This window comes from Lissotriton helveticus, chromosome 2_1, assembly GCF_964261635.1.
Source record: "Lissotriton helveticus chromosome 2_1, aLisHel1.1, whole genome shotgun sequence".
In the NCBI taxonomy this organism is placed as follows: Eukaryota; Metazoa; Chordata; class Amphibia; order Caudata; family Salamandridae; genus Lissotriton; species Lissotriton helveticus.
Window position 1 is genome coordinate 2104506267 of NC_136059.1, and position 249714 is coordinate 2104755980.

At 45.6% G+C, this 249714-nt stretch overlaps 1 protein-coding gene across 2 annotated transcripts; it reads left to right on the forward strand.

Annotated features, from left to right (window-relative positions):
- Positions 1–11459: 11459 nt before the first annotated feature.
- Positions 11460–166153, forward strand: SAP30 (Sin3A associated protein 30). 2 transcript variants are annotated; one of them, XM_078677076.1, is made up of 4 exons: positions 11460–11933; positions 63153–63278; positions 108871–108969; positions 126048–126133. In XM_078677076.1, exons 1-4 carry the CDS (start codon positions 11709–11711, stop codon positions 126087–126089), a joined length of 492 nt encoding a protein of 163 aa, XP_078533202.1. In that variant the 5' UTR covers positions 11460–11708; the 3' UTR covers positions 126090–126133. The 2 variants fall into 2 exon arrangements, with proteins under 2 accessions (XP_078533202.1, XP_078533200.1); XM_078677074.1 differs by lacking the exon at positions 126048–126133 and adding an exon at positions 165553–166153 and having other exon boundaries at positions 11468–11933.
- The last annotated feature ends 83561 nt before the right edge of the window (positions 166154–249714 follow it).

Below are 249714 nucleotides of genomic sequence, written 5' to 3' on the forward strand. Positions count from 1 at the left end.
CCAGGTGAGGGCAGAGGCCGGGCGAGCAAAGCATAGTCTAGGGTAGGCCGGCGAGCTATAAAATAAATGATCTAAATCTGCGCAGGTGATGAGGCAGCAGGACAGGGCCTAGCAGGCCGCAGGCGCCGTGACAGTGATTACTGGTCACAGTCCAGTGGTCAGGTAGGTGTTTTAATCATTATGTTGAATCACTTGAATGGTCTACTCGGGAGTCTGGCCATGATGGCCTGGGCTGGGTAGGCTGGTGCCGGCGGCCGAATTCGAATCATGATTTAAATAAATAAAGCTGCGCAGCCTAGGTGAGGCAGGTCAGTCCAGGTCTTTAATGGTGGTAAAGTAGAGTAAGGGTGTATAAAAGTTAGAATGGTTAGTGTTAAAATGTTTTGTTGCAGCAGACCTGCCATAGGCCCAGAGACATGGTTTATTGTTTATTCTTTGGAGTAGCAAAGCCCCTTCTGCTTATCAACCGCCTCCCGTAACAACTGCATAATTATTTCACGATTTTCTTCCAGTGCATGGCAATTTCTAGGGAGTCGATATATGCCTTGAAGTTGACTTCGCAGTAGCTTTGTTAACCTGCGGATCTATCTTAGCCTCTTTGTCACTGAACAAGGGTCTGTTTCTCTTCACATTTACTGTAAGACTGCCCCTCCTGCTAATGTCCGCTACCTCAGGTTTGCACCCCTTTTGTTCCCTATTCACCCCTGCGTTTCTCTGCTTCCCCCTCCACACCCCCCTAGGATGTCTCACTGTTCCTAGTCTGGAGTCTGTTATGTGCACATTATGCACAATTCTCTGCAGAAGCTACATTAACCCACTGAACTATCTGAATCCTATAATCGCTGTACCAGTGCTGTTTTCACTGTAACACAATCATCCCACATGCGTTAACTGTGCTAATGTGTTCGGCCTTCATACAGACATGTTTTAGAGATATAACTGCTCTTTATTTCTTTGGTGGGCAGTATTGTCACCCTGGCCTCATCATTCACTCACTGTGTATTCGGGGACATGTTAAAAACACTTCATGCCCCTCACACGTTCCCGCACATCTTTCGCGTGATGTGTACTTCAAGAGCTCTCTGGGGCTGCTCATTGGAGTCGTGGGGTGCATCCAGGGTCAACCCCCCTCTCCTGCCAAATTGATTCTGGAACACCAACGTGTATTCTTTTTTAAGCGCGCTAAAAAAACCACCCGCTCACTTGTCGGGTAGATGTTTTTTCTTGAGCTGCTTTTAAGTGCGCTGTTTCTGAAACACTTTCGCCAATGTACACCACTTATTACTGCTACTCGCTGTACTTAAGCACAGAAGCACTTGATGCACGTTTCTAGCTGCACTCTTCCTGTGAAGTTGGTACTCGCACTCAAAAATGCAACCTGAAAATAGTCACTTTGAACTTTTGTGAAACGACAGGGAAGATGGGAAAAACGAACGCTTCCAAAGTGATTGGTTTCATTTTCATTCGAAAACATTTTGAAGTTTGATCGGACTTGCCACTAAATGACTCCACACTGTATTCGCTCTCATGCAATTAGCCTTTCAACTTTTATTTAGGTGTATATTGGTCACAGTCACCTTTTGTAAGACTATTCTGCTGACACGTACTTTGCAATAATTTCTGATCATCAGATGGGTTTACATTTAATTTTAATTCAAATTACATTTTAATTCCAGTTGGCCTGGAAAAACGTCAGCCTCACTGGTGATCCCAAATAGAAAATAAGTGTCACCTTTCAATTGGCTAGAGCCGCCTTGCTCTGAAACAAAAGGTCTTCTTTGGTGAGTGTTATGAGAAAGAAGAATTGAAATATTTGCGGGCCTGGTTTGATGATCATCACGATCGTGTTTTGTTGCCAGCAGTAATGCACTGCAGTGGCTATTGTTGAGCAGTTGCGGGCCGGCACGCCTGGATCGATGAAGATCAGTACTGGATTCAGTTTCGTTTCAGGGCAGGGCACGGTCATCAAATCTGTGGGGGTTGGGTCCGGGACTGTGCGCGGCAAGCAGCTTGCGCAGATTTTTTCTAATTGTAATGCGCGCCAAGATAGGAGCTACGTCTCCGGCCTTTTTATCTACATTTCATATATTTAATAAAATAGTTTTAAGAAAGAGGCAGTCAGGAATACATAAAGCAGGGGGGGTGGGTTTGCAGGGGAGAGGGTGGGTGCTTTATGAGGCGGAGAGGTAAGGGGGAAATAACCTGGCTGCAATTCTTCCTGAGGGAGGTGGACAGCTGAGCAGTGATGGGCAGAAGTCTGAGGTAGAATTAGCCAGAGGTGATAGGGAGAGGTGAGAGTCAGAGGTCACAGGGCAAGGGAACCTCCTATCAAAACCTTACTACGAGGAAGTCTCCCTTGCTGGAATTCGGATCAGCCAGGTATATATTATCTCTGACTTTTAGCAGTGGCAGTTGAAAATGTGGATGGAGCTAATATAAGTGGGTGGAGCCAGGGAAAAGTAGGTGTGGCCTCTGACAAACATTTGAGCACCTGCACTTCATATTTTACAAATTAAGCACTGGGGGGGGGGGGCTCACAGTGTGTGGGGGGCTGTGTGTGGGGGGGCTTTGTGTGGGTGTGTGGGGGGGCTCTGTGGGTGTGTGGGGGGCTCTGTGGATGTGTGTGTGGCTGGGGCTCTGTGTGTGTGTGGGGGGCTCTCTGTGGGTGTGGCATTTGCGAGAGATTAAGCTATTGGCATTGTAAATGACAATGCCATTTATTTATCTGTTTTCAAAACCAACACATAAATAAAAATTTTGTCATTTAAAATGCCAATAGCTCTAACTTTTGGAAAGGCGAAACCGTTGCATTGTAAATGCTTGTTTTTTGCTTCCTTTCTTTTTATTATTTCATTTTATCCCCCTATTTCTCGTTCCCTCTTCCCTCCTTTACTCAGCACGTCTTTTTTGGGATACATTCCGGAACGTGCCCTGGCGACCTCTTTGGAAGAGGTCGGAGATAAATTCGACTCCTATGTAAGTGGGCAGCATAGGGCTGTAATTGGACATTTTGTCTTAAAACTATGCAATATCGGCGTGTAAGGGGCAGAGAAAGTATAACCGAGACAACACTTTATGGGAGAAACATTGGCAGAATTGTATTTAAACTAAGACGCAAGTAATGTGTTATCTTGCCAGCGATCTAAGGGTAGCTAGCGATGGTAGGAACTAAGCTGCCTTCCACTGAGCTCCAGACATATCCTTCATCGGGTGCTTAGACCTTTTGAGTCAGCTCAGCCACAGTGGTCAAAATTGCTGTAAAAGCATGTAGAGTGCGAGTACGTTGTGCAAGTTCCTACGAGTTTCTTGTTGCTTAAATGGGTGTAATTTCTGGTATTCATTTGTTTTCAGCGTCTTCATTGCTTGATTTTTGCGAGCTAGAAAGTGTCACTCATAGTTGCTGAATGTCACTCATAATTACATTGAAATTGTGAAAATGTCACACATTAGCAATCTCAAAACTTGGCACCTATGAAGAACTAAGAGCAAACTATCTACATACTTACACATATACAACAATGCCCTATCTAGGAGAGACCATAAATGGACTACCGCTTAAAAAAAAGCAAAAACTGTTGTAAAAATTATATATATATATATATATATTTTTATAAAAACCTTTCCTCTTCCTGAAATCTGAGAAGATAGCACAACAAACCTTTCGTTGATGCATTTCCTGGAAAAAAAAATATGCTTCATTGCACAGTACTTAAAAAAATATATACCCCCCCCCTCAACCAAAATACATTTTGGCTATTTTTTTCCAGTTCCCACAAGGAGAATTCTAGAACGACATCGCTGACAGAGCGTGGACGTTGTTTCACTTAAAGTCAGTGAAGAAGCGCAGAAAGTATTTCATTCATGAGAGATGATGTATCCTTAAGGCTACAACTATGGTATTTCTATGGTATTTGGAGGAAGACTCCCCACTACTGATATTTTCCATGCCCATGGAAGTGCCTTCCCAGGGTATTCCTGGGGTTGGAGTGTCTGCCTCTTTGGAGTATTTTCCATGTACCTGTGTTTTGTGCCCTTGTGTAACATGCACACACCACTTTGCCCTTGTAACACACGGTTTGCTACCTCTCACATGTTTTTATCTTTGATACTTGTACAAGTGCCACCTTGCCTACATAACGCTTGTTCGTGTGCCTGAGTGTCTAGCACCTTTTGCAGTATTACACATCAAATGATACTTTGTTCTCTCTTGTAACTGCACACTTGTCACTTTTTTCTTCCTGTGCACTTTTTACTACCTCATGTATTTTTGGCTGCTCACAATTCTCACTACCTCATGTATTCTGTGTGCTCACAACTGTCACTTTTACCTTTACTACCTCATGTATTTTTGGTTGCTCACAATTTTTACTACCTCATGTATTCAGTTTTGCTCACAATTGTCATTATTACTTTTACTACCTCATGTATTTTTGGTTACTACCTCATTGTTGTGTTGCTTATTTATAATTACTGTTCCTTTAATCCTTCACATTCTACTCATGTCACTTCTGAATGTGGAATGTTACATATGTCATGTATTTGCATTGCTGTGTAAGAGTCAGTTATTCTTGGATACTGAACTTGCTGGATTACTTCCCATATGCTCTTCGTTTGATTAAAGCATTATTATAATATACTTGGATTTCCTCCTCATTTCACTGGCGACGGGATTCGAAGAGCAGAACCTACGTGGAATACCTCATTTAAATCAATTTCATTGATTTTCTTCATCTTTGTTGGAAGGACTTTAAGAAGAACTTAAAAGAAACCTTTGGACTTCTATCTACTTTGAAGAACATTCCTGATAAGTATTATCACCTTTTTTCAGATCATCTCTGTGTGTTGAGCATAATTAATTATTATTAAATTGAGGCGAAAAGCAAATGGTGCTTTAAACAACTAATTGGCATTAACTTCATCGTTCCCTTCGCAATTTGACTATACACTATCGAACTGGGAATTGAAGAAAAAAGCGATTTACCGTTTAAATTGCCAAATAGCGTTGTTTGAAAGAACTGTTGTCTTTCAAGAAGCGTTGCCGTTAACTTCAGCGCGTGTGACAACTCGCACCACAGCTCGCTCGAAGGCTCGCACCATTTCCAAAGGTAAACAACTCCTCTTCGTTCTATTCCTTCTTCTTCAGTGACGTTTACCCTACGCTGCGTGGACAAAAAAACGTCGTCCCGCTTTGGATTCTGGGTAATCACGTCTGACGTCACACGTTGCAGCGGCCATATTAAAAAAACTTGAAGTCAGATCACGGACTTCTCCGTTTCACGTTACAGACTTGTCACGAAAGAAATCAATCATCTTTTCTTGTCACGGCGGATTACCTTAACGGTGATTCGCACACCTTCTTGAATACATCGTAGAATTGATTACTTTCACGACGGATTACCTCACAGCGGATTTCTATTAACGGTGATTCGCACACTTTCATTGACACAGCGTGAAGAAGATTGCAACGGCGAGTTACCATTAACGGTGATTCGCACACCTTCAAATGACCTTATCGGAAATCAACAACGGTGACTCTCACACCTTTATCATTCCAGATATATTCATTACATTATAGGTGTATGAATTTTTAGCGATTTCTAATTAATAAGTTGTATAACACTGTTATAATATTAATTGTGATAATTGTGATATAGAAGTATTAGTCCAGCATTTTCTTACTTAATTTTCTTTTTAATTTATTGTAGCTTTAGGTTTTAATCCAGAATGACTCAACCCAACTACAATATTAGTCCTCCTCAAGCATTTTGGGTTTCGGGTAATGAACCACCACTTAAGTGGTTGGAATGGAAACCCTATTTTTGTAATTACATTGATGCATTAGATGAGGATGGAAAAATGTCTCATGCTCAGAAAAAGAGACTTCTTCTTCATTCCTTAGGTCCTGTTGGACTAAAAGTTTATGAAACTATGACTAAACCATCCTTTCCTGGTGATTTAAATGTTTATATGTTAGCACTTTTACATTTAGACACTTATTTTGCTCCTAAGGTGTGTATTGGCGTAACGAGGTATAAATTTTTCTCTAGGAAACAAACTAAAGAAGAAAATATTGATCATTTTTTTAGCAGATCTGAAGAAATTGTCTTTGGATTGTAAATTTGGTGTTCTACAAGAAGAGTTAATTAGAGACCAAATCGTAATGCATTCATATAATACCTCCATACAGGATAGGTTATGGATAAATGGGGATTCTCCTCTTGATGATATTCTTGCCATTGCACGCAAGGCAGAAATGTCTGGCAGATGTGCCAATGTGATAAAAAATGATAATAGTGCAATGACTAACGAGGTAGTTTGCAAAGTCAATGCTACTGATAAAAAAAGGTTTAACTATAGTTCTAGGCAGTCTTTTAGTTCTAACAACAAGACTTCCTCAACTAAACATCCTCAGTCCTCCTCAAATTTTAAACTTAAGTGTTACAGATGCAACAGTTTAGACCATTTGGCTGACTTCAAAGGATGTCCTGGGTTGAAAGCCAAGTGTTCTAGTTGTGGTTTGAAAGGTCATTTAACGAAAGCATGCAATAGGAAAAAGAGAAGTAAAGTAAATTTCGTAAATGACATTGATGAGGAAGAGAATTTTGAAAATGATATTGAGGATAATCTAGTGATGAATGTTCACGATAAGTTAGTTTTAAGAATAAGAGATGAAGATATGGTTAACAAACCTATTTGCACAATGAGTATTGGTGGTGTAGTTGTAAAAATTTATGCCGATTCGGGCTCACCTTACACCATTGTTAATGAAGAAATGTGGAAATCTTCATTTATCCAACATGTTGGAGAGAGATTATTACCATCAGATATCCATCCTGAAGGTTATTTGGGAGACCCTATCTCCATCTTGGGTTACCGGTGGTTTGTTTTCAGGTTCAAGGACAGGGAGTGTAGAGGGAAACTATACATCTCGAAGAAAGGACCACCTGTTTTAGGGTGGTTCGACCAAAAACAACTCCACATCATCTTGGATCCTAATAGTAAAGAACAAGTCCTAGTAGTTGATGATTGTTCAATTGTTACGAATAGCATTTTGAAGAAATTTCCAAAAGTTTTCAGTAAAACTTTAGGAAATTTAATTGGTTTTGAACATAAAATCATATTAAAGGATGATGCTTGTCCTAAGGTGCACAAGTGTAGGAATGTGCCTATTTTAGTGAGAGATGAGGTCAGTAAAGAATTGGACAAACTTGTGTCTACTAACATCATAGAACCTATTGAAGCGAGTGAATGGGTTTCGCCAATTGTCGTCGCAAGACGTAACAATGGCAAAATCAGGTTGTGTGTAGACCTAAGATATTTAAACAGCAATATTGTGGTCGACAAATTCCCACTTCCCAAGATCAATGAGATGGTCTCGAGTATTGGAAACGCTCAATGGTTCTCTACCATAGATCTGTCATCTGCATACCACCAGATTTCCCTTTGCCCTGATTCAATGAAGTTCACGTCCTTTGTGACACCTTTTGGTTGCTTCCGATATAAACGCATGCCGTTTGGCTTAGCCTCAGCGGCTGCTGTTTTTCAACGGCTTATGTACCAATTATTCAAGGAAGAAAAAGGTATCAGATTTTTTCAAGACGATATTCTGGTTTTCGGAGATGATGAAAATGAACATTTATCAAGGTTACATAAAGTTTTGAATATCCTTGAAAGTAAAGGCCTCACTGTTGAACATTCCAAATGTAAATTTGCTCAGAAAAGTGTAACTTATCTAGGCCATATCATTGACGCTGAGGGAGTTAAACCCAAACCCTCTTTGGTTTCAGCAATCTCCGAGGCTCCTGTTCCTACAAGTAAAGATGACATCAAGTCATTCTTAGGAATGGCTGAGTTTTGCTCTAAATATGTTCCTAATTTTGCGAGTGTTTCTTACAATATTAGGCAACTTTTAAAAAAGGGTGTGAAGTTTGAATGGTCAGAGTCTTGTGATGAAGATTTCATGAATATTAAGAACGCTATTGCCCAGACCACTGCCTTGCACAGTTTTGATCCCTCTTTGGAAAATGTAATTACTACAGATGCAAGTAACAAAGGGTTGGGAGCTGTGTTGGTGCAGATTGATAAGAGGGGGAAGGAAAATATTATAGCCTATGCATCAAGATCTCTTTCTCCTTGTGAAGAAAAGTACCCTATTATAGAAAGAGAGGCTTTGGCTTGTGCCTGGGCCCTTGATCATTTTAAATCTTTTGTGTGGGGTAAAATGTGTTTGTTACGCAGTGACCATAAACCATTAGTAAAGATTTTGACTACTGAAGGGGTTATTAATGCTTCTGCTCGTTTAGCTAGGATTTCCATGAGATTACAGAATTTCATTTATAAGATTGTTTATGTTCCTGGCAAAAGCAATGTTCTTGCGGATTTTCTGTCAAGGATGCCTGTGATGTTGGAAGAGGTAGACAATAATGATTGGAACGAATTACAAATAGCATATGTCCATGATGAAGGCCTTTCAGCATTTAGCAGAGAAGAGTGGAATAATGAGTATATATCTGATGAATGTTTACAAAGGGTGATTTCCTACACAATTGAAGGTTGGCCAGATAAGAAAGATCTTTTGGATGATATTTTCAGACCTTTTTGGGAGGTCAGGTCTGAACTTTCTGTTTCCCAGGAGACTTTATTGAGGGGTGAGAAAATCGTTCCCCCTAATGGTTTACGTGAGAGCATTATTGAACTTTGCCATGAAGGTCATCCTGGTATTGTGAGATCCAAATCCTTAGTAAAAAACCTATTCTGGTGGCCTGGTTGTGATTCTCAGATAGAAAAGATTGTTAGGGATTGCGTAATTTGTGCCTCTGCAGATAAAACCTTACATACTTTCCGCCCTCCTATGTTGGAGTGTTCCCCCCCTGATTCATCTTGGGAATCTGTTGCTGTGGATATTATGGGTCCCATTCAAGATCAAGATGGTTCTCATCGTTACCTAATAGTCATCATAGATCTGTTTTCAAAATGGCCGGTTGTTAAGATAGTAGAGAGAGCAGATACTGATTCCGTTTTGAGTTTCTTGGATGAAACTTTTGTTACTGAAGGCATTCCTTCTTGCATTCTCACCGATAATGGCGTTCAGTTCTTGTCTGTTAAAGCGAAAAGATATTTTAGTAAACTTGGTATTAGGCATAGAACAACTTCTCTCTATAATCCAGGCGGAAATGGAGTTGTAGAACGCTTTAACAGGGTTTTGAAGAATACTATTCAACTTTCTAGTAGCAATAATTTGGATTGGCCAACTCAAGTTGGAAAAGTTGTTTGGAATTATCGTATTACTGTAAATGATTCTACTGGTATTTCTCCTTTTGTCCTAATGAAAGGTAGGAAACCACGTTCCAAAAGTATTCCTACTTGGCTATTCTCTGGAGAAATTGAACCCTACTCTAAGGATCTTGTTAAGGCACGATTGGTACAGGTACACGACAAAAGTAAAAAATATCATGATTGGAAGCATGGATCTAAAGAAGTTAGGATAAATATTGGTGATTGGGTTAGAATAAAAAAACCTTATAAGGTACAGAAAGGTGAATCTACCTTTTCTGAACCTTTTCAAATAATGGAAATTTTAAAGAATTCTGTTAAACTTAGCAATGGAAAAGTTTGGAACTTAGGTAGAATTGCTAGATGTAATCCTAACATTTTTTGGAAACCAGAAGATTTAGATGTTGAAAGTTCTGATGTCAATGACAATTCAATTGACAATCCCAATGCGAATCCTGGTACGAGTTGTATGCCTGACTCAAATGTAAATTCAAATGTAAATATTTCTAGAAATGGTGATCTAGAATCTTCTAACAACATCTCTGAAGATTCCGTTTTCACTCCTGAAGACAAGGTTCAACCTACTAGTGGAGATTCTTCTCTCCGCCATTCCTCAAGGAAGAGGGTGGTGCCTTTGTGGCTTAAAGACTATATCACTAATAATAGTTAACAATAGTTAGCACTTCACAACCATTAGTCGTAGTTCCTCCAAATTCCTTTTTTTGTTTTTCTTTCTTTTTTAATTTTATTATTAGATAGGGGGATGTGTTGTGTTGCTTATTTATAATTACTGTTCCTTTAATCCTTCACATTCTACTCATGTCACTTCTGAATGTGGAATGTTACATATGTCATGTATTTGCATTGCTGTGTAAGAGTCAGTTATTCTTGGATACTGAACTTGCTGGATTACTTCCCATATGCTCTTCGTTTGATTAAAGCATTATTATAATATACTTGGATTTCCTCCTCATTTCACTCATGTATATTGTTTGATCACAAATGTCACTATTACTTTATGTAACGTAACGTATGCTTTTGTAATGTTTCTCATTATGTTCCATTTCTGTTCCTTTTGTGAAGGGCTCTGACACCTTCGGGTAAAGTCCGCGCTATATAAAAATGCATAAATAAATAAATAAAATAAATAAACTACCGACCATGGAGAAGGGGAACCGGGCTCCATCCTCTGCATCGGCTCATCATCCTGTGATTCTGGGCAAACTATCTCAATCTCCCCGCGCCTACCAAAAAATGAATGTATTCTTGTGTAACGTAACTGGTGCTCATGTAAAGCACTCAATACCTTCGGCTATATAAATCTACAAAACACATACATAAATCACAAGTTCTGCGCAGGCCGAAACACATGCGCAGTTAAAATTGCTTGGGCCCCTTCGCTTCAGCCTGCTCACACTGTGGGTGCGGCCATTTTGATGATGTAGCTTTGCTGAAACGGGAATTGCGCTAGACTCCCACCTGCACTACATGTGCCACAGCTGGTTAATAGGATGGTACTACAGCTGGTTAGTATTCTGATGAGTTCAGTGACATGCCGAATGGCTACACTCTTGGTGTTCGTCCACGAGAGCGATTGATTGAAGGCAGTAGGTTAGAGCCCGCTGCTAAGGTCCGTACACTCATAACTGAAGAGTCGTGTTATCAAAACGAATATGCGCCGTTCATTGCATGTTTAGATCTGTTGGGCGAACACCCCTCTGACAGCTTCCATTGACCCTTTTTTACTGCAAATTAAACACATGGTGAGCACCGCTCTCGCCTCCTTTCTAACATGGCTGGTCTCCGCCGACTCGGAACTACAAAATGACAACGCCAGGTTGTTATGGTAAACATTTAACGGCCATCATGCAGGGGTAAATCTTGAACAGCGCTATCTCAAAGAGATCTAAAACTATATTGCATGAAGGCATATAATTGGTATACCTTTACAAAAGACGTAAAAAATATGACAACATGTAGCAATGAAGCATTTTTTCCTACTTTAACTGGAACGTTTATAGAGATCATTATTCTCTTTTGTAAAAGAAACTGAATAAAAACGTACTTGCGGTTTTACCCGAAAAGCGCTTAATCCTTCAATTTCCGTCTCCTGTCTTCGGCCACAAACAGCACTTTGAAGCAGTAATGTTGGAACTGTTAGTCCCTCTTCGGTGTCTATGTCTGGCTGGCCCTCTGCTTCCTGGTTCTCACGCTGCATTTCTATGGACACCAGTGTCTCGGTAGACGCAGTGACGTTGCTCCGAACTGAATTGTAAGCAATCTTCTCGAAAACAGAGCTGCAGTGCAGCGAGAGAAGGGTGCTACGTTGCAAAACCGTTGCGCAGACTGGCATCCCAGTCGCCGCTTTCGTATGCGACTGAGTTCTGTGCTCAGCTCAGTTTGCAGATGCGCATCGTGCCGAATCAAGTTGAAATATGAATGGATTTCCTGCTTCCTTGGCCGAGGATGGCAGCGACGAGACGGAGGTGCTTGCTGCGGGTCCCGAACTACCCACCCCTGGTCCCGGAGCGGGGCAGATTTGTTGTCTGCGGGAGGAGGGAGGAGAACGCTGCTGTCGTGTTGCTGGGAACGCAAGTTTTAGCAAGAGGATCCAGAAGAGCATGGCACAGAAGAAGGTCAAGATAGAGCTGGACAAGAGCGTGAGTGCACAGATTTACACTGCAGCTAATTGCGCAGCCACCAGACACTGACAGTGAAGTACTGGTTGTCTCGCAGCCGCCCAACACACTTCACAAGTACTACCAACGTCCACTGCAGTTTAGCCTCCTTCTAAAGCCCATCCCACAAACGATACTCTGACTACCCCAGCAACACCGAACAGCTACTCCCGGCGTCACTTCCATTTATAATTCTGCAACCAAAAAGTGTTGTTCATCATACACTCTGTGCCCAAGTAACTAATACTTCCCGACTTACATACAAATGCTGGCAAACTGCATTGATTTCTAACCCAAAGCCACCAAGTGCCGCCCACCGCACCAGCCTGTTCACAGTATTCAACCAGTTACTGACAATTTACAAATGCCCAAGTCAGAAATAACATATATTACCCTACCTAAAAACAAGCCTACACCTGCTAACACTCACCCCTGAACACGCGACAACTATCAAATACTTGCTCAGCCCACAACCAACAGGTTTGGAGTGACAACAATTACAATGATCTGTGTTCCCCACCCGACAGCTGACGATCGTGCAGCAAGTACTGCCCAATCGAAATCCGCCGTCAGTTCTTCAGACAAGAGCTGACCAACCTGCAAACAGCAAGTGCTGCACAACTTAAAACCATTACGTAAACCCACTGCCCAAACCAAGAATATCCTACAAAACAAGCACTGGGTAACCTTCAGTCAATGCACACACCGTAAATAGCTATTTACCAACCTATTTTTCAAACCCAAATCGGCACACCTCTTCTGCCTGTCACTCGGTGCCTATTCCAAATGTGTACTGATTAACCCACCCACTCCCTACCAAGAACTGTCTAGCCCAGGAGCATGGGCTGGCCGGTCATCACAGGCCTCAAAGGTTTATTTATTCGTGTGCAATAACATTTTTATGCCTTGAAATATTTAAAAGGAAGGTGTTTCTGCCTTAAACTGTCAGTTAGCAATTTACATTATACGATAACTATTTTTCTCTCTGCCCTCACTCGAGGAATTCAAATTGGCCCACCTAGGCGCAGGAACAAGACCCACTTTTGCATTGGCAAGTTCTAACCCAACAAGGGGGAATGGATCAATCTATCAACCCCTCGAATGTTTTAGGATACAGACAACCAAACATTACCCATTTTTGCTAACAAATGTACACTCTCTTCTTTCAAACACAGACACTATTCATTCTAACAGTCTATATTACAATTAACACACATCTAGAGCAAAGAACACTATGCCCTCACAACTAAACTTCTGTTTTACTTGTGAAATAAATCAAGCAACGTATTATTTAACTTGAAATTGTTATTGTACTGAACATCTATTGATGCATATCACACTTATGGGATAGGACTCCCACACTTATAAGGAATAACTTGATTTTCATCCACAGAATTATCTCTAAAACTTTGCAGTAGTTCTTGGTAGCCCAATTACTTCATTTTGTTAGTGTGCACGCTGCAATTGGTTTTAAACACATTTTTTTAAAACACAGGTTTCTTTTTTTCAGACTTTGAATAGCAGAACAGTGTAGAACTTTTATGCCTGAGCTCAGTGGCAGATTTATGTGTTCAGTTGTTTAGATTGATTCGCTTAATTTTTTTATATCAATATTCATAAGTGTTATAATTTTGTTTTACATTTTACAAGGCGCCACATAAGGAGATGGTGAGCTCTTTCTGCCCAGGGCACTTACAACCATCGCCTTATGCTGGAACCTTATCAGGGAAACTAGTTAATTGTATGTGATACAAATATAAAAACTTCAAAATAGCTATGTTTTCCTCACACATCCATTTTCAAGTTCTGGGTCCTCTGTTAAAGGTTTAAAAAAAAAAAAACACTCTTGTGATCAAAAACATCTGTACTTCTTTGCATTAATATTATCAAAATGCTCCTCACTTTTTTCATATTGTTCTATACAAGTCGTTTCGCCTCCTTTTCAAAGTATTGAGAAGTTCCATAGTCTTTATTCAGTGCCAGCGTAGAGTTGATTTAAACAGTTATTTGTGGCATTAGTCACCTCTTATGATAAAACCCACAATGCTTTAGCTTTTGTTGAATGTTGGCACGATTTGTTGTGAATAAAATAATTCGAAAACCACAGTTTTAAAACAGTATCCAGAGTCTAAGAAACTCTCATTGAACCCTCTGTGCTTATTTTAGTGAATGTGTGTTCTCAGCTGTGCTGAGCATAGGGCACACAGTAAATTTACTCTGTGACCAGCTCACTTCAGCACTTCAATTTTGAGCAGCCCCAAAGATCAAGACCCTGTGTTCCCTGCTCAGTTGTAAAGTGTGCAAAAAAGTGATGGTTGGAATGCTTGAATTAATCTCAGCCACTGGTAATTACTCAAGCCACATCCTCAGCCGTCATTATTTTGTACACCATGCCACCTCAGTTTGGACTAAGCCATGTGCAAATCAGCCTTGACCCTGCTCTAGTGTGAACAGTCTAGCCCGAACTGACAGGTCCTCCCGGAACACAAGCAACCTAGGATAATGCAGACTGTTACTGGAACCAAGCTAAACCTGGCTGATGGGCTCTAACTAGGGTGAAACCGGTCCTAGGTTTATTGTGTTCTGGTTTAGGAGGACTTGCCCTGGCAGTTCTGACTGGACTGTGCCCATTGGAGCTGAGTCAAAACTGATTTACATATGGCTGCATCCAAACTGAGGTGGCATGGTGTGCAAAATAGCAATGGACTGGGATGCACCCTGAGTAATTATCAGTGTCTGATAATTCAAGCATTTCATCCATCATTCTTTTATGTGCATTACATTTCCTACTTGTTGGCAACTTTACTGTATTAAAACAAGGGTCAAGTTGGCCACCAATGACGCTTTTGCCTCACAAAGCATCTCTTTCCTAGGATCTCAGACCATTGTAATATTATTCTGCTAATTCATCACCCATGCCTGTTCTCATGAGAAAACCTTGTAAATAATGCATTCTTGATAACATAAATAGCTACATCTCTGATAGCCCGATCCATTGTGGAGCAAGCTGAATTTCATGCAGTTTCTTCAAAGTTTTCACCTTTCCATCCTGGAACTTCAAATAGTTTCACCTAGACTATCATTCCATTAAAGCAGTGCTAAGCAACCTGGTGAGATGTTCCAGCTTTGTCTCTGGTTCATTTTTATTACTTTCCATATAGCTATTTCAAAACCTAAGCATTCACGATCTATACAATATCTTCATTATTAATACAGATTCATTAGTTGTAATTAAATAACACACCCTGTTAAATTAGGTCAACATATAAAATTGTTCTCTGGTTTTGGTTTAACATTTTCAAAAGTAATAGTAACACACCAGTCCCCAAATGAAGTATGTTAGTTTCACCATAACAGTGCAGTTAATAAAATACTTGTTAAAACTCTCTTAAATTGGTTCTCTAACCATCTGTACCAAATAATTATCTGCTACTTAAAACGTACGGTAGCTCTGCATCCATGCCTCCATAGATGCATGATGTTAGAAATTGGGTTACTGGTTAACTGGGGTTAAGCGCTGGTCAAGCAGAAACCACAATCCTAGTCAGGGTACGGTACAGGCAAACCGCAAATGAACCTGTGCTCACCCTCTGGTAGCTTGGAACAAAGTAGTCAGGCTTAACCTAGAGGCAATGCCTAAAGTATCTGTGCAACACTTCAAACAGTAAATCAGTGAAAACCACACAAAAAGGATCCCACACCAGGTTAAAAGAATAGAGCTTAGTTTAATAATGATAATAATTAAAACAAGCATTGGAAATGCAATAGGTCTCGCAGCATTAGAGTTAGTGCTTTTAGAATTGTTTATGGGTTTTTTTTGTAAATCTTTAGCATTTTTGTTTCCTGTAGCCAATGCCAAAGAATTACAAAAAAAAAAGCCATAAACATTTCTAAAAGCTCTAACTCAAATGCTCCGAGACCTAAGAATCCCATGTGGAAGCCTAGACCATAAAAACATCTTTTTATAGAAAGCTGGTTCCAAATTATAGATAATTTATTATATCAGCCTTAAACAACTCCCTACAAAAAATGCAACCTGTATTTAATTTCCAAATCCAGCCAAAGCCTATTCTCGTGTGCATTAGGACTGGCTCATTTTCCAGTTCTGACTCCAGTCGCAGCATGTTTGCGGACAAGCGCTTGAGAGCAAGTCAAAAATGTTGTAGCATATTTATGTAAATTCAGGTCTTTGGCAGTCTGCCTTTTGGAGTCTATATTTTGCCAATCGTTTTTTTTCTCAGTCAATATTTTCTCAGGCTTCTTCGGAAAAGACACAACACTGGTGTAACCCAAGCCCTTTGTGTAATCCAAAACCCACTAGCTACTTAGGAAAACACTCACTGGCAAAGCCAATAGGTGTGGCCTTGTCATGCTGAGGCAGTGCTCACATATTTTTATTTTTCATTACAAGCACTGGCTTCAAAAAGAAATAAAAACATACTGCCTGGTAAGTGTGGCAGCTATAGGATTGCAATAAAATATTACTGTTTTTTTAGAAATCAGTAGCGTGGCTGTTTAACTGGTGAGGATGTTTTTAATACAAAGCCTTTCAGTTGCATCATGCATTTTATTATCATTATTTGAGAAGAAGTCAAGAATAAACCGCCCCCACCAAGACAAGGATTCAAATCACGTGCGTCTACGATGTTTCAATGTCACTTAATGACATTATAACAGCAATTAAATTTTTTTTTAAAAAAAACAAATCACCATCTAACTGAACACACGAATTGCAGGCAAAATAAATAGCTGGTATTTAAAGTTAAAATAAACTATAAAAGCACACTTTGAACCGCCTATGCCACTGGAAAAAAATAATTTTAGGCAGATGTGAACAATGTGCACTGGCTTTGTGCAGTCACTTTTACTGAATGGTGCCAGCAGGTAAAGCCCAATGCAGGGGTGGGAGAATGCAAAATGTGAATGACAGTTCAACAGACCAATAGATGAGGACTGCTGATCAAAAACTCCTCTATATGTTTTTTGGGGGGTTAGGGGTGATCAATAGTCTGTATCTGTCTCAGTTTCAAAGCCAGACTTGAAAAAAAACGTGCTACTAGCTAGTAAGTTTGGGCGATCATTTCGAGGTGCACCCTAAGAGGAAAATACCAGGATTAAAGGCCTGTGGTTAAAGAAAGTGGCCTACATTGTTTTCACAAGCGCTGACAGGGCTTTGGATCCGGCAGCACAGGGGCATAATGGAGACCCCTCTGCAGCCCCCGAGGTGCGAGGGGAGGGGGGCCTAGTGTACCTTGTGTTGGAGAGGGCCCCCCTCAGCCCTTCCTTGCCATTGCATGCCGGCAGAACGTGTACACTGGCAAGCAATAAGAAACAGTTTGGAGCTCAGGAAAGCCACTCTGCTTTCCCGAGCAATAACAAACATAATTACAAATCTGGTAAGTAAATATTGCGGGCAGACAGAGGCCCAGCGAAAGTGCCTGGAAGGGGGTAACACGGGCAGGGCGCGTGGAGACAACCAACCCTTTAGAGGGGACCTCACTTCTGGGGGGGGGGGGCAATTGAGCCCAAGACAAATGAATATCTGTTCAGTGTGAGAGACTCTGGGGCCCACATTACATTCTGCATGGGGGAGCTGTCATCTTGCGTTACGCCACTGCGACAGCCTGGCAGACGGGGCCCTCGACAGCTCGCTGCCCGCTGTGAGGGGGACGCGCCCGAGGTACAGCAGAGGCGCACGCCGCGCGGGCAGGCGGTGTTTACATGACATGTTTCCCTCCACTACCCCCAACCAGCCCCCACCGCTCGCTGGCGTGGGCCCTCAGTCTCCACGGCTCCAACAGCGGGTGGTTTGTCTCCCGACAGCTCCTTCCGGAACGGGGCCCTTCCCCACAAAATATGTTTAACTCGAAACTTAAACTAAGGACAGGGAAAGGACGACGGAGATAATGGAGAGAAGAAGAAAGAGGGAGCGAAGAAGAATAAAGGAGAGAAGGGAAAGGGAAGAGGGGAAGAGAGAGAGAGCGCGGCAGAGAAAGGAGGATCTAAAGGGAAGGGGCAAGATGGAAGGGAAAGAGAGAAAGCCAAGTGATGATTCAGAGAGAGAGAGAGAATAAAGAGAAAACCGAAGAAAGAAAGGGGGCGGCGAGAGAGACTAAACGAAGAGAGGAGCTAGAGAAAGAGAGGGTTAAGAGAAAGACTGGAAGAGGCACAGAGTTTAAACAGAGGAGATGAGGAAAGTAAAAGAGAGAGAAAGGAGAAAGTTAAAAAGGCAGAGACAGGGGTGGAGGAGTGAATGGGAGAAGAAGAGAGTAGCAGAGGGGTGTCAGCGAGTGAAATGGATACAGAAACAATGAGAAAGAGGGTCTGACCAAGACAGACAGAAGAGAGAAAACGTTAGAGAGAGGAGGGAATAAAAGCAGTGCAGGTGGGAACGGGATACGGGGTGTGAGAAAGAAGGGAAGGAACGGGGAAGAAAGGTGGAGGCGGGGAGGGAGGATAATTAGCGAGGAGAGGAATGATTAACCTGAAGGAGAGAAAGAGAGGATACTTCTGGGGGAAAGTATTGTTATAGCGCCCAATGAGGCGCGTGTGGCGCACAGGGCAGACACATGAGGCTAGGTGGGCGCTGTGGGGGCTTCGGTGCCTTTCGTGAAAAGGAGGCAGAGAAAAGGTGGAGTCACTGAAGGAGGCACGGGCAGACATAAGCAACAGGTTAAAAACTACATTTAATTTTACATAGCGTTAAATGGCGCACGGGTGGCCTCGGAGCGCCTAAAAAGAAACAGCGAAGCCAACAAGACGGAGGGAAGAGAGGGGAGGGGGGACGGGGGAGGAGAAATGCGACACGGCGGGAAGGGGCAGGCAGGATGACTCAGGGGAGGGGGCGGAGCGGGGCAGAGCGGCATGTGGGTGTGAAGAACCGGGCCTTTGAAGTGAAGCTAAGCTTCACTTCAAAGGTGTCGGAGGAATGCGGGCGGCTGTGCACGCGCTTTTAAGCTCAATGCACATGCGCATTGAGCTTAAAAGTCACGGGCACTGCAAGGAATCGCCACGATTCCTTGCAAGTTAGATAAAGTGTAGATGAGCCCCTATAGTCTCGCTTGCTCGATGCGCATGCGCATCGACAGGCGAGACCTAAAAACACCAAGACCAAAATGACAAAAAATCCAATGAGTAGAACCGAAGTTATTGAATTTTAAAGTTTCTATGGTGAGAAATTGTGCCAAAAAGCACAAAGCTCGCTAGGTAATATTTAGTCATGCCAGACTGGGACAAAGTCACAAGTACAGGCAGACTGCAATGGAGCGTGGGTCGGTTACAGCGGCCAAGTTAGGCCCACTGAACAGAGTGCCGTAAAATCCTGGTTCCGGAGCGTTGCGTGAATCCACTACAAAGATGTGTCAAGCAGCCGAGGCAATGCGTCGGTCTTGGTGCGTTGAGGATTCTGTCGATAGGGCTTGTGATGTGAAGTCCAATGTTAGCTATGCGTTAATACTGATGAATGATGAAGCTGCAATGTGGAGTTTCATTGTTGAGGCTGCCGCCGACGAGAGATGCCAGCGTGTGTTTTGTGAAAAGCATTGCGCTGTGCAATTCCAAAGGCGATGCGTTGGACCCAAGATGCGGGTTGTGGCGACGATGCAAGTCTTTTGCGACAGGTCCAATCAACTTAACGGTGGTGATAAGTCCATTCTGTTCAGGGATGCCCCGCTCTGCCGAGGAGATCCGTCTGTTCTGCTTTGGGTTGCATTGTTCAGCAGAGAAGATGTTTGTTCCACTAGAATGCACCTCAGTCCCACTACTAAGGGTCGAGGACTAAGGTGGAACCACTTGGCAGGATAGACTCACAAATGGCAGAGTCTAGATGCAGGGTTTGGAAGTCTGTTCTGTCTCCGAGACTTCAGAACAGGAGGCCATCCAACTATCCCTTGGAGACAGTCTGGGTTCAGTGGTCCAGAAATGCAGGTACACGTCCTTCTCACCCAGGCAAGAGGGCAGCAGGCAGCAGATCAGCAAAGCATTAGTCCAGCAGCACAGCAGTCCTTCCTGGTAGAGTATCCACAGGTCCAGAAGTGTACTAAAGTAGTGGTGTCTGAGGTCCAGTATTTATACGCCCAGTGGTGCTTTTGAAGTGGGGTAGACTTCAAAGACATGCCTTGGAAGTGCACAGATGTCCTGCCTTCCCTGTCCTGGCTCCAGACTAACTACTGAGGGTATGTAGCCCTTTGTGTGGGGACGGGGCATAGCCTATTCAAGTGTGAGTGAGGCTGTGTCCAGCTTCTTCCTCCTATCCTGCCAGAGATGGCCCATTGAGATGCACCTAACCTTCCATTGTGTGTGGCTGTCAAAAAGGAATACACATAGCTCAACTGCCCACTACACTCAGTAGGGGACCTGAAACAGGTTGCAGACACCAATTGTTATCCTATGGAAGATATAGGCATTTCAGTAGTGAAAAAAATTTGTAAGAGTTTTTCATTACCATTAAATGCAAAACGTAGAAGTACATGTCCTACTTTTTAAATACACTATACTCTGCCATCTGAGCTGTCCAGGCCTAACCTAGGGGTGACCTATATGTATTAAAAAAGAAGGTCTAAACATGGCAAAAGGTTTATTTTACCATGTTGAAATGACTGTTTAAACTGCATACACAGGCTTTGCAATGGCAGGCCAGAGGCATGTTTAAAGAGCTACTTAATTGGGTCGCACAAACAGTGCTGCAGGGCCACTAGTAGCATTTAATTTTCAGGCCCTGGGCATATGTAGTGCATTTTAATAGGGACTTGTAAGTAACTTAAATATGACAGTTGTGTATGAGCCAGTATTATCATGTTTAGAGGAGAGAGCAAAAGCACACCAGCACTGCTTAACAGTGGTAAAGTGCTCAGAGTCCTAAGGTAAACAAAAAATAATATTGCAAAAGTAAGAGGTGGAATGCAAAAAGTTTGGGGATGACCCTGCAAAAAGGGCCATTTCCAATGCATTATTTTGCCTATTTAACAGAAAACAGTGGCCAACTCACAGGCTCCGACAAACTGGTAATCATGTGCACCTTCTTTCTCCAGCAGCGTCCATTCCACAAGCTAATAAAGCACCTTAGAAGCAATGTTCACTCTACATCGAAATATTGTCTCACTAACTACCAAAAGCTATTGCATTGCTTTTCTCAAAGTTTGCAACTAATTCCTATTTTTTGATATGAAATAAAATGAGTAATGAAGTCAAGGCCTGATTTTTAGGTCTCGCCTACGCAGCTCGCATGTGCTGCATAGGATACCTTTAGCCGTCGTTCTGCGCTTTTTCGAAGCACATACTCGTGATTGTGGCGGCATCCATCTTGCGTGAGCGAGCAGGAGTGGGCCACAAGCACGAGTCTGCTTCGAAAAAGAGTAGACTGCACACGCACCACTCTCGGGCCAGCAAACACACGATTGCAGTGCCAGCAGTGTGTTTCGCTTTTACTGTGACAAGCACGCATACAAGCACTGTAGTCAAATGCAAACATAATTGGTAATCCACAGAGTTGCTAATGACGTCATTCTTTATACATCCGGAGGCGGGGGCGGCATACAAAATCAGTCATTTCAATTTACAGACACTGCATTTGAGTTGAATACCTACAAAACACGTTCACATCGATACATAGTCACGAAACAGTGACATACAAAGACTTTCCAGAATCTGCCAAGTACGGGATGGGTCTGGATGTAAAAATCCATCCACCACTGTAGATGCACAACTGCTCAATGAGGCTCAACCCGCACATAGTTAGCCTATTTGAATCATTTGGTATTTCCTAAGAATCGTGTTTTATTTATTTATCTCCTGCCCTTCGGCTGTTTTCAGAAAATAAAGCTCAGCAGGTAACCCACGCGATAACACATTTTCCCTGTGATACCGGATATTACACAACAATGGGTTACTCTTATATGCCAAACTTGAAAACGGCACATCTCAGCTGAGCGCTCACTTGTATCGGCACTTGTCTCTTGCAAAGAATGCACTCTTCAAAAACACTGCGCATACTCCTTCTCTCAAATTTCATTAGAGGGTACGCACAGCTGTCTACCAACTGCCCCTGGGTCAAGAATGATCCAATTGAACCGATGATGGATTTGCAACCACAAGTATAGAGAATACATGGACTTAATTTAAACCTGCGTTACTTTGGAATAAATTACGCGACAAGACCAGGAATAATAAATCACGTTGGCACTAAGTACGATCTTAGTTACAACTTACTATTTAATTCTGGAAGTCTCCATTATAAGCACGATCAAAACAAAAAAACACACAACGCGATTTCACGCAATTACACATGAAACACCTACAATTGCAAGTAGTCATGCAACCCCAAGAAGCAAATGGTAGCAACAATGAAGCAGCATGCTTTCCACTTAATGTAAAAAACAAAGTGCACACAACGTGTTTAATACTTGGATTCAGGTACTAATCCCATTCTAAACAAATGCTTTCTTTAACCTATGCACTCTATTTACATTTGCCCCTTTTCCTCCCCTCACTGTCTACCTGCCCTTGCCCCCGCTCCCTTGTCCTGCCAACTCTTTGCCTTTTTCCATCCTTGCTTTTTTTCTTTAACTCCTTTGTGCCTTTTCTTCCTGTCACTCTGACCCTCTTCCTCCTCTCACATCTTTTCTGCCATATATATATATATATCTCTCTCCCTCTCTCACATCTTTCTTTCTTGCTATCTGCCCCCTCCCATCCCTCTTTATCGCTCTCCATCTCACTCGCTCCGTTTCTATATATCCATCTCTTACTCCATCCATTTGTAGCTTATTCTCATTTTCTCGTTCTTCCTCTTTTTCTTTCTCTCAATCTCTCACTGTTTTCCACTCCACTTTTTCTATCTCTCAACTTCCTCTATTTCTCTTTCCATTTGTCTCCTCTCCCCATACCATTTTCTCCATCTCTTTTTTCTATCTCTCTCACTCACATCCTCTAGTGGATTCTCTCCTCTCTCTCTGTCTGTCTCTCTCACTCTCTCTCTGTCTCTCTCTCAATCTTTGTTTCTAAACTGCAAGTAAATAGGTGGCTAACGATCTCCAGTTATGGCACATTTTGGCACACTTAGCATGACAGAAACGACTCCCATTCGGCCTATATTTTGCAGATATTTGTTCCTATATAAATTCATTTATGATTCAAGAGCATTTCGACAAGAAGATATGCTAAATATACACAGAGTATTAGCAATCAGTACAATGTTTTGATCTGCACAAATTTAAATAAACAGGGGAGAGGAGTTGGCCTAACGGCTAGGGCGGTTGACATCAAATCTGGGGAACAGGGTTCGAGTCTCAACATCCTGTGATTCTGGGCAAATCATCCAATCTCCCCGTGCCTAACAAAAACAAGCATATGCATAGCAAATGGGTCTCGCCTTTGGGACCTTATAAGGTTTTATCCATGCAACAGTTAATGTTGTTGCAGTAAGGATATTATGTTGCATAACTAAATACTTATAAGGTCCCAAAGGCTATGCCAATGCTTGTTTTTTTTCTTTACCTCACTACACGTAAGATGTAACATTTACAGTGCCTAACTATCATGGTACGGTCGAGCCTAACAGACAACGCAAAGCAGTCTGGTTGCAAAAGGTTTATTGCCAGCTTACCAAAACCCTACAGTCGGTATAAAGCCCGTCCATTGCTTGATTCATTGGTTGGCTTTATTGTCACTCTTATTTTATTTGCTTGCTTCTTATTCAGTGACTTGCTTTGTCAATATTGTGTTTGTCCCTCCCAAGAGCATAGCCTCATTACTTATGTCCTTCCGTTGCACTTCTCACTTTTGGAGAGTACGCCTAAACACTCTACAAGAGTCCATCAGAGTTCTGGTTGTCTCCCTCGTGTGCTTATCATCCCTTCCCGTTTCATGTTGCTCTCTGTCTCTAGTCTGTTTTTAGGTCTCGCCTGTCGATGCGCATGCGCATCGAGCAAGCGAGACTATAGGGGCTCATCGACTCTTTATCTAACTTGCAAGGAATCGTGGCGATTCCTTGCAGTGCCCGTGACTTTTAAGCTCAATGCGCATGTGCATTGAGCTTAAAAGCGCGTGCACAGCCGCCCGCATTCCTCCGACACCTTTGAAGTGAAGCTTAGCTTCACTTCAAAGGCCCGGCTTCTTCACACCCACATGCCGCTCTGCCCCGCTCCGCCCCCTCCCCTGAGTCATCCTGCCTGCCCCTTCCCGCCGTGTCGCATTTCTCCTCCCCCCTCCCCTCTCTTCCCTCCGTCTTGTTTCTTTTGGCGATGTTCTTGTCTTTCCTTCCTTCCTTCTTCCAATCTCCATTTTATTTTCTTCTTTACTGCCTTTCTTGTTTCCATCTTTCCTTGCATCCTTCATTATTTCATTCTTTGTTGCATTTATTTCCTTCTTTACTGCATTTTCTTTTTTCTGCTTGTTTTTTTTTTTTTACCAGCGGGCAGTCTCTTGCCCTCGGCTGCTTCTATAAAATTGTCCGAGCTTAAATTAGGGCGCGGTCTGCCGGGACGCTTAGCCCTCTCTTTAAGTTTGTCTTAAAAACATTCCACGCTCTGCCTCTGTCACATACTGCCCCCCCGCCCATGCTGTGCGCTAAAAATCAACATTTCTGCCCTTCTCGCGCTGATAGTCTGCCCCATGCTAAGTGTCCCTCTCAACCCAAGTACTCTGCGCGCCACGCTGTCTCCTGCCCACGCTCTGCCTCTCAGTCACATGCTGCCTTCTCCGTTCCCCCAACACCGTCCATGCTGTGCACCACTCTGTCCGCCCCATGGCACGCTCTGCTCCTTTCACATATTGCCTCTGATCCCCCACCCCCGTCCATACTATGTGCCCCTCTGACCCCACATTCTTGCTGCGTCCCACTCTGCCCACGCTCTGCCTCTGTCACATACTGCCCCCGCCCATGCTGTGCGCTAAAAATATGCATTTCTGTCCCTCTCACGCTGCTACTCTGTCCCATGCTATATGTCGCTGTGTTCCCAAGTACGCTGCGCGCCACGCAAAAGTCAGTCTGGCCGTGGGGAATCCTAGCACTTCATCAGCTCTCCATTGATGTGGCCGCTCCTCTCCCCTGCCCCCCCCCATATCATCACACTTCAAAGGAATGCGCTCCGCTCCCCCGCCTCCCCCACAGCAATGCCGAGAGCTTGTTGTTTATAGTCTCCATTTACCACATGTTTATTGTGGCTTTAGTTTAGGGATTACCATAGTAACACGTGTACCCCACTGGGACTTACAGGGTCTGTTGGCCACTCGCTCATTATGGCTCCGTCTAAAATGGATTCCCAGTCATGGTGTTCTAGACTGTGGCTTGAGGGCACCGTGAGCCTTGAGTTGAATTTTGCTTCATCTTAGATTTCCGTAGATATATGTATGCTGCGCTTTGGGTTTGCCTAGCTCTATCTTTAGCTCTTGCGGACTTTGTAGTGTGTTCATGAGGTTGTGCAGTAGAGCATGTAGTGTGTGTCTATGTCTTACGGACTGCTTCGTAGTCCAGCAGAAGGAACATTTGCTCTCCATGCAATGTGCTTATTGTCTATCTATGACAAATTGTGTGCAGATCTGATCGGGCCGATGTTCACAGCTCTGCCGCTGCAGTGTGTTCAGAGAGAGCACATCCAGTCTTCAGGTCTGTAACTAGTGACTAATTCCAGCCTTGGTCGTAGTAGAGAGTATACAAATGTCAAGATCGACTTGCTAGCTGCAATGATGTCTGCCCTGCCACCATTTACTTCGGACCCTCACTCACCCTCACAACCCTCTCACCCTAACTCACTCTCACAACCCTCTCACCCTCACTCACTCTCACCCCCTCACTCACCTCACTCACTCTCACCCCCTCACTCACCCCCTCACCTTCACTCACCCCCTCACTCACCCCCTCACCCCCTCACTCACCCCCCTCACCCCCTCACCCCCTCACCCCCTCACTCACCCCCTCACTCACCCCCTCACCCTCACTCACCCTCTCACCCACCCTCTCACCCACCCCCTCACACGCCCTCACCCCCTCACACCGCCACACCCCCACTCAGAATGCACACCCCCTCACCCTCACACGCCCTCACCCACTCACACCGCCACACTCCCTTAGAATGCACACCCCCTCACCCACCCCCTCACTCCCCCTCACCCCCCTCACCCTCTCCCTCACACCGCCACACCCCCTCAGAACCCTCACTCTCACTCACCCTCACTCACTCACCCCTCACCCTCACTCACTCACCCTCACTCACCCTCACTCACCCTCACAACCCTCTCACCCTCACTCACTCTCACAACCCTCACACCCTCACTCACTCTCACACCCTCACTCACCTGACTCACTCTCACCCCCTCACTCACCCCCTCACCCTCACTCACCCCCTCACTCACCCCCTCCCTCACCCCCTCACTCACCCCCTCACTCACCCCCTCACCCTCACCCACCCTCTCACCCACCCTCTCACCCACCCTCTCACCCTCACACACACCCACCCTCTCACCCTTACACACGCCCTCACCCCCTCACACCGCCACACACCCTCAGAATGCACACCCCCTCACCCTCACACGCCCTCACCCCCTCACACCGCCACACACCCTCAGAATGCACACCCCCTCACCCTCACACACCCCCTCACTCCCCCTCACCCTCACACTCCTCACCCTCTCCCTCACACCGCTACACCCCCTCACACCCCCTCACTCTCACACCCCCTCACTCTCACACCCCCTCACTCTCACTCCCCCTCACTCTCACTCCCCCTCACTCCCCCTCACCCTCACTCACCCTCACCCTCACCCCCCCTCACCCACACACCCCCTCACCCTCACACCCCTCACCCTCACACCCCCTCACCCTCACACACCCTCACCCTCCCACCCCCTCACCCACACACCCCCTCACCCACACACCTCCTCACCCACACACCCCCTCACCCACACACCCCTCACCCTCACACCCCCTCACCCACACACACCCTCACTCACACCCCCTCACCCTCACACCCCCTCACCCCCTCACACCCCCTCACCCTCACACCCCCACACCCCCTCAGACCCCCTCACCCTCACACCCCCTCACCCTCACACACCCTCACACACCCTCACACACCCTCACACCCCCTCACACACCCTCACACCCCCTCACGCACCCTCACACACCCTCACCCTCCCTCACCCCTGCACGCCTCTCACCCCTGCACGCCTCTCACCCCTGCACGCCTCACACTGCTGCACGCCTCACACTGCTGCACGCCTCACACTGCTGCATGCCTCACACTGCTGCACGCCTCACACTGCTGCACCCCGCACACTGCTGCACGCCGCACAACACCACCATATCACTCTGGGACGGCGCCACATCACTCTGGGACGGCACATCCACCGCCACCACCACATCCACCACCACATCCACCACCACTACATCCACCACCCCATCCACCACCACCACCACCACCGCATCCACCACCACCACCACATCCACCATCAACACATCCACCGCATCCACCACCACATCCACCATCACCACCACATCCACCACCACATCCACCACCACATCCACATCCACCATGACATCCACCGCCACATTCACCACCGCATCCACCACCGCATCCACCACCACATCCACCACATCCACCGCATCCACCACCACATCAACCACACCCACCACCACCACATCCACCACCACATCCACCACATCCACCACCACATCCACCACCAACACATCCACCACATCCACCACCACATCCCACCACATCCACCGCATCCACCACATCCACCACCACATCCACCACCACATCCACCACCACATCCACCGAATCCACCACCACATCCACCACCACATCCACCATCACCTCCACATCCACCGCCACATCCACCGCCACATCCACCACCACATCCACCACCACCACATCCATCACATGCACCACTACCGCATCCACCACACCCACCACCACCACATCCACCACACCCACCACCACCACATCCACCGCATCCACCACCACCACATCCACCACCACATCCACCACATGCACCACCACCGCATCCACCACCACATTATTTACAAAATTAAAAGCCATTGTTATTTGTAATATCAATACATCTAAGTCACGTAAATACAACACACATTGCATTACAAATGCTATAGGTGTCACATTTGCGAAAGTTAAAACTATTGACATTGTAACTGACAAAGCTATTAATTTTACTATTTTCAAAACCAACACATAAATAAAAAAAGTGTCATTTACAATACCAATCACTCAAACTTTCCTAATGCGAGACCTATTGCATTTCCAATGCTTGTTTATTGCTGCTCTTTTCTTTTTGCCTAAACTCTCCATGAATGCATGTATTTTCCAACTGTCTCCCTTGTGTGCTTCTCTTACTCCTCCCGCTTTGTGTTGCTCTCTTTCGTCCTGGTTTTCGTCTCTCTTCCTGCACTGCTCTCTAGTATCCGAGTGCTTCTCTCCCCCACCCCAAGCTCTGATTTGCTCTCACTTGCTCATGTGCTTTTGTGGTAGTCTCTCCCTCTTGTGCTTTTCCACAATACTCCATCTTCCATGTGCTGCTTCTCCCTCCCACCCCGTTTTTTTTTCGATACCCCCTTGACATCCATGGTCTGTTTTAAGTCAAGTCTACCAGACAGCACAAGCTGTCTTGTTGCAAAAGATCTATTGCCATCTTACCAAGATCTTACAGCAGATTTAAAGCCTGCCCTGCCCATTGCTTACCATATGCTGGCTTTAGTGTCACTTGTCTGCTTGCTTCTTATTCAATGGCTTGCCTTGCTCATCCTGTCTTTATCCCTCACTTGGAGCATAGCCTCTTTATTTGTGTCCATCCGCTGCTCACCTTTAGCAAACTACTTTTTATGTCTCGCTTAGAGCAGCTATTGCGCTGTCTCTTTGAGACATGCAGCATTCAGTATATGTGCATTAAGCTCCGCCCATCTTTACAAATGGCTTCTCTTCCTGTCCTTTGTAAATTATGGCTTTTGATTCGTCAATAGGCTTACTTGTCCCTCCTTAGTACCTCTTTGTCTCTCTTTGTAACCTCCCGTGAGGACTGGCTCTCTTACTGTGGTGTTACTCAGTATGTTTTATTAACTGTCTTTGGGCACTATTTTCTTAAATGGCTTTCTCTCAAAGGCATGACATGGTTTCCTGCAATCTGCAACTGTTTGCTTACAATTTACTACTGACAGACGCTCCTTCCCTCTCCCCGGCTCTCTCCTACTCCCTCCTGCTTCTTTAATCCATGCTGTCTGCTGCAAGTTTTACATAGACACCCCCACCCAGCTTTAATTAGCACCAACACCCCTCCCTCCTGTTGCTTGATTAAATTGCCCTGCAGAAATTTGAGTTGTAAATGGAGGGTTTAGTAATGCATGATGGCAGAGAAAGATTAAACTTGGAAAAAACACTTTTTTGGCAAATAAATGTAGTTTCCCCCACAGTCACCCTTTCTTTCTCAAAAAGGAGAGCTTTGCAGCCATTCAGATGTTAAAAACAATTTTCACAAAGATGAAGGGTGACAGTTTTCAAAGAACCATATTATTTATGAAGTGCCCTCTCTCCTCCCATGTCTGCAGAGACAGTTTAGCAATGCATTAACGACACATTGTGTCCAAAACGCTCTGTCTCTGCGGACATAGATGACAGGGACGAAACTTTTTTAAATAATCTTGTTATGCTTATTATATGTGCAGTAACAGCCCCTTGCATCTTTCATTTACTGTCACTTAATGCAGTTTTCTGCCTTTAATGCAAAGGAAGAGTTTTTCTTTAGCACACATTTCAGTTGCTAGAACACAAAGCTTTAGAAAATGCAAATGTCACTGCTTTGTGAAAGCCAGCCTTTTGTTAGGGCTCGCCTGGCGTTGGAGCGCGAAGCGCTCCCGCCAGCGAGTTCTATAGTCACCGTGTTCACTGGCAAGGGAGTCTAGAGCTGTGCACGAGCCGCTACTGGCCTGTGCACGAGCCGACTCAGCTCTGTGGACGCGCACGTCTCCGGAAGACGTGCTGCGCCCGAGCCGCCTCCCGCTTGTTTTCATATGCGCTCTCCTACAATCTTAATATCAGCTGTAACATTACCATACCACTGCTGTTTAGCATACCTATAGCTGCATTAGCAATGCTGCCGTTGAACACCTAGTCTACACAGTTCTCTCATTTCAAGCTAGCTCCCTCCCCGCCGGTGTAGGGGGTGACGTCACGTCACCAGGCTCGACTCAGGCTAGTCCGTCGTCCATGGCTATGGTGTGGCATCTGTGTGTGACAGCTGGACCCGGGGGCTCGTAGGTGCTCCCATGCTTTGTGCCCATGGGCTGCCGGTCCGCGCTGCGGGTGACTCTGCTCACCTTTTGGCTGCTGCGCTGGGCGGCGGCTCTTGTCAATGCATTCCCGGGGGAAGGTGCCAGCGAGAGCCGGAGCCTCCGCTCCCTCCCCGGCTCAGGTGCTGATGTGACAGTGGAGGACGACGAGACGACAGCCGAGCAGGAATACTACGAGAGTGGGGCCCGTGACGACCGGCCGTCCAGGTGAGCAGGGGCGATGGTGTTGCAAGCCAAGTGGTGTAGCTATCCCAGAGGACTTTACAACTTGTACATTTGCAATTTTTTTTCCTATTTGTATCTTTTATATAACTCGTGTAATCCTTAATCTTTATGTATCGCAACTGGTTCTTTTGTAAAGCGCACTGACACCTTCGGGTAATGTTCGCGCTATAGAAAATCGCATTAAACAAATAAAAAGAGGTATATGCACTCCCTTCCCCTCCTCCAGGGAAGGGGACGAAAAGTAGAGCCTAAGGATACAACAACATGCACAAGATGGGATGCAGTCAACCTGTATGTACTTAGTGCCGTGCAAACGACAGTAGAACGTCACATGAGTTTGGGGCAATTAATGTGTCTGAGAATACAGTGCAGTCCAGTTTAGCTGAGTGTGCAGCCTATAATATTTGTATAATGCAGAAGGGGGATGCAATCAATACACCGGTATGGAGGATCGTGTAAATATGCTATGCACCAGGCTGATGTCATGGTGCAGGGGTCGTTTGACATGGGGACAGGGCAGCTTCTGAAGTGATGGGTGTACAACCCAGCTGAGGCTAGGGAGTGCATGCAATCTGGCAGTGCTTCCTTGTTTGAGGGGTGGGCATGGCGTCTGAAGGGCATTGCGGTGGTGGGAAGATGTACAGCTGACTATAGAAGGACGAGCGCCGTCTGAGCCCAGGTGAGGTACGTGCACCGTTGTACGGTTCTGTTTGGCATCGTATTACAGTTGCCTAATAATCTGTGCACCATCCTGACTCGTGATGGGTTATTTTTCATACACATTGACCCCGCCGCTTTTTTACAAACTGCTCATTCTTAATTGTCATCTTTCAATAAGGTTGAAATGCAGCAGCAGAATGGGGAAATGAGAATTCGTTCCAAGTCATTTGCAGCCTGGAAATCATGCAATCTAAATTTGCAAAAATAAATTCTCTCGGTGGGACAGGGAGTGTGAAAAAGAACGAGACCTCTTTACCAGAGACTCGTTCTCGAGTATAATTCTCAGAGGAAACAGCACTCGTGTAGTTGTCCAGTACCCTGTAATATTTTCCTGTTGGAAAAGACAGTAGTCGCAGTGTCTAAGTGATATGCACAGTAGTTGGTCAGAATTAATCTCTAGCTGGGTAAGGAGATTGCAAGATGCATTGTTAAATGTGATCTCCAATTAAGGTGTCTATTATATACTTCGTGAAGGTGCTCATACCTTCTCTATTGTTTGTTACTGTTATATTAGGTCGATGTCATCCGTTTACTTAAAGCGTTTAATATATAATACAGAACTGAGTAGCATACCCACTCCTTCCATTAGTATGCAACTAAACTAGTCTGTGTATCTTTGAAAGGGAGTTTGGTGGTTCGAGCCTTTGGTGCTAGTTAGCCTAGTAGTTTTTCATTTCATTATTCTTGACCGGAAATGTCATTATGGGCCGTCATGCTTTAACTATAAAGGAACCGTCATCTCCTGCGAGCTCGCTGGCCTTCAGCAGATCCGTTGTTCTTTTGGTTGGGCGAAGGCAGTTACATTGAAAATGAATGATATTACCCGATTGTTTTCAGAGTCATTAACCTGGCAACGAAAACATAGCACTACTTCATGCCTCAGGAAACAATTTGTTAACAGACTGGTTCTTGCTGTCTGCCTTCTCGCATGACTCCAAGCCATCACTCTCATCTCACATGTACAAAGACAAGCTGTTGACAGCGATTGCAATTGATTATACCCAAGAAGGGAACCCTTGACTAAATGGTCTTGAACTGCTTGCAATCGTTAATAATTCGCAGATATTATATAAGCCTAACTCAAACTATGAATATTTATTATGGAGTGATATGGATGAAACTGAAATTCGAGGGGTTTAAGTTTAGAGATCTGCTTGCTTCTGGGAGGAAGGGGTGGGCTTTTTTTCTGTAATAAGGGATGCAGCGGGGTCTGAAAGTAGTTTGTCAGCTTATCAGAGGAAGGGTGATTACTGGTGTAGATGAGTACCAACACAGAACTTCCAAAATCAGATCACTGTATAGGAAGAGAACAATCATTTCTTATAGTAACTGTTGTCAGTAGCAGCACCCTGCAAGGCTTCCCCTCAAAAGTGACATGGAGGCACTGGTAGATAAACAATACAGCTTGAACAGTTAAGAAATTCAACTTAAGCAATGTCCAGGTGACGGCCTCTAATAAAGATAAATCATTCCCAACCAGGCATTACATTTAGTAATTCATATAATAAATACAACAAGATATTGAATTTTAAAGATGCTGGATGGGATGAAAGTCAGGTAACAGGTTACTGAATGATTTTCTAATTAACAATCTCAAAAATAGATTCCAGATGCGGAAACCTATTTGATACTGCATGCAAAAACTGCATGCAGGTGGTATTTAATGGTCAGCTTTTGCAACCAATACTAGCAGAGGTCTTTAACAGGGCCTTTGGTTTTAACTTACCACTTCTTGGGCATCTGCAACCTTTTGGGCTTCGGTATGGTAGCCAGATACTAAGCGGTAGCCTACCACATTAAACTACTGTAAGCTTGCACTTTGTAGCAGGTGGAGGGAATTTTTTGTGTTGTGGACTGAATGTTGTTTGTTTATCCACCGTCTGAATTTGTTCGGTTTTCATTATTTAGCACATTTAGGATTTGGTGTTTCAGGTAAAATTAGCACATTTCTTCTTTGCAGAATTTTCGATATGCATTCCTGCTCTCTGCCTGCGGTGACGCACAATGTGCTACCTAGCACCAACGCAGGCACCCTTGCTCCATGGTACAAGTGTGCCTTCGTTGTAGGCAGGATTGTTTTTGTGCCCCTTCCTGCGAGAGACATTTTAAGGCATGAGCAAGGTGGGCTTCAGACTAGGGCCCCAGCCTTTCAGGGTGGGGGGCCCTGATAGAGCCAGCTCTGTTTTGCATAGAATCCTGTCCTGATGACTTAGATTATGTACCGTAATGTTAGTGAGCTGCTGCTGTTGCATTATTAAAAAACACACATCCCGATCTCTGAATTTGAGATGTAAGCACATTTAGAATTTGGACCAGTGTGTTTATGCACTGTCAATGACCTGGCTTTAGAGGGCATGAAAGACCTGAAAATGGACTATATATTCAAAACTGTTATGGATAGGTGTCCCCTAATATTGGCACAGGGCCCCCAAAATCCTTAAGCTGTCTCTGCTTCCGGCACAAAATCAATCACCAGAGGCATTTTCCTCTTTCTAAGTGATCTGTAAAATGTAGGACATACATATCTGTGTAGAACATAAAGTAATTCATGTAAATTCATTAAATGCCGTCATGTGATTCTAGTGGCATGATAAGCCATGATGCTGAAAGTCAAGAGATGACTTGATGTTGATAGACATAGAAATGGAGAGAACAATTAAGAAGAGCAAGAGAGGAAGTGAAACAGAGCACAGGAGAGCAAGAGAGAAACAGAATGTCAATGAAGCGGAGGAGAAAGCGGGAGACAGAGTATGGGAGAGACAAAGAAGCAGAGAGAGAATGGGAAAGACAGCAGGAGAGAATTTTAGAGAGCGCATAATAGTGAGAATGCAAGATTAAACAGAGTGATCTTAAACAATTATTTGAAAAACAGTAGATTCAACTTTGTAACCTATTGGCTCTCCCAATGTTTTTTAAGGTTTTTTTTTAGAAATGCCGCACTGTCTGCAATGCTGTGTAGCATGGCTAAAGTAAAACAATAAAAAAAAAACAACGCTTTTTAATGTGCCCTCCCACATTATTTTATAGGTGCATGCCTACAAAATGACAGGGATGCTCTTTCAGCACATGCTCTTTCAGAAAAATCTTTTGAAAATAAAACCAAAAAAAGCCTGCCCATTACAAACCATTGGTTGGCTCTACTATCACACTTGTTGCTTCTTATTGGCCAGTGCCTCCTGCTCACCTCCTGCTTCTAGTGTTTGATCCTTCAATGTAGCATAGACCAAGTATAGCCTCTTGTCTGTAGATGGTGTCCTTCCACTGGCAGCACGCTGCTGCAGGTACTTTTATTTATATTTTTTCCATACACTCTATCAGAGTGCATGTGTTTGCAGTCCCTCACTCTCCTTCCTGTCAACCTCCCGCCCCCCACCATCCAGGCTCCTATGCCATGCTCCCCCATGTTGCTTGCCCCTCGCCTTCCTCCTTAAGTCCGTTGTGTTGCTGCTCCCTCACTCCTTCCCCACACCTCCCTTGTGCTGCTTTCGCCCTGCCGTCCTCCTGCTGTCCGTTGTGTTGCTGCTCCCTACCTCCTCTCTGCACCTCTCTTGTGGTGCTGGCTCCCTGCGTTATTTTAAGACTTATTGCATAGTAGCGCGGGCTGCTACGCAACATGTCTTTAAGAAAGGGGGAAAAAAAAGAAAAATGACAATCAACTCTGCCTGGGTCATATTGCTCTTTTTCTTTACTTTAAGTCATGTTGCCGAGTGAGCTGCTGTGCAGCATTTCTAAATAAAACCTTGACTAAGCCAATAGATCTCCATAGGCGAAACCTATTCGCTTGCCAATGCTTGTTTTGAGTTCTAATTACTAGTCACAGGCACTTATCAACCTTATAGCTTTTATCCAATTTACACTTCATTTTAAATACCGGAAATGTACATATTTTTTCCAACAAAATGTTATTTGTTCTTGTAACAAAAATGTTTAGGTGCCTTACATTTCCCCTTCATACCAATATACTTTGCATTTCCTGATATTGAGAGCTTTCTGAGAACCTTTATTTTGCGATGTTCTGCATAGTAGATTTGTTTGGGAAATTTGAAAAGTACCTAAATCTACACAAGCCAGAATAATATTAAAGATGGAAATCAATTTGTCCATCTCTGCTTACTTTTTCAGTGAGCTTACAACCAACCTTCCACAGCATACCATTATTAGTTATCTCCTGCAGGCTTCCCTTGCTTTCTTATGTTAGCTCACCCTGTGGACATGGACCAAGTACGTGTACTTCCTCATTTTTAGGTCGAGCTGGCGTTGGAGCGCGAAACGCTCCCGCCAGCTCGACTATAGTCACCTTCCTCCCTGCCAAGGGAGTGAGCGCTCCCGCCAGCTCGACTATAATCACCTTCCTCCCTGCCAAGGGAGTGAGAGCTGTGAACGAGCAGCTCCAGACCTGTGAACGAGCCGACTCAGGTCCGTGAACGCGCGGGAACGTCAACGTGCACGTTCACGCGCGTCACGCTCCTGTCCTCCCGCGTCTCTGCCGAGGCGCGCTCCAGGCCGACTTGCGGTGTGCGTCACAGCGTTTCTGGCCGGAGGTAGGTAAGTGAGGGCGGGGGGGGGGGGCGGCGGGATTTGTTTGCTTGTTTTATTTCGTTATTGCACACACTCAAGTATCATAGCTGAGTGATGGGAGGGAAATAGTATGGATTCTCAATACGGAATCACTGAGTTACGCAATCGAGCAGGTGAAAATATTTTTTCCATAAGAGCATTAAGACTTAATTTCCAGCCTGTTTAAGAAGTAGTTTCACTTATACTGATATTTTAATGCATGTTACACTTTCCGGTGCTTTCTATAACATAGAATTTATACCGCTTCATTACTTAATTATCAATGTGGCTAGTAGGCATCTACTCAGAATCTGGCAGGTCACAGTTGTGCTGCTGCATGTAGCTGCTGGTAACCAGCTGCAGCAGCTGTGCGCTGCCTTCAGAATGATATCTTCGTGTGTGTTCAAATCCGAGCAGAGGGAGTTAATATGTAAGAATTGCCTTTAAATGTCTGCAACATGCTGTGATTGAGTGGCGAATCCCAGGGGCACAGACTCGAATCCAGAAGGGTGTGATCACAAATGTACGCAAAGGTGGAAATATATTTTCCGTAATTTAATAATGTCCCCCTATAGCATAATGATTATATAGGTCAGACTAGACTGTGAAAATAAACAAGCGGGGCTGGAGCCAGGCACCTAACTCGAAGCTTGGTTCTGTTGTGGTGAAAGGCAGGCACTTTTACCTAAAGAAGCATTTGCAATGCAATAGGTCTCACATTTACAGAAGTTTGATCTATTGACATTGTAAATGACAATGTCTTTTATTTTTGTTTTTAAAATATAAATAAAAGGCATTTTCATTTACAATGCCAATAGCTTAAACATTCCTAAATGCGAGACCTATTGCATTGCAAATGCTTGTTATTCTTGTAGTAGACTTTATTGCTAAGTGTTCCCGCTTCTAGCAAGCTTTTTTTATGGGTGCTCCAGGAATAGACCGCTCTGATAAGATAAGGATCAGCAACCAAAGGCTAAGTCTGTTTTCAAGAAACATATGCTGCTTTCCTAATACTATAATATGATACAGTGTGGAATTTTTGTCATATCATCCATTTCTTTATATATTTTTTTAACAAATATTTACGAGATAATCCCAACACTACTAGCCTATCATAAAAAATATTTGTGCTATCTTCCAAGTTTTTTTTTCTTTAAAATGGTGTAGTGTGCTGCTTTTGTAAACATGTTCCTGTTTTAATCTCTTTATTTTCTAAAGTGTCTACAATATAATTGAGAATTCAAGGGAACTCAAGACCTGTAAAAAGGGCATAGTAGATGTAACCAATACACCTGGTCTATTTTATAAAATGACTCCTTTACTGGAATTAAAAAAACAATTCTGCTCTCTCAGGAACTATAAACAGTGCAGCTTTCTTTCTAGAAATTGTTCAAATGTTAACACTGTTTTTCTGAAGCTTTTGCGGGATGTTTTTGACATTTTTAAAGAAAAGGCATTTTTTATATGTACTCAGTCAGCACTGCTGTAGAAAGTCAACAAGCATTCAGTGCCAGTTACATCAAAACAATTCCACAACACACAATTCAGAGCCACACAATTCCACACAACATAATTACAGTCCACATAATACCACTCAACACCACATAATTCAACTCCGACTAATTGCATGCTACTCAATACCACATAAATACACTCCACATAAATCCACTCTGACACATAACAATCCACATAAATACACTCCACACCATGCCACATAATTTCATTCAACATATTTTCCCTCAACACCACAGTGTTCCATGCCACACTCTTCAACTCCACACAAATCCATTCTACACTACATAATTGAACACCAAACCACATTATTCCACTCCATAGCACAATTCCACTACACACCACATATATTAAATTTAGAGCACAGAATTCAACATCAGACCACAAAATTCAACGACACACCCCATAATCAAACTCCACTACATAACAATCCACAACACAAAATGCCATTCCAATACAGTCAAAAACACCAAATTACTATTCACATAATACAACTGCACACCATGCCACATAATTCCACTTCACCGATTCACGCCACACAACAATGCCACAACTAACAATTCCAGTCCAACTCACATAATTCCACTACACACCACAAACATCCACTCCAGTCCATAACACATACATAAGATATTTACATGTACAACACCATTACCTCTAACTCTTTCTTTTTTTAACACCCAACCACACAGATCTGAAGCTTATCTATTAACTATTTATTCTTTTTCGTCACAAAAACGTGACGCTATCCACACAGGTCCACTCCTAAACACCATTCCACTACAACGCAACACAATTGCACAACACACCACATGTATACAGTCCACACCACACAATTTCACATCATGCCACAAAATTCAACAGTGCACCACATAAATAAACTCCCCAGCATACCACCCCACAACACAAAATACCATGCCACATAGTCACACTCAATAACACAGAATTCCACTCAACATGAATCCAATATACTAAATACCACATAATTACTATCCACTTACTTCCACAGTACACCAATCCCCATAATTCTAATACACAAATCCTAGCCACACCACACAATTAATCCAATACAACCCACATAATTCCACTACACACCACATACATACACTCCATAACACATAGGTAAAATACATTGCCATTTACAATGCCAATAGCTCTAAGGGTGCAGTACCATATATTGCTAACAAAGGTCCTTTACAATTCCATAAAGACATCTAGTAACAGCCTGTGTTATTGTACCCTTTTCTTGCTTCGTGGATTTTCTTTTATTACTTATGCTACTGCTGAGATATTTTCTTCTTTTTTTTTTGGAAAACCTTTATTGTTACACCAAAAGAATACAGATATGGGCCTACAACCCTCCGGGCCGGCCGCTAGTTAGATGCAGAGCAATTCAAATCAAGTATGACGAAACCCATCCGCCCGCATTCCGGAACCATAGCAAAAGTCAGAATATGATATTATCGTTGAGCATGCCCAGTGAAAACCGGGATTCGAAAGGATTCCATTTTATGATATAGAATTAAGGATCAGACAACCAACAGTCGAACGAAGTCATACGTAAGGTTAGCCATGGAGCAGGATATCCAAAGTTCGAGCCAATTAATCAAAAGGATGACATAAAACGATATAAATCAGGATAAACAAGCGAATACTCCCGCAGCGCCACCCCACCTCCCTCCCACAGAATCGAAGAATACTATTGGCATATATAGGCGTACAATACAGAAAAACCCCTCCTAACAGCACAGAATGTGACCCACTATATACTCCAGAGAGAGAAGAAGTTAAGAAAGCTACGAAAAGAAAGAAAGAAAGAAAAAAAAGGAGGCCATAGAAACAAGGAGATACAATAAGAAAATCCCCCAAACCCCCACCCCGCACACTTGAGAAGGCTATGGCCTACCCCCCCCCCAAATAGCGTGCCTGTCGCCCCATTAACAACTAAAACCCCAACAGATAGGAAAGTATGGAGGAGGACCTTCGAGACGGCCCCCGGCCCCCCCCCCCCCACCCCGTGCACGGCAAACGGCCCCAGGTCCGATTCCAGTGAAACCCGGGGAACATCAGTAGCCAATGGCGCCTTTGTGACAATATATCAGAATGCAATCATCGCTATCACTGGCTGAGCGTCCATCCCTTGAAATCTAAACAGATTCACCCCATACCTGCTCTATCCCACCTACCAACACATGTACGTTGAGCAAGCACCGCACTCTTCAATATAGCGCTCACTAACGATCCAAATAAACAAAGCAAAAGTCTCTCCTCGTGGGACCGGGGCAGCCAAAAGCCATACGAACACAGAGTCTGGAAATCAAATCCTCTTAGTACAGCCCAAATTCCAGTCAGGATACAGCCGAGCCAGCATGGGAGAGCGAGTCTCACCACCGAGCCGCAAAAGAGATGGCGGCTGGGTAGTCAAAGGCACTGTTCGGCAGCGATGTTCCGTCCGCAGGGCCGACCTGAGTCCCGACAAGTCACATGCACAACTGATTGAGCTAAGCATAGCCATCGTAAAAGCCAGGTCTTCCAGCGTCGCCACGGTCCCTGATGTAGCCAAAACCTTCTGCTTGGATATAGAGACGGGTGCAGCAGCACATACGCGAGGGCAGTCCAAGCTCATGGGTCCCGGTGCAACCAAGATGGCGTCCAGTTTCTTTCCCAGTTCTCGGGCTCCTACCTCCAAAGCATTGCGGAGGGAGCCGAAAGCGACAAGGACAGCACGGATCGAGGGCTCTGCCCCGAGTGTCTGAGCCGCTGCGTCCCCCCATACAGCAACTTCAGTGCAGGGCAGAGGACCACAAATCAAGATGTCACTCTCCAGACCAATCGATCCGGCCCCCTCCAGCACAGCGGTGCGACGAGTCCGAGCAGCACACAAAGGAGCACCAGGGTCCATGGTGCACCCCCGAAAGGTAGTATAGCAAGGACAAGAAGCACCAGGAGAACAGCACAGACTGGGGCCAAGGTGCACTAGCAAAGTCTTCACCACTTCACCGGGAAGCACCCGCAAATATCGGGAAGACACGTGCAATGGCCGAGCTGCGCACGTACGAGGGACTCAGATATGGTGGGGTCCCTACAAGCACACAATGCTCGGTACACACATCGAATTGTCCGCAGGATGGGCTAGAAAACGGCCGCCGAAAATTAGCACAGCCGGGTTTCCAATGCCGACCGGTCAGCTCCTCCCAGTCCCCAGCGTCCGATGTTGCAGCAATAATGGTCGGCCGTCCTCTCACGCCGCTCTCCGGCCCCTAGACCACGGAGGCCGCAGACTGCAGGGGGAAGGTTCTATGGTTCCAAAACTCGCTGGGACCACGGAAGCACACTGCCAGCGACAGCATTTCGTCGCATTCACGAATACACAGCGCCGGCTCAGGATAGAGGTCAGGAGTTAGGCACAGGGCGTGGAGGTTCACGGAGCCGGGAGCCTAAGCGGCCATCGCGGTCGCTGGCTTGGCTCCTCCGCTGAGATATTTTTTAACAAAATAAAATCTAACAAACATTATCATTTGCAACTCGAATAGCTGAAACTTTCAGTAAGGCGAGACCTATTACGTTGCAAATGCTTGTTTCATTTTGCTTCAACATTCCTTAAGAATGTATATGTTTTCCATTTGTCGCCCTCATGTGCTTCTCTTCCTCCACTTCTGGCTCCCTGTTGCTCCAAGCCGGCCTCTAGGTGGTGTTAACCGTATCTGAAGAGGCAGTTCAATGCGTTCTGTTTTTAGGTCTCACCTATTCCATTCCGCAGGAATGAATATGCGAGTCTAATGCCGCTAAACCAAGACTTAAACCCAAGGCTCTCAAAAGGCTCTCAAAAGCGGATTTCTAACAGTTCACGAGAATCACGTGACCACAAGCACGCGCATTTCCCCACATGAAAGGCATCAGCCTCTCTCCCTCCCTGCCAGTTCTCCTCCCCTAATTATTCACTTCACTTTTCACGGCCGCCAGTCGTGACTCCTAATTAACACACACTTCTTTCACGGCCGCAAGGCCGTGCTTCAAAGGGATCCGCTCCCCCGCCCCTAAAAGCTTCTTTCGGCGATGTTCTTTCATTGCTCTTGTTTGGATGGCATTTATATTACGTCCGCCTTACTTTCCTTTCAGTCATTGCTTCTATATTTCTGCCTTTCCCCCTCCCTCCTCGCGATAGCGGCCGCCTTATCTTTCCTTTCCGTCGCTGCTTCTATATTTCTGGCTATCCCCTTCTCTCCTCGCGATAGGAGCCCTCCCCCCACCCTCCGAGGACAAACGCAGCTGTGGGTTTCTCGGTACACGTTGGAGAGCTGACACCCAGACCCTCTCAAAAGTGTAGCTGACTGAACCACCACCAGTATGGCTGCACTTGAATGCTCCTACTTGGAAGTGACTCAAGAACATAGAAACGGAAGATGAATGCGTAGTTCGGACGATTGGTATGCTTCTGCTAGTCCATACAGCAAGCAGATTTGTCCTTGGAGGAAGAAAGAAAGCTGATGCGTTTGTTGGGCTGTTATTTTATATTTCACATGTGCGTTTAAAGCATGCATATGCCTTCAAAATAGCACAGTCCATCGGCCATATCAGTTTGCTTATTTTGTTTTTATTCCTTAAAAGAAAAAAAAATCATGCTTTGCAAGATCCGCTTTAATGTACAGCTTGTTCTTATTATCTCTCTCCTACTGCCTGATTTTTCTCACCCTCTTCTCACCCGCTCTTAGTACCTTTCAGTCATCCTCGTTCTCCTGAACAGTCTTTAGATCTACCACCCACTTTCTTCACTTGTTGAGCCTGCCTCACCCTTACTTGCAGCTTCTCTGCGTTTGCTGCCCTCTCGTCACCAACTGGGTGGAATTTCGCTCTTTCCTCCGCTCTCTTCTACTTCCATTGCTACCGACATCTTTCAATTCCTTATTCCTCTTTTCCAATCTCGCCGACGGCCTTTCCTTCTCTACCTCCCGCCACTCTAACCACTCTCCCCTTCACTCATTCCATTAACATTGTTCCCACCTTTAGCCCCCTGCAGTGTGTGTGTCTGAAACAGTTTATCTCCGTATACACTGACATGTGAGGACGTGTTTGTATGTGACGACGTGAGTGTATGCGAGTATATCTGTAGAGTTTTGTTGAAAACCCATCCCTGCATGTGTGCATTGAAAGTGTGTGTGTATCTGTTGTGTATGCATTCAAAGGAAATTGTGTGTGAATATTCTTTGTAATGTGTAAGTGTGTGTTAACAAATGTTTGTGTATGCATTCAAGAATACATTTGTATGTGTTTTTGTGTATGATAATCTTTTTGTGGTGGTGTTATCTACACGAAAAGACGAAGTTGGGTGTTTTCATTTGAATGTATCTTTTGATTTGTGTGTGTATCATGCCTGTGTGTGTTTAGCATATATGACGATTCATCTGTTCAATTATGTTGTCTCATCTATATTTATATAGCATGCATTTGAAGTTGTGGTCTGTCTTGACTGTCCATTTCTCCAATGCTTTTGCATATTGTGTCTAATGCAGTGTGTATTTTATCAGGTGCTTTTTTCTGGGGCTATGGGAGAAACTGAAAGCCATTAGTCGTTAATTGTGTGAGGTGAATTCGGGGTTGCAACCTGCATAGGAGGAATAGTACACCACCCTGCGGCCCCGCAATTATTCTCACAGCTTGATAAATACTGTTAATGAAACAATAGGCATTATTTAGATTTAACTGAGCTGGAACCTCGTTAGGAGTGAAGGAACCACCAGGCTTGCATTGTTGGAGCCTCTGCTGGCTCTGCCTGCATAAACATCATACCTGGTGGCTTATCTGCCTCTGAGTCGCCATGCCACCTCTCCCTACTTCCTACCAGATCTACAGCTCTACATATACTTGTCTTCTTTTAGAATGAAGGAATGGCCGTCCAGGGCAGAGTAATCAAGTGATGACTGAATGCATTGGGGCTTTTTTTTTATTTCAAGAAACAAACTCATACTTTGGGAGCTTGCAACTTGAAAACAATGTTTTGAGTCGATGCATCAAACATGGCTTTTGCTCAGCAATAACCAGTGCCCTGCCCTCAGTGGTATCACTGAAGGCACACAAGTCCTCCACAGTAGGAGCAGAGGCCAAACCCTCCAAAGACTGGATGGGCAATTGAACTGCCCGAATGGGTCTAAGCAGCTGTTATATTTCCATGGATCAAATTATATGTTTATAATAAAAAAATATCACCACATTAGTATATATTGGGGTCTACACATCCTGATAAGGCATATCTATTCTATGCCGCTCTCACCCCTATTTATCCACCATACCACATATCCCCCTTCACAAATCCACACGACACACAATTCTACAACTAACAATTCCAATCCAACCCACATAATTGCACTCCACATCACATACATCCACTCCAAACAAAAACACATAGGTAAAATACATCATCATTTACAAAGCCAGAACCTCTAACACTCGCAAATGTGAGACCTATTGGCAGTGCCACAAACAACAACAAGCTTTGGCATAGACAATAGGTCTCGCCTTTGGGACCTTATAAGTGTTTAGCCATGCACAAGTTGATGTTGTTGCACCAAGGATATTGCACTGCATAACTAATTGTTTATAAGGTCCTATTTTGCAATTTTTAAAGATGATGGTCTCTTTTGCATTGATTGTATGGCAATATGCTATTGTTTTATTTAAAAAAAATTGGTATTGTTCTAAAGTGATGAAATTGGGTTGTTCATACTTTTATGATATTTTATATCGAATAAAGTCATACAACAACAACTTATAAGGTCCCAAAAGCGAGACCTATTGGCTATGCCAATGCTTCTTTATTTTCTTTCTTTTTTTATTTTTTAGGGCTCGGACTCCTCCCCCTGGGGGAGGAGTTTCGAGATCCTAATGTTATAAGAAAAAAAAGAAGAAGAAGAAGAAGGGCCTTGGTGAGAGGAATTCCACACATTCCTTTGCGTTTTCTGGCATCTGGTCAGTGATTCGTCTTCCCTGTGCTGTGTATGTAGTAGCCTTGAAGTGATAGGCTGTAAGTAATGTACGCGTGCCCGATGTGGCATTTTGTGTGCGAGAACGAGCATGGCAGAGTGATTAATCTTAATTACGAGCTGTCAGAGTGCCCGTGTAATGCAAGCCAGATGATGCGAACGCGTTCACAGCGGTGAGCGCGTTCACTGTTAAATGACGAGAGGCAGCAGGCGAGGCTCACAGAAGATGACTCATACATGCTCGTCTTGGTCGACAGCTGCACAGTCCGTGCCCTGTGACCCCGCTTCGTGATCTTGGAGGCTTGTCAGGCCGCGCCGCCCCCGCTGAGGAGACCCCCGCACCGTCGTGCCAAGGGTCGCGGGCCGCGCCTGCCTGATTGCACACGCCCGCTGGCGTCAAGATCCAAAAGTGCCGGAGTCGCACAAGCCTGTGCCGACCCCCGCCGAAGAAAAAGGAAGTGTTCGTGAAGTCACCCCGGGCTAGGGGCCCGCAACGTTTGTCTTCCCCTTGGTTGCCGCTCCTGCCTGCAAGTGCCAAGGTACTGTTAATATCCCCCGCGGTGCGAGCCGTTCCTTTCACCAGACTCGCACCGCTCTGCTCTGTGTGCCTGCCTGCAGCCGTGAGCGCGCTCCAGCCCCTCCCGCTGGAATCCTTGGAAGTCGCCGAGTGCCCAGAGCCCCCACGGGTGAGTGAAAGCTGAAGGCTTCGTCTGCACTCCCCGTCAGGGACTCCGAGCCTCCCCCTGCCGCCCGCACTGCTCCCGGAGCCCTCCTGCACCGCTGGGCCGGCCCGCCTTTAACTCTGTCCTCGAGCCGAGAGGAAGAGCCGGGGCCGGCACAGGCGTGCTCACGCCCGATGCGTGAGCGTTGGTAGGGCCGGGTCAGTTTCACCGCGAAGAGGCAGGAGAGGCGCTGCCAGGCACGCCGAAGGCCGGGGAGAGTTCCAAAGCCCCAGAACGGAGAGAGGCTTTCGTTTAAAGGGCAAAGACACTGAGAGAACGTTGAGGAAGTGTGGTGCATTAACGCTCCGGCTCTCTGCCCGCGGCACCCTTCGCAATCCTAGTGCCTTAACACTGTTAGTGCAAAATGTTTCAGCCCCTGCATGCTGGGCTTCGATGGTATGTCAGCAACGAGAGATGATGCCATGAACCATATGGAAATTCCTTAATGGGCTTCCTGGCAATGGAATAGTGTTAAGGAGTGTCGAAGCTTTCATTCTCAAAATGGCGACTTGGTACTTCATTCACCGAAGACATTCAGTAAAAATTAGAATTTAAGGACATTGAGAGTGGAGAGAACACTGGAAATGCTACACGTTGGTAGCAGACATCCAGAACTCGCTGCAGAAACAGGCATTGCATGAAGCCAACGTCTTTGGAAACCTTGGCAGTTTTACGATGTTGTGAATTTTTTATGCTTTTCCCTTATAAATATGGGACAATGTGTCTCAGAAGCTAAACTTGGAGAGGCAGTTGCTTAATGTGCTTTTGTGCATTAAAAAACAACTGCAAAGAAAAGCTCTGTGTACAATTTCCATCTTAGCTGTTTCGATCAGGTTGGAAATGATCTTGACCTGTGGCTCATATTTACACGGGCAAAGATGCAATTAAACTGAGGAACTTCTCCAACTTGAATGTCGGAATCCAGACACTTGGCAAAAGTAGCCTGTGTAAAAAAAAAACCAAAACTTTTTCCATACCCTTAATTCTGCCCCCTCCCAGTGCAGAGGAAACGCCGAAGCTGTGCTTCACAAATATTGACAAATTCAGGTTTGCCCCCACCCCTCTGCATGCATCTTAAAGTTTACGTATAGAATTTATTTGAAATAATGTAATGTTTTTTAAAGAAATACTTACATTGACTAAAAGTTATTCACATATTTTGTAATAACAATATTTGTTTTATTTATATATACTTCTTAACATGAAATAAAATATATTTATGTTTAAAAGAAGGTTTCTACGGAGAGTGTTGCCGTACAACTGTTTGTCCGTGTGAGGGCAGAGTAGTGAGGGCAGAGTAGTGAGGGCAGAGTAGTGAGGGCAGAGTAGTGAGGGCAGAGTAGTGAGGGCAGAGTAGTGAGTAGTGAGTAGAGTAGTGAGTAGTGAGTAGAGTAGTGAGTAGAGTAGTGAGTAGAGTAGAGTAGTGAGTAGAGTAGTGAGTAGAGTAGTGAGTAGTGAGTAGTGAGTGCAGAGTAGTGAGTAGTGAGTAGTGAGTGCAGAGTAGTGAGTAGTGAGTGCAGAGTAGTGAGTAGTGAGTGCAGAGTAGTGAGTAGTGAGTAGAGTAGTGAGTAGTGAGTAGAGTAGTTAGTACAGAGTAGTGAGTAGAGTAGTGAGTAGAGTAGTGAGTTGTGAGTAGAGTAGTGAGTAAAGTAGTGAGTGCAGAGTAGTGAGTAGAGTAGTGAGTAAAGTAGTGAGTGCAGAGTAGTGAGTAGAGTAGTGAGTAGAAAGTAGTGAGTAGTGAGTGCAGAGTAGTGAGTAGTGAGTAGTGAGGAGTAGAGTAGTGAGTAGTGATTGGCGAGTAGTGAGTAGAGTAGTGAGTAGAGTAGTGAGTAGTGAGTGCAGAGTAGTGAGTAGTGAGTAGAGTAGTGAGTAGAGTAGTGAGTAGAGTAGTGAGTAGAGTAGAGTAGTGAGTAAAGTAGTGAGTAGAGTAGTGAGTAGTGAGTAGAGTAGTGAGTAGAGTAGTGAGTAGTGAGTGCAGAGTAGTGAGTAGAGTAGTGAGTAGTGAGTCGAGTAGTGAGTAGAGTAGTGAGGTGAGTAGAGTAGTGAGGTGAGGTGAGTAGTGAGTAAAGTAGTGAGTGCAGAGTAGTGAGTAGAGAAGTGAGTAGTGAGTAGTGAGTAGAGTAGTGAGTAGAGTAGTGAGTAGTGAGTAGAGTGGAGAGTAGTGAGCAGAGTAGTGAGCAGAGTAGTGAGCAGAGTAGTGAGCAGAGTAGTGAGCAGAGTAGTGAGCAGAGTAGTGAGCAGAGTAGTGAGCAGAGTAGTGAGCAGAGTAGTGAGCAGAGTAGTGAGCAGAGTAGTGAGCAGAGTAGTGAGCAGAGTAGTGAGTAGAGTAGTGAGTAGTGAGCAGAGTAGTGAGTAGTGGGTGCAGAGTAGTGAGTAGAGTAGTGAGTAGAGTAGTGAGTAGAGTAGTGAGTAGTGAGTGCAGAGTAGTGAGTAGTGAGTAGTGAGTAGAGTAGTGAGTAGTGAGTAGTGAGTAGAGTAGTGAGTAGAGTAGTGAGTAGAGTAGTGAGTGCAGAGTAGTGAGTGCAGAGTAGTGAGTGCAGAGTAGTGAGTGCAGAGTAGTGAGTGCAGAGTAGAGTAGTGAGTAGAGTAGTGAGTAGTGAGTGCAGAGTAGTGAGTAGAGTAGTGAGTAGAGTAGTGAGTAGTGAGTGCAGAGTAGTGAGTAGAGTAGTGAGTAGAGTAGTGAGTAGGACATCACAGGCAGCAGCTGTGCAAGCTTCTTACACTCACAAGGAGACCACAGGCAGCTGAGGTGCAATCTTCTCCCACTCACAAGAACGACATCACAGGCAGCAGCAGTGCAAGCTTCTTACACTCACAAGGAGACCACAGGCAGCAGAGGTGCAAGCTTCTCACACTCACAAGAAGAACATCACAGGCAGTAACGGTGCAATATTCTCACACTCACAAGGAGATCACTGGCAGTACACACCACATGAACACACTCCATAACACATAGCAACAATACATTGGCATTTACAATGCCATTAGCTCAAACTCAAATAAATCCGAGCCCGATTGCATTTCTAATGCTTGTTTTTATTGTTATTGCCAGTTCAAAATTAGTGCCTTTTTTGGACCCACACATGAAGGGAGCTTGTTAGTTCAGTCCGCATACTTTCATTGTATGCAGTTTCTGCATTCATTATCTTATTTTACCTTTGTTTTTTGTGCCTGGTCAACAGTGAATACCTCTTCAATGTGACCCTGCTTGGTGAAGCTGATGTTAATAGTGAAGCTTGGCCGTCCCTCCACCCATGCGCTTGAAGAGAGCCCCATGACTCTCGAGTAGGATAAAGAGCCACTTGCCCACCTTTACATTTTTCTTTGGGTATCTGCAGGGAACCACCTCGTTTGCTGTTTGTCATATGTACACATTTTAAAGCTGAGTGAAAACGGGCTGCCGTTAGCAAGCTTTCATAAAAATGAAATTCATGATGACTGAATACACACTTTGGAGTCTATTCACAATGACAATTTTATACTTGAGTACATCTTCATGTGTAAATGTACTCTTATACTTTTTAGTAAAAGTAAAACTTTTGCATATTCACTGTTTCCAAGTGTAAATTAACTACCGAACGCCATCCGACCGTAAAAAGTACACGTGTTTTCCGACCGACTAGTACAGCTGTACGAGCGAGCAAGTACGATTCGAGAAACGCAAAATCGCCGACCGAATCGTTTCCGGGTCCGAACTGCTCTGTACGTCCTGTCCATAAGCAAACCGTGCCTCCGACACGTAAACGCTCCGGGAAGCGGACTTCGGGGGTCTGCGCCGACCCCACCCTTCACTATGAGTCGATCGCAGGGGGCCTACACATGCCTGTATGGTGCGGGTGTCACAGACGCGTCCCCACTACAGGGGGCACCCTTGTGGCAATGTACCGTTTTTGTGAATGGGAGCCTATGTACACGTCGTACAACAGGATCCCATTGACTTCAGTGGGGCTCAGAGCGTCCCGTGTCCGTCAGCCCTTGTTCGCATCGTACTCGGGCACTCGGAGCCCTGGAGCACGAGTCGGTCAGAAAGCCCTCCAGATCCCAGTCGGACGGAGCCTTCTCCAGCGAGATCGGAATTGGCTCCTAAGTGTAGACTTGCATGTCTCCAACTCCTGAACCAGGGGGTGGAGTTACATTTAGTAGTGTAAACAGGGCCCAGGAGTAACTCCAGCACCACACATGCCAACCTCTGGTACTACAAAACCCTTCAATAGAAAACATTTGAGTCCCAGACCTAAACTACAACCCCGTAAGAAATAAGTTAAAATAAATTAATTAATTTCCACTTTTTAAAATAAATATATGTTTAGATTAATATAAAAAAAATTATAAATCCAATTTTGGGGGAAAACTCTATTGATTTTCACAAGACTGAAACATTATATCATGACTCCAGTGATTCAGTACTTACACTCATTTCGCAGTAAGACATTGCTTAGTAACCATTCCCCAAACCCCCCCCCCCCCCCCAACGCTACTCCTATTTACCTGGATCCTCATTTCAATTGTGGGCGATCATCATACCTTGGAGCAATGGTCCAGATATTACCTCCAAATCCCAGGTCAACAATAGCCCCTTTGATCTGCCCGCCCATGACTGCGATCCTAACCTGTTTCCCCCTGGTGTCCTCCCTACCCCTATTCGGTGTGGACTGAAGCTGAACTGGGATTCTGGGATGGTCACTCCCCCTCTCTGTCCGCCCTACGCCCTCTACCATGCAACTGGTCATTTATAATTAAAAAATTGTAATAAAATGTTTTGCAAGCTTTTTAAATTGAAAAATATGGGTAACACATTTTATTTTTAAATAATTAAAGTTACATTAGTTCTGTTGCTAGCTTCTTTGTAATTTTTCGTGCATAATAGGTAAAATGTTTGCGTTTACTTAAGTGGGATTGAAAAAAATAAATCTTTCCAATAATTTCAATTAAATGTAAAATAAATTTAATTATATATTTAATTCTAAATTAATTTTATAGCATAGAGTCATACTACTAACTTTTCACATTTAGGCTGAGAATTCCACCACTTAGAGGAGATCTTTCTGTGGTAAAATATATAACATATTAAAGTTTATTAAATGTGAAAAATAGTAAAAAATATATTTCTGCTAAATATTATTGTACATTTGATATATTATTTCAAGGGCTGATAAAATTGAAAGTTACAGCATTAGTAAGTCCATTTTGCATTAAATATTTAATTCATGTACATGTTTTTAATTCAATTTCTTAACAGACTTACTAAAACAAATCCCACCCAAACTAAATTGTTTATATATATTCTTATGTATTAAAAATTACAAGCTATGTATAGAAGAATCACTCATAGGTTTGTGAATTGCATTTTGTAGAAAGTAAATAATTCTGCTGTAATACTACTTTTACGTACTAGGCAAAGCAGGTTGTGGATCGTGCCCATTATTTTCACAAGCATGCTCTAAAGTGGTTCATAAGGCGATGGGGAATAGACTAACTCTACTGTACCTGGTCTTGTACTTTTTTTTACAAAATGACTTATTACACCTTTTATTGTTTAGAAATCTATAAGATACTAGAATTTCTGTAACTCAAAACTGTATGGTGGGAATTTGATAGGGACAATAATTGGTTTCCTATTTTTCATTACAGTGCAGCAAGAAACAGGTGTAACACCTCTGTAAGCAGGGCAGTGCCACCCATAATGCTGTGAAACGTAACTCTGTTACAAACTACCATTAGTTTCTAAGAGCATGAAGATTGCAGCATGCATTCTCCTGCAACAAGAGCTACATTTTAATATTTTATTTTTAGTTCAAAGTGCGCTAAAAGAGGCATCAAGAAAGTTTGTTTTCCCTAACCTACTATAAACTACCTGGATTCAAAAGCATTTTAATGCATGGTTAAATTCCAATTCCTTGATGCTTGTGATCCCTTTGTGAATGTGAAGGATTTAGATTTGAAAAGTCAGAGCAATCGTAACACATCTCTGGGACGGGAAACGGCCACTACAACGCGGCCGTTTCCACGCATAACCATAACCACGCATGCATTACAAAGCATGCGTGGTTACAACGAGAAGCCTTTACCACACATACATTCACTACAAAATTTGTAGTAAAGGCTTAAGTAAAAAAAAAAACGGGGGGGCTTGGGGTGGTCTCTCCCTCCCACAAAAAAAAGTGTGGGTTTAAAAAAACGGGGCTTGGGGGGGCACCCCCCAAAATAAAAATAAAAAACGCACCTGAAAAAAGTATAAAGAAAAAGATACGGAGGCAATTGGCGTCGAAAGAGAAAACGGAAAAACACTTCCACTTCCTCTTAACGACGTACAACGTCATCACAGAAGATCAAGGAGAGGAGAGGTAAGGAGAAATGAGGGGGTGGTGTCGTGGAGGGTGAATTTAAAAGGGAAGTTTTTACGGTGAACATCCTTTAACATGAAAATGCCATTGACATGCATAGTTTAACAACGATAATGGTTGTAAAAGTATGCGTGTAAAAGTAATTTTCGTGGTAAAGGATATGCGTGGTGATGGCCTTTGCGTTGTAACGCATGTGTGGTAAAGGCATGCGTTACAACAGAATGCGTTATAAAGTCATGCAACCCTCTGGGACTTGCCACCGGGTAAATAGTTGTAACTCATGGAGGAGAATGAAGTAACGAAATAAAGCAAACAAACCCTGATGTAGCGTATGCTGGCGGTTGCTGCAATCAAGTTTTGGCATACAGCTGCAATATTGATACGGCTTACCGACAGGAGACGTGTAGATACATTGTTGCGGAGGAAGTTTCTTCCCGCCTGTCAGCGTTTGCTTACAGCTGCTTTGATCCATAACAGCTGATGTTCTCATTATGTTCAGGAGAACAGAATGGGTCCGAAGGCAGCGGGCGCCAGAGCAGGCAGTCTGAGGGCAAAAGGTGTAGCCGCTTTAGTGGTTCAGACGGTTTTACCGGCTTTGGTTGGTTCCGGAGTGGAGCCACGGCAGAGTGGGTGATGTTTGCTTAGCAATGGCTGGAGAGAAGGTGAGTGGGAGCCCCCGTACTCACAGCGCACGCTGGGAGCTACGGCCCCAGAGCTACTTCGTGGAGTAGCGAGTACTGCAGGGGGACCAAGGCAGCAAGAGACGGCCGAAGTAAATTCTGTAATTAAGGAGACATCGTTCGATACAAGTTTAAATTGGTCTACCAAACCTGCAGAGACGAGCCCCCACTAAGCTGTTCCAACTGTGAGTTTGGCTCAAGAGGGACCCAGTACAGCAGGCAAGGTAACTTCTAAAAAATTAGTTAAGCCTAATAATGGGGGACTAAATCAAGAACTGGCAGTCTCCTTGTTAAGTTCAGATTTGGAGAAGGCAATGCTTTGCGATGAATCAGCCCTAATCAGCACAGGCTTACCCTCGGACGGATCTCAACATGAATGACTGCTTTTTTTTTATCAGATGGAGCTGACTGGTCAGCCGACGGCTCGGAATCACTTATTGACTTCAGTGAAAGTGATAGTGTGCCCAAGGATCAGGCGGGTGGCCCTACCCCATCTATTTCACGGAAAGTAGGCAAACATGAGCGGCAAGCTTTAGTCGGGGGGGAAAGGGCTTAAATGGGATTGCTCACTAACTGATCAGCTGGTGGGGGCAGCGGTTGGTAATGGTCAAGAGGCTCCATACTCTGGCCCCCCCTTACTTGACTCGATTTACCAGTGCATCATGTCTCATAGAGTAGAGACCCGCTTGGGTGTTCGAAGATCACAAGCGGTGATCCGCACTCTTCAAGGGGTGGTTCGGAGAGTGGCCAAATCATGTAGGGCGATAAAGCGAGTGCTTTACGGATATTGACACCAGAGTCACTGCTCTTTAGCTTAACGTGGTGGTAGCCTGTCTCTGATAAAGGCCCACAATGCTCAAGTCTTAGACCTTCAGTGGAAATTGGAGTAACAGGAGAACCGACAAAGAGGTAACAGCTTACAGGTGCTCAGTGTGCCAGAAGGAAAAGAGGGATCAGACACCCATGTTTTTATGGTAGATCTGTTTTGTCCTGCATTTCCTGAGCTTGAGGAATGGAACTGGGACCAGGAGGTACAGGGCTCATCTGGTCCCTTTTGTACAGAAACAGCCGGCAAGGAAAGACAGGAAACCACACGCTATACAAGTGTATCTAGGGAATTTTCTCCTGAGGCAGGCATTCTTTGAAAAATCCAGGCTCGAGGCCAAACGCCCCATAGGGGATTGCTCCTTCTTTGTTCGGCCTGACTTTTGCCATATAGGGGTGGAGCAGAGATGGCGTTTGCGACAACATATTTAACCTTTTCAAGACAAAGGGGTTAATGCTTTCCTGTTGAACCCGGCACGTTTGAAAGTGATTTGGGCGACAGGACACAGTTTTTTTTTAGGTCTGATACCAAAGCCAAAGAATTTATGCAGCAAATGAGTAAATGAGCATACAGGTTCTGGAGCTCGGTATCTTAATTGTTCAGCTTTCCGGGAAGGAAGGCGTAGTGGAAGAGTTTCTCATTATTTGGGTTTTGTATAGTTTAAAATCATTCATCCTTCTCTTTTCCTTGTTTGTTTGGTTTTTCATTACATACTATTTGGAATAATAGTATTACGATGTATTGTCAGTGGTTCCGTGGTCAGCTGGAGACTGTGTTTCTCATCATCACAGACCAATGGATGGTCTGTTAGCTACTTATGGGTGCAGGGGTGTGGTAGGCTGGAGGGTGTTGGGAGGGTGGTTGGGAAGGGGGGGTTTGGGTGCAGGGGGGAACATAGTGGGACTATAAAAAAGTTAACATTTAAAAAGTGAGCAAATTGCAATACGGGCAAATAGGGATTTCCAAGGATTTTTTTTACATTTAGATGGTAAAGGGTGGATGTAGCGGCAAGGCCTTGCATCCCAAATGGGTAAATTAACTATTTGCTCTGTTATTGTAGTGGGTCTAAATGATAAAGTTAAGCGACAGCAAGCGGCTGAAATTTTAAGGTTGAATTAGCTTCTTGGCCATCTCTTTAAATTATATGTGAAGGCCTAAATATACATCTCGAGGTGGGAAGAAATTGGAATACCAAATATCAGGGGAGGAAACCGCGGGTTTAGCAGGCTTTAGCGTCACTCATGGAGAGCCATGGCCTGATGGATACTCCGAGGACCCCGGTTCCTGGATTTACGTACTTTTTGGCACCACATAGCAAAATAGTCCAGTAAGATTATTTCTTGGTTTCAGACAGAATATTGAGTAGTGTTAATATTAGCAAATTACTGGGAGTGTTTTCCGACCACAACCCCTTAATACTGGAAATTGAAGGACAGGGTTGTATTAAAATGCAAGCAAAATGGTCTTTTGATAAAAAACTGCTTCTGAATAGTTCTTTTATCAAACAGATTAGGGAGTCGGTGGTAGAATATTTCGATTCAAATAGCTATAACGCTTCTAGGGGAGTGGTTTGGGATTCTTTCAAGGCAGAACTTAGAGGGTAGGTCATTAGCTTTTTTGCGTCTAGAAAGAAGGAAGTAGAACGTGAAATCAGAGGGCCTTACAGTAAGCTAGGAACGCTGGAAGAATGTCACACGAAGCAGATTTCGCAGGAGGAAGGGCACATATTATTCGAATTCATCGCAGTCAAAGCTTAGATAAGCAGCTATTATCTTAAGATGGTGGTGGAGTGCCTCCATGTTTACAAAAATGAGTTGTGTATGACGAGTCAGTAGGTAAAATTCTAGCGTTGCGTACTAGACAAAGGGAAAATAGAAATCGTATTGAGAAATTAAAAATAACGGTTGGTCGTATGTCACCAAACCTAGGGATATCATTAACATTTTTGAAGATTTCTATAAAGCACTATATCTGAGAGGCATACGTGACTCCAGCCTGGGGGGAGAAGATGGGATCGTGGAAGGGCACTGCCATTGAGGACCTGATGTCTGTAGGGAATTAGAGGAGGATATCACCTTGGAAGAAGTAATGTTTGCACTACGTTCAATGGCTGCAGGGAAGGCGGCCGGGCCAAAGGGGATCTCCCTTGAGCTGAATAGGGTTTTACAGGTAGAAATACCTCAATTTTTGTTAGATTTGTTTCTAGATGTTCAACATAGTGAAGAATCCCCTGCATCTTGGCATGGCATGGATTGTATTGTCTTTCCAAAAAAGGGGAAGCCCGTGGATATTCCAGCCTCGTATCGGCCTATCTTCTTGTGAACTCAGATGCCAAATTCTACTCCAAAATGTTAGCGCTGTGTTTAGGGGAGATCATAGCCAACCTGGGCATGCCATGGCAACATGGATTCGTTCCGGGCGAGGAACAACGGATCATATCAGACGAGTGGTAACTTTATTTGATTTTGTTGAAACTAGAGGTGATCGGATGGCTATGATCCTCCATGACGTAGATAAATGGTTTGATAGATTTTCATGGGGGTATCTCTGGCGGGTTATGGAGTTGAAAGGATTTTGTCCATGCTCTATTGAATCTGTAAAAGCTTTATATACGACCCCCTATGCTAGGCTGCAAATAATGGGTCGAGAGTCAAGGAGAATTGAAATCACAAGGGGGACTATGCAGGGATGCCCCTGCTCCCCAATTCTGTTTGTCCTCAATATAGCCCCTTTTATAGTACCAGTTGCTAAAAGTCAAGGTATAAAGCTGGTTAGTATTAATGGATACAACACTAAGGTATTGCCATATGCAGGTGACATTTCAGTGATTACAGTTGATCCTGAGAAAGATATATAGCCGCGATAAGAGCAAATTGCAGGGGAGTTCGGGAGTAAATCTGATTATTTGCTATGGAACAAAAAAAAACGCATTACCTGTTCAGACAATATCGTATTCAAAGATGTTCGCCATACGGAAGCTGCAATTTATCTTGGGATTAAGATCAATCCTAATGTATCTACTATTTATCATATCAATCTAGAGTCATTGAGTGGCAAAGTGGACACAGATTTGAATTATATTAATGGGCTGCACTTATCCATTATTGGCAGGTGCAATGTATTAAAAATGTTAGTATTGCCTAAGGTGCTCCATTTATTTTGCTCTATCCCTCTCGAGGTGGATGGCCCGATACTTAAGAAATTCGGCGCCATATGTTCTCATTTTATATGGAACTATCAGAAGGTTAGGAGATCCCTTAAGCCTTTAATCCTTTCACAGGAACGGGGAGGGTGGGCAGCTCCTAGCTTTTTATTGTTTCATTGGGCAGCTCTTCTCCGACAAATGAGGTTATTGTTCACAAAGGGAGTTGGAACTGGGAGGATCAGCAGGATGGTGTAATTCAACCTACCATCTATGAATTAGCACTTGTTAAAGCAGCTTGGGGGTTCTTCTTCGCCAGGTAGAGCAGAGTTATTTTTTAAAAGTACGGTTCAAGTCGGTGACTGCTGAATAAAGGGTGTGCAAGAAGCTTCGAAAGCCAACGAAGATCAGGCGATACAATAGATACACTACCTTGAGGCGATCCCCAATTTTTCCAGCCAATTTATATGATGGGATGGGCAGACAATGGGAACAATCTGATCACGTATACATTTGTGGAGCTCCAACATGTTTTTGGGGTAGTTGATGGATCTTTCTTTAAGTATGTACAAGTGAAAGAATATTTAAGACCAGGTAAGGACAGCGAGATCTCTTCAGAAAGGCTACTCATTTTGGAGACTTAAGAAATCCAGATCATAGGATTGGAAAAATATATATTCTTTTGAGGGACACTACCCCAGATGACTTGGAGAAGATAGAATCAAACTGGATGAGTAGATTAGGGGAAGGGGATGTGGAATTGTACATGTCCATAGGGTTGGGTGCCAAGGTCTTTCTCTCATTGAGTTTGAAAGATTGGCACTGGAAAAACAATTTTTAACTTGTATTATACCCCTGCAAGGCCATTTGGATGGGGTTTGAGGGAAAACGATAAGTGTAGTAGGTGTGGCGAAGGCCCCACAGATTTGATTAATATGTTTTATGGGTGGGTGAAGCTACTGCCGTTGAAACAAGGCATTGAACTATATTCGAAAAAGCTGTTTGGGAGGGAGATAAGTATAAGCCCATCATTGCTGCCTTTGGGGTACGACAGCCGAATGGATAATAGTTTGACCCAGACCTATTTTGTTTTTATATGTGTGTCAGTAGCCCGATTGTTAATTGTTACAGTTTAGAAAAGTGCAGAGCTTACCACGTTTCATGCCTGGTTTGGTCGATTAATGTGTATCTACAATGGGGAAAGGTCATTGTATAACTTGGTAGGGGAGCCAGGAAGCGTGGTAAAACAATATGGTGCCCTATGATTAACTGGGTGACGGGTTCACTTGGTGGTATTGATTGGCAAGACCAGGGTAGATAATGGGGGGGGGGGGGGGGGTTAGGCCTGCTTTTGATGACTGTATACTATAAACAATTTGTTTGCTGTTTGACATATTTGGGTGGGGGGGGTCTTGGTTTTTTGTTTGTTATTCTTTCTGGGTCTCTTTTCTTTCCTCCTTTGCCTAGCTGTTAATAAGATGTTAGTATTATGGCGATCTGATATCAATGTAATTTAGTGTATGCTCTGCTCTTTGTTGGGGAGGGAGGGTGGAGGGAAGAAAAGTCAGAGAAAGAAGCCATGAAATAAAAGTAAAACCCAAAGTGCAACTTTCATTCTAGTTCGCCTCCCTCACTTCATTGGACAGTTACTTTTGTTAAAGCTGTAATTCGTGTTGCTGGAATTGGAATCGAGATGAACAATGTGCCGAATACAGTCCTAGGACAGAAGCGGAAAATGGACAGCCCAGTAATATATTCCTTGTAGAATACAATGTAGTGCCAGTAGTTATTGCACCTGAATACCGTCTACTATATGGCAGCAAAGACTTAAAAAAAGCAGTATTAAATGATCATTTGCGATGTCTTTGTATTAAGCTGCATACTTGGATGTTGGACATGGAGGTCGGTATGCTGTACCATGTTGATTAGCAACAGTATAGTGGTGTACAATATGCAGTGTGAAGCTTGACTCTTAGGGCCAGATGTAGGAGCCCAAATACCGGTCGGTAACGACCGATTTCGGCCGTTACCGACCGGTATTTGGGTTTTCTGATGTAGGGGCATGTAATTTTAAGAATCGGTAATTTTACCGATTCGGTGAATATACCGATTTTGTAAAATACCGATTCGGTATATTTACCTAATCGGTAAATCCATATGTAGCTGACACTCCTGAGAGTGCCACAGGCCCTTAAGAGTCGGTATTTTACCACACAATCCTATTGTGTGGTAAAATACCGAATTCAGGTGCGCATGCACATCTGTGCATGCACACCTGTGCAATGTGACACACAGACATGCCCTTAGGGCATGTATGTGTGCCACATGTCACACAAGTCTGTACTTGGGGTGCTAGAGGGTGTCAAAGTGACACCCCCTGCACCCTTGCAGGATTCGGTATTTACCGATTCGGTAAATACCGAATGGGTATTGCCCATTGATTCCTATGGGCTTCATGGCCCATAGGAATCAATGGGCAATACCGATTCGGTATTTACTGAATCGGTAAATACCAAATCTTACAGAATCGGTATTCCTGAATTCGGAATTACCTAAATCTGCCCCTTCCCATTTACAGACTCTTAAATACCGAATCGGTAAAATTCGGTATTTAAGAGTCTGTAAATGGGAATTAGCTACATCTAGCCCTTAGTTAGATAAATAAATATAGATAGTTAGATATGTTTATTTAGCAAAAAGAGGGTATGGAAGATTACAGAGACATTCTCTGTAACATACTAGCCCAAATGAGACCTCTTAACCCTAAAGTGATCTGTTGCTAACTTTACAGACCAACATTGATGAGGCCAGCAGCTTATCACTCACGTTAAAAAATGAAGACCTTTTTGGCATTGTCAATGTTTGTTTTAAGTTAGCTCTTTTGTGCTAATTCTTTCTTTTAAAAAAAATATATTACTGATCTAAGTGGCGTCCACCATCTTGGATCGGTAAATAAAATATTAGAGCCAATGGCACCCAAGTGTATACATGTCAATGGATTGCCGTAGCTGTCATCATGACTTTCTTTTTTTTTAGGTTGAGCCTAAGCAGCGCATGCGCTGCTGCGAGGCATGCTGTATCTGGAAATGGACTTTTAAACACGCTCAGCGCATACCGTTGGTTCTTTCCTCTGCCTTTACAATTTCCTTTGTTATTGTTGGCCAATAGCATACATTTGTCCTGCCTTTGGGCTGTTTTGTTCCACCCTGGAGACTGTCCCTCCTATATGGATCATTTCACTATGGCCATATGTTTTGCTTTAGTGCACTACTTTCTCTTTTGGCTCTCTCCTCGCTGCTTCTCCCAGTCTCCTCCCCCATGCGCCCTGTTCACTTAGTCCTCAGAGCCTGTTCCAGAACAACACCTGCTGCCCATCGCAGCTTGTTTCTTATTCAGGACAGCTGCACTTCACTCCTCTCCGTTTACTGTTGTTCCTTCGTGTTGCTCCCCCACACACACACACACTCACTCGCGAAGTCTTGTCTTTATTTATTTATTTTGCAGCGTTATATAGCGTGAACTCGATTCTTAGTCATTGGAGTGCTTTACATGAGCACCAGTTCCGTTACACAAGGACACATTAATTTTTGGTAGGTGCAGAGAGATTAAGTTGAGCTGATGCCGGGACTCTAACCTGGTTCCTCAGCTCCATGGTCGACAGCTCTGACCTTTAGGCCACATCCTCTCATTGTCTCTGACTAAGGCAGACAAGCATACACAAATGCGCCCGCCCGCATGCACATATAGACGCTTTGCTTCAGGCAGACCTAATCTCAGTGGTGCAAGACTGATTTACGGTTTGGGACTTGCCCTGGTGCTCCAGGCTGAACATGTGTCTGGGCGGGATCCACGCCCCGTGGATTACAGTTAGCTGGACATGGCATGATTAACAAACCTACCTGCTGCACATGCACTGGGGCACTGCCCTAAGCTTAAGCGTGGTACGTCACACCCAGCTTCGATGCACAGCCCTTTGGTTGTAAAACGTGATTCAAGATTTGCACCCCACATGCCTTTTAAAAATATATGTGTATTTTCACTTGTTGACAAGCCACTAAAAGAAGGTTTATTGTATCACTTTGACAAACGTGTTCTTGAAATGTTAACTTTTTCCTAAAAGCAAATGTTTACATGTCGTCTCAACGGACACTGTGCTTTATCAATCGACTGTTTTCTGACACACTGAACCTATTTTGGGTTCTGTTTCTCACAATTACACAATTGCATGTAGACGTGTTCTTAGCGGTAGTGCAACCAGATGTAAGGCCATGGACTCCACAGACTACATTACTAATTGGCCAGCCCTTCTCTTACTTTAAACATTGGCCCCAAATTACCATAAAATCGTTAAAAATATACAGATATACAACTCTCTCTCTGTTAAATCCCCTCTTTTTTCATGCTGAAGCAGAGCAATGAAACACTGCAACATATTTGGAGCACTCTAAATAACCTCTTGCGGTAAACCTGAACTCTTCCTTGTAGGACTCTCTGTAAACCCTTAACCTACAAACGTATTATTTTACAGGTATTAGGTGCTATAAAATGGTAATATGCAAAATAATTAAAGCCTCCTTGACATGCAGGACATAAACATACATATACATGGGTACTGATAACAAGCATGGCCCACCGAGCTCAGCTAGTCTGGCCATTTCTTAATTATATCTTCCCATAAACCCATGCTAACAATGCTGGGTTAGCTTACTTGCCTGTCTTTCTCTTCCCCATGTTCTTTTCTATTTTTTCTTTTTTTGTTTTCCTATTTTACCGCCTTCGTTCCAGAATGTGTACAGACACTGTTTTAGCAGCTGGGCATTGTTTGTGCTGGCTATGAAAGGGCACAGGTTTCCAATTTACCGCAGAGCTGAGGGCTGCAGCTCGCATTATAGGCAGTAGACCAAAGATAAGCAAAAGCAGTGTAGGCCCTACCGTTGCGCAAGTGTATCGTTCTAAATATCTTCAGTGATCCCAACCTCTACTTTTTATTTATTTATTTATTCAAAGTTTTGTATAGCGCGAACAAGATCCTTACAGATATCAGAGCGCTTCACAAAGACAGGGTAGGGGCAGTAGGAATGAACAGAGAAAATGGGAGCAGTATAATAGTCACTAACATGGTAGGATAATAATAACATACATAAAACATATCAGTATACAATCAGGTAAACAAGTAATATCAGACGGCACAAGTCATTGATCCCACTACCGAGGTGTTCAGGTACACCTTGGGTGTGTGGATGGCTTATACCAATGTTTTAGTATAGAGAGAACACTGAGTGGGGGCATCGGGAGAGTGAATCAGTAAACCAACGTGTATCATATATTGGTCGGTGGTAAGAGAGTAGCGTAGTAGTGTCCCCATCAAGTAGAAGTATAGTGCCAAAGGACAAGGTGAACAGTGATACAAAGCAATGCAGAGTCTCTGATCCAGCACCTATAAGGTTCAGGAGATCTTGGCCAGAAGGATGGTTTTCACCTCTTTCTTGAAGAGTGCAGTGGAGGAGATAAGCCTGGTTTCAGGAGGGAGCGCATTCCAGATCCTGGGTGCCATTCCTGAGAAGGAGTGCTTGTATGTTTTCTCTTTCCGGAATCTACGAGGTTTCAGGAGTAGATTTTTTGTACTTCTATTGGATCTCGAACCTCCTGATATAGACAACTTTTGAGCGAGGTAGTTGGGTGCATTGTGGTGCATGGCCGCGTGTGTCATAACTCCAATTTTTAGCTGTATTCTGGCTTCAAAGGGTAGCCATTTTAGAGACTTTAAGTCTGGGGATATATGCAAATGTTTTCTTGAGCCAGTAATGAGTCTCGCGGCAGCGTTCAGGGAGGCTCTTAAGGGTGCTGTTGTGGATAGCGGGAGTCCGCTGAGGGCCACAATTCCGTAGTCTATTCGAGGGATGACTAAAGCTTGTACAGCAGTTTGGAAGTCTTCGGCAGGGAGGAAGGGTTTAATTTTCCTCAGTGTGTTGATTTGGAAATTAGCTGCTTTTGTGGCTTTGCTAACGTGCTGCTGCATGTTGAGCTTGGCGTCGAGTGTGATGCCTAGGGATTTCGCCGAATCCACGATGGTAGGTTGGACATTGAGTGCTGTTAGGTTATTGAGCCAGGTTTGGGTGGTGGAAATTTTCGCCGGGGGTGAGATGAGTAGGAACTCAGTTTTCAGAGCATTTAGTTTGAGGTGATTATCGGCCAGCCAAGATTGAGTGTTAATAAGCGTGGAATTCAGATGTTTGATATCTTCTGGGGATTGTAGCTTTAGGTAAAGTTGTGTGTCGTCGGCGTACATGTGGAATTGGACATTGGAAGCTTGGAGCAAGGTGGCGAGCGGTTCCATGACGAGGTTGAACAGTGTGGGGGAGAGGGAGGATCCTTGTGGAACACCTAGATCTGCAGGCACAGGTGTAGATAGCACATTGTCGATCTTGAACTTCTGAGACCGGTTGTGAAGGAAGGACGAAAACCATTTGAGAACAGTTCCCGATTGACCCATTCTAGTGCTTAGCAGCTCCAGCAAGTTCTCATGTTTGACCGTGTCAAATGCTGACGAGAGGTCCCCACTGCCTAGAAGCCACACTATTATTAGCGTCTACTATATTGTTTTGTTTCCGCCCCAAATTCAGGCAACTCAATGTTCACAAATATAACTATGATGAACAAGAAGTGAGATTCAACGGTCAGGAGTTCAATAGATGACATTTTCCAGTCACCCCAGCCAATGCATTTCATCCTCGATGGACTTCATCAGGGCTACAAATCAAATTAGAAGTATATACATCAATAATATATAATGCCTTTTTTACATTATTACAAAAACATTTATACATATCTATAAAATCCCCCAAAGTGCCTTTCGCCCCCCAAGACTCCACACACATTAATTAACTTATCTTTTTAACAGAGAATTTTTTTTTCATTTTCCACTTTTGTCCTCATTAATGCAATGTGTACACAGCTATACACACCACGGTTCCACGGCACCTGGAGAGTTTTTTTAATTCTCTAAGCTGGTGTTGGAATATCCCTTGCTCATATGTAACTTCAGCTGTTTCTACTAGTTTATTTCATGTTTATTATATTCAGTGGCTTTTATGTTTTCTTTCCGTGCTTTGAATGTCTTCAAGTATTTTCTTTAATTAACTACATGTGATCAGTAAACACCTACTACATTTATATAACTGCATTTTTGTATTTTATATTTAAGGCAAAGCATCTTTACATTTGTGATTTTCACAAAAATCTAATCCAGACTCTTCGTAATAGAAGGAAAAGAAAAGGGAGTGATGATGAAGAAATTGACTCCCCTCTACATGACATTGACACACCAGAGGTACAACAACTACTTTTAAGTTGTAGCTATCAATAACCTTGCTGCACTAGTTTTCTATTCATATTGTATGTCTTACGTTTTAGGCAAACAAAATACATTTGGCTGCATTGTGATATAGATATAATATGGTGTATGGAGTTAAGCCTGAGATTAGTTTCAGATAAGACTAACTCAGTCTTTTCATATTGTGTACAGGGCTGGCCACTTATTAGACAGACTGTGCCCTTGAGAAATTGAGTGTCTTTAATGTTCTGTTGCTGGGAGAAAACTGACACCACCTCTAATTTTGCTCTAGGTGTCGTTCACTGTTCTACAAATTGTTTCTTAGTGGACCCTCAATCTCTCAGTGGACTACTCACAGTTCTCCTTTGTTTTTCCTCTGTGTACTCTACTCTTACCTGCCTAACTGATGCAAAGCAGCACTTAACCTGAATCTCCATATTTCATTGCATCACATTTCCTATGCAATTATGATTACTGAGAAGAGCCACTATACCACCCACTATACTCCTTTCCACCTCAGTGTACTACCTTCATCACCAATCCACCTCACCATGTTCCAGGGCCAATGCCCACTTCACCTTAGCCTTACTCATGGACAACGCGGGGCGATAATGGGGAAAGTCAAGCCCTAGAACTGGTGTAAATTTGAGTAATGGTAGACAGCTGATGAGCAAGGCAACTGCACGACTCATCAGTGTGAGATAACAGGTGGACTGGTAGGCTGCAGCACAGTTGTGCATGCATAAATCAGTGGACTGCCACCTGAACTTGGTTGATGGTGAGATTTAGACCAGTTGCTGACCTGCTGAGACCAAGTACCTACTTGCATGCTCCCACTTGAGATATTTGAGGTTGTTTGACCAGGAACAGGCCCTACAGCCTCAGATTGAATTAGTGACCGAGTCAGGTCTTTTCACCTTTGCCTTTCATTAGCATCGCTCACTGGATAAATATTCCCATGAAAATGCACATTGTAGGCTGGATTGTTGAGATTTGTTATGATGAACCAAGCTGCAGTCTGATGTTTTTCCCACAAAGATGGTTCCAAAATTAAGTGGTAACAAACAACCAGAAAACATCTCATTTGGGAACATAATATGGCACATGGGTAAAAGAGAGACCGCTGTTACTCTGTAGAGACAGAACAAAGTGAGGAGGAATCACCTCAATGGAAACCTTGCTTCATGTGTGATTTGGTGAGAGTAAGTAAGTCATATAAAAAGCACATATTCTCTTAGAGGCAACAGCTCAGGCAATAATATAGAGACAGACAGTTTATTGCTAATAGGTTATTGTAGAGCTCTCAAATATTTGACAGTACATTAATGCTATAGAAGCAGTTTCATAAATAAGTAGAATAAACATACAGGACAGGTAGCACTTCTCATATACCTTCATTCTTACAGTGATGATGGGACCATGAATGAGACTAGACACAGACTACACAAACCGCACTGGAGGAGACGCCATGAGGAATTTAGCTTTCCAATATGTAAAGCAAGCGCTAAAATAAGCAAACCGGAGGGCAGCGGCAACCTTCACTGTAGTTCCCGCAATGGTAATATACACACCCTGTGAAGTTATTCTTTTGAACGCTTCGTACTGGTGATTAACAAGGCATACATCACCCAGCATTAACCTGACAAGAAGGGTGCCCACAGCTTTCACGACATTAAGTAGGCCAGCGCTACTTTGGCAACACGAAGTCTCCTATGGAAATGATTAATCCTGCCCTGAAGAGAGCCCTGTAATTGAAATACCAGGACTCGAAACGCATCGGCAATGGCATTCATTCCCAAAAAGGCATTCAATTCCTTACCTAATTAGAGACATTAAATTATTGGGGTTCAAAATTAAGCCTTGTAAGGATCTGTTAACCCCTGAATGAACGGAATAGGAATGATTAATCATGTATATATTAATGGTTTTCATTGCAATCATCTCTGTTTGTAAATGCATTCAATTGTTGAATACTTGTATATATGTATAGTATAATCTATGTTTGTGCTTACACTATATGATTTATGTTTGTGTTCACACTGTATTATAATAATTTGGCATACTGTCTAGTTGATAATGTACTCTTTTTCTGCAAATTCACGATCAAAAAAACTTTATTTAAATTGAATAAATAAAAGGCATAAGTAATTGCCAGGATAAACCAATAAGGTTCTGTTTATCTTGTTTCACTTCAATAATATGTTGAAATATTTCGAGGCATAGGTAAATTTTCTCTATTTTCATTGTCCCTCTCCCAGCATATTTGTGGCTTTGGATCAGTTTTACACCAGTTGGGAAGGATGGAGAGCAACATTGGCAGAGTAAGGAAGAATTTCAGTTTTCTTGGTTCTCCCTTCTTGACAACTCCCACAGAGCCATGCCATCATTAAACACCAAACACCAAACACCATTAATACAAATTCTGCTCCCTGGTTCACCCCTCGTCTTAAAGACTTACAAGGTCAATGAAGGAGATTGGAAAGAATATGGAGAAAGAACTATAAATCAGAAGAACTTTTATCTTTCAAAGCAGCGCTTAGAGTATACCATCAACATATTATAATAGAAACAATAGTATACTATTCTAACCTGTGGAGGAGTGTGGCTCACTGATTAGAGCGGCAGACCCTGATGCAGAGGTCTGGCCTGGGACCAGGGTTCAATTCCCGACGCGGCAGGGTCCTGAGCCCAAAATCTCCACGGACTCGATAATTCTCGCCTCGGTGCCTATTCTAATCATGGGGTCCCACTCTGCAACTCTGGGCAATAGTTGCTTAATCTCCACTACGGTGGCCCACCCGCTGCGGGATGCCTGGCTTTCACCCTGGGGATACCCAGTAGGGGTTATCTCACAGGGAAAAGCCAGGACGGGTTCCCAAGGCAAGCGCCTTGATGCCTTCGGGTGATACGTGCGCTATATAAGTCGCAATACATACATACATACATACAACCTAATCGATCGGGCAGAAGCAAATCAGAAAACCATGTTTAATATCATGAAATCTTACACGGATCCAAAAATTCTAGTACAAAAAATTTAGCCTCACAGGGATTATGTGCCCAAATTGCTGAATTCTTTGAAAACAAAATCATACACCTAAAAAAAGACTTCACAGAAATAATCCCCTTGGCCAGCAAGGCACAAGCTCCAGAAACTAGAACGGAATTCACCTGCTTCAAGGAGATCAGTCTTTAACAGTCTAGCCAAGCCATTCTCTCTTCTAAGTCAGGTTCACCCTTTGATCCCTGCCCCCCAAAATGTTTGCATGCTCTTGTGGACATTATAAATCCAACTATTAATCACATAATTAATTCCTCTTTCATGTTGTCGAGCGTACCGGACAACTGGAAGATTGTGGCTGTAAAACCACTACAAAAGAAGAAAATTCCAGACCCTATCACCCTTTCCAATCTCAGACCTATCTTCATGCTACCATGTCTGAGCAAAATAGCAGAGAAAGTAGCAGATAGACAACTTCATGACTTTTTGCAGCCAAAAAATATCTTACACCTCAAACAATCAGGTTTTAGACCTGGCCATTCAACAGAATTGGTGCTGCTTCACATAACTGAAACCCTAAAGTTCGCCCTAGATCAGGGCAAAAATGCGGTACTGATTCTGTTAGGCTTATCGGTCACTTTTGATAGGGTCTCTCATGATATTCTGAGATATAGGCTTGCAAATAGTAGCATAACCAAAAAGGCGCTGGCCTGGCTATCATCTTTTCTAGAAAACAGGCATAATATAGTAACACTGGGTAGTTACAAATCCACAAAAAAACAGTTGTCATCAGGGGTCCCTCAGGGCTCGTCCCTGAGCCCAACCTTGTTCAATCTTTATATGACACTGCTGCTTACCCTGGTGGACACCTTTGACATCGAATACAATTCATACGTGGATGATACATAGCTAATTCTTACCCTCGATAAAAACTCCACTTTGACTGAAGAGAAATTTCATCACTGTGTAACTGCAGTCATGGACTGAATGAAACTCAACCATCATAAATATAACAGCCAAAAAACGGAAATCATGTTGTTTGGAAAATCACATTTTTCACACCCAAACAGTGGTGGCCACCAAATATGGCTCCACCTCCAAACACAGTAGACACATGGAGGAATTTAGGGATCAAGTTTGATCCCACATTATCTTTCCACAAAAGCTCTTGCCGTGGCAGGTTTGTGTTTCCACACAATAAAGATCCTGAGAAAATTCCTCGATCTACTCCCTATGAGCGCTACGAAGACAGTCGCCGTTGCATTGGTCCTGTCTCGTCTGGACTACTGCAACAGCCTGTATGCAGGAGCGAAAAAGACTGGTTTGAAAAGATTACAGGTGGTCCAAAACGCTGCAGCAAGGTTAGTACTCAAGCTACCTAAGGGTTCTTCTTCAGCTGCAGCACTCAAAACCCTGCACTGGCTACCGATTCACAAAAGGATTCTTTTCAAAATTCTAATAATCACCTACAAGGCTACCAGGGCTACGGGATCAAAATACCTAAGGTCCAGAATCAGTCCCTAAACCACCCAACGCCTTCTGTGATCATCTTCGGGAAATTTCTTGGCACCTCCTCCAATTCGTCTGAAATCTAGAGGGGGGAAGGCAATGGCCGTCCTGGGACCGAAAGCCTGGAATACCTTGCCCACACAGTTGAGACTGGCACAATCTGAACCTATATTAAAAAAACTGCTAAAAACCTGGATCTTTGCTGACCCAGACACACTGTGCTATCTCTCATCTGACACATATTTCAGGTGTCAGCCTAACCTCTCACTACCACAGATCCCACAGGTCTGTTCTGCTAGCGCCAAGATGCTCCTTGGAGTGAAAGCAGTGCTTTACCAATATACCCATTCATTCACATGATATGGTGCAGTCTCAGGTATAAAAAATATATATGAACAGTGCTGGGATGGCTGATTATGTACTTGTCTGGGATCGGTCTGGTGTGGGTCCAATGGAAAACCCTTCAAGTGTGGACAGTCATTTTTAGAAGTCTTTGCCAGCCTTGCCTGTAGCATTGCCATTTCCCAATCCGTTTTCAAGGCCTAAAACCCAGAACTAAGAATATCCAAAAGCAGTGAAGTACAGTTATCCTATTTACATAACTTTGGCGGACTCCATGCTAAGAAGAGCCTGTGCGAATGCAAATTGTTTATACATCTAGAAGTAAATGTCCATAAAAGGCATGCCACCTTGTGCCATTATGATTTTAATGTACGTTCTGTTATTGGAGTAGCTGTATTTTTATTCCTTGTTCTTTTCAGTCACAAGAAAATATATTTAAAAAAAAAATTCCTTGTGAAAAAACAGAGGTTACAGGGATGTTATAGTTCAGCTCAGATTTCACTCATACAAAACCAGTGAAATTCAGCAGTTAGTTAGCTGAGCTAACTATAACTTATGCCCCCGCAAAGCACTGCTTGTGACCTCACATATTACATCACTCATGACATGGTCAATGGCATCACTGATGACATCTCGGATGACCTCTCAAATGACATCACTGATCACATCATTTATAGAACCACTCGCACGCCCACTGACACTTAGGTGAGAATTTCAGTGTCAATGTAATGTTTCAACCGTACAGATACACTGAAATTCACCAGTTATAGTTACCTCAAGTAACTATAACTCGTGCCTTAGGTAACTATAACTTGTGCCCCCACCATGCACAGTTTTATCATCCATAATTTAATTGCAAATGTTGCAGTGATTTTAACAATGATGTCATAGATGTCATGAGTGATGTAATTTGTGGAGTAATTAGCAGTACATTGCAAGCGCTCAAGTTATCTATTGTGATATAATGTGATAGTTAGCAAGGGTGGGAGGTAACTATAACTGGTGAATTTAATTGGTTTTGTGCGTTTAAACCGTTATGTCGGGACTGAAATTCTCCCTTAACTATAACGTTATTTTAACCTTTATTTTTTTCAATGGATTTCTAGTTTTTTTTAACATAAAGTAATATTTTATTGACCTATATAATGACAACCTCAAGCCATGCAAGAGCTTTGGCTGTATGCTGCCTGGGTGTTGGTCGCAGGGCCTGGCCTCCAGCCAAGCCCTGTTTTGAACCCACTGCAGGCAGCCAACCCCACGCTGCAGCCAGGCACTGCGTCCACCCCATTAGCACAGCCCACCCCCCCAAGCCACTTTGGGCCCCAGGGTCCTCATCCCTCGCGATCCCTTTGAACAGTATTTTCAAAGGGTACGGGGCATGTTACTTCCCGTTATGCACCACAAGTGGTCCTTGGGACCCACGACCACCTGGGATCTTTGGGGGAGAGGGGGCTCTCAGCCCCCTACATGAGCCAAATAGTGCCTCTTTGCTCGAGGTAATTATTTGTATATCATGGAGCGGGTGCACAATCCACCCAGAGCTTTCCTAAACTCCCAGGGACCCAATCCCCTGGGCTGAATTCCATTAAATTGGGGAGGGGTCTGCACAGCCCACTCCCGAGCCTGAATTGGCCTTGGGCTGAATTCCATTGAAAAAGTGGAGAGGGGCTGCTTAGCCCCCTCCCCGAGCTTTAATAGGTCCCCTCGTATCCCACCCGCTGGGTCCGAATGCCACAAACAAGGGGAAGGGGACCCTCCCAGGGCACTCACTAAGCAGTAATCTGGGGGCCGCAGGGGAAGCCCAGGGCCCATACAGCCCCGGCTGGGTCTTTACATACTCTGAAAGCCGGTATTGCTCCCGCCCAGCTATAGCAGCTGCTTATGCTTATCCTGCCATGCTCAAGCAACATGTGTTCCTCTATCAGCACGATCGTGGACTAGGACATTAATGTCTTCTCACACTCTGTGGGAGCAATTTTAAATCTCCCGAGTAAGAGCAGACATCACTTTCTTTGCCACACTCCTGCTGCAGGGAAGGCATGTTTGCTCCTACCTTATGGGAGATTTAAAAATGCTCTTGCCCGGCAGGACAAACATAAGTTTTCTCACCTGCGCTGAATCCAGCAGAGAAACTACTGTTTCCCAGGGATAGGCTCCCAAAGACACAGTTTGTGAGCTGGCCCGAGGGATGGGATACCCAAGGCCTTGGGTCCCCAGAGCCTTAAGAAGCTGGGGATGGTGAGGTGGGGGGGACCTCATCCCCTTTTAAATGGCATGTTCTCCTGGGGATCCATTGGGTCTTTTAAGGCTGGGGTAGAGGGGCCGTGCAGTCCATCTACCATTTTAATTTGAAATTTTGCCAAGGGATGTGGTCACCTGGCCTCAAAGAAGTTTGGGGATACATGCCCACCTGTATTATATATACCTTTCCCGCCCTAGCCCACCTGGGTTTTTTTTTTCAAATGTGATTAAGCCTGTGCCGTGTCCTAATATGGCTGCTTTGTAGATGTGGTGGCAGCCAATCAGATCTCAACATGTGATCAGTCAGCGTTTCAGTGTCATATATACAACGTTTTTGAGCATTAATTGCTCAAAAACTACTGAAAGGATTTGCAGCATATCACAAAAGGCTCTCTTTCTGGACCAAGATCTAGCTTTCTTCCAAATTTAGTGCAAATCTGTTCAGCTGTTTGGGCTGTAGATGTGTCTAAATTTCCTATTTAAAAAAATGGATGGGGTAATAGCGTTTTGGGGCCACCTTTTTTCTTGGCCCTTGGTTGGCCGAGGCCCCCGGGCGATGGAGGCCCCCGGGTGATGGAGGCCCCCAGTTGATGGATCACCACAAAACTTTCCAGGAAGGAGCAAAGATTTTTTTTGGGGGGGGAAGCTTTGTGAAGATTCATCAAAACAGCGCCAAAGATATAAGCAAACCATAAAATGCATTTTCTGTGGAAACACAATCCTAACTCTAACTACCCAGTGGTAGACACAGTTAATATTGTTGCTGAAAAGTATATGTGCTGGAATATTTTCGAGCCTTCATAATTTGGAAGCTTGCATTACAAAAACTGGCATGCTGATTCTTGATCTGTAGGATAGAAAGTAGGGATCTGAGGAAGAATGTAGAATTCATGATTGGTTGTAGTGTTTGACCTTTGCTGTGATGAATGGTGGACCGGGTGATGAAAAGCATGAAGGGGATGCAGGCGGCATCTTATGAAATCTAAGGCAAGAGAGGTGTGACTGCTATTAATCCCATACAGGAGTCTTGCAGTACTATTTTGGAATTGGTGGAGAATTTGAATGAGGTGGGATGAAGGTTTAGGTAGATTTGTTTGCTATAATGTATTCTGGATTAGATCAGAACATTAACCGTCTTTGGAAAAAATATATATTTTTGATTAACAGGTAAGCAAACACATAACTGCAAAATCACAATCAGGCCTGTACATATGATTTTTGGTGGGTGAAAAATTGTGGCATTAATTTAGATAAAGCAGTATAGACGTCCCTACATTTCGGGGTCTCGTGTGTAATTTCATGAGAATACAGAAGTATTGCATTGCAATGAACACATTTATACATGGAACGTCAGACTCTGCCCATGCCCTATTATCAGGGAAACACTAGTAAACACACATTGGTTTCATGGAGGGTAACATGTTCCAGGTATAGCAAAGGCTTGCTAGGGTGCTCTTTCTACTCTTTATTGTGTACGTCATGTGTTTGTAGTGGAGCAGAGCTACTATGCTCGGTTGCTGAAGGTGATACTATCATAGATAGATACATAGATGCTATCTATGTTTTTTTTATCTGACATTTTCTCTTACACTGAATTCCAAAGGAAGATCATTGAAACCAAGGGGAATTAATTGAATCTGTCCCCAATCCAAACCATTTATTTATTGTATAGTTTGAAGGGTTTGTAGCCAAATGTACCCCTTTAGGGGATGGGGGAAATAAATATAGATTTTTGAAAATATTATATTTGTAGCAAATGTGGCTGTAGATACATATGCTCTGCACAGGGGCGTAGTTACAATTGTTTCACCCGGTGCAATGCACCATGGCCCGGAGCTCAGATGGGCCAGTCTACCTTGAACAAGGTGCTATTGGCGCACAACACCAGCAACAGATTGGCCAGTCAGGCACTGCCTAAGGGGTTGCCTAACTGGGCTAGCCCGTGGGCTGTTTTTCAGGTCTCTGCTCTAGACTGCGCATGCGTTGTCTTGAAAGAGACATGTTGTATATACTTTGTGGGCTTCAGTCTGTCCATAGGCTTTCCATTTGATGGCTCCATTGTCGCTGTCTTAATCTTTCTGCCCATTTGTCCCTGGCATGCATGTGTCATGCCTCTTCCTGTGATTAGCCCTCCCCGAGAGCAGGTACCAATAACTACTATCCATCCACTCCTCTCATTTAATTACCATTTTAGGAACTTATTTTCTCTTCGTTTAAGATCCCACCTCAGTAGCGGTTGTGTTTTCACTTGCGCCTTTTCTGTAAACAGTCCTGTAAATCATGTTCTTATCTCGTTTCTTGTCTCGTCCCCCAATCACCCTCTTCCCACTATCTCTTTCTCCATCCGCAGCCCCGTGTCTGCTTGCCCTGTGCTTCTCCGACTGTCGTGAAATTGCTCTCCCCACTCCGCATTGTTTCTAATCCCGTCCCCTAATCACTCTCCTCATGCTGTCGTTGGCTCACTCCCGTTCTCCTGTGAATTCTTGCCCTGTGCTTCTCTGACCATAATGGAGTATGCCTGTAAATCATGTTCCATTGTCGTTTTTCAAGCCACATGTTTTTCAATTACCAGGCGAGCATTCGCATGGAGATAGCGAGAAAGTCAGCAATCCCATATCAGGCTTGCTGGTTACTTATAAAATAGGTTGCGGGAAGGGCTTGTTTCAATTCACTGGATAGTCACTGTAAAGTGCCACATGCCACCAGTTGCACTTCTAGGCACTGGAATGCATCTGTATAGTAAGCTTTTTGTGGTTTGCAATACATCGCATAGTACATCAGCAATCCTCTCCATGGTCTTCATTGCCTTGTAGGGTCATATGACCGCTTCGTTTCAGCTCCCCTTCACTCACTCATTCTCACCCCCCACCCCACCGCTGAGACAGTTACAAAAAACAGGAACACGTCATAATGGGCTGGCTGGTTACCAATAAAACAGGCTGTGGGAAGGGTTTGTTTCAATTCACTGGATGGCTATTGTAATGCGCCACATGCCACCTACTGCACTCCGTGGCACTGGAGTGCATCTATATAGTAAGCATTTTGTGGTTTAGATTACAGCTCACAGTACATAAGCAAGCACATGGTTTGTTATGTTGCAGAACTACAGATTAAAACTAAATGATCAGGAAAAGGCTTATTCCAAGACAAATCATCTTGAAAGGGGCCCGACACTTGACCGTTTATGCTCTTGCTGCAACTGGTAACTTCCTGCCCTATGCTGCATCACTGTCGCAGATAAGTCACCATGTACACAAATCACTGTCTCACGCCTTAGGTGCTCCCTGCTCCCTTGTCGGTGGGTGAGCCAAATAAACAGGGAGAACAGACAACTGATCCAAGGTCCAGGCGCTGGCACTGAGAGCCAGTTCTTGAGCTGAGCGTTAATAACATTTGACAAAGCATGTCAGTCATTCAACAAAGATCACGTTGACAGTGTCTTCAGAATTTAAAATAACATATCTCTTAACAGGCGGAAGCGTTTTACCTTACTAATACAGGTTAGTTGAGGACTATATTTATTAAAAGTCAGATCTTTTAAACATGAACTGAGAAACATTACTACCACCGCTGCGATGACACTTCCATTAGTGAACTAAGAGGAATGTCAGGGGTTATGACAGATCTCTTATGTGTGGCCTACATTCTTCTTATAGATAAGCAATATTATAGGCTAGTGTCTCAAACGCAGAGTATTTTGTGCAGCCCAGATCCTAAGCTCACATATTTGAAGGTGCTCTGACCTCTTATAAACCACTGTGAGCAAATATAAAGAGGCATGGTATTCGCCTAGCATTACACAATTTTGTCAGCAGGGAAGCTGAGGTTATCCAGTTACACTGTGTTTACACAGTGGAATTCAGTTAGTAGATGGGTATCTACTTCTGACATCAAATATTAATATTTTGAATGTAATTCTTGAAGGATTTGAATTGAGGTGAGTGACCGTACTAGCATTTTATTTTTGGCAGTTTCACATTAGACAAATCTTGCCCAAGGGCATGAGTGTGCTCCACTAGGTCCAGCAAGTGCAGTGGCACCAAGGCCCAGAGGTTTGAGGGACCCACCAAATCCTGATTATTGCCATTCTTTCACGACTCATTTCCTTCCTCGCACTATGGCCCATGGCCCGCTGATTCTCCATACTCCTGCCATCTAGTATTGGGCATGGGCATTTGCAACTTGTTTTTCTTTGAGCCATGAGGTATTGAGGCTGCTTGTCTCCGTGGCACTGGTCATGTTCATTGGCTCCATTGTTAGATTGTATCTTTCTGCCATCGGGTGTAGACTGGTTTTGCTGAAGCACTGGTTTAGAGCACCTTTTTTGCACCTAACCACCACAGAGATGAATTGGTTTATTGAAGAAAAATAGATTCTACTCCGTCCATACTACAATATCAGTTGCTCTACATTCATTGGTAGGAGGTACAACGAAGCCGAGGGCATGTGCTTCTTGGTAGTTTCCATCGCCTTCCATTCCTGACCGAGAATGGTCTGTCACGATTGATGGATCGAACTCCATTCGACAAGTGCCCTCTGTGCAATGCAAATGCAAATATCTACACAACAACCACATTCAGGTCTTTAACCTGTCCTTCTCCCCTGAGCAGCATGAAAGACTTCTCAGCGTGCCTACAATTTAGGTTGAAAAAGCCTCTGAGGTATCAAAGAGATTGACGCCTCGCTCACAACATGGAAATGGAGGCCGAGGCGGAGTTTTCAGGAGAAGGAACTGGTTGGCAAAGAGGAAGAAAAGGAGGGTGGCCTGCTTTTATCCAGCCTGCATTATGTCACCTCAGGAGAGTTTGACTTCAAGATTGAGGAGAACAAGTGAAAAGAACAACCGCTGATGTCCCTTGCCAGTGTCCTTGTCATCTAAATCTGGAAGGACATCGAGTTCAAGCGCAAAGAATATCCCAAGGCTGTGAGTATCCAGGCCTATCATTCCCAGATATATCCCACGATCTCTGGGGGGTTGGCCGAGCATCCACGTGGCTACATAACACACATGTCTTGGTACCCGCAACCAGTTGATTCCGGTCGACACTGACAAATGGCTTCGGAACTGAGAAAGGACAAATCTAATCCCTGCCAAAAGACCAACCACTGCACCGAGAACAAATCCTCTAAGCTGAAGACTCCAGGTTAAAGTCACTCTGCGCCAACACAGCCTTCTGTATCTCAATCTTTGGTGCCGATATCTCTGGCACTGAAGGACAAGCCACAAGTGAAAGAAACAACTGGTTCCAAGGAACCGTCTTGTCCGAACAGCAAACCTACACTGAAAGTAACATCGTGGGTAACTGCTGAGGAACCGGATGGTACATTTCTCGATGTTACAGCAAGTCTTGGACAAAGGTCCAAGACAACTGTTATTAACCCTAGACTGGAAAACTCACCACCTGGAGAACTCTACCATGTTTCTACCATAGAAGAAACTTGTGGCACACAATGGCGCCATTTCATTACTACCATCTCAGACACATCCACCACAACATTCCCCAGTCCATTCACCACCACCAAAGTCTCCCTCCAGGTCTGCACACTCTCAGTCAGACACAGATAATACAAACCCATACTCTCCTACAGAGGACTTCAGGAAGCCTATGTGTCTCCTCTAAAGTCCTGACAACCCTAGGGAGGACTGTGATGTTGACCTTCAGGACAACCTGTACCTTTTACGCCAGCCTCGCCTGATGCCACAAGATACCATAATGTCATCGACCAGCCGGCAGCAAATCATTAGGTAGATATGCATGTGACACCTGGGGATCCTTACTTTTTGGTAGAGACTTTATCCAAGACAGTTGTTTCAGTACTTACCTATGATAAAATCTATGCTCCTACCAGCCGCTGAGATTTTCAAATACTCAGTAAAAGCTATGGTACTTACTCCCTGCTTGAAAGCAAGTATAAATCATCCCTCTCAGAGCCACTGTACATACTTGGACACCCTTCCCCTGACTCATTAGTCATTGCTACTGTTAGTAAGTAGACTGTAGCACATGAAGTAGGAGATGCTCTGCTTCTTGATGAAGAAAGTAAACACACTGATGCTGCAGAGAAAAGGGTGGACTTGGGGAATACCAATAACTGGTGGATTGCTAACTCAGTGGGGATACTCTGCTGGTACAACAGGGCCCACTTAGATGAGATTGAGGTTCTCCTAAAACATCTTCCAGACGAATATGAAAAGAGTGTTGAGGAATTGGTGGGTGAGGGCAAATGTGTATCAAACATCACCATTAAGTGTGCGCTAGATGCTACTCCGCAAGTGGTATGAACTTAGCTGTCATACATGGCATTGCATTTTAGGCTTCAAATGTTATTTAATTATTTATTTATTTATGCAATTTGTTAAGCGCACAAAAACCCTTGGGTGTCTCGGCGCTGCAGACTGTTGAATATGGGACAGAGTGGGTGCTGGTATGTTATTGGTTGAACAACCATGTTTTGAGTTGTTTACGGAATGCAAGGAGAGAGGGGGTGGTCTTGATGTAAAGGGGAAGTGTATTCCCAAGTCTGGCGGTGGCGACTGTGAAACTTCTGTCGCCCCAAGATGATTTTTTTGTTCTGGGGACATTTATCAGGTTTGCTGCTAAGGATCGTAGGGGTCTTGTTGGCGTGTAAGGGCATAGCGTTTTTTTTTTTAGAAATTCAGGTCCTGTGTAGTTCACTGCCTTATAGGCGATACATAGGGCCTTGAACTTTGTACGGCTTCTGATGGGCAGCCAGCGGAGCTTACGTATTAGATTGGAAGTGGGGTTAAATTTGGGGGTGCTGGTCAAGATCCTTGCCGCTGCGTTTTGCACCATTTGCAGTTTGTTTAGAACTTTTTCCTGGGTGTTAAGGAATAAACCATTGCAATAGTCTACCCTGGACATGACTAGTGTGCTCGTGAGAGTTCTGCCGGCACTTGATGGAAGGTAGGGTATAAGTTTATTTATCATTTTAATGGTGTAAAAGGCAGAGGAGACAATGTTGTTGGCGTGTTGTAAGAATGTTAGTTTGTTGTCAAAGATGATACATAAGTTTCTGACTTTTGTTACGGGGGATGGAGGTGGACCCAACTCCGTTGGCCACCAGGACGGGGACCAGCTGGGGGAGAAGTTGCCAAAGATCATCACCTCCGGGTTCTCGGAGTTCAGTTTAAGGCAATTGTTTGCCATCCATGTGATGTGCTTATTGCGAGTATGCCCCGACTTTTTCTCCATCATTGTGGGTCTCTAGTAATAGCTGTGTGTCATCGGCGTATGTGGTCAGTCGCATGCCATGAGACTTATGACCCTTGCCAAGTCGGACACATATATGTTAAATAAGGTTGGACTCAGCGAGGATCCTTGTGGAACCCCGCAAGGGAAGGTGAAGGATGGGGATTTGAACTCGCCTAGCGTTGCTGATTGGGAACAATTAAAGAGGAAGGAGGTAAGGAGGGTTTTGGCTTTATTTTTAATGCCTATGGCAGAGACACGGTCGATGAGTGTGGTATGATCGACCGTATCAAATGCTGCTGAAAGGTCCTGCAGCACCAAAGCTGCGGCTCCTCCCCGATCGAGTATCATTCTGATCTCGTCTGAGGTCTTGATAAGTGTTTCGGTGCCATGGCCCTTCCTGAAGCCAAATTGCTTGTCGTCTAAGAAGTTGTTCTCATTAATGAAGTGTGACAACTGAGTATTTATTACTTTTTCGAAGACTTTGGCGGGGAAAGGGAGGCAGGCGATAGGTCTGTAGTTTTTCTTTTCTGTGGGATCAAGGTTATGTTACTTAACATCCCATTTGGTGGTGAGCATTTATTCAGCCCACAGGTCAACAAAGGCTATGGGAGTGTTGCTGATCCCAACTCCATGTCAGTCCTTTTATAAGCAGCAAGGAAGGGGTAGTGCCAGAGCGTCCACCTCCAAGCAGGGACAGACTTGCCAAAGGCTGCAACAAGCATATTTCCAGCAAGGTGGTAGAGGTTACAGTAGAGGAGCCTATAAAGGCAAATGAGCCCTGGGAAGGGGTAGAAGTATGCCTGTAAAGGGTGTCTCACCCAGAAAACAGTTATTCCTCTCACTTTTCCCCCACCTCCGATCACTAAACATCTGTCGGGGGCGGACTTCAAGGCTTATTGGCAGATTGAGAGGGCATCACTTATGACCAATGGGTGCTCTCCATCATCGAGCATAATTACTGTCTCGAACTCACAGCAACTTCACCAGACATGCCGCCATGCTAACGTGCCCTCAGCACTAAAAAATTGTCAAGGAAGAGGTAAAAGTGCTCCTTGCAAAGGGGGCTATCAAGCCAGTTCCAAAGGAACTCCAAGTAGGAGGGGTGCACTGCCTTTTTTTTTTTATTACGAAAAAATGGCACATTCAGGCCAATCTTACACCTCAGACCTCCCAACCGATACATCCTTGTGGAACATTGTCATATCGTCACACCACAGGATGTCATACCACTTATAGGAAGGCAACTTCATGGCAGCTCTCAACCTAAAGGATGCATACTTCCACATTCCCATCCAAGCTCATCACTACCACTATCTGAGGTTTGTGGTAAGAGCACACCATTATCAATTCAATGTTTTACCACTTGGGGTCACAGTAGATACAGATCTATTCACAAAATGCCCAGCAGTAGTAGCCACCCATCAAAGGAGACAAAGCATGCATGTTTCCCTTACAGAGGCAAGTGGCTGATAAAGAGTTCAGACAAGCCCAGGTGTGTAAAAAATACACAAGCGCCATGATCAATCTTCTTCACAGATTAGGATTTACAATAAGCGTGACCAGATTCTACTGAGAATCACTTCACTTTGAACATTATCCCTGAGTGAATCTCAGTTCAGTCCTCGCCACAGCCTACTCCAATCCACATAGGGCTCTGAAATTCCAGACCCAACTGACTCTTTTTCAGACACATCTCCATCTGCCATTCAATACCTCAATGCGTCTCCTAGGCATGATGGCGTCCTATAAAGCCATTGTCCCACATACCAGAATGCTTGTGCACTCATTACAGGAGTGTTGGGTCACAGGGGTCACAAGCGGAGCACAGTTTAAAACAGTTTAGAATATGTAGTGTTGATTCAGCCCAGGATATATATCAGTCTCTCAGTGGTGGAAAAGGGCAGTTGTTGACTGTTGAAGGGCAGGCCATTTATGGACCCTACAACGCAAGTGACCATCACTACAAAGGCATCACTTACAGGTTTGGGGTACACATGATGGACATGACAGTACAGGGATTGTGGACGGCTCAGCAAAAGAGCTGAATCTCTGCTTATTAGAACAACTAGCAATAAAACTGGTGCTGAAATATTTTATCAAGGATATTCAGCACAAAGTAGTCCTCATAAAGAGAGATAACATAACACCCATGTATTACCTACAGAGACACTCACTCTCTCCAACTGTGTAAGCTAGTACAGAGCATAAGGAATTGGGCAATTCACTCTCATACTGCTTCGCAGAGTACCTCTCGGGGTGTACAACAACTTTGCCGACCTCCTAAGTAGAATGCAGCAAAACGTCCCAGAGTGTGAATTCAACTGACGAGTCCTACTTCAAAGCTTCCAACTTTGGGGAACACCAAATACAAATCTCTTTGCCACTCCACAGAACACACTATCCAAAACCTAGCCTCCAGGTTTTATCACCCACAGTCCAGGGGCAATGTAGAATGGATGAATTGGTCATCGATCTTTACCTGAGCTTTTCCACCTCTCCCCCTATTACCATATGTGGTGAGGAATCTCAGGCATACATTGCTCACCTTGACTCGGATAGTTCCCGCAAGGGCTAGACAGCCATGGCACACAACCCTACTAGAGCTATCTGTAGTTACTAATGGGAAATCCCCAACAGGCAGGACCTTCTCACACAGAAACAAGACAGAGTCAGTAAACCAAATCTCAGACAGCTTAGTCTAGCTCTTTTGGTCCTAGAGTTTGGTTTCCAAACATTTCTATCGGAATGTACGGACATGCTAAGTGAGGTGCTGTCACCTACACTAGTGTATGTTATTAGGCTAAGTGGAAGAGATTTGTCCCCTACAGTAGTACCCAGCACATTGATCCCACTGAAGCCTTCAGTAGAAACCCTTATATACGACTTCCCACTATTACAACTTACAAAAGGCAGGGTTAGCTTTCACGTCTATATGACTTCACTTAGCAGCTATTGCTGCATATTTCCAGAACAGGATAAAACAATCACTCTTCAAAATCCCTGTTGTTAACCCCTTGCGCGCTGGTCACATTTTTGGGCTGTGCGGGAGAAATAGAGAGTGGACAGAGTTTGGACGGCCCCCGGCCGTCGTTAGCACACACCCATTGTGACGCATGACGGCCAGGGGCTGTCCTGAGCACCAAAGGGGTTAAAACATCCATGGAGGATTTAAAGAGGATAATACCGCCAAATTAGCACCTGCTCTAGTCTTGACTCTTAATATGCTACTAACCAGGCTTGTGGACCCTCCTTCTGAATTTTTACTCTCAAGCTCACTTCAGTTTCTTTCAAGGAAAATTACTTTTTTCATAGCAATTACTTCTTTAAGTATCGTCAGTAAAATACATGCTCTGACTCTAGATGAAATTTTCTTTCAGGTACCCCAAGATAAGGCAGTCCTTTGCATCAACCCTAAATTCTTGCCAAAAGTAGTGTCCCCTTCACCTAAACCAAACGTTTGAGTTAACTATTTTTCTTTCCCAATCCAGGCTCTGTAACACAGAGCTCTATTACATTGACAGAACGAAATTCCTCTGTAATATACAAAAATTGTTTGTTGCCTTCTGAAAATCAAGGAAGGGGCAAGTAATATCTAAGTCAGGTATCGCTTAATTGGTAGTTAAATGCATCCATACATGTTACATTATGACAAGAAGGACATTACCAGTTCCTCCAAGTCCACTCTCCACTAGGAAAAATTATGCCTTTATGGCTTTTCTGGGTAACATTCCAATAGTTAACATCTGTAAAACTACTACATGGTCAACTCCACACACATTCACTAAACACAACTGTGTGGACGTCCTAGCATGCCAACAGGCAAACATTGGACAGAGACCGTACTACAAAACTTTATTTCAAGCATCTGCAATATCCAATGGCTAGTCACCACTAGAGAACTGCTTTCCAGTTTATGAAGAGTATGTGTATCTACAACCACACATGCTATAAATGGATTATGTCACTCACCCTATAAGCATCTGTAAATATCATATAGTGCTGTAGATTCACATGAGCCCAGCCACTTCGGAATATATATATATATATATATTACCTACTGGCGGTCGCCAGTAGGTAGTTATATTTAGGATTGATTTCCATAGGGAAATCTCAACATTCTATTTGGAATAACTTTGGCACCGGTTGAGGAATCAGCCTGAATTGTTCAGCAACTTTGCCTCGCGGCTCTCCGCTCCTTCCCTGAAAGTTTGGGGGGGATTCGTCAAGCGGGGGCCGAGATAAAAGGGGGGTCCCAAAACGTGTTTTCCCCATGTTAATTTCCATAGGGCGGTCTGTCGCACTTTTGGCTCGAACGGCTGAATGGATTTTCACCAAACTTGGCAAAATTGTAGGGACTGGTAGCCCGATGTGCCTTTGCTATGTCTCAAGATATGTACTCCAGAGGATTTTGAGTAATTTAGGTTCAAAAAAATTTATATATCTATAGGCGCGCCCCGGTACGCGTACCGGGGAGCGCTCCGGGCGCGCCACGCGACTTGCGCACAGCAAGCTGATTGGTTCTCGGGTGTCTGTAAACATTCGAAACAGTCCGCAGCGGCCGCCATCTTGTGTCTCGGTAGGATTGAGACACAAGAGGTGGCAAAATCAAAGGGGGAAATGAGCAAAAGGGGGCAGGGTTGACCCCCCCTGACCCCCTAGGTTTGATGTGGGGGCCATAAAAGGGTCCCGCGGGACAAATTTTTGTAAATTTTTTTTTCGATTTTCGCGGGGGGAGCGCCCGGTACACGCACCGGGGAGCGTACCAGGGAGCGTACTTTGGTGAAAAATAGTGAAAATAATAGTGTAAAATAATCATTTTGAGTGATTACAGGTAGGGTAGCTCTGAAAAGAGCTTTTGGGTTCTGTGGCTGTTTTAGGTACCTACAAGTACGTCCCACACACACCCACACGCACACAACCCCACACCCACACACTCCCCACACACACCTCACACACGCACACCTCCACCAACACCCAAACACCCCACACCCCCACACCGACACCTCACACATCCACACCCACACATCCCACACACCCACACACACCTCACCCCCCCAACACAGGCAGAGCAGTGGTGCACATTAACTGGTGCATACACGTTCTCTCTTTTAATCCATAATCTCAACTAAAATGATTGTATACTGAAACAGTATTCATGTGTTCCACGTAACTTCAGCTGTACTAACTTAATATTTTCTTTTGTCAACCTGATTTACTCATACTAGAACCCACAGGCCTATAACAGCCCGTGAACCCTTTCTTAGTAGGTCGCGCACCATGCAGACAGTTGTACCTCTGTAACAAAATAATTTATTACTCTTCTCAAGCACCGTCGCAGTTCCGCTTCACTCAGTGTTAATCACTGCTCCCACGCTTCTACAGACCAGACGCTATGTCGTATTTCACTCCTTATCACGCTTTAATCTCCACAATAACAAACACTTCTCCGCCAGCCACCAGAGAACAGAGTGCAGATACAGAGGCACTAAGTAGTGAAATACAACATACCCTCTGCTCTATGGAAGCAACCGAGCGGTAATTCTGAAAGAAAACATTCACTAGCGCTTCAAAAAAGCATTCCAATTATATAAATAGTTTTTTGAAAACGTTCCAACTACTTTGATGCGACTATCTGTGTGTGCCTCCACAGCAAAGTTCCTCAGCCCGGACTGAAGGCAGACACAGACAGACACACACACAATAAGATAACACAGGGCAACGGAGACGGAAAACAGAAGAGAGATGAAGATGCAGTCAAACAGCAGGAGTGAGAGAGATATTTTTATACTCTGTTTGGTACCTCAATTTACGAACACATTTACTGCACAAATCTGTGTACAACCTCATGGTCAGAACTTTTCATTTTATTTTACTCGACCACCTCCCCCTCTCACCCCACCAGTACAAGCCGCGGCCACAAACTACAATGTAATTTTGTCGTCTGTCAGAAAGTTTAAGAATTCATTAAGCATTACCACTTTTTGAAGACGGTATCACATGTAATATACCAACTTTTCATTTTATTTCACTCAACCACCTACCCCTCTCACCCTACACCCACCAATGCAGGCCACGTCCAGAAACCGCACTCTAATTTTGTCGTGTGACAGAAAGTTTACGAATTCATTAACCATTAACATTTTTTCACGACGGTATCACATGTAATGTACCATTTCTCTCTCTATCTGCATTATCTGTCTCTCTGCTAATATCATTTTTTCACTTCATAAACAACTTCTCTCATTATATATAAAGGCTTCAAAATCACACAAATAATTACTCTTTATATTAAACATATTTTATACTTCATATTTCACATTTAAATTAAAAATAGTTTTAGAAATACAACACATTATGACAGCCAAAAATGACTTTAGTTTCAAACTATGAGGAAAATCAATCATTGTTTGTGAGTAAACCATATTTTACGGTACATGACAAAACAAACAGTTACAGAATAACCTTTACCAATGCTTTGTACGATGTACAACAGTGACAGTCACAAAATAGATATTCGATTGACGGAATCTCAATTATGCTGCTATCACTGCAACCAAAATTCAATGGCACAGATATACAGTCAATACAGACTCATATATGTCTCTTCAGCCAATCATATTTCCTCCCGCAAAATTTTGTATTCAAATTTACATTTCAGTTGGTTGTCCCTCACAATATTTTCAATGTCACATAAGTCACCCATCACCCATTGCCATCTCTGGCTGTTTCCATGGTAACACCTCATTCTGCACCTGGCTGAAGGCACAGGTCAAAAGTTCATATCTCAACGTTCTACAGCAAACTAACAACACTGTTTTCCCTCCAGAAACACCTGCCTATCCACAGCTCTGTTACATGTCATTTTTTTCACACCCAATACTACTTTTTCTTTTACATAACATTAACATGCAACGTAGTCTTCAATCTTCACGTATTAGAATCAACCAATCATTTTTCGTTTTTCAACCACACCAAGCTTCATCCATTTTTTTATCCTGACTTTCAGCTTCTAACTGCCATTCCACTTCCAGAACCCATCGGAGTACGAGTGCATCTGCCTTGAAAATGAAGGTTTGGCTTTTAGGACACAGCTATATTCACTGGAGTGGAAAATATGCAGCAAGCAGACGAATTTCCAACCTTGATTTACCAAATGTGCAGATAACGTGGATTGGGCAAAGAGGATTAAGATGTCACCAATTAATACCATTGGTGAAAACTTTTATGCATCTCCCAGAACCAGACCTTATAATTGTGCACTGTGGTGGGAACGATCTTGGCACATTGACTGGGGTAGGTCTGGAAATGCTTCTAAAAGACACCTTTCGACAATTGATGACACTTTTTCCTCAAACTGCCTTGGTATATTCCAATATATGCCAAAGACAGAAATGGAATTGGTCCAATCAACATTGTGCACAAATTGAGAAAGCAAGGAGACATGTTAATAAATCTGTTTCTGCTTTCCTCAGAGATAAAGCATGGGTTCTATTTACCACAACAACTTGCGTTACCACATGCAAGACATCTATAGGACAGATGGTGTTCATTTCACGGATGAGGGAAACAGAATCTTCCTCTGCAACATCAGACTCTGCATCGGTACTTACTTATAAATGCAGAAAAAACTCAATTAACACAAGGGCTCTTTTCAGAGCCACCTTATATCAAAGCACTCAAACTTCTGATTTATCTCCATTTTCACACTCTTGTAAATAGGTGTGCGCGCCCGGGTGCGTGCACCCCGCAACTTTAAAAAAAAAATATATATATATATTTTCGCGTTTAAGGGCCTTACTGCACACCCTGAGAGAACCTACGCAGCAAAACAATCTCTACCTTCTCCCCTTTCCATGTTCCAACGCTTTGAAATGACAATATATTTACTCGCAGTGACAAAATGGCGGTCAACACTTCCTGATTTCCTTCGAATCGAACGTTAACAGACGTCACGCAGCAAAAAAAAAAATCCGCTCGCGCGCAGCCGCTTGAGTGCGCGCACCCGTGCGCGCTTATAGATATATAATTGACTTTAAGTTTAATTTTCTCAGCAACTACTGAACAGATTTACACCATTCCAAAAAAAGCGTCATCTGCGAGCCGGACTCTACAGTTTTGCCAAATTTCTTATAAATCCATTCAGCCGTTCGACCTGTAGCCGTGTCTAAACGTCCTATGGAAAATAACATGGAGAAAACACGTTTTGGGACCCCCCTTTTATCTCAGCCCCCACTTCACCAATCCCCCCCAAACTTTCAGGGAAGGAGCGCAGCGGACCGAGCCATATTCTTTGAGAAATTCGCAAAGATTCATCCACCACGGCCAAAGTTAATCCAAATAGAATGTTGAGGATTTCCTATGGAAACTAGGTCCTAACTATAACTACCTACTGGCGACCGCCAGTAGGTAATATATATATATATATTCTACAGTTTTTCTTTCTCTGCACTTACAATGCATGGTCATCATTATGTACTATCTCTAGCTCCACTAACACATGCACCTGCTGTGCGACAAACAATCTTAGTAAAGCTGATGACCATGCGCATTTCCATGGAGAGTTGTCACCTTGTGACTCAAAAGATGTTTTCGAAAAAAACACATTGCAAATGTCCGAGGGCAACACTAGATAGCTGGAGTATGCAGAGCATTTGAATCTACAGAACTACATGCTGCGAATAGATGCTTACAGGGTAAGTAACATAATCCGTCAGTCATCTAATGCCACTATTTTGATCCCTTGGGTCTACTAGAAGAGTAGAGTGGCGGCTATATATCCAGTCAGCTTCAGTAACTCAAGATATTTTATTCCATTTAGTGCCCTGTTGACATAATATAATGCAATTGATCCCTCTCATTCAAATATAATAGGTAGAAGCTGTTTCTTCTTAGGTAAAATTACTATTTTTCACTCTCAGCTCAACCTCCCCATTCTTCCTACACAGCAAGATAGCCAAACGGTCATCTTTACTCTTTTAAAAAGATCAACGTCTTACTCTCCCACTTGAGAACTGCAGCACACTTGTCAATGCCATGTAGCAAGTCCTCTTTCACCCTTGAAAGCAGAGATCAACCCTATGGCTAGACTGCCAGCTTTCATATAGAAATATGGCTACATCTTACCCATAATAATGAACCTGAATTGGTTGTTACCCAGAATTAAATTCAAGATTGGGTGCCTGGCATAAAATGTAGTTCCCTCCAAAAATTACCGCTAATTTACATACCTGCTCAACATGTTAGGAGGCCGAAGGCTACCATGAAGCAATGATTCCAATTACCTGGAAGTTCTGATATTCAAATCTACCCAAGCACCACATCGGACTTTCACAGGGGTGGCAACATTGTGTTGAAACATATTTCAACCTGATTTAAGGATGCAACCCACTCCGTGCCTTCAGGAAATAATTAAAAACTCACATCCTTTGCTTGTTCTAGAACTAGTCTGGCCTTTAGGAGACATATAGGTACTTTAGGTAGATAGATGAAAACATTACTCTCCCTCATTGTTGAGATGAACAACTAAAAGGGGACTTGTGGAGAGGGAATGGAGAAGTGGCCTGGAGTAGGTTTTGGAAATCGGATGAATAAGCCCGTCTAATTTCCAGATCACTTCGTAGGGTTGTGTCTAGAAAAGGAAGGAGGGTGGCAGGGAGGATGAGAGGCAACTTCTAATAACTAGTTTGGCGTGTTCAAACTTCAGCGGAAAAAGCCCCAACTGTGTTTTTTGCACCTGTAAAGGCAACATTTTGGGCTAGGGAATCTTCTTCCTTCCACTCTGCATCCACAGCCCTCAAAACGCTGTTCTTGCAATGTACTGATCACATGACTTTGAGGTGTCTGCATCTTCTTGGCCATGGCAGGAGAGATTGTTGAGTTAGTTACTCCGGCAGATTGAGAAGAACGGTTATTCCTGCCATTACTGAAGTGCCCCAATCTCTGCCCTCCCACCACACCCACCCACAAACATATTGATGAAGGATATTGCCATGCTAAGGTGCAATAGAACAAATCACTAAGGAGGGCTTGTGTCCTTTTCTAAATCTGTGAGTCCTCAGCAGATTTCAGAGGAAAGAGACATTCAAGACGTGCACATTAGAGCAAGTACTCATTGCTCTTTTTGAGAGCAGGACTTGTTGTGTCTCCTTGACCTTCAGCTTGCCTATTTCTGTATTCCAATCGCTCGTTTCCGACTGTATTTGAAGATCTATGGGATGCCAGCATTTCCAGTTAGCAGTCCTTCTCTTTAGCCAGGTAATGTTTCAAGAGTTTTTGCACACGCAATGACATTGGGACAGTGTCTGTGTCTGCTTTACCAACAATGGGTTGGTTTAAGCAGTAGCCGCCCAATAATTTAATACAATAATAATCGTGCAGTTCCAACCAAGCTGCACATGCTTAGTTCTTGAAATCCAATGACTCAGTTTAATACAGCAGTCTGGAAAAAATGCTTGCTTTAAGCATTTCCACATATTGATAGAAATAACATTCAGTCAAAGTTGGAAGCCAACTCAACTTAAATAGTCTACTGGCCTCTCAGACTTTCCTAGTGCCTTAGGCATTTTTCTGCAACAAACTTTTCACCTTCAGTGGAACCAGCATAATGGCAGTGTGAAGAACATTGGTTAATTTGCCAATTCTCATTCAAGCCTTACAATCGTGGATCTCCCCTGCACATTCTTTGGAAGGCAAACTTTTTCAGGTGCCAAGGCCACAGCAGGCGGTGGCGGGTCAGTCTCCTGATGGGCGCATTGAAACATCCCCACAGCCACAGTGAGTACCCGCGCACCGGGACGTGCTCTGCTGTTTGTGGTGAACCTCGACGCCGGAGACTCTCGAGGTGATCGGGTCCCCCGGGGGCGATCGCAGTACATCGGCGCCAGATATCGTGCTGCGGAGGGGGTCGCACCGGGAGGGGCGCCCAGGGGGACAGCCACGCTGCAGGCCCCTGGCCACACTATACCAGGGCCCGGGGGAAACGAGTGAACCCCCTCCCAAGTATGACACCATGCTGGGACCAGTTCCACCCGCGGTCGGATTGGAGTCCTCGCGACAACAGGTATCCCCTGAGCCCTGAAAACGGACATTGACACCCAAAGAAGGGAGACCCCTGCGGCGGGCCCTGGAGCCACGAGGAGAGGGCTCGCAAAAGGTACCGCACCCCGGAACAGTAGAAAGCTGGGGCATCCCGGTGCAGCCCGGGCCAACCGAGGCGTGATCCACCGCTCAGAAGCGGGGGGCAGGGTGAGGATGGAGTCTGTGGACCGCCCGCGATCCAATAGGCCCCATCGGTCGCCCCACAGCACGGCAGCCACCTCACTTGACGCGGCGCAGTCTGCGAGCTGGAGGAGGGGAGACACAGACCTCAAAGCGGGAACCCCCGGGGTCCGGGGCCTTGCGTCCAGAAGCCACAGCGACGGGAAAAGCATACAACACAGCGCACCAGCACCCTTGAGCAGAGACACGAAAGCAGAAGCAGAGGAGCCTTGGGGCGGAGAGCTGGAGAACACCAAAGGTGGACGCGGTGTCTGGATGGTGGGACGATGGGGAGTATTGTAGGAGAGTGAAACGACAGGAGGTATCGGTGGTCTGACCTCGACCTCCCTCCCTTGGACACAGGAGCTTTGTGATCTGAACGGCCACAGCTGTGCAGCCCCCCTCATACCGGCAGCGAGGAACAACGGAGTTGTGCGCACCCCTGCTGGGGCACCGGTCCGGTAGGCGCCGTGGTAGGGTACATCAGAAAACTCCGAGGCGGCAACTCCACTACCATCTGTCTAAGCCGGCAACTGAACAACACACAGAGATATCTGTGCGAGGATACCACCCGCCGGCCACGACCATGGGCAGGCGACAGACTGTGAACGTGACGTCCGGCGTGGCACCGGCCGGATGCACCTCCCCAAGCGCCTCGGAGATGGGACAAAATGGGGAACCCTCCCAATCGGACGCCATGTCCGCTAAATTAGATAAAGTGCTGGCAGCCGTAGAGCAATTCCGAGTGACTATGGAAAACAAGTTTGGCGAACTCGCTTCGGACCTGGGCATACTACAAGACGATCACAGAAAGCTAGTCGATAGGGTCCAGCAAGGGGAACAAACATTACAGTCAATGGAGCCACAAATTAAATCACATCAGGAGGCCATCCAAGATCTACAGACCACAGTGAAAACCCTCGAGCGCAAGACGGACGACCTGGAAAGGCGCTCCCGCTGGAGCAATATCCGCGCCATCAATTTGCCCGAGGGAGTGGAAGGGACAGATCCCGTAAGGTACATCGCAGACTGGATCAAAACGTTCACCCAGACACAAGACCTCTCGCCTTTCTTCTCAATAGAAAGGATTCACAGGGTGTCCACCCGGAGACCACCACCTGGATCCCCACCCAGACCGTTCCTATTCAAGTTACTTCATTATCAGGACAGAGATGTCATACTACGGGCGGCCAGGCAAGCGAAAACTCTCAGGGTCGAGGACAAACAAGTGATGCACTTTCCAGACTACTCACAGGCAGTCCAGCAACAACGTGCCACGTTCCTTTCTGTAACCACAAGTGTGGAAGGGTATGCTCAGATGTGAGTCCCTTGCTCACTGCACCATCAGGATTCAAGCAAGCCGGGCCGAAGACGGCTGTAATGCCAGAAACCGGTCCCCGGAAGCTTGTTTTCTTTCCAGTAAAGAATTGGCTTGGTAGTTTGGTCTGCCCTGTTCCCATGATGCACTGTGCCAGGGACAGACTAACAGACTAATTTGCATGTAGCCAGGTTCTGAACTGGGATGGTGCAGTGAGCTAAAAAACTGTGATGGATCAAGCCCTGATCTTTTGACTGGGTATGAGTGTTCTTCTTAATTCAGATGCTCTGTCCATCACCACCCCCTTTTCTGGATCGTTTTGGCCACCACAAGCGTGGAAGGGTATGCTCAGATGTGAGTCCCTTGCTCACTGCACCATCAGGATTCAAGCAAGCCGGGCCGAAGACGGCTGTAATGCCAGAAACCGGTCCCCGGAAGCTTGTTTCCTTTCCAGTAAAGAATTGGCTTGGTAGTTTGGTCTGCCCTGTTCCCATGATGCACTGGGCCAGGGACAGACTAATTTGCATGTAGCCAGGTTCTGAACTGGGATGGTGCAGTGAGCTAAAAAACGGTGATGGATCAAGCCCTGATCTTTTGACTGGGTAGGAGTATTCTGCTTAATTCAGATACTCTGTCCATCACCACCCCCCTTTTTTAAACGTTCCTTTCTGTAAAGCGCACTCTGTGACAGCACCACACGCAATACGCACTCCTGTTCCCAGCCCGACTCAAGATAGTCCATAGAGGATCCACGCACTTCTTCACGGGCCTGACAGAAGCCAGAAATTGGGTGGATCAACACATGGGAGAGTTGGCCGACCAAAACACCGGTCAGAGCCGGCGGACGGCGTCCGCAGTCACGGTGGATAACACTCACACAACTGAGCCGCCTACCGGTCCAGCATACCACGGGATCCCCGGACCTAGAACAAATCATAGCGGAACGCAGGCGGGCCTTGCAGGCGGCGGCGACGGGACAGATGGGAGACAGCTCGGAGGGCGATCGTGGCCCACACATCTTCACGTCGGAGGAGGAGCTCAGCGACGCGCACACCTCTCATGACGGCTTGGTCACACCACCACTGGTAACCCCGCAGACAGCTGTTGCACTGATATGATGACCGCGTTGGATTCGCCCGCTGGGGGACAGCCCGGTCACCGGGTCTACCGTCCCGAGCTGGATGCTGGGGTCCTGCCACGATGTTAGCCGGGGCGCCCTCGGGGGTCCCCGGTCCCTGCACGCCGCGCATGGCCGACAAGAAAAACAAACATCAGCAGGCATGTATCCTTAGACATGATGGAGCGGGCAGCTGCGACACTGCTTCCCAGTGACGACGCCTAACCACCCCCCGGACGTTACGAACTAGAGACAGTACGGAGTGCTTAGTTTAAACTTGTTGTCTCGAGCAATAGGCCCCATTAGTTGGGAATGTATCCCGCAGTTTATGTTCAAGTCCCCCCCCTTTTTTAACCAGCTTTCCGATAATTCCCATGGGAGCGGGCGGCCCGATGACTGCAGAGTGCGGGGAGGGTGTTTGGGTTACCGGCTGGGGCCCCTAGGGCAGGTGTATTCACGGCACAAGACCCTCATCTGTAAGCACTAACCGACATGCCCACGGGTCCCTCAAACACCGTCATTAAAATTATCACCTTGAATGTTCGGGGTATGCATACAGTGAGCAAGAGATATGCAGTGTACGCCTATATTAAGAGGCAGCAGGCACACATAGCCGTTCTGCAGGAGACACATCTGACGGGGGTGGAGGTGGAACGCCTGCGTAGGAGATGGAGGGGTGTTGTTTGCATCACGGCATACTCAGCGTTTCCCAGGGGGGACTTAGTCTGGATTAGGCCGGGAACCCCCTTCCAGGAACAGACACGAGTAGTAGATAAGGAGGGGCGCAACGCATTGATAGTGGGGCTACTGGACGGACAGTCGGTGCTGATAGGGAGCATCTATGCCCCCAATGTAGAACAGGCCGCATTCTGGGATCGACTCACGGGAACACTATCCCAACACACGCACGCTCCATGGATACTTGGCGGCGATTACAATTGCGTACTAGATACCACCCTTGACAGGTCACACCCTCCACCTGGCAGATGCCTGGCGAACTAGAAACCCACTACCAAGTTATATTCTTTTCACTCCATTCCTCATGACTTACGAGTGCACCTCGATAGATTTCTATGCTCGATGGGCATACTCCCCAAAATACGACAAGCGGATTATTTAGGGAGGGTTCTCTCGGATCATGACGCTCACTCGATCACTCTTAGATGGCGACCACCTCACCCCCCCATTCCCACCTGGAGACTACCGAGAGAATGCCTCACAGATCAGGTGTTCAAACAGGAACATGGGGAACACATCCAGGAACACTTCACATTAAACGCGGGGACAGCAACATCACGGTTAGTCGAATGGGACGCCTATAAGACCGTGGCGAAGGGACATTGCATACAGCAAATAGTATGGGTACGTAGAACACTAGAGAGGGCGCTACAGGGGGCTGAGCACGCCTTAGCGGATCTACTGAAACAAGAGGACAGGGGCGAAGCCACCGTGGAACAGGTAGCCAGGGCAAAGACCAACTATGCTGCAACACTGAGGGATCTCCGCAAATATAACTTCAGGGTATATAACGCCAGGGTGCACCGGGAGGGCAATAGAGGAGAGACCCTCTTGGCATGGCTCGCCAAACAAAACCCGGAGACACAACCCATCACAGAGGTACGAGACCAGACGGTCACACTCCCACAGTCACAGCCAGATATCCTACATGTCTTTCACACCTATTACTCCAACATTTATCAAGCCCCGAAACCACGCGACACCCATACACCCGCTGACTACCTACAATCGACACCATTACCCCAGGTCCCACCCGCAGACAGAAAAACGCTAGAGGAGAGAATTAAAGCCTCAGATGTCACTCACGCAGTCAGGGCGCTAGCGCGCAACAAAACCCCGGGAATAGACGGCTTGAATACTACAGCACATTCTCAACTCACTTGCTTCCTCGTATGGTCACCATGTATAATACGGCACTAGACAGAGGTGACCTACCGGCATCCCTCAGGGAATCGGTTATACTTACATTTGTAAAACCACACAGAGACCCAACGCTCCCCTCTTTGTATAGGCCAATTACCCTACTCACCGCAGATTGTAAGATACTAGGCAAAATTTTGGCTGACAGATTCGCCCAGATCCTGATACCACTGGTCCACCATGATCAATGTGGCTTCGTTCCGTGATGAAACACATCCCAAAATCTACGCAGGGTATTCCACATTCAAGACAGAGCGGGGACTCGGTTTCCGAAAGCGGCATGTCTCATACTAGATCTCGAAAAAGCTTTCGATACACTCCTCTGGCCCTATTTATTCGAGGTCCTTCGCCAGCTTAACATCGGCCCAATACTAACTGCATACAGCAAGCTCCTTTACACCCGCCTTACCTCTAGAGTCAGACTGGGCAAATGCATCTCCTCAGAGTATGCAATCGAAAGGGGCACCAGACAAGGCTGCCCGTTGTCCCCTCTTCTGTTCGCCCTAGCGGTAGAGCCCCTGGCGATACGTCTGAGACAGGAGGGTGAGGACTGGGGAATCCCTCTAGCGGACACGGTGCATTGCATGTCCCTGTACGCAGATGACCTATTAATATATGTCCGCGATGTCACCCAAGATTTGACTTCAATATGGACGACACTGGAGGCATTCGTGGAAGCCTCAGGCCTCAAAGTAAACTGGGGGAAATCCACAATATACCCATTGAGCCCACACCTAGCCCTGTTTGAAATACGGATCGGACCTCGGTCGCTCGCATGCAACGCTGAGGCACCCAGATATCTGGGGGTTCAACTGTATCACACCTCCGACGATCTCTTTGAGGGGAATCATCGTCGGGCGTTCGCCGGAATCCGATCGGCAGTAGGGTTCTGGAAAACTCTGCCTCTAGCCCCAATAGGCCGGGTAGCGTTGGCAAAAATGATCATGGTCCCACGACTGCTGTATCATTTCACAAACCTTCCTGTTATACCACCCCGTTCATTTTTTAAGGACCTGGATTGCCTACTTGCTGAGCTAATTTGGGGGGGGAGGTCGGCACAGAGTGTCGCTGTCCACACTATACTTCACCTTCATTCGAGGCATATTTCCTGGCGGCACAGCTCCAATGGCTGTCTTACTGGACAGCCGGTCGCCACACCGGGGAAACCACTACCACGGATGGCCGCATACCAATACCAGCACTACATAGACTGCTACTACCAGGCACTAGACCGATACGCACCTATCCACTACAAGTATCTATCGCCGATACATGCATGATGAGAATACATCGCATGTCAAAAAATAGACCTCCATATTCCCACCTATTGCCACTAGTAGGCTTCCCTAATAAAGAGAAGTATTACACCGCAAACACCCTTCGGACATGGACGGATTTAGCAATCACCGAGATAGAGTCCTTATATGAGGAAGGCCAGCTCAAGACGTTTGCCCAGATGACAGAGCAATATGACCTCCCACCCGGCCAATTCTTAATGCATAGACATCTGATAGACAACAGTCGTCAATACTGGAACCCACACGAAGGGGAACCGCAGACACACCCAGTAATTCACACCATCCTACATATGGGAGTGGGACGTCATCTCGTCAGCTGGCTCTACAAAGCTGTGCGAGAACTGATCCTCCCCTCCCTGCAGCCCATACGTCAAAAATAGGAAACGGACATAGGGAGGGTAGTCAATGACACAGAGTGGAAAAAGTTCCTCGAATACACCAAAAAAGTCTCCAGGAATGCACGGTTTCGCAACATACAATTTAACAATCTCCACAGAGCCTACCTCACGCCACACCGCCTCAGTCGGCTCTTCCCAGACACACACTTTGCATGCCCCAGATGCCAATCCCCCGCGGCAGATTTTAAACACATGTTCTGGAGTTGCCCTAATATTCACAGGTACTGGGAGTACATTCAAAGGACGCTTAACACAACAACAGGCATCACAGCTATATCCACATGGGAAGCGTGCGCACTCGGGATCTTCCGCAGGCGGAAGACCGAAAAAATACAGTGCCGATTCGTATCCCTCGCCATTCTGCTCGCAAACAGAGGGATAGCCATGCACTGGAGAGCCCCCGCCGGCCCCCCACAAGCAGCCTGGGTGGGAGCACTGAAAAAGTGGGGGAAGGCGGAAGAAGAGGTGCTCAGGGAAGAAGAGCTCAAGGGTACCCGAACACCCTATCTCCCTGGAAGGGGCACAACTGATCCACACGTTTACACACGAGACGGGTCCACCAGAGACTCTAGAGGACACACAACCCGGGACGGCCCCTTCCCCCCAGGCTCACCGTACGGACGCAGACACACCACACGGGATCCAGTCGCTCCAGAGTTAACCGCAGACATCGCACGCATCTGACACGCCCTTCTGAACACTGCTTGGTGGACATCAGATTTAGGCAACCCGACCTCCTTGTGCATGCACACCCACACCTCCGCACACTGCTAAAGGTACGATAACATGGATATCATCATACCCATCGACACCGAGAAATGGAGCCTCCCCCTCCCTCCCTCCCTCCCTTCCCTTTTCTCCCCCAGTTTAACCCTATAGTTAATTGTTTGCAAGATTTCGGCTGGCAGGCTGTTACACCAGCCATTGATGGGGAACATACATCCACAATGATAAGCAGGCTGATGTCAGGCATCACACCCTACGGGGACGAGTTAATTATGTCCCATGAGCGACAAGCCGCATGTGCACAGCAGATAGTCTCACTAGTGTGATAAGACCGACATGCAGGCTCCCTAAACGACAATCCACCATAACGGGGTTATTTAGGTCTTCCCTAGTAAACCTCCGGAGTATGCGTGGGCATATGCTAACTAGCTGGGGCAGGCCGGAATGTTAAGAACTTTTTTTGTTGAAGTATAGTTACATGCTACAAATTTATATGGCATTGTTGACTTGTCTTATGTACTGATGTATTGAGTCTCAGAACCACCAAAATTGTAAAAACCCAATAAACAAATTCAAACAAAAAAAAGCTGAACATGATCATTAGAGTTCCTCCTTATCTGGATGGAAAGTAATTACAGATCCTTACGTGCAATGCAATTGTCATGTTTAATTAAACAAGCAGGGAGGAGCGGGTTCCAAGCCACTTTGCGACAAGACAGTGGAGTTCTGGCATTGGATCATTGCAAAGGAACCGGACTGTCTTCAACTCATCTAGTAGAGAAAGAGGATGCAACTGAGACGCAGATGGCATCTCGGGCAAGAGATAATAGATTTGATCCTCTAAGCTTGGGTGTTCCAGAGATTGATCCTTATTTTGCCACCACGATAACAGAAAATGTCCCCCCTCTTTCATTATTGGAGAATCAGACTTGAAGAATCACGGTCTTATTCCCTGTCTCTTCACTAGCCATTTATTTTATTTATTTATTCAAAGTTTTATATAGCGCGAACAAGATCCTTACAGATATCAGAGCGCTTCACAGAGACAGGGGTAGGGGCAGCAGGACTGAACAGAAATAATGGGAGCAGTATAATAGTCACTAACATAATAGGATAACAGTAACGTACAGAAAACATATCAATATACAATCAGGTAACAAATAATATAAGCCGGCACAAGTCATTGATCCCACTACAGTAGGGTTCAGGTAAACCTTGGATGTGTGGATGGCTTATACCAATTTCTTAGGATAGAGAGAACACGGGGTGGGGGCATCGGGAGGGTGATTCAATAAACTAAAGTGTATCATATATTAGTCGGTAGTAAGAGAGTAGCGTAGTAGTGTCACAATCAAGTAAGAGTATAGTGCCAAGAGACAAGGTGATCAATGATACAAAGCGATGCAGAGTCTCTGATCCAGCACCTATAAAGTTCAGGAGATCTTGGCCAGAAGGATGGTTTTCACCTCTTTCTTGAAGAGTGCAGTGGAGGAGATAAGCCTGGTTTCAGGGGGGAGCACATTCCAGATCCTGGGTGCCATTCCTGAGAAGGAGCGCTTGTATGTTTTTTCTTTCCGGAATCTACGAGGTTTCAGGAGTAGATTTTTTGTACTTCTATTGGATCTCGAACCTCCTGATATAGACAACTTTTGAGCGAGGTAGTTGGGTGCCTTGTGGTGCACGGCCGAGTGTGTCATAACTGCGATTTTTAGTTGTATTCTGGCTTCAAAAGGCAGCCATTTTAGAGACTTTAAGTCTGGGGATATATGCGAATGTTTTCTTGAGCCAGTAATGAGTCTCGCGGCAGCGTTCAGGGAGGCTCTTAGGGGTGCTGTTGTGGATAGCGGGAGTCCGCTGAGGGCCACAATTCCGTAGTCTATGCGAGGGATGACTAAAGCTTGTACAGCAGTTTGGAAGTCTTTGGCAGGGAGGAAGGGTTTAAGTTTCCTCAGTGTGTTGATTTGGAAATTAGCTCCTTTTGTGGCTTTGCTAACGTGCTGTTGCATGTTGAGCTTGGCGTCGAGTGTGATGCCTAGGGATTTCGCAGAATCCACGATGGTAGGTTGGACATTGAGTGCTGTTAGGTTATTGAGCCAGGTTTGGGTGTTGGAAATTTTCGCCGGAGGTGAGATGAGTAGGAACTCAGTTTTCAGAGCATTTAGTTTGAGGTGATTATCGGCCAACCAAGATTGAGTGTTACTAAGTGTGGAATTCAGAAGTTTGATATCTTCCGGGGATTGTAGCTTTAGGTAAAGTTGTGTGTCATCGGCGTACATATGGAATTGAACATTGGATGCTTGGAGCAAGGTGGCGAGCGGTTCCATGACGAGGTTGAACAGTGTGGGGGAGAGGGAGGATCCTTGTGGAACACCTAGATCTGCAGGCACAGGTGTAGATAGCACATTGTCGATCTTGAACTTCTGAGACCGGTTATGAAGGAAGGAAGAAAAACATTTGAGAACAGTTCCCGATAGACCCATTCTAGTGCTTAGCAGCTCCAGTAGGTTCTCATGTTTGACCGGGTCAAATGCTGAAGAGAGGTCAAGAAGGATGAGGAGGCAGGACTCATTGCGATCAAGGATTTGGAGGGCGTCATCAATTATGTGTGTCATAGCTGTTTCCGTGCTATGTTTCGCTCGGAAGCCTGATTGATGATGGTTGAGGAGGTCAAATTGGTCAATGTGTTTTGTTAGTTGGAGTTGGACACATTTTTCCAGCAGTTTGGCCAGGGTGGGGATATTGGTGATAGGGCGGTAATTGTTCAGGTCAGATGGGTCAGCTGTAGGTTTCTTGAGTATAGGCGTGACTTGCCCCACCTTGAGGGAGTCTGGAATGAGACCTTGTTGAAGGGAGCTGTTGATGATTTGGGTCCAAAGTGGGAGGAGCAGGGGGATGAAGTCTTTTACAGCATTAGCAGGTAGGGGGTCTATGAGGTGATTTAGAGGGCTTCAAGGTGCAGAGCAGTTTGTGTATTGCTTCTTCCGAGTAGGTGTCGAAGTACAGCCATGATGCCTTGTTTTTAGGTTGAGTGTTAGCCATTCTGGTGTGGTTGGGGAATCGGTTTACATCCATGATGAGGTCATTTCTTATGTTGTCGGTCTTTAGCTTAAAAAAAGCAGAGAAGGCTTCACAGTGTGGGGTGTCGCTTGTTGTGCTGTTTGATTGTAAGGGTTGTGTCTTTGTTTGAGTCTTGATTAGTTCGAACAGCTTTCTTGGCCTGTTTTTTGCTTGGTCCAACTGGCGGCTAAAGAAGTCCGACTTTGCGCGCTTTATTTTCCTAAAGTAGGCATTTCTCTTGTTCTTAAGCGTTTTGAGATGCAGTGATGAGGGGTCAGATCTCCAGGTACGCTCTGCCATTCGCATAGTACGCCTGTCATCATTGAGTCTGCTGTCATACCAGGGGTTAGACATTTTGGTGGAGACTCTATTCAGTTGCAAAGGGGCGACTTCATTGACTATTAAATTCATAGACTCAAGGTAGTGATCGGTCAGTGATTGAACATCCGAGCCACCTGAAGGGGGACCTGCATTGTGTGTTTCTATGTATACCACTTACACAGAAGGTGCTTTAGAAAATTCACACCAAAAAGCCACAGATAAGAAAAAAAACCATTATCACAGTCTGAATCTTGGCAATGTTAACCCACTCGGCCAGGTTGTAGATCATATGGGGCATCGTAGGCATCAATTAAATGCAGTCAGCTTAGGCATTGTCCTGGGCCTCCGCTCCATCCCTGGAGTCTCTATCCACTTGTAGGTAATCTCTTGCAGGATCACAATTTAATAGCATGCAGGTATTGTCTGTGCATTAGAGTAGAATGGGCCATTTCTGGAAACCTGTAGCTTTGTGAGCTGGTTGGACTTCGTGTTTACTTGCCATTGTTCTAATTATTAAATCTAGTCTGGGATTTTTTTTTAACTCTACCACAATTTCCTGATCCTGCTAGATTCAGTTTCATTTGTCAAGGGTTCAGTTTGTTTTCCAGATGTAAACGTATGTCTCGGCTCAGCTGCCTCACCACAACTCCAGACTGTTTTCTCCCCAGTTCTTAGCTGGTGATCCAACCCTAGTATGTTGTGCTCTTTGGTAATGAAACAACCTTCCATTACCTTCATTGATGCCTCTATGGAGACATGTTGCCCTTACTGCTGAGTGTTGTGCCTATAGTTTTTGTAACATTTATAGGATCAGTGATTTCCCTTGTGTGAGAGACACCTTACTATTTCCTGGAGGTCCAGAGTTGCATTCCATTTGTTTACTGTCTCCTATGAGACTGAGTAAAATGAATCACAGTTTGCCTTGCTTTATGCAGAATTAGGCTGGGGACACCCTCATGTGATCACTTTTGCTGTATTGTTTCGGTGGCAGACTATCATTCAGTGAGAGATATGACCTGATATGCCATCGGTCTCTTTCCTCCAACCGATGCTTGTGGTGCTTCCCTCCTCAAGTCACGACACAGCAGCTGCTTCTCTCTATTCTGAATCGCTCAGAATCTTACTTTCCCATCAGGTGGGTTCACGTTTGGCTTTCAAGACTTGCTATACATTCCTTGGTCCCTTAAACTTGTTGAGCTCACGGCCTGGAGATGACATCTTCCATACTGCAAGCTGCTGAACGTGGCCAAATGTAGGGGCACACACATTCTATAATTTCCTGATCCACTCCAGGGTATTCCACCTTCTATACAGACAGTACCTCACCCTTCCAATAACAGGAGGCTGTCTTATGAATGGAGCTGTGAAGGAACTTTACAAAAAGGCAGCTGTGAAGGAGCGCACCAGACTCTGCTCACAGCTAAAGATATTTGTTCTCCCTAAGCCAGAAGTATGACAGCTTCTTCAGCCCTTTGTTACAGAAAGTCACTATTCAACCAGTTTGAGGCACTGCTAACTGGTGTTGTGTACACTCCTTTCACAAGCACTACTGCCTTCATGCAGATGTTTAATCTTTATCTCAGTTTAGGAGAGTTGCCAGAGTTAGGGAAAGGTAAGTATATAAAGCTGTTCCTATGGGCCTTTTGATTGTTTTAATATCTGTTATGCATATGCATATGTCTGGACTACGCTTGCACATAACATCACTTTGCATAGATGTTAATTCAGCCATAGTTTTCTGCAGAAGACTCAGCAAAATAATATAATTGAGGAATATATTTTTCGAAATTTAGCAAGCCTAAGAGTAAGCCTGAAGGTGACCTTGTTGCACATGATTGGCTAGGCAAGTGTCCATAACACATTGAGGCTATTTTGTCTTTCATTAAAATGAGACCGGTAACCCCAAAGACTTCTTTCTCCGCGACTCCACAATGCAGGGAACCTTCAATGCACAGATACATAAAAAGTGCTTTCCCTTTCATAGGAGCGACCGGGACCCTCAGCTCATGCGATTGTCCTAGGGTATGCAGTGTCTGGTTTTACTTTAGACAGGCAAAGGTTTGCCCTCGTTCGCTTACGTCACAGTTACATTAACCCCCTTACAAGAAAAACAAACTGCCTAGCACCTATAGTATCTCAAAGAACCATCTATCTCTTCTCTCCACAGTTAAGTGAAATATCATCTTTTAGGGCAGTTTGTTTTGGCTCCAATCGTCAGTATGTTGTGGGAGATTTGCGACTTACTAATAGAATCCATTTACTGAGCAGATTTTGAAAATTTTTGGTTTCGATAGGTTAAGAGGTTGTTGTCTACCACCGAATGACCAGAGCATCATATCAGAATTTCTCTTAAGCTCACAAACACTAGTTCTGGGTCCGAGGACATTCTAAATCCAGGGAAATCCCATAGTTTCTTTGCATCTCCACACAGAGGAGGCCAAAGTAATTAACACATGGGACCATCATTCCTAGTGATTTGTTTCTGCGTGAGTCATTTGAAAAAGAGATGCTGTTTTTGCAATTTTGTGAGAAAAAATATTTTCTGCATGCTTTTGTATCTAGTCAATCAGGGTGAAGTAGTTTTGCCTCAAAACCAAGATATTTGTAGATGGCAAGCTTAGAAAAATCTTGGAAATAAATTGTTACTGGACTTGAAGGTCTAGACTCTAGCATCTTTACGTATCTACTTGACTTTAGACAAATGTAGAGTAGCCCTGAATTTTACATTGTTTTTGTCATTAAAATAGAAGCAGCAGTGTGCAGAGAACAACTGCCAGTTCAATTAATTTTAACATGTTGAGGTTTGTCAATAATCGGACGTTCATTTCCAGCAAACTTAACTTACTACAGTGACATAATATCCCTGCTTTATACTGTGGGGCCAACACCAAATCACAAAACTATTTGTATTGAAAACTGCATATCGGCACAAGCCATTTCAGAGTATATTGTGCAGCCCAGTTAATTTCAACAACTGTGCAGCATTGAAGATAGCGCCCCATCGAACCCCATTCTCTTTAACAATTGATGACCTGGCCTATACCACACTGCGGCGATGTCGCATAATGTTGCCAACATTTTGATTAATTGGAAAGCCATTGACCCCATCATTACTGGTATTTGGCTTTGCAACCCATCCATTTGGTCTCTTAGTAACTGGCAAGCCCATAACCACCATTAAGTTTTGTGTCCTTGTGTTAGCTCATCCTTCAATAATCCTTAGCAGTGCACATCTAAGGCCAGGCTTTAGTGGAGTACCTCTGTCCGTGATTTGTGTATTCTCCGCCAGTATCTTCTGATGGCACAAATCACTTTTAATTCCAATTCTTTGTGAACCACTAGTCTGATTCTTTCTCACATCTCAGACTTGTTTCTGAGTGCACCAGATGTCAAAGCTGCTTTGAAAAAAGACCTCCGTGCCTAATAATTTGGTTAAAAAACACTATAAAATATGAGAGTGAGTATGGGTCATAATGCTTAGCTGGCAACACCTATCGACAGTATTGTTATAATATTTTTAGAGATGTATCTTACCACGAAATGGTAATAGGACCTTTTGGGTTGCCTTATTGATACTCATTTTGAATCTCCTTTTAATCTTCCATCTAATAATAACCAATATATAGCCTAAAGTTTAGAATCACAGACAAATAAGCTAGAGAAATAGTTTAGAATGTAACATTTCCTAGCTTTTGTGAAGGAACATTTAAATTCTGTTCAGGACATACAGATGAGGTAAGGACATGGAGATGAGGATTATGCATTCATTTATTGCTCAGCAGTCCAACCAATAAACGTTTCGTGTAATAATAAAAGTTCTATACATTCTTAGAATCCTTGTAAACAACATTAGTGTCATCAACATCTTTCCAGTCCAAACAAAACAATCCCCAATAAAAGCACCCCTTCTTTTTTCATATCTCAGCTTTGGCAATAATCTCTTCTAATGTTGCTGAGAATTATGTATATGAGAGAACAAGAATTTGAGACTCCACTCTTAAACATCTTTCCAGTTACGCCAAACAATCCAGAACTATCAACACTGGTTCATTGCAAAACTACCCAGATAACTATTACGCTTAAACTGTAAAAACATATCCAACACTGCTTTGAAGTTCTCCCTGTTCTTAGTGGCAGTAGAGAAGGAGGGGAGTGTGCCTAAAAATTGGACTCCAGTCCTAGTAAAATAACTTGGTAGCCTCACCCAAAGTATCCAGTCTCTAACTGAAAAAAACATGGAAAGCCATGGAAGTTGATGGTCGAGGCAAAAAGATGTACCTGACATGGACCCCACTTGAGTTCCAGCCTTCTACTAGATTTTGTCTTCCTGGGAGATACTCTGATGTGAATGACATTTTCTGGCCCAGACAGAAGTGTGAAAACTATTTGACCAGCTCCACCAATGCCCTCAACTTTGTCCCTTCTCACCTGTTGATGTAGCATACTATTCGATACATTGTTCATCTTTAACAGAATGCAGCAAGGGATCTTGTCCTTTGTGAAGAATTTCAACATAAAGTATTCCGCAAGTAGCTCAAGAAAGTTTATGTGCATAGTTTGTTCCTGCTCTAACTATGATACTCCTATGGTTATAGCCCCACAGCAGGCTCCCCCAACCTAAAGGACTTGCATACATTTCTAGGATATGGTCTGGTGAGGATCCAAAAATGGCAATGCCATTCCAGGCCTGTATATGATCCAGCCACCCCTGAATCTCTATCCTGGCTTCTTCTATCAGATCTACTTCCTCTGCATTTGATAGATCTTTTCTGAGGTGTGCTTCTTTGGGCCTCTACAGTGCCTGATAATTGATAGGTCTCGGAAATATGGATGTATCAATGAGGCTAAATAGACTTGGCAATCTGGCAAGAAGTCTCAGCGAGACACGCCTCCTCTGTTGTGTCCTCCTCTGTTCCTTCCTTCCTTATGATTGCCATCTTCCTTTGCGGAAGCCTTAGATTCTGCTGGGTCGAATCTATCACAAAGCCTACAAAGACTGCTGTTTGGGTTGGGATATTCTCTGACCTTTCCTTGTTGATAACACATCTAAGTCCCTTCAGAAAGTACACCTTCTTGTCCAATTCTTTATACACCAGTAGGAAAATGTCCCGATAGTCTATAAACCTGATGCCACTGGATCTTGGAAGGCCTGTGGCTGGTTTCAACACCTTGGTGAACCACCATGGGTGCAAAAAGGCCTGAAGGTTAGAGCCCTGAATTCAAGCTTCTATTGTTTACAGTTGAATTAGAGGAACCGCCTATGGGAAGCAAGGATTGGTATTGTGAAATATGTAACCTTCAATTCCAATCAGTTATCAGACAGCAAAATGTCTATCAGAAGTTGCATCCCTTCTATTTTGAAGTGGCGATAAACTAGCCAGATCTTGAATTCCGTTACATTTATTACCAAACAATGGCCATTGGGCTTTTTATCTTCAGGTTAGAATCACTGTCCACGCTTCATCTCCTTGCTTATGAGGAGTGCCTGCACTTACAAGAAGATAAGTGATTTGGAGCTCCTCTGCTGAATGGAATTGACATAACATTCTATCTGAAATCAGGTAATCATCTGCAAGACCTGTTCATCTCCCTTAATCTCTTCACATTTGCGAAGAAAGACTGTCAATCCTCACTCCACTCCACCCCCCTCCATCGTGTGCATGCCAACCATGAAGGATTCAAATATGTATATGAAAAGTGTGCTAAAGAAATCTCTGTGTTGGATGAAAGACTTTGCACAACAATTATGTGTATCATCGCCCTGTAGGTGACCTAATTGAAATGGTGGGACCCTAGTTGCTTTTTGTGTGTTGAAGCGGGTTTGTATCCAAGAGTGCTGTCATGTCTTCAGGATTGTTCAGACGGTGGCTGGTGAATAAAATGTTGACTAGGGCAATGGTACTAAGCTCATTATTGGTTTGTGGGTCAGGCAGTCCTTCTTTTCTGTTGCTTTAGTTTAGTTTAGTTTAATAGTTAATAGAGCGCTCACATCACCCTGGGGCATCGCGGCACTATCCAGATAGACGAACAGCCTAGAGGTAGAAAGGTTAAAAAAAGGTAGACTAGCCAAAGTTAAAACCGATACGCTTTCAACTGTTTTCTAAAAACATTGTAACTTGTAGTTTTCCTTAATTCCAGCGGGAGTTGGTTCCAGTACTTTGGTGCCATCCGAATACGAGGAATCTGGAGCAAGTCCTGGGCCCTAGATCTAAGTAAGGTTCCCGCTTGGAATATATTTACGTAATTTATTCCGTAGGTACACAGGGCCAGTATCGTTAACTGCCTTATACGTTAAGCAGCAGATCTTAAAGAATGATCTTTTTTTTACTGTCAGCCAATGCAGCTTCTTCAAAAGCGGAGCTGAAGGTGAACCTGCCGGTTGGTAAATGATCATTCTAGCGGCAGTATTCTGCAGCACCTGCAATTTGGCCAGCAGAGTCCCTCCGACTTCTGCCAATAGGGCATTACCATAATCCAAGCCAGAGGTGACCATTGCGTGTACTAGGGTTCTCCGATAGGGGACTGGAATGTAGGGTAATATTTTCCTCACAAGTCGGAGGGCATAGTAGCATGAGCTTGTCATTGAGGAGACTTGGGCTTTCATGTTTAGGGCTTGATCAAGCTTTAACCCCAGACTTTTTACTGATCCTTTGGGGGATGGTGCTGATCCTAGCTCTTGTGGCCACCAATCCTCTGACCAGACATCTGTTGCTTTCCCCAGCAACATCAGCTCAGTCTTGTCCGGGTTCAACTGGAGACAGTTTGCTGTCATCCAGTTCGCGATGGTAAGCATACCTTTGGCAAAAACAGCTTTATCAAGAGTGGAGTTCGATCGGATGTTAAAGATCAGCTGTGTATCGTCTGCATAAGAGACGATTGCAAAGCTTAATTGCTCCACAATCCTGCCCAATGGGGCCATATACATATTATAACGTGTAGGGCTCATACAGGAGCCCTGCGGGACGCCTCTGCCCAGATACCTTTTTTTTTGGTTGTGTAAGGACCCAACATCACTGTTTGGAATCTCCCTTTTCATGCAGTCTTTAGCTGTACTGCTGCCCGAACCAATTCAGTATGTAGCTAAATGGCAGCTGAGCTGTCACCCTCACTCCATAAGCAGATCAAGTGTAATTTTTGGGGGGAAAAGCAGCTTTACCTGCATTAAGAGTGACATACTCTCCACCCACCGCTCTGGGATAATCCCCACCCACCTCCCAAGATCCTTCGTGGCTTCAGCTTATTGGCTAAAACTGCCCATCAGCTTCAGCCATGAGCAGAAAAGGTAAGGACCCGGATGGAAAGAGCTGAAGCTTTTTTCATGAAAATGTCCTCTTCTTCCAAGGCCTGAGTGGGAAGCGGAGCCTGAACCAGAGAACTGCCTTCATGGGTTGAATGCTGGCCAGGTGTAATGTAAGATCAGGTGAAGAACCCATGTGGCTTTGCTAATGCATATGTATATGTGAGCATGCCCATGTTCGTGCGAATGTATGTGTGTCTCTGCCCATATGTTAGTGAATGGAGTGTGTTTGAGTGTATGATGTTTCTGTGTTTGTGGGGGAATTTCGCCTAGTATAATACTGGCCTTGATAAATTAATGGTGGCTTTGGAATAAAGCAGCTCACCCTTGACACATTTGTGGGTATTGTTGACATAATGTTGGCAGTCAATACACAATGGAGCACATACGAGGCATACTAGTGCCTTATTTTGATACCCAATGCAATTTGGGCATTTTTTTCATACCCATAGCTAACCTAGCCACACATCCTTGATGAATTGTGGTTTTAATTGGTGTGATCATTGTCTCTGCTCTAATGTTGTCCATCAATGACTTTGTGGCAGTACTGTCATAATTGTGACTAGCCGTGGCTTAAAGGCTACACTGACATAAAGGTTCATATCCTTAACTTATTGTCTTGACTTATTTGTGAGCCTCTCGGGAATAGTGGTGACCTGGGCATAATCATATAATTCCTGAAATGATTCTGCGTAGTCTTGGCATAATGGTGGTGTGATTCCCTCTCATATAAGGAACTTCTTTTCTATTTCATGATGGGCATCAAAGTGTTGGGCAGTTGTACATGATTGTGCTTGATGAAAAGGACAAGCTAGTGTTTGTGGACAAATATGCAAATGAAAACATAGTTTTCAAAACACCATTGGTGGTGTGTTTATGCAAATCACAAGATTTTAGCTCTGATTTTATGATATCAAATATTCAAAAATAAGACTGGCTTGTTGATTGATGTTCAGGAACCAAGTGACTTTATGTCTGAAATGTACCTAAAGCTGGCTTGTGAGGTCTTATTTGGGAAGGTTAGTTTTGATAATGTTTCTTTGGTCTCGCAGGGCACTCGTTTGGCTGTTTCATAACCCTTATGGAGGTATTTGATCATCTGTATTTAGAAATGTTGTGTATATCTATCACTGTTGCTGTCAGAGATCGGAGCTTATAATGGTGGTGTAACATGTCTCATGTCTGATTCCTTTAGGTCTCAAAGATGAGCGTTAGCACCGATGTAGGAGTTTGTAAGGCTTGTCTGGTGCTGCTATTTATGTCCTGTGAATATAAGATTTGCATAATGTTGGATTTTTCCACCTTTTTCCTTCCAAGGAGATTCTCAGGCATGAAAATATGACGTTGGAGACCCTTGAAACTAGCTTAGTTGAAACAATGAAAGGAAGCAGAAATAAAAAGAGAATCAAATATGCTGTATGCATTTTTTAAGTAATAGGTTATGGAAAATGGGAAATCTCATTTGTAAACTGCCTGTACTAGCTATATCTCTGACTTGTTTGTAGGGAAATTGCGCGGAAAAAGTTCAGTACTGCCTTAATTTTTCACTGTTTTTTGGGGTCATGTATATTCAAGCAGTAAGGCTTGGCTGGCACACCATTAGAGTACAGGAATATTTCAGTAGTGATCCCTTAGATCATTTGAATTTTGTCAATTTATTTTCGAAAAACGCATTTCTCGGGATGAGGTATCACATAAAATTTCTCCATATTACCTACTACTTTTGGATGAAGTTATCTCACTCACTTTGTGTGTTTAAAAGCAGTTATTTATTCCATTATCCTTATTCAGCAACCACCATTATGTGAGAAAATGTGTTGATGTAAGAAGTAGATGAGGGATTGGCGGGTGGTAGTTGATGGTTGAAGTGCCAGTTGGTTATATGTTGCAATTGCCAAGCCAAATCATTATTGGGATATTCAAACTGATAGAATATGGAATCTTACCATCGTGCTTGTTGTTGCTATCGCACTTAGAATAAACTCTTAAGTCCACTTAATTCCATCGCAGTACATTTCTGGGACTTTACTTATAACAAACAACATTAAAAAAGTGAAGGTTTGTGTTCAAAGAACATTATTCAGAAAGACTGAATATTAGACTTCTGTGTCCCATGAATTCATAAAGCCACCTGAAAGAATAGAGTCTTGTGAAAGATTGGTAAATGTATCAATGTTACATCTGAGAAAGGAACTTGCTTTTGAGTTCTGAATGTAACTAAAACCTTTGTGGCTTTATTTTGCTACTCAAATCCTGTTGAGGTGCAACATGGTCTCTTGTCTGCATCTTCAACAAAAAAAGTTATGTGCATTCGGAAACTAAGTCACTTCAGACTTCTGCTCCACTATACCTCTTGGGTATTGTATTTTAGCATCAAATGAATGCTTGCTGGATACACTAGATAAGTATATTAAGAAATTAGTAATGTAAGCATTCAAGATGATTGATGTGCAACGTAAATATGTCTTTCTGCATTCTGATTAACAATGGAGTAGGCCAGTGTGTTTCAACCTTTGTTTCTGTTGAACAGTATTTTTTGTGTACCCGTTGTTTTAGGTTGACTTATTTCAATTACAAGTGAATACACTGAGAAGATACAAAAGACATTTCAAGTTGCAAGCCAGACCAGGGCTGAACAAAGCGCAGCTTGTTGAAGTAAGTTTAATTTTACAAAAAAATTCTGATTTATTGAAAATGTCTATTAGTTGTGAAGGACTGAAACCCTCTAGCTAATATTTTCCAATTTGAAAGAGAAACACACATTTCAAAGCATTCGCATTCCTTTCCTAGAAGCCATTCGAGTGACATTTCTTACCAACTGGCTTATATTTATTGGACTGATGATGTTACTCGTTGAAATTAATGATGCCTGGTTAAATGAATGTCGTGTTATAACGAAAATGGCATGCATTGATGTAAACAACATGTTGAAGTTAATGACATGAAATTAATGCATACTAAAATGAATGATGTGCTTAAAATAATATGATAAACATTGCAATGAATGACACACTTTGAAATTGATGACACGTTAAAATAAATTTGTCCATGTCCAAATGAAGGACATGTATGGAAGTAAACTCATTGAAATTAATAGGAAACCATGTGAGATAAACGTGATGTGCTGTGAAAGGAGGAAAGAGCACATTGAATTAAATATGATCTATATTTAATGAAATGTCATGATGAAATACTTTCAAATAATTTGTGTTGAAATTAATGTTACATGCACTCTAATGAGTATGAGCTGAAACTAATATATCAAACAGTGTTAAGACCATCGAACCGTTTTAAAATACTATAGCAAACTTTAATAATATAAGGTCTGATATCTTCCAAAATGCACATGAACACACAGCATATAAGGAGCTTGTAGCACAAGAACATGCATAATGAGGAGCCTGAGTCACAGTTAATATGGACCTTGGCATACAGACTTCGAGAGTTGAGCTTGAGGCACTTGCAGAGTGAGAGCCTTGGCCACACGGGCTAGCCCAATGAGCAAACTTTGGTGTGTGAATATGCAGTGTGACTGTCGTGCAGTTCCTAATAATACATAGGATCTGCACGGTTAGACAACATAAACTAAGGGATTGGTGTCCAGACTGTTTCCAGACACCCCCAAAGGATATGTTAGCCTTTAGACCAGCTAGTTCACAGTGCCACCATGAGCCCCCTAACCGTATAAAGGAGCAAATAATTTCTGGCAAATATCGAACATGACACCCCTTGATCCTTCAGGGATCATGGACAGTGTAGTACATTTTGCTCAGTCAAACATGCTCACTTAATCTCAGAGAGATACACAGATTAAACCGTGTGGACGTTTTCAATAAACATTTATTAAACCAGCGTCATTCTAGTATAAAACATGTTTGCTGCGACAATCATTAGACAGAAACAGATGTATAAGATTACAAGCACCAACAGAGTAAATAAAACATAGGTTCTACCATGGTGCTAAAACAGTGACTATATGCAGGCATATAGATACATGACAGTAATCAAGTGTACCTCTAAGATGCAATCCCTACCTTTGTGTACCTAGAATGTATGTGGGTGTAAAGCCAAGAATCCCCTAGGAAGGAGCCAACCCCATTATCTGATCGGACAGAATGAAGGACCCCGTCTTGGTCTCGAGTTGGACACCCCGTAAGGGATGTGAGACCACTTCGTGTTGTAGCATCTTCATTCTGGTACATCGGTGTCTAATGTCCTCATGAAGCTTCTCTGCCTATCTAGTGTTGGTATGGGTCTTTTATACTATAAAGATAGCCTGGGGGTCCCTTAAATACTCGATGTGTTGTAAGTACGATTATGCAAATCAGCCTAGAACAATACCTGCGATTATTCCAAATAGTTCTTTCGCCCTAGGATGAAGATGACCATGACATTTTACACAGAATATGTTCATGCTATTATATACGTCATGTGCAGGAACTTTTCTAAGAATCCTCATGCACAATAAATGCAGCTAATTTCCAAGAAACTGATCGACATTTATTCATCACATAACTGGGTAAAAGGTCAGTGTTATGCAGAGCAAGGTAGGGCAAATGTAGGTAAAAGGTTGTGTAGCTACCTAGGCCTAGATTGGGGTACATTTAGACACATAACACCCACTCCTCATCTGAAGGACAGTAAAGTCAACTAACACTAAGATGGGCCTGTCTAAAAGCATAAAAACCAGTGTAAAAACATCTAAAGATATGGTATATGAAAAAATTGTTAAATTTTTTCTTTTTAACTCTATAAGTCCTCTAAATAGTCGATATACTGTTAGACCAACTGAGCACATCAAAAGCAATGTTTTAGTGTAGTTCCTATATTCCCAATAGGCTCTGCGCATTGGAATAATATACACTACAGATTTGACATAGGACTGAGGTCATATGTCTTTATCGAGTATATTAAACTTAATTGTGTGTGTGCCAGCTAACTCAGAGGTCACTAGAAACTTTCTCGAATAAACAAGAAGGGTCTGGTTTCTGACAACCGCATAAACATGACAACTTTGTTTTCCCTAGAATCGAAACGATATCTTCAGAGTCGTGGAAACAATAGATAACTAGTTAACTCAGCCAATTGTGCATGCTTCGTTTCTACAGAGTTGCATAGAAATAGAGAGACAGGCGTTTCAATAAAAGGGTTTATTGAACAGTCTTATTTCTCATGCAAGCGCTATGAACTGCTACAATCGTTAGACAGAATGCAAAGTTTAATGAGTACAGCATGAACAGTAATATAAAATAATACTGTAATATATAAAAATACATACATAAATAACACAGGCTAAAATACTCAACTGGTGCTTCTAAAATATGCCTACCCCAGTGTACCTAACCTAGGTCTAGTACGAGGGAAGAAGTAGGTGCTGTCTTTAGCATAGGTTTAGTTTTGCCAAGGATTGCCAAAGGTCGCTTGAGTCTCCTCCGAGATGAATACAGGAGCTTGGCTAGAGAGATGGCTAAAGTGCTGCATGCAGATACCCAGAGTAAGATCTATGAACATGGCGATAAAGCAGGGAAAGTGATCTCGTGGCTGGAGAAAGGGGAGTGGGCGTCGAGGTTGGTGCCAGAATTGCAGATCGAAGGCGTAGGTAAAGTGACGGATCCGCAAATGATTGTAGATGAGTTCTCGGCTTATTATAAATCGGTGTATACGTCTGCAGGCACCTTTTCTGAGACCGATAATGCGGGTATGGTACAGGATATGCAATTGCCCACACTGTCAGAAGAGGATAAGAAATACCTGAACTCCCCCTTCACAAACGACGAAGTGGCGCAGGCTATTCGGGGGGTCCTCGGGCCCGAATGGAATCCCCATGGAGCTGTATAAACTCAACGCGAATAAGTTAGCGCCGTTTCTTCGGGCCATGTTTGTTGAGAGCAAGGAAAAGGGCCAGCTCCCATACGATCTACAAGTCGCGAACATTATTGTTATCCATGGGTTCGTTGGGACCGATCGATCAAAGGACTACGTTGGACGCCGGAGTGGGAAGATAAGATCTCGCTGTACGCAGATGACATTCTGCTTTATCCCACTACTCCCCGGGAATCACTGATTAGTTTTCTGGATGTCCTGGCCATATTCGGGAGGTACTCTAGCTTTGCCATTAACTGGGAAAAATCGGTGCTATTCGTCCTCACCGGAGACCCCCCGGTCATTCCGAGCTCCTGCCCAGTACGAGTTGAGCCGGTGGGATTTCGGTACCTGGGCATATATGTGACTATGGACCCGAAGTTGAGATATGATAACTTGGGTCCTCCCCTGGCAAGATTTCGCAGGGATGTGGCGAGATGGAAGTCGCTGCCGCTCTCCCTGTTGGGTCATGCGGTGTTGTTTAAAATGATGGCCCTTCCCCTCTTTTTATATGCGCTTCAGAACACAATGGACCCGGTGCCCCCTTCATATTTCATGGAAATAGAGTCCCTCCAACGACAGCTTCTCTGGGAAGGCAGGCCCCGCATAGCTTTTTCCAAGCTTACTCTTCCCTGGTACGACGGAAGGATCGGCTTGCCGGACCTCCGGAAATACTACTGGGCCTCCCAACTGGCGGCGATAAACCACGCTGTTTACGGGTCTCCTCTGGACCCCGGATATGCGATGGACCGTGGCCAGCTGCCAGGGGGATTTCACTAGGGCTCTCTATGCTAGGAGAGGCCGATTTCCCCTTGTCGGGCCAGCGGCACACGCGGTCCATGTGTGGCATGCCGCTACTCGCTTCCTTAAATGGGAGGGGAAACTTACTCTGGGGACCCCGTTGTGGAGCTCAGAGAAATTGGGCAGCTTGTGGAAAACAAAGGGCTTTGACAGATGGGATCCCATCGGGATTCACAGGTTAAGGACATTTGGGGGAAAGATGGGTCCTTACCTTCGACGCCTTGCAGGGTAAATACCATCTGCAGAAGGGTGAGCGTTACTGATACCTCCAGGTCAGACATGCCTACTTGCAAATGTCTCCAGAGGCACCACACTTCCGGAGGCCTCACGTTGGAAGACGGGGTCTTGGACGGCCATATCCCGGAAAAAACTATCTCACTGTTATACACAAAACTGATCAACCATAAGGGGGCTCCATTGGTGATACTTAGGGAGCAGTGGGGCGCCGATGGCCTAGTATTAGATGATGAGGACTGGAGAGAGACAGTCTCCTCCCCGAAAGTAGTGGCCATTCAAATGAGGCTTAGGTTGGTGCAACTGAAGATTCTCCACCGGTCTTACACCACGGGACCTCGGCTGGTGCGGATGGGTTTGGCGGAGAGTGGGGAGTGTCGGAGGGGATGTGGGGAGACGGGGACGTTCATACACATCTTGTGGCACCGCATAGAAATACAGGACTACTGGGTCAGAATCCACGATAAGATTTGAGAGGTAATAGGGGTGGAGTTGTTGCTGGAGATCCGATGATGTGTTCTTAATATCTGGGAGCCTACAGACCTGACCTCACATGGAAAACAATGGGTGGCCCTGGCGTGCATGATTGCCAAGCGTAACATTGTTCAGTTGTGGGGTGCCAGTCAGGTGCCCCAGGTTGGGAAGTGGATGGAGGATCTAGACTGGTGCCTGTTCAGGGAGAGGTCAGTCTACATTGCCAGGGGGTGCCCTGGAAAGTGGGGGAAGGTCTGGGGTGCTTGGAATCACAGGGGGGATATTTGTACTCCTCCAGCTGTTAGAGAAGTGTTAGTAGCGTTGGACTCCCCGTAATCCCGGAATGTTATTCTAATTGGTTATTCTGTAACATGGTACTGTATATTTGACCACTGTGAAAACGATGCATGTCACCTGATGCTTTTATTTTGCTTTGTTAATAAAAATATATTTTTTTTTAAAAGAATTGCCAAAGGTTTCTCTAGGTTCTAATCAGCTCCATACCTTAGAATGAGAGAGCTTGGTATCTTTCTCGGGACTCGATTTCCCAACACCCCGCAAGGGGAGTCAGAAACACTGGAGCTGGATTCTCGGCAGAAGGATGACAGCTTCTGGTCAGTGCGTCAGCTGGAGAGTTGACTTCCTTCGGCACTTGCTGTAGCGAGCTGCGTCGTACAAGTAGGTAGTCAAACTTCACCGAACCACATCATGCTTTGCCTTAGCAAGTGAAGGTATATTTATACCTTGAAGGTGTTTAGCAGTGCCAGCATTCACGTAAAGTCTGGCATATGAACGTCATGAATGAACCCCTAAGGAATAGATGTTCATGCATAATAAATGAGTTCTTGGAGAAATCAATATCCAAGCAAGGGGAAGTCCCTAACAGCTTAAGAGTCTGGTTTTCCTAGAACTCGTTGTGACGTAGATGAACGGATGGAAGTAGCCATGCCTGTGGGTAGCATGGGCTATGCCTAAATAAGGACTGGATTTCTATGCCTATATAAGGGCAACATGAATTATACCTAAATAAGGGCATGAATCGGGAAATTCTTTTGGAATCCAAAACAACATACAACAATGTGATCAGTGACAGCAGGAGAAAGATAAAACAATACAATGTTTTAAAATTCTGATTTGGCTTGTTGTGGAAAAGCCGAATTGTTCCCATAAAAACAGAGAGCCAAATGCTTATGTGAGCTGTGTGGGAGATGCAACATCACTGTTGCTTGCATTCGCAAACGACGGTCCCAGTAACACCTCTTGTATCAGTCAATGGAGCAAGGTGATCATCTTCAGTTCCCGCAGCAGCTGCTGAGGAAACACTCGAAACCTGTGTGCTGGTTGTAGAGATGATGTCCATTCCGACAGGAGCTGAAGCATCCTGTGAAGGCTCTAAGACTGCTGTCATCAACATGGGAATACTCTTGAGGACACTGTAATACATGGGCCTTTAAGGTGTCCACTAGTACGTCTACATCCGGTGGCACAACTGATGGAAGGGTCAGACATATGTCCAACATGCAAACAATTTACAAGAGAGGTCTTGGATACATTACCACACCTATTATTACAATGGGAAACTGTTTTCGTGTGGAGCAAAGATCAAAGGAAACAAGACCTCTTACAGCCAGATTCATCATAGTAAAATCGGCTCGTAAAGGGCCAGATTCTGAGAATCTGGCCCTTTGCGAGCACTATTTTTGCATTTGGGATTCATCATCCCAAATGCAAAAATCGCAAATCTAGAACTCGCTAAATTGCGATGAATTGCATTTAAGGAATCTTAATTTGCGATTCCTTAAATGCAATTCATGAACCATCTGAAAATTGCGAATTCGCAATCTGGGGGCGCTATTTACCGCGAAGTATAACTACGTGGTAAAAGCGAAAACTTTAGTGCATTTTTCTAAGTTGTATGTTACACACACACATGTCCTTTGGACATGTGTGTGCGCAACATCAGTGTACATTATCAATTCAGGGGTGCTACAGGGTGTCCTTTGGACACCCTGGCACCCTTGAAATCGCTTCCTTATTTGCGATTCGCAAATTGCTAATCGCAAATAAGGAATGACTCCCCATTCATTCCTATGGGCCTTTAGGCCCATAGGAATGAATGGGAAAGCCATTCCTTATTTGCGATTCGCAAATTGCGAATCGCAAATAAGGAATGACTCCCCATTCATTCCTATGGGCCTTTAGGCCCATAGGAATGAATGGGAAAGCCATTCCTTATTTGCGATTTGCAATTTGCGAATCGCAAATAAGGAAGCAGTAGAAATCGCAAAAAATATTGCGATTTCTACATGAATCCCGTTTTGCGAGTCTTTAACCCCTTTGGTGCTGCTGTCGGCCAACGGTCGTCGCGGGCACTACCTTGCCAGTGCTGCGCACGTCTGTTGGCCGACACGGCCGCACCTGTTTCTTTGAACGTTCAGCACTGGCGCAGAACGTTCGGAGCAACAAACCGGTTAATAGCGATTCCTTAATAATCGCTATTAAGGACTCGCAAAACATGACAATGATGAATCTGGGGGATAGTTTCTTAACCGTGAATAAAATTCACATAAACAATTTACCAAGATGTGATCAGCACACACTAACTCATGAAGTCAAAATCACAAGAAAATTATATTCGTAGACAGTTACAGACCTTGATAATATGGTAGACTGTTACAAACCTTGATAATACGGACAGAGAAGAGCTGGAGGAGGGCGGATTGATGCCTTGACCCCATTGAATAGATTCAGTGCCGACATTGGCGAAAAAAACTTGATCAATATAAAATCTGACTTTTCAATAATTGGAACCATTGGAATTTTCCATTTTTAATTCAGAAGGAGACTTCTTGCCTTAAATAAAAACTCTGGAGCTTATACATTGGTGCATATGAAAGACACTTGTTTGAGCCCTGAAGAAGTCCTATAAAAGGACGAAACTCGTTGGCTACCCTGTGGAGATATAAAGAATCTTTTAAAAATTCCATCTTGTGATTTTGACTTCATGAGTTAGTGTGTGCTGATCAAATCTTGGCAAAATATGTCCAACATGCATTTGTATCTGCAGAATAGGCAGCGGAGCACAAGCAAGATGCAGTCAACACAGACTGATCTAAACAATAGAAGCCAGTGCTCGCTAAGCCTCCAAAGCCATGGTATGCCCAGATTGAGTACCACGTATTCACGGCAACGTCGCACAAGGAGCACTTTTTCCATCTCTGATGGAACTAAGCCAATCATTGCCTAGCAGGAAAATTAAAAACAGGTTCGAGGCATGTGGGCTGCTAAATTCATATCTATTGCATAGATCGCCGCCTAGTGTTGGGTCCGGATGATTGCACATTGTTGTCCTGGAAGAGTCTTCGAAGTATCACGAGATAGGTGGCTCCTCCCCTGGACTACAGTGCGCATGGGCATCGACTCCATCCCCAGATTGTTTTTTTCCGCCATTGGGTTCGGATGTGATTTCGACGTCTCCTAGTCGGAATCAAATAAAACTACTGCTAAGGCCAAAAGGCCTTTGTTACCTCGTCGGTATTGTTCGCGTTCGGTCTCGTGCTTCATCCGATTTTAGGAGTCGGTCTTCTGCGGAGTCGAGTAACTCTTCGGACATCGAGGCCCTGTCGTCGCAGCAAGACCCCGACGAAACTACGATGGAACGGAGTCCGTTCAAGTTCTGCCCTGTGTGTGGTTCAAAGTACCCACACATCGACGTGCATCCAGTCTGTAACAAATGCCTCTCGCCGGAACACGACGAGGCCAGCTGTATGGCCTGTTCGAAGTTCAGGTCGAAGAAGACGCTCAAGCTTCGGCGCGCGGCGCGCCTTGAGGCCCGGCGAGCGGCTCCGGCACCCGACGACATCTTCGACGACCCCGAGGCAGAAGGCCCAAGCCATCGTCTGCAGATTTCACCACCATCGACGGAGGTCGAGGCCGAGTCCGGAGAACCCGTTGAGGGCCAGGACCTGGAATTCGTCGAGGAGGTAGGGGACGACAAAGAAGTTTATGGGGCCGCGGAAGATAGCTCGGAGGAAGAGCTATGCCCCGAAGGTTACATGACTCAGGCTCAGGTCACGGGATCGCCACTCGGCCTTACCCACGACCCTGCACCGCAATCCCCGGCCCCGCCTTCTGGCCCGGCCACGGACACATCAGCGGAGCCGCCATTGCGCATATCGAAACCGAAACCGAAACCTTCGGATTCAACCACAACAAAGATGGCTGACGTACCATCGTAACAGAAGAAGCCTGCTACGTCATCGGCTCCGTCGCCTTCAGTGGCTCCGAAACCGAAGAAGGCTGTCGAGCCGGCACCGCTACATACGGTGGCCAAGGAGCCGACCTCAAAGAAGGTCGTCGAACACGTGTCGAGCACGGTTGCTCCACCAAAGTCCACAAAGACTGTCGTACACCCATCGGACGCGACTGCGCCGCCGACAGGCAAACTCCCGGTCGAAGCGCAGTCGACGAAGGGCCCCGAGCCGAAGTCCGGAGGCCAAACGCAACGGCACAAAGAAGCCGGTCCAAAGCCAACGGCTTCGGCGCATAAGCCTAGGAAGGAGGCCCGAACCATCGGGGTCGAAGATGCGTCGGAGACTCCGGGACGCACGGACACCTCGTCGACGCTGGGGTCCTCCGATGGTGACGGGCATGGGTCATCGGTAACTAAACCCTCCGCTTCCTTCACGAAGCAAGTCACCGACTCCCTCAAACAGATTCGGGAGAAGACTTTGCCGTCGACGACTCACACGCCGTCAGCCAAAAAATTGGTGGACGCACAGAAGAAGACTCCCACGCAGATCCTCTACACTCTGCCGCCGAGGGTGGCCCCAAAGGCCTTTGCAGGTCGGTGTCAAAGGACACAGAGGCCTCACAACACTCGATGCTGAGTGGCCATTTGAGTCGACATCAAGCTTCAGAAGAACAATCTGAACATTATATCGACGCCGATACGGGAAAATTGACACTCTATAAGCGAAAGATTACATCCCAACCATTGGAATCATATGTCATACCTCTGAAGAAGAAAAGGCCAGCACAGGACCTTCCTGCCCTTGTTGAACCTATTCATCCTCAACCAAGCAGGAGCCCATCACCCTCTCCCAATGCTTCTGGGGGAGATGACGATGACCAGGATGACCAGTACAATTTCCCAGATAACAATGACCCTGATGAGCAACAGGACTCATGGGTAGACACTGGTGACCAGGGAGGCCAACAAGTGGTACAGGACCCACAGGTTTATGGTGTACGGACATCCCCGACTGAGGATTCAGCGGCATTCAATGCCTTGATTGAACGGGCGGCTGCAAATCATAATGTGGACATGCATGCCGACCCGGTGGAAGAAGATTTTTTGTTTGACACTTTCTCTGCCGCAGAAAAAACTGTTAAAACGCTTCCAATGCTAAAAGGTGTCCTCAAACATGCACCGGAAATCTTTAAGGAACCAACCAGGGCAAGAGTGGTGAACCCACGTATTGAAAAGAAATACAGACCGGCACCTGGAGACCCAGCATATATTCGGGGACAGTTGCCTCTAGACTCTTTGGTGGTCGCCAATGCCCGCAAACGGGCGAACTCCCAGTCGACGGGTGAAGCTCCTCCCCCAGACAAAGAGTCGAAAGTGCTAGAGGCGTCTGGTAAACGGGTGGCTGCACAGGCAGCCAATATCTGGCGCATATCAAACACACAGGCACTGTTGGCACGATATGATAGGGCGCATTACGACACCCTAGAGCAGCTCCTTCAACACCTTCCAGATGAGTTTAAAGAGGCAGCTGAGATGCTAATACAGGAGGGCAAGCTCATTTCAAACGCTACAATTAAGTGTGCGCTTGATGTTGCGGATACAGCGGCTAGAGCAATTAACACTAGCGTGATGTTGAGGCGACAAGCATGGCTTCGCATATCAGGGTTTAAACCTGACATTCAAACAACAATACTCAACCAGCCCGTTAATCCCGACAGACTGTTTGGCCCGGACGTTGACACCACCCTCGAGAAGATTAAAAAAGACAATGAGACAGCTAAATCCATGGGGGCGCTTCAGTCTCAGCAATTCAGGGGGAGCACTTTTCGTCGCTCAAGTACCCGTGGTGTTACCAGAGGACACTTGGCACAGCAGACGCATTTCACCAAAGGCGGCGCGCAGTCCTCGTACCCCAAGCAGGGTAGAGGGGGTTACAGAGGAAACAGTGCCAAGGGCAGGGGCAGAGGCAACAACAACTCCCGTTCCTCTGCCGCCAACAAACAGTGACTCTCTGTCACTGCCCCCCGACCATCCAACACCTGTCGGGGGGAGACTCCAGCAGTTCCTGCCAGTCTGGACGTCCATCACCACAGACAGGTGGCTGAGAAAACGTATCCAATACGGTTACTGTTTGGAGTTGACATCCACTCCACCCAACATTCCCCCAAGACAACGTCCTATGTCGGAAGAGCACTTGCACTTATTGCAGCAGGAAGTTCTTGTGATGCTACAAAAAGGCGCAATAGAGCTCGTACCAGTGGAGGAGGAAGGAACAGGGGTCTATTCCCTGTACTTCCTCATCCCGAAAAAGGACGGATCCCTCAGACCCATTCTGGATCTACGCCCCCTCAACCTGTATATCCTATCAGAACATTTTCATATGCTAACACTGCAGCAAATTCTTCCCCTGCTAAACCAAGGGGACTTCCTAGCAACCTTGGACCTCAAGGATGCTTATTTCCACATACCACTCCACCCCTCCCACAGAAAATACCTCAGGTTCACCATCGAAAACAGGCATTATCAGTTCAAAGTCCTTCCCTTCGGAGTGACCACTGCCCCCAGAGTGTTCACCAAGTGTCTGGCGACAGTAGCGGCGCACCTCAGGAGACAAAATATACATGTCTACCCTTACCTAGACGACTGGCTGGTTCAAGCAAAGTCGGAACAACAGTGCGCCGCACAGATGTCCCACACTATTCACCTCCTTCACAGTCTGGGGTTCTCACTGAACTACCCAAAGTCGCACCTTCAGCCTTCTCACGTGCGGCAGTATCTGGGTGCGACAATAAATACTCTGACTGCTACAGCTCAGCCAAACCAAGCGAGGATCGACAGCATTCAGTCGCTCATCCAAAGGTTCAGACCACAACACTCCCTACCAGCGAGAGTGTTCATGCAGTTGATAGGCATGATGGCCTCCTGCATCTTCATAGTCCTGCACGCAAGGCTGCATATGCGTCCGCTCCAAGAATGCTTGGCACATCAGTGGACTCAGGCTCAAGGACAGTTGAAAGACCTAGTGTTGGTGACCGGTCAGGCATACAACTCTCTGCATTGGTGGACTCCACATAACCTTTGCAAGGGCCGACCGTTCCAAGAGCCTGTGCCACAGATTATCCTAACAACGGACGCATCTCTCCAGGGGTGGGGAGCTCATGTGCTCCACTACACGGTGCAGGGACTGTGGTCAACGCAGCAACAAAAGATGCACATCAACTACCTAGAGTTGATGGCGATCTTCATGGCGCTCAAGTCCTTCAAAGTACATCTGTGCAACAAGGTCGTGTTGATCCGGACGGACAACATGACAGCCATGTACTACATCCAGAAGCAGGGAGGGACACACTCTCCACAGCTGTCTCATCTGGCTCAGAGCATGTGGAAGTGGGCCATTCAAAGGAACATCTTCCTCATGGCGGAACACCTCCCAGGCAAGGACAATCCGATGGCGGATCTGCTCAGCAGGTACAGCCATCAAATGCACGAGTGGGAGATACATCCATCAGTACTCCACCCGTACTTCCAGCAGTGGGGTCATCCGGAGATAGACCTGTTTGCCACAAGGGAAAACGCAAAATGCCAAAGCTTTGCCGCCAGGTTCCCTCACCCACAATCGCAGGGCAATGCGATATGGATGAACTGGTCAGGCAGATTTGCGTACGCTTTTCCCCCAGCGCCTCTCATTCCGCTGGTGGCAAGAAAGCTAAAGCAACACTCGATGACGCTCATCCTGGTTGCTCCAACGTGGGCACGCCAACCATGGTACACCACGTTTCTGGTCCTTTCCATGGTACCGCATCAAAGACTGCATCTCACTCCCAGGCTATTAACGCAGAACCATGGCGACATGCAGCATCCAGATCCGCAACAGCTCAATCTGGCGATCTGGCTCCTGAGGTCTTAGAATTTGGCTATCTCAACCTGCCTCCTGAATGCATGGACATCATCAGAGAGGAAGGAAGCCCACTACCCGAGCTTGCTATGCCGCAAAGTGGAAGCGGTTTGTCATTTACTGTACAGAGCATCACATTGACCCGCTAGATGCATCCATTCCTAACATCATCTGATATTTGTTACATCTTTACAAATGCAATCTAGCTTACGCTTCCATTCGGATACACTTATCCGCCATAGCGGCTTATCTCCAGAACAGGCAGCATCTCTCCGTTTTCAGGGTGCCTGCCATTAAAGCCTTCCTGGAGGGACTGAAAAGAATCATTCCTCCCAGAACACCACCAGCTCCTGTGTGGAACCTCAATGTGGTCCTCACTAGACTGATGGGCCCACCTTTTGAGCCGCTACATTCATGCGAGATTCAGTTCCTGACATGGAAAGTGGCCTTTCTCATTGCTATTACATCTCTCAGGCGTGTTGGTGAGCTGCAAGCGCTCACTATACAAGAGCCATTCATACAAATTCATTCAAACAGGGTAGTGCTTCACACTAACCCCAAGTTCCTTCCGAAGGTGGTGTCACAGTTTCATGTCAACCAAACTATTGAACTGCCCGCATTCTTTCAGAACCCACAAACAGTAGCGGAAAGAATGCTCCATACGTTGGACGTAAAAAGGGCACTCATGTACTACATTGACAGAACACAACAATTTAGAAAGACACAGCAACTTTTTGTTGCCTTCTCAGCCCAGCACAAAGGCAACCCTATTTCCAAGGCAGGAATAGCCAGATGGATCGTTAAGTGCATTCAGATTTGTTATCAAAAGGCTAAACGTAATTTAACGGTCCCCCCAAGAGCGCACTCCACACGCAAGTTGGGGGCCTCCATGGCTTTCCTGGGGAACATTCCTTTGGAAGACATTTGTAGAGAAGCCACGTGGTCTACACCACACACGTTTACAAAACATTACTGTGTTGATGTGCATTCCAAGCAGCAGGCAGCTGTAGGTCAGGCTGTTCTCAAAACACTTTTTCAGACTTCTGCAGCTGGCACGGGCAGCCGCCGTTGATGGAGGGACTGCTATGTATTCTATGCAATAGATATGAATTTAGCAGCCCACATGCCTCGAACTGAATATGCTACTTACCAGTATGCATTGTTCTTGGCATGTAGGGCTGCTAACATTCATATCGCCCACCCTCCTCCCCGGTGCCCGTAGCGGCTGCAGATCCTTCTTGCATTCAATCATTAGCATGGACATCATTTACACTATTTCACTCCATCTCTGCCACAATGGCTAAAAACAATCTGGGGATGGAGTCGATGCCCATGCGCACTGTAGTCCAGGGGAGGAGCCACCTATCTCGTGATACTTCGAAGACTCTTCCAGGACAACAATGTGCAGTCATCCGGACCCAACACTAGGCGGCGATCTATGCAATAGATATGAATGTTAGCAGCCCTACATGCCAAGAACAGATGCATACTGGTAAGTAGCATATTCAATACCCTTTACAAGTAGTAGGACCAATTAGTAGGACCAGCGGAAGCCCTCCAAAAACGCTTCCCATTATGGAATGTATAACTGCTGAAATAACTCAGAAGATTGTCTGAAAGGTGCTCAATAGTCCGAACCTTTGGTCTTAATAAATGCACGATTCCCCTCGTATCAGACATTTTAACGATATGATGTACCATTTCCCTGAAATCGACTGGTAAGTTCGTTCGGATTAGTGCCTGTAGCTCAGCTGAAGACCTTGCAGCCTGGAGATCAAAAGTCTCTCGGACTGAGGTTAAGGCCACATCCTTCTGTAAACGTACAGCTTTCAGTCTGCTCAGAGAATTAAACTGTATAAAGGAAACATTCAACGAAGGCCATAGCGTTGCCTCTCTAACTGTGTGGGTTGGTGGAAAGCCAAATTGCATACAAGTAACCCTGGAACTTACTCTGAAAAGATATGTGATGCCTGGTACCATCCCACAGCAACCTTGACCATTCAGCATCATATAGCTTCCATTCAAAAGCAGATTGAACATCAAATGAATCATGGCAGCTGGGGAACCCTTCAAGTGACATGATAAGTTGGCAACCGAAGCATTACAGGTTCCGTGAAGCAAAATATAATTGCAAACTAGAGACCCACTTAAAGCAGTTTCACAGTCTGAACCGCTGAGAGAAACTTCAGTGTCCCCATTCCTGCATCTAAATCTGTACGGTAATTCCCAATACTCGTGTATAAATCCCTCCCCCCCCCTATGCTTCATAGCTGCCTACCTGCTGGTACTGTGGACAGAATTTTTATTTTTTTTGCAGAGTTTTATATAGCGCGAACTAGACCCGAACCGAATCAGGTATCAGAGCGCTTTACATAGCACCAGTTACGTTACATGAGGACGGACACACATTCATTTTAGGCACGGGGAGATTAAGTGATTTGCCCAGAATCACAGGAGGTTTTGGCGTCGTTACCGAGACTCAAACCCAGATCCCCAGGTCCGAGGTCGAGCGCCCTAGCCGTTAGGCCAACTCCTCTCCCCAGTGTTGGAATTGGAATGTCGTGACTGGCAGTGTAATATAGCCATGGATTAACCATTCTGTGGAATGTGACTAAGACACGGTGAAAGGTAATTGGTCCAAGTTTTTCAATGTGTAGCATTGTATATTTTGCATCTCTTTGTGCCATTAACATCTGTCTTTCTGTTAGATTGTATGCCAAAAAATAGAGTCGTGCTTTTGATGTAGTGCCGGGCATGTGGCCAGAACGCATTGATTGCAGCGTCCAGCTCAATATTAGAATGAGTCGCAATTGTGATTGTCCATGTTGAAGACTAATCCTGTTCCATTATATCTATAGCAGAAGACACAATGTTACCCATTAAGTAAATTCTAGATGATAGTGTGGTCATGCCATTGTTAACCACGGCCAAAGCCTTTTCTAAGTGAGCCCTGTCAATCTCACGCAATCTCTCAGCACCCTGCTTCTGGGAGATTTTCCAAACCTCGTAAATGGTGTATAAGAGGCGCTTTTGACTTGGCTTCTGGGGACCTAACAAAAAATCCCTCAGATCCATGTCATCTGAGAGTAAGGACAGGTGTTGTTTAACCTGGCACAATGTTGAGGTTTTTAGCCACTCTAGGCATAACTTCCCAACACTGTAAGATGTCACCACCCTGAGTGTCCTGTTTTTACATAGCGCTGGCCAGGCCTATGGATACTAAACCCTTCGGAAGTAGTCTTGAATTGTGACTGACACCTATTTGTGTCGATAGGCCAAACCAAATATCCCTTCCAATTGGGGTCAGATTAATTATACAAATCATCATGTAGAATGTCATCGAATGCATCCTCACTATGTTGCGTAGAGTTTTGCCATCCCTCAAAGTGTTTAACTGTGGGAATCCAAGGTATGTTCAAGTCATTGATCTTGGCTGACCCAAGATAGAAAGTGTGTTGCACTGTGTCATTCAGTAAGATTATCTGATTTGGTATGAGGCATGCTCTAAATAAAGCCTCAGTTCCCTGAATTTGCCAATCTTTAGTCCCCCAGTCAGATTTTGTGTCTGTAGTGTCCTTCCAAAAGTCAAAACCCTGTAAAGAAAGCTGGGTGATAAAATAAGCAGAGTATATCTGTTTCGTGTTAGTGAGCATATTTTTCTTTGCAGGTGTAAGTGCAACCTTATAATAAAAAAAAGGTCGGGTCTGATGTGTTAAAACCAGAAAAATAAACAAACTTTTGTGCGAATGTAGCTGAACTACCTTTTGGCAGTGTTGGGCAATGTTCCTATTGTAAGCGAAAACTTTACGTGGAATACTTACTTTGTGTAAGAAATGATGACCATAGTGTTGGTAACAAACCACGGTGTTAAAATTAAATGTATCATCATGCAATTCATTATTTGAAAATGCTGCAGATTGTTCTAAATCAGGCAGTGTAGTATTTACAGTTTCAAAGTCCCAATCACCAGTGAAAGTACTGAAGATGATGATATGACTTAAAGAAATTCTAAATAAGTGTGGTATTTTTTAAAAGTTCAGTTGGACCATATACATCGTATTAAACTATGTCTCAAACTATTCCTTCAGGAACTAGAACTGCTGTAATGTTCACTAAGGACATGTCTCTCTGTTCACGGTGTGATGATGCATGCGGTTTCAGGACCAGGTTCATATGTTGTACTGTGAAGCGTTTTGAGAGGTAATTTCCATTCAGGTGCAGGAAAAAGACAGAAACTACACCTATCTAGAGGACTAGGAACAGTAGAACAATTGCAATCCAGAGCTGTATCCAGGGAAAAACAAGGTAAGCCTTTTTCAGCCAAAGGTAGAACTCCCAAATTTGTTGTTTGTGGAAAGCAGGCGGAGGTGGTAACTTGGGTTCACTGAGATCCAGTGAGAAATTATCAAAATCAATGAAGTAGCCAGACGCAGTTTGATCTACCTTTGGTCGCTCAGCAGGTTTTGTAGAACTGGCAGATGTCTCAGTTTGAGACATATTCACATAGATGTTGGTGTTAGGCCGACTTGAGATCTGTTTGTCATTTGTAGGTACAAACTCCATTCCGTGGTTGATAACTCCTTCTCTTCATGGAGTAGAATCTCCAAATATTATTATTCTTTCTGTCTGAACTTCCTATATGGTAGTGAGAGGAGATCTGGTGCTACCCAGGAGCCCACGCACCCTACTATTGAGCATTGGCCACATAGTGTGGTTTGATCAGATCAATTGAGACAAATCTTCTTTTTTGCTGGCCAGAGGTGGAAGAAGTACTGTTCTTGTTCCTTCAACAGCCAGGATAGGTACTGGCACTCTGTAAGATGGCTCAAATTCTTTTTTTGTCTAAAACCTTTTCTCCGACCGGGTCCCCAAAATTCGGGACCCAGGCAGGTCTTGCCGTTACAGCTTTCACTTCTCCAGCGGCGGTGCATTTTCTTGGATGTTGCTTTTTAATGCTGAAATTCATTGAGTTCTGGTGAAATAGCCAAACGATCATTGATGTCAAATGGTTTTTCTTCCCCCACTGTGCTGCCACAGTGGAAGTCAGGTACCCACAGTCTAATCCCGAACAGGACTTCATATGGAGAGTACGGCCCCCACTAGGGAACTTCTTGGCATGTTGTTAAGTGCCCTCCGGACCCCATATATGTGATTGACCCAACTGCCAACCGAGCCCAATACCATATCTGTTAAGGATTGCTTTAAGTCCTGGTTTTTCCTCTCCACAATTGAATTTCCCTCATGATGATATGGGGAGTACCACACCCAAACTTCCAATGGCTTCTTTGTAAGCTAAACTCAGGGCCACGGTCAGAATGTAATGTGCCAACTGTGTATGTCCCTATGAAGACTTGTAAATCCTTTATAACAGATTGGGCGTCAGCCGAGCACTGAGGCCACACCCACAGGAATTTAGAGCATGAATCCACTGCCATCAGCATGTACCTGTAAGCCCCATCAGATTGTAGGGGGCCACACTGGTCCATACAGACACATGCGAGAGGTCTGCCTGATATCAGTAATGGTAGGTATTCTTCTGGTGTCTCATCTGGAATATAAGTATAAAACACATGCATGTGTACGTGCATCTGCAGGTGGGAATTTAAATCAAGAATAGAATACCTCTGTCCTGAATGCCTTGTGTGCCTCAATCACGAAGGTTACCGCCACACCTATTGGTGGAACATCATAATCGACTAATTTCATAGTAAGTGCATGTCTGCAATTTTTTTGTGAAATGTTAAGCGCACCTTCCTGCTCAGCTTCCTCTACACTAGCACCACTCTTACCAGCGTCTCCAGTCTGAGACATTATGGGAGGAAGCTTTTAAGAAAAAGCGATAAGGTTTTGCGCATTGTAGGGAACTATATCCTTCAAGCTTGAACACACCTACAGCCTACAAATCCACCGCAGCAGAGTAGGTTTATCCTATGTATTCATAGGATATATCTACTTCGCTGCGGTGGATCCTTTCCCATCCCACTCCAGATGTCTCTTGGTATATGTGAGTAGGGGTCTCTGAGAAAGCACGACTGAACTACTCAGATTTGACCGTTAAATAAGAACCAAACCAACTTTGACGGCGCCATGTAGTGTAGATACTAATAATACATGGGACCTGCGCGTTTAAACAACATAAACTAAGGGATTGATGTTTCCAGACACCCCCCCAAAGGATATGTCAGCCTTTAGACCAGCTAGTTCACAGTGCCACCATGAGCCCCCTAACCGTACCAAGAAGCAACTAGTTTCTAGCAACTATTGAACATGACAACTCTTGATCCTTCAGGGATCGTGGAAACAGTGTAGTACTTTTTCGATCAGTCAAACATGCTCACTTAGTCTCAGAGAAACACAGAATAAATGATGGGGACGTTTTGAATAAGCATTTATTAAACCAGCGTCATTCTAGTATAAAACATGTTTGCTGCAACAATCATTAGACGGAAACTGATGTATAAGATTACAAGTACCAACAGAGTAAATAAAAGGTAGAGTTCTACCATGGTGCTAAAACAGTGAATGTATATGCAGGCATATAGATACATGACAGTAATCAAGTGTACTTCTAAGATGCAAGCCCTACCTATGTGTACCTATCTTGTAAAGCCAAGAATATCCTAGGAAAGAGCCAACCCCATTACCTGATGGGAGTGAACGAAGGACCCCATCTTGGTCTCAAGTTGGACACCCTGTAAGGGATGTCAGACCGATGCGTGTTGTAGCTTCTGCAGGCTGGAATTTCAGCGTCTATTGTCAGTGTAAAGCTTCTCCTCTGCCTATCTAGTGTTGGTATGGGTCATCTGAAAGAGACACGTTAGTGATAGATTCCTTACATTAGAATATCACCAGGCGTCGAACTGGACTCGGAAAGTTTTTCGTCAGCAGAACCCCTGCGCGTCGGAAGATGGCGTTGTGCGGACCGCGGCTGTCGTTGCCGACGATTGCGCCGAAGTGACGTCATGGAGACTACTTGGGTGCCACGCATGCGCGCTGACGTCAGTTCTTTCTTTTACGCACCAGCAAGCGCAGATTCGGTTAGAGCATGTACACTAGTCACTTTTTGACTAACTTTTTTGAGACTTTTGTCTCTACTTCTTTGAGTCTTTGACTCCTGATGCCACATAGGGATGCCTGGGTTTAAATCCTGCAGGGCCTGTCACCGTACGTTGTCGGTGGCCGACCCCCATGGCATCTGTCTCTACTGTCTGGAGCGTGACTATGACCCCCGGTCATGTTCCGACTGTCTGGCCTTGGCTCCGAAGGCTTTGTGGGAGCAGTCCCGAAAGCTGCTGGAGGCCTGGCAGTCGTCTCCGCGCCATTCGAGGTCCAGGGGTCGCTCGAGGGACTCACCGCAGAGCCATCACCATCGTTGCTCGAGGTCAAAGTCTTCACACTCGGAATCCGGTAAGATACTTCATAAGAAAAAAGTCTCTGGACGCGGACGAGGGGGGCCAGGGGTTCTTCTCTCGCGGCTCCGTTGGAGCTTGTGAGTCCCGCGGCCTACCCACCTTATCCGGGTCCGTCGGCGAGTCCGGCTCAGGTGCAAGAATTTCTTGCTGCCATGGACCACCTTTACAAGCCTCGGGCTCCCACGGGCGTGCCATCGGGCCCAAGGCCCTTCCTTACCACCGGCTCCACTACCGGCTCTGCCGGCGGCTCCACACGGTCCTCTGCCGGTGGCTCCGGCGCCGCAAGGTCCTCTGCCGGTGGCTCCGGCGCCGCAGGGTCCTCCGCCTGACAATTTTTCTCCGGGTTGGGACCCTAATTGGGACATGGAGCCGGATCGGCGCCGTTCCCTGCGCCGCTGGACCATTTGTATTCCGCTGTCTCCCCCGCCACAGCAGCCTGTGCCTCCGGCGGTGGAGGAGGGGTACGACTGGGAGGGGTCTGAGGACCTTCTTGCATGGCAGTGCGAGTCTGAACAGGAGTGGGCGGAGGAGTAGGAGGATGCAGGGGCCTTGACCTCTCCTCTGATCCTGGTTTTCTCTCTCCTGCTGCTGTCCCGGAGGAGGGCACCACATATACTGTGGAGCTCCGCAGAGCAGCTGAGGCCCTTGACCTTTATCTGCCTACTGTCACTCTCAAGACCAACCTCCTCACTGAAGTGCTTCAGCCGGCTGCAAGCTCTATGGAGCCTCTGCTTCCGTTCAATGAGGCGTTAACGGATGTTTTGATGGGCACCTGGTCTAGACCAGCCACAGGGGTTCCTGTGGATAAGAACATGGCCAGGCGTCATCGCCCGGCACCGGGTGACCCTGCCTTTTTAACGAACCACCCAACTTCAGAGAGCCTGGTCATTCGGGCCTCCACTTCCCAAAGGGCAATTCCCTACTGCCCCACCAGATAAGGAATCAAAGAAGCTGGAGCAGTTTGCCAGGAAATTGTTTTCCTCTGCCAGCCTGGGCTGCGGTCGGTGAACACTGCATGCCTCTTGGACCGCTACTCTCACGCTGTGTGGGACATGGTGGCACAGACGCTGCCCCAGTGTCCGGAGGAGGTTCGGGCAGTATTTTCCCAAGCTGTTGCTGAGGGGAAAGACGCTGCAAAGTTCGCTGTCTGGTGTGGGCTGGACTCCGGGGATTCTCTGGGTAGGGCGATCTCCAGGGCAGTGGCCCTCCGTCGCCGCGCCTGGATGCGGTCCACAGGGTTTTCAGAGGATGTTCAGAGTTCCCTCAGTGACATGCCCTTTGATGGTACTCGCCTGTTTGGCGATAAGGCAGACAGTGTGCTAGAGCGTGTTAAGGACTCTCGGGCTACAGCCAAGTCCTTGGGTCTCTCCGCCACGCGCCCGGAAACGTCTGCTGTTAGTTCCTTTCGTGGCCACGGAAGGGGTGCCCCAACACATTCGTTCTGCCAGAAGCCTGTGCAGAACCAACCTCAGCAACGCCGTGGTGGCACAGGGGGCCAGCGTGCCTGTCAGTCCACCTCCGCTCAGGTGCACCCCACGCCTGTGGGTGGCAGGATTCAAGATCACCTCCACCACTGGCGTTCTGTCACCTTGGACAGGTGAGTGCTGCAAATCGTCCGAAGGGGCTACTCCCTCCCCTTCGAGTCTGCCACCTCCGTTCCACCCCATGTCGGGGATTACTTTGTGTTACTCCAACAGGAAGTCACGGCCCTCTTGGCCAAGGGGGCCATCAAACGCGTTCCTGGGCCAGAAGTAGGACGTGGTTGTTATTCCCACTACTTTCTGGTCCCCAAAAAGGAGAAAGGTGGCCTGTGCCCCATCTTGGACCTCAGGAACGTCAATCGCTTCTTCCGGAAGGAGAAGTTCAAGATGTTGACTCTGGCTCAGGGGTTGGCTGCCCTCGACCCTGGAGCCTGGATGGTAGCGTTGGACTTGCAGGACACATATTTTCATATCCCCATCCTGCCGGCCCACCAGCAGGCCAAGAGCATTTTTAGTTTGCCATGCTCCCCTTCAGCCTTACCAGCGCCCCTCGGGTGTTCACGAAAGTGATGGCAGTGGTTGCAGCTCATCTTCATCGGAGTGGTTCTGGATTCAACACAGCATCGAGTCCAGGATATTCAGGCTATGATTCCAATCTTTCAGCCTCTATCCCAGGTTTCAGTCAGGATGATCCTCCGGCTCCTGGGCCTGATGGCCTCCTGCATCCTGCTAGTGCAACATGCAGTGGGACCTGAAGTTCCAGTGGGCACAGCATCAGGGCAGCCTGTCCGATCATGTCCAGATCTCGCAGGGCACTGCACGACAATTGCAGTGGTGGCTCAGGAATGGCGATTGGGTCAATGGCAGATCCCTCTCCCTTCCCCAACCGGAGCACACAGTGGGGACTGATGCGTCCCTCCTGGGATGGGGTGGCCACTTGGGAAAGGCGGGGATCAGAGACCTCTGGTCTCCGGCGGAGTCCTGGCTCCATGTCAACCTTTTGGAGCTTCGGGCTCTCTGACTTGCACTGAAAGCATTCCTTCCCTCTTTCCGGAGAAGTGTAGTGCAGGTGTTCATAGACAACAACACCACCACCATGTGGTATTACAACAAACGGGACGGGGTGGTCAGGAGGCTCTGCGCCTCTGGACATGGCTGGAACATCAAGGCATTACCTTGGTGGTTTAACACCTGGCAGGTTCTCTGAACGCCAGGGCGGACAAACTCAGGCGCTGGTGCATGATGGATCACGATGTGGCGTCTGAACTCGGACGTGGCGCAAGGTCTCTTTCTGCAGTAGGGAGAGCCTTTGTTAGACAGACCCTCCAGGATTTCGCGGTTTGCCGCGAAATCAGCACTTTTGTAAAAATGCAGCGATTTTAACAAAAGTGCCAGCGAAATCCAGATGTCCATTGCTGCATCCGTGCTGCCTGTGACTTTGGACCCTTTCCATGAACATGGTTGTTTCTTAAATAATACATCTGGGTCCCCCTAGATTTAATCTATATGGGATATATATGGTAAAATGCTTATTTTTTTACATTCAATAGGTCATTGCGGGAAACACAGAATCTCTGCATTTTTCTACACATTGATTCTCATGTCCTCTTGTAAAAATGCAAACTGCTTATTTTTGTTGTGTCTAATTTCACCCTAAAGATTCTACTTGTAATCGCCAAGTATGCACATATACTCTGTCTTTCACATGAAAGAGTAAGCACCAAGAATTGTGGAGGTTTGTGGGAAGGGTGATGGCATAATACTCTATGCAATAGTATAAAAGGATATTGAAAGTCACTTAGAAGTTCCAAAACTTTTTAAAGGAGCTCAGCCTTCTGCGTTGTAATGTTCGTCTGTATGATAATAGAACTCCATGGCGACTTGCCTTATAACGTATGTATGGGGATAACTTATGGCATGTATTGCTTACCAAGTAGTCATATATCAATTGTTCCACACTTATTTCATTTTGAATGTACACAGAACATATATGTATTTTGTTGAAACACACGAGCACAGCTAATATAGCAAACAATTTGCAAATACGGCGATTGTTTTTTAATCAGTGCACAGTAAAATATGGGCAATGTTAATCAAATGTCATAAACTCTGAGACAGAAGCACGTGTTTCTCAGCTGGAATGCTTTATGCCTATTCACGATGAAGGCAGATAGAAGACGATCTAAACACCTGTGACACCCAGAGCGCCACTTCCTCCACCTAGAAGGGATACCGGAGGAAGACTTGAAGGAACCCTTTCCAACTGATCACTAACAGGAAATGACGACGTTTGTGCTAAAGTGCTCTCTGAAAATTCGTTTAGATCGCACGTGTACCATCGACTTAAACAGATCTTACAAGTTCAGGCTGAAGCCAGCAGAGTTATCCCTAGCGTCCACAGACCTAAATGGTGCAGAGCTCTGCCAGCAGAACTAACCTTCGAGTCACATAGACAGTAAAGGCTGCAGCATTAAACGCCAGAGCTATCTCTTGGGTTACAAGAGAACTGGTGGGAAAGTGTGGTGTATTTCCAATTACGCCCATGCAAAAGCAATTCTATCTACATATATGTAGTGAAAAATTGTGCTTGTGAAAATGCCTTCAGATTAATTGGACTTTTTAAAACTTTTTTCTCCATGTGGAAAACATCCTTCTGTGAGGGAAAAAAAAACCTTGTTGCGCTGTGATATGAGTATTAGCAGGGCTTTAAGTGGGATGAAAATACGGGGGTCTCTCAAAGGGGCGTGGCCGATGTAATTAAGGGCTTGGCTTTAAAACACTTTCGCTAAAAATCTGTGCTTAGCATAGTGTGCCGCCCGACTTGTATTTTGCTGTTTCTGTCATTGCAACCAGATATGTGATACAACAAGTAACATCATACCTACAACAAGTCAGGACTATTGGCTTTGTCAATGGTTATTAGTTGCATAAGATAAATAATTTGCAAATATGGCTTGTTACATATAATATTGAAAAAGCTTCCGCTTAAAGCCCTGGTGACGTCACAATGTTGCTGCTCTTGCTTTTCAAGAAGAGAAGGGAAATCCAGAAAGAAAATGACTCTTTAAAGGATTTCCCTCCCCCACAACACTCACCTGGCATGACGTCAGTAACTTCTTCACTAGGATCTATTCGCCACCGAAGCGTACGCGCGATGTCATCAGTTCCGCGCGTTGGAATTTCCAATGCGGCACTCGCTCTGCGACAATTTTCGTCGCGAGTGGAGCTGCGGTCTGTTGTATGCTTTTCCGCTTATACCACTTCTGCCCAGAGTGCTGAAGAAGATTCGGCGCGACCGGGCCCAAGTTATCCTTGTGGCTCCGGATTGGGCATGAAGATACTGGTATCCCGAGCTACTCAGCATGGCGATCGATCCCCTGATCCGACTGCCTCTTCAGGAGGATCTTCTGTCGCAGCAGCAGGGGACGGTCCTCCACCCAAACCTGTTCAGCCTCCACCTCCATACTTGGAGATTGAGTGGCGACAGTTGACCGCTTTCGACCTTCCTCCCGAAGTCTGTAATGTCATTCTGGCAGCCAGGCTTCCCTCCACTAAAACGGTATATGCCTGCAGGGGTAACAAATTTGTGGCATGGTGCACAGTAAAGGCTGTGGATCCCCTCTTTCCGAGGTTCTTCTGTTTCTTCTCTCTTTGGCCCAGCAGGGCTCTGCTCTGGGCACTATCAAAGGTTATCTTTCGGCCATCTCCGCATTTCTACGGCTTCCAGATCAGCCTTCTCTTTTAAATCCCCGGTTGTTAATCGCTTCCTCAAAGGCATTACACACACGTTTCCTCCCGTGCCTTTCATAATGCCTCAATAGGACTTACATCTTGTCTTGACCTATCTGATGTGCGCTCCCTTTGAGCCCCTTCATAACTGTCCCTTACATCTGCTTACTCCCAAGACGGCTTTCCTGGTAGCTATCACCTCTGCCAGAAGAGTGAGTGACCTCCATGCTCTTTCTTCTAAACCTCCTTTCCTTTCTGTTCATCCGGACAAGGTGGTTTTAAGGACCTGTCCTTCTTTCCTGACAAAGGTTGTCACGCCCTTCCGCATCGGTCAGATCATCACTTTGCCCACCTTCTTTCCGCCTCCGCATCCTTCGAAAGAGGAAGAGAGGCTCCACCGTCTGGACCCGAAACGTGCGCACTCGTTCTATCTGAAGCGCACACAACAGTTCCGGTGGTTGACCAGCTCTTTGATGGCTACGTGGGCTGTGCACAAACGGACCATCTCTCGGTGGGTATCCTGTGCATTAAAACGTTACTCGTTGGCTAAGAAGGAGCCTCCTGTGGGGCTGCATGCCCAGTTTACCAGGGCAACGGCAGCCACTACTGTGGCGCTCCCTTGCAGGACATTTGTCAGGCAGCTACGTGGGCCTCACTGAACACGTTTACCAAGCATTACTGCCTTGACAGTCAAGTCGGGGAGATGGCTTCTTTGGCTGTTCTGTTCTCCGTGACTTTCTGGTGTAATCTTGTTCGCAGACCCACCACCTGGGTTGGTATTGCTGGGGTATCTATTCTAAGGTAGGGCGTCAGACTGGATCTGGAAAGTATTGCGTGGCAGTACCCCTGCGCATTGGTAGGCATCGTCTGCGGCTCCGCGTCCGTCGTCGGAGTACTTAGACGCCGCCCTCGCGCGCTGACGTCAGTTCTTCTTTTTTCCGCACCAGCTAGCGCAGATCCGGGAAGAGCAGTACTCCTAGTCAATTTTTGACTAACTTTTGGATCTCTTTTGGATCCTTCTCGAGTTGATTCCTCGACTCGCGGTGCCGGTAAGGATGCCCGGGTTCAAACCCTGCGACGATTGTCACCGCTTGATGTCGGTGACCGACCCCAACCGTCGGTGCCTTTACTGTCTCGGTCTCGGGGCCGACCACGATGACAAGTCGTGCCCCGACTGCGTGGCCTTGACCTCGAAGGCTAGGCGGGAGCAGTCCCGTAAGCGTCTCGAGCTCCGGCAGTCAGCCCCGCGCCGCTCGAGGAGGAGGTCGAGGGACCGGTCGCGGGGCCACAGTCATCGCCGCTCGACGAGTCAACACCACTCGTCGGGCTCCAAGTCCTCAGGTGAGTCGAGGCACTCTAAAAAGAAGTAGAAGAAGCGACATCGTTCTTCCGACTACCCCCCCCCCCCCCCCCCCCCCCCCCCGACGCTCGCGCGACACAGCCGGGGCTTCGGGCAACACCGCCCAGGCGGCTCCGCCGGAGCCGCAAGCGCCGTGTCCAGCTCCACACCCGCCAGTCCCTGGGCTGCACGCGATGCCGGAGGAGATTAGCGCCTTCCTCACGGCCATGAGGTCACGCTACCCTCTGTCGGAACCCGCCAAGGCGCCTTCAGGGCCCAGCGGGTCTGTCCGGGAGCCCAAACGGGCCGGCGGCTCCGGCGCCGTCGGGTGCTTCGGCCCCGACACCGCAGGGCTCCTCAGGATCCAAGCCTGGATCCGTCACGACGCCAGTCGACCTTACGACCCCTCCGCTGGCGCCGTCACCAAGGGTGTCGCCCCCGCGTTGTCCCCGGACAACGACGTCCCGGTCCCAGCCGCGGTCCGGATCCGGCCCGGCGCCGCCCGGCTCCATCTTCGACGCCGATCGGTGAACCCTTCACCGCTCCATCATTTATTCCTGACTATCACTAGATAGATGGCGAGGGGGACTGGGAGGGGCAGTCAGCCCCGCGCCGCTCGAGGAGGAGGTCGAGGAACCGGTCGCGGGGCCACAGTCATCGCCGCTCGACGAGTCAACACCACTCGTCGGGCTCCAAGTCCTCAGGTGAGTCGAGGCACTCTAAAAAGAAGTAGAAGAAGCGACATCGTTCTTCCGACTCCCATAACCCCCCCCCCCCCCCCCTGACGCTCGCGCGACACAGCCGGGGCTTCGGGCAACACCGCCCAGGTGGCTCCACCGGAGCCGCAAGCGCTGCGTCCAGCTCCACACCCGCCAGTCCCTGGGCTGCACGCGATGCCGGAGGAGATTAGCGCCTTCCTCACGGCCATGAGGTCACGCTACCCTCTGTCGGAACCCGCCAAGGCGCCCTCAGGGCCCAGCGGGTCTGTCCGGGAGCCCAAACGGGCCGGCGGCTCCGGCGCCGTCGGGTGCTTCGGCCCCGACACCGCAGGGCTCCTCAGGATCCAAGCCTGGATCCGTCACGACGCCAGTCGACCTTACGACCCCTCCGCTGGCGCCGTCACCAAGGGTGTCGCCCCCGCGTTGTCCCCGGACGACGACGTCCCCGGTCCCAGCCGCGGTCCGGATCCGGCGTCGGACCGGCGCCGCCCGGCTCCATCTTCGACGCCGATCGGTGAACCCTTCACCGCTCCATCATTTATTCCTGACTATCACTAGATAGATGGCGAGGGGGACTGGGAGGGGTCTGAGGACCCTCTGGCACTACAGTGCCATTGGAGCCAGGACTGAGCAGACGAGCTGGGGGAGTCCAGTGGTCTAGACACTTCGCCCGACACTGGATTTGTCTCCCCTCCTACCGTGGCTACGGAAGAGGGGGCTGCTTACAGTGTGGTGTTGACTAGGGCAGCCAAGGCCTTGGCTCTTGAGCTCCCTGTCGCGGCCGTGAGGACTAACCTCCTCACTGAGGTGCTCAAACCGCAGGCGAGCTCCTCAGAGCCTCTACTGCCGTTCAATGAAGCCCTCACCGACGTTCTGTTGGGCACCTGGTCCAAGCCCTCCACAGGCCTCCCTGTGGATCGGAACGTGGCCAGACGCCATCGCCCGGCTCCGGGCGACCCCAGCTTCCTGTCCGTTCACCCCACCCCCCCTAAAGAGCCTGGTGATCCAGGCCTCTATCTCCCAGACCGCATTCCCGACCGCTCCTGCGAATCGAGAATCCAAAAGGTATGATCAGTTTGGGAAGAAACTGTTCTCACTGAGTTTGGGGTTGCGGTCTGTCAACACCGCCTGCCTTTTGGGCCGTTACACCCACTCTCTGTGGGATACGGTTGTGGAAGTGCTGCCGCAGTGCCCGGTGGAGGTCCAGGCAAAGCTTACCCAAGCCCTAGCAGATGGCCGGGATGCTATTCAATACGGTGTGGACTTGATACCACGGACTTGCTGGGTAGGGTGATTGCGACGACGGTTCGCCGCCACGCCTGGCTGAGGTCCGCCAACTTTTCGGGGGATGTCCAAGCCACCCTTATGGACATGCCCTTTGATGGGCGTCGCCTCTTTGGCGACAAGGCGGACAGTGCGCTGGAGCGTTTCAAGGACTCCAGGGCTACGGCCAAGACCTTGGTCCTCGGCCAACGCCATCAAACTTGCCCCTTTCGTGGCCAAGGAAGGGGCGCCCCCACACGTCCAACTAGCCACAGGCCGCAGAACCAACCTCAACGCGGACGTGGTAACTGCCGTGGCGGTGCCGGGGGTCACCGGCAAGGTCAGTCCACACCCGCCCCCGCAGCATCTGCCTCAAAATCCTCCGAGTTTTCAGGCCCATTCGACGCTAGTGGGGGGCAGGGTTTGCCATCATCTCCTCCACTGGCTCTCCATCACATCGGACAAGTGGGTGCTGCAAATTGTCCGAAGGGGCTACTCCCTCCCCTTCGAGGCGACCCCTCCAGCCATGCCACCGCAGTACCACCGCATGTCGGGGGATCACTTGCGACTTCTGCAGGAGGAAGTTACGGCCCTCTTGGCCAAGGGGGCCGTCAAACGCGTTCCTGGGCCAGAAGTAGGACGTGGTTGCTATTCCCACTACTTTCTGGTACTTTCTGGTACGCAAGAAGGGCAAAGGGGGCATGCCCTATCTTGGACCTACAGAGCGTCAGCGGCTTCCTCCGGAAGGAGAAGTTCAAGATGCTGTCTTTGGCTCAGGTCCTAGCTGCCCTGGACCCAGAAGACTGGATGGTAGCGTTGGACTTACAGGACGCGTATTTCCACATCCCCGTCCTGCCGGCCCACCGGCGTTACCTGCGGTTCACGGTAGGCCACGAGCACTTTCAGTTTACCGTGCTCCCCTTCGGCCTTACCACGCCCCACGGGTGTTCACGAAAGTGATGGCGGTGGTCGCAGCTCATCTGCGCAGATTAGGGGTTTCAGTCTTCCCCTATCTCGACGATTGATTGTTGAAGGCGGGCTCGCCCCAGACAGTCCCACCTCCAGACTACAGCCGACCTCCTGCACTCGCTGGGGTTCTCCATCAACGTGCCGAAGTAACACCTGTGCCCCTCTCAGAAACTCCTTTTCACATCAACCTTCTGGAGCTGCGGGCGATCCGGCTTGCACTGAAGGCATTCCTTCCCTCTGTCCGGGGAAGTGTGGTGCAGGTTTTCACGGACAACACCACCACCATGTGGTACTGCAACAAACAGGGCGGGGTGGGATCGTGGACCCTTTGTCAGGAGGCTCTGCACCTCTGGCAGTGGCTGGAACACCAGGGCATCACCCTGGTAGTTCAACACCTGGTAGGTTGCCTGAACGCCAGGCCGGGCGAACTCAGCCGCCGGTGCATGATGGATCACGAATGGCGTCTGAACTCTGACGTGGCGCAAGGCCTCTTTCAGCAGTGGAGAGAGCATTGGTTAGATCTATCCGTCACCGAAGAGAACACGCAATGTCATCAGTTCTGCGCGTGGAATTTCCAAGGCGGCGCTCGCTCGGAGACGCTTTTCATCGCGAGTGGAGCAGCGGTCTGTTCTACGCCTTTCCGCCTATACTACTTCTGCCCAGAGTGCTGAAGAAGATCAGACGCGACGGGGCCCAAGTCATCCTTGTGGCTCCGGACTGGGCACGAAGATACTGGTATCCCGAGCTACTCAGCATGTCAGTCGATCCTCCAATTCGTCTGCCTCTTCAGGAGGACCTTCTGTCGCAGCAGCAGGGGATGGTCCTCCACCAGAACCTGTCCAGCCTCCACCTCCATGCGTGGAGATTGAGTGTCGGCAGTTGAGGCCATTTGACTTGCCTCCTGAAGTCTTTGATGTGATTCTGGCAGCCAGGCGTCCCTCCACAAAATCGGTATACGCCTGCAGGTGGAACAAATTTGTGGATCCACTCTCTGCCCCCTTTCAGAGGTTCTGCTATTTCTGCCTTCTTGAGGCTTCCTGATCAGCTTTCTCTTTTCAAGTCCCCTGTTGTAAATAGTTTCTTGAAAGGCATCACACACATGTTTCCTACTGTTACTTTCGTGATGCCTCAGTGGGACTTGAACCTGGTTCTCACCTATTTGATGTGCGCTCCTTTCGAGCCACTTCACAATTGTCCTCTTCGTCTTCTGAGTCTCAAGACTGCATTCCTGGTTGCCATCACCTCTGCCAGGAGAGTACGTGAGCTCCAGGCTCGATCTTCTAAGCCTCCTTTCCTTTCTGTCCATCCGGACAAAGTCGTCTTGAAAACTCGTCCTTCTTTCCTGCCCAAAGTGGTTACAGCCTTTCATATCGGGCAGTCCATCACCTTGCCCACCTTCTTTCCGCCTCCGCATCCCTCGAAGGAGGAAGAGAGGCTCCACCGTCTGGCCCCAAAACGTGCGCTCTCCTTTTATCTAGACCGCACACGCCAGTTCCGGGTGGACAACCAGCTCTTTGTTGGTTACGTGGGCACGAAGAAGGGACGGGCGGTGCACAAGCGGACCATCTCTCGGTGAGTCGTGTTGTGCATCAAGGTCTGTTACTCCTTGGCGAAGAAGGAGCCTCCTGTTGGGCTGAGGGCCCATTCCACTCGGGCCAGGGCGGCTACTACTGCCCTGGGTCGGGGAGTCCCCTTGCAGGACATCTGTCAGGCAGCTACGTGGGCGTAGCTGCGCACGTTTGCTAGACACTACTGCCTGGACAGCCAAGTCCGGAGAGATGGCTTTTTCGGCCGTTCCGTTCTCCAGGACTTTCTGGTGTGATCTTGGTTCGGAGACCCACCTCCGGGGTTGGTATTGCTGGGGTATCTATTCTAAGGTAAGGAATCTAACACTAACCTGTTTCTTTGAGATGCACAAGTTACTTACCTTCGGTAACGATATATCTGTAAGAAACAGTAGTTAATGTTAGATTCCTTACCACCCCACCCATCCTCCCCGTTCTACGAACGGATATCTAGGGGTAAGGACATCCCCTTTCAGGGCCCTAGTTTCATGGCACCAGTGTCTCTCTCTGGCATGGCTATGCGGTCCTGGCGCGGAAAGCTATGTACAAGAACTGACGTCAGCGCACGAGGGCGGCTTCTAAGTACTCCAACGACATCATCCCGGCGATCACGACGCCGGACGCGGAGCCGCAGACGACGCATACCTACGTGCAGGGGTACTGCTACGCAAAACTTTCCGGATCCAGTGTGACGCCTTGGGATATTCTAAGGTACGGAATCTAACACTAACTACTGTTTCTTACAGATATATCGTTACCGAAAATAAGTATCTTGTGCATCTGTAAGAGACATTAGTTAGTGATAGATTCCTTACCGCCCCACCCATCCTCCCAGTTCTGCGAACTGATTGCTAGGGTTAAGGTCCTCCCTTTCAGGGCCCTAGGTTCATGGTACCGGTGTTCATATTCTTGCATGGCTCAGCGTTCCTGGCGCGGAAAGTCGTGTACAGAACTGACGTCGGCGCACATGGGTGGTGCCTAAGTAGTCTCTGTGACGTCATCTTGGCGCATATGACGCCAGCAATGGCAACGGAGCCGCACAACGCCACCTTCTGACACGCAGGGGTACTGCTGACGAAAAACTTTCTGGATCCAGTCTGACGCCTGGGTATATTCTGAGGTAGGGAATCTATCACTAATTAATGTCTCTTACAGATATATCGTTACACATGTAGTAACTTGTGCTTTTGTACCATAAAGATAGCCTGGGGGTACATTACATAACCGATCTGTTGTAAGTACGATTATGGAAATTAGCCTAGAACAATACCTGCGATTATGCTTTCCTTAGGATGAAGATGACCATGACATTTTACACAGAATATGTTCATACTGTTACGTACGTCATGTGCAGGGACTTTTATAAGTACAAGGCAAGGTTCCAAGAAACTGATCGACCCTTATTCAGCACATAACTGGGTAAAAGGTCCAAGCTAGAACCGTTATTCAAAGCAAGGTAGGACAGATGTAGGTAAAAGGTTGTGTAGCTACCTAGACCTAGATTGAAGTACATTGTGGCACATAACATGACGATAATAGTGTGAGGCGATTGAATGCATGAAGCGTGAGGAATTTGAGAGATATGTAAAGAAGCAAAGAGTGTGACGATCTGGATAACGTAGCCTCTGAGGTAATACAGGCATATACACCTCAAGTTTTTAATGCTTGTGGTACATGTACCTGCTGTGTGAGGAACTTGAGACAGGGCACCTAGCTTGAGGCTTTTGTGGCTTGAATCCCATAAGCAAGTTGCCTGCAGTAGTTTGGGCACTACTTGGGGCACATTGGCAGGCAGTGTGGACACAGAGACATGCCTACTTGAGGCTCCTTGTAATTCAATAAGGGTTGCTTGGGCTCATGGACTTTCAAATATAGGGCCTGGACACGTGCCAACAGTCCTGAGCATCAGCCCTGCCAAGTACCACACATCAGGCGTTAAACAGATTTTGGTGTGGTGGTCCGTATCACCGCACCAAAATGCGAAGTTACACATTGATAGCATCACCTGAAGTTGCTGACAAACGGAGACGGGAGCGCCGCTATTAGCACTCTTTGAGCAAAGCCCGAACCACGTGCTGCTCTGGCAGCTGCACAGTGTGCGACAGACTGCACTACATTGTGCAGTTGAAGTGCACTGCTCTGCTCCAGTGTTGAGATGTATTGGAAACAAATAACTAACCTGCCAGGAGGTGTTTACGGTCACGTCGGCTAGGCTGGGCATAGCTGTGCTGTCACTGGCTGCAGCACCGCTGTGGCATACACAACATTGTCCATTTGCCGCTGAGACAGAAGTGGGCGGCTCAAGGAGGCTTAAGTTATGCTTGTAAGTTTATTTGTGCAACCCGCCGCTGCTTGCACCGCCACATGATGCCCTGCGACCGGACCAGGCTGCTGGAGACTCCTGGTTGCGGCCGGCCGTGGGGCTCACAGTTACTGTCAGCCCCAGGTCTGCAGACTCCTACTGGCCGCTCAAGTTAGTGTGTGTATATATAAATACTGACATGTTGATTAAAGGACATTACTAATTTAATTTTAGCAACCTGCAACTCAGAACTGCTCACGTCCTCGGGCTCCGGCAGGCTGTTTTAGGCAGCTTTGGGCATGATTCTGAATGCTGCCGGAATTGAAGAATCACAAGTTACATATACATTCCTGTCTCCTGAGTCGCTGTCGCCACAGACTTGACCCATTTGCTGGCCAAACCTATACATTGTGTCTTTGACACTTGAGTGTGTCAACATATACCACTTTCAGTTTAGCTGATCTCGGGACGTGACCTGTGGCTTGCTGCAAATATTTTTTCTTTAATCCATGCTCTTACAATCAGACAGCAGATCCTTGCTCATTGAGGGGTTCTGCTGTTCTTGGACTCTTATTCCACTTGTGCAAATGCTCGTTTGTGGATACAGATCATCCCCTAATCTCTCATAGTGCTTGAGTGCATAGGCCAATTTACATTTACGAACTCCTATTTCATGTTTTAAAAGGCACAATTCTGTTCATTCTCTACATAGCACTCCTAAATTCATACAATGCGCAGTTAAACCAAGAGGAGAATTGGATTTTGACCCACATAGTCTATGCATAGCATTTTAGGTGACCTGTTTTTGTTTTGGACAAATTTGACCTTTAAACGCAGGCCCCTGTTATCATAAAAGGTGTAGTTAAAACTGGTTTGAGAAACGCCACACCAAGTACGGTATAAGGCTACAAGGCCTAATAAAACAACAGAAACTACTTGTTTTGTTTACAAAAAGTCAACAGAGTGACAAATAGTGGCTTCATATATATTCACTCTTGGGCAAGCGCAATCAGTCTGTCCTTTGGAGATATATAAAAAAATGTTGCAGGAAACCACTAGAAATAACGCAATCAATGAACCGCTATGGTCAGAATATATAAAAAATCCTATGGTCAGAATATTTAAAAAAAAGTGTATGTAGCAGAAACATCAAGTGTGTCAAATAAAGCATGTGCCTCAGATGATTCTTTTGACAAGGAATTAACGTTTACGAACAACACAAGCCAGAGACTTCTGTGCAAATCGAGAGCGACAGGCGCACCTGGCCCAAATGGGATTCCATTTCAAGTCCTCAAATATGACATCGATCTGTGGTCTGCAATACTCCTCTCCTTGTACCACACATGCTTACTGACCAATCATGTACCAGAAAGCTGGAGGGGCTACATTTGGCCCCCAGTATTCAAGAAAGGTGATAGGCAGAATCTGGCCAACTACTGCCTAATCGCCCTTCTCGATATTGAAGCCAAAGCATACGCATCCACCCTTTTAAAAGATCTGGAGTGCTGGGTGGTGGCTAAAGAGATACTGCCTTTCTGCCAAACTGGCTGTAGGTCTAATTCTTCAACTTCAAAGTCACACTCTCCTATCTAATACACAAGCGACCAGTCCGAAGTCATCTCCACTCTACGTATGTTTTGTCGTCTACTTGGCTGCCTTTGACTCTGTGAAGAGGCAACTTATGGAGGAAACTTCAACTCTGGGGCATCCCAAACAAACTACTCATCTCAATATGTTGGAACTCTTCTACATGGGTGTGTGGGTCAAGCAGTCCCAGATGGTTACAACAAGGAAAATACCCATGGTCAACCGATTGTAGAAAGGCTGCTTTGCTCCTTTGTTATTCAGCCTGTATATCCCAGACATGTCAGCGGCCCTAAAACATGCAAACTTAATCCCGCCAAAAATAGGAGCTGTCAAGATCACCATATTGCAATACACAGATGACACCGTTCTGTTGGACCACTCCAAAATAGGGATTCAGAGAGCCCTAAATGCCTTCCACAAGTATAATGAGGCAAACAAAATCAGGGCAAGCGAGTTGAAAACAAAAGTTATAACCTTTGGTAGGACAACTAAGATCTCAAACTATTGCTAGAAAATGGGCCCTTTAAAAATTACTAAGGCGAAATCTTATAACCACCTGGGTGTATGGCTCTTCACAAATGTTTAAACCAAAATCCCCCTGAGCCACCTCAAAGAAAAGGCTGCATTGATCACCACCAGACTGACAGTTTAGCACTGTGCTGGAGAGCCCTTCTTCGGTTCCAATGCAAAGAGTATTAAGGGCCACCCTCCTAGCAGCAGTCACCTATGGCCATGAAGCATTCCTGAGTAAATTTACTAAAATCACGGAACTGCTCCACCTTAAAGAATACAAGATGGTCTTCAGGCTACCCCAAGATATAAGGGGCTGCCTGATCAGAATGGAATTAGGCATGGAGAGCACGGTATAGGCCAATATGGGTGCTTTCTTAAAATACTACAACGGGTGCATTACGACTGCGCCCAACACCTTGAAATCTGTTCTCCGGCACATATTTAAAAGCAAGCGTAGCACTTGGTCGATTTACCTAAAACACCCTCTGAATACACCTGTCGATATTGCTCCCACAAACAGCATTTAAGACATTTCTGAAAAAGGTTACCTCCTCTCACTGCTTTAATCCCTTCTCTTAAGTTAGAACAGTGAAAAGTTGGGGTTTGAATCGATCAATGGCTGTTGATATGCTACCTCTCTGAGGCTACCAAGCACCTGAATAGTTGAATGGCGAATGAAAAGGCTTCTTCCCTCTGGTCTCTAGATCCAAGGGGAAGAGAAAGTGGTATGCATTTTGGGTTCTCCTGACTCCCTTGAGTTAGTGGATGCTTGTGGGTGACAGGAAATGTCAATCACTGCTGACATTGGTTCTGACCCATTTGGTCAAGGGCTGCTACAATACGTTTGAAAGTGCCAGAGGGTAAAGAGTGCAGCCTTTGGGGTAGGGCAGGAGGGGAGTCGCAGGAGAAAAAGGGATATGGCTGAGGCATAGCTTAGACAGTGAGATTCAGGGGGTGTGAATCTCACATTTTCCAACGGAAAAAATGCTGGGCCACAGAAATCAGGGTTGAGATGACCATGGTTCAGGATGGAGTATTCCTGTGAGGAGAAGGTTCAGTACTGATTTGCATTACGTGGGCATCTGTCTACAGTGACAGTGGACAAAAACAATAGTTTGAAATGCTACCCAGAGCAATTGCTACTAGTTAGACCAGTATTTCCCAAACTGTGGGTCAGGAGCGGATTTTTGGTGCACCGTGAAAGTACAAGCAATAAATAAAGATGTCTTTAAATTCAGTATTTACCTTGTCACATTTGCTGCACTTAAGTAACAGAGGTCAAACATGGAGATTGATGTTTACAAACATCTCTCACGTGGCAGTCAGAGAAAGTAAAGTCAATTATATGACAGTTGTGCTGGGATAGAGAGGAAAAGGAAGGCTATATGATGTAATTTTTTGTAACATACAACAAAATGTTAATACCTGTAAATGACATATACACATTCAGCAGTTCAGAAAGTGAAAAAGGATAAACCAAGCATTTTTGTTTTTATTCTAGTTTGATGGAGGCAAAGATTTTAATTGTATCAAAACAAATCAAAATACTTTTTCTTGGTGCTGCACATATGATCGTCACTGAAACTGATTTCCACACATGATCACATGTGCAATATAGTTTTATCAGTAAAGCTATGTGTCTGTGCAAATTTTGTGGCCATTTCAATGGAAACGTGCTGTCTACATGTTAGTGCACTACCCCACAATTGATTCTTTAGTTACATTTAAAAATTGCCTACTTCGTGTCCATTAAAACTAGGTGAGTCGTGAAAATTTGTTCTGCTACAAAGTTGATCCTGGTCATAAAGGTTTGGGAAGCAGTGGGTTAGACTACTGACAAGCATTAATCTAATGACCTTTTGGGTGTTTTATTGGCTGTTGTATGCCTGGTATACTGAGATTGGCACATCTTTCCAATCCTACTACTGTAATGTCTGCGAATTCCAAAAAGTAGTACATTTTCATGGATTCAAGGAGTACTTCCATGGGTGCGGATTTACTACTTTTTTGGGTAAACCAGTCACTATATATATTTAACTGTCGATTCCAAAAATGTAACAAGTTAAAAGCTGTTAGGGAAATGAGAATAATGAGTAAAACCGACACAGACCTAGCAGCTCAGAGTCAGGGCCCCCAAAGCCAACTACCAAGCCAAGAATGCATTAGGGCAGTGTTACACCCAATATGTGAAAGCATTAGTACATCAGGTATTCTGCGTAGACAGTTTTTAAAAGTGATAGTTTTTAAACGTGAACTTAGAAACATTAATGACTCATCCGGAACAACAACAACATTAGTGAAATAAAAGGTCGGTCAGTAGTCATGTAAATCCTATACATTGCCTAAATTCTTATTATAGATGGGAAAACATTATAATCTATTACATCAAACATGGGAGGTGCTTGTACAGCGCACGTCCTGAACCCAAGTATTTAAAAGTGCTCACATAAAGGAGGCTCTGTGAAATAATATGTTTACCTAGGATTACACAATTGGAACAAACAGGGAAGGCGGTATTGATTCCAGGTTATCTGATTTCACATTTTGAAATTCAACCACCAGATGTATGGTTGTCGCCCCTCTCTCTCCTGTTTTACTTCCAAGTTCATTGTTTTGGTTTCTGTTCTTGGCCAAGAACAAGAAATACCGACACCGACTTAGCAATCCCGACTTGGGCCCCTGACCCAGCTCTTAAGCCAAGAATGCATTTATTTGGTGGGTGCCACACCCCAAAAATCCCCCTGAATCTATGACTCGAGGATATGGCCTAGGGCAGCAGGATGGCTTTTTTTTAGGTCTCGCCTGAGCCAGCGCTGTCTCGGCAAGACCTTTAGTAACTGGGTATTCAAAGTGCTACCCAAAGGCTTTTTCCGGCCACCAGAGAGCGGTTACGCACACATGAATGTGCACAGGCCATCTGGCTTTCTGTAATGGCTCATTAAACTTTACAGCACGTGAATCCCCTCACCTACCCCCTCCCATCTCCCACTCCCTCCTCGTCAGCTTCTCTTATTAAATGCTTCCCACTCGCGCGGGAAATGCTTGTTTAACTAAGAATTCAGAGGTATGAATACTAATTTATTTGTCCACTAGGTACCAGACCAACGTAAGCAATGCTCAAATTAAATTTTTTTGTCAACACAATGTCCTGCATGAGTTGCCAACTAAGTCTGCATTTTCGTACCATTTTTGCGTGTGGGAATAAGCCATGCTTTAGAGGTGATTCTTAGAGTACCTCATGATGCCCTTGCCGCGACAAAGTTAAATAAAGTTTGAAAAATGTACTTAAATAACCTTCAGAAAATGATGGGTTCCTTTCGTGGCAAAAAGAGGCTTTTCCGTGTTCCAACAGATTGGTCCATACAGTGTGGCATCGACTCCTGAACAATCAAGGTTTATGTTACAAAGCATTTGAATTCTATTACTGTGGCGACTCAAAAAAATGTTCTCGCAGTTTGTAGCATCATTCGCTTGTTGGAGGGTGTTGTAGATTTGGAAAGGAGTCAGGCAGCGGGCCCATTCTTTTTTTATAAATTCCTCCGCGGGCTCAATTTACTTTTCAGAAGATATGGTTCCCAGGGCCACCCACACACTCCTCGGCACATTTTTTTTTTATTATGATGATTATTATTTTTGTCCACCGGCCTGCTGCATGCCCACATCACTTCCTTGTACTGTGGCCATGAATTGGGCTCTCGGAGGCGCGCAGACCCACTTGCTGCTTACTGTGAAAGCAGATTGGTAATGCTTTCCCGAAGCACCATTTCAGAGCCCAAACAGGGAGCCTGACGCCTCAGAGGAGATTAACTCCAGGTGAGGCACAGAGGCAGCCAGATCCATCACTCACTACAGCAGCCGAGCTGGGCACTGCGTGGGGACCCCGATTACTACTTTTCCCTTCGCCCACCCAGATTTCATATTTTGCAAATGCCCAGGCATGGTGGTGAGCTGGGCCAGTGGGCACAGGCTGGTGCTTTAGGCACGGGAGGCGGTGCCGGGACAATTCCCATGCTTTCTAGGGGCAGTCTCCTCTCTTCAATGTACCTCAGCATCCGGGACTGGTCCAGGCAGGAAGGCGGGAAGTAAATAAACAAACGCCGCTCCTGCTGCTGTTCCTAATTTTATTCAGCCATACAGTCAGTGCTGGGCAAATAAAAGGAGGGCGTCGCCATCTATGAATTTCGATTACATTTGTTAAAAGTTAGGCTGAAAACCGTCAACATTATCGGCGCCCTCTTGCTCTCCTTAAACCTTTTGTGCGCGTAAAACAGCCGCCATTTTGGACACCATGGCTTCCCGGCTCTCGCCGAGAGCCAGCGCGTCTCTCTCTCTCTCTCTCTCCTAACTTCGCTGGCAACCCCCCCCTTGCTTGCACCTGCCTTGAGTCATAAACCCCTCTTCGGCGCTGCTCTGCCCCCGGCCCTCATCCTGTTCCCAGCGCGACACCTCCCTGCTTTCCTTTCATGATCTCCGGCCCTTTTGATGCAAACCCCTTTTCCCCGTGTGCCCGTTTTGTCTTCCCCGTTCCCAGGCCGACACCTAGCTCTGCCGATACCAATCTCTTGCCCCTCCCCATACAATAGGAAGCTTCCCTCCTCAAAGGACCCCCGAGATGATCAAAGCCCCCCCCCCATCCCACGAGATCCGATCGAAACCCGCACACTCCGTGAATCGGCGGAATACCCAGCTGCGCAATGATCATCACCTGTTGTGAACGGGGCGGGGACTTCCACTGTAGCCTTGTATGGGAACGGGCTGGGAAGAGGGGATTCTGAGGATGTCTTTCCGTACATCAAAGTATCAACGAGAATGTGTTACATGTAATAAAGAGATAAACTCGTGTATAAGAGGCCAGGCCTCCGGGATGCAGTTAGAGCACCTCAGAACGATACCTTCTGTCCGTTTCGTTGTGTTCTCCTCCGGAGAGAATAAAAAAAACCTTGTTTCCTGCTTTCCAGTCTCCAGCGCCTGCCTCTTCATTGATTTAAATAACTAGAGGGTCACAAAGGCAATACCGCCGGGCAAATATCGATTGTCCCCGACCCGATTGAATCTGTTTTTACAATTGGCGCCCAACGTTGGGCCCATCAGCGACCCATGGATCCAGTGGGAGAGGTCCTGACGACAAAGTGAACGACTGCAACGATCGGGAACGCGTCTGTCCGATAGACCCTCGTCTGACAGCCGATCATCCGAACTTCACTGGTTCCGAACAGACCTCTCTCGAGCGATCTACGGTCCTGACTGGGAACCATCAGGAGTGCCGCGAGGATAACGAAGAAGAGAGGACGATCGGGCGCTGGATTCGGAAGTCAGGAAACTGCCCATGCGGTCCGGGTAAGGTCGTGTTACCACGACAAATTGCGAAAAAAATTGCTTGATTGTTAAATACTAGTATTGCTCTTTTTTGTTTAATTGGAGATTCACTGTCTGCAAACGGAGAGACAACAGGCTCTCTCTTTGCAAGCAGTGGAGGATAGGTAGGGCAGACAACCGTGCTTATTTTTCTCCCCCACTCAATAGTCACCTGAAACTGAGCTGTTGTTCACAAACTATTGTTTCCTGGAGATTCCCTGTCTGCAAACAGGGAAGAGACCACCCTTTTTGCAGATAGTGAAAAAGGTAGGTAACGCAAATCTTTGCGGACCTACTCACTCTCCCCATTGCTATTTGTCGGTCTTTTGTTATCTTGATCCACGAGGGATTCACTGTCTGCAAACGGAGAAACAAAGGTCTCTCTCTTTGCAAGCAGTGGAGGATAGGTAGGGTAGCAGCCGTGCTTATTTTTTTCTCCCTCACCCTATAATTGCTTGAAACTGAACTGTTGTTCGCAAAATTATTGTTTCCTGGAGATTCCCTGTCTGCAAACAGGGAAGAGACCACCCTTTTTGCAGATAGCGAAAAAGGTAGGTAACGCAGATCTTTGCGGACCTACTCATTCTCCCCATTGTTATTTGTTGGTCTTTGGTTATTGTGATCCATGAGGTATTCACTGCCTGCAAACAACGTAGAATAGAAATATTCTGTCCAGTCTTTGCACCTAGTGATAAGATAGGCAGTGCTGACTTTTTAGTCCCTCGTTACGAGCCGTCATGTCTGTCTTCTCCCCACTGATTGGTAGCCTGTTTAGCCCGGACCGCTTATTAGAGATGGACCATCCAGCCCCACTGGAAGGCACCCCTAATAAGGACATGTTCATGAAGCATGGATTGACCGCTATTGCCTATAGTAAACTATGGCATAAATATACAAAACAGGGTCAAGAAAGTCAATGGCCCCTGACAGGATCCTTCGATGATGATAAAATAAAAATGCTAGAAACTGCCCTAGGTAAAAACAAGACAACACCCACTATGCTTGATAGCTTCGGCATGTGGCGAAAAGAAACTGAACAGCGTAAAAAGAAAACTGAGAGTAGGTTGGAAAAAGAGCTGCAAAAAGCAGCCCACCTAGCTGCTCAGAAACTAAAAAGGGAGATAGAGGAAAGAGAGAAAGCTAAACAGAAACTAGAAAGGGAAACGCCAAGCCAGTGTCCGGTTAGAACCCCCTCCATGCTCTACCCTGACTTGCCCTCGAAACGACAAGCCAATGAGGACCTGCTGTTAGGTCCTCCTATCATCTACATGCCCCCTCCATACGCCCCTTCTCGGCCCTTGGCGCAGCCCGCGCCACCCCCAGGTACAAACGAAGGTACCGCCGCAGCGTCGGCCCCAATGGCCTCTGTGCCAGCTGAACCCCTTGTATTAAAACCCGCATCAACGACAACGTTAGACGAGCATGAGACTCGAGGGGCTGGCCTTGCAAGAACAAACAGGCTAGACAAAGATGAGCGAGCGGGGATCGACAAAATAGCAAGGACACTGGTAGAAAGGAAGGATGATGAAGAGTACATCACAGATATGTTCAGCTCGTATACAGGGAGTCACAGACGACATTTTACCGTACGACTGTGTTATCATGTCTTGAATGCATACGAGGACCGATATCGAGACAAAGGTCCCGAGAGCCTAAGGACTCTGTACCGGAAGGTCGATATCGGGGATGAGGGCGAGTGTGATGTGTCGGACCTCCTTACGCGTACGCTTGAGGTTTTCCGCCACCTCACTGAACGAAAGCCGGGAGCTAAATCCGCGGCCCCCGTAGTGACCGAACCACCAACCGAGCAATCCAACACCATGATGCCGATACGTGAGGCTGCCCCTTACTGGGTTCCTCCTCGGGGTACAGGGACTCACGATGATGCCAACAACCAAGATGCGAAGGGAAGGGTAGTATACAACTGGGTCTACCAGCCATGGGACCGGCAAGAGATACTGACATTCCGAAAATCTCTACCCGACCTACGTAAAAACCCCACTGCCTTCTATACTGAATTGGGTACAGCCCTGGGTTCAACTATCATGACCCTGGCTGACATCGACTTGTTCTTCGGGTTATGTCTACCAGCTGATGTGTGGAAGCAAATCCGGAAAGTCGACCACCTTGAGCTGTTCGGACATACCTGGCCACAACTCGATGACTTGGACAAACAACGGGGACCAGGACAAAAGCCATTGAAATCCATTCTAGACCTCCCAGATAAAATTGTAGAGAAATTAAAAACCCTGATCCCAGAAAAGAAAGTGGACTGGTCGATAGTAACAGCCTGTCGCCAAAAACCCCAGGAGGATGTATCGGAATACTTCTCCCGGTTTGAAACGGTGTTCTCCGATTACAGCGGCCAGGACATGACCACTGCAACCGGACACCATCTGTTTGTCCAGAATTATGTTAAGGGCCTATCATTGGACATCTCCCAGAAACTACAGGCCAGCGAGAGTAGTTGGGCAGCCTCCAAACCTACAGCGATTCTTCAAATGGCCCAATATTATGAGCATCAGAAAAATGAAAACGATAGGGCGACAGAGAAAAAGAAGAAAGACTTAAAAGAGAGGGTGATGATTGCCAAACTGCAAGGGGTGACTATAGGACGAGACCAATACCGGGGAAACTACCAGACAAACGCCCCTAAGACTGCATTTCCCCAGGACCGCACTCTGACTCCCTACAGTGGACGCACAGACCTTAGAGATGACCAGTGCGCTTTCTGCAAAGGGACTGGCCATTGGAAATCCCAGTGCCCAGTTCTCCTGGAAATGATCAGGAACAGAGACCCCAGGGATGTAGTAAACGGACCGAGACCTAAGGGAACACAACGAGGGCCCCCAAATGACGCGACTAATGACAGATCAAGCAGACCGAATACGTTCGATCGACCCAGACAGAACCAATATCAACAATCTGACTATGACGACACTCACACCTTTGCATAGGACAGCCAAGGGCGAGGGAGGGATCCAGTCGAGCTCTATGTTGACCAGCAGGGCCCTTATGTCACTGCTAAGGTCCTGGGTACCAAGTCTCCATTTCTGGTAGACACTGGCGCAACACGTAGTGCGTTATCTAAACGACTGATTCCAAGGGCACCCTTGTCTGGCTCACTCATAACATCGACAGGTTTCGATGGAACGCCCTCCACCAACCCTTTGTCTGCCCCGATTCTCTTTGACGTAGAAAACAACACCACCGACACCACGTTCTTGCTTTCCTCCAATAGCCCTGACGCCATTATGGGACTTGACTTACTGAAACACTTCCGAGCGACGATTAGGTGTTCTCAAGATGGAGTTCGAGTGTTTCTTTACGACAACCCCGTTCTGCTTAAACATTGTTCCCCCCGACACATGTTTTCCATCACCGACGTCGACGCGTCCCTGCTTGACACCCTGCCTCCGTATCTGTGGGCCAAAGCGGATTCGGACGTAGGGCGTATGTTAATTGACCCAGTGCACATTACTGTCCGACCAGACGCAACACTCCCAAAACTCCCACAATATCGGATATCGCCAGAGGGCGAGAAGGCATTGGTAATGATTATCCAGTCACTGCTAGACGCAGGAGTGGTAGAGGAAGTGGTTAGCAACGTTTGCAACAGCCCTATCTTGCCCATTATCAAGAAACAGGGAGAGGGAGATGAGAAAGCATACCGTTTCATCATCGACCTCCGAGAGATCAACAAAGTGGTGGTACCCCAGTACCCTGTGGTCTCAGACATCACCACCATCCTGACCTTGATTCCATCCACTGCCACCACCTTTTCCGTCATCGACCTCAAGAACGCTTTCTTCTCCATCCCCATCCACCCAGACAGCCGATATCTCTTCGGCTTTACCCTGAAATCCCGCTCATATAGGTTTTGCCGAGCCCCTCAAGGCTACACGGAGAGCCCTAGCATCTACAGCCAGGCCCTCAAAAGGCAACTAGACCAAGTCCGGTTACCCGACGGGGTGGTGTTGGTACAATATGTCGATGACATCCTTTTGGCAGCCGACACCACCCCTCTAGCGGTTACCGCCACCATTCAACTCTTGCACTTCCTTGCGGAAAATGGCCACAAGGTCTCCAAGAAGAAGTTGCAATTCTGCCTACCCCAGGTCACCTACCTAGGCCACCTTCTGTCCAAAGATGGAAGGAAACTCACCCCTGATCGAATCCAGGCCATTCTAGACACCCCTGTCCCTAAAACCCAGAAGCAGGTTCGCTCCCTATTAGGCCTCACCTCCTTCTGCCGACAATGGTTGCCAAACTTCAGCCTCGTTGTAAAACCACTGCTCTCTCTCTTGAACAAAGACGTCCCTTTCCCACTCCCTTGGACTCCTGAGTGTCAAACTTCCTTCACAGAACTGCGAGATGCCCTTTGCTCAGCCCCTGTCCTGGGTACCCCTGATTACAGAAAGCCCTTCTCCCTTTACACTCACGAAAGGGAGGGGTGCGCTTTATCTGTCCTGACCCAGGCCATCGGTCCTAAGCAACGACCGTGCGCTTACTTCTCTGCCACTCTTGACCCTGTCGCCAGAGCCTTGCCTGCCTGCCTTCGAGCTGTAGCTGCTGCTGCAGTCTCTATCCGACAGAGTGAGGGGATTGTACTCTCGAATTCCCTCACGGTACTGGTACCCCATGCAGTCGACACCCTCCTGAACCAAACCAAGACGCAACATCTGACGAGTGCACGACTGACTGGATACGAACTAACCTTGCTTGCCCCCCATATCACCCTGAAAAGATGCACCACACTGAACCCAGCAACTCTGTTACCCTTGCCAGAGAACGACCCCAATGTGCACCCCGTACATGACTGCGTGACTCTTACGGACGAACAGACCAGGAGTAGGGTCGATCTCAGAGACACAGCTTTCCCTGACCCCGACGGGGAGTTGTGGGTGGACGGTTCTTGCATCAAACTCTCCGATGGTACCACTTCCGCTGCCTATGCAGTCACCACAGCTCGAACTGTAGTAGAAACAGCCCGCATCACCCAGCGATCTGCCCAGGCAGCGGAACTGATTGCTTTGACGAGAGCCTGCATCCTGGCAACAGGAACCACGGCGAACATTTACACCGACAGCCAGTATGCCTTCGGGGTGGTTCACCATTTTGGGCTCCTCTGGAGGGAGAGAGGATACTTGACCTCACACGGCACACCCATCCTACACGGGGATTTAGTCTCCGCCTTAATCGAAGCTGTCCTCCTCCCCAACAAACTTGCCGTTATCAAATGCCAGGCACACAAGAAGGTGACAGACATTATTGGACAGGGAAATGCACTAGCCGACATCACCGCCCGAACGACAGCAGAAAATAGAACGACAACACGTATGTACGTGACCAGGTCACAAGCAGAAAACTGGACTGACGCCAAGGACACAATTAGAGACATACAAATGGCTAGCACACAACACGAATTGACTGAATGGGCACGGGTGGGATTGAAAGACGATGAAGGCTGCTGGCGGACAAAAGACACGAACAGATGGTTGCTACCTGATTCATACTTGATTCCCATATTATCCATGGCACACTCCCCAGCCCACATAGGATCAGCCCCCATGATCGAACTTGTCTCCAGGGTTTGGCACAATGACAAGATCCCAGATTCCGCCAAACGCCTGGTCCAACAATGCTTAATATGCCTGCAACACAACCCCGGGAAGGGAACTGTAGTACCCCGGGGGGGATTTGGGGTCCCAAACCACCCATTTGAAGTCCTGCAGATGGACTACATCCAGCTAGACAGATGCCAAGGCCTGAAATATGTACTTGTCGTGGTGTGCGCATTTAGCAAATGGGTGGAAGCATATCCGACCCGTGACAACACCGCTATGGCCACTGCAAAGGTCCTGTTAAAAGAGTTTTTCCCCCGTTATGGCCTCTGTCGTGTTTTATGGAGTGATAATGGCCCCCACTTTGTAGCCAACGTTATCCAGCTCATCCTAAATGGGCTGGGTATCAAACAGAAATTCCACGCAGTCTTCCACCCTCAATCTGCTGGGCTGGTCGAACGACACAACGCCACACTAAAGCTTAAACTGGCCAAAATAGTGGCTACGACGGGCCTGAAATGGCCAGACGCCCTCCCATTGGCATTGCTATCGATGCGCTCTACCCCCACCCGACATCACTTAACCCCTTATGAAGTTGTCTTCGGTCGACCCATGAGCGTCTGGTCTGCCCCGAAACCAACGTCCATTCATGACGTTCCGGATGTCCTAATGTCTGATTATCTGTACAAATTGACTGAAACTTTGTCTGTCCTTCATCAGCAGGTGCGGCAGGCCATCCCCGATGCTTCCAGGGGTCCGGGTCACGCCATCCAGCCGGGGGACTTCGTGCTGATCCGAAACTTTCAGCGATCAAAGAGTTTGGAACCCCGGTGGACGGGCCCCTGGCAAGTGCTGATCACCACTCGGACCGCACTTCGAGTGGAGGGGAAGAAACACTGGCTGCACGCTCATCACTGCAAAAAGGTCTCTCCAGCCCTGGCCACGACAGACACCGTCAACACCCAAGAAGAGCTCCTGAACCGGGACCGACCATCGTTGAACTGCTACCCGGATACAGAGACACTTGAACTTTCAAAACATCCTGACCCCACTGTGCCATCTCGAGAAGGGTATTTCCTGCGTCGAAAGGAGGGAGCTTCGGCTAAGTAGGCCACGGACTAGGTTGAAGAATCTCAGAACGGTGACCCAAACTACCAAGGGTTACCTGGAGAGAAGCTAAAACTGAGTCTGTGGTCCTGCCCACTACCGAGCACCTTGAAGACGAAGATGATGGAAGCGCCAGATAAGAAGATGATGGAAGCGCCAAACAAGAAGCCGACTGAGACAACAGGAAATACCCGCTACAGAAATCCGAGAACAGACAGACTCCATAGCTCAAAGACAATTGCACTCTTCACCGTAATCCTCCTCTGTTTTCTCCTCATGACTACGCTCTGGATTATGGAAGAACACACACCTGCTCACGAAACATTCCTAACCACTGCTCAGCCTACCACCATGAAGGAACATTATCTAATTTCGCTCTCTCCTCAACTAAGAGAGAGGCGAAAGGAGTTTTGGAACAACTCTTTCGTGCAGCTACTTCACCAGCACAATCTTGCCACCAACGCCACCAACTGCTGGATCTGTGGGTTGCTACCCCATGCCACTGGACATTCAATACCATTCATCCCTTCACCCTTCTCCGTCCACGGCTCCTGCCTTGCCTGGCTGATCCTCCTGCAAGAGAGCTATACGGAAAATGCCACCTCCAGCAGAGCTGCAGCACATTCTTCTCATGGGGCCGGGCGAAACAAGACAAAGACACACTTCTGCCCGCTGACCCCCAGCGACTCAATCCAAATGGACATTCCGGCCAAAGAACGAATCGAAATGCAGGTGTTCAACAATCCAACCAGACCCACCTTCTCCTACCTGCGGAAACGAACGGCTGCCACTCTGACTGTAGCCCTGACGGTCATCAACGTCACAGGCCACATGTGTGTAGAAGGACGTGGGACACAGCTGGTGGGTCACAGCGCTTGCCGCTTTACCAGAACTTTGGACTCCACGGATCCACCTTCCTTTGTGTCATCCCCAAACATGTATTTCATCTGTGGCACGAAGGCCTACACCTGGCTCCCCAAAGGCTGGGGGGGCACTTGCTACATCTCCTTCGTCCTTCCTCCAACTTATGTGGCCCCAGCGAATCACCACAGGCAAAAACGAGCAAAAGACGTTGAGCAAGCCGACTCAACAGGAGCACAGTTCCTCGATGCTATGAAAGGACTCGTCCCCCTCTGGGGCCCGATGGCAAACAGCCGTGCCATCCGACATTTGACTCAGGCAGTCGAGACAACCATGAACATCACAGCGGGCATCTTTGCCAACAACACTGCCGAGCTCCAAGCGGTCCGTTTGGTGGCTCTTCAGAACCGCCTCGTTCTAGATGTAGTTCTGGCGGACCGTGGAGGAGCATGCCGCATTATTGGGGCCAGCTGTTGTACATACATACCGGACAACTCACCCTCAGTGTACAAAGCCATCGAACATCTTCACAGACTCTCTTCGGAAGTCCACCAAGAGCAAGAAGAATGGTCGCTTGGTGGTTGGTTCTGGGACACCGTCAAAAGCTGGGGCTGGAGACTGCTCACCATTATCCTGATTCCCGTAGTTGTAATATGTGGCCTATGCTTAGGAATTCAATGTTTGCCACCTATGTGTTCTTTATGTGCGAGTTGTATTTTTCCCAAAACTGTGGACATTGGAAGCGAACATATGAGGGCATTATATGATACCGAAGTTAGGAATTTGATGAAAATTGACATTGAGTAAGCAAGTTGGCTAGATATGTTGAAAAGGGAGGACTGTTAAAAGTTAGGCTGAAAACCGTCAACATTATCGGCGCCCTCTTGCTCTCCTTAAACCTTTTGTGCGCGTAAAACAGCCGCCATTTTGGACACCATGGCTTCCCGGCTCTCGCCGAGAGCCAGCGCGTCTCTCTCTCTCTCTCTCCTAACTTCGCTGGCAACCCCCCCCTTGCTTGCACCTGCCTTGAGTCATAAACCCCTCTTCGGCGCTGCTCTGCCCCCGGCCCTCATCCTGTTCCCAGCGCGACACCTCCCTGCTTTCCTTTCATGATCTCCGGCCCTTTTGATGCAAACCCCTTTTCCCCGTGTGCCCGTTTTGTCTTCCCCGTTCCCAGGCCGACACCTAGCTCTGCCGATACCAATCTCTTGCCCCTCCCCATACAATAGGAAGCTTCCCTCCTCAAAGGACCCCCGAGATGATCAAAGCCCCCCCCCCATCCCACGAGATCCGATCGAAACCCGCACACTCCGTGAATCGGCGGAATACCCAGCTGCGCAATGATCATCACCTGTTGTGAACGGGGCGGGGACTTCCACTGTAGCCTTGTATGGGAACGGGCTGGGAAGAGGGGATTCTGAGGATGTCTTTCCGTACATCAAAGTATCAACGAGAATGTGTTACATGTAATAAAGAGATAAACTCGTGTATAAGAGGCCAGGCCTCCGGGATGCAGTTAGAGCACCTCAGAACGATACCTTCTGTCCGTTTCGTTGTGTTCTCCTCCGGAGAGAATAAAAAAAACCTTGTTTCCTGCTTTCCAGTCTCCAGCGCCTGCCTCTTCATTGATTTAAATAACTAGAGGGTCACAAAGGCAATACCGCCGGGCAAATATCGATTGTCCCCGACCCGATTGAATCTGTTTTTACACATTTTATGTAAACAACGCATGCGTTTTGCGAAACTGCAAATTTAGCATTTTCATTTTTTGTTTTTGCATATTGCTAAATCGTGAAATCCTTGAGGGCCTGGTCCAGGAGAGCATTACAGTCTCGGCATGTTTTGATTGGATGAGTTGAATCATACCACTGCTTGCGTCAGACCCCGCATCCCGTTACATGGCCGACTATTTTGTCTCCCTATGTATGTTCCTGTCCCCCGCGCCCTTTCCATCCACAATCTCGTTTTTTAAAATATGAGGCCACCCAGTGCCCTCTTGTCTCCATAGACCCCTCACACTTCAAGCACCACCCGTTCCAAAATTGGTCATCTTGGCCATCTTGAAATGTTTCTTAGACCATTCCAAGATAGCCATCAAAATCTGTGCGCGGTGGAAGCCACTTTGGAAAAGTTTAACTCGATTAGCGACTCCCATGGACCTGAGAAACTTAGAGCTTTTAAATATTAGATGCCCTTAGTTATTTATTTATTTAATGTGATTTTATGTAACACAAACTCTACCCAAAGGTGTCAGAGCGCTTTACAAAAGAACTAGTTACATTACATAAGGACTTCAGAGTACATAAATTACATAAAAGATACAAACAGAAAAACTCAAAATTCATATAAGAATGGTAGTAGGTACAAAAGTCTTCTACAGATACTAGTGGTTAGAGTTACATATATACAACTTTAAAATTCACTCAAGGTTACATTTTAATGAAAGTTGAAGAAGGTTAGGGTTGGACGTATATAAATACATATTTACACAGCATTATCTTCTCGCCATTGATTTACGATGCTGTGTTTTGGCATTCTGCAGGAGAACAAAATCTACCAAAAGCAGCTCCGCGCCAGACCTCCTCCAAACCCAATACCTACACCAGTGCTGGATCGTCAAATTAAAACATTTTCCCTGTGGCAACCTGCTGCGCGCCCTGTACAATCTAGAGACTATTAGCAAATCCCCAGAGGAGAGGAAGAGATATAGGTGCCAAAGATCACACAGCGCGTCAAGCGATTGAGCCAAGATTTCACCTCGAGGCTTCTTGCATTGAAAGTTCCTGGCTCATCCCAGGTACGCACAGTGTGCACAGAAGCTTTGATGGCCAGAAATAATGGATAACAAATCAACAAAAGACAAGGCATTTGAAATTAAAGCTGCTTTTACCGACAATCCTTCGGCGTCCAGATCTACTAATGACAAGTTTCAGCTCCACACACTGCAGCAAAAACACATATTCATCACTTCTTGAAATTTGGCCATAAAACAGATTCTCGGAGGTGCGTAGACCCATTTGCTGATTACCGTAAAAGCAGATGGGGAAACTGCTTTTCTGAAGCACTGTTTAAAAGCCCAAACATGGAGCCTGACTCCTCTTAGGAGATTAACTCCAGGTGAGGCACAGAGGCAGCCACATCTATCACTCACTACAGCAGTTTGTCTACTGCAGGGGTTGGGGACCCCAATTAATAATTACTGGAACCCGGAGACTCCATCCACCCCAATCATTATTGGAATCCGAGGACCCCCATCACCCCCCACTGAGAAATGGCTGCTAGTCGATGGCCACAGCCTAAGTATAATCGATGCTTTCAACGCAAGACAATATACAAACAGTAAGGAAAAAAAATTCACACACATTACACAAATGTTAACACATTCTATTTAATTCTCAAACACACACAAATAAAACAAGCATTGGCATAGCCAATAGGTCTCGCCTTTGGGACCTTGCAACAGTTGATGTTGTTGCACCAAGGATATTGTGCTGCATAACTAAACGCTTATAAGGTCCCAAAAGCGAGACCTATTGGCTATGCCAATGCTTGTTGTAGTATAGTTTTTGGTTGTATAGAAAGCCACTTGGCAAAGGAGATAGGTTAAATTGGCTATACGCCATGCATTCTTTCTTTCCATTCAAATATGTTAATGGGAGGAGGTGAGGTTGGACATTAGGGAGGTTGAAGAGGGGTGCAGGATGTCTAGTATGTTTCACATTTGTGGCATGGGGTAGTGCGGGAGATTAAGAATGGGTGTGAAAAATGTGGGGGAGGCAAAAAAGCAGGAAGGTGACAGGACATCATTTTTTTTCTTACTATGTATTCGCTGCTCACACCCCCCTATCCACACCCCCCCTTCCAAGACCCTTTTCCTCTTGGATGACAAATCCATGGGATACGCTTACGGTTGCTAATAAAGGGGTAAGTAACCACAACATAAAATAGTAGTTGCAGCCTACCTGTGCCCCAGATTGCAGTGAGCAGAGTCCAGGAAGTGGTAAGGAGACAGACTAGTGCTGTCTCTTCCCAAGACAAAAAGTTGTTTTAAAAACGATTTTCACTTTGTGTTTACTGTCTACGCCTGTGGTTATTACAGTTAAAAAGTGTAGTTTTAGCCTGCCTGTAATTGAATTTTAAATGTGTGGTTTTCCCTGCCCATGATTGCCTCCATTTAGTGTGTTGAATTGTAGGATTTGCAGTTCAACCTCTGTAGTTTGTCCCTCTCATTCCTTGGTGACAATTCTGTTTTCCCTTCAAATTTCTCCTTTGCTCTGTGCTAAGACCTCTTTGTTAAAATAGTGCACTTCCCGCCACCATTTTGTGTTCACAAGCCAGTGAAACCAGCCCCCCTGCCACCTCCCCCCTCCCCCCCCCCAGCAACAGGGATTTTTCTACATCAGAGGGTGCTTCTGTGAGCTGTTTAAACTGTGTTTTACTAGGGCTGTGCACTTCGTTTTTTGGCCAGCAGGGGGAGTAAAATTGTATTCAAAAGTATTGTTAGATTTCAAGTTAGTGAGGCCCTTACCTGCTGCAGTCCAAAGTGTGGAGTGAGTCAGTCTGTCTCCTAGCAGATTCTGAACAGGAGAAGCAGCTTCCAACTCCCTGGCCAGCAAACCTTGTCTGAGGTCGCTGGGACCATATATGGTCTGCTAGTGGTTGGTACATGTGTACACTGATTGGTGGTTGTATCTGGTGTTTCTATTGGATTAGAGTTAATGTGCTCATTGGTTGGGTATTTGAGGGTTCTGATTGGTTTCTGGGTCTGTGATTCAATCATTGTAGGGTTGGGACTAGGGCTATGGTTAGGATTTCTATTGGAAGTAGGGTCTAGGGCTTCCTATGTTATTGGTTGTTCGGAGTAGGGTGGGACTAGGGCTAGGGTTAGACCTTTAAGTGGAAGTAGCGATTAGGACTTCTGGTGGGATTGGTTGCTGGACTAGGTGTGGGACTTAGAGTAGGGTTAGGCTTTCTATTGGAAGTAGGGACTAGGGCTACCTGTGCCATTGGTTGCATGGACTTGTTTTGGGACTACTGGTAGGGCTAGAGCCTTTATTTGAGGTAGAGATCAGGGTTTTTGAACTGATTGGGTGCTTGGACTAGGGCTAAGATTGGCTGTAAGGTCCTGGTCTCCTATTGGTTCTAGATTTTAGGGCTAGTGTTGTGATTGGATAGTGTTAGGGCTAGGGTTCCCATTGTCCGAAGGGGTTAGCTGATTACTAGGGCTATGAAAAAGGCCAGGCTTAGGGCGTCTCAGCCCGGGCGTCGAGGCTAAGGGCAGAGAGGACAAGGGCAGTTGCCTGGTAGAGCTTGTTAAGGACAGAGAGGACAAGGACAGTTGTCTGTTAGAACTTTTTAAGGGCAGAGAGGACAAGGGCAGTTGCCTGTTAGAGCCTGTTAAGGACAGAGAGGACAAGGACAGTTGCCTGTTAGAACCTGTTAAGGGCAGAGAGGACAAGGGCATTTGCCTGTTGGAGCCTGGTCGGGACTAGGGCCAGAAATGCTGCCCTTTTTCTCATTTAGCAATACCCAAAACTACTTTTTACTCATCCAAAAGCCTCCTCCTATTGCTAAGGCCTAAAAAAAAAAATCTTTCACTTTTTTATCCCTCCACTATCCCTTTCAATCGAAATTAACAGACTAACATATTCACTTCTCAAATTCCATATTAAACTATACTAATATACTACCCAAATAACTGAATAGCATATCCACTACTCAAATTACTTCATATTTTTTTACTATAGTAAGTTTCTACAGCAGAGGTCTTCAAACTTTTGTCGGCTGAGCCCCCCATCTACATCTTTTTACGTGTTGAGCCCCCCCCCCCACCACCACCAAAGCCCATGTCGTAAAGGGCAAAGAATATTTGAAGCTGAGTCAAGTCCATTCACTGAGCCTTGGTAAAGCGCTAAACACGTAGCTCTGCCCCTTTACCTGCGACATCGTAACAGTGGTAAAGGAACACATGCCAACATTTTAGGACAGAGAAGTGGGAAATTTAAAACAAAAAATCAGAAGAATTAATATTTCAGATTGACTTCTATTGTAGAAAAAGCTATTTCAGGCGGGACACAGCTCAAATAAAGCCATTTTTGTCTTTAAAAATCGGTAGTCTCCCGCCTGAATCGGGTCTATTGGCATGTATGGTAAAGGTCAAAGGCCAAACAAAAGCCGGAACAAAAAACACTACATAAAAGATACCGTCTAGGGTCAGGTGTTTTATTTTAGATGATGCAAGTTCTCAAAAATCAAAAATACTAATTTATGGCGCAGGTAACTCTTAAATGTAATACACAATCCCGTTGTAAACAACCTCTGCACTCTTCCCCAAATTGAAATGTAATTTTTGTAAACATAAAATTGTCTTGTTATTAAATGCTGCTGACTGTCGTTTAACATGAATGTGTTAATTCGAGAGCTATAACCAGGGCGACTGGAATTATGCTCCAGGGGAGGTCCAAGATATGCATGGGTTGCACATGGTCTTTAAAGACCTGTGAAAAACTCGGGCGTGCCGGAGATAAGACTCCAGACACTGCCCAGACGAGCCCCCAGCAGCCCGACCTGCAGCAGCAGCCCGGGCTGAGACACACGAAGCATAATGGGCCTGGAAGGAACAATGGAAAGTTAAGTAGTGGGGTGGAGTGCGCGCCCCCCAGGGGGGCGCGCCCCACAGTTTGAATACCTATGTTCTACAGTAATGCTTTATGGGTTCCAGAGTGGCGTGCTAATCGCAAGAAAAGCGCTTCAACACCCATCAGGGGTAACAAGTGCTATATGAATGCAAATTTTTCTTCCCCTTTTATCCCTCCGCTATCCTTCTCACTCCAAGTAACTGACTAATATCCACCACTGAAATTACTTCATATTTCACCATATTAACTCCCCACTAATCCTTTGTAGGCTTCCTGAATAGCGTGCGTCAACAAGCGCTATATAAATACAAACCTTTGTCCTCCTCTATCCTTCTGCTATCATTCCAAATCGAAATAACTGACTAACCTATCCACCAATTAAAATGTACTTGCATGTTTCACTATACTAATTCAATACTAATCCTCTACTCGCCGAAAAAGCGCTTTGACGCCTCGTCAGGGGTAGTAAGCGCTATATAAATGCAATTTCAATTAAATACAATATGAATAGTTAACTTGGTGTTTTTCATCTTGGGGTTTCAAATAACATCTTAGTCCAGTGGAGCTTCACTCTGATGTAATTTGGAAGCTCCTGTTTGAAATTAGCCGTTATTGGTACTTGATCCTTCTATAGTTGTGTTTTCTTTGAATAACTCCTGTACAGCATGAGTCCTTGGATGGGCTTACTCACACTTCATAACAAGCATTGTAAAAGCCAATATATCTGGCCTACGAAAATTTATTTTTTTAGGATGTGTTTTGCTAACATACAATATGCAAATAAATATTGCCAAATATATAAAAAATAATGGAGACCCCCAGCAAGCCAAGTGCACCAGACCTGGTACTGAAGGCCACTTCTTTTATAGTAGATACGCTCTTGTGGCCAGTGAAAATGAAATTATTAACAGTGTAAAACAGTAAATGGATTACGGCCCAATGCTGAAAGCTGTGATATGTGGAAGCAAAATGTTAATTACACTTGAACAGACCACTGGGTGAAGAGGGTTGATTGAAAGCCCCTCTACGGCTGTATAATGTATGCATCATTATTTTTAGGGGAAAACATTTTTCTAGTCTGGCCCACAACTATACATGTCTGTAGGCCAGGCCTAAAAAAAGAATGATAACCGGCCTTTGCACGTCTCACGTTATGTTTTTCCCCCTTTAGGTGACTGTATTGTGTCTGCTGAAATTTGGGGCTGGCAATGACAATTGTTTTCTTTGTGTTTTTTAGTGGTGTTCTCCTGATTATAATGATTTATTTCCATGTATACTGAATAACACAACCTTTACTTATTGATCCTTGTTTTTAGATAATTGGATGCCATTTTAGGTCGATTCCAGTGAATGAGAAGGATACCTTGACCTATTTCATCTGCTCGGTGAAGAATGAAAAGCATAAACCAGATCAGAAGTCTGACGGATGTATTCACTGATTTCGTGTTTGGAAGAGAGTATAGGGATTCTTAAAGACTTTTCGTGGTCCATACGATCGTCAGTATTTTGCTTTTGCAGGCCTGCTGCTCTGCTTTACTACTTAAGCTCCAGGAACACAAAAATAAACTACACGGGCAGTCTTCAATAGGCCTCAGTGGGACACATTATATATTTTTTAATCCTATTATCGATGTGATTGATAGCTGTCTTTTGTTTATTGATTGCGTGTTTGGCTGACGGTTGATTGTTTGAAATGAAAATTCCTCTTTCAGATTTGTTTAGCAGCCTAATTTATCTTACTTCACAGAATGTTATGATTTGTTATTTGTCTTTTAAACTGGAATTCGACATTTTAATGTATGAAAAATACTGATAAACGGATGTTTTTCTTGTAGGTTCATTTAATATTCAAAACATTTGGAGCTATACATATTTGCTGTTTGTTTTAAATGTGAAATAAAGTATTATTGCACTTAATATCAACACGAAATCGAGAGTGTGCGCGTAAACACGAATTCCAACGCGGAAAGCACTGCCATCTACTGGACAATGTACGAATGTTTTGCCAAAACTCTATAGCAGTGCGCTCTTCACAATTTATTGTTTCTGCCTTAAGGGGATGCCAGGTCTCATTTTGTTGCACTGAAGACAATCGCTTTTTTAAGTTTGCTCTTTGAGACAGCTTTAGTTGTTTTCCCCTCTGATTTTTCAAAAATATCATACATTTTTACACATGAATAGACGGACTTTTGGTCAGCAGACTTCAGCTATCGCTTTGTTAATTTAACATTGACGTCTCGCTTCCACTCTCCCGAGCATACAGCATGGGGCAGACAGTGGGACTGTCCACTTTACCCTCTGGCTTCCATCACTCTGAGTGACTGCAAAAAACCTGTGCACAGTGTTCACATTCATCTAAAAATAGTTCCTTTCCCTTCAGTGCTAAACATGGTGCCAAGGGTGTTAATTTGTAGTGGACTTTGGGTGCCTAGTTAGGTGGCAATATATTTCTGTCTCCTTTTTAAAGTTCTAAATTGTGAGCTTACTTAGCTGGTGATATGCTTGTCTCCTTCAGAAAAAATAATACTAGTAAAATATATGGCTCAACTGAAAGGCTTTTACATTTAAGAAAAACTCACTACTAAAACAGCCACCATAGCAAATAGTTTGAAATATGTTAAAACAAGCATATGGCAGCCACATTTAGGTGGCCCTAGGTTTTCCTTTTTTACTGTTTTATTGCAGATTCGTGCAATGGAAAAAAATGAAATTGACCATTGCACCAGCTTGCTAAGGCTATAGATATTGACATTGCTAGTGGTTGTGCGCTACGATCTGCACAAATGTTAGGTTCCAGCAGCACAGCCTGCTCTCTTCGGGATTTAAAGAGTGTGATTTTATTTTGAATCTTACTGCAAAAACCAGTTGCCCTTTTCATCCTTCCTTCTATGGTATTTGAACTTGCGGTTTATTTTCCTTGCTTTTCAGTACATGGAGGAGCGAACACCCAAAGTTTAAATGAAATCAACCATCATTAAACAGCCCAGTCTTTCTTTGTACCCAGATCGCAATGGTTTGCACTAAGACTTATCCCAACACCGAAGATGGCTCTGTAAAGGACCTTTGCAATTTCTTTTGAATAGAAGTGTTATCCCTGCGACTGTGAGGGGCAGGCTCTTGCTCTCACTAGGACAATGACTTGCTACGAAGCAAAGTTCAGGCTTTGGAAGTAGGCCAATCGAAATGTAATTTACGCTTGTGAAGTCAGCAAATTTTGTTTGTTGTGAAATTCCCGAAATTTCATGTTGTGCAAATTCAAGTCATTTATTTGGTCAACGGAGTCTGGTTCGAGCAGTAAATGTATCGTTCTCCTGCTATTTATTTTGAGTGACTTTTTAGGAGCATTATACCCTGGGGTGAACATTTCACGCAAGTTACCGCAAACCATATTTGACCACATTCGCTTAGTTTCACTAAATTTTTGTAAACTATTTTCAAGATTTCATTAGAAAATGGTGTTACTGCACGCTCCGAATTTGAAAAAGCATACGGTTAGACTGGATAAAGAGCAAATAATAGCACCATGGTCTAAATGTAGCTCGACTGTTAAAAAGAGTGCTTTTCCTTCAAATGTGCAAGCATTTGGGCCTGAGCCTAGGGAGTGGTGGGCCAGCGCTCGTCATGCTAGTAAATTGGTATCAACGCCACGGGACTGGTAACTTTTTAGGAAGGCACTTATTTAGTAGTGGATCTCTTCAGAGGTCCGTCGTTCAGATACCATATGATATGAATCTTGAACCCTACATTTTTTCTGCGTTATTGCTTCTTTGTTAATACCCTGACATTCAGTTACTACATATGAAAAATTTAGTGTTTTTGACATTTGACCGTGTACACCATTTAAGAATAGGTCAGATTGCCTTTTGTGGTCGTTCCTCAGACTGCTGCTATTAAACGTTTTTTTTTAAAAAGTGGATTAGTGTCAGTGAGTCCCCTGTGGCCCTCTTCTAGGTGAGAATTTAACGAAATTATTCAGCTCGATTGAAATATGGCAATTTCAGATAAAGGGTCAGCTTGTCTTTTTTTTTTGCTAGTCTAAACTCTCTTGTTACAAATTGTTACCTTGTGATGAGCACAGTGAATTAAATCTTCACCCATGACCATCCCCCCCAATGAAGAGTTGAAAGTGCCTTTAGTACTTCTACTGGTGAGCTACCAGAGTGCCTGCTGCAGCTTCCTTCTATGCTGCCTTTCTTCTCTCCCCAGAGCCCTGCATTGTATAGATGTCCATGTTTCTGACTCAGAGAAAGTGTTCTTCAAAGAAGGGCAACTTTCAATTTCCGCCAAACTCAAAAAGGATAATGACTGCCTCCACCTAAAGTACAGAAATCATCAACAAAAGATCGGTATTTTGTCTTTGTTTAATACTGCACAACGTATTAGAAATCAGGGGTGGGGAATTCCTATCTCCCGACGCCCGAGACATCTAGATTTCTTAAAAGGGCAAGAGGTTTTAATTTGCATTTTGTCCAAAGGACAAGTAGACAGTTTTATAGTAATACAATATACAGCTGTTCAACCCTGTAGGTCACAGCCAGTAAATAAATTGCTCTGAGCAGTTTATTGGCAGTGAAAGGGTCAATGCAAAAGCTGGGGCTTGCACTTTAATTTCCCCAGAGCAGAACAACAAAATGATAAAGCAGAGCTCAAAGTTGGAGCCAACTCGATAAGCTCGTGTGGCTGCCAGGCCCTCCCCTGGTCCTTTTATTTTCTTCAAGCATGAGAGACACATCGAGCTTCTGCAGCTCCAGTACACTCGCAGCAATGGCATGTAAGAGGCTGCTTTTTGTGCCTCTTGGCCCCTTGCTCTGACTTGAACTGTATGACCCCTACCTTGTATTCTCTGCTCCACTCCTGGGCCTCATAGGGCTCCAATATCCCTGCTCATCTTCAACTCGTTTTGATTTCCCTTCTCTTGCACCCCTTCCTTGCCACTTTGCGTTTCCTGTACACTTTATGTTACACCCAGTGCCTGAACCTGCTAACCCCACCACTCCACCCTCCTGCACTCTCTGACATCCCTGACCCGCTCCCCTTGGCCTCTCATATCTTACTTCATTGAGGGTTTACATTAAAGCTCATTAGTTTCCCCATGGGCTTTCATGCAGGCCTAAGGCCACCCCCAATTCTGTCCTTGCACTAGGCCTCTCATCTCACTTTGTGCCTGCAACAGGGGCATTGTGAACACACCGCTGTAGCAACTACAGCAGCTGTAGAGTTTTTGATGGGCCTCTTCAGTCTGCAGACAAAGGCCCATAATGGACTTGAAAGGGTGGGTGGGAGAGTGAGTGAATGGGTGGATGAATAGATGCATGGATGAATAGTGAAAGGGTGGATGGATAGATGCATGTATGAATAAGTGAAAGGGTGGATGTACAGATGCATGGATGAATACATGCAAGAGTGGATGATAGATGCATACATCAATGAGTGAAAGGGTGAATGGATAGATGCATGTATGAATAAGTGAACGGGTGGATATATAAATGCATGGATGAATACGTGCAAGAGTGGATGATAGATGCACAAATTAATGAGTGAAAGGGTGAATGGATAGATGCATGGTTGAATAAGTGAAAGGCTGGATTGATAGTTGGATGAATTAGTGGAGTGAAAAGGTGGATGTTTAGATGCATAAATGAATGAATGAGTGAAAGGGTGGATGGATAGGTGCAGGGATGAAAGAGTGGATGGATAGATGCATGTATGAATAAGTGAAAGGGTGGATGTATAGATGCATGGATGAATGTGTGCAAGAGTGGATGATAGATGCATACATTAATGAGTGAAAGGGTAAATGGATAGATGCATAGATGAATGAGTGAAAGGCTGGATGGATAGATGGATGAATGAGTGGAGTGAAAGGTTAGATACATGGATGAATGAGTGGATGGGTGTAAGTATGGATGTTTGAAAGAATGGTAGGATAAGTGCAAGGGTGAATGAAGGGATGGGTGAATGAAGGGATGGGTGAGTGGATGGATAGGTTGAAAGTGGATTGACGAGTGAAAGGATGGACGGCTTATTGAAAGGGTGGATTAATGGATTAGAGAGTAGATGAATAGATGGCTGAGTGGGTGGGGATAGATGGCTGAGTGGGCGGGATGGATGGATGGGTGGATGGGTGGGTGGCTGGGTGGAAGGGTTTATGGATGGATGGGTGGACAGTTGAGTGTAAAGGTGGATGGCGGGATTAGTGAAAGGGTGGATGGATATATGAGCGAAATGGAAGATGGACGGGTGAAAGGGTGGATGGACGAGCGAAAGCATAAATGGAGGAAGTGAAAGGGTAGGTGGATAGATGAGTGAAAAGGAGGATGGATGGGTGGATGGATGGATGAGTGAAAGGATGGATGAATAGGAGTGAAGAGGAGGATGTGTGGAGTGGATGGATGAGCAAAAGGATGGATGAGTGAAAGGAAGGCAGGATGGATCCGTTAGATCGATAGGTTTGGAGATGGCAGGATAGGTTTGAACAGGGGCTTCGTGAACGCTCCACTTTAGCAGCTACAGTACAGGTGGAGCTCTTGATAGGCCTCTTCTGTCTGCAGCTCGGCAGACAAAGATTCGTAATTAATGTGAAAGGATGAATGGATGTGTGGGTGAAAGGATGAGTGAGTGAAAGTGTAGCTGGCTAGATGGATGGATGGATGAGTGACCGGGATGGTGGATGGGTTACAGGGTGTAAGGATTATAGAGCGAAAGGATGGATGAGTGTAAAGGATAAATGGATGGATGAGTGGAAGGATGGATTGATGGATGGGTCGAAGGGTGGGTGGAAGGATGAGTGAAAAGAAGGGTGGATAGATGAGTGAAAGGGAGGGTGTATGGATGAGCAAAAGGATGGATGGATGGTTGAAATGGATAGGTTTGGAGATGGATGGGTAGGTTTGGAAATGGATGAGCGGATGGACTGACGGACAAACAGATTGGTGAAAGGCTAATGGATAAAAGAATGAATGGGTGCCAATGTAAAGGTGAAATGCTAGATATCAGTGGGTGAAAGGATGAATGGATAGATGCTTAGATGGAAGAGACAAGAAAGCTATTCTGGCGAGGATTCCAATGACTTTTTTCGCTTGCTTGGTGTCATAAGAACTTTGGATCAACTTGGTGGGTATTTTAATTTTCTGGTTACTCACTTGGCCTACACTATGCTCGTTTCTCTACCTTGGGATTATCAGGTAGGCGTGGTGCTGTATGCCAGCGCGTTCTTACTAGACTGCTAGTATTTGGTCTCATAAAGGCCATATTGCCATAGAAATTCCTGGCACTGAACAAAACTACTTTGTAAAAGAGCAGAATGCTGTGACACACAATGAAGCCAGCTCACAGATAGGAAGAGATAGCATTTTAATAAAAACACAAGGTCTTGGTTAACTCAGATTTAATTAGGGGCTCAAATGTTTAAAGTCACAAAAGTGCACCCCTGATGTATCTTTGTATTAATGCAGATTTACGTTTTTCATGAATTCACATGAATTTCCTTAAGTAGGCCAGGAAACCGTAGTCCTAGAAAATATTTGTGAATTGCATCTTAGCATGAGCAAATATGAATATGCCCCAGCGGAAATCTGTTGACGGTTTACAAGTTCACTTTTTCTCCAACAACATTTTTCCCAGCCATGGAAGAAACTTTACTTCTGCCATTGTCAGGGGTAAATTGCCGACCTTTCTCAGTATGGGAAAAGATTAGAGAAGAGCTGGTGAAAAACTCCAATATTCAAATCCTTATATAGTAATAGCCTGACATAACCAGAGAGGCTATTATCAGAGGTCTTCTATAAAGAGATTGCAGCCATTATTTGACGGCGCACTACATGGCACCAAAGGGACAAGTGGATTTTGTTACAGGACATGTAGATTTATGAAGCTACTTGTCCCATGGACAAGTACATATTTCAAAAAATTCCACACCCCTGAGAAATTATCCCCTACTTTACTACAGCACCTAGTTGCCCACCAGTCCTGCCTGGGGAAAGCCCAGCTTGTGTTCATTGAGGGCGAACTAGTTTCAGAGCCTCCGCTAACGGACATTTATGTGACTTTTTTCACCCTTCATCAGCTTTAGTAGCCATAGTCAGGATAGTAATGGGGGCGGAAAGGGGGCTAAATGCCTAGAATTGAGCAGAGCCAGAGAAATAGATGGAAACCAATAATGCTGGCATAAGATGCCGAGGAGTGGTCTGTGAATACCCTTTAAAAATGTTGTATTTAGCTACAGAAAATGTCCTTAAACAATGTGAGTTTGAACAGTGACCATCAAGTGCCTCACTTCGTTACTCAAGTTGGCTGATTGTGACCAGGAGAAGGAGAGATCTTTGTGTGTCTTCAGCAGTGTACGCACCTCTGGAAAACATCCTCAAGAAACTGCTTTCCCGCCATGCTTACCTTGATGGGAGACCATAGAAAGAGAGATTCTCTAACTTCCTCAAGGTAGTCGCTGGTTTTTGAACAACAACAATTTATCTCATTTAAGAGTTCACAGAATTATGTGTGAGTTGCACAGGAGGAGGATGCAGCAAAGGAATGTTCCTGTGCCTCTTCTGTATACTATGCAGGAAGAGGAAGGTGTGGAGACGCAGAAGTGTATGGAGTGGAGGTGGCTATCCTTTGCAACTTTCCAGTGTGGGGTTCGCAATTGGCACATTTCCTGCTGCTGGGTCCTGCTCGATTAACTCTCGGAGTGCTGGCTGGATTGCCGATTGCTACTTTCTGTGCCTGTGATGAGAGAATAGGTTTGTGCTGCAGGGGTTGCCTAAGGCTTCTTCACAGGCGACGAGCAGTGCTCCACAAATCCTCCTTAAATTACAGTCTCTAGACGTAAATCATGCCATCTCCTGCCACTGCCCAGGCTGCTGGATTCTCTCCAACACAGTTCTCCTGCAAGAGGTTGCCATCTGTGTTCTTTCTCACTGCTGGGGTATTGATCTGCATATTTATTGCAAGCTTTGATGGATCAGGGGGCCATGCAGCCATACTTTTATTTCTATTAGGACTTTAGACTCCTCAATGCTGACCACTTACAACATCAAAGCCTTCCCTATGGATTTCTATCTACAGTGATCATTCTGTACTCTTACACATGGAGCGAAGGTCTTTGGAGCCTGTTGTGCTGTAATCTGCAGAAGCCAGATGGATTCTGCATATGGTTGCCTCTGATTTACTACTTTATTTTGCACACTATTCCCACTTTTTTGTCTGTGTCCCCCCAGCGATGAAAACTGAAGGAGTGGCGCTCTTGCGATTTAATGCTTTGCATTTCCCCCTTGACTGTTTGCTGGCTGTTTGCTTAAGTGTATATCCCTTAGCTGACAAATGTATGGCTCTACCCAAAACGTTCTTTTTCAGGCCTTGTATAACTTCTTTTTAGCATGTAGTCTGTTGGCCTCGTTATGTCTAGGAGGTGCCCTTTTTATATACGAGGACATCATTTTGTGCAGGATGGCGACCACTGCCTGTGCGTGATGATTGCAAATACAAAATTCCATTTGTTTTCACAGTATGTTGGCTACACTGTTTCATGTCTCTTGTTTAAAATGATGAAATAAAGGAAATATGTTTAAAGAAGGAATCGGAAGATCTGATTTATGTGGGAAGAAACCAGGGTGCTATTCAGTTTATTTAAAAACTCTCAATGCATCAAACTAATCTGTTCCTTTGGCGGTAGCGAGGGTTTCAGTTTATTAGTGGTACTCGCATAGAGCATCATGTCACACTTTATTATCTGTAGAACAGTAAGCACCACTTCCACAGCCATCATCTAAATCTAGAGCAGTTGTATTTTGAAGGATTTCTGCATGCATGTGGGTTTGATCCAGCCACCAACCTGTGGGCATCTATCACTAAATACTCATCTGGGCCCATAAACACACTCGCACAATATAGGCTAGTGAGCACCGCTGGGGGTTAATTCTAGGGCTAAATTTGAATATTTGTTGCTTATCAGTTCTTGTATCTATTAATAATACGAAGCCCTTTCTATGACTAATGGATCTATTTTAGTTGGTTTGATTTGCTGATCAAGACATAGTCTCCTTTCCCTGATTTCTTATAGAATAACCACAGACTCAGGAAAAGTTTAAATGTTTATCTAAATGAATCATAATGAGCAAAACATATTACAGTGTTAACTCCATTTTTCAGAGGAAAGTAGAATCTGTCTTTCCAATTAATTGAAAAATTCACAATAACAAGTGCCTCAGGAAAAAGAGGGCAGAGAGAGAAAGCACTTGGACACAATGCACAGATTTATATTTAGCTAGGATGGTGCAAAAACCAGACCCCACTAACCAAAAGTTAAGGGCCCCTTAAGGAGGTTCAGATGGCAGGTTCTCCAGGACAGGATAGGATAGGACAGATGACCTCTTCTGCGTCTCACCCCTCTCTGATACTACCTTCCTCCTCGGTTCTTCTGTGACCTTCTAAAACCTACTGCCTACTTGATTCTTCCGCAATCTTCTTCTAATTCTATTACCTCCTCGATTCTTCCACAATTTTCTTCTAATTCTAATTTGCTTGTAAAATTTCAAGTCTGCTTCATCAGGTATTCAATTAGCATTCGGACAGCATCTCTGTCTCATAGTGTTCTGGCAGCGACTGACTTAACTAAATTAACTTACTACCCCAATTATACTTTCTTAATGGCATGTTCCACCCCCAAATGTTTCAACCTTATAAAATTCCTAATTCTGATTGGACAAGTCGAGGGGATGATCATCACACCATGCTGAGTTTTATACTTTTTCTTAAGAACATTGTCTTATGATCCTGCCCATTAATTTGTTTCTCCCAAGCTTTATTTCCCACCCATGTTCATAATGTATCAATAACAATGTATATAATTTTCACAGTTGTCCATTGAATCTTCAGGATGTTCGGCTGGTTCCCAGGACATGTAGAAAGAGTGTCCTTGGCCTGGTCCCAAGACTTGAGCTCATTGCTCCTGAGTTGTCTCTACAGCTCATGCTCCCATCTCATGTGGTTTTCAGACCCTTGCAATTCACGGAGGCACAAATACGAACTAACAGAGAGGTAAAAAAAGACAAAGTATTAGATTCATATAAAATGATTTCACTGTATACCACCTATTTCTACTCTAATCCCATTTACTTATGACTTTTTATGCATTAGCATTTAGCATATAACACAGTTTAGTTTCAGCAAAGCAGATGCTTAACACGTGAGTCCTCAAGCGCCCATTTTAGTTCCTATTGCGCAGAAGCAACGTTTTCCCTCCAAGTGTTAAGACTTCATGCAGCTGAGCATGCTCAGTTTATTTTTCCGCGTTTAGCAGCCATCTTTAGTTGCACTTGGGTTACTTGTTAGTAAAACGCATAGGCAAGCTTCCCCCTTTTTTAGAAAATGTAAAATGTTGTGTAAAATTAGTATTACAAATGTTATTAATACTTTATTACGAGATTATATGAGAGGATCACATCCGAGCAAGCCTCTTATTCACAAGTCCTTGCTCCATCAATCCCCTCTCTGATGGCATTTATGCCATCAACAACTACCTATACCCAAATTAAATGCCAACTTTAGCACATCTCGATTCCCTTCTCTACCTTTTCAATTTCCCCTTCATCTTTTTCTTTCATGTTTTTCATTTTCTTGTATAGTTCTCCTTTTAATTCCTCAAGCCTAATTTTTTCATATTTTCTTTTCTTTGTTCATTTCTTCTATACTGTCAACTTTGGTTTCAAATCCTTTTCCAATTTTATAATATTTTTAATGTATTTTCCAATTTCTACACTTTTGTCAGGTATGTAAGTACAACAATGTTACGCTTTCAGCATTTTACAGACTCCACCCTCTTTTGCCAATAATATATCAAGGGCAAGTCGATTCTGCAAAACCATCGATCTGATCGCAACCATTTCGGTATTGCTCATCAAGAAACCTCCAGCAGTATCAGCTGATAGACGATCAACTACTGTGGATAATTGACAAATTCTTTGTGAATTCAGAATTACTCCCACTGAAGGTATCAATGCACTGAATATATCTCCTACTATTTCTGCAAAACTATCTCTCTTATTACGGATTAGTTCATTATTGTTTTCATTGCTTCCGGTGATTCTTTTCACATGATAGACTTTTGGAAGTACTATTCCAAAGTAGCAACTTCCATAAAATCTTGCAGGTAGCTTAAAGTAAGCTTTGTTCTCACATATATAATTAATTCCAGGAAATACTGGATCACTTTCCCCTTTTAGTCCCCATCCTCAAATAACCAAGAAATTATGTTCACATTCACTGAAACCAATAAGTACATTATTATAGTCCGTCTTTAACCTATGAAGGCAGATTTTCCCTTTCTTTTCGAAATCTAGGACCATTGCAGCTTGAGTCTTGCCAGATGTATACATTCTTTCTTTCCCTGCCCATGGGGGAATATGATTTTTCTGTGTGTTGGCTTTCTTCTGGAAATCCTGTCTCCTTCTACTAAATTCAAAAATAGCTTTTCTTCTTTTAGTGAACATACTAAATTATGCTTGTGAGCTTTTGCTATATCTATTGTATGCTGAGCTAGGAAAAATTCACCCATATACTGTGCTGCTAGACTGCTAAGCACTGGATTCATATTCCTTCGAACAGGAACTTCTGAAAATATCACGTCTAAGTTTGAATAATAATACTGCAATTTGCCTGTTTTATCGAATATACTTGTTAGTACACTACATGAAATGCCATATGTAAGCGGTAAATAATATGTGACACCTTCTGCTACCGAAGCTGGTAATTTCATACATACATAAGTCACTAATCTCCATAGTATCTACATATTCAAACAATAACTTGGTGAAAGCATTTAAATCTGTGTTATTATCTGTTACTGTGTGATGTATTTCTAACTCATCTGATGTTCCTAGTTCTACTCCCTTTTTGTTGGCTAACTTTCCATTTGTGTTAGTACTATTTCTCTTTTCTATACTCATCAAATATGGTATTGCTATAGTTAAACCTAACCACACCATAATCACTAATAAAATACTACATATACATATTCGACAACATTTCTTTAAACAATTTTGTTTTGGTCTTTCAGCAACTCTATCTTTAGCCATTTTAAGAAGATTTCTCTTTCTTTTATTCTATTCTGGAAATGTTTTAAAGTTTCTGTGCTTTGTTTCAAGGGGGTCTCACTTCTCCTTCGTTAATTGGATCTGCAATTATTTCCTCATTACTTTCTTCATTTAAATCTAAATTCTCAAGTTCTTCAAGAATCACATATATCCATTCAGGGCCTTTGAATTTGTTATTCAATATTTTTAATCTTTGACTCCTTCGTCTGTGTTTTTCGTTTATGTGTCCTGACTGCCTAGTGACTTCATTCACCTGGTCAGGTTCTTCATTTATTGTTTTTAGATGATACCTTAATCTTTTGACATATCTAGGCCAATTATTACCTTTTCTAACCGTTTTGGGTTGCACTGAACTTTCACCTTCTTCGTCACTCTCGAGTATTCTTTTATTTATGTTATGTTGTGGCACAATTTGACTTTCTTAGTCTTCTGAGTCCTTCTCTAACTGACCTAGTTCAGGGCTTCCTAGAGTGATACCATACACCTGAACATGTTCTGCTTCTCCTATCTGGTCCTGTTCAGTGTTTACTCTAATTTGATCTTCTTCCTGAACTAGTGCTTTATTTTCCTAGCTGGTTCTGCTCAGGTCTTATTGCACTTGACTTGTTTGCAGCCTGAACGTGTTCTTCTACACCTATCTGTCCCTCCTCAGATTTGTGAAACACTTGGTTCACCTCTGTCTGAGTGTATTTTTCTTTCCTTCTCTGTTCCTGCTCAGGGACTCCAACAATCTCAAATTCTATTTCCTGAGCTTGTTCTTCTATACCTATCTGGTCCTCACTAATGGTGGTCACTGTCAGGTGTTTTTCTTAATTTCGAAAATTAGACTCAAGCGAGGCAGCAATTTGCTCATATTGGTATTTTAGCATGATTTTGAGATAGATTGGTGGTTTGTAAGGAAATGATTTTAAGGTTTTCCAGAGAATTGGCTGTTGAATACATTTTAAAAATGTGAAATCTGTCATCTGCTCAGAAGATATGAGTGAAACAATTATTTTGTTGCTACTTTCCAGTATGGCTGAGCCAGTACCTACAGCACTTAAAATTACTGTTTGGCTATAAACAACACCACTGTCAAGTTTCATGTTTTTACCTAAACAAAATGCACATCGTTAGATATTTCCTCTGGACTAGATGCCACACATGGGAATGGAATACATTGGCATTCTTGATTTATGCCTCATACTCAGATTGGAAAACAGTTTCAGGGAGTGTATAGGATTGAATAGTTCATTTTATGTCCCTTTTGTAGGTGTGTGGTAAGAAAGGAATTACCATTTGTGAAGATCCATATGTATGATGTACTTTACATAGTTTGTTAAACCAGCATTTTTTCATCAATAGTTTCAGCCACTTCATTGAGTTTGGTATAACTATAGTTAGTTTGACATACCGGGAATAATTATAGTTTCAAGGAAATGTAAAGGGATAACACCACTTTTAGAGTAAACTTAAAGACTCACGTTCCGGCGTGGCGTTGTTGTGAATAGCAGATCAATAACCTTGCCTTTAATATTTGTTTGGTGCTGTCTGTGGTAGAGTGCAATCTGAAAGCATGGGGACGTGAAATGTGTGATGTTGCTGAGAATATTAGTTTGAAATGTCTGAGGTAAGAGTTTTGGACTGCTACCGTGCATGGATGGAGGTAGAGAAAAGTCGTTAGTGGTGGACTTCTTCTGACCTGGGAGAGGAATAGTCCTATTTTGCTCCTGTTGAGTACTAAACTTACAACAATAGCACAAGGCGTTGACAAGACTGTGTCTATTATCTTCCTCATCCTACACTAGTGACAAGTGGAAGGTGGAACATCTATTGAATGCAATGCGAAGAACCTCGGTTTATGTTAACCCAATCTCAGGCACCAAGTCTGTGATGCTGGTTCTGCGACTTGTGCTTGCAGTGACTTACAGTGTTTGCATATGTGGAGTGATCCCCCATACTGTATCCTGTGGTGGAGGCTTGCAGCTGTGTTGTTTGTGTTGTGTTTGTCCTGTGTGGGCTTTGCAAGGAGCAGCCGAGGATGGAATAAAAAATCGTCGGAACTGTAAACCGACGTGTGCCAGAAGGCCAGCAGGGTGAAGAAGGGATGATGGGGTGAGTGAAGAGCACCCTAAGCATAATTCAGCCAGCACGTCATTGACAAATGTTTGTGGAATCCAGTAAGAGTCTACTTTATTCAGGAGCACGACATTATATATATATCTATCACCTTCACAGACAGCAGCAGTTGTTGCTGCTAGAATTATCCACCCCTTACATTCCACCAGTATGTCACATGCAACACAAGCAATAACATTCCATTATAAACACAACACATACCCCTTTCCCAATAAACTAAATAGTGGGTAGATAATATAAATAACTAGATAAAGAGATCAACATAATGTATGTGGCACGGAAGGTTTGCGTGACGCCATGCAATCACACCTAAACCTTCACATCACTACTTAATTATTTCGGATTATATAGTGTCACATTGTGAGCATTCCAAACACCACCATCTTCCAATTCAACAGGATTTCCAAACACCCTAACAATAACTAGAGAAAGAGAGCAACATAATTGGCACGGAATTTCCGGTTTGGGTGACGTGACACTGTGTAATATGCAATAGCACCTGCACCTTCGCCTCTCCACTTATTCTTTTCAGATGACTTAATGTCACATTGTGAGCATTCCAAATACTATCATATATAAAAACTACAGGCTTTCCAAACTCCCGAACAAACGTTTTAGGTTTCAACCACTTGGATTGCCTTTTCCGGGGAAGATTGGCTCCTTTAGTTCTCACTCAGTGATCCGTTTTGAATCTGCATGCTCTACAATTAGTTCTTTCCTTATGTCTAGAACAATATCTCTTTGATGCCTCGTACAAATCATATTCATTCAAGTTCGCTGTGACACTATTTGGTGTTGTCCTATTATTTCAAACATGTTATGAATGTGATCCTTTTAATTCAACCAACTCTTCACAATCGACTGAATACTGTCTCTCGGCACCCCGCTGAACAGTTCAGACAAGTATGGTGCCTGGTGGTGTGAAGTGATTTGTGGGTCATTATCTGTTACTATTTCTTCAGACTGTCCTTCCCTTCCAAAACCACTGCAGAGGAACTCATTAACAGACCCCGAATGTATACTGTTCACAGATCTGACCATGGGCAATTTTGGAAACATAATCTGCCATTATGAATGCTTACCACTTACACATTGACCAGCACATGGTCCCAACATTTCCAAACCAACCTTTTGCCTGGCCCTTCCAGAATATTTACTTAACCCCTTCGACGCTCATGACGAGCTGGGCTCGTCATGAGGTAGCCTCCTGGCACGCTCATGACGAGCCCAGCTCGTCATGAATAATGGGATTTACAAATTGTCAGCGTGCGGGCGGAAATCATGCCGCACGCATGCGGTTAATATAACAAGCCTCCTTTGTGATTTATGGGTCACATTGCCCATGGTACAAGACAGGCAATTACAGACATACCTTTTGGTCAGTTGGTCTATACACTAGAAACTGCCTCGTTCCTTCTGCTTTATGGTAGATATGAGCCTCATGCATCAATTGTAATAACCCTCCACTCAACATCTCTAGAACCGGTAGTTTGTCACCACAGCCAACTTCCCCCAAACAGACTTCAAATTATTTAGGAGATCCGCTTTGTCTCGCCTTAGCCACCCGTTGCATTACCGTCTTTAACCTTCCTCAAATACCACATCCTCATTGACATTTTTCATCCATTCCACCTTGCTTATAGCCCTTTAGCATACGCATTCACATTCACAACCAACCAATTGCCTTTTTCTGCATTATTTTCTTCCTCCCTGACAGTCAAACAAGATAAGCAATCTGTGTTGATGTTTTTACTGCCAGAAACGTATTTCAAGTATGAACGAGAACTCATGCAAATTATGTGGCCAATTGAATAACTTGGGCTTAGCTTTCCCACCTCCCTTCATGTAGGATTTGTGACAATGATGGTGCTATCATCAACATAAAAGGGATCAATGTTAAAGTTTACAATGCCCAATGATAAAGCATGTCACCAACTAGGTTGGTGAGTGAGGGCTTTTTTCCTAAACACAATGTGTTTTCTCCTCATAGCATACAAACGCTAGGAGCACCTACTCCAGAGCTAGTTCTCTTTGATATCTCTACATATACCAGGGGAAGTGAACTGGCTCCAGTACTTTTCCTCGCTCTCCCCTTGTTACTTACCAACAGTTTACAATGCACCATTTGATCTCTTTAAAAAAATCATAATAAGTCTCTTCCACAAATGTAATATGTTTTCTAAGTAAGTTTTCCTAAGTAATACTCAAAACAAATGTTTTTTTTTCTGAAAAATGCTTGACAAATTTGGGGTAATATTCTGCAGTGACAAAAAGCAAACATAATTGTTTTTTATTTGTAGGTGATGGTGCCTGCTCAATTGCCCTAACTAACTTCAACTTTAGCCTCACTCCATCTCCAGATAGAGTGTGGCCCAAATACTTCACTTTGCTGACAGCAAATTGGCATTTAGCTATACAAACAATGAACCCCTCTCTACTCAATATTTTCAACGCAAACCTCAACACCTGGTCATGCTCTTCACGACCATTACCCCACACTGGAGTATTGACTTGGAGCTACCTCACATTGTCCACCTTTTCAAATAGCTTTTGCATTAACCTCTGAAAAACAGCAGAGGAAGATGCAAGACTCAAAGGCAATCTTTTTTATCTGAACTTTTGTCTAGAGTGAGGAATGACGTAAGGTGACAAGAAGTTTCTTGTAATTTAATTTGATGTTACATGTTTGATTAGTTCAATGTTGTGAATAGTTTCCCCCTTTCACAGTTGGCAGCTTCTTATTAATATTCATCAGAGGCTGTAGATCTACCCACGTAGTTTGGTTGAGGTTGCACATATAGACACACATATGAACGCTTATGTCATCTTTTCATGGCAGAACAATTGGGCTGACCCATTACTGCCACAGTCACTTAATAAGTTCACTTCATCCCTAAGTGCTGGCCTCCTGGCTAACAGGATTTTCCTCACTTTGTGCTTGCACAGGATATTCCCTCTTTCATAATGATTTTGTGGGATACCCAATATAAACACAGAGAGTCTCGGAAAAACTTCTGGAAACTCCACATGTTCATTTCAGCCTTGCCATAATCTGTCCATAAAACGTGTTCAAATGCAGGAAGAACAAATGATGGAAAGAATGCAGAACAGTGTCATACATTCACCCCAGTACAGAGATCTGGGCCTAAATCCATTGTTTTTTGCCCACCATGCCATTCCAGAATGAACCCACCCATATGCAAATCGATTCGATTCGAAATATCTTTATTTCGGTAAAACTTTACCATAAAAGACGTTTGTCATACACATTAAAAACTAGTTCATTTAAAATGATTTGTACAGCAAAATATAAAATTTATAAAAGGATTTCTTAGCAAAGTCCCAATATTCTGAAAATCAAGTCAGAGCCTTGAGGCATTTCCTTCTAATAGACCAAAGAGCGCCCAAGTACTTGGCCATAGCAAACACAATATGGTCCGAGAGATCAGTTTTTAAGACTCTGAAGGCGACCAGCCACTTCGCAAGTCCCAGATTCCTGCATAGGGGAGCGATCCAGTACCTTCGGATCTCTCGGTAGGAAGGACAGACAAAAAGGATGTGGAGTTCAGTTTCATCCATAGTACTGCAAGCTGGACAAGTACTGCTTGCATCATCACTCCATTTGGATGTAAGAGTTCTAATGGGGAGAGACCCATGTCTCCACTGCAGGTATAGTTTCCTCAATATGGAGGGGTAAATTTTTATCCAAAGTTGGTTCCATATTATAGTTGGCCTTGTAGGACAAAAAGGAAACTGTCAGAGACCCGTGTTTTTGATGATTGAGTAACAAGGACAGTTTACTGTCACGGTAAGACTTGACTAGTTCCTTTTTAGAGAGGAAATTGCACGTATTCAAAGGATCAGACCACATTGTTGAAAGGCGCAAGGCCTCCAATTCAAGTTTGATGGAATTAAGCCATTTAATTTTCCCAGCGCCTGGGATAGCAAGGACCTCCTGAGGTCCTTCTCGGTAACTGGCCAGTTCCGGAGTTGTCCATAGTCTACGCCAGAAGGCCAGTGGGCGTAGGGCCAAATCCTCATCGAGCGGACATAGGCCTAGGTCCATCCTGAGGGGGACGAGGGGAGTGCTCGGTGGTAGCCCAACAAGATTACGGATGAATTTATTTTCCACCTTCAAGAGCATTGATGTATTAGTGTGACCCCAAAGTTCAGATCCATAAATAACGGCCCCCTTAGCCTGAGATTTGTATATCTGTATTGGAGGGCCAATGGGCCTTATTGAGGATGTATTGTTTGCCAAAAGTTTCATAATGCCCCCCGAGTGTTGGGTCAATTTGAGTGCTGCCTTCTCCAAGTGTGTGTTCCAAGTAAGTTTATCATTTAGCACAATGCCCAGATATTCGAAGGTTTTCACTCTTTCGAGCCTTATGTGTGCAATGCTTGGGCTAAAATGAAATTTCTGTGGGGGGTTGAGGACCATGAATTTCGTTTTGATAGCTTTGATTTCTAATCCATGGGCCTCGCAGAAGTCCACAAAGCCGTCGAGGATGCGCTGAATGCCCGTTGCCGACTTAGATAGTAACAGTGTGTCGTCGGCAAACATAATGGCTGGGACCCTTTCAGCGGCTAGTTTTGGGGCATCAGAGTTGGATACCCCCGCTAAATGGGAGATTACCCCGTTGACATAGAGGCAGAACAGGGTTGGTGCAAGCACACAACCCTGCCTTACCCCCCTGCCAACGGGGAACCTCTCGGACATTGCACCCATCCTACCACATCTGACCTGGGCAAAGTTGGTGCTATGAAGGCGAATTATCATTTTCAGCAGGCCTTCCGGAACCCCCAATTTAGCAAGGGCCTCCCACAGCTTGTTCCTGGGGACCAGGTCGAACGCTGCCCTCAGGTCCACGAATACAGTGTAGAGGCTGCCACCCTCCAACTGCACCGTTTTCCAATGTATGAGGACAAGGCGAAAGACCTGGTCAATGGTGGAGACCTTTTCCCTAAAGCCTGCTTGGAAGGGGCTCAGGATGTTAAAATCCCTGATCCACTCGTGTAAGCGGTTTAGCAGTAGCGTAGAAAAGAGTTTTTGGGATACATCGATCAAGCTTATAGGCCTGTAATTGGCCGGGAGGAGAGGGGACCCCTTTTTAAAGATTGGTACTATTTCAGCCCCCGGCCAGGTCGGAGGAATTGGCATGCCTTTCAGAATGGAATTGAATAGCACCCCGAGATAGAGAGCCCAGATTTTGGGTTCATGTTTATAGAGGTCGCCTGGAAGCCTGTCCAGGCCCGGCGCCTTGCCTACAGGCAGGGACGTGATTGCCATAGTAATTTCCTCTATACTAAAACCATCCATGCCAATTACACTAGTGATAGTAGAGTGGTGCACTTCTGCAGGTTCGTTCGTCACCTGGTCACTGCTATGTGGTTCATATACATTTTTGAAATGATCCTCCCATACAGATGGTGCTATATTGCCCTCAACTGCTGCAAGTGGTTCAGCCGAGCCGTGCCTAACGATCTGCCAGAAGGTTCGTGAGTCTCGGCTTGCAAGGGCAGCTGTTATTTTAGACCAGTTCCCCTCGTCCCAGTCTATTTTTGCAGCATGGAGGGCTGATTTATAAGCTAGACGTCTCTCCCTGATTACGTTTGAATTGTCTCGTGCTTTGAGTGATTTCAATAATGTGGATTTTGCTTCCCTACAGGAGGCATTGAACCAGGTGGCTCTTCTCTGCTTGGGCTTGTGAGGCCTTGCCACTGGGTTCAGCACCTCTGCAACATTAATGCATAGTTCAGAGTGAATATTACCGAGTTCAGAGAATTGTGCCGGCTTGCATGGAGGGGGAGTGGATACCCCTAAACTACCTGTAAGATTGATTTCAGATTCACTGACTGAGTGGTGCATACAACGCTCTACTTTTTCCAGGGCGGGGACGACTAGTGCATAGAGTCTCTCAATGTTACTATGGTTCTCGAGCAATTTGGCCCATTTAATTTTGCGCCTATTGCTGGATAACACAAGATCAGCCTGTGATGCAGGATTGTTGTCGACCTTGTCTATTTGCCGGCCATCGATCTCAAATTTTAGTGAGAGCAAGTTGTGGTCACTGTCAAGTCTGGGGATAACTCGAAAGTCTTTGACTTTCCTCCAGTCCCTAGTTGAAACCATTATGTAGTCAATCCGTGACTCATAGCCCAGCCTATTAAAGGTGTTTTTAGGCGGGATGTCGCCTTTAGTCCGGCCATTGCAAGCCCTCAGCGAGTGACTAAGCGTGAGGGACATTATTTGAGTTGCGAGTGGGGAACATACCCTGGTCACTGGATCTGTCAGGGTGGGGATGTTCCACAACTCGTCCTCTTCACTAGATATGCCCGCCAGGTAGTCAGGAAGTGGTTCATATTGGTGATTAAAATCTCCACCTACAATTAGAGGGGAGCAGAAATTATGTGTGTCAAGGAACTGAGCTAGGTCCTCCACTGGTCCCGAGGTCGCTGCAACCCCCACTGGTCTTGAATATATGTTAATCAAAGTGACCTTCCCTCCGCATGGCCAGTCAAGGGAGACACACTGGAAGTCACAAGAGTTGGTTTCCAGATGTGTTGCCCTACATCCCAAGTGGGACCCGACCCAGCTCGAGAGCCCTCCTGAAGGTCGGCCCTTTCCTCCCCTTTTTGCTTCAGTATCAAAGATAGCAAAACCCTGCCGAGAGTATTTTTCTCTTGCCCATGTCTCTTGTAGGAGACATACATCGTAGCCCTCAATGAGATCCCCCCAATCAGGCGTATCTACTTTATTGGATAGCCCCGCCACATTCCAGGAGAGAATGGAAATTACACCCGGAGCCTCTAGTGTATTATTGGTGTCTGATATCTGCGAACTGACAAGTGCTGAGAATTTGCCATATTGATTAGGTGGAAGGACAACCACTGGGGCACTATTTAGTTTGGAGCTGTGTAATATTGGGGGGCAATCCTTAATCCTCCTGTGGGGATCAGTGTTTAATGGCTTTGGTGTGCAGGTGTCGTGCCAACCTGGCCCTGCTCTAAATTTGTGAGCCTTTGGATGATTTGATGTTGGTAGAAGAGTTTTGCCACCCGTGTGTGCGTTTGATACAATGTGGATTGATAGATCAGCCATTGAATTAGAATGAGAGCTCTTTGGGGTGGGTGGTGAAGGTGCGATGGTTGGCAGATGTGGAAGTCAATCCACTTCCTCTAAACACCCGTATCTGTTAGAGATCAGTGCCCCGTTCCAGCCACCAAATGCATCTGGCCAAAAGTTACTTTGCCCTCCCCATGTGTAATTCCTCTCCGGAACCCTTCTCCAATTCCCCCCCTCAGATGAATGGAGACGGGGTGGATAGAAAAAAGTGAGGGGTCTGGCTATTATTGTTGAAGTTATGCTATGGTTGGTCCAGGAATAAATGGCGTGTGCAGTGTTTGGATCCTCGAAGGATACAATCACACAGTCGCCACTAGTGGACTTTTGTGTGGTGCCTACCCAGGGTACCCTCCGGACCATAAGGATTTTACTCCTTAGATGGTTGGGTATTGGTTTGTTGAAGTCGAGCCAGTGGATCACCTTGTTCTTTAAGGAGGCAAAGTTTTCCTGCTGGTTGTGTGTCAATTCAGTTACCCCAGTGAGCACTACAACATAGGAACTGACCTCAGGGGGGAGATCTACATATCCCCTTGAGCGTATGTAGCTAGTACTACTAGCTCTCTGTGATGTTGAATGGTTAACATTCTGGCCATTTTGCCTCGAATTGGGCTGATCTATCGAGGGTGGTGCCCTTTGGCCGGATATGACTGATGGGGGTGGCGGAAGAGTTTCAGCCGCCGGTTGGGTAGTGGTCGTCATTGCCCTATTCGGAGGATTATAAGTATTTGCCTTGGTTCGAGGTTTAGGAATTGGTTTGGCCTTGGGGGTAACAATAGGACTGGCAGAAAAAGTAACAGCAGGGGGGGGAGGGAGAGTATCATTAGTTATTCCCAGGGACTTAGCCTTTGTAGGCACCTGCGGGTTCACAGCAACTTGGGTCACAGGGATAGGTGGTATTATGGAAGGCGGAGTTCCGTGTGGACATGTTGGTTTAGCATTCTGCATGGTGATAGTGGTTAGATTTAAAATGCTTTTTTGCTATTTCCAGAAGCTGTGTTTCTATATATGTAAATCTCACTTCTAGAGGGGAAAGAAGTTTTTTGAGGGTTTCCCAGACAACAGTCAGAAACTCAACGTCCTTTCCTTTAATAGTACAGAGCGGAGTTCCAGCAGTGTCACTTTCTATGGTGAGATCATTATTTTCTTGGGTGACTACTGTATGTGGGGGAGTGTTTACTAGGCACGGTTCCAGGGGAAAGGTCTTGGTTTTTGGCAGCGAAGCAGGGGGAGGTGCCTTAGTTAGTAGCTGGGCCTTAGCTATTTTGGCCTTTTTTCTTGCATATGTCGAGGTGTAGTTACGCTTCCTTTTGTTGTATGGGCCATTTTGTGGTATTGAAAAGTTGCCACCTTTTGGTAGCGTAGCGTAGTTGATCGTAGCTTTAGGGGGTGAGCCCAGCTCGGTTTCCTTCTTTTGCTCGGCAATTACACCCGGGTGGAATTGTGGGGAAAGAGTGGGTTTTGGGGGAGATCCCCCCTGTAGCATGGGTATACTGTCCACTTGCGGTTGATGAATATCGGCATTTGTGACGATCAGAGTGGGAGCAGTACCAAGCGAGCGCTCTGGTGTTTTGGCCCATGCAATAGTCCCAAGGGAGGATTTTTTAGCAGCGGTTAGCTCAACTGACAATCTTCTAGCAGCTTCAAGTTCTAAAGAGACCCTGTGTTGCATCTTAGTTATTTCATGATCAATTGCAGTATGGGTCCTAGTAATGAAATCATCCATGCTACCATTTTTCAATTTGGATTTAGCCGCTCTGTCTCTAAACTCGCGGGTTGCCATGGTAGGCACAAGATAAAATGCCTGGGAGGAAAACGTAAAAAGGTGGGTGGTAAAATCAAGTGGGGTGGCCCAGTCCAGTCTCTACCTGCCTCTAACGGCCTAAAACGGCCCGCTCTTTGCCCGGTCTTCGCCCCGTTCTCCGCCCCGCGCGCGTCCCGCGATGCGCGGGACCTGGAGCTCTTATAAATGGCAGGGGGGCGTGGCACTGGGAGGGGGCGCGGCGCGGGCGGGAAGAGGAACCAGCTGGCGGTGTTCTGCAGGAATGCTGGTCCTCGCAGTCCCGCTCGCCGCGCCTCTCACCTCCTCTGCGGCCAACCTCCAAGAAAGCAGTCACTCCACCCAAGGGTCCAGGGTCCAGGCAAAACAGAACTGGTGAGCTACTCCTGTAGCGTGCTGCTGACTATCTGGCAAGTGTCTCTCTCGAGCGGCGACAAATCAGTCTTGACCCTGTGCCCAATGGGAACAATCCAGGCCGAACTGCCAGGCCAGGTCCTCCCTGGACTGGAAACAAGTATCCTAGGACCAGTTTTGGGGTTTTGCCCCTCATCAGCCAGGATAGCTTCACTCCAGTGGCATGGAGAGCATGGGACCCACATCTGGGCATACCCGTCGCACTCGGGATGACAAATGCAAAAAGAACAAATGATGGGCAGAATGCAGCACAGTGTCATACATTCTCCCCAGTACAGAGATCTGGGGCTAAATCCATTGTTTTTTTGCTCACCATGCCATTCCAGTTTGAACCCAGCCATTTGCAAATCAGTTTTGACCGTGTGCCGTATGGGAACCATCCAGCCCGAACTGCCAGGCCAAGGTCCTCCCTGGACTGGAAACAAGCATCCCTGGACTGGTTTCAGGGTTTCACCCATCATCAGCCAAGATAGCTTGACTCCAGTGGCATGGAGAGTACATGTTCAGGCTGATTTGGCTCACATAATACCCAAGCATTCAGTTCACCCCACCCAATCAAATTTTACCCTGAGTGACCACATATATAGTACCTTAAGTTTTCTGTTATTTAAACTCGATTTCAGTCTTGAAACGCCTAATCACTGGCAATTTTGTGCCACAGTACCCTACAATATTCACCTCAACATCTTCCAATTCAAGACTGGAGAGTTTACCAAACTTTTCACAGTCCATATTAATGTAGGGCATACAAAAATAGGTCCACACATCTACAACAACACACAGGACACGTATTTCACACCTAAGACAGTATAAATGACTAATTCTATGTACACAGTGATTCACATCTTCAAAACAATCCACAAGTACCTCATGTTCTTTACTTGTCCCTTTGTCTTTTTCACATGTCCCACTAAAATGTTTTCCTTTCTTTATCAGCAACATGTTGTGTAGAGTACTATTTGTGAGAGAACAACATAATTGGATGTTTATTCCTACTTACTATTAGAAAGTCCAGGGGAACCTTTCTTGCTTTCCTTAGACTAGGCTCAGCCCCCTGGGACCCGGCGAGCCACCTCTCCCCTTTTTTTGAATATAGTGCACAACCTTTTGGTCGGAGAGGCTTTTCTCCTACATCAATTAAATGGAGCCGCTGAAGACCTTTGGCTTCAGCGAGGAGCAACTCAATAACATTTTGAGTACACATAACAGAAATGGTAATCATGTGACCATTATACCCAACGGGGGTGAGAAATGGACTCAACTCACCAACCTTAAGAAAAAGATGATTAGAACAGAACTTCATGCAGAATTTCTGGCAGAATATGTGCAGTCGGGTGTCATACCTATAGGACTCCAAGTTAGAAACAAACCGGGTCTCTTTGTTAATAATAGAACATTTTTGGAAACCTGGACGTTTATCTCAAACCGATGTAGTAGAGATTGGCTATTATTGATTATAGAAACTGCACAAGAAACCATTTTAATTGAAAAAGAGAGATAGAAGATCTAGAGAAGGCTCTACAGGAGAACAATGCCCTAGAAGAAGCCACAAAAAAGATTGATGAGGTTAATCAAGATCTACATGGTTACCGTGATTACCTCATCAATAGGAAAACTTTAAAATTGAAAAAAGATATGGCCAGGTTTAATCAAGAGATGGTATATCCATACCTGAAAAAAAGATTACTATACGGAACAACAAGATCAAACCTGGGATAAACCCCAAAGGTAGATTTTATCAAAGGCGCCCAAAACATGTGAATTTTTCAGACACCTCTGAAAGTAGTGGAGATGAGAATACACAAGGTAGACTGGAGGGACAGAAACAGCCATTTGATAAAAACCTTGAGGATTGTTTTGGGCAGCGAGCTCAGAGACCCACGCGGGGGTACACATACAGGGGGAGAGGAACCTCAACAAGGTATCAAAATACAAGAGAACCACAAGTACAGGAATACCAGAGAAACCCTCTTCCTCAGGAAAATATGAGCACGAGAAACAAAAGATATTGGAAGTAAAGAAAGGAACGAAAGACAACCCTATAATTAATCTATCATGTAGGCAATTGAGTCCAATAGATGAGGAAGTTTTAGGAATGGGTTTTAATTTTGTTCCTACTGCCAAAATTATTAAATTCCAGATGGAAAAAGAGCTAAGAGCATTTTTTAGGAAAGTTAGATTGAAACGTTTCTTTGAAAATAGACCAGAAAGGGAAACAGAGGTTGATTCTGGGCTACGAGCCAAATCCACATTTACCCCAAGTTTAGGTATGGTGGGAAAGAATATTGAAATTTTTGAAGCCATGGTTAAGATGGAAGTGGAACATCTTTTACTTGAGAACCACTTCCAATCTCACAACATATCAAAACCTCATAAAGAAGCTATTGACTACCTCTCCAAGGACTGCACCATTACTATAAAACCAGCAGACAAGGGAGGGGGGTAGTAGTCTTCGATACACTTGATTATGAGGAAAGAGTGATGAGCCTCCTCTCCAATGACGAACACTACCAAAGGGTCAAACAATCCAGACTAGACCATTTAAAAGGTGAAGTATTAACCATGTTGGAGACAGCAAGAAACAGTGAGGTTATCACGGGAGAAGAATTTAAGTTTTTGAATAATCAAAATTGTTATATTCCAGCATTCTACGGACTACCTAAAGTCCACAAAAACTTAGATAACCCATCATTAAGGCCAATAGTGGCATCAATTGAGTCATTACTGGAACCTCTCAGCCAGTATGCAGACAGATGTCTTTAACCAATTGTGCAGAAACAGAAATATTACATTAAAGACACCACCGACATGATCGCTAAGATTGAGGGTATACAGTTTAATGAAAACAATGAATATATGGTAACCCTCGATATCGAGGCGTTATATTCAAACATTCCTCAAATAGACACCATTGAGGTTATTAGGAACACCCTAGAAGAGGTAGAGATTATGGGAGCTGAGAAGAGTTTTATCCTAGACTGTGTAGCAAAGGTCCTTCTGAACAATATTTTTTTGTTCAAAGATTACCTATATTTACAGCGCAGGTGGACCAGCATGGGCGCAACTTGCGCACCAAGTCTAGCCTGTATATATGTTAGCTCCTTTGAGGAGCGACATATATATAATGAAATGAGTCCATTTTTTGAAAATACAAGAAACTGGGCCAGTTTCATAGATGATATTGTGTACGGGTACCGAAGAAACTTTGATTGAATTTCTACAATGGATTAACCTGGGAGATAAACATTTTAAATTTACAGGTGACTATAGTAATAATAAAGTTAATTTTTTAGACATCATTATCAAACATGACAACGTATACTTGGCAGTAGAACTTTTCACCAAGGAATCAGATAGGAACACCTTACTACACTATAGTAGTTACCACCCCAGGAGCCAAAAGGATAACATCCCCTTTGGGGAGTTTCTTCGTTTACGAAGAAATTGTACCACCCTAGAAGATTTTTATAAACCGAGAAAACGAAGGAAAAATGTAGAAGTAGGGGTTATCCCAAGAGACTTATCAACCACTCATTTAAGAGGGCTAGGTTTTATAACAGGGAATCCCTTTTTGAAGGTAAAAACCCGCAGGAAAGGGAAGAGAAAATTGCGATGCTTAGCCAATTCTCCAACATCAGTAATCAGGTTAAAAACATCATTAACCACAATTAGAAGATACTGAACGAGGGAGAGATGAACAAACTACCCAAACCCATGTTTGCATATAAGAAAAATAAAAACCTACGTAGCTCTTTAGTGTATACATATAGAGAAGATACAGTAGAACACCAACAAACTTTGCATGGGGACAAGGCAACAGGAAATCACAGATGCGGAAATTGTAGCATTTGTGATCTCTGCATCACTACCAAAAGCATAACTCTCAACTCAGTTAAACATGAAATTAAGACCCTCAACAACTGTAGAAGCAAGAATATCATATATCTTATCCTATGTCCCTGTGACTATGGATACATAGGAGAAACAGGGAGAGAACTAAGGCAGAGGGTATGCGAACATAGATCCACCATAAATACCAATAAAGAAAATGCACCATTAGTTAACCACTGGAGAGAGAAAGGCCATAGAGCCCATGAGATCAGATGGGTCATTGTAGAGAAAATGAAAGAGCAAAGAAGGTCAGGTAACAGTGTCCAACGTAGAAAACAACAGGAACAGTGGTATATGGTAAGATACGACACTATCAAAAATGGACTTAATAGCAGAGAGGACTGGGAGAAGATTATTACAACTTAGATACTTGGAGAAAAAATGTGAATACACTAAATAAACTATAGAGATCGTGATTAAAATATCGACATAAATAAGGGGGACACTAATGTTCAGAATACTGGGATATAGGAATAGATCATGGGTCAATAATCAGCACATTGGTATTATGTTTTTGGGCTTAGAAGTAAACTACTTTTTTAGAATGGAAGGAAAAGGCAATGATATTTTCAAATTACAATATAGAAGTATGATTTGTGATCATATAAGACAAATGAGATTATATTTCATTTATCTCCTTTTTTAAAATAATAAACACAAAGACCGATATAATATTACTCATAGCCTGAACCCTTTACACGCCTAAGATGGCCGCTAGTCATGCGCAATACACATAGTGACGACAACACGTCGAACGCCGCTCAATAGTGAAGCGAGTATTAAAAGAAGGACCAAAACTATGGCGCTGTCGATTCAGAATAACGCCGAACATCATTCACACGCGGGAGGTACGGAAACAAGAGAGCGATAGGCAGATGCAAGCGTAAATTTTAGAAGGATGGCGACGATTAGAGATAGCGCTTTGTCATAATATTATGATATAAGGAATAGACCATGGGTCAATAATCAGCACGTCGGTATTACGATTCTGGGCTTAGAAATAAACTACGCTTTTAGAATGTAAGGAAAAAGCAATGATATTCTCAAATGTGATTTGCGATTATATAAGCGAAATGAGATTATATTTTACTCGTCTTTTTTTTTTAAAAATAACAATATATAGACCGATATAACATTAACATAGCCCGAACCTTTGACACACCTAAGATGGCCGCTAGTCATGCACAATACTCATAGTGACGACAATACGTCGAACTCCACCCATTAGCGCAGAGAGTATTAAAAGAAGGACCAACACTATGGCGCTGTCGATTCAGAATAACGCCGAGCATCAGTCACACGTGTGAGGTAAGGAAATAAGAGAGCGATAGCGGGAGCGATAGACAGATGCAATTGCAAGTTTTAGAAAGATGGGGACGATTAGAGATAGCGCTTTGTTTTAATATGTACGAGGCACTCCAGTAAATGATTACCCAAATACGTATGGGGAAAATGGAGCGGGTATAGACGCCGTACCGCTATTAATCGGGGGTGCAGAAGAACGGCCCCGAGGGGGTTGTTCATAATATAATAGAACACAGGGGTGGCAATCCCGAGAAATAATTTTCCCAACAGAAGGGAACCTTATGCATATAGATACCCCTTTACAGTCGATATAAATATGATTTCTCATGTAAACTGAGTGGGGCATGCCTGGAAAAACATAAGAGGTGAAAGAGTAGAATTGCTTATATAATTTGGTTCAAAAAGATTCCCTTGTGATCCCGACAGATATCGTTAAATATCAACATTGGGATAATACGACACATGACCCACAAACAAGCATATCAGAAGCTGTGGGATACAAATTGACCCCAAATTGAAAGATAAAAGAAGGGATATAACTGTTCAATAGATTCATACCGATATTAAGGTAAGCTTGATTGAATAACTTTGCTATACAAAAACAAAGAGAATAAGTTTATTTAAAACTAATATCCCCATATATATATATATATATATATATTACTATACAGGGAACAATATACTTATATCCAGAATAAAAGATTGCGAGCAATCGAGAAGGAAATGTTTTAAGGAATTAGGATAAGGATAACAAGATCATCAGACTTATACGTAAGGTAAGAGAGCTGTATGGAGAAGTCAATGCGGGGATGGCCTAATATTATTAAAGAATATAATAAGGCCTATATCTCCTTTATGTCATTCAAGCTCAAACAAGTGGAACTAGAGCTGGAAATCCGTTCAATAGAAGGGAACATAAGACACGGATATAAAAGGGGAAAGCACCCCAACCTATGGTTAGTAAAAAAGTCCATAGAACTATAAATGATTTGGGAATGAATGAGAATGAGAGAATGAGGAGGTACAGTCCATATGGGAGGGAGCTTAACTTCCTGGAAGGTTCGTCTCCAAAGGGGGGTAACAGGGTAGATATGAGTAACCCAAAATGGAATGTAGTGCTAAAGAAAAGTGAACAATGTACAATTATATGTCCTGGTTGAAAAATAGGATGGAAGTAATATGGTCAATGAAATATGAACCAGAAAAAGGCCCATGTACTTGTATATATCTGTGTGTCATAGGAATATGCATTGTTTTTTCTTTGGGTGTGTATAATTTATGGAGAATAGGCTGACATTTCCTTTCTCTTATTTAGATTAATCAGAAGCCAGATTGGAACAATAGACCCTGTATCCATTTATGTTAGTCCTGAAGAAGGTGGTTAGGTAATACACATAGACACCACCGAAACGCGTCAACGCTCTTGTTAAGAATCCACCGCTGAAGGGTTTTTTAAGGACAAAAAAAAGTTTTAAAGTATTTTGCCGGAATTACCTTTCAATTATATATCAGCTTTGGAGCTATTGTTTGGCTACAATTGAATCTTATTATTGTGTTGTTAGTGGCCATAGGGTCTTGTTTTCTTGTTTTTTAGCTTTATGAATTGTTATTGATATATCGTGCTATTGCTTTTTATTAAAACTTGTATGTTTTTAATGGACTAGCGTCCATCATATATATATATATATATATATATATATATATATATATATATATATATATATATGTGCAGAAGCTGTTCTTTTTTATATTGTGTATTGATACAACTAAAGATTTGTCCAAACTGGTTTTTAATGGAAATAAATATATTTTAGCACTACTTTCTAGTTTGGTTATAGATCTATGCCACAATGGGGAATATCTTGTAAATTAAAGGAGAGTGGATGTTGTGTGGAATACTATTTGGGAGAGAACAACATAATTGAATGTTTATTCCTACTCACTATTAGAAAGTCCAGGGGAACCTTTCTTGCTTTCCTTTATCAGCAAACCTACAGATTCTTGACAATTGCCGTATAGTCTTACATATAATCTCTGACATTCAAAGCTGGACCAATACTGGTGTTAGCAACATGTTTTATGCTTCCACAGTGATAACTCTTTAACTCTTTAGTATGGTGCCCTCATCATTTGCATTAATATTTCCTTTTTCACCTTGATAGACACTGCTCTCTCTGCTTTACAATACCCTGTCCATCTGGCTTCGTCTTAGTACCTTGGACTACATAATAGATTCAGTATATATTTCCTCTGTCCTTATGATGAAGCACTTCCATAAACTTTAACGTACTTTCAATTATTTTAGCGATAAGGATCACCCTGTGCAAAGAAGGTTCTTTAACATTCAAAATTTTCTCTTGAATTTTCATGTTACCAGATTTATTTACCAACTGCTTCATTATAACGTATGAAAAAGTTAGATTATGTGGGGAGGGTTGACTACCCACTTCAAGCAATAATCACAACCCATGTCAGGGTGAACCCTCTAAGACACTAAACTAGTTTGAGCTCTGTCCGATGGTACCTATGGCGCACAGCAGACAGGCTTTATTTTGGGCAATGTGTATTTATGCAGTACCAAAACAGTGATAAAGGCAAAATGCAAAACAATAAAAATCCCAAACCGAATGAGGAAAAATGAAGTAAAATTTAATAAACAAAATGGCTCCACAATCACAAAAATCTAATCGAGGGAACTGGAGATATGAATCTTTAAAGCTTTAAGTAGGAATAGTTTCACGTAGCATATATAGTCAATGATAGTCAATGGTCGCGGTAGACGAGGATGTAGGCACAATGTGGCACTGATCTCGATGGTGCGATACACCAACCAGGTTAATCCTGGTCAAACATTTTACCTTCTAACTTTAGTTCCCAATCCACCACAGTAGAAGCACTTGGAGACTCACAGGGGATCATGCTGAGGCCACAGCAGTACCCAGTGCAGGTCCAGTTGCCACCGATCAGCTTGGCAGTTGCAGGAAAGGCATCCTAGCTTCTTGTATCCCTGTAGCTCAAACAGGAGCTCTGTCGTTTGACCCTTGGAGTCCACTTCTTTGCCCCAGGTACAAGAGAGGGCAGGGCAGTTCTCCAGGGCTCCTCTCAGGTCGAGTAGTGTTCTCAAGTGGGCGCCTGAAGGTGCCACATTTATACCGGACACAAGATATTGGTTGGGAATGACTTCCGGGCACATCCTAACCAATTTGGTAAAACTTCTTGGGCCCAACATTATGATCTTTGGGCACTTTCAAGATAAAAGTCTTTGGCCATAGTCCGCTTGAGCTCTGAGGGCTGGGGGTTTATGTGTGGAGTGTACTACAACAGTCTTAATGTCCTCCCATATCTAACACTAAAATCAAGTTTGAAGCAGTCACTGTACCAACAATAGACCCAGTGACAGAAGTCTGGTAGAACAAAAGTAGGATTTTTCACCAACCTGACAGTGGATGCACAATAATTATTTTGGTATCCTGTTTCCCTTCATTTCAAGTGCACCTCAATTCTTATGTGCAAAACACAGAGACCGAAGTCTGGTAGAACAAAAGCTAAATTTTCAGCAAACCGACAGTGAATGAACAAAAATTAATTTTGGCATCCTGTTTCCTTTCCGTTCAAGTGCATGAAGTGTGCTCCCAGTGTTCTATGTAAACCCAGCAGACCTGTCAAACATGATTTGACATTCAATTTAATTCAGTAATCTTTATTCGGATACAAAGATCCATAAAAGCACAATTCAATCACCACCAACAGAAATACAACTCCTATTATACATTCTCATATAGATTCATATTTAAAATATTATTTAGATCCGCGGTGCCTAAGGCTAGCTAGAACACATAAATTTGATAAGAAAAATTACAACTATATACAATATGTAAAAAAGCATAATATACAACAGCACTACCATATTAGCAATTTGCAAGTACACAAACCAATAAAATTAATATTTAAAAACTATTAGACTGGCATGTAGAAGCAACATCATATTATAATAAAGTGCAATTAGATGTGAGGAATATTAACAGCATAGTAAAAATGTACTTGATTATGGTTAAGCACCCATTCCTGCGCAAAAGTTAAAAAGGGTTGGACATGCATTTAGCAGCATCCTGTTTCCTTTCCGTTCAAGTGCATGGAGTGTGCTCCCAGTGTTCTATGTAAACCCAGCAGACCTGTCAAACATGATTTGACATTCAAGTTGGATTTGTCACTGTAATGCCAAAATGCATGCTCACCGCCCGTCTCTGCAAATTCTGAGAGAGTCCGAGGAGTTATATCTGCCTATTCAGATCATCCTATTTGCTTTTTCGAAGTATTTCACACCTTTTCACATACAAGTGTAAGAGCAAATTAAAATGTAGCCTCCAGGAACCTCAGGCATGGAAAAGGTAACTTCCCTAAATCTTATTTTTCTTAATTTTTATTGAAAATTCAACTGTACCATTTTGTTGGATTTCTAATAACTATTAAAAATAGTTGTTTATTTTTTTAGCGAGTCCCATTCCCGAGATACAGTATTAGTATTTATTTTTTATTTTTTACATAAGACAAGTATGCCTCTCTCATTGAAAAATAGCTTGTGGTGCGCTACTCACTGTAAGATCTTCTTAACGTTATATTTACACATGTCCTATGTTTAAATACCATGCACCCTGCCTTGTGGGGGATACAGAAACGTTGGATTTCCTTCAATTTCTTCTGAATCTGTAAATCTATATGCTGATGCTGATATATGCAATATAGTCACATACTGCAGTATTGTTTCCACTGGATCTTGTCCACATGAGAAAATCTATGATGTTCCACTACCACCACATTTACATCTGCCTTATCATTTTTTTCCCAAACATCCTCATAGCTCTGGTGAATGTCTCATCTTTTTAATTTGCATTTAGGTAAACGCACTTCCACTTAAATTGCTCTTAAGTAAGTCTTGAAAGCATTTTTCCAAACCTCTCAAAACATTATTGGATCTCCAGGGGATGAAAGAAAGGTTTGAGGAGGTACAACAGATTTCATTCTAATTACATGTAGGGATGTTCAAAATATTCCTAATAATAAACTAACACAAAGTGGTCACTGATGTCACACATGGCTCCATAGTTGCAGCTCTAGCCCGCTTTTTTTTCAATACTAATGGATAGGTCACATCAATACAGTTAGTATGGATGTACTCGATTGCAAATGCTTTTCACATATTCCACACCTCCAATAGTCTAGTTCTCATTCTCCTCCGTAAATGTTATATTCGTTGGCATTCACTCTGGATGCACATTCAAAGCGTAATATGTTTAATAACTGTGGCATCCGCTATGTCTCAAGATTTGGCTGCTGTAACCTCAGTGGCATGCTGCATTTCACTGTGCTGTTACCACATTCCAAGACTCTTGCCGCATGCCGAATCAGACATGTGAGATGCCACTGTGTCATCACGTAGAACGTTAGGTCGCCTGCCTACTGGGACACAACGCTCAATGATGTAAACATCAGACACTTTAATTAAGGCGTGGATGTTCGTTATTTTTCGACCGCTGGTTCTTTAATTCGCATGCAGACTGCATTATTTCCAGAGGTGATATGCACAATGTGGGTTCAGGCACTGGAGAGAGCAACCATCGCTTCTGATAAAAATGCTTTATTCCTTGAGATGTTCCCAAAGGTTGGCTTTATTCAGAAGCACAACTTAAATACGCCCAGCGCCTCCTCAGCTAGCAGCAACTGTTTTCAGAATTCTCCACCTTTCACCATCCCACCAGTATGTCAGATGAAACCCAAACAATAGCATTCCATTATAAACCTCAAGAATCGAGTATTAGTGGTATAATCTGAGTACATATATGGTTGGAACAAAAGACAGACGTCTGTGATCATGCTAAAGAATTTGACCTGCCTGGTAGGTTGCAACTGACAATTCACTGGAGCTTTATGGTGAGGCGCCAGTTAATGTTAATGTTAAGTTGCATTTATAAAGCGCTAATCACCAAAGTTCTCTAAGCACTACGTCGTAGATCAGACAGACCATGGTTCTTTTGCGTGGCTGAACTCAACATGGAGCAGTGTAAGCATGGCCAAACGCCTCTGTGAACAGCATTGTCTTGAGTTCCTTTCGGAACGGAAGCAATCTAGCTTCCTTACACATACCATCCGGTTGCTGGTTCCAAATCTGGAGGATGGAGACTGAAAAGGCCCGCCTTCCAAAGGTGGCTCTATTAAAGCGAGGGCAGGTAAAGAGACTAGCCTGTGATGAGCAAAGATGATGTCCAGGCTCAAAGGGCTTCAAGTGATCTTTGATTTATTTGGTTGCATCACCATACAGACCCTTGAAGCTTACCCTTTGTTTAATAGGTAACCAGTGCAACTGATGCAGCAGAGGGGTGGCATGCACCCTTCGGGCCGTTTATAAATCAGCCTTGCTGCATCATTCCTGACCACTTGGAGTTTCCCCAGGAGATTACCAGGGAGACCAATATAGATGGCATTACCATAATCGAGACGGAATAAAATTAATGCAGTCACCACCGACTGTATGGTAGCGGGAGACAACAAGATTGATAGTTTCCGGAGTTGTCGTATCATCCCAATGCAGATTCCCACTACAGCACACACCTGGGTCTTTAGAGTCAGTCCCGTGTCTAGCCTGATGCCCAAACTCTTTACGGCTGGCATAGGAGTTGGAGTAGTACCCTGCTCTTGAGGCCAGAAAAAGTTGGACCAGGGGGAAGCTCCTGATTAGAGAACCAGGACTTCGGTTTTGTCCGGATTCACCTTCAAAGAGTTAGCGGTCATCCAGTTCATGGTGTACTGAAGGATATTCTCGACGTTACACTGTGACCCAGGGTAGTTATTGAAACGCGCAATTAACTGGGTATCGTCCGCATAGATGAAAACCTGACAATCGGCTTTTGCTAAGGCCTCAATCAGGGGTTGAAGGTAAATTTAAAAAATCAGGGGGGACAATGCTAAACCCTGCGGAACCCCCAGCGAAGAGCACCCTGCCTAGACATTTGGTCTCCTAATTGGTCCTTCTGACATCGATCCTCCAAAAAGGAGGTGATCCACTGGAGGACCGTCCCAGTGACTCCCAGCCGCTGGATATGAGCGAGTAACTGCCCATGATTCACCCTTTCAAAGGCGTCAGAGAGATCCAGTAGGATTAATGCTGAGGGGATCTTCTTGTCAGCTATAAGACGCAGATCATCCAGTACTGAGAGCATCACTATCTCTGTGCTGTTGTGAGCCCTAAATCCGTCTTGACGATTATGTAGCAATTGATGTTGTTCAACATAGGAAGAGAGAACTATAAGTATGTGTTGTTCGAGCACCTTGGCCAGGATCGGGAGTCGGGATATGGGGCGAAAGTTTTTCAGATTTCTAATATCTGCCCTTGCTTTCTTCAACAGCAGTGGGTTCACAATGGCTTCCTTGAATCTCTGTGGTACCGTTCCTGTTGTACAACTCCTCACCCTCAATCAGGGGGATAATTGTTTTAAACACCTTCGGGGGGCAGGGGTCCTCTGGTGACCCAGATTTCACTTTGGCCACAATATGAGCTAAATCATGCAGTCCAAGCGCAGGAAACCAAGAGAGCCAGTTCTAGCCAAGGCAAAAAGTCCATGCATTACAACATACTTCTTATTTCTAAGAAGCCCGCCTTGTCTCTGCTGTATCAACCCTCATTTGATAAAAGACCCAGTCACGTTGAAACACTTTGAAACCTCTAGCCAGGGTGCCCTTCCTATAACTAATTAGTGTCGATTGATGAGGTAATGAATAGTTTAAGCATTGAATAGTCAAGTTTAAAATGTGAAATTGACTTTCCAACCTACTTATTTTCCCCATTCATGATGATTCTGCAGAAATGTTTTTCTTTTATTACATAGATGTTTCGGTTCTTACATAGTTTACTGGTCAGAAACTGATGTTAGAGAATTAAATAACATCATATGTATGTTTGAAAGCCAGCCTGAAGGAAGCGGACTCCATATGAAAGTGAATTGTTAACATATTATTGAGAGTGCAACAATATTGTCTAAGGGCCATTGTATTTGTGCGAGAAGATGAGGAGTAATCCTCTTCCCAGGAGAGCATCGAATGATAATTGGCTGACGGGAGATGAGTAGAGAAGCATGTTGCAAAGTCATGAAATGTGAAGTCTATAACAGTGCGTGTTCCTAGGGTAAGTTTATTCATTCACTTTTACCCACTGCCAATACACACTCTTTCCCACCCAGACCCAGATCTTTTTGCATTGAGACTCTATGAAGTTTCTTGAACTATTCTTTCTTAAATTTTAATTTTTATTTCTTTTTATTGATTAATCCAAAAGTGGTCATTGCATTCAAACAGCAGTACGGATATCTGTGCTACATTGTCGTCGTCAGGCAAGAGTGCAATACATTATGATCTTGAACAATCCTGGGGTTAATACCTTCTGATCACATAAATGTATCATCTTGTTGGTGGTTCGTCAAGGGAGGGGACAAATGGGGGTTCACACACATTCCCTCAATATTCATTCCATTTGGTCCAGAGCGCTATCCATTTTCTGGGAAAGCCTCGAGCTACATACACTGTTTTCTCGTGTGTCATGCACCAATCCATGTCATCTTTCAAGGCGCTGAAAGTTGGTGGCATTACCGCTCTCCAGAGGCGAATGATGTTTCGCTTGGCAGCCATCTGTCCCAGTGTTACCCAAGTTTTCCCCTTCGCATTTAAGTCCATGGGCTCCCAAATATTCAGAAGACATCTTTTTATCTCAAGTCGAAGTTCCACCCCCCATACCGCTCATACATCTATGGACTTTTGTCCAGTAATGTTGGATTAGCGGACACTCCCAGATTATGTGTAAGAAAGTCCCCTCAAGGCCACAGTGTCTCCTACACATCCCACCTGTGCTCCTGCCCTTAACCGCATGCGTGCGGGCGGAATTCCGCCCGTACGCTGAGATTTGCGGTATCGCATGTTTCATGACGAGCTGGGCTCGTCATCAGCGTAGCAGGAGGCTACCTCATGACGAGCCCAGCTCGTCATGAGCGTCGAAGGGGTTAAACACCAATCTGCGCCCAGAAAGGTACTCCCGATGTAGGATCTTTAACTGGATCAGCCGTAGCTTCGCAGAGATGGCTACTCCTTTTGATTTAAAATAATTTATTGATTTTCAGTCCATAACTATTGAGCAAAACAAAGACAAAGAAAAGAAAATGGACCATGGCAGGTGGAAATGGTAAATTGATTAGGAAGTTGCAGTAAGGTAGTGTCTCCAACTTAGTTGTCCTCAGTTTGCTGTATGGATGGAAAATCGTTATTGCAAGCATGTACAAGGCCAGTCATATAAAATCGGTATAGATAAGCCATTTAAAAAAGGTAATCTGAAATGAAAATTGGAAGAGGATAGATATGTAGATGAGGTTCGAAAATGGGACGGTCAGACATCTTGCTCCTATTTTGATATATCCATCACTAAGATTAGATTAGAGATCTACACATACAAGACGTATGGGTACAGGCCAGAGGGGCGCAGCATTCAGGTGGGTTTGGTGCTATTAAAGTAAGCATCTAAAGACTTCCAATTAGGTCTGTGTTGGGGTTTCTTTCCATGCAGAATGCTTAAGAGCAATGCTATCTTCACCCCTGATATGTAACTCCCAGTTTAGCAAGGCTGTAAATGATGTTTTGTGTGTCTTTCCAGTTGAAGGTGATTGTTTTAAATGCAGTTGTTAGTAAGAGATTGAGTAAAAAATGATCATACGGGTTTTGAATTTCTTGATCAAGGAAGCCATTGGTGAGATATGCAAATTTCCTCTATTGGTGTATGTTAACAAGTTTGGAAATGGACAGGTGGGTGGGAACAGGGTCAAGAACAATGGGTGTTGAGGCACAATGGTTTATACAGTTGTATTGCTGTTTGTTTTGGTTTCTCCAGATGTATAGCAACCATATCCTGTGAGAATGCTGGAACTGTTATTGTCCTTCATATTGGAAATGTATATATTCATGTCTCCAGAGTGCGACTGTTTATATGGTATCAAATCTCAATAAAATCTGTTTTGAAAAAAAAAAGGTTTGGAAATGACGGAGAAGACATTGACCCAAAATGTTCCTACCAATTTGCAGTGGAGGCGTAGGCGAGCAGCGTCTCAGAGTTCTTTCTTACAGTTCAAGCATGTGAGGCTATCTAAGATGTTCATATTACGTGGGCAAGATGGAGTCTAATAGGCTTTGTGGCATAGCCAGAAATGAGTTTGGGATAATACTTGTAAGATTTTATGTGAAGTTACTGACTTCCATATGTTTTTCTACTCGGTCTCAGTTGTGGGGTGAGAACAATGAGAGTTCTTGTCTTCCATTATTTTTCTGTTTATTCTCGATATTTTAGGTTGCAATAATTTATAGAATTTGGAGACATGATGGCCAATTTTGTGTAGATTACTGATGGTGTTTCATTTTGATTTGGTGTGTGAGAAGTTGGTCTGGTATATGATGCTCACTAGTTCTAGTGATCACCTTGTACCATGCCAAGCAACCCTTATGGTGCAGGTTGTAAAGTCAACCTTATAGACAAGCTATCCTAGGGGTAGCATGGACTAAGCAGTCTTAGGCTAAACTCTGTAAAGGCATGTGAAGCAAGCTGTTTTACCATACACAATCCCTTGAATACCAAATGAAAGGACACCACACAGATATATATTGAAAATATACATAGATTTATTTCTACAAATATCCCTGATACTCTTTATGAGCACAGAAGCAAATGCGTTAAAACAAAACACAGTTTAAATACACAAAAGTTGCACAATTTTTGATGAGCCCTAGGGGCCACCTAAACCATATACTAAAATAGTGGTATAAGAACCACTATGGGGAAAGTGAAGAGGCCTAGGGCCTGGGGAATCGCTGGAGCTGTTCGGGACTAGCAGTGAAGAAGTCGGGAAAGGCCCGCGGGACTCTGGTGCAGTGCGGAAAGTGCACGCTTTACCAATGCAATGTCAATGGTGCGTAAAATTTACAAAGTTAGTTATTAAGGAACCTTCCGAGTGACCTAGAAGGATGAAACTTTAGACACAGACACTAGAGGGGTGTACCAGTGTGGGAACACCGGCGGTGCTGAGTTACCTCACTCACAGGAAGCGGGTGCACAGGGTCGAAGTAGTGTCGGGTTTCGTCACGCAGGTCGATGGTGCTTGGAGCTGAAGATGCTGCAGGCGGCTCGATGTGAAGAGTTCCGGTGGATCCAAGGGTGGATCTGAAGAGATGAAGACCTGAAAGCAGAGGGGACAATGTTCAAAGTCACTAGCCAGTGACTACTGTGGAACCAGACTGGAACCAGGTAATGTCGGGTGCAAACAGGTGATGTCGTGTAGCTTCTCTCTGCAGCCACGTGGACACGAGGGGTCGAGGACGTCCAGGAGTCGGTCACGAGCTGTCCCACGCAGGCTTCTCGCTGTTGGCGGTGTCAGCAACTTGATTGGAGCAAACAGGCCTTGGCTACAGCAAGCCATGCAGGAATCGAAAAAGGCTGGTTACTCGGACCAGCAAGGTCAGAGCAGGTGCTCCTTTTTACAGGAGCGAGGGCAAGTCTGGAGCAACCAGACCCGCAGTGTAAGTTGAAGATTTCGTCGCCAAGATGGCCGCTAGCCACGTGGCAAGTGGACGGGATGGCACGTCGAGTGGCACAGTGCAAAAGGGCCCCACGCAGTTCGTGGAGATGCTGGCGGGCTGATCTTCAGTGCAAGGGCTGCTCGAGGTTGGGGCTTCTCAAACCCCAAAGCACAGCATCGAGGGTGCCTCTGATGCTGCACAGTCAGCGTTTCGGGGGTCTTCCAAGAGGTCCGGTCCCACGTCTCTCTGTGCCTCCACGGGTCCCTTCTTTGCAGGGACTGTGGATCGGGCGGTGAGAAGTCTGGGAGTCTGGGTCTTGTCAGGCTCTGGGCTCGGGCTCCGGCGGGAGGCGGCGGCAAAGCAGACGTCGAGTTGCTGGTTGGTGCCTGTATTCACAGGGTGGTCACTCCTTGGCCACAAGGGAGATTCTCTTCCGTCTTCTGTGCAGCAGAATGTCGAAGTCCAGTCTTCTTCTGTATTTCAAGTTGATTCAGGATGATCTGCAGTCTCAGGACACAGCTCCCACTCTTATTCGAATCTGGGGGGCCGGATCACCTACTAGGTCCCTCCTCTGGGTGGAACCAGGAAGGGGGGTGGTTACACCCCCTTTCCTTTGTCCAGTTTCGCGCCAGGACTGGGGCTGGAAAGCCCCAGCACCGGTTTGAACTGGCCTATGCACAGGGACATACAGAAACAATGGAGAGAGCAAGGGTTATGTTCACCAGAGTGAACGGGGAGTACTCCTGTACACATGCACAGGGACACCTTGTGTGCCCCAGGCATGTCTGATTCTATTCAGCCCTGTCCTACCCAATACACAAAATCCTGTCTGGGGTGGTGCTAGCACCTCCCAAGGCAGGAAACCCTTTGTCCAAGCTGCCCTCGCTGGAAGGACTCCCAGCAGCAGGAGGTCAGACTTGTGTGTGTGGTGGCAGCATCCATTTTGTGATGCTAAGGCTCTGTTTAACTTTAACCGGGGTTCAGGCTAGGTACATGTCGTGTCCCTCTAGAAGGGTGGAATGCTACCCCCGTCGCCAGAACTGGCGAGGGGGTAGTATTCCAATTCGTATGACACCTTACTCGACATGTTTTGATAAAGCCAAACCCAAGATAGCATTTAACCGCGAGGTTCATAATGCACTTAAGAGTATATGGTATGGCAATATCATGAAACAGCTAAAGGACATGGTTCCGAAAGCTGCAGACAGGCTCAGCTCATGCCAGAGCACCATCTCACATATTTCCAAGCACTCTGCCTCCAGGATTGATGAGGCCTTCCATAGGAGTGACTGATAGGAACATATGTGTCCATTTTAGGTTAGGTATAGGCATACTACACCTAAGTAAGGGGTGGTTACACCGACTTACCCCAGCTGACTGATCAGCCAGTTGTGTCAAATATGGAGGCCAGGCCAGGGGTGGCACAATACATGCTGCAGCCCCTGGTAGGCCTTGGAAGCACCTATGCCCTGGGTACCTGGGTACACTGTTACAGGGGCCAATAAGGTGAACCAGTTCCAATTTCGTTAGGCACCTAAAGTACATGGGTAACAATTTAGAGAGAGAACAGCAGGCTGTGGGTCTGATTAGCAGGCCCACAGCCACATTAAGTCATAAACCAGTGAAGCAAAAAGCAAAAATTTGGGGTGACCATAGGATAGCAGACCCTACTCTCCTACACAACCCCCCACCAAACGCAGGGACATTAGACTAACCTTGACCAGTTGTGTCTTCATGTTCTAAGTGGAAGTACCTGGAGAGACCATCTGCATTACCATGGTCAGTCCCTGGGCGGTGCTCCACTGTAAAGTCCATCCCCTGTAGGGAAATGGACCACCTGAGCAGTTTGGGGTTTTCACCCTTCATCTGATTAAGCCATAAGAGGGGCTTATGGTCGGTCTGAATCTTGAAGTGAGTGCCAAACAAGTATGGTCTCAACTTCTTCAGGGCCCACACCACAGCAAAGGCCTCCCTCTCAATGGCTGACCAACGTTTCTCTCTGGGGGTCAGCCTTCTGCTAATGAAAGCAATGGGCTGGTCTTGACCATCTACATTAAGTTGTGAAAGCACAGCTCCCACTCCCAACTCTGAAGCATCTGTTTGGACAATAAACTCTCTTGAGTAGTCAGGACTCTTCAGGATAGGTGCAGAGCACACAGCCTTCTTCAGGTCATCAAATGCCTTTTGACAGTATTCTGTCCACTGAACCTTTTTGGGCATCTTCTTGGATGTCAGATCATTAAGAGGAGTCACAATGGACCCATAGTTCTTAACAAACTTCCTGTAGTACCCAGTCAGGCCCAACAAAGCTCTGACCTGAGTCTGGGTAGTTGGAGGAGTCCAGTCCTTTATGGTCTGAATCTTACTCTCCAGTGGTTGAACTTGGCCTCCGCCCACAAGGTGGCCCAAGTACACAACCTTACTCTGCCCTATCTGGCACTTGGTTGCCTTGATAGTGAGGCCTGCCTTTTGCAGAGCCTCTAGCACTTCCTTCAGGTGGACCAGGTGATCCTCCCAGGTGGAGCTAAAGACAGCAATATCGTCCAGATATGCTGCACAAAAGTCATCCAACCCAGTAAGGACTTGATTCACCAACCTTTGGAAGGTGGCAGGTGTATTTTTCAAACCAAAGGGCCTCACCACAAACTGGTAATGCCCACTGGGGGTAGAAAATGCTGTCTTGGCTTTAGACTCCTCAGCTAACCTGATTTGCCAGTAGCCAGCTGTCAAGTCAAATGTGCTCAAATACTTGGCAGAAGCCAATTTGTCTATGAGCTCATCTGCCCTTGGAATTGGGTGTGCATCTGTCCTGGTGACATCATTGAGTCCTCTGTAATCCACACAGAACATCATCTCTCTATTTCCATCTTTGGTGTGAGGTTTGGGGACCAGAACCACTGGGCTAGCCCAGGGGCTCTCTGAAGGCTCAATGACACCTAACTCCAGCATCTTTTGCACCTCAGCCTTGATACAGTCTCTGACATGGTCAGGCTGCCTGTAAATTTTGTTCTTTACAGGAAGACTATCACCAGTGTCCACCACATGGGTACACCAGTTAGTCTGACTGGGTGTCAGGGAGAACATATGTCGATATGACTGCAAAACCTGTCTACAGTCATTTTGCTGATGTTCAGTGAGGCTGCCATCTAAGGCCACACCATCAACTGAGCCATCCTCAGGATTCTGAGTCAGCAGGTCTGGGAGAGGGTCACTCTCTTCCTCCTGCCCCTCATCTGTAGCCATGAGCAAGCCCATGTCTCTCCTGTCAACATATGCTTTCAGCCTGTTAACATGGAGCACCCTGTGGCGGCTCCTGGGAGTTCTAAGGTCCACCAAGTAGGTAACCTCTCCCTTTTTCTCAATGATTGTATGGGGTCCAAACCATCTGTCTTGGAGTGCTGCTGGAGCCACTGGCTCCAACACCCATACCTTCTGTCCAGGCTGGTACTCAGTCAGGACAGCCTTTTGGTCATGCCAGGCTTTCTGTAAGGCCTGGCTAGCCTCAAGGTTTTTTGATGCCTTCTCCATATACTCAGCCATCCTGGAGCGGAGACCAAGTACATAGTCCACTATGTCTTGCTTGGGCTTTTTGAGAGGTAACTCCCATCCTTCCCTCACCAGACATAGGGGTCCTCTTACAGGATGTCCAAACAACAATTCAAAGGGGCTGAAGCCAACACCTTTTTGTGGGACCTCTCTGTAAGCAAACAGAAGGCAGGGCAGAAGGATATCCCATCTTAGCCTGAGCTTCTCAGGTAATCCTTTGATCATGCCCTTTAGGGTCTTGTTGAATCTCTCAACAAGCCCATTGCATTGTGGATGATAGGGAGTGGTGAACTTATAGTTAACACCACATTCCTTCCACATAGCTGTCAAGTATCCTGACATGAAGTTTGCACCTCTATCAGATACTACCTCCTTAGGAAATCCCACTCTGGAGAAAACTCCAAGTAAGGCCCTGGCCACAACAGGAGCTGTTGTGGTCCTAAGTGGAATTGCCTCTGGGTACCTGGTGGCATGGTCCACCACCACCAGTATGAATCTGTGCCCAGATGCTGTAGGGGGATCCATTGGTCCAACAATGTCAATCCCCACCCTTTCAAAGGGCACCCCCACCACAGGTAATGGTATTAGGGGGGCCTTTGTGGTACCACCTGCTTTGCCACTTGCTTGGCAGGTTACACAGGAGCGACAAAACTCCTTTGTATCTTCTGACATGTGAGGCCAGTGAAAGTGACAGACAAGTCTGTCCCATGTTTTGTTCTGGCCTAGGTGTCCTGCTAAGGGAATATCGTGTGCCAAGGTAAGAAGGAAGCCCCTAAATTGCAGAGGTATGACCAACCTCCTGGTTGTACCAGGCTTGGGGTCTCTAACCTCTGAATAAAGGAGCCCATCATCCCAATAAACCTTATGGGTACCTTGAGCATTCCCAGCAGCCTCAGCCGCAGCCTGCTGTCTGAGGGGTTCAAGAGAAGGACAGGATAACTGAGCCTGCCCCAAGTCTGCCCTAGAAGGTCCCCCTGTCCCAAGAAACTCAACCTGATCAGGTTCAAGCTCTATAGGGACAGTTCCTTCAGGGGTCTCAGAATCATCTTCCTGTGAAGGCTGATCCTCACTTGTAGGCATTTGGGAAGGCACAGCCTTTGCCCTCCTGTTCCTTGTCTTGGAAGGTACTTGGTCCATTGTTCCAGGATCCAAGACCTGAGGTTCAGAGAGGCACTTTTTGGCCTGTGACCTGGTCACAGCAAGGACATGTGATGATATCCCTAACATCTCTGCATGAGTCCTGTACTCAACTTCTGACCATAGAGAGCTCTCCAGGTCATTGCCCAACAAACATTCTACTGGGAGATCAGCACTAACCACAACTCTTTTTAGGCCAGTTACCCCTCCCCAGGAAAAGTTAACAATTGCCACACTATGTGTAGTAGTGACATTGCTGGCATTGGTCACCAGGTAATTATCACCTGGTATGTACTGTCCAGGGTCCACAAAGCTAGGCGTCACCATAGTGACACTGGAACATGTGTCCCTGTATGCTTGAGCCACTTTTTCATTAATTAAAGGTGTCTGTCTGTACTTGCCCAAATTATTGGGACTGACAGTAGGGGAAACATCAATCTCCCCATCACAAATCAGAACAGCCTGTGTGGGGACTCTGACTAGGTCAGAATCTCCATCAGTTCCCAAGGTGATACCCACTACCCCCTTAGTCTGTGGACCAACACTGCCAACTGTACTAGTGGGTGCAGGTGCCTTAGGGGCTGCAGTGTTGGGGGCTCCACCCTTTTTACAATCACTTGTCCAGTGAGTGGTGTTTTTGCAAAAGCTACACCAGGGTTTTCTTTGACCTTCTTTCTTCTTCTTCTTGGAAGTTTGGGGCCCACCCTCAGTATTAGTTTGGGGCCCTGTTGAAGACTTCTGGTCTTTAGCTTTCTGCTCCCCACCCTTCTGGTCTGTTTTCTTTTGGTCACCACCCTGGTTCTGGTTCTTTTGCTTAACTCTGGTTCTAACCCATTTGTCTGCCCTCTTTCCCAATTCTTGGGGAGAGGTTAGATCTGAGTCAACCAAATGTTGATGCAACTGCTGGTTCTGACAGTTATTTAAAATCTGTTCTCTCATAAGCAAATTGTACAATCCTTCATAGTCTGTAACCTTACTTCCCAGCAACCAGCCCTCCAGAGCCTTAGTGGCACATTCAACAAATTCAGACCAGTCCTGAGTCTGTGTCTTCTGGGTGTCTCTGAACATTAACCTGTACTGTTCAGTGGTTAAGCCTAACCCATCAATCAGAGCACTCTTCAGGACCAGGTAGTTTCTAGAATCCCCATCACTAACTGTGAGGAGTCTGTCTCGGCCTCTACCTTCAAAGGAGAGCCACAAGATTGCTGCCCACTGCTCCTGAGGGACCTGCTGTACTTTGCAAGCTCTCTCAAGTGCAGTCATCCACTTGTGGATATCATCCCCAACTTTGTAGGGGGGCACAATCTTACTCAGGTTTCTATTGTCATAGGACCTGTCTTTATCCTTAGGGATAGTGCTGCCACCAGTGGATTCTAATCCACTCTCTCTAGGCTGCCTTGCTCTAGCAAGTTTCTCTTTGGCCAGGGCAACTTCTAATTCTTGTCTCTGGATCCTAAGTTCAGCCTCTCTCATTTTGGCCTCATGTTCCCTTCTCTGAGGGCTAGTAAACTCCCTTCTGGAGTTGCCATGAGAACCTCTAGAAACATGGGAAGTATTGGACTCACCTGAGTGATTCCTCCTCCTCCTATGCTCCTGGTTAAGTCCATTTGGGGGTCTGAATGGGTTGGACCCATCTTCAGTCCCAAATAAGCTTAGGTTAGCCTGGGTAAGCCTGCTGACTAACACCTGGCTATCTCTACCATCATCAGAATCACTTTCTTCTACCTCCTCCCCCTCTTCTTCTTCCTCAGGCTGAGAATTCCCAGGGGTCTGGTCTTCCTCATCTATCTGGATGACAGGGGCAGGGGCATCAGGGTTATCATCTTCAGTGGGAGATCCTCCATCTCCTGTCCCTGAGGGGCCTGGCTTGGAGTTCTTTAGAGCTTCAGACTGGTCTAACAGCTCTCTGAGGTGTCCCGCTGTAGGAGTAGGACCTGTTTTGATTCCTCTCATGGAACACAGTTGCCTCAGTTCCTTAAATGGAAAGATAGCAAATTTGGATGGTGCCCTTGGAGGGTCACTCTCAACAGAGGTGGTTCCAGTGGATCCCTCTGCTCCAGACATTGCTCTAGTGTGGTGGATGTGTTGCAATCTACCTACACTTGTATTTTCCTACAAAACCTATCTAGTAGTTGTAGTCAGGGTGTGCTACTCCCTATCCTCTACAACAACTAAGTTCAGTAGAACTTAAGTATATCTAGTCTTGTTTTAGTGTACCTATCAGGTACCTGTATGATCTTTCAAATGATACTTTCAAAGATTGTAATGGTAAAACAACAGCAAGCTCAAATCCCAATCCGCTGCTCACCAATGTGAGAAGTTGGTCTGGTATATGTTGCTCACTAGTTCTAGTGATCACCTTGTACCATGCCAAGCAACCCTTATGGTGCAGGTTGTAAAGTCAACCTTATAGACAAGCTATCCTAGGGGTAGCATGGACTAAGCAGTCTTAGGCTAAACTCTGTAAAGGCATGTGAAGCAAGCTGTTTTACCATACACAATCCCTTGAATACCAAATGAAAGGACACCACACAGATATATATTGAAAATATATATAGATTTATTTCTACAAATATCCCTGATACTCTTTATGAGCACAGAAGCAAATGCGTTAAAACAAAACACAGTTTAAATACACAAAAGTTGCACAATTTTGGATGAGCCCTAGGGGCCACCTAAACCATATACTAAAATAGTGGTATAAGAACCACTATGGGGAAAGTGAAGAGGCCTAGGGCCTGGGGAATCGCTGGAGCTGTTCGGGACTAGCAGTGAAGAAGTCGGGAAAGGCCCGCGGGACTCGGGTGCAGTGCGGAAAGTGCACGCTTTACCAATGCAATGTCAATGGTGCGTAAAAGTTACAAAGTTAGTTATTAAGGAACCTTCCGAGTGACCTAGAAGGATGAAACTTTAGACACAGACACTAGAGGGGTGTACCAGTGTGGGAACACCGGCGGTGTTGAGTTACCTCACCCACAGGAAGCGGGTGCACAGGGTCGAAGTAGTGTCGGGTTTCGTCACGCAGGTCGATGGTGCTTGGAGCTGAAGATGCTGCAGGCGGCTCGATGTGAAGAGTTCCGGTGGATCCAAGGGTGGATCTGAAGAGGTGAAGACCTGAAAGCAGAGGGGACAATGTTCAAAGTCACTAGCCAGTGACTACCGTGGAACCAGACTGGAACCAGGTAATGTCGGGTGCAAACAGGTGATGTCGTGTAGCTTCTCTCTGCAGCCACGTGGACACTAGGGGTCGAGGACGTCCAGGAGTCGGTCACTCGCTGTCCCACGCAGGCTTCTCGCTGTTGGCGGTGTCGGCAACTTAATTGGAGCAAACAGGCCTTGGCTACAGCAAGCCACGCAGGAATCGAAAAAGGCTGGTTACTCGGACCAGCAAGGTCAGAGCAGGTGCTCCTTTTTACAGGAGCGAGGGCAAGTCTGGAGCAACCAGACCCGCAGTGTAAGTTGAAGATTTCGTCGCCAAGATGACCGCTAGCCACGTGGCAAGTGGACGGGATGGCACGTCGAGTGGCACAGTGCAAAAGGGCCCCACGCAGTTCGTGGAGATGCTGGCGGGCTGATCTTCAGTGCAAGGGCTGCTCGAGGTTGGGGCTTCTCAAACCCCAAAGCACAGCGTCGAGGGTGCCTCTGATGCTGCGCAGTCAGCGTTTCGGGGGTCTTCCAAGAGGTCCGGTCCCACGTCTCTTGGTGCCTCCACGGGTCCCTTCTTTGCAGGGACTGTGGATCGGGCGGTGAGAAGTCTGGGAGTCTGGGTCTTGTCAGGCTCTGGGCTCGGGCTCCGGCGGGAGGCGGCGGCAAAGCAGACGTCGAGTTGCTGGTTGGTGCCTGTATTCACAGGGTGGTCACTCCTTGGCCACAAGGGAGATTCTCTTCCGTCTTCTGTGCAGCAGAATGTCGAAGTCCAGTCTTCTTCTGTATTTCAAGTTGATTCAGGATGATCTCCAGTCTCAGGACACAGCTCCCACTCTTATTCGAATCTGGGGGGCCGGATCACCTACTAGGTCCCTCCTCTGGGTGGAACCATGAAGGGGGGTGGTTACACCCCCTTTCCTTTGTCCAGTTTCGCGCCAGGACTGGGGCTGGAAAGCCCCAGCACCGGTTTGAACTGGCCTATGCACAGGGACACCTTGTGTGCCCCAGGCATGTCTGATTCTATTCAGCCCTGTCCTACCCAATACACAAAATCCTGTCTGGGGTGGTGCTAGCACCTCCCAAGGCAGGAAACCCTTTGTCCAAGCTGCCCTCGCTGGAAGGACTCCCAGCAGCAGGAGGTCAGACTTGTGTGTGTGGTGGCAGCATCCATTTTGTGATGCTTAGGCTCTGTTTAACTTTAACCGGGGTTCAGGCTAGGTACATGTCGTGTCCCTCTAGAAGGGTGGAATGCTACCCCCGTCGCCAGAACTGGCGAGGGGGTAGTATTCCAATTCGTATGACACCTTACTCGACATGTTTTTTTTTTTTTGTTCAAATCTGTTTTTATTGTGAACACAGCGATAAGCCTACAACCCCTTTCCGGGGCCGGCCGCGCATGGAAGAGCCAGTGGGTAGAACTAAACAGGGGAGATGGAGTTATTAACACAGCGCCCTGCCTACAACCCCCGGAGGGGGGGGGGGGGCCGGCCGCGTGGCTTAGGGGAGAGCAGAGCAAGAGGTGGCCATGAGCTGGCAATGCGCCGTTGTGTGGGGTAGGCACGTATGTGAGGAATAGCAATGGTGTCACATTTTCAACAGGCCCAACAGGGACCTAACTGCCCCAGAGAGGGGTGGAAGCCAGAGTGGCAAGTAGGAAGGAAGTAAAGTCAGGAAAGGAGCTAGCAGTGACAAGGTGAAGTGGAGGTAGAGGGGCGCACCCGTGGCAACAAACAGGGAGTGCAGAGCACAAAGCGGCGTTGGGGTTAGCGGTTAAGAGTCTAGTCTGCTGGGGTCAGCAGGGATGAGGGCGTCCTCGAACAATTGCAGAGCGCGGAGCCTGGGAGGCATGTATCGGGCATAGCTAATCGAGCACAAGTGGCGCACTAGGGGTTCCCACACTGCCTTGAAGCGCACCCCCCTGAATTGTATCCGCGCTGTGAGTAGTTCCATAGTCAGGATCTGCCAGAGGCGCACGAACCAGGATGCTATCGGCGGCGCCTCTGTTCGCTTCCAGTACAGGGCAATGAGCTGTTTGGCAGCACCTAGCATGTGGAGGGTGAGGATCCAGTCGCTGCGCGTGAGGGCCCTAAGTGTGGGGGGTCGGATGCCCAGTAGGAGTGTGCAAATCTCTTCAGGGAGGGGGAAACCCAACACCTTCTTGGTGTGACTGAGGACCTCCTTCCAAAAGACAGCTAGGGTAGGGCAGGACCACCAGATGTGTACGAAGTCGCCAGTCGCAGTTCCACACCTCCAGCACAACGGCGAGGTAGTGGGGAACATTTTGCTGAGTCGCAGGGGGGTGTAGTACCATTGCGTCAGCATTTTGTATGCGTTTTCCCTTTGCGGGATGCTGCGGTAGGTTTTGGGGATGTCGTTCCAGAGCCGAGTCCATTGAGAGGGCGTGATGTCAGCGCCTGTCGCCGACTGCCACTGTTTCTGATAGGGGTGTACAGGTGGGGCGGTGGGGTGTTGCAAGATGTTGTAGATCTGGGAGATGAGCCGTTTCAGCCCCCCGAGGGATCGTGCCAACTTCTCAAAGGGGGTATACGTCCTAGTAGCAGCTTGGTACATGTCCTCCCCTGAGGTCCAGTGGCGCAGCTGCGTGTACTGTAAGTGGGCGGTGGGGGGGAGCCTGAATTCCTCCTTGCAGTCTAGCCATGTTTTAGGCGATCCGCCAAGAAAAAGGTCTCCTGCAACTCTGCAGTCGCCTTGCGTCCAGCTCTCAAAAGCTCGGGTCCGGGCGGCTGGAGGGAAGTGCGGGTTACCCGCAATGGGAGTATGCGGAGAGGGAAACGTGGTGAGACCCTTGGCCACTGCCACCCTGTCCCATATCTCAAGAACCGTCCTCGTGGGGACCGCAAGATATGCACTTCTGGAACGCGCCACTCGCGGCAACCAAGGCAGGTCCCATATGGTGCGCCCCGTGACCGATCGGTCCATGTGGAACCAGTGCTTGTCGCTTTCGCGTGCACCCCATTCGATCACGTACCGGAGGTGCGATGCCCAATAGTAGTGGAGGAGATTCGGGCAGGCAAGACCGCCCCTGTCTCTCGGTTCCATCAGGACTTTCTGCGAGAACCGGGGTCTTTTGCCCCCCCCATATGAAGGACGTAAGGTCGCGTTGAAGGTTTCTGATGCAGTGAATCGGGATCGGGGTGGGGAGGCACTGGAAAACATACAGAATGCGGGGAAGGATGGACATCTTGACAGCGTTGAGCCGCCCCAGCCAGGAGACCATCAAGGGTTTCCATTTGCGCAGGTCAGCCAGGACTTCCTTGCGGCAAGAGGCCCAATTCCTCGAGGACCACGAGTCAAGATGGGGCGCGAGATCCAGGCCCAGGTACTGAATATGGCTGTCCGCCCAGCGATAGGGCGTGACCCCCTGCAGGAAAGAGATCTCCTCGTCGGGGACGGTGAGGTTAAGCGCCCAGGACTTGGCATGGTTGATTTTAAGGCCGGACGCCTGTTCAAACAGGGAAAGGGCTTCGTGCACCGCGGGGAAGGAGACCCGAGGGTTCGTGAGGGTAAGAATCAGGTCGTCGGCGAAGAGTGCTACCTTATTGGTGCGCCCTCCGAGGGGGACACCATGAATATCAGGGGTACGCCTAATCAGCTCCGCCAGCGGCTCAACCGCAAGGGCGAACAAGAGCGGCGACAGCGGGCATCCCTGTCTCGTACCCCTGTGGACCGAAAGCGGCGATGTCAATTGGCCATTGACCCGAATTCGGGCATGCGGTCCTAGGTAGGGGGCCATGCACCTGGAGATCATGATAGGGCCAAGACCTAGTTTCCTGAGGACCGCCCGCAGGAAGGTCCAATCGATCCGGTCGAAGGCCTTTTCTGCGTCCAGCGAGAGGAGACAAGCCGGTAGTTTCCAGTGGTGCACCTTTCCCACCAAGTGCGCCAGCCTGCGGACATTGTCGGCTCCCTGGCGGTCTCGGATAAATCCCACCTGGTCCGGATTCACCAGGCCCGGCATGTGTGGGTCAAGTCGTTTGGCCAAGACCTTGGTGTAAATTTTAAGATCAGTGTTAAGGAGGGCGATGGGGCGGTAGGAGGCGCACAGGTCCGGGTCTTTCCCAGGTTTGGGAATCAGGGCTATTTCCGCCAGACCCATGTCAGGGGAGGGGCCGATGGTGTCAGAAAAGGAGCTGTATAGTCGCAACAGATGTGGGCGGAGTTGGGTCAAGAACAGACGATAGAAGGCCAACGGTAGGCCGTCTGGCCCCGGGGTTTTCCCCACGGGGAGATCCTTAACAGCCTCCGTTATTTCCTCCTCCTGTAAGGGGCTCTCCAGCGAGGCCGCACATGCCGGGGACAGGGTAGACCCCCCATAGTCTGCGAGGACGGCCTCCCGGGCCTCCGGGGAGGTGGGCTCCTCGGCATATAGGGAGGAATAGTAAGCAACAAAGGCGGCCTGCTTGGCCCTCTCGGCAGTGGCGCAAGTGCCGTCCTGCTGCTTGACGTTGGCGATGTGGGCCCTAGCGGTACGTGCCCGCAGCCTGCCGGCCAGTAGGCGGCCAACCTTGTCCCCATCCTCGTAATATCGTTGCTTGAGTGCCAGCAGGGAGTGTTCCGCCTTGTTGGTGCGCAGGATGCGGAGTTGCCCCCGTAGGTTAGCTAGAGCTCTCTTTGACGCCCGCGAGGGGGAAGTCCGGTCTCGGGCCTCCGCAAGCTTGATTTCGCTAGCCAGGTCGGTTTCCATCTTGAACTCCTCCCTCCTCCGTGCCGCCGCCAGGGAGGTGATGTGACCCCGAATGGTGGCCTTGAAGGCGTCCCAGATCGTGTGGAACGGCAGTTCAGGGGTGTCGTTAACGGCGAAGTACGAGTCTATGGCGTCACGGATGCTGGCTACGTCGTCCGGGTCCCGAAGGATCCTCGGGGGGAGCGTCCATCGGCGTTCACGAACGGCGTGGGACAAGGGGTCCTGCAGTAAGAGCTCCACGTGAGCGTGGTCTGACAGGGAGATGTCGGAGATAGTAGCAGCCAAAGAGTCTCGGGCCATCTCAAGGGAGGCGAAAAGATGGTCGATTCGGGAGTATGTCCTATGAGAGTGTGAATAGAAGGAGTAGTCCCGGATCCCCGGATTGTGGTAGCGCCACACATCCACAAGTCCCAGGTCCCGTAGCTGTGATTTAAGAGTGGAAGACATTGCTCCCGCTCCATTAAAGAGGGCTCCCGCCCGATCTAGCTCGGGGTCCCAAACAAGATTGAAATCGCCGCCCAGGATCACATTACTATCGCCCGATGGGAACTGCTCCCGCAGGAGTGTCTGGAGGTATTTGTCCTGCGACTGGTTGGGAGCGTAGACACACCCAAGCGTGAACTGCGCACGGCCCAGCTGTACCGTGGCTCGGAGGAAGCGCCCGTCAGCACTTTTGAAAGGCTTCACGGATCCCCGCCTAATGCCAGCCCTGCATAGGATTGCCACCCCCGCTGTCTTGGTGTCAGAGGATGCCCAGAACTGTGTAGGGTATCTAGGGTGGGCCATGCGTTTGGTGTCTCCCCTGAGAAGGTGCGTCTCCTGGAGGAGGATAATGTCAGGGGCGTGGTGTAGGAGGTAGCGCCATACCTGCTGCCGCTTGTTGGGGGAGTTGAGCCCTTTGACGTTGAGAGAGAGGACTTTCAAGGGTGTAGGGATGTTCGCTGTCATAGCACTAAGGGGGAGTAGAGTCGCGCATGACCCAGTGTAGCAGACCCTCCCGTAGATAGCACAGCGGCAGCCGCTTCTCGCCTCCAGCGCGGCAGCCCCCGCAGAACCCACCCCTCCACCCCACCGCAGGCGCAAGAGGGGCAGTATAAAAGTAAAGTAGGAAGAGGAAAGTGAGAAAAAAGAAGAAAGGCACAAAAAAGAGATCGAATCAAAACAGGCCAACAGGGCCAGCATACAATGTCCCAGGTATCGGACATCCTCTACCCGAGGGTTTGGATGAATCCAGGAATGTCACTTCCTACAGGACAAGGGGAGGAAGCGGAGTTCCGGGCAAGTAGAGTAGGATCAAATCGTCTCAGAGCCCGTCCACCCCGCTGCCCAGAGGTAGTCCGGGGGTGTGTCAGGCTGCGGGGTCACTCAGTCCGTTTAGGCGCCAGTGGGGCGCAGGGGCCCTGCGATGAAGTCCATGACCTGAGGGAGGCAAGGGGCGTCATCTTTTCCGCGAACAGTGGGGGTAGGCCATCATGGAGCAGGGAGACACGCTGAGGTGCCTAGAAGGCGAGCGTGTGTACGGGGTAGCTGGAGTCACAGTGGCAACGTTCAATGGTCAGCCGGAGTTGAGGGGCGATCCCCACCCTCAGAACCTGAAGCAGGGGGCTGAGAGGCTCGCTCCTCGCGATCGCCCTCGAGGGAGCGGATGTGGGCAATGATGTCCTGCTTAGTTTGCGAGGTAGAGAGTGTGTCCACCGGAGGGGACCGCCGTCGTCTGCGCACAGTGGACCATTCAGAGCGTGGAGGAGCCCTCCCCGAGGGGGGAGGGCGCGTCGGGCTGTGATCTGGTGACTCTGGCATGTCCAGTAGTTGTGCCGCCTCTCGGTAGGATCTAAGTGACCTGCGCTTGCCTTCCCATCTGAAGATGAGTGCAAAGGGATGCCCCCATTGGTAAGAGATGTTGAGGGTCCGGAGCTTCTCCGTGATCGGGCGGAAGACTCGCCGTCTGTGGAGTGTGGTGGGGGCCAGGTCCTGGAAGATCTGGATCTTGTGGCCTTCGTAGCGCAGGTCCGGGTTATCCCTAGCCGCCTTCAAGATGGCCTCCTTCTCGGTGAAGTAGTGGAGCCTGGTGACGATGTCGGGCAGAAGACCCGCTTTTCCCCCCGCTCCGAAGACACGGTGCGCGCGGTCCAGGCGCGGTGGGGGGGCGTCCTCTTCACCCCACACCGCTTGCAAGAGTAGGGCCACATAGGCCATGGTATTAGTCCCCTCTTCTCCGAGTGGCACACCCCGTATGCGGAGGTTGTTGCGGCGTCCCCTGTTTTCCAAATCTTCCTGCTTGATCTGGAGCTGGATATGTTGTTCCTCGAGGGTCGCCACTCTCTGCCAAATCTGTTCTAGGTCCTCCGTGCGGGAGTCGACCGTTCTTTCCAGGCCGTCGACGCGATCGCCAAGGTCAGTGACTTCTTTGCGCATTTCTGTGACGCAGGTGTGGACCTCCGTCCTGAGGGACCCAATTTCAGTCTTCAGATCGACCATAAAGGAGGCCATGAAGGCCTGCGTCACCGGTGGGGAGTCGGGCGGCGGTGGGGGCTTCCCCCCTGGCGGTGCCGAGGGCCCACCGGCGGGTGATGGCGAGCCCGCCTTACCCCACATAGAGGCTACTGACGCCCCTCTGGTCGTCGTGGGTGTGGGGTCCGGTTTACTCCCCTTGCCGCGTGTCATGGTCCAGGGCGAGTCCGCAGCTAGGTCCGTCTGCTGTCAGGGCGCGGGGCGCACTCAAGGTGGGGGGACCTGAACGTTGCAGGGCCGCTGGAGATGGTTCGGGCCTGAGTCCCACAGGTGGAGGCCGCCGGAGATCCCTGGCAAGGCGCAGTCCCTATGCCCCACCAGGGTCAGGGCCAGGTCTCAGCGCAGCGTCCGGTCAGCCCCTGAGTAGCAGCTAGAGGGTGCCCGGGGGGCCCCCCGGGTGTCACAGCTCCCCAAGTGCGGCAGGAAAAGCAGAAGGCCGAGGTCCTCGGGGTCCCCGTGCAGGCGCGGCAGGTGCGTCCGGTCCGCGGCCCACCAGGCTTGGCGGGACCGGGCCTCAGCAAGGGGGGGGCCAGAGGGCACAGCTATAGAATGCGGGGACCACTAAGAAGCAGGGCCCGCCTGCAAGCAACGACCGGACTGCTCCCCAGGTCGCCGTCAGCAAGCGCAGGGCAAGCGAGGGCCCCCCAGTAGGGCTCCTCTGTGTCTGTGTCGCCGAGAGGAGAAGAAGGCGGAAAGGTCAATTGTCAGGCCCCGCAGCCGCCGGACCCCCGGGGAGGCAGCCGGGGAAGGGAGGAGGTCAGCGCGCTGCAGCTCACCGGGTGGGTCCAGCGCCGGGCGACGGTGCAGAAGTGCGTGGGCACGGGCCACCTGGTTGTCCTCGTGGCAGGGCCTACTGGCTGTACAGGGCCGGGAGCTCACGTAGATTCGGCGCCAAGGCCGCCGCAGTTCCGGCAGCTCCGGCGCGATTTCGCCGGCGACAGGCTGTCCCTAGGCGGTGACCAGAGTGAGCCCGTGCAGGGGGCCACGTGGTCCTGCGTTCGTGATTGGGGGTTGCGGTCAGGTGGGCCCCCTAAACAAGCCACCAATCCAGCAATAAGTAGTCCACAAGCGGGGGTGTCAGGCTGCCAGGCAGGGGCCCCCAGACAGTGGGTTGTGTGGGAGAAGCAGCCAGGAGTTGGGGCACACAGCGCCGGGGCCCTCCAAGGCCCTCCAAGGCCCGTGTCTCAACAGCACTCGGCCTTCAATCGTCCCCCCGGGTCGTTGCCGAGGCATCCATGGCAACCAGAGGTGCCGGCAGGGATCGCGGGTGCAGGGGAGCCAGGTCGCCGTCCCCAGGCGCGTCGCTGTCGAGAGCACCCCAAGGAGCGAAGATGGCGGGCAGTGCCGCGAACAGGACCCCCCACCGCCGGGCCCCTCCGAGGACAGACAGGGGGAGGGGGGGGCAGTAGGGGGGGGCTGCGGCGCGCCGCTGCTCACCGGGAGAGTCCCTCGGCGGGTGCGAAGGTCGCTGTCGGCGCTCTCGGCAGGGGGCCTCCGGCGATCTCTCCGTGGCAGGCCTGGTGTTCCCGCCAAAGCCGGGACCTCCCGTGGCAGTGGAGTCCGGGCAGCCGCAGCGTCCCTCGCTGGAGGTAGACCGGCCCCAGCAGCCTTCAGGTAGCGATGCAGGTGACCGGTGGGGGTCCGCTGGAGAGGCACAGCCGCTGGGGAAGCCTGGGGGCGTCCGACAGCCCCCGCTGATCGTCGCTCTAGCCCACTCTTCAGGGATCAGTCAGGCGTCTCGCCGGCGAGCTCCGCTGCAAGATGGCGGCCGGAGGTCAAGCTCAGAGGTCCCCGGGCAGCAATCGCCGATGGCGGGGATCCGGACGGCTGCAAACTGCCACCGGAGGGGATCGCTGGCAGGGTGGCAGTGGACAGGGGACCCCCAGGGGCAGGCACCCCCCGGATCTTCGCTGAAACAGGCGTATTAAGGCAGCAGGGTGACGGAGCTCTCACGAGACGCGTCCGATCACATCGCTGTCTCGGCCACGCCCCACTCGACATGTTTTGATAAAGCCAAACCCAAGATAGCATTTAACCGCGAGGTTCATAATGCACTTAAGAGTATATGGTATGGCAATATCATGAAACAGCTAAAGGACATGGTTCCGAAAGCTGCAGACAGGCTCAGCTCATGCCAGAGCACCATCTCACATATTTCCAAGCACTCTGCCTCCAGGATTGATGAGGCCTTCCATAGGAGTGACTGATAGGAACATATGTGTCCATTTTAGGTTAGGTATAGGCATACTACACCTAAGTAAGGGGTGGTTACACCGACTTACCCCAGCTGACTGATCAGCCAGTTGTGTCAAATATGGAGGCCAGGCCAGGGGTGGCACAATACATGCTGCAGCCCCTGGTAGGCCTTGGAAGCACCTATGCTTTGGGTACCTGGGTACACTGTTACAGGGGCCAATAAGGTGAACCAGTTCCAATTTCGTTATGCACCTAAAGTACATGGGTAACAATTTAGAGAGAGAACAGCAGGCTGTGGGTCTGATTAGCAGGCCCACAGCCACATTAAGTCATAAACCAGTGAAGCAAAAAGCAAACATTTGGGGTGACCATAGGATAGCAGACCCTACTCTCCTACATGGTGATGGATGTTTTTAAGTTTAAGGAAGTTCTAGAATTAAGTGATATTATGTTTGCAGGTTGGAAAAGATATTGGAGAGGCAGTAGAGCCTAGTTGTTTATAAAAATAGATGCCTTTGGATACTCGGGTGTCCCAATATAGTGTTTGACCTTCATATGTGATTTTCGAGTTTTGCTACAGAGAGGCTAGATTAGAAAAAGAAATCTCAAAAGGTACTTTTTTGTCAACAGTTAGTAGGGCGTTCCTGGTGTTTTTGCATAGATATTTAAAAGTAGTGAAATGTTTACTGTTGACAGTGAGGAGCCTTACTACATTTAGCTTGTTTAAGATGCCTTTTTCAATTTGTAGCCTTGTGCCTCAGAAGAGGAACTCAACATCATTATGAAATCCGAGAAAGAAGGTAGCCAGCGACTTTTGTGCTCAAGCCTAGAACCTGAGTTAGACTCATCCTCTGGCTTAGAGCTCTGTCTATTTTATTTTTGGGCAATGGACTATTGTTTTTGGACTCTTTATGGACTATGAACTTTTTTGTTTCTCCTTTGTATATAGACTGGTTCCCTTTATGCTTCCTGACGTGTTTTTATGATTTGCCCAATCTTCTCCAATTGAGCATTTCCCCCTGAATTTCAATTAAGACTACATTTTCATTCCTTTTGGGCCCTTACCAATGACAGTATTTCTTTACCCCACTGTGAGAAAGTGGGTTGGTGGTTGAAGGGGGTGAAACCTTACTTCAGCAGCAAACACAATCCTTTGTCAGGGTGTGACACAAGCAAACCCCAAATTAAGCTATGCTCAACCCTCTGGTAGTGTGGCACAGAGAGGTCAGGCTTAACTTAGATGCAATGTGTAAAGTATTTATGCAGCGCTACAAACAGTAATAAATTGGACACACAACAGAAGAAAAATCCCACGCCAATTTAGAAAAACAGAGTAAAACAACCAAAATCATTCAGTGGAACCGGAGATATGTAATTTTAAAGATTTAAGTGAAAATAGCTCTAAAAAAAACCAAAGCGCCACTCACCAGTTCAGACCGACCTGGACTGAGCGTGGGTCGGATACAGGGTCCAGGTTAGTCCCGCTGAAAAGTTACTCTCTAAGTCCTGCACAAAGAGTACTGTTTGCAGGGTAGGGGGCCGCGATGAGCAGAGAAACATCGCAAACCGTTGTCAATGTAGCGCGAAGAGCAGGCCTGGCGTCTTGGATGGCTGTCACTGTAGTGCAAATATCCTTTTGTTGTCATTAAGAGGCATGCTGTGGCGCTCCCACTGAGTGGTCAATGCTGTTGCTCGAAGGGTCAGGCTGCCGGAACTTTGGCGGGATGTGCGAATCACAAGGTTCTCGGCAACAACAGAATTATTCGCAGTATCAAAGAGCCCAAAAAACTTCAACTCGGCCTCTAGGCCCACACCAAGGGTCCAGGACCTGGGGGGCACCACTTGGGATTTAGGGGCTGGCTCCAGCTGTATCTGGGTGCTGGTTTAGGTGGTTGTGAGGCTGTTAGGTCTCTGTGGCTCTAAACAGGAGGCTTGCAGGCTAGCCCTTGGAGTGACTCTGGGAGTCCTGGGTTCAGGTCCAAATCCTTCTGACTCTGGGAGCAATCCAGCAGTTCAGAAAGGCATTAGTTCAGCAGTCCAGCTGAGCGGCAGTCCTTTCAGCAGCACAGCAGTCCTTCTTTCTGGCAGAGTCTCCATGAGTCCAGAAGTGTACTGAAGAGTTGGTCTGAGGTCCAATATTTATACCAGCCTCGTCCTTTGAGGTGGCAGAAGCTTCTAGAGGTTTTCATTTGAAGTGCACATGTTTCTTGCCTTCCCTGCCATGGCTCCAGAGTAACTGCAGAGGGTATTCAGCCCTTTGTGTGGAGGCAGGAAACAGTCTATTCAATCCTGCTTGTGATGGCCCATCATGGTACACCCAAGCTCTCTATTGTGTGTGGCTGTCTAGGAGGAATACATCAAGCCCAACTGTCAGCTACACCCAGTCATGTGACCCAGAGGCAGGCTGCAAGCACTAAATGGCTAAGGCAGGAAAATCCCATTATTCTAAAAGTGACACGCCCAAGATTGTAATTTAAAATCCGACTTTACGGTAAGGGAGGATTTTTCATTACAGTGCCAAATACAACAAACATAAAACATGTACCTGTTCCCATTTTGAAGTTGCAGCTTATTAAATTCAATAAGGTAACTCCAATGTTATCCTATGGGAGAGGTGGGTCTTCAGGCTTCGAAAATCTACTTTCCCACTCCCAAATGCGAGCATAATTTTATCAGGTCGACCTATTTTTAGCACTGCTGGAGAGTGAATTTAGGCTGGAGAGGAGCAGGTGTTCTGTTGATTCAGAAAGTGGAGCAATAAAGATACCATTAAATCTTGTTTTTGTTTTGACACATTTGCTTTCTGTTCAAGGAAAGCGGTCAAATGCCAGTTTGTCTTTTTACTAACTGCTGCTTGGAAAATAGAGTTTATTTTTCTCTCTCTTACTGGAGTTAGAGGTTTTAGTCAAGTGAGCTGTCTGAAGCTGTCAGTTATTTTTCTCTAACACTATAAATAGCCTGTTAATTATTACAAATATTCCAAAATATATCAGGAATTATGAAAGCACTTTATTTGTAATTATGAAGTGTGATGCAAACAAAAAGTTAAAAAGTAGCAAAACAAACCAGAAACCTTTACTTGGTGATATGCAAATGACACATTTGCAGAAACTATTTTCGAGCATTATTGTTTGTACACTATATAGTTTTATCAGTAGAACCGAATGCCAGTGGGAAAGTTTGTAGCCATTTCAATGTAAAATCTGCTGAATACAAATTACAGTTTGCTACCACTTCATGCCTTAATTATGTATTTATTAAAAGTGATAGTTTTTAAACATGATTTGAGAAACATTCCTGCCCCTGCCCTGATGGCAATGCTGTTAATGGGGTCATGTGTATTCTGTGGCTAGATTTGTATTATATATGGAAAAAAACGTTTAGTTCATTAAGACATGCAGAACTCGAACATTTGAAGGTGCTCTCATATGTGATCATGAAGAAAATGACAGCTCAATGAATAAAAATAGTTGCCCATGTTCACATAATTTAAAACCAGTTTATGGGTCAAGAGCATTACAAATAGGTCGAGTAGATTATTTAAGTCACTAGACCTGCAGGTCTAGTAACATTTTATGATTTTTCGAGGCCTGGTCTTGCAGTAGTGAAAACATAATTAAGAGTTTTTCACTAACGGGACATGTAAAACTAAAAATTACATGTTCAGCTTTTTCAATACAATGCACCCTGCTCTCTGGAATGTCCAAGGCCTACCCTAGTAGTGACACATTGTTAGAACTCGGGGTCTCTAGTTTGCAATGGTATACACCTTTGTCAAAATAGGGACCCTTGCGTCTAAGTCAAGGAAAGGGGATTACACTACAGGATAACCCCTGCTCACCCCCTTGGTAGCTTGGCATGAGCAGTCAGGCTTGTCTCAAAGGCAGTGTGTTAAGCATTTGTGAACACATACAGTAATACAGTGAAAACACCACAAACGGACACCACACCAGGATGTATAAAAATAAGTATTCTTTATATAGACTTATCACAAGACCATAATCGACAAAAATCCACAATACTGTATTTACAAGCAATACTTCAGGATGGTAGAAGTAATTAAAAAATAGGCTCTTCAAGTCAATAGTCTCTAACAACAGATAACCCCAACGGGAGTTATCACGACAATGAAGTAAAAGTGTTCTCAAAGTACGACACCAACTGCGAGGTGCGCAGCATCGGACCCGGAGTCAAAACTAGACCCCCGCCGAACAGTACCTGAAGAAAGTAAACAAAGGCCGTTCACAGCGTCGGGGAGAAGCAATGTCGTTGGTGCATTGCATCATTGTTTTCTTGCTTCGGAGGAAACCGATGCGTCGTTGTCCTGAATGCTTGTGCTGGCTGGGGTGGCGTCGGTCCTGCCCGGAGAGGAGGTGACTTTACGGCAGCGCCGGCACCACGGTTCTTTACTATGTCGCCAGGGCGATCAATTCTCGGTCACCTTTGTTGATGATTGGATCCGTACAGATGTTGGTCTCGGAGTCAATATGGCACAGCAGCAGGCGTTGGTCTACGGTTCAAGTCGGAGCAGCACTCACAACTTTGATGCAGAGGGCGGCGACATTCGCTGCTGGCTTTTGGAGTTGCAGAGTTTTCCATAGCAACAAACAGCAAGTTCTAGTAGCACGCAAACAGAAGGGGTGAAGTCTTTTGTAGCCCTGAGACTTCGTACAGGAGGGCAGCTCGATTCAAGCCCCTGGAGTAATATTCTACAAGATGATGAAGTTCCTTTTAAGTGGTTCCTTCTCCTCGGCAATGAAGACACCACTGCAGGCCAACCCACTACAGCACAGTGGCAGAGGGGCAGTACAACTCCTGCAGCTTCCTTTGGTGCTTCTCCTCGACAGAGGGTCGTCTTGTGTTCCCAGAAGTGATCTAAAGTCCTGGGGTCTGGGCCCCAGTATTTATACTGCAAAATCCTTTGTCCTCTGACGGCAGTGGGTCCTGTACCTAGTCCAAACCAGTGTTGTGCAGTCCTGGAGCACTTTGTTTACATGACTCCTTCTTCCCTTTGGCAGGGTGGGCCAGGGTAATCAGATACACCACAGGAGGTGGAACCAGTATTGTGGAAGGCAGGCACAGTCCTATTCAGGCCCAGGTGCTACTCCTCCCACCACTCTACATGCAGATAGATCTACTCAGCCCTGTGCTGACTCACCCTGTCTCCTGGAGCCACCCCAGCCCTTGTCACTCACAGAACCAGACACACAATACACAACCAAGCAGAGGCAGGCTGGATAGTGAGGCAGGAAAATACCTACTTTCTAAAAGTGGTATTTTCAAACACAGAATGTTAAAACCAACTTTACTAAAAGATGCATTTTATGATTCTGAGTTCAGGCACACTAAACTCGAATCTCTACCTCGTCCCCTGGGTCAGTTATGATTAGAAGGTGTTATAATCAAACCACCCGTTCTGGCCTATGGAGACAGGTAGCCTTGCAATAGTGAAAAACGAAATAGGTTGTAATTCATTATCAGGTCATGCCACACACATCAGGGCATGTCCTACCTTTTACATACAACGCACCCTGCCCGTAGGCCATCGGTAGGAGTGACTGATATGCAGAAAAGGGAAGGTGTAAGGACTAGCGAGTGTGTGCTCTTGCCTAGTCGACACAGCAGTACGAGACTGCACACGGGCTCTGCAGTGGCAGGCTAGACTTACACTTTGCGGGCTGCTTCGTGGGTGGTCGGTGCTGCAAGCCCACCAGCAGCATTTGAGTTACAAGCCCCGAGCACACGCGGTGCACGATACGAGGGTCTGACAGTAAGCCAAACAAGTCAATCATGGAGTCTGTTAGAACTGGGGGTCTCTAGTTGGCAATGGTATTCACCTTTCACCAAATAGGGACCCTTTCTTCTAAGTCAGGGAAAGGGGATTACACTACTGGATAACCCCTGCTCACCCCCTTGGTAGCTTGGCACGAGCAGACAGGCTTATCTCAGACGCAGTGTGTTAAGCATTTGTGAACACATACAGTAATACAGTGAAAACACTACAGATGGATGCCACACAGGTTTTATAAAAATAAGTCTTCTTTATGTAGACTTATCACAAGACCATAAACAACAAAAATCCACAATACTGTACTCTATAATAATTCTTCAAGATGGTAGAAATAGTTCAAAAATAGATTATTCACTTAAAAATAGTCTTTAGCAACAGATAACCCATACTGGAGTTATCACAATGTCAAGGCCAAAGAAATCCCAAAGTATGGCACTGACAGCGAGGTGCGCGGTGTCGGGACCGGAGTCAAAACAGACCCACAAAGAACAGTACCTTGAAAAAGCGCAAACAAAGACAGCTCACGGCGTGGGGGAGGTGCGGCTTCGATGGCGCATTTCAGCGTCCGTTCCTTACTTCGGGGGAGATGCTGCGTCGGTGTCCTGGATGCTTGCTCAGGCAGGGGAGGGCTTGGTTCCCGACCGGAGAGGAGGTGACGTCACAAGAGCGCCGAAACCACGGTTCCCAACGATGTTGATGGATTCTTGACCAACCACATCGACGATCAGCTCTGTGATGTCGGCTTCGGAGCCGATGTAGCTCATCAACACGCGTCGGGCCGGCGTCGTAAATCGGAGCAGCGCTCACGGCTATGGCAGGCTTATGATGTAGTTCGCTGGTGTCGATGTGGCACGCAGGCCGGTGTCAGGTCTGCGTTTCATGTCGGAGCAGCGCTCACGGCTTCGATGCAGATGATGGTGTCTCTCGCTGGCGTCGGTGTTGCAGAATTCCTTCTGTTGCAGCTAGAACAGCAAGTTCCAGATGCAGGCAATCATAAGGGGTAAAGTCTGGTATCCCTGAGCCTTCGGGCATGAGACAAGCTCAAATAAAACCCTTGGAGTAATATTCTGCAAGATGATGAAAGTTCTTAAAAAGTTCCTTCTCTTGTTTCCTTGGCAATAAAGAAACCACTGCAGGCCAACCCAGCTAGCAGCACACTGGCAGAGGGGCAGTCCAAACTCCTGCAGCTTCCTTGGTTCTTCTCCTTGGCAAAATGTTCGTCTTGTTCCCAGAAGTGATCTAAAGTCTTGGGGTCTGGGTCCCCATAGGTATACTGCAAAATCCTTTGTCCTCTGAAGGCAGAGAGGCCTTTGCCTAGTCCAAACCAGTTCTGGCCAGTGGAGCACTTTGTTCACAAGACTTATTCTTTCCTTTCACAGTGTAGTCCAGGGACATCAGACACACCACATGAGGTGGAGCAAGCATTGTGGAGGGAAGGCACAGCCCTATTCAGGTCCCAGGTGCAACTCCTCCCACCCATCTATATGCAGATCTCTCTATTCAGCCCTGTACTGACTCACCCTGTCTCCTGGAATCCCCCAGCCCCTGTCACTCAAATTCCAGACAAGGAATACACAACCTAGCAAAGGCAGGCTTGGATAGTTGGGCAAGAAAATACCTACTTTCTAAAAGTGGTATTTTCAAACACAGAATGTTATAACCAATTTTACTAAAAGATATATTTTATAATACTGAGTTCAGGCATACTAAATTCGAATGTCTACCGTGTTCAGTTAGGATTATAAGATGTTATAATCAAACTGCCTATTCTGGCCTATGGGGAACAGGTAGCCGCCTTGCAATAGTGAAAAACGAAAATGGCTGTAATTCACTATTAGGACATGCCACACAGACCAGGGCATGTCCTACAATGCACCCTGCCCATGGGCCTACCTTAGTGGTGTCTGATATGAAGAAAAGGGAAGGTTTAGGGACTGGCAAGTGGGTGCACTTACCAAGTCGACATGGCAGTACTAGACTGCACTCAGGCTCTGCAATGGCAGGCCTGGGACACACTTTACAAGCTGCTTCTGTGGGTGGCAAAACCAGTGCTGCAAGCCCACCAGCAACATTTGATTTACAAGCCCTGAGCACACATGGTGCACTGTACTAAGGTCTGACAAGTAAATCAAATAACCCAATCATGGAGTCACTAATCAATACATCAATTTAACATAGGGAGCACTTGCACAGTGGCACTGAATAGCAGTGGCACAGTGCCCAAAGCATCTAACCACAAAATCATATCAAAACAGAGGAGGCAATCAGTAAAAAGTGGAAGGGAGACTCACACCAATGGTATCAGGTCTAACAGAGTCACTAATCAAAACATAAATTTAACATAGGGAGCACTTGCACTGTGACACTGAATAGCAGTGGCACTGTGCCCAAAGCATCTAACCAGCAAAAACATATCAAAACAGAGGAGGCAATCAGTAAAAAGTGGAAGGGAGACTCACGCCAATGGTACCAGGTCTAACACATATACATATTAAAAATGAAGGTCTTTGCCGGGGAAAAAAGGTTTATTTTGCCAGGTCGACCTGGCAGTTTCAAAACTGCACACACACGGGCTGCACTGGCAGACCTGAAACATGTTTAAAGGGCTATTTAAGTGAATGGCACAATCATTGCTGCAGGCCCACTAGTAGCATTTCGTGAAAGGGGATAGGAGCACACTGCTGACACGTCTCAGCATCATTACCTCTTTGCATCTTGGTCGATGTAGTACGATGTTTTGCGCTCAGTACAAAGTTCAAAAATGTCTTAGCTAATGCTAAATTTTTAAAGCTTATCCCTAGACACGTGTTTCCGGATTCCTCCGGCATCAGTAGGGAAAATAGTAGTAGGTTGCTGGACATGCTGCCACTCAATTTTTTCAGGCATAATTCCACTCCGGGCACGCAGGCACTCCCGAGCTCGTCAGCTCAAGCGTCTCAAGGGAGCCATTTTATATAGTGAAAGGGGATAGGAGCACACTGCTGACCGGCCCGTCTCAGCGTCATTACCTCTTTGCATCTTGGTCGATGTAGTACGATATTTTGTGGTCAGTACAAAGTTCAAAAATTTCTTAGCTAATGCCAAATTTTAAAGCGTATTCCTAGACACGTGTTTTTGGATTCCTCTGTCATCAGTAGGGAAAATAGTAGTAGGTTGCTGGACATGCTGCCACTCAATTCTTTCAGGCATAATTCCACTCCGGGCACGCAGGCACTCCCGAGCTCGTCAGCTCAAGCGTCTCAAGGGAGCCATTTTATATAGTGAAATGGGTAGGACCACACTGCTGACACGCCTCAGCGTCATTACCTCTTTGTATCTTGGTCGATGTAGTATGATGTTTTGCGCTCAGTACAAAGTTCGAAAATTTCTTAGCTAATGACAAATTTTTAAAGCGTATCTCTAGACACGTGTTTCTGGATTCCTCCGTCATCAGTAGGGAAAATAGTAGTAGGTTGCTGGACATGCTGTCACTCAGTTTTTTCAGGCATACTCCCACTCCGGGCACGCAGGCACTCCCGAGCTCCTCAGCTCAAGCGGCTCAAGGGAGCCATTTTATATAGTGAAAGTACATTTCATTTGCAGGCCTTGGGCACAGGTATTGCCATGTTACTAGGTGGTTACAAGTAAACAGAATATGCCAATTGGGTTTAAGCTAATTCTACCATATTTGTAGGCCAGAGCACAAGCACTTTAGCTATTGTTTGCAGTGGTAAAGTACTAAGGCCAGCACAAATGAAGTTAGGAGGGTTGAATGCATAACATTGTGGGGGGGGGGGGGGGGGATCACGCCAGGAATGCCAGGTCACAATATATATTTTTCTGTTAGATTCTTTTTGAATTTATAAATCCTTTAACCTCAAACAAATCTTTCTTGCATTTACAATTCATACTGCATGGTGCATTGTAAGTCAGGCAAAGGACATGTTTAGTCATTTAGAAGATGCGGTCTATATTTTATTTAATGCATTACACTATGAAAATGAATAAAACATACATACCCCTATCTTATGTGGTAAATTCAGAAGAAAAAAATACAACACAGATGAAAAGTGGACATAGGTTTGGGGTGTAAAAAGATTACATATTTGTGTTCAGCAAAAAAATGGTGATAGTTATTGTGTGCAGGAAAGTGAGTGAACACACTTATTAGGACTGTTTTCACCAGAAAGAAGAGGGATGGCACCTGGGAGGCTGTGGTGTGGAGGTTCATAAAAGGGATATCTACTGCTCACAAGTGGAGTGATTGTCTTGAGATGAGTGAGAGAAGACCAGAGACCTGTGATGTGTGAGCTGTGTGGAGGTGAATACTGCATAGGCAGATGTATCATCCATGAAGGGATGGCTAATGCCTGGGAACTGTAGATCTGAATCTCTTCTCGAAATCCCTGCCATCCTGGTTCAGCATCATCATCCAACTTCCAATGTTCTCAGTGCCTGGAGGAAAAGGATTTCAATAGATGAAGTGCACCACATCTAGTTTTTTGTCAAGACATTGCTTTAATACATATTGTTCTATAAATAAAGAATAAAGGTAGTACCATGTGAGCCTAAAGCAGCGTAGGTCTTAAGGGATGATCCTTTGATGAGCTTATTATATATCAACAATGTAAACTCTCCAGCTCCAGCCACAGATATAGCTGTTCTGGAGAGCTCCCTGAGGTCAGCTGCTGAACCTGGGTGTTTGTAGAGGGTTTTTCCAAAGTATGTTCATATCCAGTAGCTATAGCAGTAAATTATAGGTTCAGCTGGTATAGGCAATTGGGTTATTGGTTGAATGAGGTGACCCCATGTTTAAGCAGCAGCCACAATCCCCTTCAAGGTGAACCACGAAAGTCACTATATTAGCCTGTGTCTAACCCTCTGGTAGCTTGCCACAAAAGCAGTCTGGCTTAACTTAAAAACAATGTGTAAAGTATTTAAGCAGCACACAATTGAATTTGAATTTGAAAGCGCGTTAAGCCACAAGGTGTCTAAGCGCTAGCACTGGAAAGAGCTGCTCAGATTAAAAAGAGAAAAGAACCATGCACACCATTATGGATGAGAAATGAGCCGGGTTTTTATTTGCTTACGAATAGCTGCATGAGAATTTGAACTTGCAGTATGGGTAGGCAGTCAATTCAAGAGTTTAGCTGCTGCCTCCGAAAAAGTGTAACAATCCCATCTCGCCTTTTGAAAAGTGGGAATGTTCACCTTCCTCATAGATGAAGATCTCAGCAGTCTCTTGGGGATGTACCAATTAAAAACAGTTATCAGGAGCATGGGTCACTGATGATGGAGTGCCATATAGACCATGCAAAGAGCTTTAAAAGTCACAAGCTTCCTGACAGGTAGCCAGTGAAGGGATCGCAGGAGATCCAGAGCCATATCCTTCACCCCTGCTTGATGCAGTCTTTTTACCAAGCGGGATGAAGATATTGTATCAAAAGCTGCAGACAGATCCAACAATTACCAGGATGGTTGCACCTCCCTTACCCCCTGGCAACTGATGGAATCTGTTGCAACAACTAATGCCGATTCTGGGCTGTTGCTGCTTCGGAACCCATTATGCAATTGGTCCAGAAGACCTTGGGTGAATATATACTTTGCTAATTCTTGATTAATGTATTTTTCACAGCAATAACTTGAAAACACAATAAAAATCCGACACCTATTTAGAAAAGTAGAGTACATTTTAATAAATTAATAGACACCAAAATGACAAAAATCCAATCAGTTGACCTAGATTTTTAAATGTTATGCTAAAATCTAGCACATATTTGATCAGAGCGCCAACCGAGGACATTTAGTCTGGCGAGATAAGGTCAAATTTGAAAACTATGGTCGACTGCAATGGAGTGCAAGTCGGAAACAAGAAGTGGATTGCACCCAGTCAGCGCCTACCTTCAGACTTAAAAGATTTTTTTTTAAAAATGGTCTGCGAAGGTAAAGCTGCAGGCTGTATCTGAGAAGTGAGCATCGTCATCAGGGTGCCGCTACACGAAGTTGCGGTGAACAATTCTATGGTGTTGGTCACTCGTGGTGATCGATCACCCCCATTGAAAGGTTGGTAAAAAAAAAAATGTCCATCTTTCACCTGTTGGTACAAAATGCCTCTACATAGTGCTGTTGACTTGACCCTCTGATCCTTAAATGTAAACGGAATGGCCCACTTAACTAAACACTAGAACACTCTGACTTTCCTATGTTCACAAATACCTGAAATCGTCCTGTTTTTTTTAAATTTGATTTTTTAGAGTTTTATATAGCACAAACTTGACCGGAAGATATCAAGTATCAGAGCGCTTTACATGAGCACCAGTTTAGTTACAGATGGACACATTAATTTGACAAGAAACGCATCTCACAGCAGAAGAATCGGCTACACTTAAACATGATTGGGTAGGTTAAGTCCTTTATTTCACAGGATCTGATGTGGACCTATCTGACACCCAGTCCGTCAAGTCTCCACCTATGAAGGAGTAGCCATTTTGTTCCATAAGTGGCTTCTGATTCAGATTATGAAATCCTTGATAGATTTATATGGCCACTACGTTTTTTCACAGATCAAAGTCTCTGACCAAATCCTGGTATTTGGCTAAGTATATACCCCTGTGGGATTGAAACACTGATCTTTTGCATAAATCAGGCAGGCCAGATATGAGCCAGTAAATATTGAAAAAGTCGATGTCAATATAAATAACGTTACATTCATGTATAAAAATGAAATTGCTTCTTTATTGACGAAGTCACCTGTTGCAAACTCCACGTCAACCCAGACTCAGAAATACATAATTAGGAATGCTCTGAGACCCAGGCCCGAGGATTCAAGTTAGCCTAGGTGATGAGGGGTGTTACCCCGAAACCGGTCCCAGGATGCTTGCTTCTGGTCCAGGGAAGACCTGGCCTAGCAGTTCGGGCTGGACTGTTCCCATGAGGCACAAGCTCAAGACTGATTTGCATATAGCTGCGTCTGAACTGGGGTGATGAAGTGAGCCAAAAAACGATGATGGATTCATCCCAGATCTGTGACTGGGGGGTGAGTGTCTGAAACATGTCAGTGCTCCGCCAATCATTTCCTTGTGTTTGCTCTGTACGGCCTAGCCTGCGACATACTACACATTCTCTGGTCCTGGCTTGCGCTCAAAAATTTGGGGGATGAGGTTGATCGACTTATACAAGACACTATTGGCTACAATGCTTCTCTTCATGCTTTGCTGGCGATCCTGCAAGACACCCGATGATTCCTGACTCTTACTTTGCACAAATTCCTCTGGTGTGCCTCCATTTTGTTGGCAGCCAAACTATGCATACTTACGCCCAATGTCCCGACTCAGAAAGACTGACTGGAGAGTGTGGCGCTCGCTACTGCACATGAATGTCTGATCTGTTGACTGAACGATCAGGAACACATATTTACTGACATATAGGGTTTCCTTATTCGTAAAAGAGCATTGCAGACCTATTTCCAGACTTCCGAATTTTTCTTGGCTTCAGGCTGCTATTGCTTTCTCTTGGTTCCCCTGCTGCTATCGAAACGCCATTCAATCTCTCAAACTTGTTAATGAGATGTCTGTAGACTTAGGGCCATATTATCAAGAACGGCGATAAAATTATCGTCGCTTTAGCGGCAGGAAACTGCCGCTAAAATGACGAAAATGGGCTTGATAATATGTCCTTGTGAATTCCCATAGCAGCCCAGGTTAACACTAGAACCTAATGGACATATGGCTATGATCCTCTTGGATGCGGAAAAGGCATTTGATCGTACTTTAATGCAAAGTTAGGGGCTGCTACTTTCTTGTCTGCATCAACGTATTTACTTTACTCATCGGATGACATCTTGGAGATAAATTCAGATTCTAGAGGGGTTCTTTTACTCACTTTCTTGGCATCTCACACCTTGGACAATATGGTTACCAATTCCCCGCTAGGTCAGGTTCTGACATATTCTGGTAGGGGGTGCCATTGATTTAGGGTGACCAGATTCTCAAAACAAAAAACGGGGACAGGTCATAGACATAGAAGTAGGACTATGTTTTTCAGTAACCATCAACATAATTGAGTAGCTGTCAGACATAGAAAAATGACTACGACAGCTCCCTCCACAGACCAAGATGATGAAGCATTACAGATAACAAATCCGAGGTCTTTTATTGGCACCCTTCGCCTTTATGCAGCAGCATTAGTACTTTTTATTACAGTTACACTTTTAAGGACTATAGCATATAGTTGCAAAAAAAGAGAGCAAGGGGGCGCATGCTCAACCGGAACAATGAAAAACAGGGACATTTCTGTGTTTAACAGGGACACTGTTTGAAAACAGGGACATTTGAGTCACTTGGAGAAAAGTGTCGGGACACGGGGACAATTCTCCAAAAACGGGGACCGTCCTGGGAAAACGGGGACGTCTGGTCACCCTACATTGATTATGTTTTCATTTCCAGAAACATACAACCACTGGTTAATGTAGGGGAGGTTTTGCCTGTCATATACTGTGACCATAATCCCATATTACTCCCACTGAACATCCCGGGATAGATATGAAGGGGAGTAGTGGATGGAGACAGCCCATTATCACTAAGACTCCAGGCGTATATTGGTCTGGCGGACTGCCAATATTGAGGGTATTTTGAGGAAATCTATAGAGGGCTGTAGTGGTAGATAAACGCCTGTTTAGGTGAAGAAGTTGGCCCCAAAGCCAGGATATCCAGCTTCACTGATTTAAATTCTTATATCAAGGAGCTGCTATTGAAGCCTGTTGGACATAATATGAAGGACAGTAATTCCTGGTTTGATACGATTTGTAGGGAAGCCAACAAAAGGCTCAGATGGGCATTTAAATGTCATCACTTTATAAAACATTTAGGACCGTCAAAAGAAGCGTTTTTAGGTCATAGAGTTTCAATCAAAACACTCGAGTGTAGTAATTGTGGCAATCACACACCGGAAACACTAGGTGACTTGGAATCGACGTCACGCATAAACCGGAAGTAATCGGCACACACACTTCACACTTAGACGCCAACCCGGCAGCTGTATGCGCCACACGTGCACCCACAACAGACGGAGAACGCCAAACGCACATCTACGAACCCGATTATATCTTGGAAGCTTCACAGGTACGCCAGTGTGAAGATTTGCACCTAACTATAAGGGGAGCACTTTTTTCGTTAACGTGCAGCACATATGGGTATACGTCTTTTTAAGAAGCACACATAGAGTGCACCTTCATATATTTGACAACATAACCGCAATGAGGAAGCATAAAGGGTACTTCCTTACACTGTACATTGCAACAGTATTACCCGAGACACCTCTATTACTTACGCTTACCGACAACGGGTAATAATCGTTGAAAATGCATTCTAAAAAGGCAAATTTCCTCATATTTTGAGCAGTACTCACAATTCTTGTGGGCATGAATTTGTTTCTAAGGTTGTTCGCAGCGTGTTTAAACTCACAATGTATCATTAAATCACTGTCTATCCTCGTACACATTTTTTAACATCAACAGCTAGAGTGCACAATGTCACCATGCCGTAAAACTTTATTAACATGCATTATAGCAGGTTGCTGTTTTCAGTTGATTATATATTGTTTACTTTTTGTTATAGGGTAGACCCCCTGACGAAGGGCAGGTCCCGAAATGCATAGGGGTATCCAATACCCTATGGTGAAGCAATGTAAATAATGAGGATTTGAGAGACATTTGGAATAAAAAAGAAGATACATAATGATGTGAAACAAAAATGACATTTGATTTGAATTCTTGAATATGTCGAAGAATAAATTGTGTTTCAATACCATAACAAATTGGAAGAAAGCACCCTTTGTCGCTGAGTGTGAGTCTGTGGATTGACCTAATCCAGTTGGAAGAGGCTTATCTAGCGTTTGATTTACCATCTCGCTTGAGGACAGAAGGCGAGCATCCACAGACCCAAACTTTAACAAACACCGATAGAAGTTTCCTTATTACATTTATTGAAAAGAAATCACCATGAGTGCAACGGGTATTATATATATCATTTAAACATTCCCACAGGGATCAGGAAGGAATAAGAACCCGTAGAAGGGATTATAATCGGGCACTCAGGAAGAGCAAGGCTGACGAGAAAGAAAAGAAATGGGCAGCGTGGTGTATTCTTTTTTATTATTATAACTTTTTATTAACAAACATCGGCATATAAGCATTCATCAATCAGCTTAGTATCAGTATATGCATGATAAATTGAGGCAATACTACTACACATTACACACAGTAAGTACCTTTCAAGGAGGAAGCAAATCATCATGTTCAATACTCTGTGGGGGAACTCAAATGTCTCCACGATAGGAGTTCCACAGTGACCATATGCGGGACCACTTTTTAGGACAGCCTCGGGCCGTATACACCGTCTTTTCTCTGAACATACACCAGTCCATACTAGTCTCCCATGCTTCCAGAGTGGGGTGGGAGCTGCCGATCCCCAGGCCTGAGCAATATTTCTTTTGGCAAGCTTGAAACCCAAAGTGGCCCATTGTGTTTGGTGGGTGCTAAGATCGGTCGTCTCCCATATGTTTAGTAAGCATCTGTGTGCTGCAGGGTAAATGGTAACAGTAAGCACAGCTCTCATCAGTGCGTGTATCGCCCTCCGCATTTGAATGAGTGTGCATTCCCATATAATGTGCATAAAGGTGCCACCTTGGGTGCATCTTCTGCGACAGTCCCGTTTCCGCTCTCCCCATGTGTACTAGCCGTGGGCCGGTCATATATATCCTGTGCAGGATTTTATGCTTAACTAGTCGTAATCGAGCTGGAATGGCCACCACTCGGGGAGAAGATATCGCCTCTGGCCACTCCTCATCATCCATTTCTATGCCATCTGTCACCCATTTATGTCGCAATACTGAAAGAGGATCTTCCATGTTATGTATTAATTTATTATAAATTAATGGTCTTATCCAGGATGTGGCCATCCAGTATTCTGTCCTCTAACAGGGATGATTCACGAAGGGACGTGCCCCTTGGGATGAGGGAATGTAGTGCATGGCTAACCTGTCTGTAACGAAAGAGCTCAGTGTCAGCTAGCTCGTATTGGTTCTGGAGGGTGGCAAAGGGTTTCACCCCCCCCTTCTCCCATATATCATTAATTTGTGGGATGCCAATCAAATCCCACTTAGCAAACCCCTTTGATGTCCACAGATTACCCAGTTGCACAGAGTCCCATAGGGGAGTAGCTAGGACCAGTTTACGTTCTCATCCGAGGGATCTCTTTGCAGCGTGCCATACACTGACTGAGTGTCCAGTGGGGCCTGTCAGTCTGGACCGGTTAGGTTTCGAATAAAGAGATCTATTATAATTTCCTCCTGGGAGAAGCCACTTATCCATCCGGTAGCCTGGGTTGTCAAGGTCTCTGTATATACCATGATTGATGTCTGCTAGGTGTGCAGTCCAATAATATTTCTTTATGTCTGGTAGACTAATGCCACCTTCGTACCATTTTAATGTAAGTTTACCCAAGGCTATGCGTGGCAATCCGTTCCACAACAGGTCTCTCTGGAGATGTTCAATTTCTTTAAAATATTTCAGAGGGACAGGATCAAGCTAATTTTGCAGGGCATAAAGAAAACGGGGAAGGGACATCATTTTAAAAAGAGCTGCCTTGCCCAGAAGAGAGAGGGGAAGAGACTTCCGGCTGGCTATGTTTCGCTTTAAGCGAAGCATCGGAAGAAGGAGATTTTCTTGGTATCGAAGTTTAGTGTCTAAGGACAGAAATATTCCCAAGTATTTGAATCCCGTGGTACTGACCTGATTCGGACAATTGCGGGGCAGGGAGGGTAGACCTCCCTGAAGGACATATAAGTGGGATTTAGTCCAATTAATCCTAAAACCAAAATATCGACCGAACACTGCCAGTATGTCCAAGACTGCAATTAAGGACTTTTTTGGATCTGTTAAATAAAGTAAAATGGCATCCGCATAGAGCGAAATGCGGTCTTCCCATTCAGGTGACCATCGCATACCTCGAATAACTAGATCCCGGCAGATCCGTGCCGCCAAGGGTTCCAATGCTAAAGCAAATAGGAGGGGGGAGAGAGGACATCCTTGACGGGTGTCCCTGCTCAATACAAAAGAATCAGACTTTTTATTATTCACCATGACATGTGCCATTGGCTTCGAATATAGGAGTCAAACTCATCGAATAAATTCCTGGCCGAACCCCAGCTTTCAGAGGACCGCTATGAGATAAGGCCGTTCAATAGTATTGAATGCCATGTTGGCATCCAGGGAAACAAGGAAAGCTGGTTCTAGGATTGTGCTCGCTCTGCGTAGGACCCCATGTACTCGGCGCAAATTCAACACTGTGTTCCGGTGTGGTATAAAACCGGATTGGTCTGGGTGTGCCAGTTCTGAAATTATTTTATTTAGACGGATAGCTAAGACTTTGGCAAGGATCTTAGGTTCAGCATTAAGGAGGGAGATCGGCCTATATGAAGTGCAATCTGTTTTGGGTTTGCCTTCCTTATGTATGATTACTATGTTGGCTATGCATTGGTCCATTAGCAGCTCACCTATTTCTCTGCTTTCCTCGAACACGCTTTTAAGATAAGGAGACAATTTATCAGGGCTGAGTTTAAATAATTCAATTGGGATGCCGTTAGGGCCAAGGGCTTTTCCCGAGTTTAGTGACCTGATCGCCTGCTCTATTTCGTCCGCTGTCAGGGGGCTACCTAATAGCTGCTGCTCCGCTAAGGAAAGAGTGGGTAGTGTAATGTCCTTTAACAAGTCAGCAGATTCTTCCTCAGTGTAGGACGCCACTGCGGTGTACACCAGGCCAAAATGTCTAGCAAAGTGATTCACTATTTCTTGGGGGTCAGTTATGCAAACATTATGAACGTCATGCAGAACTGGAACCAATCTGTTCGCCCACTCGCATCTATCAAGCCAAGCTATCAATTTTCCGGCCTTATCCCCTAAGTCATACATTCTACCAAGTTTCTCCCTACCCAGCGTTTTAGCTTTCTCTGAGCATGGTGTATTCTTGCCAAGTAAAAGACTCGCAGGGTTTTTGGAGGGTCATACGTGCCGGTCTCTAACTAGGTTTAGCTTCTAATAAAGTTACCTTCCATATAGCCCTGGAGGAATGGGTGCGTCATTTTAGCAGGGTCTACCACACAAACAAAATTACTCAAGAAAGGGGCATTTTTCATTGTATACTGCCCTTGACAGTCCATTTAAAAACACCACAGCCCTGATGGAATATTCCTGGACACATATATGGCAAAGCCAGAGCTATGGTCCCCTTTGCTTACTAATGTTATTTGTTATAATAATAATAATAATAATACTGTCATTTATTGAGCGCGACAGCTACCCCCGACACAGGGGTGTCCCGGCGCTAAAGAACCCAGGTAGATGCGTCCGTAATGGCGGATGTTTTGAACTAAGGTGCTACACTCTTGAAGAGCCATGTCTTCAAGTCCTTTTTAAAACATGCTTCTGATTTGGTGTTGCGCAGCGATGCTGGGAGGGAGTTCCACAGTACTGCGGTTTTTACCGTGAAGGCTCTACCTCCCAACCGTGCTCTCTGAAAGCGCGGGGTCTGCAGCAGATTGAGGAAGTTGGAGCGTAACGCCCGATTTTGTTTGTACGGGCGAAGTCTCTCTTTCAAATATGCCGGGCAGTTACCATTTAAGGCCCGATAGGCTAAAGTCAGGGCCTTGAACATGATTCTTCTCTCCACTGGGAGCCAATGAAGCTTTCTCAAATGCGGGGAGATATGTTGTCTAAACGGCGTCTTACAGACCAGTCTGGCCGCCGCATTTTGAATAATCTGAAGGCGATTTATTGCATATTTAGGAAGGCCGAGGTATAGCGCATTGGCATAGTCTAGCCTTGATGTAACTGTCGCGTGAACCACTGTTTTTCAGCAGTCATCCGGCAAAAGGTGCACATTTTTTCGAAGATTTTTTAACTTGCAAAAACAGGTCGCAGAGACTTGTTGGATTTGAGCCAAGAAAGTCAAATTTGCTTCCCATTTTACTCCTAGGTTGCGAATCGAGGTAGCAGGGGCTGGTGGGGAGCCCATTTCTGCTGGCCACCACAAGTCTGGTTTCGGCACATTTCCTTGCCCGAAAAACAGCACCTCTGTTTTCTCCGCATTTAACTTTAGTTTATTGGTGTTCATCCAAATGGCTATATGGCGTAGGCAAAAAACAACATTTAATGAGGGTCAGAGAAAGGGGAATATTTAAAGACCACTGTATCCCAAGCCCCTACTACAGCTAAACAACAAGAAGGAGGACACTAGGGTCTAAAAATTGTGGCACAGAGTGTGAACTAGAGTGAGACAGGTCACACAGCTCTACCTTTTGAGTAATACCTTAGGCTTGAAAAAATTCTCATCAGGCCACCCTTATTGGTGGAGTGTCGTCACATGAGATTAGTAAAGGATCCAACCATCACCCTGACCATCAACTGATGGTACGGAGGTGGATACCAATGGTGTACTCCAGCCAAAGGTTTCTCAAAGGTGGTGCTGATGTGGTGCAGTGCAATAAAGAAGTGAAGTAAAAATTGATCAATGGAGCAAAAATATGTTTAATAGGGGTTGATCCAGGGTCAATAATTAAAACAAGCACGCAGGTAGTTATGAATTTATGACTACCCCGTTGCGTGGTGCCGGAAGGTCAACATGTTTCTGCCATGAGGATCTACTATCCGGCTTTCATCAGGACCTAAAAGGATTGAATGCTACTGCAAAGAACCAACTGTGGTGCGTGATAAATAAAAAGTGAGATGAATGTGATCAAACAGTTCAAAAAGTCTTACTACCAGGACCTTGGAGCCCCAATGTGTCCTTGCGAAGTAGACCACAAATTCTCACCTAGAAGAAAGGAAAGAATTAACGAACTACTCATCATTAAACTGTAAACCTGTCTCAACCCCTGGAACTCATTCCAGACACTCCAGGAGTATATTACTCTTGTTACTCTATAAAGGACAAAGTCCTGTGTATTCTTAATAATATACTTCTCTTAGAATTCCTACTACATTTGCGCAGGGGAATAAGAACAAGATAAAAGAATTTCTTATATCATGTACTCACCCAGCTTTCTGTGGGTGAAGACCTCACCTCTACCGGCATCCGCTCGGGTATGTGAGGCCCCGCTCTAAATATGCACAAACAGAAAGGAAAAGATGTAGCCACCCTACATAATAATTCAAAGGTGCTACTACCACATCTGTTATATCTATACGTGCACACAACTATAACCTGTTTTTTTCTAAAAAAGGGACCCCTCATTTCGGCTCAAACCATATGTTGAAACCCTTACTGGTGGGGAGGAACATGTCTTCCAAAAAATGGAGACTCTCTATTGTGCTTAACTACACGTAATGTTCTATCTGTACTCCTTAAATAGCAAGCTACCAACTTGGATGAACTAGTTTTTAAAGCCAAACCAAGAATTTACAAAGCTAAAGAGGAACGAGGAGTCAAAAAAACAAAACAAAGTAACATAAGGGCAGACGCGGGACTCACCTATCCGTCGGTACCTCTCTCCGGCATCCGAGAGGAAGTGGAGGTGACGGTAGGCGGGCCCCGCGTCGTTTATATATGCTCCCGAATTGGTTAATTGCTTTATAATTAGTAAACTAGAGGAGGGCGTATTCGCGCCACGTCTGCGTGTATAAGAACAGCATCTCGCATGAATCGACTAAACATAAGGAAATGCGCATGCGCCAAAATTGGCCGCTATATCTTTCAGATAAGTAGCGAATGCGCATGCCCAGGCCTCGCAATACCATAGTGTCAGTATCTAGGCCGGCGATCATGCGTATTGCCAAGTATAACGCCGATGACAGTGGCGGAGAGAGAAAAAACTGTTGAAACACAACTGGTACGCAGAGTTCCCAGCAACCTGTCACGTTTTTTTACACGTCCTGATTGTAGATAGAATACCGATGATAAACGAGTGCTTGTGCACCCGCTCGGTTCTCCGAATATGTCTGTTCTGATTGAAATACTCTAATTGAATTACTGTGAATAAGCAATGTGTCACGTGTAGAAACAGTAAGCGAGACTATATATACTAGTTGTGATATCAACTATGCCCGTTGTGGGTGTTACCTGTATAGGCATCTAGATGAAGAAAGCAAAAGCCCACGTTATACATATGTTACATAATCTGTAGTGTTCCATTAGTAAGCATACAGGTGACACGAGAGCAACACTGACAAATCGCCCACTCATAAAAAAGATGATGTAAGGGACTGGGGGACATACAGCCCACAGGATTGCGAGGTTAGTCAAAAGGGATCATGTATGTTATACACTCTCTTCACTTTCTCATATCAGTGAGGATAACCTCATGTAAAAAATAATGATCTTTAAATGTTCATGTCAAGATTTAGAAAAGTATATCATTATATGTCTCAAGAAATGACAAAGCAGCTTAATATACACAAATATATGCAGTGTGACTGAGACCTGTTATGCATATGTGTACACCCCCAAGGTAGGGGACAATTGACCGCTGCGGTGTCATATGTGTTATATTGCATTCCTTACACATAAGATGGGTTGCACTCCTCACTTCAAACAACTTAATCAATGTCTTTTTTGAACCAATATTATACTCGAGCGGCGTGCTCACTGTTTCATGTCAAGCCCACACGGCACGTGTAAACGAAACACCAAAACAGTGGGGCTACCTTCTTGCCCCACTTCAGTGGCGACAGCCTCCTTATTAAACAGCGCATTTGCATCCATTTTCTTCATTTAAACAATGTATCATTTCTTATTCACGATCATTTCGTGTTACTCTTTCTGATTAATGTAATGTTCAGTCATCCATTTTCTCTGCACCCTCATGCATGGGAGTGCTAATTTTCAAAGTTTCTCATGATCTGGCGGGCCATCCGAACCTCTCAACCAAAATCACGAACAAGAAACGCCATCACGGCATGCGGGCTCTTTTCTTTAATTATTTATAACAGGTGCCCAACCCCTGTTTATAAACATCCTTTCGCTCTGTTTATTCTTAAACCTCCCTCCAAGTCAACACACCTACTGCCTTAGCGCTATCGTCTTACTGTCCCTTCATTTCCATCGCTGTTTATGAAACACGTTTCGTTCCTGCAAACTACCGACTGAACTTCCCCACGCTTCTCCCCTTCAACCTCCATCCTGCGTTACCCTCGTCTTTTGCTCTATTATTAACATCCTCCTCTTCCATAATGAACTCTCTTATCTAAACATGCCTTCGCCCCTTCACAATCCGTAATTCACAGCCCTCCACATTTATCTTAGGACATACCTGCTTGATTTAAAACATCCTCCTCTTCCATAATGACAATATCGAGACTCGATTTTATGCCTCCCCGCCTTTTAAGCAGTGGTCTCCCTCTAGTTCAAGCCTTGACACACCCATTAATCACTCGCACCTGGATAACCACACGTTTTTCCAGAGTGCCTACAACTCCCATAGTCCTCCTGCTTACTCCCTTGCCCATGATGACGTGGTTTCTCTTTCCACAAGACCTACATTACTGAAACAGTCTCATGAACTTATTTCGTTAAAACGGATTCATGTGTATGCATCAATGTTGCACAGTCCATAAAAATGTTCAAAATACTATTCGTTCATCTTCTGACTCGTCTTCCAGAAATAAAACATTTTGCTTAACGAACCCATATCTTCTTCCTTGCATGAAGTGCGCTCTCATTCTTCTCATTTCCTTCTTTTCACGTGTTGAATTAACACTGGGTGCAAACCCAGAGGGGCTAATCAATAAAACTTTCACATAAGATGGGTTGCACTCCTCACTTCAAACAACTTAATCAATGTCTTTTTTGAACCAATATTATACTCGAGCGGCGTGCTCACTGTTTCATGCCAAGCCCACACGGCACGTGTAAACGAAACACCAAAACAGTGGGGCTACCTTCTTGCCCCACTTCAGTGGCGACAGCCTCCTTATTAAACAGCGCATTTGCATCCATTTTCTTCATTTAAACAATGTATCATTTCTTATTCATGATCATTTCGTGTTACTCTTTCTGATTAATGTAATGTTCGTGATTTTGGTTGAGAGGTTCGGATGGCCCGCCAGATCATGAGGAACTTTGAAAATTAGCACTCCCATGCATGAGGGTGCAGAGAAAATGGATGACTGAACATTACATCAATCAGAAAGAAAATGGATGCAAATGCGCTGTTTAATAAGGAGGCTGTCGCCACTGAAGTGGGGCAAGAAGGTAGCCCCACTGTTTTGGTATATTGCATTCCTTATGCATATCATTGTCCAGGGAATGTCGTCATTCAGCCCACAGCTGTCGCTCTTCAATCTATATATCCATTTTTGTTCTTTGATGAATAAAAATCTGGATATGTCGCTGATATGGGGTGGAATGAAGGGTTGTTCAATTACCACCCATCTCAAATCATCTGCCTTGTGATTTTTCGTAATGAAGTGGGTGGTCATCCTCGTCGACTGTTTGCGGCACCGAATGGTGCTTTTGTGTTCACTGATCCTTAATTTTATTTTTCTGGTGGTATGTCCTACATATTGTAGTGGACAAGGACATGTGATCAAGTAGATCAATCGTTCGGAGTTACAGTTTGTATGTGTTTTGAGTAACCATGGTTTGTCAGTACCTATGTCAATCCTGTCCGTCTTGAATGTCTGAGGGCAGACGCTGCAGGACCCACATGGAAAGTGTCCCTGGACTGGGGGCAGATCCCACAGTCTACTGGTGTCAGAAATTGTTCTCACCCTGGGACGTGTGTGCACCAAACTGTCTCGAATGCTTGACGCTCTTTTAAATGAAAAGAGTGGTAACGGAATCTTTGTTTGGGCAATATTCAATATCCCCCAGTGGTGTCTGATGGTCTTTTGGATCTGATAAGAGAGAGTACTAAATGTACTCACAAAAGTGAGCCTCTCCAAGGGTTTTTTTTTTGGACGTCTCTCTAAGAGGGCCTCTCTGTTATTGTTGTAGGCTCGTTTCCAGGCTCGCTTCACTAGATGTTTGGGATAATGTCGCGCCTGTAACTGTTTAGAGAGAGCCCCTGCATGGTGGTTAAAGAGTTCTGTAGAGGAACAATTCCTCCTGAGACGTAGGAACTGTCCTATTGGGAGGTTATCCCGTAAGGCTCGCGGGTGGTGGCTTTGATATGTGAGTAAAGAATTCCTCGCCATGGGTTTTTTGAATAGTTCACTTTCCAAGTGTCCTTCATGTGGAAAGATGGCTATATCTAGGAACGCTAAGCGTTCCTTGCTAAATTCCACAGTGAACTTCAAAAATTCATTTTGAGTATTTAGCCAATCATGGAACTGAGTAATTTCTTCAGCCGAGCCTCGCCAGACCACCAAAATGTCATCTATATATCTTTTCCATAGCAACACCTGAGAGTGGAATGGGTTTGCTATGGTTGAGTACGATGTCTTGCTCAAAAAGATGCACATAGAGGTTGGCGAGGCTGGGAGCAAAAATGCTCCCCATTGATGTTCCGAAAACCTGAAGGTAGAATTGGTCTTCAAATTTAAAGAAATTCTGCATCATGGCCAACCGGGCACATTCCATGATAAATGACACTGGGGTGATGCTATTGATTTCACGTGAAGACAGAAGTTGTCTTACTGTCTCTAGAGTCTCTTCCTGTGGAATACAGGTATATAGCGACTCCACGTCAAAACTGACGAGGAAATCAGTTGTAGTATCAAATGCAATGGTGGGAAGGTTCGTGTAAGGATCCTATCCCTGCAATGATGGGGCGCCCTGGTGGTGGTCTAATTGCCTTATGTATTTTTGGTAAACAATAGAACCCTGGCATTACCGGGCTCGATGTTACCAAAACCCTAGCCTCGTTTGCAGTGATCCAACCCTCTGCAAGGCCCTCATCTACTAGAGTCTTAATCTCGATAGATAGCCGTGAGGTTGGGTCACTTGGTAATGGCTGGTAGGCACTCCTATTGCCCAGTTGTCTTAGACACTCCGCACGATAACTGGAAGTATCCAATATTACCATGGCGCCGCCCTTGTCGGCAGGCTTGATTGTAATCGATTGATCTTTAGATAGATTAGCCAAAGCAGCTCTCTCTCTGTTAGAGAGGTTCTTGAAACTACGATCATTCCGGTCCTGTAAGGACAGGATGTCGTGAGTTACAGCTTTCTCAAATGTTGCTACTTGTACTGGAACCTGATGGGTTGAGGGAGTAAAAGTGGACCTAGGGCGCAGTCCGGTATTAATCTCCCTCATATCCTCTGCAACAGTGTCTATTTCTTGACCTTTAAAGAAAAAGTGCAGACGTACTTTCCTGAAAAATTTCTCAAGTTCGCACCTGATCTCAAAATGGTCTCCCTTGTTAGTTGGAACAAAGCCTAGTCCTTTCTCCAAAACGGCTTTCTCATCCAATGTTAGAATACGTGAACTCAAATTAACAACCAAAGTTTGGTTGCTCACATGTTGGTTGATTGTTGTGCTGCTGCCCTGCTCCTGGTGTTGGGGAAGTTGGAATCTGGTTCCCAATGTACTGTTTGTGGACCTCTTCTCCTGCCGTAGCTGCGGCCACGGCCCTGTCCTAAAAAAGGATCGGGATAGAATTGTGGATGGGCTGGAAATTGATGCATAGGTGGTCCTAAGGGAGGGTAACCCCAGGGGGATGGTGGCCACCATTGGCCAAAGCCCTGCTGATAATTCTGCCTACCCCTCCTTTTGTTGGGTCTGCGTTGTTGTCCACTTCCCCTGGCTTGTGAAGTAGAAGAGCCATCTGAATCTGTAGATTCTGACCCGGATGTTGAGTAATTTGACCCTGTCCGTTTGCCCTTGCTATTAAATGAGGGTGCTACCCAGTTATCACTAGTGTATGGATAAATCTTGGTCATTGAAAACCGGGCCAAATCTTTCTTGAATTTATCAATTTTATTAATCAAGATGTTATCTCGATACTCCTTATTGGTTTTGTTAGACTCATCCAAATTCTTCTTATAAATAGTATTAGAAGTTATGGTAGCTTTGATTTTCCCCTCAAGGGTCTGAATCTCTATCAGAATTGTATCAGCTATTCTCTTGGCAGTATTTATAATTAGAATCAGCCAGTCTCTCGTGCACCGCCATGCAATGAGAGACCAGTCACGGAGGAAAGTTTTATCTGTCAGAAA

Coding starts and splice junctions, on each gene's coding strand:
- SAP30 (XM_078677074.1), top strand. CDS start 11,709: ATGAATGGATTTCCTGCTTCCTTGGCCGAGGATGGCAGCGACGAGACG. Junction 63,279..108,870: donor ATGACATTGACACACCAGAG/GTACAACAACTA, acceptor CCGTTGTTTTAG/GTTGACTTATTTCAATTACA. Junction 108,970..165,552: donor ACAAAGCGCAGCTTGTTGAA/GTAAGTTTAATT, acceptor CCTTGTTTTTAG/ATAATTGGATGCCATTTTAG.